The sequence below is a fragment of the Artemia sp. Qi Xiang Cuo genome, chromosome 2 (genome assembly GCF_049724085.1).
Source record: "Artemia sp. Qi Xiang Cuo chromosome 2, ASM4972408v1, whole genome shotgun sequence".
In the NCBI taxonomy this organism is placed as follows: Eukaryota; Metazoa; Arthropoda; class Branchiopoda; order Anostraca; family Artemiidae; genus Artemia; species Artemia sp. Qi Xiang Cuo.
In genome coordinates, this window is record NC_142795.1 from 22,899,200 (window position 1) to 23,187,557 (window position 288,358).

General features: G+C 35.0%; 2 protein-coding genes, 1 long non-coding RNA gene and 1 pseudogene across 10 annotated transcripts; 3 read left to right on the top strand and 1 right to left on the bottom strand.

Moving 5' to 3' along the window:
* Window positions 1-18,086: 18,086 nt before the first annotated feature.
* On the bottom strand, window positions 18,087-191,827 carry LOC148955012 (thyrotroph embryonic factor-like). 7 transcript variants are annotated; one of them, XM_089099679.1, is made up of 8 exons: window positions 191,804-191,827; window positions 117,926-118,035; window positions 84,223-84,347; window positions 68,655-68,849; window positions 65,487-65,613; window positions 61,762-61,892; window positions 51,052-51,189; window positions 18,087-20,521 (listed from the first exon to the last, which is right to left on the bottom strand). In XM_089099679.1, exons 2-8 carry the CDS (start codon window positions 118,014-118,016, stop codon window positions 20,450-20,452), a joined length of 879 nt encoding a protein of 292 aa, XP_088955805.1. In that variant the 5' UTR covers window positions 118,017-118,035; window positions 191,804-191,827; the 3' UTR covers window positions 18,087-20,449. The 7 variants fall into 7 exon arrangements, with proteins under 7 accessions (XP_088955805.1, XP_088955814.1, XP_088955790.1 ...); XM_089099688.1 differs by lacking the exon at window positions 191,804-191,827 and adding an exon at window positions 191,118-191,139; XM_089099664.1 differs by lacking the exon at window positions 191,804-191,827 and adding an exon at window positions 191,036-191,079.
* Window positions 89,926-93,080, top strand: LOC148955013 (uncharacterized). Its single transcript, XM_089108023.1, has 2 exons — window positions 89,926-90,136; window positions 92,280-93,080. Exons 1-2 carry the CDS (start codon window positions 89,980-89,982, stop codon window positions 92,981-92,983), a joined length of 861 nt encoding a protein of 286 aa, XP_088964149.1. The 5' UTR covers window positions 89,926-89,979; the 3' UTR covers window positions 92,984-93,080.
* LOC148955014 (uncharacterized) lies at window positions 185,673-186,690 on the top strand (annotated as a pseudogene).
* Window positions 191,828-192,159: 332 nt separating the features above from the next.
* On the top strand, window positions 192,160-199,890 carry LOC148955015 (uncharacterized). Of its 2 annotated transcripts, none has more exons than XR_016142801.1 (3): window positions 192,160-192,234; window positions 196,344-196,398; window positions 199,783-199,890. It is a non-coding gene; the product is annotated as an uncharacterized LOC148955015 (long non-coding RNA). The 2 variants fall into 2 exon arrangements; XR_016142802.1 differs by having other exon boundaries at window positions 192,160-192,203.
* The last annotated feature ends 88,468 nt before the right edge of the window (window positions 199,891-288,358 follow it).

Sequence of the window (288,358 nt, forward strand, 5' to 3'; positions counted from 1 at the left end):
TCAAAAAGAGCTCATTCAATTGGAATTTCAAAGAGCTAGTACCCTTTTTAATAGTCGAAAGTAAATGGAGAGAAACTAATCCCCCTCTCACGCCCACCATTTCCCCAAACACATGCAATCAAAATTTTGATATATTCATTTTGTTCGACGTAGTTGAAAGTTCTAGAAATTAGGTCTTTGAGGATGATAACCCGCTCAGAGCCCTCAGGGCAAGGCTTGATAAGTAATGCTCTGGGGGTATATAAGGTTTTTATAGAAAGTATTATCGTCGAAACTTCAAAAAGGGCTCATTTGATTGGAAATATAAAGGGCTAGTGCCCTTTTTAATAGTCGAAATTGATTGGAGGGCAGCTATCCCCCTCTCACGCCCACCATTTCCTCAGACACATCCAATCAAAATTTTGAGATAGCCATTTTTTCAACGTAGTTGAAAGTTCTGGAAATTATATCTTTTAGGATAACAACCCCCCACGGCCGTCAGGGCAAGGGTTGTAAGTTATTCCCTGGGGGGCATATAATGTTTATATAGAAAGTTTTGTTGTGGAAACATCAAAAAGGGCTCATTGGATCGGAAATTGAAAGGGCTAGTGCCCTTTTTAAAAGTAAAGTGATTGGACGGGAACTAACCCCCCTCTCACGCCCACCATTTCCACAAACACATCCAATCAAAGTTTTGAGATAGCCATTTTCTTCAACGTGGTGGAAAGTTCTGGAAATTAGGTCTTTGAGGATGACAACTCCCCCAGAGCCCTCAGAGTAAGGATTTTAAGTTATGTCCTTGGGGCATATAAGGTTTTTATAGAAAAAGTTATCGTAGAAACTTCAAAAAGGGCTCATTCGATTGGAAATTGAAAGGGCTAGTACCCTTTTTAATAGTGGAAAGTGTTTGGAGGGCAACTAATTCCCCGTCTCACGCCCATCATTTCCCCTAACACATCCAATCAAAATTTTGTGATAGCCATATTTTCAACGTAGTTGAAAGCTCTGGAAATTATGTCTTGTAGGATAATAACAACCCCCCCCCCCCCCACAGCCCTCGGGACAAGGGTCGGAAGTTATTCTCTGGGGGGCATATAAGTTTTTATAGAAAGTGTTGTTGTAGAAACTTCAAAAAGCTCTCATTCGATTGGAAATTGAAAGGGCTAGTGCCCTTTTTATTAGTCCGAAGTGATTGGAGGGTGACTAACTCTGACGCCCACCATTTTCCCAAACACATCCAATCAAAATTATGAGATAGCCATTTTGTTCAGTGTAGTTTAAAGTTCTTAAAATTAGGTCTTTGAGGATGATACCCTCCCCCTCCCCAACCCTCAGGGCAAGGGTTGTAAGTTATGCCCTGAAGGCATATAAGGTCATTCGATTGGAAATTCAAAGGGCTAGTGCCCTTTTTAATAGTAAAGTGATTGGACGGCAACTAACCCCCTCTCACGCCCACCATTTCCCCGAACGCATTCAATCAAAATTTTGAGATAGCAATTTTGTTCAACGTAGTTGAAAGGTCCGGAAATTATGTCTTTGAGGATGAAAAACCCTCTGCAGCCCCACAAGGCAAAGATTGTAAGTTATGCCCTGGGGGCCTATAAGTTTTTTTATAGAAGGCGTTGTCGTAGAAACTTCAAAAAGGGCTCATTCAATTGGGAATTGAGAGGGCTAATGCCTTTATTAATAGTCAAAAGCAATCGGAGGACAAATTCCCCTCCTCCCTCCTTCCACGCCCATCATTTCCCCAAACACTTGCTATCAGCATTTTGCCATATCCAATTTGTTGAACGTAGTTGCAAGGTCTGGACATTACGTCTTTAAGTATGACAACCCTCCCCCCCCCCCACAGCCCTCAGGGCTAAGGTTGTAAGTTATGCCCTAGGAGAATATTAGGTTTTCATAGAAAGTGTTGTCTTAAAAACTTCAAAAAGGGCTCATTCGATTGGAAATTGAAAGGGCTATTGCCGTTTTTATAGTCGAAAGTAATCGGAGGGAGAATCCCCCCCACGCCCATCATTTCCCCAAACAATTCCGATCAACATTCTAATATGGCCATTTTATTCAAAGTAGTTGAAAGGTCCGGAAATTATGTCTTTGAGGAAGAAAACTCTCCCCCTATTGCCCTCAGGACAAGAGTTGTAACTTATAGAAAGTTTTTTCGTAGAAGCTTCAAGTTTTTATTAGTTGAAAGTGGTCAGAGGGCAAATGACCCCCCCCCCCCACGCCCAAGTGTTCCATTTTGTTCAATTAGGTCTTCGAAGATGACAACCCCCCCCCCTCCCACAGCCCAAAGGTTTTTATAGAGAGCGTGGTCATATAAACTTCGGAGAGGCCTCATCGTGTTGGTAATCAGACGCTCTAGTGTTCTTTTTAAGAGTCAAAGTGATCGGAGGGCAGCCATCCTCCCCCCTCCAAACACACACATCGTATTGTCCTGAAATAGAAACAGAAATTTCTATTTCGGACAATCGTATTGTCTAATAGAAGTTTTGAGATATCCATTCTATTCAAAATAGTCTAAATATCATTTAACAAGGCTTTTGGAGTTGAAACAGACCCCACAGATTAGGGGTAAGGGTTTTAAGTTATGCCCAGGAGTTGTTTAAGATTTTTAAGGAAGGGGTGGTTTTTAACTTTAGAAGAAGCTCAGTCTTTTTCCCTGAAAAAGACTATAAAAGTCCAAATAAAACGAACAGAAATTAATAAAAAAAACTTTTTCCACACAATAAGTTTTTCAAAAAAAAGTAAAGAATTCCAGTAAACCAAAAATGAAAAAAATAAAATCAAATAATCTACCAAGCATACAACTATCACAAATCACTATCAATGAATAAGTTAAATCGATAATAAACAGAAATTAAAATAAATAACAGAGCCAAACTCAAAACGAGCAGAAATTAGTATGAGCAGGGCTTTAAACCCCTTTGCTTTCTAAAAGCCAGAATATAATTTGTACTTTACTGGAAAAAATTCTTTTAAATGTTGTCACTTTTATAACTTTAAGAAATGAAAATGAAAAATTAATTAAGATTTTAAGGAATAAATATCAGCATATGTATATTAAAATGACAATGCACATTTTTTCAGTAAATTCATTTAATTTTTTTTTCAGTAAAGTACAAATTGTATTCTGGCTTTTAGAAAGCATTGGGGTTTAGAACCCCACTCTTATTAATTTCAGATCGTTTTAAGTTTGACTCTGTTATTATTTTAATTTCTGTTTGTTTTAGGTTTCATTTATTTATTGATACTGGTTTGTGGCAGTTTTATGCTTGGTAGATTATTTGATTTTATTTTTGTTCATTTTTGGTTTAATCGAGTTCTTTCCTTTTTAAAAAAACTTATTTTGTAGAAATAAAGTAGGACTTGTAAGTAAGAAAGCTAAAAGATTCTTACGGCCTAAATTCAGCTCAAGTATTAGCTTTAGAACCACAATTTCAAAGATGCACTAATTTATCGGTGGTGGGAAGCAGTCAGTTCGTGGCTGTCAATACATTATCACCCAGGAAGGTTTTCCAACTTTCATAGGTAGTGCAATAGCGCTGCCTAAGTGAAGAACGATGTTGGCACAATGTATTATTTATTATTTTTTTTTAGACCAGGGCACTTCGTATCGAAGGAATTGTCATAGAAACTTCGAAAATGGCTCATTTGATTGGAAATTGAAAGGGCTAATGCCATTTTTAATTGTCGAAAGTGATTGGAGGGCAACTAAAATGCCCTAGGGGTATTTAAGCTTTACATAGAAAGAATAATTGTAGAAACTTCAAAAAGGGCGCATTCGATTGGAAATTGAAAGGGCTAGTGCCCCTTTTAATAGTCGAAAGTGATTGGTTTTAACTAATCACCGTCTCACGTCCACCATTTCCCCAAACACGTCGAATTATAATTTTGAGCTAGCCATTTTGTTTAACGTAGTTAAAAGTTCTAGAAATTAGGTCTTTGAGGATGACACCCCCCCCCTCCCCAACAGCATTCAAGGCAAGGGTTGTAAGTTATGCCCTGGGGGCATATAAGGTTTTTTATAGAAAGCACTGTCATAGAAATTTCAAAAAGGGCTCATTCGATTGGAAATTGAAAGGGCTATCACCCTTTTTAATAGTTGAAAGTGATTGGAGGGCAACTAACCCCCCTCTCACGCCCACCATTTCCCAAAACACATCCGCTAAAAATTTTGAGATAGCTATTTTGTTCAACGTAGTTGAAAAATCCGGAAATTAAGTCTTTGAGGATGACAAACCCTCCACATCCCCCAGGGCAAAGGTTGTAAGTTATGCCCTAGGGGCATGTAAGGTTTTTATAGAAAGTGTTGTCGCAGGAACTTCAAAAGGGATTCATTCAGTTGGGAATCGAGAGGGCTAGTGCCCTTATTACTAGTTACAAGTGATTGGAGTGCAAATGCCCCCCACGCCCATCATTTCACCAAACACTTCCAATTAACATTTTGGTATAGCAATTTTGCTGAACGTAGTTGAAGAGTCCAGAAATTGTGTCCTTGAGTGCAACCTCCCCCCCCCCACAGCCCTCAGGGCTAAGGTTGTAAGTTATACCCTTGGGGTATATAAGGTTCTTATAGAAAACGTTGCCGTAAAAACTTCAAAAAGGGTTCATTGAATTGGAAATTGAGAGGGCTAGTGCCCTTTTAACAGTGCCCTTTAATAGTCGAAAGTAATCGGATGGAGAATCATCCCCCCCCTCCCCCCACGCCCATCATTTCCCCAAACACTTCCGATCAATATTTTGATATGGACATTTTGTTCAAGGTAGTTGAAAGGTCTGGAAGTTATGTCTTTGAAGGTGCCCCCCCCCCCAATAGCCCTCAGGACAAGTGTTGTAAGTTATGACCTTGGGGCATATAAGGTTTTTATAGAAAGTTTTGTCGTAGAAGCTTCAAAAGGGGCTCATTCGATTGGAAATTGAGAAGACTAGTGCCTTTTTTATTAGTTGAAAGTGATCAGAGGGTAAATGATCCTCCCCTCGCCCATCATTTTCCCAAACACTTCCATTCAAAATGCCAATAACCAACACTTCCAATAGCCATTTTGTTTAATTAGGTCTTTGAAGATGACAACCCCCCAGAGCCCTCAGGGCAAGGGTTGTAAGTAATGCCCTGGGGTATATAAGGTTTTTATAGAGCGTCGTCATATAAACTTTGGAGAGGCCTCATTGGATTGGTAATGAGACGCTCTATTGCTCTTTTTAAGAGTCAAAGTGATCAGAGGGCAGCTACCCCCACCCCACACACGTACACACACGTCGTATTGTCGTGAAATTCGTCGAATAGAAATTTTGAGATAGCCATTCTATTCAAAATAGTCTAAATATCATATATGAAGGCTTTTGGGGTTGAAACAAAGCTCAGGGATTAGGGGCAAGGGTTTTAAGCTATACCCAGGGGGTATTTAATGTTTTTATGGAAGGGAAGGGTTGCTTAATTTTAGAAGAGGCTCATCTGGTTGAAAATGGGAAGTTCTAGTTTCTTTTTAAGCGTCAAAAGTAATGGAAAGTATTTGCCTTCCCTCCACTACAACCCCCTTTTTCACCAATCGCATCTGATTGAAATTATGAGACAGCGATATTTTTTTTCAACATGGTCCAAAGAGCATATACTAATGTCTCTAGGGATGACACAGCCCTCCAGCGCCCTGGGGATAGGGTTTTAAGTTATTTTATGAGGGTATATAAGGTTTTTATGGAGCGGGCGGTCGTATAAACATCAGATGGGGCTTATTTGATTTCAAATTGAAAACTATAGTACCCTTTTTAAGAGTCAAAGTGATTTAAGATCACAGTCCCCCCCCCCTCCACGCTCATAATTTACCTTAACACCTCCAATCAAAATTTGGAGATAACAATTCTATTCATCGTAGTTGAAAGTTCTGTACATTGTTTCTGTGAGGAGCACCCCTTTCCCCCCCTACAGCTCTCAGAGAAAGGATTGTAAGTTATGCCCTTGAGGTATAGAAGGTTCTTATAAAAAAGGTGGTTGTATATGCTTTGGAGGGGACTCATTGGATAGGTAATCATGAGTTCTAGTGCCCTTTTTAAGAGTCAGAGTGATCAAGGCACAGCTACCCCCCCCACACACACACACAAACACGTCGTGTTTTCCTAAATGTATCCAATAGATATTTCGAGACAGTCCTTGTAATTCAAAATAGTCCAAATGTCATATAAAAAGGCTTTTGAGGTTGATACAAACCACCAGAGCCTGAGGGCGAAAATTTAAGTAATGCCCCCGGGCCGTTTCAGGTTCTTATGAAACGGATGGTCCTATATGCTTTAGAGGTGGCTCATTTAGTTGAAATTGGAAATTCTAGTTCCCTTTTAAGGTTCAATAGTGATGGAAGTCAGGTAGTACCCCCCCCCTAAATTACCCCTCTTTTCACCAACTGCATTTGATTCAAATTGTGTGATGGAAATTTTGTTTAAAACAGTCCAAAGAACATATACCAATGCGTCCAAGGATAGCAAAATTCTCAATAGTCTTGGGGCATGGGCTTTAAGTTTTAACATGGGGGCATATAATATTTTTATGGAATAGGTGGTCGAATTAATTTCAGATGGGTCTTATTTGATTTTAAATTGGAAGTTGTAGTGCTTTTTTAAGAGTCAAAGTGATTTTAGAGACCCCCCCCCCAAGCCCATCATTACCCATAACAAATATCCAAAGAAAGTTTTGAGACATCTATTTTTTCAGCATTGTCAAAAGGTTCAGGATTATACGTAGTAATAGTTGTAGTATACGTCTTCTTGACAACCTATATGGGCATAGTGTGTTTCGATTTATTTCAATACAGTTATAATGCTCTAAATTTTCGCCTTAATACCCTTAGGTTTATTAGTTGCAGTAGTAGCACCAGTAAAAATAGTAGTAGCAGTAGGAGTACAGTTCATAGTAGTAGTCTTAGCCTTAGTAGGAGCAGTAGTAGTAGCGGTAATAGTAATAGTAGCAGTAGTTGTAGGAGTAGAAGTATTAGTATTATGATGCAAATATTGTTTTTTGGTTAGTTCAACATCCCCCACAACAAGCGTTGTAAGTTTTAATTGCGCACACGAAACTGTTCCTATAATATTGCTGATATGCCCTTTTGACAACCTGCATACGGATGGCAGGTTTTAATCCGTACAACAGAAATATTCTCTGAAAATTTCACCTTCATACCTTAATAGGTTGTGCATTTTGCTCTAGCCAGAAGACACTGAGTGTATTCAGTTAATGCTGCTTCTACGGTTACTGTAACTAACGACACTAATGGCATTAAGTTGAAACTTTTAGGGAGCGTTTAGGAAGAGTTTTAATTAATAAAATTACATGCATTCAGGTCTTACAGGGGCATATAAGCACTATAGGGTACATAAGGACATAGGCAGGGATGCTCTATCATAGCTATTAGTATCTTTGCTGCTTTAAAGGAGCTAATTTGATTGAAAATTAAAAGTTCTAGTGCCCTCTCAAGAGTTAAAAGTGATTGGAGGGTCAGCCAGCAGTCAGATTGGGCAGTCAGCCCTCCTCTTTAGCTCATAATTTTCCAGACGCTTCCGATCAAAATTTTAATACTACCATTTTGACCAGCATAGCTGAATGGTCTAGTAGCTATATCTTTAGGGTTATTGGGTAGGTCGACCCCCCACAGCTATGTAATTTGCCCATTATGCTAAAAAACTAAATGATGCTTTAAAATTAAATCAAAACACGCTGTTTGTATGCTGGTTGCCAATAAGACATCTCAGCAATATACGAAGAGCGACTGAGGGTATTTTTTGGGAATGGTATTAGCTTTTATTTATCAGGTCAACTAGAGGATGTACATGACTAAATCAAACACTGCTATTTGTGTCATGATTTTCAAAAGAGGTTATGTTGTTAAAAATTGCTGAAAAAGTTTCTCCAGCATAAAAATAGCAGGCCAAACTATAAATTCTTAAAGGAAAACCGGAAAGATTCAAACATTATTTTCTTTTTCCCTGAAAAAGACTATGTCAATATAAAACAAACAGAAATTAATTAAATAAACTTTTTCCGCAAAATAAGTTTTTAAAAAAAGTAAAGAACTCCATTAAACCAAAAACGAACAAAAATAGAATCAAATAATCTACCAAGCATAAAACTACCACAAATCAGTATCAATAAATAAATGAAACTCAAAACGAACAGAAATTAAAATAAATAAGAGAGTTAAACTCAAAACGAGCAGAAATTAATATGAGTTGGGCTCAAAACCCATATGCTTTCTAAAAGCCAGAACATAATTTGTACGAAAAAAAATCTTTTAAATGTTTTCACTTTTATAACTTTAAGAAATCAAAATTAAACAGGATTTTAAGGAATAAATATCAGCATATGTATATTAAACTGACAATGCATATTTTTTTTAGTAAATTCATTTGAATTTTTTTCAATAAAAAACAAATTATATTCTGGCTTTTAGAAAACATAGGGGTTTAGAACCCTACTCATATTAATTTCTGCTCTTCTTGAGTTTGACTCTCTTTTTTATTTTAACTTGTGTTCGTTTTGGATTTCATTTATTTATTGATGCTGACTTGTGGTAGTTGCATTCTTGGTATATTATTTGATTCTATTTTCGTTCATTTTTGGTTTAATGGAGTTCTTTAATTTTAAAAAAACTTATTTTGTGGATTTTTTTTTCAATTGAAAACTAATAAAAAGAAAGCAAACATTTTTACTAGCATTTATAAAATGACCTGAATAAAAAGGATCTCATACCACTTATTGACCATTTTGTACTTTGTCATACACTTCTTTGCATAAATAGGGGAGTAATTTCATATTGGGCAGGGTGACAACTGCCTTCTCCAGACCCCCGTTTCCCCCCCCCCCCAACCTCATTTTGCCCTCCACCCCAAGCTGAAATATAGTTTGTGCAAAAAATCCTGTCAAAACTAAGATAAGCCTGCATAATTCAAGCATACAGAGAAACAGGTCATCTTTCTTTAGTATAGCGGCCTTTTTGGAAATATACGGATCATTTTTCCCCGTCATTTTAATTTGTTTTGGGAAAATTGGCTCCAACTTTGCGGGATCTTCAACTTAAAGGGATCTTTGAGTGCCAAGATGTTATGCAAAATGCCCTCTTGAGTTTTTGTAATCTTATTTGAGAATACCTAAAGTTTCCATGCTTGGAAGATTGCCTTCGGATTTCCTGTCCTGAAATCCTCTAGCCAATCCAGTAACCCTAAGTCTTTTCATATATCTCTGTTCTACCTGCCCTCAATAAAGTACTTGGAAAACTTATTCTGTCAAAAATTGATCGGTTTTCTTAAATTAATAATAACCTTCTTAAAGAGTGAACGGGCTTAAGAACAGACCATAGGTCCATCAATAACATAACCCTCCTAGAACCTGATGTTAGCAACTTTCTTAAAAGTAGATATGTCACAATGGCTGCCTTGTTTGATGGGTCAGATGCCTAAGACAATATAATCTATCATAATTAACACAGATTTTTCTTACTCTATCATTGAGTTTATGAATTCCTTTCTAGCTGATAGAAGTATTTATGTTCAAGTAAAGGAGGCAAAAGGGGAAAATATTCTGATAACCAGGGACCTTCCTCGACAATCTATTTTGAGCCATCTTTTTTTCAACTGACACGTTTCAGAATTTCACGTATCTCATTCAGCGTTTGGCCTTTATACTGATGATCTGATTATTTGGAAATCTTGGAGGGACATCAGCTTCCTTCAGATACTCACCCAACAGGGTGCAAGATCAGTCCGGAAATTTTCTTCAGCTTTTCACGGGTGCAAGCTTTTCAGCTTTCCAACAGGGTGCAAGATTAGTTCGGAAATTTTCTTCAGCTTTTGGTGTCCCAATCTCAACCACTAAACAAAACTTTCGAATTTACGGATTGTAGAAGAGGTCCTCCAGCACCCATTAAAATACTCTTCAGTGAGATCACATATCGCAATTTTGTGAAGCTATCTTGGCTAAGGATAAATTCCAAAATATTGTGGCATCAACAGATTAATTCTGTGAAATTTAGTGTCATTCATAGACGTAGTATTTTAGAAAGACTATGGGATAGCACAAGCACACTCCTCTGTTCAAGTTGAAGGTGTTGTCGGGATTGATGTCCCTAAGATAAAGAGCCTCCTGTAAAAGAAACAAATACTATTCTAGAATCCAAGTATATGGGAGCAAACAAGTTGTAAGTAAACATAATTTTGCATCGAAAGTTGCCCTAATACCCACACATCTTCGAATCAGTTTGTATTAGCGGTCCCGAATCGGTATCAACGAACCCCTTTACTGAAACCCCTCCATGAGAAATGTGACCACCATATATTCAAGCTGATCTTATTCCTACTAATCAAAACCTAATACACAAAGATGTGGTGTAGACTTATTTCGCTGAATAGATATTGAAGCATAGGAAAATTTATAGAGATGGTTCTGTACGTGGTAGGAAAGCAGGAGCAGTTGCATGCATCCCCTCTTTGAACCTAAATCTTTACATTCCACTTCCAATTTGATCCTATATTTTATCTACTCATGTGTATGCCATTCACCTTGCCTTAGACGTGCTTATAAATTACTGTATAGAAACTGAAAATATACCTTGTCTAACTGAGTCCCAATCTGCAATGCACTTGGCCCAATCTGCAACACTGCCTCCTAGATCAGGGGTGGATCTAGAGCAAAATCTTTGAGGGGAAGCAATGTGACAAGAGCGCCAATGAGCAAAATCTTGAGGGGGGGGGGGGCAATGTGACAAAGGTGCCAATAATTGACCAAATTGACGAATGTATTCTAAAAAAAGCGTGAAAAAAGAAAAAAACAGGGATAGAGGGCGCCAGAAAAAATCCCGCCGGCCTCCATGGATCCGCCAGTGTCCTAGATCATCGCTCCTTTTTCACTTCTTGAATATAGTCCTACGCTGTCCACAAAAGTTTACTGATTTGCTCTTCTTGTAAATATACTAAAGGACATTGAAGACAGAGATGATGTTTTTATCTTATGCACGCTTCATGTTGCAAGAGCTTTTGACACGCGTATACTTGTGCATGTTTTGCTTGAGGCTCATATAAAAGATGTTGATGCTATAATAATTATTTTTCTAAGACATATAGAAATCTTAAAGCTAACATTAAAGATGGCAGTCTGGTATTTTGGATCCTTAAAGGTGTACACCAAAGAGCTGAATTCCCTAGTTTTGTTCAATAATTGTGCGACTGGTTCTCAGGATAAATTGAACTATACATTTATCTTCAAACGAGTTGATCTCTTGCTAGTTACGTTTGTGGATGACTTGCCGAACCTTTTCTGCACTTTCCAAGGATGCTCTTCGACTTTTGAGCTTCTCCAAGGAGAGTATGGGCAGACTGATTTGAGTTTTAACACAGATTAAACAATTATACTACCATTTAATTATAAAGGAAACAGAAGTTCAATAAGTCTATCTGGCTCCAAAGCTCCTTTTGCTAGCAGCCTTACTTAGCTGGGTATTCCTGTTTGAGCAAATCTGAAAGAAACTGCAAACCTGGCACTGAAAAATTGTGCTTGTAAGATTCGGAAAGTAGAGTAAACCGTTCTCAGTTATATCACAGTTCCTCACCCACTTGCCCTTGATCATGTTTAGTCTCCTTTTAACTGTGTTAAGATTAAGCAAGTTCATCGCCTTTGTTTAAAATTAATGAAAAAAAAACTTTTTTCACAAAATAAGTTTTTCAAAGAAAAGTAAAGAACTCCATTATACCAAAAATGAGCAAAAATAGAATTAAATAATCTACCAAGCATAAAACTACCACAAATAAGTATCAATATGTAAATGAAACCCAAAACAAACAGAAGCCACAATAAATAATCGAGTCAAACTCAAAACGAGCAGAAATTAACATGAGTAGACACACTATGCCTTCACAACCCCTTTGCCTTCCCAAGGCCAGAATATAATTTGCACTCTACTGAAAAAAATACAAATGAATGTGCATTGTCAGTTTAATATGCATATGCTGATAATTACTCCATAAAATCTTAATAATATTTGATTTATTAAAGTTATAAAAGTGAAAACATTAAAAAAAAATTCAGTAAATTGCAAATTATATTCTTTTGTTGAGAAGGCATAGGGGTTGTGAGCCTTACTCGTGTTGATTTCTGCTCGTTTTGAGTTTGAGAATCTGAGCCTGAACTATCTTCTGTAATCAGCATCATCACCACTGGGGGGCCAGAAGCCAGACTGCTTTACGTATACTCAGAAATACAGGAACACCCGCCTAGAGCTATCGACAATCAGCGGCATCGTTCTAAAAGGAGACAAAACCGTCATTCCCTCGGCCGTGCGCAGAAACATCCAATAAAAACTCCACCACAGCCACATGAGAATAGGGAAAACGAAACAACGGGCGAGATGAAGTTTCTACTGACGTGATATTAACCAAACATTGAAGAAATTATTAGCCAGTGCATTACTTACAGTCATCTGCAACTGCAACTTTGTGAGTACCCACTTATGATCATGGAGCTACCTAAATACCTCCGGGAACACATCGAAGCTGACATTTTTTTGGTTCAAAAGGGAGAAACGTCTGATAGTAATTGACTAATATAGCCGATATTTTGGATCTGACAGACTCACTAGCATAACTTAGAAAACGGATAAACAAAAAATGAAGCGGCATTTCACAAGTTTCGACATTCTCAGGATGCTACTGACCGACAAAGGTTCACACAGCCATCTTCAGCGCATTCGTAAAAGAATGGGAAATTAGACACATTACGTCCAGCCACCACCATCTGCAGTTTTACGGATTAGCAGAAAAGAAAAACTGTACAAACATCAGACCTGATTAGCGATGAGTCATATCAGATCAAAACGGAGCCACATCTCGTACTCCTGGAATATCGGAAATGCCCCCATTGATAACCAACAGTAGTTGAGTATCCCCTGCCCAACTACTCATGAGTAGATAGTTGAGGTCCATTCTGTCATTTTACTTAAATTTGTATATACCAAGACTTGTCCCAACAGCACAATTTAATGAAGCTACATGCCACCATCAGAATCTTAAAAAAAATATTTATTGGGTTAAAGGATACGCGTAGCTTTACCTCAGCAACCTGTTTGAATCAAGGTTTTCCCAGAAAAAGAATGAGAACCAGGAAAAGTCATGTCAGCAGCTTATGCACCCAGATCATATAAAGTCGAAACAGGAGCTGGAGATACGTACCGTAGAAATTATAAAAGATATCGTCCCACGCTCCAAGTTTGATTCCAATCTTATGAACAAAATTGTTCCACGCTTCGACCCTGATTCCAAAATTCAATAAAACATAGATCCGCACAATAGTTTCGAGCCAGCGGGTGGATCTCAAAAACATGGCCTCTATCTCACGACCTGTAAACCCGAAATCTTGTCAAGCGTCAACCAGGTGCCTCAGACACCCGGAACAGAACCCCCTACTAAAACTCATCGTAGACCTGCTCATGATCAAAACCACCCTCAAAAGTTCCGTTACTACGAGCTCAACACGTGGAGAAGGGAGATGCTACGTTGCAATTTAGTTGAGCATCCGCCCCTGCTTATTACCTGCTGGCTTATTCCTTAGTGTTATATGTTTTGCTGTGCCTTTGCTTGTTGATTTATTTCCATAAGTTTTTTGAGTTTCCTAATTAAAGAAATATCAGAAGAGTTGCACAGCTACTTTTGTTCCGAGTTTTATAGGATGAAGTAAGGGTCCAAAACTAATCCGACCATGCAGGCCCGGCACCAATCGGTGAGCCTCTACCACCGGACCAGGCGGAAGCAGGACTACCAACTTAATTTCATATTTGTTTGATGAGTGTGTATTGTTTATTTTGTACGTAATGTTTTTGAAATTAACCAAGTAGCCTCTTTGCTAAATAGAAACTTTTTCTTTTCTTTATTAACGCTGGAAGAAAATGTGATATTTAAGACTTAGGGCAGGCCCACGCCATCTTTAATTTTTCATTATTTGGTGTTCGGTACCTACTGAGTGTCCACAAAGTCAGGATACATAAGAATTTTATTTTTCATAGAACAAAAATTTTTTATTTAATTATAGTGTATAGGGTATTGTATTTTCAATATGATTTCAATTATTCGCATTGCTAAATTCAGATGAACCCGATTGAATAGGTGTACATTTCCATCCTGTTCAGACAATTTATTTTCATCCAATTTACCTGAAAACCAAATTTATTAGAAAATGTTATCTTTTATTTTATCTTATATTTTATTCTTTTATCTTATTACTTATCTTTTTATTATCTCTTTATCTTTAATTTATCTGATCAATTTATCTGAAAAATCAAAATTCGTATGCATCCACACGAATTTGCTTGACTATTAAAGTTGCTTGACTTTGAAAAGTATTGTTTACGAAGAATACTAGAAATTAGTTTGGTTAGTAGAATATGCAACACCCATGTCAGAGCTATTTCTAAGCAAACACAAATAGCAGATGAAATACGGATTAGAAGATGGCAATACTGGTGTCACATGAATTACATGGGACAAGAACAGCTTCCCTACGACGTTTGGTGTTGAATTCTTCTTCGTCTCCGGAGGAGTGGCAGACAACAGAATATATGCTAGGGCGTTCTCTTGAAAAAGAGGCGGGGGTCTTGTAGTCATCCCTCGATGAGCTGTGGACATTAGCCCAAGATTGTCTGACGTGAAAGTCAACTGTTACTGCACTTTATGCCTCCAGCCATGGAGGGAACTAAGTTTAAGTAAGTCAAATCCAAACCAGGACAGATTTGGTACCCCCTTCCATTTCTTCACTACCATCGGCAATTATACAGATTTTGACAACATTTAAGGTTTAAGACAATTGATGAAGTCAAATATATATTTATTAAAATTCCCCTGGTATTCCTTTTAATTAAACCAAAGAGCATTGCCAACTAAAAAGTGGAAAACGGAGCTAGTGCCGATGAAAATCACCAACGCCATCTTGTATTTAGCGTTTCTTGGCATTTTTTCCAGCTTCTTAACTCTGCGTTCCCACCGATGCGACCTTTTTTGCATGAACAAACAAATATTCTTCGTCTTTTTGCTGCAAGTTTATGCATCACAACTGTTCAACAGCTGCGTTGAAATATTTCTACTGAGCAGTTGAAAATTGCACCCGTTATTCTGAATTGACTTTTTGAACCAGATTGCAAGTAACTGAGAAACTAATCATGTTTGTCGGAAATTTTCTATTGATATTTGACGAAGAGCATGAGGCTCTTCTATCTAAAATTTGAATCCTTAGCGCCTGGGGGGATACTTGTAGGGAAATGAAGATCTCATAACATTTTTTGCGCTTCAACGGCTACATAAACCGTTTCTGTTGGAACCTTTTTCCGATTTTCCTGCATCCGCGAGCCGTTTTGCGCCAAAGAATCGCCTCAATGGGAACCAAGAGTAATTGTGTTTTTATTAGGAATTGAGATCAGAGGCTTATTACTACAGTAATTTTGCCAATTACACTAATTTTACTTTATTATTACACTGAAAAAATACGAAGCACTAGATTCCATCCGCGGTTTTTTGTCGACACTAGTGTAGTGTCAATATCCAATCTTAAAGGTTACCCATGCTTATTTGAGTTAAACTAGTAATTCATTAAGTTCTCCTCTTATTTCGAAGTAAGTCAGAAGAAACTGATTTAAACCATCTTCCTTAAGAAAATAGAGAAGAACAAGGAATTATTCTTAGAGCCCTTCTTTTGTATATCCGACCTTTGGTGAGCCATGGATGCCAGACGGGACCATCGTATTCAAGCAAGGGTCGAAAGTAAGAGCAATACAGTTTTTAAACTAGTCGTTGGAATACTAAATCTTTTAAGTTGAAACCAGAATTTTAGTAAAAAAAACTAGCAGGTTTAGCGATTTGACTTACATGAGTACTAAATATAGGACACTGTCTCACCAAACGCCTAAGAGCTTCAAGGAATCTTTGCTAGTCCGTTCAGTTACAGTCTCAGTTTTAAGTCACTGAAGAAAGTCGTATTGGTTCTAACGGAGGAAACTAGCGCAAAGAAGTTTTCTTACTCTTCAAATAAGTGTCACTTTATCAGGACTGTATTGCAGTTACTTAAGTAAGGACTGATATGTAGAAAAGGTATTAACATGTTTAACCTCAACATAGTTAAGTCATCCACAAACTCAAAAAGAATTTAGCCATTTCTTATAACACTATTGAAAAAAGGTTACTACTGCATCTAACAACTCACTGCAGCACCAAGTAACATGAGACCAACTCTGCTTCGGACACTCCTCCTCCATTCCAATCTGTTCGAAGCTTCACACCTTATTATAAAGTTCCAATTTCCTTTAAATCCTATCTTATGATCTCTCCTCACCTCATTTTGGAACGACGGGCTAGATTAAGTTCCCTTGGAAGACCACAGGAAATGCTGGTGCAATTATACTTGTCCCCATTTAGGACACAAGGCTTCCAACCAAACAATGCCTAGCAATTTTACAATTAGCTTCACTGCATCGAGTTGTCTACCTTCTTCAGGGACAATTTAGTGATCCGGATCGTCAAAGACTTCTGAAACATCAGCCAAAATAAAGGTAGCAAAATATCCATTAGTTTATAAATGTTCTGACACACTACTTAATATCAACTCAAAGCCTGGGTCGTAGTCTTGATTTGTGAACAATCAACTTTGTGTAAGTGAAGAGACTCCAGAGCTAGGGCTAATTAGAGTAAATCCAAGACAGATAGTCCCTGGGAGAGGCAAAGCTGACATAACTTTTTCAGTTGTGTAAAAAAATATTATTGTTTCGGTTCAGAAGCCAAACTGACTTGGGTAAAAATTATATAGACATATAGATTGTACTTCCATCTTCGAACATCGACTGTTCGAACTCCAGGTATTTGTGCTTTACATATGTCCCTAATACTAAGATTTAATTAAACCCCAAACTTCCCTCCCACAACAGTCACGACGGGCTGAGCGCCATTAGTATTACATATAAGAAGCAATGCATAACGGGTTTATTTCCCGAGAATATTCAGTGAACGCCGGGGTTCCCCAGGGCAGTGTCTTGGGACCTACACTTTTTTTGCATTTACATAAACGATGTGGGAAACAACCTCGCAAGCCCTCTGCATCACTTTGCCGACGATACCACGACACACTCAGCCGAATATTTCCCGCGAATATTCAGTCAACGCCGGGGTTCCAAGGGCAGTGATTTGGGACCTATACTTTTTCACAAGTACATAAACGACATGGGAAAAAACCTCGCAAGGCCTCTGCATCACTTTGCCGACGATACCACGACACACTCAGCCGAATATATCCCGCGAATATTCAGTCAACACCGGGGTTCCAAGGGCAGTGATTTGGGACCTATACTTTTTCGCAAGTACATAAACGACATGGGAAACAACATCGCAAGGCCTCAGTATCACTTTGCCGACGATACCACGACACACTCAGCCGTCCTAAAATACGAGGAGCGGACATAGGCCTGCCTTTCCCTACAGATGGATCTTTTTAAAATCGAAAAGTAGTCTGATGTATGGATAATCAACTTCAATGCATCGAAAACAAAGGAGTTTCTTGTTACCCGATCAAAGGTGCCACGTGAACACCCCAGCTTCATTTTCAAAAATGGAACTATAATGAGAGTCGACGAGATTCATCTACTGAGGATTTATTTTTCCACCAATCTTTCTTGGAATAACCACCTTGATTGTTTGAGAACCTCCTACACAAGAAAGTTGGGAGTTATTCTTCACTGCCAAAACCTTCTTTCATCCAGTTCAATTATCCCACTCAGCTTATCCCAGACAGCTCTATCGAATTTTCTAAAGAAGGAAACGCCAAGAATGCAGTATTTGGCGAACAGCTTCATCCGGCGTTCAACTTCTATCTAGAACGATCTACCTGGGGATATTATTCTTGCAAATCCCTCTGATGACTCCTTCAAAATATCGTTCAACAGACATTTAAAACCTAGAGGTTTCGGAACGAGGTAAAGGAAAAGCGGCATATCAGATACCTTCGCGTATCTGGCGCCATGAATATACAGAAAAAAAAAAAAAAAAAAAAACCACTTTACATCACAATTTTTATCTAACTCATAAATCCACAAGGAAATCAAACAAACACCATACAATTTTTATTTTAGAATTACAATAAACATAAAAATTTGTTTTCGACAACATACGTATATGTACCATAGATAACACAGCACCAAAATAAAATAGAATAAAAAATTATTTAGCCGGATTTAAAAATATAATTCCCATTAGCTAAAATAATAACAATAAAATAAAAATCACTCAAAGACTTCTACTTCTTTAATTTCCGCTCATTTAAAAATTTAATCACATACAAGACATTAATTGGATTCTACAATATATTATGATAGAGCGATAATAAAATCAATGCATCCCATGCAAGATAAACAAAATACAGAAATCTTGTGTTAGCAGTGTTAAGCTAATACTGTCTAATTGAATTTTTCCAACCTTAGAGCAGAACAACTTCTGTGTTAGTTAACACATTTTTGTGTGTGGTTGTTTTTAACTTGGAAATGCAAACTCGTCCATTTGAAAATTTGATTTGCTGAAACAAAGCCTGGTCTTATAACCGTTAAATCTGTTTCTGAGCCATAGCTATGACTGACCATTTGAATTAAATTCAAAGTTGAATCTTCGCGACTAACTCTATTTCGAAAGTGGCTTATTCAATTTTCAGATTGAAGCTTCAATTTTCAATTACAACCGTTTTTATTTTAAAATAAGAAAAACTAACTGCAATAACCAGTCTGCCATAGGTTTTTTTCATGAGTGTCAAAAGTTCAGTTTCTCTAAAAACAGTTCTCCCAAATGGTTTCTCTTAGGCAGTTTCCACACAGCGTTAAATATGTCAATAATGTAATCTCTCTAAAAACATCTAGCTTAGACATTTTTGCTTAAAACTTTGCTAAAAATGACTAATTAAAATTGTAGCCGAATCTTCGTGACTGACTATTTAAAAAACGACTTTTTTAATTTGAGACTGAAGCTTCATATTCCGACTGCAATCCTTTTTACTTTAGTATGAGAAAATTTTAACTTTTTATGTCAATTTTTACTTTTACTTTTTTGTCAAAAGCCCAGTTTCTCTAATAACAGTTTTCTAAAATGGTTTCTCTTAGGCAGTATTCAGACAGCGGTATTGATTTAAAGCTTTCCGAATAAAATGTTGCATCTACACATTTAGTTAGTTTCCACCTATTTATTAAATATACAAAAAAAAAACATAAGTATATACAACACCACAAGTTCTTTTGTATAACTATTTGACAAAGGACAAGCAAAATTACCCCTCCTTCTATGCTAAAAAAGAACACCCTGAATTGAATTGACAAGTGAACTTACTGTAAATAGCATGTGCTTACATGCTTATATTATAGTATTACATTTGTTGCATAATGACTAAAACTTTAAAACGATCAAGAATGCAAGGAGTACACGAAGGAGAGAGAGAGGGGAGGGGTGACCTTAAGATCCCATTGTTGATAAACTATATATCAGACATAAACATTCAAAGGTCACTAGGTTTTTGAATTAAAACTCAAAACAGAAGTAAAATTTTGCGGACATAATGAATTATTCATATAGTTTCCATGGCAACTTAAACATATTTTCTATTTACTTTAGCTTGAAAAGTAGTTATTATTTAAAAAGATAAAATGATTTTAGGAGCTCAAATAACACATGCCCAAATGCCATTGGGGTATATGCATTTTAAACTTAGACCAAAGACAGTTATTTGTATCTTCTTAATGGCGCAATAAATTTTGAACAACAGATACAGTACCTCGAATGACAAATCAGCTCCGGCAATCAAAAGAGGGTGTGTTTCGTAACTTACAAGAGACCCGAAAAGTTGTCTAATGAGATTCAGGTTTTTTTTATTGTTATTAAGAGCAGATTATTTCTAAAAAGTTTTTTTTGGACATCCAATACACAGAATATTAAATTTGATATTAATAGCTGAAATTTCAAATGATCCAAAAAGTTTAGAAAGAGAGGAAAAAGAGATCCAAAAATGATCCAAAAGGAAAAAGAGGAAAAACTGATACAAAAAGAGAAAGAAAAAATCGACAAATTTTAGAAAAATAAGAAACTCTAAATAACGCATAAGAAAAAGGGTCTGAACCAATCAACAGAACTTAACTAGTCTGAGATGATAGCTTGTAAATATATTTTACAATAAGTTACTCATATCAATTGAATTACAGCAGCCGAAGTAAATGCACTGTCATATTGTATTATATCAAATTCATCTTGGTTACTTTTGTTTTTAACTCCCAAGCTAATAGCAACGCTAAGGTAAATCTGTATACAATTGACCTACCCTATTGAAACATTTTGCCAATAACTTAACCCGGATATATGTGAGCACTAGCTAAAATGATTTCTAAGAAACATGATGTCTTTCCAGTAGCAGGATCGAGTAGCTGTTAACACCGGACATTCACTTCTTGCTGGATCTGAGGGCCTGATTTTCTTTGCGAAGCCGTTCAATTTCGGCTTTCAATGTCGCATTCTAAAATGAACGAAAACGATAATTAGTGAGTTGAATCACAAGCTAAGGGTAAGCTGCATGGACATCGGCAGGAGTGGGGAGTCAATCCAATACATCCACTATTCCTGAATTGTTGGGGGCTTCTCCAAATGTGCCCAAAACAAAATTGGGAATTCCAAAATCAACCAGAAAATTGACGTTTAAATAAACGAGCCTTAACATGATATACAGATCGTTAATTTTCGAGGAGAATTACGAGAACCCAGACAATTTGAGGGATGATTCAGGTTCTGTGGATAATTAGCTATTTTTTGGCCGTTTTTCGCCCTACGGTTATTAACGCCCTTATTCAAGTGCATATTTGCCCACCCGAGACACTAAAAATAATATAAAAAAATAGGAGAATGAGATATATTCCCATTTAAGTCTCGGTATAAAAAAAAAAAAAAAAACCTAGTAGTACTGCCCCTTCTTCTTTGGGGTACATTCCTGGCGGTTCACATGGTGAAGTAACTTCACCTTTCCACTCACTAGAACATCACATGAAAAAAAAAACATTAAAAAAGGGAAAAGAAAGAAGACACAAATGTGACAGATTAAAATAACACATAATTGGCCAACAGAACATTACTTTTAGATAAAGAGACATATTCATCTTTCATTACTTTCCAGATTTCAAAGCTATGGGTCAAAAAGAGTTATTGTCTTTTTTTTACACTGTTTAAGCGATTGTTGCGAATAAAGAGCAGGGATACAGAGGTGGTTGTACATAAGCATATAAAACGACAGAAGTTATTGTAGAAATGTTTATTCAATACAGGACAAGAAAAATTATACCCCTACCCCACCCACTGAAGAAAAGAATATGCGTGTCAAAAGGATGGAGAAAAGAATATGTGTGTGAAAATTTCCATATGACTCATGGGCAGAATACAAACCATTACTTTAAATCGAATAGCTATACTATAATTGCCAAAGCTTACACCGTAAAGGAATTACTACAAGATTTATTGAGATCTAATCTTTCATCCTCATTTAGTCTAAAACTAAAAGAAATGAAAGGATTATTCAACAGTTATTTTTCTTCTTCATACTAATTTCTATATTCTGTTATAGGCTTTACGCTTCCAGAAAAGCAGGGGTTAATTTAACATGGAGGAGGGGGGGGGGGCTTTAGACTATATTCCTGGCCAAGTTTTAAGAACTGAAATATTATCATGTTCAGGAAGTTTTCTAGAAATTCCAGGAACACCTTGTAAAGGAACCTTTTTTTGTCACTGGATTGGGAGATTTAAAGCCCAATGCTTTTTTTCAACCCCACATTTAAATATCTGTAAAAATAATATCCTGCATAGATTAGACAAACCCTATAATTTTGCCTGACCCAATATTTTCATGACATAAGGATACTAAATTTTATTGTCCCACAATCAACCCTTTTTTGTTTTACCTTTTTTCTCTGTTTTATCTCAATATTCTTAAAATATAAAAGGATAGGCTGCTGTAATTATTAGAGAGTTCCGTGTAAAACTAATTGTATGATCTTAAGTTAGATAGAAAGACATATCCACTATTATTATTTTTGTTTTCGCAATCTGATTAATATTCTTAACCACAGTTTATATAATTATCCAGTAAGTTTATCGCAGATCATTTCTGGTCTTCATTCTCGGTGCGAACAAAAAGCTCCTCCCACTTATTTCTGCATTGGCGGGTTAGTGTGTTTTCGTCAATCAATGAGAAATGGTTGCAAAGTGCATTATTCGTAATTGCGAAAGCAGAAAAAACTTGGTGAGCCAGCCAAGTGGTTTTCAAGTGTCCCATCTTACAGGTATGACTTAATTTATATACAAATTATGACTTAATCTATTATTTACATACAGTGGACTCAAATGATTGGCCTATGAAGGATTTTGTAATCTCAATATCAAACAGTTCGTGGTAACGAACTGTAAGTAAGGAGCGACCCGGCTCAATGGTAACCGAAACTCTAGAAAACGGGTTTTTGATGCCAATAGATATATCAAAAGAATCAGATTTCAATGCTGATTTCAAATATATAACTTTCATCAAGTTTAGAGCTACCCATCAAAAGTTACGCGCCTGAGAAAATTTGGCTGATTTTCAAAAAAAGGGGGAAAGACCCCCTAAAAGTTATAGAACCTTAATGAAAATCACACCATCATATTCAGCGTCTCAGAGAACCCTCCTGTAGAGGTTTCAAGCTCCTATCTACAAAAATGTGGATTTTTGCATTTTTTGCCAGAAGAAAGATCACGGATGCGTGTTTATTTGTTTGTTTGTTTGTTTTTTTTTTTTTTTTTTTTACCAGGGGTTATCGTATCGACCCAGTGGTCCTAGAATATCGAGGGAGAGCTCATTGGAACGGAAATTAAAAGTTCTAGTGCTCTTTTTAAGTGACCAAAAAAAATGGAGGGCAACTAGGCCCCCTCCCACGCTTATTTTTTTCCCAATGTCACCCGATCAAAATTTTGAGATAGCCATTTTGTTCAGCATGGTTGAAAATATGATAAATATGTCTTTTTGGATGACTTAATCCCCCGAAGTACCCAGAGGAAGGGCTAAAAGTTATGAACTTTACCCAATGTTAACATATAGTATTGGTTATTCGGAAGTATACAGAAGTTTTCAGGAGGTTTTTTTCTGCTAGTGGGAGGGAAGGGTGGGTCGGGGGTTATGTTGGAGGATCTTTTCATGAAGGAAGTTTTCATGGGGGAAGGGAAATCGCCATGAAGGGGGCGCCGGACTTGCCAGCATTATTTATTGGTTATTGGGAAGTATACAACCATTTTCAGGAAGGATTTTTTCTGGAGGGGGGCTAGAGGAGGGAGTTACTCTGGAGAATATTTCCGTGGAGGATGTTTCTTTGGGGTAAGGGACATTTCTATGAAGGGGGCGCCGGATTTCCAAGCATTATTTAAAAAACGATCAGAAATTAAATAAAAAAAAACCAAGTTTTTTCAACTGAAATGTAAGAAGGAATATTAGAACTTAAAACGAACAGAAATTATAACGTATGTGAGGGGTTCTCCTCCAAGTCAATACCTCGCTCTTTAAGCTACAGTTTTTTTTTAGTGCTTTCAAAAGAGCTATCTATTCTAATTAAACGGCCTTTGTGATTCAGGGGTTTGTGAATCAAATTTTTTTTAACTTTTAACGTAAAGAGCTTGGTATTGACTAAGGGCAGAACCCCCTCATATACGTAATAACATATACGTAATAAAAAAAAACAATAAAAAAACAAGCGATACGGCTCAATAGTAATCGAAACTTTTAAAAACGGAATTTTGATGTCAATAAATGTATCAAAAGAATGTGTTTATAATGCTGATTCTAAATATATAAATTTTATTAAGTTTAGTATTACTCATCAAAGGCAACAAGCCTGAGGAAATTTACTCGATTTTTTAAAGAGGGGGAAACATCCCCTACAAGTGGAAGAATTTTAATGAAAATCACAACGTCAGATTCAGCGTATCAGAAAACCCTATTACATAGGTTTCAAGCTCATATCTGCAAAAATCTGCAACTTTGAATTTTTGCCAGAAGAAAAATATACGAATATAGAAGTTAGTTACGTAAGTTAATTTGTAAAGACATTCATTTAGCAAAAGAAAAGTAAAATTTTTATGCAAATAAAAGCTGCATTAACTAAAAAACGATCAGAAATTAAATAAAAAAAACAAGTTTTTTAAACTGAAAGTAAGGAGCGACATTAAAACTTAAAACGAACAGAAATTATTCCGTACATGAAAGGGGCTGTCCCCTCCTCAACGCCTCGCTCTTTATTCCGTATATGAAAGGGCTGTCCCCTCCTCAACGCCTCGCTCTTTACGCTAAAGTTTTTTATTGTTTTAAAAAAAAATTGTGAGACAGTCAAACTTTAGCGTAAAGAGCGAGGCGTTGAGGAGGGGACAGCCCCTTTCATATACGGAATAAAGAGCGAGGCGTTGAGGAGGGGACAGCCCTTTCATGTACGGAATAATTTCTGTTCGTTTTAAGTTTTAATGTCGCTCCTTACTTTCAGTTTAAAAAACTTGTTTTTTTTATTTAATTCTTAAAATATAAAAGGATAGGCTGCTGTAATTATTAGAGAGTTCCGTGTAAAACTAATTGTATGATCTTAAGTTAGATAGAAAGACATATCCACTATTATTATTTTTGTTTTCGCAATCTGATTAATATTCTTAACCACAGTTTATATAATTATCCAGTAAGTTTATCGCAGATCATTTCTGGTCTTCATTCTCGGTGCGAAAAAAAAAGCTCCTCCCACTTATTTCTGCATTAGCGGGTTAGTGTGTTTTCGTCAATCAATGAGAAATGGTTACAAAGTGCATTACTCGTTGCGAAAGCAGAAAAAAACTTGGTGAGCCAGCCAAGTGGTTTTCAAGTGTCCCATCTCACAGGTATGACTTAATTTATATACAAATTATGACTTAATCTATTATTTACATACAGTGGACTCAAATGATTGGCCTATGAAGGATTTTGTAAAAAAGGAGGGGGGGGGGGGGTTGATGAAATTTGTGAAAATAAGGAATTTTTTTTCTTCTAATACCTTGTGGAATAGGTGTGATGGTTTCGGGGGCGGATCCAGGATTTTTTTAGGGGGGGGGGGCGCTAAGTAGGTTGATCCAACAAACTTACGTTAGGAGCCAGTTTAATCAATGCAAACTTGCGTTAATTAGGTAAATTACACTACTTTAGACTACTTTACGGGGGTAACCCTCGCCCCCCCCCTCTGGATCCGCAACTGTATAGTTTATAAAATTTTTTTCACGTCGGGATATTTATTTTATCAGATTGTAGTTCCTGTGATATTTGAAAAGTCTAGTTACCTGTTTTGGCGGAGAGCCAAAACAGATATGTGAAATGTGGAAGTGACTATATTTAATTTAGCTGGAAATCTACATTCATGCCCACCACGTAATTTCCCTTTGAGAAGAAATTGATAAAACTTTTAAAACTGAAAAATCAATGCGCAGCGCCAAATATCATAATCAAATGTCATCGCTTTATGGCATTGTTCAGTTACAACTTATTTTTTACTTGATTATCGTCGCAAATTTATTCTTTCTCTTTCTTTCCACTCTTAAACCAATATTATATTTTTCTTTTGCATTATTACAACCCACTATATATATATTTATATGAATTTATATGCAGTGTTACCATCATACCAATTATTCTCCTTTCCTTTTTTATTCTTTAATAATAATTTCTGGCCGTTTTGAGTTTGAATTATTGTACGCTTCTATTTCTACTGATCTTAAGTTTAATATGGCCTTTACTTTTCTTTAAAAAAAACTATCTTTTGCGTAAAGTTTTAGTAGTATATATATATATATATATATATATATATATATATATATATATATATATATATATATATATATATATATATATATATATATATATATATATATATTTATATCGGCGCGTACAAACAGCTCCTCTCATTTGATCTGCCATCAGCCGTCCAATTACCCTGGAACACGTATTTTGGCAGAAACTTTCTCAAAATGCATTTGAAACTAACTTGAGACTTCGAAACCTATTTTTAATTCCTAAAAACATCTAATAATAACATTGCACTACTAATTACCGATTTTCATGTATGTATTGGAATAAATTAATTTAAAATTAGTATTCCAACGTTGAAGCCAAGTTTCGCGTCCAAGAGAAATCTGACTTGTCTACCCGTGAAAAGATCTGATGCCGCTTATGTTTATATCTACAAAAACGTTCTCTGGAGCACTCGCACCCCGGTCCGGGTTTTTATAATGGGTGAGATAGGGAATGATCATACTGCTAATTATATAAACTGTGTTCTTAACTCACTAATAACAGGTTTTTGATTTCCTATTTTTTCAGAAAAAGGTCTGTTTGGTCTAATTTTAAAATGCTCAATTAGAGAAAACAGTGGCGGATCCAGGGAGGGCGAGGGGGCACGCGCCCCCCCCCCTAACGTAGTCTAAAGTAGTATAATTTACTTAATTAACGTAAGTTTGCGTTAATTAAACTTGCTCCTAACGTAAGTTTATCGGATCAACCTATTTTGCACCCCCCCCCCCAAAAAAAATCCTGGATCCGCCCCTGCGATAAAATAACATGTTTTTATTCTCTTAAGAATCATATTAATATTGATAGTGAATAAATTATAGGCTACAGTTATTTTTGAGAAAGGAGACTGCTTGCTCTAATTACAAGAGGTTAATTAGACACAACAGGATGTTGGTTTGATTTTTCTTAAAAATTGCGTTAATATTGTTAATGCATAAATGGCTACAGTTTTTTTTTTTCAGAGAAGGGTCAGCTTGATCTGATGATCGGATCCTAAATTAGACAGAACCAGGTATGAATGAATGATTTATTCAGTGATTAAACCCGTACAGAGTATTTCACTATCTAATCTACAAAATATAGCATAAAATATCAAAAACTGAGAATCACAAGCAAAATACTAAACACCTCAAAGAAATAAGAAAAAAATAAAATTATACAATATCTAGTCTCTTTGTTCGGTTCAAATATTCCAAAACGGCATACCGAGCCTCTTTGATGAACCAGATAACATTAATATTAAAATTATTAGAGTAAGAAAAATCTTGTAACTTATAATGAATTTCAGTTCTTTCATTTTCAAAAAATTTAGACTCAAAGAGATAATAAAGTTAAGTGTCCTCGTCACCACAATCACAACTGGAACAATCGCTTTTATTAATTCTACATAAAAATGAATTTAATTTACAGTGGCCAGCTAAATTTGTGTCAGTTTATAATTAGGAGTAATTTTTGTGACTTCAAGAAGGTCAATATGATCAGTAAAAAACTGAAGGGTCCAGGGCTTAATAGCTTGGCAAAATAGCTCATACCATTTCATATATAGGTTTTTACGTAAGGTTTTCCGGATTTCATTTAAATTATGAGAAGTAGAAGGGGAACTACCAAATATAAGATTTACTTGCAAGTCTATATAATGTGCATGGCAAATTATATTAGAGTCTAGCTATCAACTAATGGATAGCCAGAACTCGGTTATATCTATTTTAGATCTTTAGCGCAATACTTTTCAGTAGTTCTAAAATCATTCCTAGGGCGACCAGATCAAGCCGTTAGTATCAGTGTTAGATGAAAAAAAAGCTTTGAAAATCAAAACCATTGAAATTCTTTGGACGGACACTATCTTTTTTACATTTTTTTTTATTTTGGATGTACTGCCGGATAGGTATATAATATAATATTGTAGGGTAAGTAGCTGCTGTATATAATTTCATTAAGTCTCTTAGCTTAATAACACGGGTGGTTTTGGTGCCACATAATAACTTCACTATATATTGCTTTGGTTAGATTTGCCTTGCTTCCAACATAATTATATCACAGTAATTTTCTATCAAGATTTAAGCCCAAGTATCTCGCTTCAGCGCTTATTCTATGGCTTAAAAACCAAAGATTAATCTGTGGGATTTCTCTTTTCTTCGTAAAGATGATAGCTTCGCATTTATTAACATCGAAATTTAATTTATTTTCATCAGCCCATTTTTCTAATAGTGTAAATATCTTTTTTGCAGTATGATTTAGGAAATTGGCATCTTTAGAAGATATTGTTACACAAATATCATCAGCATACGCTTGTATTGTACAGCCTGTCGGTAGCTATGAACGACGCAAATCGTCCACATTAATAGACCATAAGAACGGAGAGAGTATGCTTCCTTGTGGGCAGGATTTTTGAAGGATACGAGTTATATTATCAGCTTTGTCACCATAAGAAATTGATTGATCTGATAGATAACTTTTAATCAACCCAACTAGAGGAGTGGGGGGCAACCTAAATCTAATAACTTGTTTAAAATCCCGGGGTGCCATGCATTGTCGAAGGCACCTTTGATATCAAAGAGAAGACAAAATGTAAATTTCTTCAACTTATTATTTTCTTCCACTGTTGTGACGAGTTTATCAAGCTGATGGGTCGATAAGAAGACGGTAAGCCGTCATTGATTCTTCCTCGTTTAGGAATAACTATAATTTTAGAATTTTTTCAATCCCTTAGAAAATACTTTATTTCCAAACATGCATTATATTATAAGTAAAGTGGGAGCCAAGACACGAGAGTTTGTTTTAATAACTATATTGACGATACCATCTAAGCCAGGAGCTTTCGATGTTTTAAGAGAATTAATGACATCTTGTAATGATTCAATTGTAATTGGTGACATTTTATCATGGTTAATATCAAATAAATATTTAAGTTCACTTCGAATCTGGCGGTGATAAGAGGTCTCCGTTGAGAAGTCATCGGGGATAAGCCATTTGTCGATGAATTCCTCACTAGCTTTCTGGTTCGATTCAGCGAATATACCATTATCTTTTACAACATGGATAGGAGATACTATAGAGGGGCGGTTAGAGCATATTTTATGTATTGTCCTCCAGGGATCTAAGCTGCCTTTATTTGAACAAATACTCTTCAAGTTTTGTATTTTTAATTTCATTTGAACACAGTCTTTTTTTCATTTTCATGGAATGATAATTTTCATCAGCTGAGTGAATTTTAAATTTTTTGAATGCTCTTCTATAATTACGCATTTATTATTTTAATTTTGGGATCCACCATATTGTATACTTATTGCGAATGATATTTTTTTTCTCAGATATTACAATATTAATTTCGATTTGTATTGTATTTTTAAGGCTTTCAACACAATTGTCAATCTCTTGTTTATTTTCCAAAGGCATGGCAAAAATGTCGTCGATATTATCTAAAATATGTTTGTTAAATACATTCCAATTCGCTTTCTTGTAATTGAAAAGTGAATCAGTCAAATTTATAAAAGAGGAGTCTTGACAAGTACACCATAACTTAAAAGAAATATAGCCGTTATCTGAAAGAATGGGGCAAGTTAATACTTTTTGATTATAAATATTACGGTATAAGCGATGTCTAACAGTGGTTACATCCTAGCTGGTGTTATTAAATCTTGAATATGTTGCTACTGATTGGTTCTTTACAACAACTAATGGCAAACACGCAAAAAACAATTTCATTTCGGCCCCTCTCCCGTCAGTAATATTGCTAGAAAGCCAAATAGGGCTTCTGGCATTAAAATCCCCACCTAACATTAATGTAGACCTATTTCCTAATGTCCCAATCGGAGATAGACATAAGGAGAGATTTTTATATGAAGGAGGACAATAAGCTGATACAACTGTAAAGGTCTTCTTATTAACATAAATGGAAACTACAACACATTCATTTGTTGAAACATAATGTAAATCTGCTTTCAGCGTATTTTTAACAAAGATTGCTGCGCTATAAAATTTTTTCGAAGGATCAAATTTAGAAAAACACCGGTAATTTGGTGGTACCGAGGACTTTTAAATTTTTATTCACGTATGGCTCTTGAACTAAAATAACATCTGGTTTAATTATATCAATAGTTTTATACAATTCTAATAAAGCCACATACGAGTGTTGTAAATTAATCTGAAGAAATCATGAATTATTTACTTGTGATGCGCTATGCATTTAAGTTGTGTAGTCGATATTTTTTTTTAATTGCTAAGTTATTTCTCGAGCGATTGAACAGTTTTTATAGTCGTACGATGGATGTGGTTCACCTTTGACCTGTCGTTTAAAGCATGAACGACAACACGGACGGTTAGTTAAAAATTTAGTACAGTCATTGTAATTGTGGTCACCCATGCACCAAGAGCACTTTAAATCACCTTTGCACTCAGACTTCTTGTGTCCAAAAAGGCAACAATTGGTGCACCGTATAAGGTTGATATAGTCCTCGCAATATAGGCGTAAAAATCTAAAATTGAGCCCTCCTCTTTTTAAAATTTCTGCTCTGATCTTTGGGCTCATTTCTAATATTACGCTGCAGCTTTTTCCTTTTTCTACAATCGTAACCACTTCTAAGGTTTCTCCAGTAGTAACAAGATTTATAAGATCTGAATTACTTTGTCCTATAAACTCTTTTCATTCTGATTTACTTTTAAATGAAAGAGTACCCCTCACAAGCATTTTTGGCCGACTTTTTTTACCTTCCTTAGGAGTATATTTTGGTTCTGCAGAAACTTCATTGAAAACAGAGCATTGCTCAGATCTTGTTTTGAAATCAGTTCAACAATAATTTTACATTATCATCCTTGTATGATTTTTTTTTAGCTGAGAATTTGCAGATATCTCATCTCATTATTTCGCTAATATCTTGCACAATTTTTGCTGGGGGGTCCTCTTTTTCTTTGTATGATCAATACCCTCATTACCACTAGGCTCAAGAATGATACTGAAGGTTTCAGGACCTTTCACAACGCTAGAGTATGAGTATGGTCTACGATTGAAAGAGGAAGGTGGAGCCACTGTGTCTTTATTTTCCAATTTTTGCTGTAATTTAATTATATTTTGGAGATTAACATTCTCGTTGCGCAGGAGATTTGCGTTTTCTTCTAATAGCTGATGATATATGAGCTGAACTCGCTCACAAATGTAAAATGCATAGTCCCTACCTCCTGGAATTTTTTTTAACCTTGCTGAGAATTCCTTTTAGGGCACTAATTAGCGTAGCAATACTTGTTTCATTTTCTACACCTAACTGCACAGGGGTCTCATCAATAGTTGGACTATCTGATATATTTTCCATCATTAAAAACACTAGTAAAATCCATTCATGGCTATGTATATCCGTAACACGAGACCCGAACACAATTTGCATCCTTTTCACCAGATGTTTACAGAACGGGTATCTGAACTAGACTCCAGAACCGGGTATTTGGTTTCTTCAAAATCATGTTAACATTGTAACGCATAAATTGACAGGAGAAAGTTTGACTAGTTGTACTATACGATGCTGTCATACAGCATCGTTTCTATGTTTCTCAAAAATAATTTGACTGAATTCACCATATAGGCGAATTTTTCTAAATTAAAAGATAATTCTTTGGTAATGAGCTAATTCAGTAGCCTTTGGCAATACATGGATAACATTAAGATAGATTTAAGCAGAAATTATACAATTTTACCTCGCCAGTAATGTTAAAAATAAGAGCAAAGAAAATTAAGATCCATAGATCAAATTTAGTTTCAGCTGCCGCAGCTTGGGCTCGTTTTTGGAAAAAAAGACATTAAGTAAGAGTAGACCTACACCATTAGTAGTGTGTATGTGCACAGTCCGAAACTTACATAGAAACTTACACCTGAGGGTGTGCACAGTCCGAAACTTACATAGAAACTTACACCTGAGGGTGTGCACAGTTTCAAACTTACATGAAAACTTACATTGAATTGCGCAAGAAAAACCCATGGTCAAAAGTGTATACAATATGAACGGTACATTGAATTGCGCAAGAAAAACAATTATGTCACTATTCTAGTTTTTCTAAACCAGTATTGCCTATAACTTAATATATTCAAATATTTTTTGATAACTTGATCTGAGACCGTCATAGGATCATGTTATTCTGAGTATGTTATTTGCTTGCCTGTAAAGTAATATCCATTTTATTTGCTTATTTTTTTTGTTATTAAAAGTATGGACACTATATTCAGTATTATTTGATTGTCATTTAAAAAGGGGTAATGAGATTCGCAAATTGGACACTATGAACGATTTTAATTAATTTTTTGAATAATAGGAGTGTTAATGATTCTAATTAGTGATTGGATTGTATGAAGGTGGAGAAAAAAGGATTTAACTGATTAGCAGTTAAGGTAACCCCGAAGGAGTTGTTAACTCAGGTAATTTTTTATAAATTTGAAACAACAATAGTCTATGAAAAAAGCTAACGACGATAGAATGACATTGTGACTTGACCTAGCTTTACCTTTCCGATGTGGTCTGTATAATACACAAGTGATGTTTAAAGTCGAGGTTTTTTTAAACTTGGCAATGTATAATGTAGTTAAGCACGTTTTGAGAGTTTGGTCGTAATAATATAATTTAAAGCAGGTTTTTTCTGTTTTTGTTGACGATTGCACAATGAACGTACGTCATGAATTCACGTGTACATTCTTAAAAAAAAAAAAAACTGGTATGATATTAAGTATTCAAACATGTTTTGGGAGCACACACGAAATTATGGAAATGCTTTTACAATCGAAAATGTTTGATTAACATTGGCAAAAACGGGGTAATGGGATTTGCAAATGGGAGGAGATGGGGTGATTGTGTACTGTATAATACAAAAGTGATGTTTTGGAGAATATTGTCAATTTAAAATAGTTTAGAAATAAAAAAAATTTAACAAAAAATGGCTGAAAAGTGTTTTGATGCAGATGAGTTGCATGGAGGGTTGAGTTGCACGAGGGTTCAGTTAAAGGGGGTACAGTTACACGGTGGTTTAGTTAAAGAGGTCGAGTTGCACGAGGGTTCAGTAGCACGAGGGTTCAGTTGTACGGGGTTTCGGTTATACAGGGGTTCAGTTACAAGGGGGGTTCAGTTGCACGGGGGTTTTTCTGTTTTTAGAGTTATGGTTACTTTCGGACGAGCTGCACTTTACTTTCACCTTGTTTCCCAAAAACTGTTTAAAATTAGGGTTTTGTTTTTGTAGTTGTTTTCGTTTTTGCTTTATTGTTCGACTTGATAGGAATTCTGAAACAGGATGGTAGTTGAAATTTCTTAATGACTAAAGATTTAGTTTTCTTCTAAAGGGCTTAATATTCTCAAAGTTTTAGCTTTTGACGGATAACATTAAACCTAAGGAAATATATGTATTTGGAATCAGCGTATAAAGCCAATCATTTTCATGTATCTATAATTATTAAAATTCTGTTTTTAGAGTTATGGTTACTTTCGGACGAGTTGCACTTTACTTTCACCTTGTTTCCCAAAAACTGTTTAAAATTAGGGTTTTTTTGTAGTTGTTTTCGTTTATGCTTTATTGTTCGACTTGATAGGAATTCTGAGACAGGATGGTCGTTGAAATTTCTTAATGACGAAAGATTTTGTTTTTCTTCTAAAAGGCTTAATATTCTCAAGGTTTTAGCTTTTGATGGATAACATTAAACCTAAGGAAATTTATGTATTTGGAATCAGCGTATAAAGCCAATCATTTTCATGTATCTATAATTATTAAAATTCTGTTTTTAGAGTTATGATTACTTTCGGATGATTTGCACTTTACTTTCACCTTGTTTCCCAAAAACTCTTTAAAATTAGGGTTTTTTTTGTAGTTGTTTTCGTTTTTGCTTTATTGTTCGACTTGATAGGAATTCTGAAACAGGATTGTCGTTGAAATTTCTTAATGACTTAAAGATTTTGTTTTTCTTCTAAAAGGTTTAATATTCTCAATGTTTTAGCTTTTGATGGATAACATTAAATTTAAGGAAATTTATGTATTTGGAATCAGCGTATAAAGCCAATAATTTTCATGTATCTATAATTATTAAAATTCTGTTTTTACAGTTATGGTTACTTTCAGACGAGTTGCACTTTACTTTCACCTTGTTTCCCAAAAACTGTTTAAAATTTGTTTTTTTTAGGTGTTTTTCGTTTTTGCTTTTATTGTTCGACTTGATAGGAATTCTGAAACAGGATGGTCGTTGAAATTTCTTAATGACTAAAGATTTTGTTTTTCTTCTAAAAGGCTTAATATTCTCAAGGTTTTAGCTTTTGACGAATAACATTAAACCTAAGGAAATTTATGTATTTGGAATCAGCGTATAAAGCCAATCATTTTCAGGTATCTATAATTATTAAAATTCTGTTTTTAGAGTTTTTCGGACGAGTTGCACTTTACTTTCACCTTGTTTCCCAAAAACTCTTTAAAGTTAGGGTTTTTTTGTAGTGGCTTTCGTTTTTGCTTTATTGTTCGACTTGATAGGAATTCTAAAACTGGATGGTCGGTGAAATTTCTTAATGACTAAAGATTTTGTTTTTATTCTAAAAGGCTTAATATTCTCAAGGTTTTAGCTTTTGACGGATGACATTAAACCTAAGGAAATTTATGTATTTGGAATCAGCGTATAAAGCCATTCATTTTCATGTATCTATAATTATTAAAATTCTGTTTTTAGAGTTATGGTTACTTTCGGACGAGTTGCACTTTACTTTCACCTTGTTTCCCAAAAACTGTTTAAAATTAGGTTTTTTTTTGTAGTTGTTTTCGTTTTTGCTTTATTGTTCGACTTGATAGGAATTCTGAAACAGGATGGTCGTTGAAATTTGTTAATGACTAAAGATTTTGTTTTACTTCTAAAAGGCTTAATATTTTCAAGGTTTTAGATTTTGACGGATAACATTAAACTTAAGGAAATTTATGTATTTGAAATCAGCATATAAAGCCAATCATTTTCATGTATCTATAATTATTAAAATTCTGTTTTTAGAGTTATGGTTACTTTCGGGACGAGTTGCACTATACTTTCACCTTGTTCCATAAAAACTGTTTAAAATTAGGTTTTTTTTGTAGTTGTTTTCGTTTTTGCTTTATTGTTCGAGTTGATAGGAATTCTGAAACAGGATGGTCGTTGAAATTCCTTAATGACTAAAGATTTTGTTTTTCTTCTAAAAGGATTAATATTCTTAAGCTTTTAGCTTTTGACGGATAACATTAAACCTAAGGAAATTTATGTATTTTTAATCAGCGTATAAAGCCAGTCATTTTCATGTATCTATAATTATTAAAATTCTGTTTTTAGAGTTATGGTTACTTTCGGACGAGTTGCACTTTACTTTCACCTTCTTTCCCAAAAACTGTTTAAAATTAGAGTTTTTTTTGTAGTTGTTTTCGTTTTTGCTTTATTGTTCGACTTGATAGGAATTCTGAAACAGGATGGTCGTTGAAATTTCTTAATGACTAAAGATTTTGTTTTTCTTCTAAAAGGCTTAATATTCTCAAGGTTTTGGCTTTTGACAGATAACATTAAACCTAACGAAATTTATGTATTTGCAATTAGCGTATAAAGCCAATCATATTCATGTATCTATAATTATTAAAATTCTGTTTTTAGAGTTATGGTTACCTTCGGACGAGTTACACTTTACCTTCACCTTGTATCCCAAAAACACTTTAAAATTAGGGTTTTTTTTGTAGTTGTTTTCGTTTTTGCTTTATTGTTTAACTTGATAGGAATTCTGAAACTGGATGGCCGTTGAAATTTCTTAATGACTAAAGATTTTGTTTTTCTTCTAAAAGGCTTAATATTCTCAAGGTTTTAGCTACTGACAGGTAACTTTAAATTTAAGGAGATTTTTATATTTGTAATCAGCGTATAAAGCCAATCATTTTCATCTATCTATAATCATTTAAATTCTGTTGTTAGAGTTATGGTCACTTTCGAACGAGTTGTCCTTTACTTTCACAGTGTTTCCCAAAAACTGTTTAAAATTAGGGTTTTTTGTAGCTGCTTTTGTTTTTGCTTTATTGTTCGACTTAATAGGAATTCTGAAACAGGATGGTCGTTGAATTTTATTAATGACTAAAGATTTTGTTTTTCTTCTAAAAGGTTTAATATTCTCAAGGTTTTATCTTTTGACGGATAACATTAAGCCTAAGGAAATTTATGTAGTTGGAATCAGCGTATAAAGCCAATCATTTTCTTGTATCTATAATTATTAAAATTCTGTTTTTAGAGTTATGGTTACTTTCGGACGAGTTACACTATACGTTCACCTTGTTTCCCAAAAAATGTTTAAAATTAGGGTTTTTTTGTAGTTGTTTTCGTTTTTGCTTTATTTTTCGACTTGATAGGAATTCTCAAACAGGATGGTCGTTGAAATTTCTTAATGACTAAAGATTTTGTTTTTCTTCTAAAAGGTTTAATATTCTCAAGGTTTTAGCTTTTGATGGATAAAATTAAATTTAAGGAAATTTATGTATTTGGAATCAGCGTATAAAGCCAATCATTTTCATGTATCTATAATTATTAAAATTCTGTTTTTAGAGTTCTGGTTACTTCCGGACGAGTTGCACTTTACTTTAAATAAGTAGTTCTTGTATCTTTTAAAAGAGCTTTACGGGGTTTGAGAGACTCAGTTGCCTGATTCCATGTGGTTTTTCTTTACTTGGTGCACATTAAAACGACAGTTGTGTGTTAAGTAAGTAGTTTTTGTATCTTTTAAAAAAGCTTTAAGTGGTTTGAGAGACTCGGTTGCCTGATTCCATATGGGTTTTCTTTACTTGGGGCCAACTAAAAACAAAATTTTTGTGTTAAATAAGTAGTTTCTGTATCTTTTAAAAGAGCTTTAAGGGGTTTGAGAGACTCAGTTGCCTGATTCAGTGAGGTTTTTCTTTACTTAGTGCTCATTAAAAACGAAGTTTTTGTGTTAAATAAGTAGTTCTTGTATCTGTTAAAAGAGCTTTAAGGAGTTTGAGAGACTCGGTTGCCTGATTCCGCGTGGTTTTTCTTTACATGATGCCCATTAAAAACGAAATTTTCAGACTTGGGACACTCGTTTTATCACCGAATTTAGTAACATATGTCTTGGTCTGTTTCAAGAGATGTTGAAAATATAGATTAAAGTTGTTATTAAAATCGTTAATTAAAAGAATAGTGCTTGAGATTCCAATTATTTAACATACGATTTGTGAATTTTTTTTTGCAAATATGGATTCTTTGAATTCATATACTTATTCATATTCCTTAATTTAAGAATTGCGCTCTGTGATTGGTCAGAGACACGATGTGGCTTTCCCACTGGTATTCTATGACCGGTTATCGACACTACCTAATCTATTGCATGTATTAAATCAGTATTTTTTACGCAGTGGAACGATAAACACATAAGTCATATTTTTTAAATGGTTTTAGGACTCATCCCCCTAGCCATAACTCCATTCAACCTTGAGCGAAGGTGTAAAAGTTTGATGAAGTATTTTTCTACTTAACAACTACATTAATAGCTTCCAAACTGATAGGACTGTATGACACAGAATTTATCGGTTTGAAAAAATCATCTTGTGGTGTTATATTTGAATGTGCATTTTTATTATTGTCTATGGAACTCGAAGAAATTGACTGTTATCATTGGATAGGGAACTATAACATGTTTGAGTATGATAAAAGCTTGTGGAGTACTACGTTACGTCATATAAACAGACTGGGATTCTACGATAGAGTGATTAAACCACTTAATAATGCTAGTCAGGAACTGAGAAATGTTCAGGAGGAAGTCAATGAAATTTGCAGCTTTTTCGGGGTTGAAGCACTCTACGTAAAGGGCAATGTACCTACAGATAAAGTTTTGATTCAAAAGTGTGACCCTACGATTCCACTTTTCAATCTAGAAGAGTTTAAGTGTCCTAAATTTGAAGGGGGTTATCACCGTCCTAAAGACGAGGTTAGGTTCTTCGCACAGTGGATACCTAAGGACATACCTGATCGTGATAAATCCATGAGACATGGTAAAAACTATTCTATATCATGGGACCATCGTTTGTGGATGTTTAAGAGTGAACTCTAAGTACTATTTTTATGTAAACATTTGTTGTTTTTTTTTTCTAAAAAAATCTGTTAATACGTTTAAGCAATAAATATCTTTAAGCTTAACCCGTCTTTATTCGTTAGAATAGTTCTATTCTTTTCATTAAATTGTGAAGAAATTGCAAGTAAGTAACAATCACTTTCTTGAATTCGCTTCCTGGACACAATACAGATATTTAATTCAAGAAATCATAATAAAATCACAAGTAAGTAATAAACTCTTTATTGTTTTCACCTATTGGATACACAATGCAGAAATTTCATTGAAGAAATTATGAAAAAATTGTAAGTAAGTAACAATGTGTGTGTGTGTATATGTGTGTGTGTGTGTATGTGTGTGTGTGTGTGTGTGCAAGCTAGCACAATTAAACTAGCTAATGTCAATAACAGGACAATTCTTTTTTTTTTCTCTTTATCACAAACAATTTTCAATGTCTACAGATCAAATTGGTCTCTAAACGGTTCATGATAAAAAATAGTTTGGGACAAGAAAAAAAGAAAAAACCTAAAATAATGTCGTGAAATCAACATGCAAAGTCGACATAGCTTTATTTCATTTTTTAAGGTTAATTTAGACGAGGTTACGTGCGTGCACGTAACCTCGTCTAAATTAACCTTAAAAAATGAAATAAAGCTATGTCGACTTTGCATGTTGATTTCACGACATTATTTTAGGGTTTTTTTTCTTGTCCCAAACTATTTTTTATCATGAATCGTTTAGAGACCAATTTGATCTGTACACAATGAAAATTGTTTGTGATAAAGAGAAAAAAAAGAAATGTCTTGTTATTGACATTAGCTAGTTTAATTGTGCTAGCTGTGCGCACACACAGACGCGCACACACACACACACACACACACACACACACACACACACACACACACACACACACACACACACACACACACACACACACACACACACACACACACACACACACACACACACACACACACACACACACACACACACACCCACACACACACTCACACATACACCTACACACACACACACACACACACACACACACACACATTGTTACTTACTTACAATTTTTCATAATATCTTCAATGAAATTTCTACATTGTGTATCCAATAGGTGAAAACAATAAAGAGTTTATTACTTACTTGTGATTTTATTATGATTTCTTGAATTAAATATCTGTATTGTGTCCAGGAAGCGAATTCAAGAAAGTGATTGTTACTTACTTGCAATTTCTTCACAATTTAATGAAAAGAATAGAACTATTCTAACGAATAAAGACGGGTTAAGCTTAAAGATATTTATTGCTTAAACGTATTAACAGATTTTTTGAAAAAAAAAAAACAACAAATGTTTACATAAAAAGAGTACTTAGAATTCACTCTTAAACATCCACAAACGATGGTCCCATAATATAGAATAGTTTTTACCATGTCTTATGGATTTATCACGATCAGGTTTGTCCTTCGGTATCCATTGTGCAAGGAATCTAACCTCGTCTTCAGGACGGTGATAATCCCCTTCAAATTTAGGACACTTAAACTCTTCTAGATTGAAGTGGAATCCTAGGGTCACACTTTTGAATCAAAACTTTATCTGTAGGTACATTGCCCTTTACGTAGAGTGCTTCAACCCCGAAAAAGCTGCAAATTTCATTGACTTCCTCCTGAACATTTCTCAGTTCCTGACCAGCATTATTAAGTGGTTTAATCACTCTATCGTAGAATCCCAGTCTGTTTATATGACGTAACGTAGTACTCCACAAGCTTTTATCATACTCAAACATGTTATAGTACACTATCCAATGATAAAAATCAATTTCTTTGAGTTCCGTAGACATTAATAAAAAAAAACATTCGAATATAACACCATAAGATGATTTTTTGAAACCGATAAATTCTGTCTCATGAAGTCCTATCATTTCGAAAGTTGTTAATGTATTTGTTAAGTAGAAAAATACTTCATAAAACTTTCACACCTTCGCTTAAGGTTGAATGGAGTTATGGCTATGGGGATGAGTCCTAAAACCATTTAAAAGATATGACTTATGTGTTTATCGTTCCACTGCGTAAAAAATATTGATTTAATACATAAAATAGATTAGGTAGTGTCGATAGCTTGTCATAGAATACCAGTGGGAAAGCCAAATCGTGTCTCTGACCAATCACAGAGGGCAATTCTTAAATTAAGGAATATGAATAAGTCAATAATTCAAAGAATCCCTCTTTGCAAAAAAAATTAACAAATCGTATGTTAAACAATTAATATCTCAAACACTTTTCTTTTAATTAACGATTTTAATAACAACTTTAATCTATATTTTCAACATCTCTTGAAACAGACCAAGACATGTGTTACTAATTTCGGTGATAAAACGAGTGTCCCAAGTCTGAAAATTTCGTTTTTAATGGTCACCATGTAAAGAAAAACCACGCGGAATCAGGCAACCGAGTCTCTCAAACCCCTTAAAGCTCTTTTAACAGATACAAGAACTACTTATTTAACACAAAAACTTCGTTTTTAATGAGCACTAAGTAAAGAAAAACCTCACTGAATCAGGCAACTGAGTCTCTCAAACCCCTTAAAGCTCTTTTAAAAGACACAGAAACTTCTTATTTAACACAAAAATTTTGTTTTTAGTTGGCCCCAAGTAAAGAAAACCCATATGGAATCAGGCAACCGAGTCTCTCAAACCACTTAAAGCTCTTTTAAAAGATACGAAAACTACTTACTTAACACACAACTTTCGTTTTTAATGGGCACCAAGCAAAGAAAAACCACATGGAATCAGGCAACTGAGTCTCTCAGACCCCGTAAAGCTCTTTTAAAAGATACAAGAACTACTTATTTAAAGTAAAGTGCAACTCGTCCGATAGTAACCCTAACTCAAAAAACAGAATTTTAATAATTATAGATATATGAAAATGATTGGCTTTATACGCTTATTCCAAATAAATAAATTTCCCTAAGTTTAATTTTATCCATCAAAAGCTAAAACCTTGAGAATATTAAACCTTTTATAATAAAAACAAAATCTTTAGTCATTAATAAATTTTAACGACCATCCTGTTTTAGAATTCCTATCAAGTCTAACAATAAAGCAAAAACGAAAACAACTACAAAAAAAACCCTAATTTTAAACAGTTTTTGTGAAACAAGGTGAAAGTAAAGTGCAACTCGTCCGAAAGTAACCATAACTCTAAAAACATAATTTTAATAATTATAGATAAATGAAAATGATTGGCTTTATACGCTGATTCAAAATGCATTAATTTCCTTAGGTTTAATGTTATCCATCAAAAGGTAAAACCTTGAGAATATTAAGCCTTTTAGAAGAAAAACAAAATCTTTAGTCATTAATAAATTTACAACGACAATCCTGTTTCAGAATTCCTATCAAGTCGAACAATAAAGCAAAAACGAAAACAACTACAAAAAAACCCTAATTTTAAACAGTTTTTTGGAAACAAGATGAAAGTAAAGTGCAACTCGTCCGAAAGTAACCATAACTCTAAAAACAGAATTTTAATAGTAATAGATACGTTAAATTTATTGTATTTATATGCTGATTCCGAATATTTAAATTTCATTTTTCTTAATGTTATTCGTCAAAATATCAAAACTTTATATTATTAAGGATATTATAATAAATACTAAATCTTTAGTCATTAATAAATTTCAACGACCATCCTGTTTCAGAATTCCTATCAATTCGAAAAATAAGGCAAAAACGAAAACAACTACAAAAAAAAACCCTAACTTTTAACAGTTTTGGGAAACAAGGTGAAAGTAATGTGCAACTCGTCCGATAGTAACCATAACTCTAAAAACAGAATTTTAATGATTATATATACATGAAATGATTGGATTTATACGCTGAGTCCAAATATAAACATCTCCTTAGGTTTAAAGTTACCTATAAAAAGCTGGAACCTCGAGACTAATAAGAATTTTAGAAGAAAAACAAAACCCTTAGTTATTCAGAAATTTCAACGACAATCCTGTTTCAGAATTCCTATCAAGTCGAACAATAAAGCAAAAACGAAAACAACTACAAAAAAACCTTAATTTTAAACAGTTTTTGGGAAACAAGGTGAAAGTAAAGTGCAACTCGTCCGAAAGTAACCATAACTCTAAAAACAGAATTTTAATAATTATAGATACATGAAAATGATTGGCTTTATATGCTGATTCCAAATACATAAATTTCCTTAGGTTTAATGTTATCCGTCAAAAGCTAAAACCTTGAGAATATTAGGCCTTTTAGAAGAAAAACAAAATCTTTAGTCATTAAGAAATTTCAACGACCATCCTGTTTCAGCATTCCTATCAAGTGGAACAATAAAGCAAAAACGAAAAAAAACTTAAAAAACCCCCTAATTTTAAACAGTTTTTGGGAAACAAGGTGAAAGTAAAGTGCAACTCGTCCGAAAGTAACCATAACTCTAAAAAGAGAATTTTAATAATTATAGATACATTAAAATGATTGTCTTTATACGCTGATTTCAAATACATAAATTTCCTTAGGTTTAATGTTATCCGTCAAAAGCTAAAAGCTTGATAATATTAAGCCTTTTAGAAGAAAAACAAAATCTTTAGTCATTAATAAATTTCAACGACCATCCTGTTTCAGAATTCCTATCAAGTCGAACAATAAAGCAAAAACGAAAACAACAACAAAAAAAACCCTAATTTTAAACAGTTTTTGGGGAACAAGGTGAAAGTAAAGTGCAACTCGTCCGAAAGTAACCATAACTCTAAAAACAGAATTTTAATAATTATAGATACATGAAAATGATTGGCTTTATACGCTGATTTCAAATACATAAATTTCCTTAGGTATAATGTTATACGTCAAAAGCTAAAACCTTGAGAATATTAAGCCTTTTATAAGAAAAATAAAATATCTAGTTATTAGGAAATTTCAATGATCATCCACTTTCAGAATTTCTACCATGTCGAACAATAAATCAAAATCGAAAACCACTACAAAAAACCATAACTTCAAAAAGTTTTTGGGAAACAAGGTGAAATTAAAGTGTAACTCGTCCGAAAGTAACCATAACTCTAAAAACGGAATTTTAATAATTATAGATACATGAAAATGAATGGCTTTATACGCTGATTCCAAATACATAAATTTCCTTAGGTTTAATGTTATCCGTCAAAAGCTAAAACCTTGAGAATATTAAGCCTTTTAGAAGAAACACAAAATCTTTAGTCATTAAGAAATTTCAACGACCATCCTGTTTCAGAATTCCTATCAATTCCAACAATAAAGCAAAAACTAAAACAACTACAAAAAAAACACCCTAATTTTAAAGAGTTTTTGGGAAACAAGGTGAAAGTAAAGTGCAACTCGTCCGAAAGTAACCATAACTCTAAAAACAGAATTTTAATAATTATAGATACAAGAAAATGATTGCCTTTATACGCTGATTCCATATACATAATTTTCCTTAGTTTTAATGTTATCCGTCAAAAGCTAAAACCTTGAGAATATTAAGCCTTTTAGAAGAAAAACAAAATCTTTAGTCATTAATAAATTTCAACGACCATCCTGTTTCAGAATTCCTATCAAGTCGAACAATAAAGCATAAACGAAAACAACTACAAAAAAAACCCCTAATTTTAAACAGTTTTTGGGAAACAAGGTGAAAGTAAAGTGCAATTCGTCCGAAAGTAACCATAACTCTAAAAAGAGAATTTTAATAATTATAGATACATGAAAATGATTGGCTTTATACGCTGATTCCAAATACATAAATTTCCTTAGGTTTAATGTTATCCGTCAAAAGCTAAAACCTTGAGAATATTAAGCATTTTAGAAGAAAAACAAAATCTTTAGTCATTAAGAAATTTCAACGACCATCCTGTTTCAGAATTCCTATCAAATCGAACAATAAAGCAAAAATGAAAACAACTACAAAAAAAACCCCTAATTTTAAACAGTTTTTGGGTAACAAGGTGAAAGTAAAGTGCAACTCGTCGGAAAGTAACCATAACTCTAAAAACAGAATTTTAATAATTATAGATATATGAAAATGATTGGCTTTATACGCTGATTTCAAATACATAAATTTCCTTAGGTTTAATTCTATCCGTCAAAAGGTAAAACCTTGAGAATATTAAGCCTTTTAGAAGAAAAACAAAATCTTTAGTCATTAAGAAATTTCAACGACCATCCTCTTTCAGAATTCCTATCAAGTCGAACAATAAAGCAAAAACGAAAACAACTACAAAAAAAACCCTAATTTTAAACAGTTTTTGGGAAACAAGGTGAAAGTAAAGTGCAACTCGTCCGAAAGTAACCATAACTCTAAAAACGGAATTTTAATAATTATAGATACATGAAAATGAATGGCTTTATACGCTGATTCCAAATACATAAATTTCCTTAGGTTTAATGTTATCCGTCAAAAGCTAAAACCTTGAGAATATTAAGCCTTTTAGAAGAAACACAAAATCTTTAGTCATTAAGAAATTTCAACGACCATCCTGTTTCAGAATTCCTATCAACTCGAACAATAAACCAAAAACGAAAACAAGTACAAAAAAAACACCCTAATTTTATAGAATTTTTGGGAAAAAAGGTGAAAGTAAAGTGCAACTCGTCCGAAAGTAACCATAACTCTATAAAGAGAATTTTAATAATTATAGATACATGAAAATGATTGGCTTTATACGCTGATTCCATATACATAAATTTCCTTAGGTTTAATGTTATCCGTCAAAAGCTAAAAGCTTGAGAATATTAAGCCTTTTAGAAGAAAAACAAAATCTTTAGTCATTAAGAAATTTCAACGACCATCCAATTTCATAATTCTTATCAACTCTAACAAAAACGAATAAAGAAAAACAACTACCATAATACCCCCTAACTTTAAGCAGTTTTTGGGTAACAAGGGGAAAGTAATGTGCAACACGTTCGAAAGTAATCATAACTCTATAAACAGAATTTTAATAATTATAGATACATGAATATGATTGGCTTTATACGTTGATTTCAAATACATAAATTTCCTTAGGTATAATGTTATACGTCAAAAGATAAAATCTTGATAATATTAAGCCTTTTATAAGAAAAACAAAATATTTAGTCATTAATAAATTTCAACGACCATCCTTTTTAAGAATTCCTATCAAGTCGAACAATAAAGCAAAAACGAAAACAACAAAAAAAAAAAACCCTAATTTTAAATAGTTTTTGGGAAACAAGGTGAAAGTAATGTGCAACTCGTCCGAAAGTAACCATAACTCTAAAAACAGAATTTTAATAATTATAGATACATGAAAATGATTGGCTTTATACGCTGATTCCAAATACATAAATTTCCTTAGGTTTAATGTTATCCATCAAAAGCTAAAACCTTGAGAATATTAAGCCTTTTAGAAGAAAAACAAAATCTTTAGTCATTAAGAAATTTCAACGACCATCCTGTTTCAGAATTCCTATGAAGTCGAACAATAAAGCATAAACGAAAACAACTACAAAAAAAACCCTAATTTTAAACAGTTTTTGGGAAACAAGGTGAAAGTAAAGTGCAACTCGTCCGAAAGTAACCATAACTCTAAAAAGAGAATTTTAAAAATTATAGATACATGAAAATGATTAGCTTTATACGCTGATTCCATATACATAAATTTCCTTAGGTTTAATGTTATCCGTCAAAAGCTAAAACCTTGATAATATTAAGCCTTTTAGAAGAAAAACAAAATCTTTAGTCATTAAGAAATTTCAACGACCATCCTGTTTCAGAATTCCTATCAAATCCAACAATAAAGCAAAAACGAAAACAACAACAAAAAAAACCCTAACTTTAAACAGTTTTTGGGAAACAAGGTGAAAGTAAAGTGCAACTCGTCCGAAAGTAACCATAACTCTAAAAACAGAATTTTAATAATTATAGATACATGAAAATGATTGGCTTTATACGCTGATTTAAAATACATAAATTTCATTAAGTTTAATGTTATCCGTCAAAAGCTAAAACCTTGAGAATATTAAGCATGTTAGAATAAAAAAAAAATCTTTATTAATTAATAAATTTCAACGACAATCCTGTTTCGTAATTCCTATGAACTCGAACAATAAAGCAAAAACGAAAACAACTACCCAAAAAAAACCTAATTTTTAACAGTGTTTGGGGAACAAGGTGAAAGTAAAGTGTAACTCGGCCGAAAGTAAACATAACTCTAAAAACAGTACTTTAATAATTATCGATAAATGAAAATTATCCGCTTTATACGCTGATTCCAAATACTTAAATTTTCTTGTTTTTAATTTTATCCGTAAATAGCTAAAAACTTTATAATATTAAGCCTTTTATAATAAAAAAAAATTATTTATTCATTAAGAATTTTCAACGACCATCCTGTTTCAGAATTCCTACCATGTCGAGAAATAAACCAAAAACGAAAACAACAACAAACAAAAAACCCTAATTTTAAACAGTTTTTGGGAAACAAGGTGAAAGTAAAGTGCAGCTCGTCCGAAAGTAACCATAACACTAAAAACAGAATAACCCCCGTGCAACTGAACCCCTGTATAACCGAAACCCCGTACAACTGAACCTCCGTGCTACTGAACCCTCGTGCTACTGAACCCTCGTGCAACTCGACCCCATTTAACTAAACCCCCGTGTAACTGTACTCCCTTTAACTGAACCCTCGTGCAACTCAACCCTCCATGCAACCCATCTCCCTCAAAACACTTTTCAGCCATTTCTTGTTAAATATTTTTTATTTCTAAACTATTTTAAATTGACAATACTCTCCAAAACATCACTTGTGTATTATACAGTACACAATCACCCCCTCTCCTCCAATTCTCAAAGCCCATTACCCCGTTTTTGCAAATATTAATCAAACATTTCCGATTGTAAAAACATTTCCATAATTTCGTGTGTGCACCCAAAACATGTCTGACTACTTTATATCACACCAGTTTTTTTTTTTAAGAATGTACACGTGAATTCATGACGTACATTCATTGTGCAATCGACAACAAAAACAGAAAAAAACCTGCTTTAAATTATATTATTACGACCAAACTCTCAAAACATGCTTGACTACATTATACATTGCCAAGTTTAAAAAAACCTCGACTTTAAACATCACTTGTGTATTATACAGACCACATCGGAAAGGTAAAGCTAGGTCAAGTCACAATGTCATTCTATCGTCGTTAGCTATTTTCATAGACTGATTTTGTTTCAAATTTATAAAAAGTTACCTTAGTTAACAGCTTCTTCGGGGTTACATATACTGCTGGTAAGTTTAATCCTTTTTTTTTCTCCCCCTTCATACAATCCAATAACTAATTAGCATTAATAACACTGCTATTATTGAAAAAGTTAATTAATATAGTTCAGAGTGTCCAATTTGCGAATCTCATTTCCCCTTTTTAAATGTCAATCAAATAATTCTGATTATAGTGTCCAATTTTTTAATAACAAAAAAATAAGCAAATAACGTGGAGATTGATATACAGGCAAGCAAATAAAATGCTCAGAATAACATGATCCTATGACGGTCTCAGAATAACATGGTCCTATGGCGGTCTCAGATCAAGTTATCAAAAAATATTTGAATATATTAAGTTATAGGCAATACTGGTTTAGAAAACTAGAATAGTGACATAATTGTTTTTCTTGCGCAATTCAATGTACCGTTCATATTGTATACACTTTTGACCATGGGTTTTTCTTGCGCAATTCAATGTAAGTTTTCATGTAAGTTTGAAACTGTGCACACCCTCAGGTGTAAGTTTCTATGTAAGTTTCGGACTGTGCACACCCTCAGGTGTAAGTTTCTATGTAAGTTTTGGACTGTGCACATACACACTACTACCATTTTTGTTTAAATTATACAAACACGGAGGCAAAGGCATGAGCAGCCAACAACGGGCAAATTCGCTAGCGCCGGGAAGAAAGCAATAACGTCAAGGGAGGGGGCAGGCAATTACCCCCCCCCCCCCAGATTTTTAAATACATTTTTGGGGCTTTTTCGTTGAAATCCGCGTTTTTAAGAATTCTTATAAGAAAATTGAAGTAAAAAACAAAATGGCCCCCCTCCTAGATTTCTAACAGCATATTTTGCCCTCCCCCTAATTTTGTGAACTCACGCCACTAGGAGGAAGGGGGCACACTGAGCGTCCAATTAGTAAATATCCTCAATTAATATGAATATAAAGTCACTGATCGTTTGCCAGTTGAATCAAAACCAAACTTAGCGAAATAAAAGTCAAAATTTCGAACATTATTTGTGAAAACAGAGAGTTCCGAAACTAAATTTGAAATAACGTCATTTAATTGCTATACTGCCCGTGCTCAAATTTTCCACAAAAACTTAATTGGAGGAAGGGTAAGCAGTGGACAGTGCCAAACCCAAGAAGAAGACAGGGGCTCAACTTGCCAAGACCACAACCTTATAATAGCACCCATGCCTGTAGACTAAGACTAAGCCCGTTTTCATGAGATGACGCCAGTTCATCATTCTCTCTGTGGTCCCAATTATGCTTGTAATATACGAATTGACCTACTGACGTTTTTTTTTTTTTTTTTTTTTTTTTGTAAAAGTGGTTCTTTTGGCCTGATAGTAAACAGATAGAATCTTTTAGCAATAATATAATTTGGTTGTTTTAGCCTTTTATAGTTGCGACAGAGAGGAAATTGAAGTATCAGTAAACATGTTTACTTCAAGAATTGTCAATTTCAATTTTTAGTTCCTTTACAATGAACATTGTTGTTTACGCAAAAACGGAAAGCAATCTAAAATCAGGAACAATCCTTTTTACTTTTAATCATTTCTTCTATTTGATAACAAATACAATATGAATCGTTTCCTCATTTGCTCTTAGCACTGCTTTGGTCCGAAACCCTTATATTATTTATTGCAAAAAACATAAATTTTTTTTCAATGTTTATTTTGAATATAATCATTATAATTCAAAATTTAATTTCCAATTAAACAACAAAATAATTAATGTGAAAACTAAAATAGTACAAGCACTGGACAACAGAGCGGTAGCCTACTAAGATTAACATGACGCTAATTCGGTATACAGTGTAACGCAAAACAATATTGACAGGAGACAAACCGAAAAACAAAACAATGTTAATTTGATTAATACTAATCTAATTTAACGAATATTTAATTTAAGGTTAATTTAAAACATAATATTTCACACCTTCACCAATTAGGTTACCCCCTAGTCAAAATGATTCCTATTCTTAGTAGTTATATATAGAGGGGGGTCCCCCGCTGTCACTTCTTCACCTCCTATATTAAACCCATGTACACCAATGCATTCACAATCCGTTAGCTAGATAGAAAGGAAAAAAATATATCCTTTTTAGAAATCAAGATTCATAGTTTAGAAAGTCTCTAATTTCAAAGCTTATATTTCCCTTCTTATTCAAAATTACTTTTGGATTATATAGGGAAGTGTGTGTGAGAGAGAGAGGGGGGGGGGGGGGGGGTTGGGAGTGCTTGTGTATGTTTTCAAAAAATTGCAACTATTCAGTCATTCCTGAAGGCGGTTATTTGTGAATTTAGACATATTTTTGAATTTAAGATAGAATGTAAAATAACTATTTGGGTAAGCTTCATAATATACGATATCTATACAATATAGAATATGCGATAGTTTCAGCTTTCATAGTTTAGCCTAACTTAGAAAGTTTAAGCTAATTAATCTAGTTTATTTTAGTTAGCTTACATTAAATTAGCTATGAAGGAGGGGTGGGGGCAAATTTGTTGTTTTTTCTTCAATTTGTAAGTGAAAATACCAAAAAGGGTTTTTTCAATGAAAATACAAAACAAATATTTTTTAAATCTAGGGGGGGGGGGGGATCAAGGAGTTAATGTCATACGTAGATAGTTTAAGGTGAAATAGTTATAGCTTTCATATCAGACATAAGATGGTCAAAATAATAACAGTTGTACTTAAATCATTTTTGCCGTATACAAAAAGACAGAAACAGTTACACTACATTTATAACCAACAATATTGAATCAATATAAATAGATAAGAACCAACAAATATATAGAAATATAGAAACAGTAATAATAAAAACAAACGCCTGTACAGCTATCTGAACCGAGGCCGTATCCAGGGGGGGGGGTGGTTGAACCCCCCCCCCTCCCCCGAAATGTTTGAATGACTCGTAAAAACGAAACAAAAATGGACTTAAACAAATTTTGTATGCGCTTTTTAGTTTTTTTTGTGTACCCCCCCCCCCCCAAAAAGAGTAAAACCCCCTCCGAAAAAAAAATCCTGGGTACGGCCTTGATCTGAACGTAAGGATGCTAGGGTGCTAGCAACCTCAACGCCTCGCTCTTTACGCTAATGTTTTTTATTGTTTTAAAAAATCAAGTTGTGAGACAGAGTCAAACTTTAGCGTAAAGAGCAGGGCGTTGAGGAGGGAACAGCCCCTTTCATATGCGGAATAATTTGTGTTCGTTTTAAGTTTTAATGTCGCTCCTTACTTTCAGTTAAAAAAAACTTTTTTTTTTTAGTTAATTTCTGAACGTTTTTGAATTAATGCAGCTTTGATTTTGGCTCACCGTACATGAATAATCAAAACCAGCCCTTCGGTGGCAAATTGGCCACCGAAGGGCTGGAGGAAGGGCCACCAACAATTCATGCAACATCTTTCTCTGTAACATGGCCTAATAATAAAATGAAGGTGTTCTTATACAGGGGCCTCGTTTCTGAGATATTGATCTATCATCCACAGAATATGGGTAATTTTCAAGAGTAGAAACTGGCACTGGTTTCAAGAAAAAAAAAATAATACCAACGCCATCTAATATTTGACATTTCTTGCCATTTTTCTCTCAGCGTAATGTTAAGGCAAAATTACAGTAATTAGTATAATTGGGAAAGTCAGTGTAGTAACAAGTGTCTGATCTCAGTTTCTGAAAAAAAAAAAAAAACACACAATGACAAAGCTTGAAAATAAACAATACTGATAACAACAAATACTAGATGGCGCTGGAGATTATCTTGAATGACAGCGCTAGCGTCAGTTTCCACTTATAAATTACGCGTACTTTTTGCTGGCATCCTTAAATTTGGCAAGGATTAAGTTAAAAGAATTTAAAACTACCTCTTTTTCAAGAATTGTCGCTCTGATTGCCACTTGATTTTCTTTCATGCGTCTTGCGTCACGGGATCGTTTGGCAGCCATATTGTTCTTACGACGACGAGCCCAATATCTAGCATCTTTCATTTCATCTGGTACATACTACAATTCGACAAATTAATTGTAAAACACGAAATTTTCAATAGTATAACTATTTGGTCAAATTATTCTAGCCCAAACAAAAAACATTCGACAAAACGAAGAAATATACAATAAAATAGAAACCAAAAACTAGAAATGTAGAATAATAATTAAGAAACCAAAGGAGGGTGAAACCACTGGCTGCAAATCATTCTCGTTTGGTTCCATAATTTTTTTTTTTTTTTTTCCGAAAGCTGTGCATAGCCAAATTAATTATATAGTCTGATATTAAATTAATAATTAAAATAGCCAAATTAAAAAATTGGTCAAATTATTCTAGCCGAAACAAAAAAACGTTCTAAAAAACGAAGAAAATATAATAAAATAGAAACCAAGAAATAGAAATGAAGAATAATAATTAAGAAACCAAAGGAGGGTGAAACCACTGGCTGAAAATCATTCTCGTTTGGTTTTCTTGATTATTTTTTTTTCTTTTTTTCTTCCGAACGCTGTGCATTGCCAAATTAATTATATAGTCTGAACTTAAATTAATAATTAAAATAGCCAAATTAAAAAAAAAATTGGTCACATTATTCTAGCCTAAACACAAAAACGCTCGACAAAACGAGGAAAAATATAATAAATAAAAACCAAGAAATAGAAATGAAGAATAATAATTAAGAGACCAAAGGAGGGTGAAACAACTGGCTGAAAATCACCCTCGTTTGGTTCCATATTTTTTTTTTCTTAACGCCATGCATAGCCAATACGGTCTCAGAACTTATTTACGCAAGGGTTTCAAAGACGCGGTCCACTATGAAGGACCCCAAGGTAATCATACATATCCAGAGCTTGAATTCTTCTTCTTCTATTTTGCAGCAGGCGGGCTTTTCAATAGATACTATTTAGCCCTTTTCCTTTTGCTTCACTCTGTGGGCTACAGAGCTACTGGCTTGAATGTCTCTTATTTATTAGATATTCTAGATATCTTTCAGTAGATCTTTCGACTCAAGGAGTTCAAATATAAGATGATAGATGTCGATTTCTATGCTCTGTGTGCAGGTATAGTTGGCTAGGCTCTTGGCTGATAGTGAGATTTTGTGATGTTTGAAGAACTTTGACAGTTTACAAAGCAAGGTAAGCTGTGCAGATGTTAGCCTATTACATTCAAATAGACAGTGGTCAATTGTTTCATTATACATCTTACATTACCTGCAAAGAGGGGACAGGGGAGCAGAACCACTTGAATTAGGAAACTGATAAGAGAATGCAAGAAAATTTAGTCCATTTGTTCTAGAACGAATTCTATGATAAATCTTAGAAAAATTCTTATTGGAAAAGGGGGAAAGAATTGGATTATTTTTATTAAATATAATATCTTATAGTCTCCATCGGCAAATATTTCTAATGGGGATGGGTCTCCCACTTGGCTGGTCAATATTTATAGCATTTTTTGCTATTTCATCAACCTGATGATTACCACTTATACTAGAGTGGCTAGGAATATATTGAAGATAAGTTCTTATGCCACTTGAAGCAAGATTATCTATAAAACTAAGAAAATGATAAGTGCCAATATCCAACTTATACTGAGGAGCTGAAGACAGCAACTCAAGGCTTGATAAAGAGTCAGAATAAACTATAATATTATTTGAATTAGCATTCAAAGGTTTATTTTCCATAAGATGTTCTAATGCCATGATTATGACATCTAACTCTGCTGACATTATAGATACATTATTATACAATCTCTCACCCATTGCAATGTTCAGGTGAGGAAGGAAAGCACCACTTGCTACCTTCTCATTCAGTTTGGACCCATCAACAAAAATTTGGAAATGGTTTTATAAGTAATTGTATTAGGTTCAGCGAATTTCTTCTGGACAAAAGCAATGGGGGTTAAATCTTTAGTTCACTTTGAGAAATCAATATTTATTATGGGGATTGACCAATTCCATGAGGGGATTGAGGGAAAGTAGGTGCAATAGACTTTGCGGGTACAGGGAACTTCTTCTGAATATTGGCATACTCATCTGCAATGCCTCTATACATGGCTGGATTTCTTAACCAATTATGTAGGGTGTGTGAGCTATTTGATTCAATTTTTGTAAGATGTTTTATTAAGAGAAAACTACGTATCTCCCTCATTGTTATTAATCCACTCTCCAGAAGCAGAAACTTGGTGCTTGTGGGTTTCCTAAGACCAAATATGAGACGTATTATATCGTTTTGTATTGTTTCAATTTTTTGCATCTGTGTCTTTGCACATGCACCATAGACGATGAGCCCATAGTCAATATGGGGTCTTATATGTGATTTATAAAACTGGAGTAAGGGTTTCTCCTTACAGTCCCAGGGTGTGGAAAGAAGTCTTTTTAGTATACTTGTTTTTCTATAACATTTTTTTATCGTGTTTGAAATGTGGAGGTGAAAGTTAAGTTTTTGGTCAAGCATGAGACCTAGGTAATTAATATGATTATCTTCTGGAATACTTGTTCCATTTAGAGTTAGTCTTGCCTTAACATGACTTCACTTTCGGTGAAATTGGATTATTTTTGACTTGGTAGGTGCAATGGGTAGATCTGAATGTTGAGAGAATTTTTAAAATTGGAAAAGTGACTTTTGCAGCTTTGACTGTGCAATCTCAAAGGTGTTGCCAGATGACCATAGTACCAGATCATCAGCATGTTGTAGATTCGTGTGGGGGAGGTTCATGTCCAAGAGATATAGGGCAAAGAGGAGGCAACTGAGGACTGCTTCCTGAGGAAGGCCTTTGGTTATTGTCTTTTGGGGTGAAGAGGCTGAACCTACACAAACAATGAAACTTCGCAATTCTATGAAAGATTTTATAAAAGATATTAACTTGGAGGGTAGTCCAAGGTTTGCAAGTATATTTAAAAGGATTTGATGGTTCACATTGTGACATGCCCCCTCAAAATTTAGGAAACCTGCGACTAGGACATTATTTTTTTTAGAATGATTCATATGTTTCATTTATTAATAAGATGAAAACATCAGTTGAGGAGTGGTGTTTCCTGAAACCAGTTTGAGTGTGAGGGATCATATTATTTTTTCCAACAAACCAGAGGAGTCGGTATTTTCTCCTTTATTTTTCTTTAGGATTGGTAGGAGGGACGAACATTTCCAGTTATCGGGGAACACAGATGAAGCCCAAGCATGATTATAACCATTTAGAATTTCCTGTTTTTATGGAGGAGTGAAATTCTTTATCCATGTAGGGTGTATATTGTCATAGCTGCTGTTAGGCTTGTTCCTAATATGATGCATTGCATTATTCATTTCCTGGATTGAAAATAGGCTGGTTATATACTCGGATCCTGGGCGAGGTTGGTAACTTGGGTTCATAGGAATTGGGGACATTTAGCTACAATTATTTGATGTTAGCTTATTAGCAAAAAGAGTGGCAAATAGCTTAGCTTTTTCATTATCATTGTCATAATGGGGATTATTATGTATAAGCTCATACAGGAGTGGGTCGGGGGAAGTCTTTTTCCCACAGATGTGGCTTATGACTTTATGTATAATTGGCTCATGTGTTTCTCTGGATAGATTATTTGCAAAATTATTCCAGTAGTTATATTTAGCATTTATTATGGTCCTTTTTAGATTAGATTCTGCTTGTAATTTTTTTAAATATGTAATAGGTCTTTTGGGGTGAAGAGGCCTTTTTGAGAATGTTCTCCTAGCTACCTTTATGTTTTCCATTTATTTTGGCACTCATTTGTCCACCATGCTTTGGGAATGTGTTTAGGGAAGGTTTTCCTGGGTGTTGTCCTGGGGATAGCATTATTAGCTGTATTTATTAGTATAGATGCCAAAACTTCAGCATGTGTGTCAGCTGTTGCGTTTGAAATGCATGAATTTTGGGTTAAACTTGTAATTTCATGATTTAGCTTATTTTGGAACATAGGCCAATAGTGTTGATATATTTGGAGGTATGTGATAGGGTTTCAGCAAGTTTGTTTAGGGAGCAAACTATGGCAAAGTGGTCAGTACATAGAATATCAATTTTATTCAAAATATTTAAAGACACAATTTGTAGGTCAATTGTAGAGAAACTGCCACTTTTGGGGTTGAAAAATGTATTCAGGTTTGGAGGGGTAGCAACAGCTAATTCAGTATTATTTGAATACATTCAATGAACTTACCTGCTTTGTTTGCTGGTTTATTCCCCCACAAAAGGCTGTGGGCATTGAAGTCTCCACAAATAATGATATTCTTCAGCATATTAGAATTAACTATATAGCTGAAGAAATTCATGGCATTTGTAGTTTGGCCATTAGGGTTATAAAAGCTTATTATGTAAGTTTTTGTATTATTCAGCCAAACACTGATACCAATTGTATCAACATCATTTACAAAATCTGGAAAGTTGATGCCACAGAATTTTATATTATTATTAATTATTAAAGCTACTCCACCTCCTTTTCTCTCTGATAATCTATCCTTTCTCAGGATAGTATATCCCAGAGACTTAATTTGTTGATTTTGGGTTAAATGAGTTTCCTGGAGGCAAGCAATAATGATGGAATTATTATTCATAAAAGATATTAGTTCATTTAACTTATTTTCTGTAAGTGATCTTACATTCCACTGGAGTATTGATGTGTTGTGTTGTTGATTTATTTTTCATATGACTGTGTATCAATGTTCAGCTTTGTTAATAGTAAAGTAAGATCTTTTTTTTGCTTGAATGAGCATATGATCAGGGATGTAGATTTTTGCCAATTCTGCAATGATTTTTGTTTTTTGTAGTTGATGTATATTCATTGCCTGAACTGCATTACAGTTTAGAATGAATAAGCATATATTTGGGGATTGCATGTTTAGTTGTGCATCCTGTCGGTCAGTTAAGGGATTAATTCCTGGCAGTGTTTCTGGTTTGTTTCTTCTTGGGAGAGGGTGCCAGGCTGACCTCATCTCACTAGACAAGGAGGCTTGTTGGCTTGGTGATTCATTCAGATAGAGATGTAAGCTAGGGGGCTTAAAGGATGGTGTTTTGTAAGGGGTACTTGATGCCTTGGGAGTGTTTGACTTGGGATTTTTATTTGATTTCATTATAGGTTTTATTTGGTGTGGTTGGACAGCATTTGCTTCCATAGCTGCAAAAGGGTATGGAATGACCTTCTCTGTTGCTATTTGGAATCTTAGTGCTCTTTTCTTATATGCAGGGCATTGTGATTTATTAGTAGATTCATGTGGGCCTTTACAATTGATACATGTAGGCTGAGTGTTGTTGCAAGTTGTCAACTCTTTAGGATTGGAGCCTTTACAATTACTACAGGCTAGGAGAATTTCATTGCATTTATTTGTTGTACGTCCCAGTTTCAGAAACTTCTGACACTGGATAGGCTTTGGCTTGTTTTCCTTGTGCGGTTCGATTTGCACAAATAGGAATAACTTTTCTGGGATATTAATTTTTTCCTTCAGTGTAAATAAGAAAGATCTACTTGTTTTTAATCCATCAGAGTTGGGTTTACCCAGTTGGGTGACATCTTCAACAGGGATTGTGTTGCCAGCCGTTTCTGAGAGCCCTTCTTTTAACTCCTGAATAGGTATTTCTAGGGGAACATTATATACTACTATTTTTGTTAGGGATTGTTTTGGGTTCCATTTAGATGAATTAATTGGGATATTCAGAAGAGATTTTAGATTTAATATTATATCTGCTGATTTCTGATGTTGGACAGCTATTAGCAAGGATCCATCACGGTGAATATTGAGAGAAAACATTGATTTTAACATTTTGAAAATTGCAACCCTTATTGTAGTAATCTTTGTTATTTCAAAGGGGGTGTTAGGAGAAATTTTGAGGTAAATTCCTAAGTTTTGGGAAGGAGAATCTTGGACTGGGGGAGGGGAAATACTTTTGATTGGGGACGTTTTTTTCCTTTTTTTGGAGCTCCTAGAAAGGACGTCTTGACATTAGCTCCAACACTGATCATTGTCCTATTCTCAGAATTTGAGATTTCATGTGAGCTTTGTGATAGAGCTTGACCAGCCAAGATGGGGCAAAAATGGATCAATTTCATTAGTATTTGGGGTGGGATCCGGAGGGACTTTTTTTTTAGGGGGAGTTCTTTGCATTCCCTATTGGAATAAGCTTTAAGCTAAACAGGAAAAGATAATACTATGATACCAGACCGTCTGCACTCTACTGTGGGGAAAGCTTCACCATCCACAAAAGAAACACCACAGAATGGCCCTGAAGAGGATTTCAAGCACGATTGGTTCGGTACAACTACTGATAAATCGAGACAATAATTCACAAGAAATTTATTTGTAAATTTCTTAAACTGTTGCTGTTGTTGCCGTTGAATTAATTTTGAATTAAAAATTTTGTACTATTTCCTCCATGATTTGCTATCATGTTCATATAATTACTCCATTCTGTTGTTTTGGCAGACGTACAACGGCCGCCAAATATATCTGCTTGTATATCTTCGCATAAATCACAAAAAATTAGTGTTATAATTATTTTGAAAAAAAATGACGTTTTATTCAAAAGTCTAAAAAGCGAAAATTTTAATAAATAAATATAATGTGAGAATCGTAGAAACTTTGCCTAATTACTTTTAATATTTCCCCTGTAATTCCATATAGATAAGATAAGATTTATTACTGAAAAACGGCTATCACAAGCCCAAAATGGCCGAATTCACACTTGAGCGTCAAATAAAGTGGAGAAATAAACATGAACACAAAAAATCAAAAAACAAAAGGTAATTATAGGTGGTTCTGTATAGAATTCACACCAATGTTAAAAACAAAAACAAAATAAAGTCGAAAAATTAGAAGTCCGATGTCGAGTCAGCGAAGATGCCAAAAAAAAACAAAACTCATAAAATTAACAAGGGGACAAAGTAAAATAAAACAAAAACATAAGATAGTTGGTTACTAACAAACATAAATATAAAACTTCTAAATTTGCAAAATGGGCATTAAAATTAATAACTATGAGGTAAAGAGTGAGTGAAGGGGGGGGGGAGGCAGCGGAGATTCACTGGTTGAAAATGCCAACTATGTAAGGGATAAAAGTTCTTATATATCTTTCAGTACAAACTCTTATTGGGACAAAAAGGGGGATTTTTGTTGACACAGAACGTGGGAGATGGGGTCGAAGGAGTGAATACTGACCAGGGAAAAGAAGTTGTTCGAGGGCTATGAAGGGCATTGCTCGCAAAACGCAAGGTAATTTTTGCTCTCCTTTCCTTAAGGGTGACAAGATTAGCTCTCCTAAGAAGGGAAATATAAGGTACTTTACCCTCATTGAAAATAATTCTTAGGCACCTTTTTTGGACTGCCTCTATTCCGTCCAACAATTCAATGGAAATACCAGCATGCCAAATATGACAGGCGTACTTAAGGGTTGGGTGTACAAGTAACAGGAATATCCTCGGACAATGTAATTTAGTGTATTAAAATTTTTTAAGGAGTTTAGGAAGGGAATATGCGGTATTTGCACGTTTTAATATGTCATTAATATGACAATCCCATTTTAAGTCGCTTGAGATGGTAACGCCCAGTAATTTCATAGTGGTAACAGACATTTCAGGGGGGATTGGACAGAAGAAAGAAGGGGGAGTATGCTCCCCCTTCTTTCCTTCTCATTACCTGTTATATAGATAATGCAATCTATATAATAGGCCTATTTTGGGAACTTTTCCCTAAGTTATCCCCCCCCCAATGTCGGGGGGAGGGTCCTTCATCAGAACCCTCTTTATGTAATAATAAGCGTTAAGAGCTCCGGTTGGTTGATACAATTTAAAAGAAAGACGACACTTTAAAAAGCATTGTCCGACATTAACAAAACAAAATTTACTAGCTACACAATATACTAAACAAACAAAAATTGATGGGTATACTAATAGAGCTAGCTAATCATTGCATGGACTTTACCATTACAAATAACACATCTCCAAGACAAAAAAAAAAAAAAAAAAAAAAAAAAAAAAAAAAAAAAACTCGGACAAATGTCTGAGACCAAAATCGCCAATGCGCCTGTAGGGGTGACAAATGAGGGAAAAGCACATTTAGTCTTAAATTGCATACAATAAATTCCGTAGTTTAAATTTCTCTTTGCTTAACATAACAGAAAAAGGTCCTCTGACATCAGAGACCTAGGCCCAATGCAACATGTAAAGTCGATCTTTTTAAGATCGTTTCGCGTAAGTACAACAACTTTCCTCTCAGGGGCAGACCTCTGGAAGGTTGATTAATTAAGGGCATATACTGGAAAACTTTTTACTTTTTTCTTTACGAGGTGAGAGATATCTTGGGTTGTCAACTTGAGCTCAACACTAGAAAAAGACAAATAGTTCACTTTTTTTACTTTAAAATTTAATTTTTTTAGTAATTTTTTTTACATTTTTTAGAACTTTTTACTTTTTTGACTAGGTGAACAATATCTCAGGTTTTTGAATTGAGCTCAACACTGAGAAAAGAAAACTATTTTACTTTTTACTTTAAAATTTTACTTCTTTAGTAAAATTTTTCAGTAAATATTTTACATATTTTAGAAAAAAAAATTTCCTTATATTTTACGAGTGAACAATATCTTGGGCTTTTTACTTAGGCTTAACACTGGAAAAAGACAAATATTGCAAGCAAAGGTATTCCTAGAGAAAAATATAAAGGATAGTTTTTCTTACCTACAGAAATATTATAAAAGAGGAAGCATTTAAATTATATTTTGCTTGCCGAAATTGCTAGAAAGGTGGGCAATTAAGTGATTATTCGCAACAACGAATCTTATTCTGATAAATTGCTGTTTTAACCTTAACTTTTAATTAAACTGTTTAATTAACTGCTGTCCCTAGTTGAATCTTCCAACTATTCTTGTTCTGATAAGCTATATCACTTATTACTTGAAAAAAAAAAAGATAAAAAAAGGGAAAGATATATATATATATATATATATATATATATATATATATATATATATATATATATATATGTATATATACATACATATTACCTGTTCCTACAAGCATCTATACGTATAAAACACACTGCCAACATGGCATACGTCGTAAAAATGAGGTGTTTACTTTTTAAATTGATTCACTCCTTATAAGTAGCTAAGGAGGTGAATTACACTGAATATGCACAGCGGATTTTTTAGAATTATGTTTACCAATCACCTGTTGAAAAATGATTAATTAAAGAGTTTGTTTTCTTTAATCAATGTTGAATCTAGAAGCTCGATCTGGAGTTTTTAGAGATACTCTAAAGCTCGGCCTAGATTATATCTTGATATGAAAATATCATTTTCTATAGTTTCTTACATTTGCAAAAAATTATCGATTTTAAGCGCTCTTTCAATTTCTGCTTTCTTATCCTCCCCCGTACCTTACCATCAATTACTGCGTAAATACCTCTCTTTAAAAGCCATCATAGATTTAACAGAGTATCTTAATGTTTAGAAAACAAAGTGAAAAAGGATTTTAAATTATATCTTCGGAGCGAGAAAATCATTTTTATAATTTCACATTTCCAAAAAGTTATCGATTTTAAGAGCTCTTTCAATTTCTGCTTTCTTATCCTCCCCGCTACAATACCATCAATTACTGCTTATATACCTCTCTTTAAAAGCCATCATAGATTTAACAGAGTATCTTAATGTTTAGAAAACAAAGTGAAAAAGGATTTTAAATTATATCTTCGGAGCGAGAAAATCATTTTTATAATTTCACATTTCCAAAAAATTTGCCACTTTCTTTACGTTTTATAAAAATCCTGTCTCCTTATCCCTTTCCCATTACAACATAAATCCCTACGTACATCGCCCTCTTTAATTACGATGATATTTTTACCAGAGTATTTCAGAGTTTTGGCTCACTTTGGAATATATTTTTGATCTGAAATAATCATTTCCTACAATTTGTTACATATACAAAATTAACCATTTCATTGCACTTTTATCAAATTTTTCATCCTATGGCCAAGGCCGTATCCGGGGTGGGGATAAGGGTTTTTGAACCCTCTCCCCGAAATGTTTGTCTGACTCGTAAAAACGTAACAAAAATGATAATAAACAAATTTTTGATGTTTTTTTTAAGTTTTTTGCCCCTCTTCCCGAAAAAAATCTTTTGTACCCCCCCCCCCCTCCGTAACAAAACCCTGGATACGATCCTGCCTAGAGTATTTATAGAAAAATATACAGTAATTTATAATGCCTCCTTTATTTAGGAAGATTTTTTTTTTTTTTTTTTTTGTGTTTAGTATTTTAGCTATTTAACTTTCAGCTGAATTACGTGCAAGTTTAAAGAATACTTTAAATATATTGAGACATGAAATCAGCCAAATTAGCTGATTAAAAAAAAAAGACGACCATAAACAGGATCAGCAACGATGGCTGATTTTTTTTGGACAAAGTCCAGTTCCTCACCGCAGTCAATAATTACAAAATTTCCGAAATAAAATTTTAAGGTCAGTAATTAACGACTAGGAAGATAATTTTTGTATAAGAACAGGCAATTTTTAGTTATACACAAAACATATCTCGTGAAGTATCTAACATAATTATCCAAAAATTGTAGCTTAATAATGTAAAAAATGGCATGTACGTACGTCTTTGGGAGCACGTACCTGCTTCTTCGACTTCTTCGTTAGGGGTTGAGGTTTCAAATCATCATCAGAGAATTTTGTGTACCGAGGATCAAAGCTACTGCTACAGTATGATGACACAGATAAATCAACGTCTATAAGATTAAGTTAATATAAACTAATTAAATTAATAGTATTAATAAAATTAATTTTGTCAATAAAATTAATTTTATTAGTTTTCTGGTCAGTTAAGAAACTCTCAACTCTGGGGAAAAAAGTACAGGAAAAATGAGAACTCTGTAATATATATATATATATATATATATATATATATATATATATATATATATATATATATATATATATATATATATATATATATATATATATATATATATAATCTATCAGAGTTAAATTTCTGCTCAGTAAGCAAATCAACGGCTTTATCGCTTCCATCACTTACGTTTGAGTGATCGACTGTGAATTTACTATTAATGTAAAACCAGTAAACAATGTAGATAAAAAAACCATTTGCGGAATTTATTTTTCAGTGGGGAGGGGAGGGGGGGAGAAGGAAGGACCTATGGCCTTATAGTTGATCTAACAGATGAGTTTATATCTAAAATCAAATTTAACTCATATTCCTCATCCGTATGTAAATAATGATTGATAAATAAGTCAAGTGAAGCAGCCTGTCTATTGTGATACAACCACCCAAAGAGGTTTTATTTTCCTTAAGACGATCCTCACAACTGTTAAGGTAGGAGAAGTGGGTAGGAGAAGAATCTTAAGACGTTATAAAAATTTCAGAATCAACCTAAGATAACATCTAAGGTCAAGGCCGTATCCGGGGGGGGGAGGGGGTTGTGGATGTAACCAGGTTTTAACCCCCCCCCCCAAAAAAAAAAATCTGGCTCGCAAACAAGTTTTGATACGCTTTTTGAAGTTTTTTGTAACCCCCCCCCCCTTCCCGAACAAAAATCCAGGATCCAGCATTGGCTAAGATAATCCCCCTTTTGAATGGTTTTTATTTTGGTAGTTGCTGAAAGATTGAGATCGCTAAATTTTCAGAAAATATAAGCTGATATTTTACACAGACATCAGGATTTGCATTCTTAAGAGACGCCCTCTAAAATATATTATGTATACCCCTAAACTACACAATATATGCGCTATTGAAAATTAATAGCATGCTGTCAGGATGTAGTGGATGTGTTATCATGGAATTGCCAAGGATTTGACATTTCCTTGGATTATTCAAAGAAATTCTGTTTAAATGTATTTAAATTAAAGGAACTCTATTTAATTGTATTTAAAGAAATTCTTGACATCAAGTCTGATTGCCCTGACAGAAACCTAGTTGAGGGATCAAACGACAAGTTTAGTGGATAAAGGAGAGTATAGAATTCATGTTCAAAATAGGGGAAAAGGGAACATGGTACCATTCTATTAGAAATGGTAGGAATGTAGTATTCCTAACGAGTATTTACATTTGGACTGGGAGATATCAAAGGGAGGAATATAAAGAGTGTTAATAAGAAAATTATATTTGAAAGTGTGGTATTGGAACTATTTCGGGACAGAAACTTTAGGTGATTGTAATTTATCGCTCACCCTCAGGTTCTACTGATGAATTCCTGGGACTATTAAAAAAGCAGTTCGATGACCTTGATTAGGATAATAAACCTTTGTCCATGATTACTAACTTTAATCTGGACCTTCATAGAGTAAATACAATCCTAAAATTCGTGAATTTCTGAATGTGATGTTTGTTTAAGAAAATGTGGTGAATATTTGTGCTCGGGTTACAGCTAACTCAGAGTCGTTGACTAATAACATTTTCCGTAATATTAAGCTTGATTTATCTTGAGTTGTAATTGACAAATATCAAATAACACACAACAAAACTCCAAATTCTTGACTTGAACATTGCTCCTCAGACCCTTATTCTCACCACCGATTTGTGAAAATTTCAAACTGCTCCATCCCTTGACCTGTGTAAAATAATTTCTTTTTTTTTTACAGGTAACTTTCTGAAAAATGTTATATCAACAGTTTGGAAATGTGAGCACTAGTCCAAAACTTTTAGCTTTATATTGAATTCATGTTTATGTTATAAGAACAGTTTTTCTAAAAGAAAATTTTAACCAGAGAATTGTTCGTCGGTTAGAACACCCGAAATGATAATATTATCGAAGACATGACTGATATTATGATAACAATAACTCAAGAAAAATGAATTGCCAATTTATTTTCATTTATTCTTTTACTTTTGCCAAGATTTTCCATAAATGGAAATTGCCGAAATTTGCCGAAATTGCTAGAAAGGTGGGCAATTAAGTGATTATTCGCAACAACGAATCTTATTTGACTTGAATTTTACTTTTGCCAACTTTCAATTATTCAGCATTTTTGAGAAGAGGACAATAATGATCCAGCACGAAATTAAATATTTCAGAGTAAATTAACAAAAAATAAGAGGATTATTTATTTTATTACATAACACATTTTGTAGAAACTTTTCTAAGTACAAGATAATTCCCCAGCATAATTTTTATCTTTTTTTTTATACAAAGAAAATTTAAAAATAAATCTGATCATTTCCCGTTTGTTTTTGAAGGTCACTGTCAAAATCATGATACATTATGAAGAATCGACCTTCAACTGATATTTCTCCAACATATATTAATAATTGAAACGTAGCCTAGAAACAGCTTTTTTTGTGTGTGTTATGACCACAAAGTTATATACTTTTTTTTCTCTTATCGTGTGTCGACTAGTTATTTAATAACAGTTCTAGATATTTCGGAAAGACTGCCTGAACATAGCAAGAATAGACAACTCCTTCCCCTGAGGTCGACTCGGAAACCGATGGGACGAATTGAAAATGTCTAGAATATAGAACTTTTTTGAGGCAACAGATACACCCCCTCCCGAGAATTCTTCCGATCCTGCTAAGTATGTATCTAGGCTTCAGAATCAAAAAGAACGAAGTTTTGTCTATGATGTATCGTAGCCATTTTATTATTTTAAGGTTTACAGCTAAACATAAAAAAATACCAGGCACCAGAAAATCCTTAGCCCTTATTTCTTTTTTTTTTTCAATCTCACTTCAAAATTATAGCAGAAAGCCGTCGGCTCAATATATCGCAGTAAAATCTCCTTATACCGTACTTGTCAAGCCTACACGCTAAACAAGAATGCATTCCATTGGTTGTCTTTGGTTCTCCCTATATTTTACTTTTGACCAATAAACCACACCAATTGGAACCTATAGAAAATGATAAGAGTTGCAAAAAGCGCCACCATAACGGAATTATTAGGATGGAGCCGATTGAAATGAGTCTATACGTAAACGTTAACTATTACTTTTGTTTACTATTATAACTATAAACGTCTATACGTAAACGTTCTATACGTAAACGTTAACTATTACTTTTGTTTACTATTATAACTATAAACATTAGATATTATTTAAAGTTATTATTTTAACATAATTTCATCAGAACGTGTTTTTTTTTTGTGCAACACAACTAAATGCTAACCTTCCAGAATAAATAAGAAAAGCAATTTTAAGACTTTTATATTGGTCATGAATATAGATAATGCATGGGAAATGCATAAATTTAAAGACCAAAAAAAACCTTGACGATTAGAAAAAAATGTCATGCAGCATTTTATTCGTTTAATCATAAAGGCATCAAAGAAAGATATTTGTAAAATCAAAAAAAAAAAAAAAAAGTCCTTACCATAGGGCTCAGGACTATCAACAATACGAATTGAGGTAGCCATTTTTCTTGGCCTTCTTACAGTTGACTTAGGTTGCGGACTAGCCTTCCTGGTACTTCCCAATGATATCTCTTCTGGAGACTCAACCTGTAATACAGATCATGTTAAACATGGAGTACATAACTTACACTTAATCAAACGGCTATAACGTCACACAAGGGTTATCCCTCTCATACGGGAGAGATCTCTCTTCGGGATGTCTACAGATCTTTCAAGTTAAAAATAAATAAAAATCCGAATGTTTTGTTTCAAAAATCACACTTCGGAATGGCCAACCCTTGGACATTTTCTCGCAATATTCCTTATATTTTCCACACGATTTGCTTATTTTAGATTTTTTCCTTTGCTAATTTAAGAGATTTTTAAAAATGAAGGTCCCCTCCCATACCCAAACATATTACAGCGTAGGTGCCTAGTAATAGCACTAGACATTTAAATGTATTTCAGGTGATTGTGAAGTTTCTTTTTCTTGCAAAAGACAAGCAGATCACCATCAATTACAAAATACTTATTTTTGTGACTTAAAAATACACCATTTTTTGTGCTTGTTTCGTCTAAAAGTTGAGAACTTGCCATTAACAAAAAAATTAATTTGCCCCAGCTTTTCTAATACAGTTACGTCCTCATTTGGACCCTATTAATATAACGTTTTTATCCAGGCCCCATAGACAAATAAAAAGAATTAGTATTTCTTAGAAGGTCAGCGAATTCCATGTAGATTTTACTATGTTAAATGATATATGCTGTATAATTTATTTGCCCCTCCCCCTCCCAGAAAAAAAACCCTGCATATACCAATTTGATTTCATCGTCAACCTAATAGGGAAGGCTATTTTCTTTTTAATTCCTTTCACCCGGATAGTGAATTTGAAATATTCACTTTTTATCACTTTTAACAAACTTTAGCTTCAGACTTTTTTTTTTTTTTTTACCAAAATTGATGCTAAAAGCAAATGGTAAATAGAAATACAAATGATTATTGACCGAGATTTATTTTTCTTTCATTTTTAGCTTTTTTAGAACCAAAAATAGGTACTTAATGAAAATTTTTTGAAATTATAGTAATAAAGTAATTCTTAAGATTCCAAAAGAGACACAGGCCGGTTCCTTTTTCAGATTAAATAAAAAAAACAAGTTTTTTTTAACTGAAAGTAAGGAACGACGTTAAAACTTAAAACGAACAGAAATTATTCTGTATATGAAGGGGGCTGTCCCCTCCTCAACGCCTCGCTCTTTACGCTAAAGTTTTTTTATTGTTTAAAAAAATAGAGTTGTGAGAAAGTCAAACTTTAGCGTAAAGAGCGAGGCGTTGAGGAGGGGACAGCCCCTTCATATACGGAATATTTTCTGTTCGTTTTAAGTTTTAACGTCATTCCTTACTTTCAGTTAAAACAACTTGTTTTTTTTATTTAATTTTTGAACATTTTTGAATTAATACAGGTTTTTATTTTGGTTTACCGTACATGAATAATTAAAACAAAATTTGCATATTATATTTGGTTAAATGGCTTTCTCGGAACTTTTTTAATTTTATTTACGAACGTTTTTATTAGTAATAAATATACGTAACTTAGAATTAACTTACGTAACGAACTTCTATATTCATAAATTTTTAACACGTATATTAGGGGGTTCGCTCCCTAGTCAATACCGTGCTCTTTAAACTATAGTTCGAATTTTTTTTCCAGTTCTTTAAAAATGACCTCTTAATCACAGTCAGTTGATCAGTTGAAAAACTTTTTTTTTTTTTATTTAATTCCTGATCTTTTTCTTTTATAATGCTGGGAAATCCGGGGCGCCCTTCAGCGCCATGCCCCGTCCCCCAAGCAAACGTCCGGGCTGGACCGTTCCTTCCATATAGCCCCCGACCCTCTCCTTCCCCCACCTACCAGAAAAAATCTCCTCTGAAAAAGTCTGTATACTTCCCAATAACCAATACTATATGTTAACATTGAGTAAAGTTCATAACTTTCAGCCCTCCCCCTGGGGACTTTGGGGGATCAAGTCATCCTAAAAGACATTTTTATCATATTTTAACCATGCTGAACAAAATGGCTATCTCAAAATTTTGATCGGGTGACTTTGGGAAAAAAATGAGCGTGGGAGGGGGCCTAGTTGCCCTCCATTTTTTTTGGTCACTTAAAAAAGGCACTAGAACTTTTAATTTTCGTTCGAATGAGCCCCCCAACGATATTCTAGGACCACTGGGTCAATACTATTACCCCTGCGGAAAAAAAAAAAAAAACACAAACAAACAAACAAATAAATAAACATGCACTCGTGATCTTTCTTCTGGCAAAAAATGGAAAATTCCACATTTTCGTACATAGGAGCTTGAAACATCTAAAATAGGGTTCTAAGATACGCTTAATATAATGGTGTGATTTTCATTGAGGTTTTATAATTTCTGGGGGTCTTTCTCTCTTTTTTCGAAAATCAGCCAAATTTTCTCAGGCACGTAACTTTTGATGGGTAAAATTAAACTTAATGAAACTGATATATTTGAAATCAGAATTAAAATCTGATTCTTTTGATGTATCTATTGGTATCAAAATCCCGTTTTTTAGAGTTTCGGTTACCATTGAGCCGGATCGCTCCTTACTTACAGTTCGTTACCACGAACTGTTTGATTTCTCAAATACTAATAAAACTCACTAACTTTGTGTTCTCATTTTTATTTTTATTTAATTCTTTACTTTTTGATTGATTCACCTTCAATTTTTTAATTATTTCTTAATTAATTTTTTTGTGTCAGAATTTGACAATTACCTTCAAAAGGCCTGGCAATGACTAAGAGAACAAACTACCGATCAGTGTTTACAACTATCTGGTTTAAAATTGCGCTGCCATAAAACAGAAAATGCACCGAAAGCGCTATTTATCTAGTGAAAATGCCCCGATTGAACGACCCCCCCCCAAAAAAAAATGTGCTAATTTGAAAAATTCAATGCGCAACCACCTCATAAAAACGTCCAAATGGCGCTAATGCGCTCCATCCGGCATCTCTGCTACCGATATCCGTCTTTTTCCTCTCTTGAAAAATGATATTTTTTTCAACAGTCTGAGCATCCTACAATCACATTAAACACTTTCCTCTGACCCTCGTCTAAATGTAAAAAGAACAATACCTGACGGTCATAGACCGGTTCAGAGATAGTTGGTAACTCTGGTATATTTGCCAAAACTGGGTCGTTATTGACAGAGGGTGGGCTGTTTGGTGGACTCAGCTGGATTCGTTCAGGTAATTTGACTTCCACAGAGTCTTCCCCAGGGGTCGGCATACCCGTTTCATACAGAAACTCATCCAAGTCCATATACTCCATCTAAAATTATATATTTTTTGTATCAAAACTTGTGTTGACACCCGCAAAGTATTAACACACGCTTAACGTGACATTTTAAATTCCTTTTGGTTCAAGAAAAAACCCCCACAAAGTATGGGTTATTCTGGAAAAAAAATGCATATAAACGATTTCAACATACGGGCCCAAATTTGTCCTGAATTTGGGTTCTTGGGAAAACGAAAATTTCACAATGCAGAAAACAAGTTGAGAACTAAAAAAAAAAAAAAATTACATTTAGTACACTATGGAGTATGCCCGAAATGGAAGATGGGGGGGGGGGGTCATTGAGAAGACTAAAGGCCCTAAAGAACAGCAACGGAACTCAGAAACAAACAAACTTACGGAAAAAAACAACAACAAAAAAACACGTTTTTGGAAGCATGAGATCGGCTTACCCACCCCGGAAGAATATTAGGATGACCAATAGATTTTCCAAGTTGTTCTCAGCATGGAGCCATGGAAACCTGACCTAGTCAAACAGAGTCGCCTAGATTGACTTATAAGATCAATAAAGAACAGGTGAAAAGAAGAGGTATATCGCTTCTTGGAAATTTGGAGCCAAGAGACAAACATTCTTTTTCATTTACTGAGAAGAATGCAATCTAGAAAAATAAGGGCGGGGGTACTTTACTTCTTTTGATTTTTCTAGTGCACTCCAAGGCTTCTTATTAATTTTTTCGTAAAAAAAAAAAACATTGCACAGAGCACCTCCGTTAATTCAAAAGAAGGCATGGTACATAAGATTAATTTCGCAAGAGAGTAGAAAACTAAAAAATACTTGTTGTTTTTTTTTGTTTTTTGTTTTTTAACTCTGATGAGGGACTAGTTGCGTGCACAATGGAGTTTCTTTGAGGCATCCAAGATACGCTTTTGTTATCTTAAACACCGTTTTGCTACTCATTCTTTGAGTGGGAAACTAGAAGATGCATTTACGAAAATACTAAAAATTGTAGGTCTATATAACTTTATGCCAAAATAAGATAGACTGAACGAATTGATAGAACTTGCTTCGTTTTAAGAGTGGGTGTAAGTATGAGTTTTACAAAAAAAGCCACATAACACATTTCAAATTAAAAAAAAAGAAGCGAATTTGCAAAAAAACATGTATATTTCACTACGATATTTAAACAAAATTCAACTATTTTTTTATATTCAGAACCACAGTTAAATGTAGTGAATATTAAAAATTAGATTTTTTCTAAAAATCCAAAATTATTTAAATAATAGGTAATGATTATATGACCAAAGCTTCTAACGTTTGTTTTGGATGTTGCAAATGCGGATAGTGGTCTAGAAATCCTACAACTAAAAGTACGGATTTTTTTCAAATACTGTGTTTTGTCTAATTTTTCGTTTTTTTTTTTGTTTTATAGCCAGGACTTTCAAGGAACTCCATTTTCCAACTGTCTCTGGGAGTCAGAAACTGTGATAGAAAGCATTTGTGCCACCAGCCAAATAACATAGGAGAAATAGCTTGAACAAGTAATAGAACCGAGGAGGCACTGACGTTCTACCACCTCGTATATGTCTCAGAATGCCACGGGTGCCATACAGTTCCGCCCCACTTGACAAAGTAGCACCAAGCTTGAAACACCACCGAAAACCCTTAGCACAGTTCCGCCACGCTTGGCGTGAACCACCTGGTTTACATGATTTCTGAGAGAGAACGACCTTTAGGATAGAAATTGGTCGGTTTTAAGAGTATGCGTGTATGGCTATAGCATGTTCAGCGGATAAAGGATTACATATTGCCAAAGATTGTCCTTTTCGGCCAACCTTCTAGGGCTAAATGGAAAGATCATCCACAGTTGAGTTGGAGAATGTCGTAAGGAAAGATTCAAGGGAAATCAGAACTTCCTGAGAGGGTGTAAAGAGGGAGGCACCATATAAATTGGGATAGAGGAGGAGCATAAGTAACTTTGTCGGCCTCAGGCAGCTTGGTGCTGCAGTGAGTTGTTAGTAGTAGTAGAAGTGTTTTACAAAAAAAAAAAACATATAACAGATTTTCAATTACTGAGCCGAGAGCATCGAATGCAGCTATTCTTGGTTGATAAGGTCAGGACGACTTCTCAACATCAACCCCTTATTATTGAGCCTTATATAAGGCTTTGGCCTCTGTAGTACTTCCAAAGACGCACAGGACGTCGGTAAAGAGCCTCTAATCATCTCTTAGAAGCGCAGCAGCATAGACACCTCCCGACTCTGGCATTAGACATATGTGCATGGCATCCTTGCCGTTCGTTTGTCCTTTGAAGCGTATTTTTTCGGCCTTCCCTGTCGTCTTGCCCTCTGGTTGTCACTGAATAAACACATTGGGCAAACTGGATGCTTGTGTCCCAATTATGTGTCCTAGATAACGCCATCTCCATTGCCTTATTTCATCCGATATGTCTGGCTGCTTTGTTATTCAGCAGTTCGAAGTTAATAGTACTCCTGTTTTGTCACTCGCTACTGTAACATTCATGAGGTTTTTGAGATAAAATTTGCTTGAAGTACACATTATTAGCTAGAAAGTAGTGTGCCTAAATCAGGTTTCCAAAAATATTTAAAGTCTCACGCTTTTACTGCATGTTAATCAAGAAAAAAAAAAAATTTCGAAACAGTAGATATGGCCTCTATACCTTTACTTAAGTTTCGAAAATAGCACTTAAACTGCATAGTCTAAAAATCTAAACGACAGAGAACTAAGAGGAAAATATTTCGGACCTCAAATTGCACGCGAAGGGATAATATGTCGCTGAGTTTTAAAGAAAATTCACCAGGGAGTAAGACAAAAATATACTGATTTTTTTTAAACTAGATTTCAAATGCTGAAGTTTTTTTCTATTTTGTCACTTCCTAACTTACTAGCAACTAGACCCGGGCGCCATGCCAATGAGGGAAGACCGGTGGCGGCGGGGCCAAAAACCACGCGCCGCGCTGCCGGTATGTGCTCACTGGTGCGTCACCAGCGCGATCAGCGTTGGCCGCCAACAGTAATTATTCGTCATTGTTTATTAAATCAAAGCTTAAATTTACGACAAATTCGAGACTATTCATGAGTAGAAATGTGGTAGAAACGAAATGGCTATGGCGTTTCAGAACCCTTGCATAATACGAGTAGTTGAAGTATCTATTAGTTATGTATTCTTAACATAAATAATTATCAAAATTAGTAGTTTTTTTCATCGAGCATTACTGCATACAAAACTTCAAACACCGTATCACAAAATTCGTCAGTTATCTGGGTAAAAACTTTGAATATAACTTTGAACTTCGAAACTTAATTTTTTCATAATGCCCTTTGCCTATATCTGTTTTGTCACCTTTAAAACAGTTGAAATGGGCGACTTTGATATTGATTGTTTTTTTTTGCTTTCTTGGATTCATAAAAAGACTTCTTGTGTTAAGAACGGGTTTTTAATAACAATTTAAAAAAAATACATTTTAAAGTTTTTTTGGCTTCTTTATAGAATATAAGTGATGTAGGCTAAGGCTGAACTGCTGCTTTTTTATTGCATTTGGCTGCTCTTTTGGATATTATTCGTTTTTTTTCTTTTGCGGATTCATTCCAAATTATAAATTGATAAATACCTAATATCAGTCAAATTATAAACTGCATCTAAAAGGAGTAAATTTAACAAATTGAAAAATACATGATGAACACTTCACATGAGAACCCTTCAATTACAATCAAACAAAAAAAACTTAATGGTTTATTCGGTATGAAGAAAAATTAAATGCCAGCTATTTTCGGGTAAAAAATAAAAGCTCATCCGTTTTAAATGTAATTAAATGAAATAATATGCAGACTGAAGTACCTCCAGGAAGATGTTGAGATTTTCATCCTAGTTTGTCACTTTTAATCAAAGCAAAATGTTAGTACAATTAGTATCAATTATTGAGTTTAAGCTTTGATTTCCAAATGCTCACAAAAATTACCAAATTTAAGAAAGCCGCAACAATAAGTCACCTGTGGTCAAAATACTCAAAGACTCCTCTTAGATTCCCACCCAGGCTCAAAGCTTCTGCTATGGTCATAGTGACAACACATGACAAAATGTTCCATACATGTCCGTTATGTATGTACACACTGGGCAGCTGGTCATCATGTGAGAATTGCACAATGATTGATGAGTATGATGAAAAGTGTAGATTATGCAACCCGTGTAAATTGCATAGAGGATATGCTGTACAAATTAAAGGTTGTAATTCCTGTCTTGAAGAGGTGTGTGACTCATCCTAGAGGACACCTATGCTCCAATTGTCATTATGATAAATGTAAGCAGTGGGAGAATACATATCCCGGTATGATTGGAAAGAATCCTAACCGTGATTTTAGTCTATTGCTACGAGATTGGGGGGGCGGCCGCCAGCGGGGGGCGCACCGCCACTATCAAAGTTATCTTTTTTTTTTTACTTAGAGTAGATTTTTTTTGTAAATGTTTCATTAAAAAAAAAGTGATATTTTTTTCAAGTGCTTTAATCTAATGTTGTATTTTTTTCTCTATAAATAAATAAATAAAAAAAAAGTTTATTTAAGTGTTTTTTCTCTGTGTGCCTATGTAAATGTATTTTTTTTTTATTATAAATAAATTTTAAAAAAGTGTATTTTTTCATGTTTAATGTGCTTTTTTTTTAAGTATTGTTACTTTTTTTATGCATATAATAAAAGAAAATATGATTCTTTATTCGTCTTCTTATTATTATTATTCTTGAACAGAGTAGTAGGGAAATTATTTAGTCATTAGACAATTATGCTCTACAGTTAGTTGTTATTGTGTACTGTTGAAAGGAACATGAATCAATTAAAAACATCATTTAGATCGTTTCTGTGTAGATCATGTATGTCGCGCAAAACAAAACTTAACTAAAATAATTAAAAATTGCAATAAAATGTTTGTGGAAAAGCCGAAAAAAATCTACTATTGTTACAGTATTTGGCAAGAGTCATACGATAAAATAAAAGATACAATTTGGTGCAGATACAATTCATACAGGGACTTGATGTTTTCAACATTATTGAACCAAACTCTTGGCTGATCATTGACGATCTGGCTGAATCTATTGAACAATGGTCCCAGGAAATGCTGCAATTGTTCACTGGTCGGTCTCATCATGAACAGATTTCCTTTACTCTGGTTCTACACGATCTCTTTCGTCAGAGCAAAGGTATGCAAATACTTGCTTTGAACTGCACCTACTGTACCATCTACAGTTGTTCGTGATTCTACTTCGCTAATAACCCTCAATAAACAAATCGATCTAGATGCCTTCAAATTTCTGCTCTCAGCAAACAATCAGGCAACTAATAAACCCTACGGTTATATCCTATTGGATATTAATCAAAATACACCCGAGGATCTGCGTGTAGTCACATATATTTTCAACAATGAAATTAGAGTATATCTTCCTGTGAACACTAAAAAGACCTATTAGTCGCTATCATGACACTGAAGAAACTACATGAAAATAGACATTTGTTTTCAGTTCTAAGCACTTCAAAACCTCCGCTTAGGAAAGCAATACTCAAACATGGTATGATTAGTAATTACGAGCAAGGATTTCCCCACTGGTTAATGGCAGTAGGCTATGTATATCGAGATGAAAATTTGACAGAATAAGGTATTTGAAATGGAACTTTAACTATATCAAGCATGGGGATATTCGTTATATCTAAGTGCCATTTTTTAAAGTCGAAAGCGCTTTGAGGTGAAATAATCTCCGTTTTCAGATTTAAGTTTTTTAGATTTTTGCGCGAGTTTGGTTCCCGAGGTTTATTATTTGAGAAGTCAACTTTAGTATTTCGTGATTTGACATTCCTGAAATCATGAACTAGTATAGTTTATTTGCTGCTTGGGTTTTCAGACCTAGTTTTTTAGATTTTCGTGTGCGTTAGGTTCCTGGGATTTATTATTTGAGAAGTTAACTTTAGTATTTCGTATTTGACGCGCCTGAAATCATGAATTAGAATATTTAATTGGCTGTTTGGGGATTTTCAGACCTAGGTTTTTTAGGTTTTCGTGTGTGTTTGACTCCTGGGGTTTATTATTTGAGAAGTTAACTTTAGTATTTTGTGGTTTTACGTGCCTGAAATCATAAATTAGAATATTTAATGAGCTGTTTAGGGTTTTCAGACCTAGGTTTTTTAGATTTTAGTGGATGTTTGACTCCTGGGGTTTATTATTTTAGAAGTTAACTTTAGTATTTTGTGATTTTACGTGCCTTAAATCAAAAACTATAATAGTTAATTACCTGTTTAGGGTTTTCATACCTAGGTTTTTTAGATTTTCGTTGGTGTTTGTTTCCTGGAGTTTATTATTTGAGAAGTTAACTTTAGTATTTCATGGTTTGACGTGCTTGAAATCATGAATTAGATTAGTTAATTAGCTGTTTGGGTTTTCAGACCTAGTTTTTTAGATTTTCGTGGGTGTTGGGTTCCTGGGGTTTATTATTTGAGAAGTTAACTTTAGTATTTCGTGATTTGACGTGCCTGAAATCATGAATTAGAATAGTTAATTACCTGGTTGGGTTTTCAGACATAGTTTTTTAGATTTTCGTGGGTGTTAGGTTCCTGGGATTTATTATTTGAGAAGTTAACTTTAGTATTTCATGGTTTGACTTGCCTGAAATCATGAATTAGAATATTTAATTGGCTGTTTGGGGATTTTAGGACATAGGTTTTTTAGGTTTTCGTGTGTGTTTGTTTCCTGGAGTTTATTATTTGAGAAGATAACTTTAGTATTTTGTGGTTTTACGTGCCTGAAATCATGAATTAGAATAGTCAATTAGCTGTTTGGGTTTTCAGACCTAGTTCTTATAGATTTTCGTGGGTGCTAGGTTCCTGGGGTTTATTGTTTGAGAAGCTAACTTCAGTATTTCATGGTTTGAATTGCCTGAAATCATGAATTAGAATATTTAATTGGGTGTTTGGGGATTTTCAGACCTAGGTTTTTTTAGTTTTTCTTGGGATGTTTGTTTCCTGGAGTTTATTATTTGAGAAGTTAACTTTAGTATTTTGTGGTTTGACGTGCCTGAAATCATGAATTAGAATAGTTAATTAGCTGTTTGGGTTTTCAGACCTAGTTTTCTAGATTTTCGTGGGTGTTAGGTTCCTGGGATTTATTAGTTGAGAAGTTAACTTTAGTATTTCGTAGTTTGACTTGCCTGAAATCATTAGTTAGAATATTTAATTTGCTGTTTGGTGATTTGCAGACCTAGGTCTTTTAGGTTTTCGTGTGTGTTGGATTCCTGGGGGTTAGTATTTGAGAAGTTAACTTTAGTATCTTGTGGTTTAAAGTGCCTGAAATCATGAATTAGAATAGTTAATTGGCTGTTTAGGGTTTTCAGAACAAGATTTTTTAGATTTTTGTGTGTGTTTGACTCCTGGAGTTTATTATTATTTGAGAAGTTAACTTTAGTATTTTGTGGTTTTACGTGCCTGAAATCATGAATTAGAATAGTTAATTAGCTGTTTAGGGTTTTCAGACCTAGGTTTTTTAGATTTTTGTGTGTGTTTGTTTCCTGGAGTTATTATTTGAGAAGTTAACTTTAGTATTTCATGGTTTGACATGCATGACATCATGAATTAGAATAGCTAATTAGCTGTTTGGGTTTTCCAGACCTAGTTTTTTTAGATTTTCATGGTTGTTTAGTTCCTGTGGTTTATTATTTTGGAAGTTAAATTTAGTATTTAGTGGTTTGACTTGGCTGAAATAATGAATTATAGTATTTAATTGGCTGTTTGGAGATTTTCAGACCTAGGTTTTTTAGGTTTTCGTGTATGATTGACTCCTGGGGTTTATTATTTGAGAAGTTAACTTTAGTATTTTGTGGTTTTACGTGCCTGAAATCATGAATTAGAATAGTTAATTAGCTGTTTTGGGTTTTCAGACCTAGGTTTTTTAGATTTTCGTGTGTGTTTGTTTCCTGGGGTTTATTATTTGAGAAGTTAACTTTAGTATTTCGTGGTTTGACGTGCCTGAAATCATGAATTAGAATAGTTAATTAACTGTTTGGGTTTTCAGACCTACAGTAGTTTTTCAGTAAGGACACTCGATAATCTAAAAGTGTTTGATTCAAACTTTTACCTTGAGAATCGATGTTGTTAGAAGAATTTCAAAAGGATCGTTTATGAGTGCTGGCGTATCTGATGAAATAATTTAGGTCGTATGATATTAGTGATAGTTTTTTGTTTTTTTTTAAGTAAACTCGATGTTTCTCTATGATTCAATCCCAACGTCCCCCTGCTCTGAGTGTTGAAAATGATTTCACGACATTATTTTAGTTTTTTTTTTCTTGCCCCAAACTATTTTTTTTTATCATGAACCCTTTTGAGATCAATTTGATCAACTACTTGGTGCCCATCAAAAACGAAATTTTTGAGTTAAATAAGTAGTTTTTGTATCTTTTAAAAGAGCTTTAAGGGGTTTGAGAGATTTTTTTGTTCGGCATAGATGAAAGGTCCAATACCTCACTTAAACTAAGAGGTTACATTTTGAGATTGTTTGACAATTTACTAAATTTTAAGGTTTGCTTTAGTTTCAAAATGTTTTTGTCAGTCACCATCTTTAATCATTCACAAACAATACTGAAGAAAACCAATTTCCACTGTTTATCGACATTAAATTGTTAAGAAGGCTATTATTTCATTTTTAATTTTCATGTTTTTGATTTTATATTGATGAAGAATTTAGACACAACTTCAAATAGTTATTTTTTTTGGTTCGGCATAGATGAGAGGTCCAATACCTCAGTTAAACTAAGAGGTTACATTTTGATATTGTTTGACAATTTACTAAATTTTAAGGTTTTCTTTAGTTTCAAAATGTTTTTGTCAATCACCATCTTTAATCATTCACAAACAATACTGAAGAAAACCGATTTCCACTGTTTATCGACATTAATTTTTTAAGAAGGACATTATTTCTTTGTAATACTCATTAAAATTTTAGTTTTCATGTTTTGGATTAAATGTTTATGAATAATCTAAACACAAGTTCAACTAGTTATTTGTTTTTTGTTCAGCGTAGATGAAAGACCCAATAGCTCAGTTAAAATCAGACGTTACATTTTAACATCGTTTGACAATTTACTAAATTTTAATGTTTTCTTATACAAGAGTCGGAACACACACACACAAACACACACACAAACATACACACATGTTACCAACTTCCACATTATTCCACAAAAACACCAAAATCAAAGGTTAGGTTAGCTTATATGAGCGCGCTGACATAGGCTATCCCAACCTATGATTTAGGTATTTATGTGGAATAAATTGGAATGTTGTAACCTGAGTGTAGGGGTGGGTGTGTGTTTGTGTGTGTGTTTGTGTGTGTGTGTTCTGACTCTTGTATAAGAAAACCTTAAAATTTAGTAAATTGTCAAACGATGTCAAAATGTAACCTCTTAGTTTAACTGAGGTATTGGACCTTTCATCCATGCCGAACAAAAAAAAATAACTAGTTGAAGATGTGTTTAAATTCTTCATCAACATAAATCAAAAACATGAAAATTAAAATGTAAATGCGTATTTCAATGAAATAATAGCCTTCTTAACAGCTTAATGTCGATAAACAGTGGAAATCGGTTTTCTTCAGTATTTATTTATTTATTTATTTATTAATACCAAGATACGGTATTGTTTGTGAATGATTAAAGATGGTGACTGACAAAAACATTTTGAAACTAAAGAAAACCTTAAAATTTAGTAAATTTTCAAACAATATCAAAATGTAACCTCTTAGTTTAACTGAGGTATTGGATCTTTCATCTATGCCGAACAAAAAAAATATCTAGCTGAAGTTGTGTTTAAATTTTTCATCAATATAAAATCAAAAAAATGAAAATTAAAAATTAAATAATAGCCTTCTTAACAATTTAATGTCGATAAACAGTGGAAATTGGTTTTTTTCAGCATTGTTTGTGAATGATTAAAGATGGTGACTGACAAAAACATTTTGAAACTAAAGAAAACCTTAAAATTTAGTAAATTGTCAAACAATATCAAAATGTAACCTCTTAGTTTAAGTGAGGTATTGGACCTTTCATCTATGCCGAACAAAAAAAATCTCTCAAACCCCTTAAAGCTCTTTTAAAAGATACAAAAACTACTTATTTAACTCAAAAATTTTGTTTTAAATGGGCACCAAGTAGTTGATCAAATTGATCTCAAAAGGGTTCATGATAAAAAAAATAGTTTGGGGCAAGAAAAAAAACTAAAATAATGTCGTGAAATCATTTTCAACACTCAGAGCAGGGGGACGTTGGGATTGAATCATAGAGAAACATAGAGTTTACTTAAAAAAAAAACTCACTAATATCATACGACCTAAATTATTTCATCAGATACGCCAACACTCATAAACGATCCTTTTGAAATTCTTCTAACAACATCGATTCTCAACCCAACCCCTTATCCCCCCCCTATAGGCAATAATTTACAATTTATTTATGAGTCATATTTTTGGGGTAGCTTCCGAACAATTGAGTCTTAAACATTCAGGCGTTCAACAATTGAGTATTAAACATTAAGAAAATCTTATCTAAAAACAAAAAAACAAAAAAAAATTCTGCAAACTTACAATTCAACTGTACAAACAATCTGTCGGCTGTCAATTTCAAAATCCAGCCGAAGAATGAAGCTGTATAGTAGTGAATTCGTTCTATAATTCTATTCAACTTGAAAATAAAATTCTTGACTACGAACAAAGTAGGAAATACCGATTGGGAAACTCAGTTCGAAACGATTTAAACTCATCTCATATAGACAATACTATTTTTTGTTAACATACGAGGAATTATGCATATTGCAATATTTGCAATTGCATATTGCATCTGTCTGCAAAGTAACAAAAGAGACGAAAATTAATGAACAAGAGAGTAGTGAAGAATTATGGTATGCAAAGTAATATTTGGCAGGGAAAGTCACTGGTGATACATCGCTAGGGATGGCACCGTGATTGCGTGATTTTCGAGGATTCAGGGAACCAAATTTTTTTTTCGAGTTGAAGCATAGAATTTCGGGGAAATACCGGAAAATTCGGGGATAGTGCAAGCCCTGCTTGATTTCTAATCAGGAAAATCGAAATACTAAACCACACGAGAAGGAAAAACTCCGACTTTACGGTTGACGCAATAAAGAAATGCCGCCAAATTAATTTAAAGTCGACCGAACGCCGCCACCTCTGTTGGCGGTGGCGCGCCTTAAGGACACCGGTTGCGGTGAAACACACCGGTGGCGGTCGACCAGACGTCTCATCGGTAGCGTTCGGTCGATCCGCAGGTGCGGCGCCAGGGTCTATTAGTAACACAATAAAAAAATTATATTAAAAATCAAATTGAAGGAAAATATAAACAATAGAAACTCTAGACTGAAGCACCTCGGGATACTGAAAGCTATATATCTTCGGCCCAAAAAGAATAACTATTATGAATGTTTATTCTGGTAAAAATGAGTTAACAGTGACAAAGATTATTTCAGTGGATCTTTACTCATTATTTAAAGAATACAGTGGTACATTTTAGTTCTTCATAGGAAGTCAGGCGGGTTGGTCCTGAATAAACATTCTTTTTTCAGTATCTCTGGTTTAAATTCGAGAATGCCCAACTTAGTAGAATTGTTCCTCTAACTCGTTTTTATTTAATTAACTGCAGCTGTTTCAATTTCTATGTTAGCCGTTTCCTTATTCGCATTTAATACCGCACATGATATTTATTTCCTAGGACGCTACAGATCACTGGGACTGCAACCTGAAACTACCTTATAAAAAACAGGGAGAAATTCGAGAATGCCCAACTTAGTAGAATTGTTCCTCTAACTCGTTTTTATTTACTAACTGCAGCTGTTTCAATTTCTATGTTAGCCGTTATTATGAAAAAACTGTTTACATTCAAAAGTCATTTTTTTTCTTCAAAGCAAACGTTTAGTTATATTTCGTATTCTCCTCAGAACATGAGCAAAGCCACCTTTAACTTGAAATTAATAAAAAAAAAAAAAACTTTTTCAACAAAATAAGTTTTTCAAAAAAAGTTAAGAACTCCATTAAACCAAGAATGAACAAAAATAGAATCAAACAATCTACCAGGCATAAAACTACCACAAATCAGTATCAACAAATAAATGAAACCCAAAACGAACAGAAATTAAAATAAATAACAGAGTCAAACTCAAAATGAGCAGAAATTAAAACGAGTAGGGTTCAAAACCCCTAGGCTTTCTAAAAGCCAGAATATGATTTGTACTTGACTGAAAACATCCAAATGAATTTACTGAAAAAATGTGCATTGTCAATTTAAAATACGTATGCTCATATTTACTCCTTAAAATTTGAATTAATTTTTGTTTTCTTGAAGTTAAAAAGGTGAAAATATTTAAAAGACTTTTTTCAGTTAAGTACAAATTATACTCTGGGTTTTAGAAAGCATAGGGGTTTTGAACTTGCAATTTCAACCAAATGAGCTACCTCTAAAGCTTTTACAACCATCTCTTCCATAAGAACCTCAAATGCCCCAGGGGCACAACTTACAACCCTCAGACTCTGGTTGTTTGTATCAAAATCAAAAACCTTGTTATATGATATTTGGGTTATTTTGAATAAAATGACTGTCTCAAAGTATCTATTGGATACACCTCAGGAAAACACGATGTGTTTGTGCGTGTGAGATGGGGGGGGGGGTTAGCTGCGCTGATATCACTTTGACACTTAAAAAGTGCACTAGAACTTATGATTACCAAGTGAGTCCCCTCCAAAACATATACGACCACCCTTTTTATAAGAATCTTATATGCCCCAAAGGAATAACTTACAACCCTTTCCCTGAGAGCTGTAGGGGGGGGGGGTGTCTTCCTCACATATATAATTTCCAGAACCTTCAACTATGATGAATAAAATTATTATCTCCGAATTTTGACTGGAGGTGTTAAGGCAAATACTGAGCTTGGAGGAGGGGGGGGGTTGTTTACTCTCAAATCACTTTGACTCTTAAAAAGGGCACTATAACTTCCAATTTCAAATCAAATAAGCCCGATCTCATGTTTATACTACCACCCATTAAACAGTTCGTGGTAACTGCAAGTAAGGAGCGACCCGGCTCAATAGTAGCCAAAACTCTAAGAAACGGAATTTTGATACCGATAGATACGTCAAAAGAATCAGACTTTTATGCTGATTTCCAATATATAAATATATAATTTAGGCTGTCCTCTCCTCAACACTTCGTTCTATACGCTAACTTTTTTTTTTAAACAATAAAAAACTTCAGCGTAAAGAGCGAAGCGTTGAGGAGGGGACAGCCCCTTTTATATACGGAATAATTCCTGTTCGTTTTAAGTTTTAATGTCACTCCTAACTTTCAGTTAAAAAAACTTGTTTTTTTTATTTAATTCAATAAAAACCTTATAGGCCCTCATAAAATAACTTACACCCCTATCCCCAGAGCGCTGGGGGTTGTGTCATCCCTAAAGACATTACTATATGTTCTTTGGACTATTTTGAAAAAAATCACTATCTCATAATTTCAATCAGATTTGTTTGGTGAAAGGAGAGGTTGTAGAAGAGGGAGGGGGGCTAAATGCCGTCTATCACTTTTGACGCTTAAAAAGGAACTAGAACTTCCAATTTTCAACCAAATGAGCCTCTTCGAAAGTTAAACAACCATCCGTTCCATAAAAACCGTAAATACCCCCTGGGCATAACTTAAAACCCTTTCCCCTAATCTCTGAGGGTTGTTCCAACCCCATAAGCCTTTTTATATAATATTTAGACTATTTTGAACAGAATGGATATCTCAATTTCTATTAGATGCATTTCGAGACAATACGACATGTGTGTGTGTGAGGGGGGGGGGAGTGGCTGCCCTCCGATCACGTTGACTCTTAAAAAGAGCAGTAGAGCGTCTAATTACCAATCCAATGAGCCCCTTCCGATGTTTATATGGCCATGCTTTCTATAAAAAACCTTATATGCCCCCAGGGCATAACTTACAATCCTTGCCCTGAGAACTGGAGGGATACTCGACGACATAATTTCCGGACCTTTCAACTACGTTTAAAAAAATGGCTATCTCGAAAAATGATTTGTTGTGTTTGGCAAAATGATGGGGGGGGGGAGGGGGCAATTCGCCCTCCGATTACTTTTGACTATTAATAAAGGCACTAGCCCTCTCAACTTCCAATCGAATAAGCCCTTTTTGAAGTTTCTGCAACAGCGTTTTCTATAAAAACCTTATATGACCCCAGAGCATAACTTACAACCCTTGCCCTGAGGGCTGTGGGGGGGGGGTTGTCATCCTCAAAGACCTAATTTCCTGAGCTTTCAACTACGTGGAACAAAATGACTATCACAAAATTTTGATTGGATTCGTTTGGGGAAATGGTAGGCGTAAGTTAGTTTTCCTCCAATCGCTTTCGAGTCTGAAAAAGGGCACAAGCCCTTCCAATTTCTAATCGAATGAGCCCTTTTCGAAGTTTCTACGACAACTCCTTCGATACGAAGTGTCCTGGTCTAAAAGAAAAACCAAAAATAACACCGCGCTGGCTATGATCTACCTGAAAATGAAAAATACACAGAATGGTTTAAGGTAATTGTCAGTGATCCCAACCACACTCAAGAAGTTAAGTTAGGTTAATTGTAATGAAATATACCAAAATATGAGCAAAATATAATATTTTAGAATTTTTTTTTATGGAAACTACAACAGAGAATTATGGAAAACAGGCCACCCAGAACGCATTATATTAAATACCTAACAAAATCTATATATTCAATATTTAATTAAAATATACCTGCATAATAGTTTATGTCACTGAGACTAAGCTAATTATCTCCGAATGCAGACAGAGAAACCGGATCTAGAACTTGAGTCCTGCATCTACATCGAGCCCTGCTCCCCGTCGACCAGTTTAGAAAACTATTTATAGAAAACTATTGACAAAAACAGTATTTTGTCAATAAAAGATCTTGTCTTGAGTATGGTCGGGATAACTGAAAAGTATCTGATTTACCTTAGACTCTGGAGCAGACTCCCTTGCTTTGCAAATAATTTTTCTCCTTTATGCCAGAAGTACCTTACATAGGCCTACCAATTTTCCCCTTAAGGTAGACTCCACAACTTACCTAAATATTATCATCTTGTCCCAAATGCAATGCTGTACATGAATTAATGGGCAAGTTATGAGAAAATTCTTAAGATCACTAGTTCTACTTTCGCTTCTGTTTCAATTAATCTTCAGTTTTTACATAAAGCAAACGCAGAAGGAACTTCATAAAAATCTTCTTAAAAAAAATTAAAAAATTAAAAATAAGGAGAACAGACTAACCGACCATCTCATCATAAAGTATCAGTGTGTTAAGATTGTGATACTAACCTTTAGGTCACTATCGGCAAAAACATCTCTGTCCCATAGATTTGGGCCAAGAAAGGCCGACTGTCCATCGACAAGACCCCAGGGATCATCATCCTTTTTATCGGCATCATCCTTGCCTTTGAGCGCTGAAAAGATCACAATAAAAGTTAAGAATAGCAAAGAAATCAAATATCACCATTTCCTCTATAAAAAAGGAGATAAATAGATATTAAAAACATAGTTCACAACATTGTGTCCCAACTGGATCACGAGATATATAACCGGTATGTTTCAGACATAAGATACTGAACTCGAAAGACTAACTACGGTAGGTAGATTATACAGATAATTTCCTAAATAGCCTTCATTGAAATTTCGATAGCCTTATTGAAAACAAAAGGGACATGTAACAATAAGCTCGATAGACCAGGTACCCCTCCCCCAGAAAACCAAGAATACAAAGAAAGGCAAGAAATGAAACATTCGAAAAATACCTACAGTTATTTCAACTCAAGAATTGTACCACTGGTATTCCAGAATATAACTCTAGTATACAAAAAGGTCAGTTGCATCTGGTAGTCGGTTTTTCCTGGGAGGTGGCATGAGAAAAGGCATTGAACAGTGAGGGTGGAAGAATAAGTTCAAGTTAAAGATGCTTCGGTAGGCTGCAGTCGACTGCGACGAATTTTTGTAATAATGCTATTTCAATTTAATCAATATTGGGATAGACTCTAGGTCTTATCTTTTATAATATATTCACTAAAGAACTGAAGTTCTTAGCACTGTAATTGCTTTATTAAGAAGTTCAACATGTTTATCATGTTTGATCAATGTTTTCCTTTTTTTGAAAAAGCAAAAAATTCCTATTGACAACACGTTGAAAGATCCCAAACATCAGAGTCGGGTAATAGATCCTTCGTATGCCTTAGCTTCTCACTTCGCAAAACACGCCATAGTTGGTTGTTCACGGGGCAGAGAAGCAAAACATGAGTAAAGAGCGCCTTTCAAAGATGGAGAGGAGCCCCATCCACACCCATTTTCAGATTCCCCATACAGTGTTTCAGCAATACAAATGAGTTGAGAGAATAGGGCTTTGAAACATTTCCGGACGGACGACGGCCTCTACAAAATAATAAACCTGAGGCAGGCAGATTTCCATCGTCAAAACAAACTTTTTACAGTGATTCTTTTTTATTTAACACCATTCGTTTAATTCTGTTAATCTTCAATATCCTATTAATTAAGACTAGGCACGCAAAGTGTTTGGTGACGCACGGGGCGCATAGACTCTAACAAAAATCTCGAGGTGACCCACTCTGACATGAGTGTTTTTTTTTGTGTGTGAAATTCTATATCAATCATAGAACATAATAAATTATCCTCTCAAGAAGCAGAACTTGTCCATGAGGTGAACAACCTTTATTTAGCATCACTTTAAAAAAAAAAAAAAAGATAGGTCTTTACTCTGACAGTTCAGACAAGAAACTTGATTATACATAAAAAAAAACAAAAAAAACCTAATAAATCTAAAAGAATCCCAATATACCGGTAATGATTTGTTTAACAACGGTAATTATGAGCTGCTACTGCGAGTCCTTAAACCAACTCTCCTAGATATATAATGACAATAGGCAAATTAATTTTAAAAGGTTTAGAGGCCCGTAAGTAGAATTTTTCACTTATCTATATTAGTTTCTTTGTATCAGTTTTGTATATGGCTTTATCAGCTGTGAAATACGTATGTTTATGTATATCTAAAACTAATAATATAAACATAATATTTCTCTTTTTTTCTTAAAATGAGACAGTTCAGTTGAATCTTACTTTCGTTATAACAAATCATTTCAATTTCTAATTCTTTTACAAGGAAAATGTTGGCCTGGTTGTGACGGCCCGAGGAGCTTGAAGACTATTTTTTGTGTAGCGGGTATCATGCATGGGGAAACCGAGATTTGGAAGACCACGCATAAAAAACAAAATCAGGCAATTACTGTTGAAGCATTTAACATAAACGTTAAACATTTAACACAACGTTAAACGTTAACATAAATTTTATTGTACAAGATGCAATTTTATTTTATTCACCAACATCTCTTACTGAGTCGTTGACCAACTTGCCAGACTATACTCGAATTACGCTGTTTTGGAAATTTTAAATTTCTCAGAAATGTTCCAGTCCATACTGATGCATAATACACAATACAGGGATGAAAAAAAAAATAGATGGAACATAAAAATAGAAAGAAAAATATTTCTATTTACGCAGTCTACCTAGATTTTGAGACAGACTTTTGAAAACATTCAATATGATTATTAAATGATGTTTCATCTGAGACCCCGCCTAAATTTTCAACTACGAAATCAGTAGGAAAACGCTAAGGATAGCTTACGAGCAAAAATATACAGGCTAATACCGAAAATATTAATGAGTTAATTTAATTTATTTAGTTGGTTGGGTATCTAGCGGCACTATGACCACAACTCGGCAACCGAAAAATCCGGAAAAAAGCAAAAAACAGGTTTTCAGTAATTGTTGTTTAAATTTCAAGTGATCAGTAAGAAATTGCGAAATATGTTGCGTTTTAATTGAGACAAGTTTGAAAGAAGAAATCTAGCAATATCCCAATATCCAATCGATACCAATACTAGTTCTAATTAAAAAAACAAACAACCTGAAAACGGAATGTGATCATGACAAGATGCACAATTGAGGGTTGATTTAATTGGTAAACCCAAACATTAAACTTAAACTTTTTCACGCAAGTACAATGTGCTTTATACAGCAGATATTTGTCCAGCACTCTATCTTGATTACAAATCTTAATTAGGCCCGGCTTGGCTAAAATGAACGGCAAGGGTACCAATAACAGTCTGAAATCTGTAAGACTGCTTCTCTACTACTACAGTGCATTTCCTCTTCATGCCTAGATCATATTCCTACAAAGGTTGTTACATTTTACCAGCAATCACCCTTATCTCAGCTTGTCCAAACTTCTTAGGATCTTGTTATTTTTCCAGTAGCGATTGAAAGTGCAAGTGCGACAGTTCTTTTAATGGAGGTTGAAGAAGCAACCCTTCAAATTACAGACCAATCTCTCTCTCCTGCTAGTATTCAGCAAAATATTTTGACAATACCATGCTATCAAACCTTACAAAATTTCTCGATTCGAAACAGTTGCTCCATGGATATCAGTTTGGGTTTTGCCCTGGTGATTGACATTTGCTTCGCTTCTTAGTTTCCTTCATCCGGCCTTAGGTTTTGGTTTATTCTCAGCTGCTTTATTGTTGGATGTAAAGAAAGCATTCGATTCTTTAACAAATGCCACTACTTGTTAAACTGGGCCACATAGGAGGGCATGCAACTGCTGTTTTTTGCTAGCGATAACCCTCTAAATGACTAGAATTTGGAGTTCCACAAGGGTCAATCATGGAGCCAGCACTGTTTTGATTTATATTAATGTCTGGTTTATACAAGAAAATTTGCATTCCAAACTTTTGTTGTCTTTGTGCCACCACTATTGTGTTGGTGAGCCCAAATACAAGTCAGAACCGTATTCGTCTGCCGTAACATTTGACCAAGTTTCCCTGGAGACTAATCTTCTTGCTTCATTTGAGATAGCTGTTCCATGGTTTGATTTGATCTAGCTGGCTCTTAATGTTTCCAGAGCTTGCCTGGGTATTCATGTGATATATGTTTCGCATGGTACTCTCTTTAGATCTGAAGGTGGCTATGTCTGATTACTTGGAATTCTTCTTGATAAGAATCTATCTTGAAAATTCCACGTTAATGCAACAAAGTAAAAACTGCCAGGAATCTGGGCATCATGTGTAACTCAGTAATACCAACTCAGTAATAAAACTGAGGCACATTTTCCTAGGATCCAGCCTAAGGTTTTCATTTTACTCACTTCGATGAAACCATTTAATTTTTTTGCGTATAAAATGATTGTCTACTTTCCAGTTAGATTCACGAACTATAAGATCTTGTCCATCGGCTGATAAATCCATCTTAAATCTCAGATCAGTTAGCGTCCTTGCATGCGCTTCTTTTATTTTTGCATGGCTGCATGTGAAACTTTCAGGTGTCTTACAGTCTCCTAAGTTTGCATCTGACAGTTTGTCGCATACCTACGATTTTCTGACAGCACAAGGGTTCTTATAAAAGGACCGTTTTAGCACTAAGGTCTTACATCTAACATCTTGCATCTTTCTGCAAAGATTATCGTTTTTTAACTCATCTTTGTTCTAAGATCTTACAGCTCATTGATGTTAGCAAAAAGTGTGAAGAACGCCATTTTTCTGCCATATTGAAAAATGATGAGAGAACTTTGATGATATCATCATTGTTCTCAGACCGCTGATCAGAGCAAAAAGGTGAAAGACGTTTGCATAAAAACGACTGAAGATGCAAGATCTTAGTTCAAAGATTCCACATTTAAGCGTTTTCTGACAAAAGATGTAAAATCTTAGCACATTGATGAGTGAAAAAACAGGCCTAAAGCCTTCTTGAAGATTGGCATCTTCAAGAGGGCAGAATACACTTCCAGCTATGGCATGGAGTTGTCATTCTTTTGGCATCTTCAAATGTCTAGTAGTTGAGTTTTTTAAGAGCAAGTCAATAAACAGTTACTATGAATATTATTTACTATAGTATTATTCATTCGCACAGCTTAGTTATGCATTTACTATGACTCCTTTTCTTTTTTATATGTGTAGCCTAAGAATTGACTTTTTGGTATTGGTTCCGTTATATTCTTGATTTGGCTGTAAGCAGGTGGTGTTATCTTTCTTTCTTTTATCATTTTTGCCGGGCCTGTGGAGTCCCGTATCGACTAATACGAAATGATTAAAGGTGATGAATAACAAACTGACTGCTCTTTCTCTTTTTATTCTTGGATTGTATTTCTATTTTTCTTTCCTTTTTTTTGAACCATGGAACTCACTAGGGGGGGGGGGTGCCTATTTTCGTGTTTGTTTTTTGTTGTCGCACATATTTCGTTAATATACAAACATGGACTTCAACAATCCTTAGTTTCGGTTTTTTTTTTTTTAATAATTCAAGACATAAGATTTGAAAAATTCTTTAGCGCTAATCATCAGCCAATAATAGTATGTTAACAGCATGTATGTACATACTACTACATACTACGTACATACTACTGGGATTTAAGGAGCTTGTGAGAGCACTAGTGTTGAAGTGGAACCCAAATCGACAACATCATACGAATAAGTGTTTTCACCCAGTGTAATGAGCAAATAAATTGCAAGTCGCGGGCAATTACAATTTTATTACAATCATTTTGTTAAAAGCGTCGGATGATTTGCCCCAAACCGCGCATTGCACTCCTGGTCGAAGGCAGAAAACCAGGAGATCGGTACCTGACCTTTCGCAGACCATTGGTCAGCATGCGAAAAAGTTTGTATCTCAGAAAATCGGCTGCGATTTAATTAAAATTTAATATAGGACCAAGATATATCAATTTAATCAATTCACACTAAAATAGGCTTTCAACCGCAAGCATATAGATTTTCACAAATTCCATTATTTTGTTTGTTTGTGCTTAAAGGTGCTTTCACATTGCTACGTCATGCCTTTCACACTGCCTTATGCGTCTTATGTAACCTTTCACATCAAGAAGTTACGTTATGTTTTGGTCGTTATGTTCTCTTACGTTCGACGTAACGTAGGATTTTTACATAGCATAACGAACATAGAAAATAGAGTCGGGCTCTATTTTTACGTTACGTTACGCAAAAGTTTCAAGCTTTGTGGGATAAATGGACTCCCTTGATGAAAAAATAATTGACTTTGTCAAACAACGTCCTTTTTTGTACGATAAAAAGCAGATGGACTATAAGGACTCTGCAAAGAAGCTAAACGCTTGGTCTTCATTTGTTGAGAAAATCAACAAAGAATGTGGAAGAACTTTTCTTGGTAAGTTTCTTTGCTACTTTTCATAGGCAAAACTGGTTTAAGAAATGCTTTTGGGGGAGGTAGAAACCCCAGTTTTATGACTGGTTGCCACCTACATAATGTTCGTTTTCCTTTCATTTCCTTTGTTTCAGTATCTACATAGGCTAGTACTCTTTGTACCTTTAAAGCCTAGTAAAAGAGCCTTGGAAGGTGATTCCATCATAGCTCACAGTTATTATGGTGGTAAAGGTGCAGTGTAGCTCCCCCTGTAGTATAGGGTGCAGAGGCCCTACAAATAGAACTGCAATATACAGTAAGAAGTGTGTTGTTTGCATTTTGCTTCTACTGGATGTTTGCTGCAATCTGTGAAACTTTACAACCCATTTGATTTAATAATATACCCTTAGAAATAAGCTGTTTTTTTCAGGGGGAGCTACACTGCACCTTTACCAAAGTTATTATGGTGGTAAAGGTGCAGTGTAGCTCCCCCGGTAGTATAGGGTGCAGAGGCCCTAAAAATAGAACTGCAATATACATTAAGAAGTGTGTTGTTTGCATTCTGCTTCTACTGGATGTTTGCTGCAATCTGTGCAACTTTACAACCCAATTGATTGAATAATATACCCTTAGAAATAAGCTGTTTTTATCAGGGGGAGCTACACTGCACCTTTACCAAAGTTATTTTGGTGGTAAAGGTGCAGTGTAGCTCCCCCTGTAGTATAGGGTGCAGAGGCCCTACAAATAGAACTGCAATATACAGTAAGAAGTCTGTTGTTTGCATTCTGCTTCTACTGGATGTTTGCTGCAATCTGTGCAACTTTACAACCCAATTGATTGAATAATATACCCTTAGAAATAAGCTGTTTTTATCAGGGGGAGCTACACTGCACCTTTACCAAAGTTATTATTGTGGTAAATGTGAAGTGTAGCTCCCCCTGTCGTATAGGGTGCAGAGGCCCTACAAATAGAACTTCAATATACAGTAAGTAGTCTGTTGTTTGCATTCTGCTTCTACTGGATGTTTGCTGCAATCTGTGCAACTTTACAACCCACTTTATTGAATAATATACCCTTAGAAATAAGCTGTTTTTATCAGGGGGAGCTACACTACACCTTTACCAAAGTTTTTTTTCAGCTGTGATGGAAATCACAGATTTGCCCTCAGTCTTTGGATTTTGTCTTTTTGCCATTGGATACTAGAGCAAAAATACCTTATAAGCAAACCTGCATGCCAAAATGCCACTTTTATCTCCCTGGCTTTTCAAGATAGAGTAAATTGCTGCCATTTGATTGATTTTTTTAAACTTCTGTAAGTGACCACTGATTTCAATATTGTACTATAATATAATGCAACTCTGAATACAAATAGGTATTAACATCAGTGGCATAAATTCAAGCCCCTAAAGTAATAACATGCTTAGACAATGAGTAGCTCTGTACTTCTTTATGATGCTATAAATGACAAGTTTTAAGTTTAGTAGATCAACATGGAGATCAATGTTTTGCAATAAATAAACTTAGTAGCCTATGCCAAAGCTTTTCAAATTGCAAATCCAGATTGTATCCATAGCTCCTAGAAGATTAGTGGTTATATCTAAACTTTACATAGCACTCTAACTGGCCTTTGCCATTGGATTAAACTTTACATAGCACTCTAACTGGCCAAGTTGTCTTTCATTGCAAGATGCTTCCTATTGCTGTTTATTTAATAAGTCTATTAGCCTATAACCCCAGTAAGCAATTAGTAGATTGTTTTCCCTCAACTTTTGTGGAAAAATCAATTTAACTACAACAAAATCCAAATCGATCTCAGTTTTAAATTTAACATTACTATTAAAGAAGGATTATAGGGGGAGGCGATTTATCCAGTTCATTTATTAGAAAATAGACAAAATGATACTTCCTAATACTGAACTTTTGAAAACTCAGACACCTCACGGCACGATATTTGTTATAAGTTATTTGCTTCTCTAAAATAGGTGTCTAAGAGGCAAATGTAGGAATAATACACTTTTTAGTGATCTATTTTTATAATTGCTGCCGCTTCGCGGCCAAAAATAGGAGGGCTAAGCTCCAGGTCCTGGTCCCTCCCAAGGTTTCAGCAAATGACACCTCTGCATTGTTTGAATTGTTACTTGTTTTACAGATATTTCTTTCATTGCAGTTGAGGACCTGATGAAAAGATGGACCGGCCTTCGGGAAAGATATTCTAGGATCAAGAAAAACTTGAAACCCCCAAGTGGATCTGGTCTAGCAGATGTCGACATAAAGCCGGGAGAGGTAAAAATGCTGATTGCGATGGATTTTTTGAAAGATGTGATTGTGCCTAGAAATAGAAAAACCTTCAGCAATGTTAATCAACCTAAGCCAATGATGACTGATTATACTGACGAGATCCAGCCATATGCTTCAAGTGATACTCAAGGAGAAGTTACCGAAATAGAATCTGATAAAGAGATTGAACGTACTTTCATTATTTATTCCCCAGAAGATTTATTACAGGAAAGTTGCGATCCAGGGTCTGCTAACTTGTCGAAAGAGGAGAACCTACCAAAGGAATTCCCAGTATCACCTGGTCCTGTTCATCATGTTAAGAGAAAGAGATCAGGAGTCAGTACTTCTTCTAAAGTGAAGGAAGACAGCAGTGAGCTAGAGGAAACCCTGAAGAACTACCTTGTTGAAAAAATTTCTTCAAAGAGAAAGAAAGATGACACAAGTGGTCCCACTTCAGATCCAGATTTCATGTTCCTTCAGTCGATCTTACCCCATTTCAAGCAAGTGGCGCAGGAAGACAAACTGGACTGTCAACTTGAGATTCTGAGTATCATCAGGAATTATAGAAAGAAAAATACATTGCATACAGAATGAGCTTCTTTTGTAATTGAAGTTACCTTTTTCATATATATTTTTGTAAACGAGATTGAAATAATGTTAATAACCTTTCTGAGATTATTCTTTGCTTTAATTCTTTGTTGCAGTCATCCATAAACAGTTTACAAAATTAATTAAAGGAAAAAAAAAGTAAAATATCGGGACTAATCAAAATGAGCCTTGAAATGCCCTCTGCATTTGTCCTCTCACTGAACCAGCTTCAGTCATGAAATAGTCTGCCAACTTGTCTCGTAGGTTTCGGGTAGGTCTTGAGCTGTGGTTGCTAGTGGCCAGGCGTATATCTCCCAAGCCATCAGATGATGCTGAAGAGCTACCTTCAGGAGTGACACCTCTATTGACAATAAGGTAATTGTGAAGGCAGATTGCTGTCTGGACAATTTGACAAACTTTTTCTCTCTGGGCTATTATCTCTGTTCTAAATATGCGAAATCTTTGTGATAGAAGCCCAAAACTGTTTTCTATTATCCTCCTGACCGAGTTTAATCGATAATTAAATATCCTCTGTTGATCATTCAGTTTTTTGCCAGGATATGCTCTCATTATGTATGGTTTCAGTGGAAACGCTTCATCACCAATCAAGAAGTGGGGAAAAGCTATATCTGAGCCTGGTAGCAATTTGTTTGCAGGAAACTGTATGCTTCCGTTTTCAATGGCTTTTCCCAAATCTGATCTTGCAAATATGCCACCATCGCTTTCACTGCCATAGGCGCCTACATCAGTAAAGCTGAATTTATAACTGGCATCACAGACAGCCAGTAGTACAAGGCTATGGAAACCTTTGTAGTTGAAGTCCAGAGATCCACCTTTGTTTGGACACTGCATCCTTATGTGCTTCCCATCTATTGCACCTACACAATTTGGCATTTTGTATTTCTTCAGAAAATCGTCTGCAATTTTTTCCATTTGACTTTTTGAGGGTGGTTGCAGGTAAGTTGGTGACAGACTATCAAAAACAGCCTTTAAAGTTTCACTTAGAATTCCACTAACTGTAGAGATTCCCAGACGGAAGTCGTAATGCAATGAAGTCATGGAGGCTCCTGTTGCCAGGTACCTCAAAGTTAGTGCCAGCTTGACTTCAGGAGAAATAGCTCTTCGAAAGTTTGTATCCTGCTTCCGAATTTTATCTTTGACTTGCTCAAATATGTCAAGGTATTCACTTCTTGAAAAACGGGTAAAATTAAAAAACTTTTCTTCATCATCACACAGAATCATGTCTTGTAGAAGGTTCAACTGTCCAAATGCATCTCTGTTTTCAGATGTAAAAATAGGTCTCACCCAATAGTCTCTTTTCTTTTTCTTCTTTGGGCTTTTTCCTTTTACACACAAAAGAGCTGCAGAAAGCATCAAAATTTCATCATCAGAGCTGCTTGAGTCTTCACCGTTCCACATATTGCTAGTTCAAAAAAAACCGCTGCTGCTGATAGTGACGAAATTATGGATTTTTATGTAGAGGCTTATGGGTTTGTATGTGAAAGTGGACGTAATAGTGTGAAAAGGGCTCCATAACTTAAGAGACGTAACGTAACTTAACGACATAACGTAATTTCTTACGTTTCAATGTGAAGGAACCTTAATAATTTGTGGAAAAAAGGCCCTGGAATAGTCTTTAGAGAAAACAAGTTTATATCATTCTCCATTATAGTGGTAACAGGAAATAAAGCCAACAATTAACCAAGGGAAGAACCCCTTTTGAACAGAGCTTACTTAGCCATACATTATCTTTCTTTTTAAGGGAGAAGGAAAGGCCATCTAAGAGAAAAATATTTAGACTATATGGCCACCCACGAAAATTAAAAATGAGACTCATTTATCACTTCTTGAGGGCAATATTAGCAACATTAGCTCTTCTATGTTTAAACATTTAGCGGAACCCTTAAGGACAAATCTTAGGATAATTATATCAACCCTAGGCAGCATACAGCCCCCACTTCAGACGGCATAATTGTCAAAATTATACTGCTCAGGTAAAAGCAGACGTAGTTGACTTTATTAAAAGCCATAAAATAAAATTCAAGAAGAATAACAAATAAGGTAAAGTTAATGGATTAATTTGGTAGTTGAAAGATAACCATACCCTCCATTTTGCCATCTCTCTTTCCAAATATGATGATCACTACCGGCTCAATTGCGGGGTTGCAAACCAGGGCTATATGCCAAAGTTTGTTTTTTTTTGAAAAATCGTAACACATTTTGAAGCCGTTTCCACTATCCCCCTCCCCTAATGTGCAAAATATACAGCCAAAATTATATATTTCCCATGTATTTTTTTTCTCTTTCTTGATTCCGTTAGCGTTGATCCAATTTACGGGTATGGGTTGAAACAAGAGTGACGCATGGGAAAATGCTTGAGAAATGTATAATTTGGGTAATATATTTGCACATTAGGGGTATTGGGGGGGGGGGGGTGGGAGTATGGTAGACGCACCTTCAAAATGTGCGAACTACAATTTTTCTGCATGTTATGAAATAAAAATTGTTTCATTAACATGTTTCTTTCTCAATAGCCCCAAGTCTAGGCTTATACCCCAACTTTGAGTGAGAAATAAGGGTAAATTTGTTAAACTTACTAGGTAAATCGGGTGAGAAAAATATATCATTGATTTTTAATTTAATATTCTTCCAAAATATAAACACGAAGGTCACCTCTGTTCACGTCCCCCCCCCAATAGGGCTAGATATATCCCAAAGCTAAATAGCCTACCCAAGTATACCAGGTTTTCTTTCCGAATTGGCTTTATTTGGCATTATGAACTGATTGTTGACGAGAAATAAGCACAAAAATAATGACAACGAGAAAAGCAGCAAGGTTTTGCATACAGCCTAGGGCTACATCTAGCCCAATTGGGGAGGGGGTTGGAACGCAGTTAAAACGACATTGGTTATTAAATCTGGAAAGAGGACGAAGAAGTGAATGGTAGGCTATTTATTATGCCATTTTCGCTAGGCTATTTGTTTTCCCTTTAAGGCTACATGATAAATTTACCAACGCATATAGCCTATTTGTTTAATGAAGGTAGGCTATTCACCCTAAATACCACAAAAATACACATGTTGACTAACGTGTTTTGGACTGTCAAAAGACGCTTCTTGACAAAAACCACTTTTATTAAAATAAATACAAATATAAACCAAGAATCATAGAACCTTTAAAAGTAAAATCAGTACGTCTCAACATTGAAATCCTTTAATTTCCACAAATAAAGAAATATTTTTGATCCACAGCCGAGAATCAGAAAATATCAGAAAACGAAAATGGTGTACACGTCAACGTGAATTCAGGAGACTGGGAGAGAAAAGCACGAGTAGGCCATGTGATTACAATGGAGCAAGAAACCGGACTAACAAGCTTCAAAGCAAGAAACTAAAACCACGTGTCAGGTGGCATTGTAAAGATAACTAGGATCAACGATTTCCAAATTTGCCTCGCATTTAGTTCTTTTTTTGAGGAGAGTAGATAGTATATAGTCAGGGGCACCCATGTGCGGATTTACCAGCGGCGAAGAAAATATTCAATTGACCACTTAGTATTTTACCTCCTCCTTCAATTTCGACTGCAAATTTGCAGTGATTATAGGCGAACGTAAAATGTAAAAATCTGACAAGTCTGGCTCATGTACGGTGACACCAATTCACGAAAATGTAGGGGAGGCACACAAGCGGGTGGGTCAATTTTAATGTTTTCAAATTTTTAAAGAAATTACCCCCCAAAAAAATGATTCAACAAAAATGCCAAAATGTACTATTAAAATCTAGGAGGGGAGAGCAAAAACATGAAGGGGATAAATGCTACCTTCGCCTCCTCCCGATTGGCGCCACCCCTTATCAAGCTTGGGTAAGTTCAATGGTCGCCATAAATGTAAAAAATAGAAGACGCGTTACATAGCATATATGCAGAAACCATTGACTCGAGATGCTAGGTAAAACAAGCGGATGCAACAAGCCTACAAAGTGCGCTTATTGTATATATTTATCTTCACATAGAGGAGGGGGAGAGACGTTTCCCACTGGAGATGCAAAAAATAGTGGCAGATAAAAGGACTTCTATATTTTAACCTTTCCCCTAGGACAAACGCTTCTGTCGCTAAAAAATCCTTTCGAGCTGTAAATTTGAAATCGTCGTTGGACTATCAAGCAACCGCCTATAGTTTGACTTCTTCAGAGTGGATTTTCTGAAACAGATATTCATTCTGTTTTCCATTGGAAATGACCCATCTTGGTTCAATAACGAAGGGAATAAGAATATGGTAATTTAAATAAGAAATCGGTGTTCTAGTTTCGTTCGAATCCATTTTTGTGACATTTCTAGACAAATCGTTTGGAGACGGTTTCGGGCAGTGAATGGTAGAGTAGCAACGGCAAAAATGCAAGACACAAAATCACTGCCTTTTCCTCACAACAGTAGATATGGCACACATGACAAGTCTTATTAGAAGTGGTAACCCAGCTAAGGGCACTTGACTGTGGTACAAGGATTAAAATATTTAAAAGTCGACCTTGTTTTCGTTTCGATTCTGGGTGACTCACATGCCTGGGTGCAATTTTTTTTCCAGGAGTGATATATTGAACAGGTTCTACCTGTCTCAGGCTTTACAGCAAATCTCAGCAGGTTCTGCCCTTCATGATGAAAGAGATCACAACTCAACCGGTTGCCATTTTCGGGCACTTTGTGCAGTGAAACAAAAATATTGGTCCTAAGAGGGCGAAAATGCTTTCGAGCCAAAATGATGAGCTTTCATGTGATTAAATAAAAAAAAAGAAGTTTTTTTAACTGAAAGTAAGGAACGACGTTATAACTTAAAACGAACAGAAATTATTCCTTATATGAAAGGGGCTGTCCCCACCTTAACACCTCGCTCTTTACGCTAAAGTTTTTCATTGTATAAAAAAAATAGAGTTGTGAGACAGAGTCAAACTTTAGCGTAAAGAGCGAGGCGTTAAGGAGGGGAAAGCCCCTTTCATATAAGGAATAATTTCTGTTCGTTTTAAGTTTTAACGTCGTTCCTTACTTTCAGTTAAAAAAACTTATTTTTTCTTATTTAATTTTTGAACGTTTTTGAATAAATGCAGGTTTTGATCTTGGCTCACCGTACAAGAATAATTAAAACAAAGTTCGAATATTAATTTACTTTTATTTGGTTAAATGGCTTTCTCGAAAGTTGTTGAATTTTATTTACGAATGTTTTTATTAGAAACTAATATGCGCAGATTACTAATTGACCTAAATAACAAATTTCAATTTTCATATATTTTTAATACGTATAATAGGGGGTTTGCCCCCTATCCAACGACCCGCTCTTGACTCAAAGGTTCGAATTTTGTTTTAATTCTTTAAAAATGACCGCTTAATCAAAAAGGCCGTTAATTAGAATAAATAGCTCTTATGAAAGTACTAAAAATACTTTGGCTTAAAGAGCAAGGTATTGACTAGGGGGTGAACCCAATCATATATGTAATATTTTCTGTTCGTTTAAAGTTTTGATGTTGCTGCTGTCGCAGCTGAAAAACTTGTTTTTATATTTAATTTCTTATCTTTTTTTAAATAATGCTGGGAAGTCCGGCGTCCCCTTCATAGCAATGTCCCTTCCCCCATGAAAACTTCCTTCATGGACAGATCCTCCCACATAACCCCCGACCCCCCCCCACTACCAGGAAAAATCTCCCCTGATAACGTCTGTATACTTCCCAATAACCAATACTATACGTAGAAAGGGGTCTTATAGTCGTGACCCTACACCATATATGGGCATAGAGTCCCTAGGGAGAACACGTGGTTAATCAAAGTGGGTCAATGGCCTCTTTTTCCAAGGTCGATTTATTTGTTGTCGTTGTTGTTTTGGCCAAGTGCACGGTCGGGGCGAATGTTAAGATCCAGGAATAGGAAAAAGGATCACGCAATGACCTCAATTCCCCTTTCGTGAATCAATAATTCCCCTTAGAAACAACAAATTAATTCCCCTTTCTTGACAAATCAATCAACCATGACATCATCTGTCAGACATTAAAAAACTTTGCCCAAAAACAATTCTCCAGGAATAGACCCAAGACATTAATAAAACTTCGCCCCGGAAACAATTCTACTGGTCGAACTCCAAAGATATTAATAAACTTCACCCTGGAAACAATTCTCCAAGAAACATCTTAGAGATGAATAGATTAACGCGGGAAAGGGTTTCATAGTAATTTGAAATCTGAAAGTGCAGGGATGCTAAAAAGAAAATGAACACGCGGAAATTTAGTTTAGGGGTTATTTGGGAGAAACCGTTTTAGACGTTTTAGGGAATTATTTTGGTGAAACAGTTAGAGACATTTTAAAAGATGATTTTAGAAGAGGTTTTAGAAGAGGTTTTGAGGGAGAAACTCTGTGGTCGTTATAATACACAAGTTGTATTTGAACAGTGTTGTGAGGTCCTCTACCCCAGCCCCCAAGGGCTCTGATCCCCCTACCCCAACCCCCAACGGTTCCGATCCCCAAACCCCAAACCCCAACGAAACCCCCCGGCCGCAAAAGTCCCCCCGGCTCCCCAAGGACCCCCCGCGCCCCAAATGCCTGAGCCCCCATTTTTTAATACTTTTTTATGGCTTCATTATATCTTTTCAGAACAAGTTATTTTCTTAATGTCCACCCTAAACCCATTTTACAAGTTGAAGTACCCATCCTTTTCACACACAGCTTTACTATACTGCTTTTCAAATGCTCCAAGACCAGGCAATACTTTTCAAAGGCAGTTCAGAACAAGTTGTTTTCATAATGTCCCTCCTAAACCCATTTTACAAATTGAAGTACCCATCCTTTTTACCCACAACTTTACTTTACAGCCTTTTGAATGCCCCAACACCAAGCAATACTTTTCAAAAGGCATTTCAGACCAATTTCTATTCATAATGTCCTTCCTAAACCAATTTTACAAGTTGAAGTTCACATCCTTTTCACCCAAAACTTTACTTTACAGCTTTTTGAATGCCCAACACCAAGCAATACTTTTCCAAAGGCATTTCAGAACAAGTTCTTTTCATAGTGACCGTCCTAAACCCATTTTCCAATTGAAGTACCCATCCTTTTCACCCACAACTTAGTTATAGGTAAGAGTTTGATGTTTTACCTTAGAGACTTAGCTTAGAGTTTTAGTTTGGTTTAGTTTTAGTTAAAAGTTTAGAGTTTTTTAGCTTAGAGTCTTAGCTTAGAGTTTTTGTTAGAGTTCTAGTTTAGTTTACTTAAGAGTTTAGAGTTTTTAACTTAGAGTCTTAGCTTAGAGTTTTATTCAGAGATCTAGTTTAGTTTAGTTACAGTTCAGAATTTAGAGTTTTAGCTTAGAGTCTTAGCTTAGAATTTTATTTAAAGTTGTAGTTTGGTTAAGTTTTAGTTAAGAGTTTCGAGTTTTAGCTTAGAGTCTTAGCTTAGAGTTTTTGTTAGAGTTCTAGTTTAGTTTAGTTTTAGTTAAGAGTTTAGAGTTTTACCTTAGAGTCTCATCTTAGAGTTTTAGTTAGAGTTGAAGTTTATTTTAGTTATAGTTAAGAATTTAGAGTTTTAGCTTAGTCATAGCTTAGAGTTTTACTTAAAGTTTGAGTTTGGCTAAGTTTTAGTTAAGAGTTTCGAGTTTTAGCTTAAAGTCTTAGCTTAGTTTTTTTGTTAGAGTTCTAGTTTAGTTTAATTTTAGTTAAGAGTTTGATGTTTTACCTTTGAGTTGCAGTTAGAGTTCTAGTTTAGTTTAGTTAACAGTTTGGTGTTTTACCTTAGAGTCTTAGCTTAGAGTTTTAGTTAGAGTTCTAGTTTAGTTTAGTTTTAGTTAAAGAGTCTAGAGTTTTAGCTTATAGTCTAAGCTTAGAGTTTTTGTTAGAGTTCTAGTTTAGTTTAGTTTTAGTTAAGAGTTTAGAGATTTTAACTTAGAGTCTTAGATGAGAGTTTTTTTTGAAGTTCTAGTTTATTTTAGTTTTAGCTAATAGTTTAGAGTTTTAGTTTAGAGTTTTTTGTTAGAGCTGAAGTTTTGTTTAGTAATAGTTAATAGCATAGAATTTTAGCTTAGAGTTTTTTGTTAGATTTCTAGTTTATTTAAATTTTAGTTAAGAGTTCGATTTTTTACATCTGAGTTTAAATTAAAGTTCTAGTTTACTTTTAGTTAATAGTTAGGTGGTTTAAATAATAGTCTTATACTAGAATTTTTGTTATAGATCTAATTTAGTTTAGTTGTATTTAAGAGTTTAGAATTTTAGCTTAGAGTCTTAGCTTAGAGTTTTTGTTAGAGTTCTAGTTTATTTTAGTTTTAGTTAAGAGTTTAGAGTTTTTAGATTGGAATCTTAGCTTAGAGTTTTTGTTGAAGTTCTATTTTAGATTTATTGAATAGTTTATAGTCTTAGCTTAGAGTCTTTGTCAGATTTGTAGTTTAGTTTAGTAAGAGTTAAGAGTTTATAGTTTTAGCTTAGAGTCTTATCTTAGAGTTTTTGTTTAGTTTAGTTTTAGTTAAGAGTTTAGAGTTTTTTAGCTTAGAGTCTTAGCTTAGATTTTTTGTTAGAGTTCTAGTTTAGTTAAGAGTTTAGAATTTTAGCTTAGAGTCTTAGCTTAGAGTTTTTGTTAGAGTTCTAGTTTATTTTAGTTTTGAGTTCTAGTTTAGTTTACATATAGTTAAGAGTTTGGAGTTTTACCTTAGAGACTTAGCTTAGAGTTTTAGTTTAGTTTTAGTTAAGAGTTTAGAGTTTTTAGCTTAGAGTCTTAGCTTAGAGTTTTAGTTAGAGTTCTAATTTAGTTTAGTTTTAGTTAAGAGTTTAGAATTTTAGCTTAGAGTCATAGCTTAGAGCTTTTGTTACAGTTCTAGTTTAATTTAGCTATAGTTACGAGTTTAGAGTTTTTAGCTTAGAGTCTTAGCTTAGAGTTTTTGTTGAAGTTCTAGTTTAGTTTACTTTTAGTTAATAGTTTAGAGTTTTAGCTTAGAGTCTTTGCTTAGAGTTTTTGTTAGAGTTGAAGTTTAGTTTAGTAATAGTTAAGAGTTTAGAGTTTTAGCTTAGAGTCTTAGCTTAGAGTTTTTGTTTAGTTTAGTTTTAGTTCAGAGTTTAGAGTTTTTAGCTTAGAGTCTTAGCTTAGAATTTTTGTTAGAGTTCTAGTTTAGTTAAGAGTTTAGAATTTTAGCTTAGAGTCTTAGCTTAGAGTTTTTGTTAGAGTTCTAGTTTATTTTAGTTTTGAGTTCTAGTTTAGTTACACATATAGTTAAGAGTTTGGAGTTTTACCTTAGAGACTTAGCTTGGAGTTTTAGTTTAGTTTTAGTTAAGAGTTTAGAGTTTTTTAGCTTAGAGTCTTAGCTTAGAGTTTTTGTTAGAGTTCTAGTTTAGTTTAGTTTTATTTAATAGTTTTTTGTTTTAACTTAGAGTCTTAGCTTAGAGTTTTAGTTAGAGTTCTAGTTTAGTTTAGTTAAGAGTTTAGAGTTTTTTAGCTTAGAGTCTTAGCTTAGAGTTTTTGTTGAAGTTTTAGTTTAGTTTAGTTTTAGTTAATAGTTTAGAGTTTTAGCTTAGAGTCGTAGCTTAGAGTTTTTGTTAGAGTTGAAGTTTAGTTTAGTAATAGTTAAGAGTTTAGAGTTTTAGATTAGAGCCTTAGATTAGAGTTTTTGTTATAGTTCTAGTTTAGTTTCGATATAGTTAAGACTTTGGAGTTTTACCTTAGAGACTTAGCTTAGAGTTTTAGTTTAGTTTAGTTTTAGTTAAGAGTTTAGAGTTTTGTAGCTTAGAGTCTTAGCTTAGAGTTTTTGTTAGAGTTCTAGTTTAGTTTAGTTTTAGTTAAGAGTTTGGTGTTTTACCTTAGAGTCATAGCTTAGACTTTTACTTAGAGTTCTAGTTTAGTTTAGGTTTAGTTAATAGTTTAGAGTTTTACCTTAGAGTCATAGCTTAGACTTTTAGTTAGAGTTCTAGTTCAGTTTAGTGTTAGTTAAGAGTTTAGAGTTTTTATCTCAGAGTCTTAGAATAGTTTTTTTCGAAGTTCTAGTTTAGTAATAGTTAAGATTTTAGAGTTTTAGATTAGAGTATTAGATTATATTTTTTGTTAAAGTTGAATTTTAGTTTTTTTATAGTTAATAGTCTATAGTTTTTAGCTTAGAGTCTTAGCTTAAAGTTTTTGATATATTTGTATTTTATTGTATTATTATATTTTATTTTTTAGATTTATATTATATTATTATATAATATTTTTAGTTTAGCTTACTTTTAGTTAAGAGTTTAGAGTGTAATATCTTAGAGTCTTAGCCTAGAGTTTTTGTTAGAGTTCTAGTTTAGTATAGTTTTAGTTAAGAGTTTAGAGTTTTTAGCTTAGATTCTTAGCTTAGAGTTTTAGTTAGAGTTATAGTTTAGTTTAGTTTTATTTAAGAGTTTTACCATAGAGTCTTAGCTTAGAGTTCTAGTTAGAGTTGAAGTTTAGTTTAGTTATAGTTAAGAATTTAGAGTTTTAGCTTAAGAGTCATAGCTTAAAGTTGTAGTTTAGTTAAGTTTTAGTTAAGAGTTTCGAGTTTTAGCTTAGAGTCTTACCTTAGAGTTTTTGTTAGAGTTCTAGTTAGGTTTAGTTTTAGTTAAGAGTTTAGAGTTTTACCTTAGAGTCTTAGCTTAGAGTTTTAGTTAGAGTTCTAGTTTAGTTTAGTTATAGTTAAGAATTTAGAGTTTTAGCTTAGAGTCATAGCTTAAAGTTTTATTTAAAGTTGTAGATTAGTGAAGTTTTAGTTAAGAGTTTATAGTTTTAACTTAGAGTCATAGCTTAGAGTTTTAGTTAGAGTTCTAGTTCAGTTTAGATTTAGTTAAGAGTTTAGAGTTTTAGCTTAGAGTCTTAGCTTATAGTTTGTGTTAGAGTTCTAGTTTAGTTATAGTTAAGAGTCTCGAATTTGTATATTCGAGTGTTAGCTTAGAGTTTCTTTTAGAGTTCTAGTTTAGTTTATTTATATTTAAGAGTTTAAAGCTGTAGCTTAGGGTCTTAGCTTATAGTCTATGTTAGAGTTCTAGTTTAGTTTAGTAATAGTTAAGAGTTTAGAGTTTTATCTTAGAGTCTTATCTTAGAGTTTTTGTAACAGTTCTAGTTTAGTTTAGTTATAGTTAAGGGTTTGGTGTTTTACCTTAGAGACTTAGCCTAGAGTTTTAGTTTAGTCTTAGTTAAGAGTTTAGAGTTTTAGTTTAGAGTCATATCTTATAGTTTTTATTAGAGTTCTAGTTTAGTTTAGTTTTAGTTAAGAGTTTAGAGTTTTTAGCTTTGAGTCTTAGTTTAGAGTTTTTTTTTGAAGTTATAGTTTAGTTTATAGTTTTATCTTAGAATTAGAGTTTTAATTAGAGTTCTAGTTTAGTTTAGTTTTAGTTAAGAGTTTGTAGTTTTAGCTTAGAGTCCCAGATTAGAGTTTTAGTTAAAGTTCTAGTTTAGTTTATTTTTAGTTTAGAGTTTTAGCTTAGAGTCTTAGCTTAGAGTTTTTGTTAGAGTTCTAGTTTAGTTTAGTTATAGTTAAGAGTTTTACCTTAGAGTCTTAGCTTAGAGTTTTAGTTTAGTTTAATTTTACTTAATAGTTTATAGTTTTAGCTTAGAGTCTCAGCTTAGAGTTTTTGTTAGAGTTATAATTTAGTTTAGTTCTAGTTAAGATTTTACTGTTTTTAGCTTAGAGTCTTAGTTTAGAGTTTTTGTTGAAGTTCTAGTTTAGTTTAGTTTTAGGTTTAGAGTTTTAGCTTAGACTTAGAGTTTCAGTTAGAGTTCTAGTTTAGTTTAGTTTTAGTTAAGAGTTTAGAGTTTTTAGCTTAAAGTGTTAGCTTAGTTTTATTTAGAGTTCTAGTTTAATTTAGGTTTAGTTAAGAGTTTAGTTTTACCTTAGTCTTAGCTTAGAGTTTTTGTTAGAGTTAAAGTTTAGTTTAGTTACAGTTAAGAATTTAGATTTTTAGCTTAGAGTCATAGCTTAGAGTTTTACTTAAAGTTATAGTTTGGTTAAGTCTTAGTTAAGAGTTTAGATTTTTAGCTGAGTCTTAACTTAGAGTTTTTGTTAGAGTTCTAGTTTAGTTTAGTTTTAGTTAAGAGTTTAGAGTTTTACCTTAGAGTCTTAGCTTAGAGTTTTGTTAGAGTTCTAGTTTAGTTTAATTTTAGTTAAGAATTTGATGTTTTACCTTTGAGTTTCAGTTAGAGTTCTAGTTTAGTTTACTTTTAGTTAAGAGTTTAGAGTTTTACCAGAGTCTTAGCTTAGAATTTTAGTTAGAGTTAAAGTTTAGTTTAGTTACAGTTAAGAATTTAGATTTTTAGCTTAGAGTCATAGCTTAGAGTTTTACTTCAAGTTATAGTTTGGTTAAGTCTTAGTTAAGAGTTTAGATTTTTAGCTGAGTCTTAACTTAGAGTTTTTGTTAGAGTTCTAGTTTAGTTTAGTTTTAGTTAAGAGTTTTACCTTAGAGTCTTAGCTTAGAGTTTTGTTAGAGTTCTAGTTTAGTTTAATTTTAGTTAAGAATTTGATATTTTACCTTTGAGTTTCAGTTAGAGTTCTAGTTTAGTTTACTTTTAGTTAAGAGTTTAGTGTTTTACCTTAGAGTCTTAGCTTAGAGTTTTAGTTAGAGTTAAAGTTTAGTTTAGTTACAGTTAAGAATTTAGATTTTTAGCTTAGAGTCATAGCTTAGAGTTTTACTTCAAGTTATAGTTTGTACAGTTTTAGTTAAGAGTTTAGATTTTTAGCTGAGTCTTAACTTAGAGTTTTTGTTAGAGTTCTAGTTTAGTTTAGTTTTAGTTAAGAGTTTTACCTTAGAGTCTTAGCTTAGAGTTTTGTTAGAGTTCTAGTTTAGTTTAATTTTAGTTAATAATTTGAGTTTTAGTTAGAGTTAAAGTTTAGTTTAGTTACAGTTAAGAATTTAGATTTTTAGCTTAGAGTCATTGCTTAGAGTTTTACTTCAAGTTATAGTTTGGTTAAGTTTTAGTTAGAGTTCTAGTTTAGTTTAGATTTAGTTAAAAGTTTAGAATTTTAGCTTAGAGTCTTAACTTAGAGTTTTTGTTAGAGTTCTAGTTTATTTTAGTTTTAGTTAAGAGTTTAGAGTTTATAGCTTAGAGTCTTAGCTTAGAGTTTTTGTTGAAGTTCTAGTTTAGTTTAGTTTTAGTTAATAGTTTAGAGTCTTAGCTTAGAGATTTTGTTAGAGTTGAAGTTTAGTTAGTAATAGTTAAGAGTTTAGAGTTTTATCTAATATTCTTAGCTTAGAGTTTTTGTTAGAGTTCTAGTTTAGTTTAGATATAGTTAAGCGTTTGGAGTTTTACTTTCGAGACTTAGCTTAGAGTTTTAGTTTAGTTTAGTTTTAGTTAAGAGTTTAGAGTTTTTTAGCTTAGATTCTTAGCTTAGAGTTTTTGTTAGAGTTCTAGTTTAGTTTAGTTTTAGTTAAGAGTTTAGAGTCTTAGCTTAGAGTTTTAGTTAGAGTTATTGTTTAGTTTAGTTTTAGTTAAGAGTTATAGCTTAGAGGTTTAGCCTAGAATCTTAGCATAGAGATGTAGTTAGAGTTAAAGTTTAGTCTAAACTAGCATGACCGCAAAATTACACAATATTGCATAGAAATACCAAAGCCATAGGTTAGATAAGGTTCGGTTAGAGGTTAGGTTTCTCCAAGTTTAAGTTAGGTTAGATTAGGTTAGCTTATCATGAGCACTCATGATAAGCTAACCTAATCTAACTGGTACAAAGTCGACATGAGGGATTTTCCGGCGAGTATGGTTAGGTTAGGCTAGATCAAGTTAGGTTAGGTTAAGTTAGCCTACGTACGCGCACGTACGTAGGCCAACCTAACCTAACTTAACCTAACCTAACTTGATCTAGCCTAACCTAACCATACTCGCCGGAAAATCCCCTCATGTCGACTTTGTACCAGTAACTATGTACTAAAACTCTAAGCTAAGACTCTAAGCTAAAACTCTAAACTTTTAACTAAAACTAAACTAAACTAAAACTCTAACAAAAACTCTAAGCTAGGACTCTAAGCTAAAACTATAAACTCTTAACTAAAACTAAACTAAAGCTTCAACAAAAACTCTAAGCTAAGACTCTAAGCTAAAAACTCTAAACGCTTAACTAAAACTAAACTAAACTAGAACTCTAACAAAAACTCTAAGCTATGACTCTAAGCTAAAACTCTAAATTCTGAACTAAAACTAAACTAAACTAAACTAGAACTCTAACAAAAACTATAAGCTATGACTCTAAGGTAAAACACCAAACTCTTAACTAAAACTAAACTAAACTAGAACTCTAACAAAAACTCTAAGCTAAGACTCTAAGCTAAAAACTCTAAACTCTTAACTAAACTAAACTAAAACTCTAAGCTAAGTCTCGAAGGTAAGACTAAAAACGATTAACTATATCTAAACTAAACCAGAACTCTAACAAAACTCTAAGCTAAGACTCTAAGACAAAACTCTAAACTCCTAACTATAACTAAAATAAACTTCAACTCTAACAAAAACTATAAGCTAAGACTATAAACTATTAACTAAAACTAGACTAAGCTATAACTTCAACAAAAACTCTAAGCTGAGACTCTAAGCTAAAAACTCTAAACTCTTAACTAAAACTAAAATAAACTAGAACTCTAACAAAAACTCTAAGCTAAGACTCTAAGATAAAATTCTAAACTCTGAACTAAAACTAAACTAAACTAGAACTCTAACTAAAATTCTAAGCTAAGACTCTAAGGTAAAACACTAAACTCTTAACTAAAAGTAAACTAAATTAGAACTCTCACTGAAACTCAAAGGTAAAACATCAAATTCTTAACTAAAATTAAACTAAACTAGAACTCTAACAAAAACTCTAACCTAAGACTCTAAGGTAAAACTCTAAACTCTTAACTAAAACTAAACTAAACTAGAACTCTAACAAAAACTCTAAGCTAAGACTCAGCTAAAAATATAAACTCTTAGCTACAACATAACAAAACTATAAATTTAAGTAAAACTATAAGATGTGACTCTAGGCTAAAACTCTAAATACTTAATTGTAACTACACTATACTTTAACTATGACTAAAACTCTAAGTTGAGGTTCCATGGTAAAACTCTAAACTCTTAGCTAAAACTAAATTAAACTAGAACTCTAAATAAAACTAAGCTAAGACTCTAAGCTAAAAACTCTAAACTCTTAACTAAAACTAAACTAAAACTCTAATTAAAAATCGAAGTCTAAGCTAAAACTCTAAACTAAAACTAAACTAAACTAGAACTTCAACAAAAACTCTAAACTAGGACCCTAAGCTAAAAATACTAAACTCTTAACTAAAGCTAGACTAAACTAGAACTCTAATAAAAACTCTAAGCTGAGACTCCAAGCGAAGACTCTAAACTCTTAAGTAAAACTAAAGTAAACTAAAACGCTAAGCTAAGTCTCTAGGGAAAAACACCAGACTATTAACTAAAACTAATCTAAACTAGAATTATAAAAAAAAATATAAGTTAATATCCTGAGATAAGACTCTAAACTATAAATAAACCAAACTAGAACTCTAATTAAAACTCTAAGTCTAAGCTAAAACTCTAAACTAAACTAGAACTTCAATAAAAAACTCTAAACTAAGACTCGAAGCTAAAAACTCTAAACTCTTAACTAAAACTAAACTAAACTAGAACTCTAACAAAAACTGTAAGATAGGACTCTAATCTAAAACTCTAAACTCTTAACTAAAACTAAACTAAACTAAAACTCTAAGCTAAGTCTCTAAGGTAAAACACAAAACTCTTAACTAAAACTAAACTAAACTAGAACTCTAACAAAAACTCTAAGCTAAAACTCTAAACTCTTAACTATTACTAAACTAAACTAGAACTCTAACACAAACTATAAGCTAAGACTCTAAGCTAAAACTCTAAACTCTTAACTAGAAGTAAACTTAAATATAACTCTAACAGAAACTCTAAGCTAAGAATATAATCTAAAAAATATATAATATTAACTATAAATAAACTAAAATATAACTCTTGAAAAAACTATAAGATAATACTATAATATAAAATTCTAAACTCTTAACTAAAACTAAACGGAACTAGAACTATAACTAAAACTCTAAGCTATGACTCTAAGGTAAAACTATAAAATCATAACTATAACTTCACTAAACTATAACTTTAACTAAAACTTTAAGTTATGACTCTAAGCTAAAACTCTAAATTCTTAACTAAAACTAAACTAAACTACAACTCTAACAAAAACTCTAAGGTAAGACTCTAAGCTGAAATTCGAAATTCTTAACTAAAACTTAACTAAACTACAACTTTAAGCTATGACTCTAAGCTAAAACTCTAGATTCTTAACTGTAACCAAACTAAACTTCAACTCTAACTAGAACTCTAGAATCTAAGACTATATTGTAAAAATATAAACTGTTAACTAAAACTAAACTAAACTAGAACTCTAACTAAGAATCTAAGATAAGAATCTAATCTAAAAACTTTAAACTCATAAATAAAACTAAAATAAACTAGAAATCTAACAAAAAATCTAGGCTATCACTCTAAGCTAAAAAACTCTAAACTCTTAACTAAAACTAAACTAAACTAAAACTCTAAGCTAAGACTGTAAGCTAAAACTCTAAACTCTTAACTATTAATAAACTAAACTTCAACTTTAAAAAAAACTATAATCTAAGACTCTAAGCTAAAACTCTAAACTCTTAACTATTACTAAACTAAACTTCAACTTTAACGAAAACTCTAAGCTAAAACTCTAAACTCTTACCTATTACTAAACTAAACTAGAACTTCGACAAAACTATGCTAAGACTCTAAGCTAAAAACTCTAAACTCTTAACTAAAACTAAACTAAACTAGAAATCTAACAAAAACTCTAAGCTAATAATCTAAGCTAAAAATCTAAACTATTAAATAAAAATAAAATATAATATAAATAAAATAGATAATCTGAGCTAAGACTCTAAGCTAAAAAAAACTCTTAAGTCTTATCTAAAACTAAACTAGACTAAAACTCTAATCTAAGACTCTAAGGTAAAACTCCAAAATCTTAACTATATCTAAACTAAACTATAACTCTAACAAAAACTCTAAGCTAGACTCTAAGCTAAAACTCTAAACTCTTAACTATTACTAAACTAAACTTCAACTCTAACAAAAAACTCTAAGCTAAGACTCTAAGCTAAAACTCTAAATTATTAACTAAAACTAAACTAAACTAGAACTTCAACATAAACTCTCAGCTAAGACTCTAAGCTAAAAACTTTAAACTATTAACTAAAACTAAACTAAACTAGAACTATAAATAAAACTCTAAGCTAATACTCTAAACTAGAACTCTAAAATCTTAACGAAAACTAAACTAAACTAGAACTCTAACTAAAACTACAAATTCTAAAACACAAAATTATTAACTAAAACTAAACTAAACTAGAACTCTAAATAAAACTCTAAGCTAAAAAATCAAACTCTTAACTAAAGTTAAACTAAACTAGAACTCTAACAAAAAAAATTCTAAGCTAAGACTCTAAGCTAAAACTGGAAACTCTTAAAGGAAACTTAGCCAAACTACAACTTTAACTAAAACTCTAAGCTATGACCCTAAGCTAAAACTCTAAATTCTTAACTGTAACTAAACTAAACTTCAACTCTAACTAAAACTCTAAGCTAAGACTCTAAGGTAAAACTCTAAGCTCTTAACTAAAATTAAACTAAACTAGAACTCTAACAAAAACTCTAAGCTAAGACTCTAAGCTAAAACTCGAAACTCTTAACTAAAACTTAACCAAACTACAACTATAAGTAAAATTCTAAGCTAAGACTCTAAGCTAAAACTCTAAATTCTGAGCTGTAACTAAACTAAACTAGAACTCTTAATATAACTCTAAAATAAGACTCTAATCTAAAAACTCTAAACTCTTAACTAAAACTAAACTAAACTAGAACTCTAACAAAAACTCTAAGATAAGACTCTAAGCTAAAAAACTCTAAACTTTTAACTAAAACTAAACCAAACTAAAACTCTAAGCTAAGTCTCTAAGGTAAAACTTCAAACTCTTACCTATAACTAAGTTGTGGGTGAAAAGGATGGGTACTTCAATTGTAAAATGGGTTTAGGACGGTCACTATGAAAAGAACTTGTTCTGAAATGCCTTTTGAAAAGTATTGCTTGGTGTTGGGCATTCAAAAAGCTGTAAAGTAAAGTTGTGGGTGAAAAGGATCGGAACTTCAACTTGTAAAATGGGTTTAGGATGGAAATTATGAAAAGAACTGGTTATGAAATGCCCTTTGAAAAGGATTGCTGGGTGTTGGAGCATTCAAAAAGCTGTAAAGTAAAGTTGTGTGTAAAATTGATGGGTACTTCAATTTGTAAAATGGGTTTAGGAGGGATATTAAGAAAAGAACTTGTTTTGAAATGCCATTTGAAAAGTATTGCTTGGTGTTGGCGCATTCAAAAAGCTGTATAGTAAAGTTGTGGGTGAAAAGGATGGGTACTTCAACTTGTAAAATGGGTTTAGGAAGGACATTAAGAAAATAACTTGTTCTGAAAATATATAACAAAGCCTTAAAAAATTATTAATAATTGGGGGATCAGGGGCGTTTGGGGCGCCGGGGGTAGTTATTGAGCCCGGGGGGACCTTTGAGGCCGAGGGGTTGCCTGTGGGGCTGGGTTTTGGCGAGCGGAACCCTTTGGTGTTGGGGTAGGAGGATTAGAGCCCTTGGGGGCTGGGGTAGAGGACCTCACAACACTGTTCAAATACAACTTGTGTATTATGACGACCACAGAGTTTCACCCTCAAATCCTCTTCTAAAATCATCTTTTAAAATGTCTCTAACTGTTTTGCCGCAATAATTCCCTAAAATGTCGAAAACGGTTTCACCCAAATAACCCCTAAACGTAATTTCAGCGTGTTCCTTTTGTTTTTGGCATCCCTGCGCTGTCACAATTTAAATTACTAAGAAACCCTTTCCCGCGTTAATCTATTCATCTCTAAGATGTTTCTTGGAGAATTGTTTCCAGGGTGAAGTTTATTAATATCTTCGGAGTTCGACCAGTAGAATTGTTTCCGGGGCGAAGTTTATTAATGTCTTGGGTCTATTCCTGGAGAATTGTTCCTGGGTGAAGTTTTTTAATGACTGACAGATGATGTCATGGTTGATTGATTTGTCAAGAAAGGGGAATTAATTTGTTGTTTCTAAGGGGAATTATTGATTCACGAAAGGGGAATTGAGGTCATTGTGTGATCCTTTTTCCTATTCCTGGATCTTAACATTCGCCCCGACCGTGCACTTGGCCAAAACAACAACAACAACAAATAAATCGACCTTGGAAAAAGAGGTCATTGACCCACTTTGATTAACCACGTGTTCTCCCTAGGGACTCTATGCCCATATATGGTGTAGGGTCACGACTATAAGACCCCTTTCTACTACTATATGTTAACATTGGGTAAAGTTCATAACTTTCAGCCCTCCCCCTGGGAACCTTGGGGTATTAAGTCATCCTAAAAGACATACTTACAATATTTTTGAACATGCTGAACAAAATGGCTATTTCACAATTTTGATCGGGTGACTTTGGAAAAAAAATTAGCGTGGGAGGGGGCCTAGTTGCCCTCCATGTTTTTTGGTCACTTAAAAAGGGCACTAGAACTTTTAATTTCCCTGCAAATGAGTCCTCCCACGATATTCTATGACCACTGGGTCGATACGATCACCTCTGACAAAAAAAAAAAAAAAAAAAAAAAAAAAAAAAAACCGTTATCTTTCTTCTGGCAAAAAATGGAAAATTCCAAATTTTTTTATACAGGAGCTTGAAACCTCTACAGTAGGGTTCTCTGATACGCTGAATGTGATGGTGTAATTTTCATTAAGGTTCTATAACTTTTAGGGGGTCATTCCCCCTTTCCCCTCTTTCCCCACTTTTGATGGGTAAGACTAAACTTGATGAAACTTATATATTTGAAATTAAAATTAAAATCTGATTCTTTTGATGTATCTATTGGTATCAAAATTCCGTTTTTTAGAGTTTCGGTAACCATTTAGCCGGGTCGCTCCTTACTTACAGTTCGTTACCACGAACTGTTTGAAAAAAAAATGGTCTTTTATACATAAGTTTTTCGAAAAAGAAACGGTTTAAATTGACACAAACGCGGGGAGGGTTAACTGCTAGCTAGACTTCTTTTTACATCGAGGTGTTAACAGCACTTATTTTCCAGGCTAAGCAACCGCTTTTACAGCTTGGGAGATTGCTTTTTCAGTATCTCTGAACTTCACACTAGTTCAGACACATTGTATTGCACAATTTCGCAGCTATTACACATAAAGAGGTTTTTCTACTCCAACAAAGTCGACTAAAAACAATGGAATAAAAGCAAAAAAGGTAATATAGCCCTGGTTTTATCTCGTTCCATCTTTATTGTAAGTTCGGAATTTTATTTCCCGTTTAATTACTTTTTCGTTTTTAATTACATCCTTCACTTTTTAATTATAATCCCAGGAAACGTGAAACCTTGGCAGATCAGTATGGGACATTATTTGATTTCTTTACTGATACATTGAACAGGATGTCCGAACACCATACTTCATGAGATAAATTTGATTTTTCTTCATCGTCACACATGGTGACTGGGCATCGGGAGAAGTAGTGTTGCCAAACGTTTGGTAAAAGTGAAAATGGCCCAAAGATGCCATTTTTCAACCAAAATGCACAAAAAGTGCGTTTTTTGAAAGACTTCGCTTTGAAAAATGTACTTAATTGAAGAATTCAATGCAAAAACAGCTTTGAAAAGCACCCAAATAGCCTCCCATCTTAGGACACTGGGACGAAGACTACTTCAAAATAGTTCGATCACTGTCTCTTTCTACATTATTAAATAAATAAAACAAGTTTTTTTAACTGAAAGTAAGGAGCGACATTAAAACTCAAAACGAACAGAGATTATTCCGTATATGAAAGAGGCGGTCCCCTCCTCAACGCCTCGCTCTTAACCCTAAAGTCTGACTCTGTCTCACAACTTCATTTTTTAAAACAATAAAAAACTTTAGCGTAAAGAGCGAGGCATTGAGGAGGGTACCGCCTCTTCCATATACGGAATAATCTCTGTTCATTTTAAGTTTTAATGTCGCTCCTTACTTTCAGTTAAAAAGACTTGTTTTTTATTTAATTTCTGAACGTTTTTGAGTTAATGCAGCTTTTATTTTGGCTCACCGCACATGAATAATCAAAGGAAATTTGCATATTAATTTTACTTTTTTTTTGGCTAAATGGCTTTCTCGAAATTTTGTTCTGATTCAACTTACAAATTAACTTACGTAACGAACTTCTATATTCGTATATTTTTATTACGTATATTAGGGGGTTCGCACCCTAGTCAATACCTCGCTCTTTACGCTAAATTCAAATTTTGTTCCATTTCTTTAAGAATGACCCCTTAATCACAAAGGCCGTTAGTTAGAATAAATCTCTGATGAAAGTACAATAAAAAACTTTAGCGTAAAGAGCGATGTACTGAGTAGGGAACGAACCCAATCATATACGTATTAATTTCTGTTCGTTTTAAATTTTGATGTTGCTCCTTACTTTCAGTTGAAACAATTGTTCTTTTACTTATTTAATTTCTGATCTTTTTTTAGATAATAATGGGAAATCCGGCGCCCCCTTCACAGCAATGTCCCTTCCCCCATGAAAACTTCCAACATGGAAAGATCCTTCCACGTAACACACGACCCATCCCCATCCCCGAACTGCCAAAAAAAATCCCCCGTGAAAACTTCTGTATACTTCCCAATAACCAATACTATATGTAAACATTGGGCAAAGTTCATAACTTGCAGACCTTCCCCCGGGGACTGTGGGGGGATTAAGTCATCCTCAAAGACATAGTTATTGTATTTTTCGACCATGCTGAACAAAATGGCTATCTCAAAATTTTGATCGGATGAATTTCTGAAAAAATGAGCGTGGGAGGGGGCCTAGTTGCCCTCTATTTTTTGGTCACTTAAAAAGGGCACTAGAACTTTTAATTTCCGTTCGAATGAGCCCTCCCGCGATAATCTGGGACCACTGGTTCGATACGATCACCCCTGGAAAAAAAGCAAACAAAAAACAAACAAACAAATAAACACGCATCCCTGATCTTTCTTCTGGCAAAAAGTACAAAATTCCACATTTTTGCAGATAGGAGCTTGAAACTTCTATATCAGGGTTCTCTGATACGCGAATCTGAAAATGTGATTTTCATTAAAGTTCTATGACTTTTAGGGGGTGTTTCTCTCTTTTTTCGAAAATAATGCAAATTTTCTCAGGCGCGTAACTTTTGATGGGTAAGACCAAACTTGATGAAACTTATATATTTGAAATCAGCATAAAATTTGATTCCTTTGATGCATCTATTGGTAACAAAAATCCGTTTTGTAGAGTTTCGGTTACTATTGAACCGGGTCGCTCCTTACTTACAATTCGTTACCACGAACTGTTTGAAAAAAGAGACCTAGGCCACTTTTCATCTATATGAAACGAAACTGAAAAATCCACATTCTAGTGTACAGCCCTGGGGGGGGGGGGCAGGTTTGGACAAAAAACCGAATAGGCTACTACTGCTAACAATTCACTGCCGTACCATGCCGCCTTAGGCCAACATAGCCACGCGCGCTCCTCCTCCATCACAATCTATTCAAGATCTCCCTCTACACCCCCCCCAAGAAGTTCACATTTCCCTCAAATCTTTCCTTACGACGTCCTCCCACCCCCTTCGGGGATGACCTGTTTTTGTTTCAAACAAAAACTTAGACATTAATAAGCATTTGTGAATAAAAAACTGATGAGATAATTAGACTCTACCAACACCAGATAATTAGGCTAAGGAACAATGTTAAAAGGAAGGGGGGGGGGTCACAACATGACTCGACTACATTTTGACTTCTTTTCACGGGGGAGGGCTCTACACTAAAAAGATTGATAAAAACACTCTAATACGAAGCAGTGTAGCGTAGTAGGCCTTTAAAATACTAATATTTAATGATTTCCGTGAATGCAAAGAGAGATCCGATCATAAATTGGCTTTTGTTTTATTCGTCAGGAAATTTTTTGTAATTAAGACGAGATGCAGCTTGCCTGGACTATTATCAAACACAAACATGTCGGTAGGAATATTTAATAAAAAGCTTCATCCAAGAGTCAGTCGCCATATGGGATGACCTCTCAGCTGAGGTCAAGAAAAAAAAATTTTGGGACAAAAGCAAAATATCTCAACAATTCAGTGTTTATTCAATGTTTTCTTGGAAACTATCAGCTTGAGGGAAATTTCTATCTCCATTCGTCAATTACCTAGAACACGTAGGCCAATATTATGAAATAGATGAAATAATATTTCCAAGAATCCATTTATTACAGTTTTTACAGACCTAAAGCATTGTTAAAACAAAATATATTAAAAATGACAATCTTAGCTTTTTTCTTAGATTTTTCACACAAAGACAACCTTATATAGTGGTATTTAGTTTGAACCATATTATAGCGATATTTCTTAACAACAATATATTTCTACATGACCTCGTTTTATAAAATGGATTTTTGAAGAATCATGATTGGTTTCGCCAGCAGAAACAAAGCGGAACCCACGTCCCATCAATTATCTATTCGGCCGTCAAAAACCAAAGCACAATGCCATTCAAGAATGGGCACGGCAAAAACTTCAGGTTGGACCAGAGAATATTATCAAAGAAGGGTGGGAGGCAGAGAAGATATCTTATATCCTTGAAAAAATGTTGTCTGGTTAAAATATACAAAGTTTCTGTACCGCCTAAAAATCGCACGCTTCTTTTTTCTTTCTCACTTAAAACATAATTACCCCCATTTGGTAAATTTGAAGTTTTCAACATAATTTAGCTAGGATGAAAATGAATACATCACTTGATGTTTTTTTTAGGCTCTTTCATAATTAAATAAACGCTTCAGGGGGAAATTACGTTTTAAGCCCTTAAAGGGGCTGAAAGGGCTCAAAACAGTCCGTAGTAACCTTGAAGCTGTGTTTTTGAGAAAACAGACTAGTAAGAAAAAATTGTCATTTGTAGCTGATTCAGGAATGGCAATTATTATTTTCATTAGTCTTAATAGTAAAATATTGACAAATTTGCAGAAATTTTTAAAATGAGCCTGAAACCCCTAAAAATGGCGTCAATTTTGCTGTGATGTCATTTTTGAGGGGGTTTCGGGCTCATTTTAAAAATTCTTCTTAAAAATTAGTTTGGGTTTTAGGCCCTTTAAGGGGTCTACTTTTCTCCAGAAGTGACTATTGAATTATGAAAGAGCATAAAAAGGCACCAAGTGATGTGTTCACCTTCATCGTAGCTAAACTACGTTGAAAAAAATGCAAATTCACCAACCATTTACTAGGCTGATGTCAAAGGGAGGATCAGCAAAGTAATGTATGTTCTATCATACTTATATCCTCCTGATTTGCATTATTCCCCTGAATCTCCCAATAAGAGCAACTTAGCAAATAATTTTTGGCAATTATCTCAGAAGTGGAAAATGATGTCAGAAACGATGTCATGTCAGACGATGCCTTTGACAAATTCTGCAAGGAATTTTCTCTATATGTATATTTCCAATGATAAACAGCAACCTCTATGTTTTCTAACAAAAAGTAGGGATAAACCTAGCATACAGGTGAGTTAAAGTGTCTTCCTAGGGCAGTGCAATGTGGGCTTCATTACAACTTTAAAAGTGTTTGGAATAATTATCTCAATATAATATCTGTTTTACTGCATTCCATGCATCTGTTATAGTCGAGAAGGGGTGACTTGTTTACCTTTGACAGTAGACTTTCTAGAAACAGTTTCAACAAAAGACCTGTGCAATATATTTGTTTGGACATTGGTCACATATAAGAACATTAATTTGAAAGTGTAAGTAAAACAAATGCAGTGACGGTGGATACAGGATGTGAAAGGAGAAAAATGGCGAGTCCGAAGAAGAAAAAAAGAGCAACAAGTTTTCTTACCAGCATTGACTGTATTGAGGACATCTGACTTCTCAAGCAGAGATTTGAGAGTAAGTCCCATATAAAGAGGGGGGTCAATCTTCTTATCCATTTTGTTGTAACCGTCGTACCTAAAAGAAAGATGAATCAGTAAGCAAGCAATTGAGTAGCTCCAAAATACACAGCTGATTTTTTGCAAGCACATTACTTTGGCTGTGAAGTGGCGTAGTAACGCAGAATATTTGGGGGAACAATGATGAGACGTCGTTAGAGGGAGCCTTACCCAAAGAAAAAAAAAATAATGAGGAAAATAGGTTTTCTCCTGCATATTGGCTATAGGAAAGTCTCGGACCCGTTCAGATAGTCCAGGTTAGTTCCTGGGCCAATTCTAGCCGAATATATCTGCGCTCATAGGAGTTTGTTTTGACGACAAAAAGAAAATTGTAGCTCCCGAAGAAATTAATCTGGGGTCTATCACATTACTAATCAATCATGAATATTTGTTTCTAAAAAATAAAATTTTTTCCCTTAAAAAAAAAACTGATATAATTTCATTTGTATCACTTCTGAGATGTGATATACACTTACACAGTATAGCCGCTTTTCATATAATCAAGTGCTTCCATTCTATTAGAATGTTTCCAACGACTTATAAGAAAGAACTGACAAAAAATATTTTTCTGATTACGCTATAAGGAGGTCGAAAGTCTCCGCCCCGAGATTCCTTGAAAATGAAGCTTTTTAATAGAGTTATCTATCGATTATTTAAATCAGAATAAAGCAATGAAAATTAGCAAATGAACCAAATTACGAGTTACTTCTGAGTGACAAAATTAATATACAATCTAAAAAGAAAATGAACTCTCATCTTGTGTGCTACTAGGAATGAGTGCTATGAATTCAAGACTCAGTAGCAATAAACCTCCTCGAAAACACAGAGCAAAAACTTTCAAGAGTGCGGAAATATTTAATTTAAATTTAAGTGTCTGGGAACCAAAGACATTACCCAGTCCGTCTAGCGAAGATGTCACACTACTAACCACTGTATATAAATAATAGATATAATAATTATATTAGAAATAATTATATTATCTATAAAGAAATAATTATATTATCTATATACAGTGCTACTGACTGACATCAAGAAAGAAGGAGACGGATAAATAGGATCAAATCAAAAGCCCACAACAGAAAAGGATGAAGAGGAAAACGAGAAAATGCCAAAATGGACTCTCATAAGATGCAGTGAAATGGATTCTCATAAGGAAAAAAGGAGACGGATAAATAGGATCAAATCAAAAGCCCACAACAGACAAGGATGAAGAGGAACACGAGAAAATTTCAAAATGGATTCTCATAAGACGCTGTGAAATGGATTCTCATAAGGAAAGAAGGAGACGGATAAATAGGATCAAATCAAAAGCCCACAACAGAAAAGGATGAAGAGGAACACGAGAAAATTTCAAAATGGACTCTCATAAGACGCTGTGAAATGTATTCTCATAAGGAAAAAAGGAGACGGATAAATAGGATCAAATCAAAAGCCCACAACAGAAAAGGATGAAGAGGAAAACGAGAAAATGCCAAAATGGACTCTCATAAGATGCTGTGAAATGGATTCTCATAATGAAAAAAGGAGACGGATAAATAGGATCAAATCTAAACCCCACAACAGAAAAGGATGAAGAGGAAAACGAGAAAATGTCAAAAGGGATTCTCATAAGACGCTGTGAAATGGATTCTCACAAGGAAAGAAGAAGACGGATAAATAGGATCAAATCAACACCCCACAACAGAAGAGGATGAAGAGGAACACGAGAAAATTCCAAAATGGACTCTCATAAGATGCATTGAAATGGATTCTCATAAGGAAAGAAGGAGACGGATAAATAGGATCAAATCAAAAGCCCACAACAGAAAAGGATGAAGAGGAACACGAGAAAATTTCAAAATGGATTCTCATAAGACGCTGTGAAATGGATTCTCATAAGGAAATAAGGAGACGGATAAATAGGATCAAATCAAAAGCCCACAACAGAAAAGGATGAAGAGGAACACGAGAAAATTTCAAAATGGATTCTCATAAGACGCTGTGAAATGGATTCTCATAAGGAAAGAAGGAGACGGATAAATAGGATCAAATCAAAAGCCCACAACATAAAAGGATGAAGAGGAAAACGAGAAAATGTCAAAATGGACTCTCATAAGACGCTGTGAAATGGATTCTCATCAGGAAAGAAGGAGACGGATAAATAGGATCAAATCAAAAGCCCACAACAGAAAAGGATGAAGAGGAACACGAGAAAATTTCAAAATGGACTCTCATAAGACGCTGTGAAATGGATTCTCATAAGTAAAGAAGGAGACGGATAAATAGGATCAAATCAAAACCCCACAACAGAAAAGGATGAAGAGGAACACGAGAAAATTTCAAAATGGACTCTCATAAGACGCTGTGAAATGGATTCTCATAAGGAAAGAAGGAGACTGATAAATAGGATCAAATCAAAAGCCCACAACAGAAAAGGATGAAGAGGAAAACGAGAAAATGTCAAAATGGATTCTCATAAGACGCTTTGAAATGGATTCTCAGAAGGAAATAAGGAGACGGATAAATAGGATCAAATCTAAAGCCCACAACAGAAGAGGATGAAGAGGAAAACGAGAAAATGCCAAAATGGACTCTCATAAGATGCTGTGAAATGGATTCTCATAAGGAAAAAAGGAGACGGATAAATAGGATCAAATCAAAAGCCCACAACAGAAAAGGATGAAGAGGAACACGAGAAAATTTCAAAATGGACTCTCATAAGACGCTGTGAAATGGATTCTCATAAGTAAAAAAGGAGACGGATAAATAGGATCAAATCAAAAGCCCACAACATAAAAGGATGAAGAGGAAAACGAGAAAATTTCAAAATGGATTCTCATAAGAAGCTGTGAAATGGATTCTCATCAGGAAAAAAGGAGACGGATAAATAGGATCAAATCAAAACCCCACAACAGAAAAGGATGAAGAGGAACACTAGAAAATTTCAAAATGGACTCTCCTAAGACGCTATGAAATGGATTCTCAGAAGGAAATAAGGAGACGGATAAATAGGATCAAATCAAAAGCCCACAACAGAAAAGGATGAAGAGGAACACGAGAAAATTTCAAAATGGATTCTCATAAGACGCTGTGAAATGGATTCTCATAAGGAAAGAATGAGACGGATAAATAGGATCAAATCAAAAGACCACAACAGAAAAGGATGAAGAGGAACAAGAGAAAATTTCAAAATGGTCTCTCATAAGACGCTATGAAATGGATTCTCAGAAGGAAAGAAGGAGAAGGATAAATAGTATCAAATCTAAACCCCACAACAGAAAAGGATGACGAGGAAAACGAGAAAATTACAAAATGGAATCTCATAAGAAGCTTTGAAATGGAGTCTCAGAAGGAAAGAAGGAGACGGATAAATAGGATCAAATCTAAAGCCCACAACAGAAGAGGATGAAGAGGAACACGAGAAAATTTCAAAATGGACTCTCATAAGACGCTGTGAAATGGATTCTCATAAGGAAAGAAGGAGACGGATAAATAGGATCAAATCAAAAGCTCACAACAGAAAAGGATGAAGAGGAACACGAGAAAATTTCAAAATGGACTCTCATAAGACGCTTTGAAATGTATTCTCATAAGGAAAAAAGGAGACGGATAAATAGGATCAAATCAAAAGCCCACAACAGAAAAGGATGAAGAGTAACACGAGAAAATTTCAAAATGGACTCTCATAAGACTCAGTGAAATGGATTCTCATAAGGAAAAAAGGAGACGGATAAATAGGATCAAATCAAAACCCCACAACAGAAAAGGATGAAGAGGAAAACGAGAAAATGTCAAAATGGACTCTCATAAGACGCTGTGAAATGGATTCTCATAAGGAAAGAAGGAGACGGATAAATAGGATCAAATCAAAAGCCCACAACAGAAAAGGATGAAGAGGAAAACGATAAAATTTCAAAATGGACTCTCATAAGACGCTGTGAAATGGATTCTCATAAGGAAAGAAGGAGACGGATAAATAGGATCAAATCAAAAGCCCACAACAGAAAAGGATGAAGAGGAAAACGAGAAAATGTCAAAAGGGATTCTCATAAGACGCTTTGAAATGGATTCTCAGAAGGAAAGAAGGAGACGGATAAATAGGATCAAATCAAAAGCCCACAACAGAAGAGGATGACGATGAAAACTAGAAAATGTCAAAATGGACTCTCATAAGACTCTGTGAAATTTATTCTCATAATGAAAGAAGGAGACGGATAAATAGGATCAAATCAAAAGCTCACAACAGAAAAGGATGAAGAGGAACACGAGAAAATTTCAAAATGGATTCTCATAAGACGCGGTGAAATGGATTATCATAAGGAAAAAAGGAGACTGATAAATAGGATCAACTCAACATACCACAACATACAAGTATTAAGAGGAAAACGATAAAATTTAAACAGGGTCTCTCCTAAAACGCAGTGAAATGTATTCTCATAAGGAAAAAAGGAGACGGATAAATAGGATCAAATAAAAAGACCACAACACACAAGGAGTACGAGGAAAAAGATAAAATTTCAAAATGGACTCTCATAAGACGCTGTGAAATGGATTCTCATAAGGAAAAAAGGAGACGGATAAATAGGATCAAATCAAAAGCCCACAACAGAAAAGGATGAAGAGGAACACGAGAAAATTTCAAAATGGAATCTCATAAGACGCTGTGAATTGGATTCTCATAAGGAAAAAAGGAGACGGATAAATAGGATCAAATCAAAAGCCCACAACACAAAAGGATTAAGAGGAAAACGATAAAATTTCAAAATGGAGTCTCATAAGACGCTGTGAAATGGATTCTCAGAAGGAAAAAAGGAGACGGATAAATAGTATCAAAACAAAAGACCACACCATAAAATTATTAAGAGTAAAAAGATAAAATTTCAAAAGTGTATCTAATAAGACGCATTGAAATGGATTCTAAGAAGTAAAAAAGGAGACGGATAAATAGTATCAAATCACAACCCCACAACAGACAAGGATTAAGAGGAAAACGAGAAAATTTCAAAAGGGACTCTCATAAAAACGCTGTGAAATGGATTCTCATAAGGAAACAAGGAGACGGATAAATAGGATCAAATCAAAAGCCCACAACAGAAAAGGATGAAGAGGAACACGAGAAAATTTCAAAAGGGATTCTCATAAGACGCTGTGAAATGGATTCTCATAAGGAAAAAAGGAGACGGATAAAAAGGATCAAATCAAAAGCCCACAACAGAAAAGGATGAAGATGAAAACGAGAATATTTCAAAAGGTATTCTCATAAGAAGCTTTGAAATGGATTCTCATAATGAAAAAATGAGACGGATAAAAAGGATCAAATCAAAAGCCCACAACAGAAACGGATGAAGAGGAACACGAGAAAATTTCAAAATGGACTCTCATAAGACGCTGTGAAATGGATTCTCATAAGGAAATAAGGAGACGGATAAATAGGATCAAATCAAAAGACCACAACAGAATAGGATGAAGAGGAACACGAGAAAATTTCAAAATGGACTCTCATAAGATGCTGTGAAATGGATTCTCATAAGGAAAAAAGGATACGGATAAATAGGATCAAATCAAAAGCCCACAACAGAAAAGGATGAAGAGGAACACGAGAAAATTTCAAAATGGACTCTCATAAGACGCTGTGAAATGGATTCTCAGAAGGAAAGAAGGAGACGGATAAATAGGATCAAATCAAAAGCCCACAACAGAAGAGGATGAAGAGTAACACGAGAAAATTTCAAAATGGACTCTCATAAGACGCTGTGAAATGGATTATCATAAGTAAAAAAGGAGACGTATAAATAGGATCAAATCAAAAGCCCACAACAGAAAAGGATGAAGAGGAACACGAGAAAATTTCAAAATGGACTCTCATAAGACGCTGTGAAATGGATTCTCATAAGGTAAGAAGGAGACGGATAAATAGGATCAAATCAAAAGCCCACAACAGAAAAGGATGAAGAGGAACACGAGCAAAATTTCAAAATGGACTCTCATAAGACGCTGTGAAATGGATTCTCATAAGGAAAGACGGAGACGGATAAATAGGATCAAATCAAAAGCCCACAACAGAAAAGGATGAAGAGGAACACGAGAAAATTTAAAAATGGAATCTCATAAGACGCTTTTATTTGTATTCTAATAAGGAAAAAAGGAGACGGATAAATAGGATCAAATCAAAAGCCCACAACAGAAAAGGATGAAGAGGAACACGAGAAAATTTCAAAATGGACTCTCATAAGACGCTGTGAAATGGATTCTCATAAGGAAAAAAGGAGACGGATAAATAGGATCATATCAAAACCCCACAACAGAAAAGGATTAAGAGGAAAACGAGAAAATTTCAAAATGGAATCTCATAAGACGCTATGAAATGGATTCTCAGAAGGAAATAAGGAGACGGATAAATAGGATCAAATCAAAAGCACACAACAGAAAATGATGAAGATGAAAACGAGAAAATTTCAAAAGGGATTCTAATAAGATGCAGTGAAATTGATTCTCATAAGGAAAAAAGGAGACGGATAAATAGGATCAAATCAAAAGCCCACAACAGAAAAGGATGAAGAGGAAAACGAGAAAATTTCAAAATGGACTCTCATAAGACGCTGTGAAATGGATTCTCATAAGGTAAGAAGGAGACGGATAAATAGGATCAAATCAAAAGCCCACAACAGAAAAGGATGAAGAGGAACACGAGCAAAATTTCAAAATGGTCTCTCATAAGACTCTGTGAAATGGATTCTCATAATGAAAAAAGGAGACGTATAAATAGGATCAAATCAAAACCCCACAACAGAAAAGGATGAAGAGGAAAACGAGAAAATGTCAAAATGGATTCTCATAAGACGCTGTGAAATGGATTCTCATAAGGAAAGAAGGAGACGGATAAATAGGATCAAATCAAAAGCCCACAACAGAAAAGGAGGAAGAGGAACACGAGAAAATTTCAAAATGGACTCTCATAAGACGCTTTGAAATGTATTCTCATAAGGAAAAAAGGAGACGGATAAATAGGATAAAATCAAAAGCCCACAACATAAAAGTATGAAGAGGAAAACGATAAAATTTCAAAATGGTCTCTCATAAAAACGCTGTGAAATGGATTCTCATAAGGAAAAAAGGAGACGGATAAATAGGATCAAATCAAAAGCCCACAACAGAAAAGGATTAAGAGGAAAACGAGAAAATTTCAAAATGGACTCTCATAAGACGCTGTGAAATGGATTCTCATAAGGAAAAAAGGAGACGGATAAATAGGATCAAATCAAAAGCCCACAACAGAAAAGGATGAAGAGGAACACGAGAAAATTTCAAAATGGACTCTCATAAGACGCTGTGAAATGGATTCTCATAAGGAAAAAAAGGAGACGGATAAATAGGATCAAATCAAAAGCCCACAACAGAAAAGGATGAAGAGGAAAACGAGAAAATGTCAAAAGGGATTCTCATAAGACTCTGTGAAATGGATTCTCAGAAGGAAAAAATGAGACGTATAAATAGTATCAAATCTAAAGCCCACAACAGAAAAGGATGAAGATGAACACGAGAAAATTTCAAAATGGACTCTCATAAGACGCTGTGAAATGGATTCTCATAAGGAAAAAAGTAGACGGATAAATAGGATCAAATCTAAAGCCCACAACAGAAAAGGATGAAGAGGAAAACGAGAAAATGTCAAAATGGATTCTCATAAGACGCTGTGAAATGGATTCTCATAAGGAAAGAAGGAGACGGATAAATAGGATCAAATCAAAAGCCCACAACAGAAAAGGATGAAGAGGAACACGAGAAAATTTCAAAATGGACTCTCAAAAGACGCTGAGAAAGGGATTCTCATAAGGAAAAAAGGAGACGGATAAATAGGATCAAATCTAAAGCCCACAACAGAAAAGGATGAAGATTAAAACGAGAAAATGTCAAAATGGATTCTCATAAGACTCTGTGAAATGGATTCTCATAAGGAAAGAAGGAGACGGATAAATAGGATCAAATCAAAAGCCCACAACAGAAAAGGATGAAGAGGAACACGAGAAAATTTCAAAATGGACTCTCATAAGACGCTGTGAAATGGATTCTCATAAGGAAAAAAGGAGACGGATAAATAGGATCAAATCTAAACCCCACAACAGAAAAGGATGAAGAGGAAAACGAGAAAATGTCAAAATGGACTCTCATAAGACGCTGTGAAATGGATTCTCATAAGGAAAGAAGGAGACGGATAACTAGGATCAAATCAAAAGCCCACAACATAAAAGGATGAAGAGGAACACGAGAAAATTTCAAAATGGACTCTCATAAGACGCTGTGAAATGGATTCTCATAATGATAAAAGGAGACGGATAAATAGGATCAAATCTAATCCCCACAACAGAAAAGGATGAAGAGGAAAACGAGAAAATGTCAAAAGGGATTCTCATAAGACGCTGTGAAATGGATTCTCATAAGGAAAGAAGGAGACGGAGAAATAGGATCAAATCTAAAGCCCACAACAGATAATGATGAAGAGGAAAACGATAAAATGTAAAAATGGTTTCTCATAAGACTATGTGAAATTTATTCTCATCATTAAAGAAGGAGACTTAGATATCGTATCAAATCTAAACCCCAAACCAGACCGTGATGAGGAGGACAACGAGAAAATGACAAAAGGGATTCTCAGAAGACGCTGTGAAATGGATTCTCATAAGTAAAGAAGGAGACGGATAAATAGGATCAAATCAAAAGACCACAACAGAAAAGGATGAAGAGGAACACGAGAAAATTTCAAAATGGACTCTCATAAGACGCTGTGAAATGGATTCTCATAAGGAAAAAAGGAGACGGATAAATAGGATCAAATCTAAACCACAAAACAGAAAAGGATGAAGAGGAACAAGAGAAAATGTCAAAAGGGATTCTAATAAGAAACTGTGAAATGTATTCTCAGAAGGAAAAAAGGAGACGGATAAATAGGATCAAATCAAAAGCCCACAACAGAAAAGGATGAAGAGGAACACGAGAAAATTTCAAAAGGGACTCTCATAAGACGCTGTGAAATGGATTCTCATAAGGAAAAAAGGAGACGGATAAATAGGATCAAATCTAAAGCCCACAACAGAAAAGGATGAAGAGGAAAACGAGAAAATGTCAAAAGGGATTCTCATAAGACGCTGTGAAATGGATTCTCATAAGGAAAGAAGGAGACGGATAAATAGGATCAAATCAAAAGCCCACAACAGAAAAGGATGAAGAGGAACACGAGAAAATTTAAAAATGGACTCTCATAAGACGCTGTGAAATGGAGTCTCATAAGCAAAAAAGGAGACGGATAAATAGGATCAAATCTAAACCCCACAACAGAAAAGGATGAAGAGGAAAACGAGAAAATGTCAAAATGGACTCTCATAAGACGCTGTGAAATGGATTCTCATAAGGAAAGAAGGAGACGGATAAATAGGATCAAATCAAAAGCCCACAACATAAAAGGATGAAGAGGAACACGAGAAAATTTCAAAATGGTCTCTCATAAGACGCTGTGAAATGGATTCTCATAAGGAAAGAAGGAGACGGATAAATAGGATCAAATCAAAAGCCCACAACAGAAAAGGATGAAGAGGAAAACGAGAAAATTTCAAAAGGGATTCTCATAAGACGCTGTGAAATGGATTCTCATAAGGAAAAAAGGAGACGGATAAATAGGATCAAATCAAAAGCCCACAACAGAAAAGGATGAAGAGGAAAACGAGAAAATTTCAAAAGGGATTCTCATAAGACGCTGTGAAATGGATTCTCATAAGGAAAGAAGGAGACGGATAAATAGGATCAAATCTAAACCCCACAACAGAAAAGGATGAAGAGGAAAACGAGAAAATTTCAAAATGGAATCTCATAAGACGCTGTGAAATGGATTCTCATAAGGAAAGAAGGAGACGGATAAATAGGATCAAATCAAAAGCACACAACAGAAAAGGATGAAGAGGAACACGAGAAAATTTCAAAATGGACTCTCATAAGACGCTGTGAAATGGATTCTCATAAGGAAAAAAGGAGACGTATAAATAGGATCAAATCAAAAGCCCACAACAGAAAAGGATGAAGAGGAAAACGAGAAAATGTCAACATGGAGTCTCATAAGACGCTGTGAAATGGATTCTCATAAGGAAAGAAGGAGACGGATAAATAGGATCAAATCAAAAGCCCACAACATAAAAGGATGAAGAGGAAAACGAGAAAATTTCAAAATGGATTCTCATAAGACGCAGTGAAATGGATTCTCATAAGGAAAGAAGGAGACGGATAAAAAGGATCAAATCAAAACCCCACAACATAAAAGGAAGAAGAGGAAAACGAGAAAATTTCAAAATGGATTCTCATAAGACGCTGTGAAATGGATTCTCATAAGGAAATAAGGAGACGGATAAATAGGATCAAATCAAAAGCCCAAAACAGAAAAGGATGAAGAGGAAAACGAGAAAATGTCAAAAGGGAGTCTCATAAGACACTGTGAAATGGATTCTCATAAGGATATAAGGAGACGTATAAATAGGATCAAATCTAAATCCCACAACATAAAAGGATGAAGATGAACACGATAAAATTTCAAAATGGTCTCTCATAAGACGCTGTGAAATGGATTCTCATAAGGAAAAAAGGAGACGGATAAATAGCATCAAATCTAAACCCCACAACAGAAAAGGATGAGGAGGAACACGAGAAAATTTCAAACTGGACTCTCATAAGACGCTGTGAAATGGATTCTCATAAGGAAAGAAGGAGACGGATAAATAGGATCAAATCAAAAGCCCACAACAGAAAAGGATGAAGAGGAACACGAGAAAATTTCAAAATGGACTCTCATAAGACGCTGTGAAATGGATTCTCATAAGGAAAGAAGGAGACGGATAAATAGGATCAAATCAAAAGCCCACAACAGAAAAGGATGAAGAGGAAAACGAGAAAATGTCAAAATGGATTCTCATAAGACGCTGTGAAATGGATTCTCATAAGGAAAGAATGAGACGGATAAATAGGATCAAATCAAAACCCCACAACAGAAAAGGATGAAGATGAACACGAGAAAATTTCAAAATGGACTCTCATAAGACGCTGTGAAATGGATTCTCATAAGGAAATAAGGAGACGGATAAATAGGATCAAATCTAAACCCCACAACAGAAAAGGATGAAGAGGTAAACGAGAAAATTACAAAAGGGATTCTCATAAGACGCTGTGAAATGGATTCTCGTAAGGAAACAAGGACACAGATAAATAGGATCAAATCAAAAGCCCACAACAGAAAAGGATGAAGAGGAACACGAGAAAATTTCAAAATGGACTCTCATAAGACGCTGTGAAATGGATTCTCATAAGGAAAAAAAGGAGACGGATAAATAGGATCAAATCTAAACCCCACAACAGAAAAGGATGAAGAGGAAAACGAGAAAATGTCAAAAGGGATTCTCATAAGACGCTATGAAATGGATTCTCGGAAGCACAAAAGGAGACTTATAACGAGGATCTAATCAACCCCCCACACCAGACAATGATTAATAGGAACACGAGAAAAGTACAAAATGGAATCTCATAATACGCTGTGAAATGTATTCTCATAAGTAAAAACGGAGACGTATACAGAGGATCAAATCTAAACCCCACAACAGAAAAGGATGAAGAGGAAAACGAGAAAATGACAAAAGGGATTCTCATAAGACGCTATGAAATGGATTCTCATAACGAAAGAAGGAGACGGATAAATAGGATCAAATCAAAAGCCCACAACAGAAAAGGATGAAGAGGAACACGAGAAAATTTCAAAATGGACTCTCATAAGACGCTGTGAAATGGATTCTCATAAGGAAAAAAGGAGACGGATAAATAGGATCAAATCTAAACCCCACAACAGAAAAGGATGAAGAGGAAAACGAGAAAATGTCAAAAGTGTCTCTCATAAGACGCTTTTAAATGGATTCTCAAAAGGAAAGAAGGAGACTGATAAATAGTATCTAATCAAAACCCAAAACCAGAAAACTATGAAGATTAACCCGAGAACTTTACAAATGGCATTCTCATAAGACTCTATGAAATGGATTCTCAGAAGGAAAGACGGAGACGGATAAATAGGATCAATTAAAAAGCCCACACCAGAAACGGATGAATAGGAACACGAGAAAATTTCAAAATGTACTCTCATAAGACGCTGTGAAATGGATTCTAATAAGGAAATAAGGAGACGGATAAATAGGATCAAATCTAAACCCCACAACAGAAAAGGATGAAGAGGAAAACGAGAAAATTTCAAAATGGAGTCTCATAAGACGCTGTGAAATGGATTCTCATAAGGAAAGAAGGAGACGGATAAATAGGATCAAATCAAAAGCCCACAACAGAAAAGGATGAAGAGGAACACGAGAAAATTTCAAAATGGTTTCTCAGAAGACTCTGTGAAATGGATTCTCAGAAGGAAAAAAGGAGACGGATATATAGGATCAAATCAAAAGCCCACAACAGAAAAGGATGAAGAGGAAAACGAGAAAATTCCAAAAGGGACTCTCATAAGACGCTGTGAAATGGATTCTCATAAGGAAAGAAGGAGACGGATAAATAGGATCAAATCAAAAGCCCACAACAGAAAAGGATGAAGAGGAACACGAGAAATTTTCAAAATGGACTCTCATAAGACGCTGTGAAATGGATTCTCATAAGGAAAGAAGGAGACGGATAAATAGGATCAAATCTAAACCCCACAACAGAAAAGGATGAAGAGGAAAACGAGAAAATGTCAAAATGGATTCTCATAAGACGCTGTTAAATGGATTCTCATAAGGAAAGAAGGAGACGGATAAATAGGATCAAATCAAAACCCCACAACAGAAAAGGATGAAGAGTAAAACTAGAAAATGTCAAAATGGTCTCTCATAAGACGCAGTGAAATGGATTCTCATAAGGAAAGAAGGAGACTGATAAATAGGATCAAATCAACATCCCACACCAGCACAGGATTTCGCGTACAACGAGAAAATTCCAAAAGGGACTCTCATAAGACACTGTGAAATGGATTCTCATAAGGAAAGAAGGAGACGGATAAATAGGATCAAATCAAAAGCCCACAACAGAAAAGGATGAAGAGCAACACGAGAAAATTTCAAAATGGTCTCTCATAAGACGCTGTGAAATGGATTCTCATAAGGAAATAAGGAGACGGATAAATAGGATCAAATCAAAAGCCCACAACAGAAAAGGATGAAGAGGAAAACGAGAAAATTTCAAAAGGGATTCTCATAAGACGCTGTGAAATGGATTCTCATAAGGAAAGAAGGACACGGATAAATAGGATCAAATCAAAAGCCCACAACAGAAAAGGATGAAGAGGAAAACGAGAAAATGTCAAAATGGATTCTCATAAGACACTGTGAAATGGATTCTCATAAGGAAAGAAGGAGACGGATAAATAGGATCAAATCAAAAGCCCACAACAGAAAAGGATGAAGAGGAACACGAGAAAATTTCAAAATGAACTCTCATAAGACGCTGTGAAATGGATTCTCATAAGTAAAGAAGGAGACTGATAAATAGGATCAAATCAAAACCCCACAACAGAACAGGATGAAGAGGAAAACGAGAAATTTTCAAAAGGGATTCTCATAAGACGATATGAACTGGATTCTCAGAAGGAAAGAAGGAGACAGATAAATAGGATCAAATCTAAAGCCCACACCCGAACAGGATGAAGAGGAAAACGAGAAAATGTCAAAATGGTCTCTCATAAGACGCTGTGAAATGGATTCTCATAAGGAAAAAAGGAGACGGATAAATAGGATCAAATCAAAAGCCCACAACAGAAAAGGATGAAGAGGAAAACGAGAAAATGTCAAAATGGAGTCTCATAAGACGCTGTGAAATGGATTCTCATAAGGAAAGAAGGAGACGGATAAATAGGATCAAATCAAAAGCTCACAACAGAAAAGGATGAAGAGGAAAACGAGAAAATTTCAAAATGGATTCTCATAAGACTCTGTGAAATGGATTCTCATAAGGAAAAAAGGAGACGGATAAATAGGATCAAATCTAAACCCCACAACAGAAAAGGATGAAGAGGAAAACGAGAAAATGACAAAAGGGATTCTCATAAGACGCTGTGAAATGGATTCTCGTAAGGAAAGAAGGAGACGGATAAATAGGATCAAATCAAAAGCCCACAACAGAAAAGGATGAAGAGGAAAACGAGAAAATTTCAAAATGGACTCTCATAAGACGCTGTGAAATGGATTCTCATAAGGAAAGAAGGAGACGGATATATAGGATCAAATCTAAACCCCACAACAGAAAAGGATGAAGAGGAAAACGAGAAAATGTCAAAAGGGATTCTCATAAGACGCTGTGAAATGGATTCTCATAAGGAAATAAGGAGACGGATAAATAGGATCAAATCTAAAGCCCACAACAGAAAAGGAGGAAGAGGAACACGAGAAAATTTCAAAATGGACTCTCATAAGACGCTGTGAAATGGATTCTCATAAGGAAAAAAGGAGACGGATAAATAGGATCAAATCTAAACCCCACAACAGAAAAGGATGAAGAGGAACACGAGAAAATGTCAAAAGGGATTCTCATAAGACGCTATGAAATGGAGTCTCAGAAGGTAAGAAGGAGACAGATAAAGAGGATCAAATCAAAAGCCCACAACAGAAGAGGATGAAGAGGAACACGAGAAAATTTCAAAATGGACTCTCATAAGACGCTGTGAAATGGATTCTCATAAGGAAAAAAAGGAGACGGATAAATAGGATCAAATCTAAACCCCACAACAGAAAAGGATGAAGAGGAACACGAGAAAATTTCAAAATGGACTCTCATAAGACGCTGTGAAATGGATTCTCATAAGGAAAAAAGGAGACGGATAAATAGGATCAAATCTAAACCCCACAACAGAAAAGGATGAAGAGGAAAACGAGAAAAATGTCAAAATGGATTCTCATAAGACGCTGTGAAATGGATTCTCATAAGGAAAGAAGGAGACGGATAAATAGGATCAAATCAAAAGCCCACAACAGAAAAGGATGAAGAGGAACACGAGAAAATTTCAAAATGGACTCTCATAAGACGCTTTGAAATGGATTCTCATAAGGTAAGAAGGAGACGGATAAATAGGATCAAATCAAAAGCCCACAACAGAAAAGGATGAAGAGGAACACGAGAAAATTTCAAAATGGACTCTCATAAGATGCAGTGAAATGGATTCTCATAAGGAAATAAGTAGACGGATAAATAGTATCAAATCAAAAGCCCACAACAGAAAAGGATGAAGAGGAACACGAGAAAATTTCAAAATGGACTCTCATAAGACGCTGTGAAATGGATTCTCATAAGGAAAAAAGGAGACGGATAAATAGGATCAAATCTAAACCCCACAACATAAAATGATGAAGAGGAAAACGAGAAAATGTCAAAATGGACTCTCATAAGACGCTGTGAAATGGATTCTCAGAAGGAAATAAGGAGACTGATAAATAGGATCAAATCAAAAGCCCACAACAGAAAAGGATGAAGAGGAACACGAGAAAATTTCAAAAGGGACTCTCATAAGACGCTCTGAAATGGATTCTCATAAGGAAAAAAGGAGACGGATAAATAGGATCAAATCTAAACCCCACAACAGAAAAGGATGAAGAGGAAAACGAGAAAATGTCAAAAGGGATTCTCATAAGACGCTGTGAAATGGATTCTCATAAGGAAAGAAGGAGACGGATAAATAGGATCAAATCTAAACCCCACAACATAAAAGGATGAAGAGGAAAACGAGAAAATGTCAAAATGGACTCTCATAAGACGCTGTGAAATGGATTCTCATAAGGAAAAAAGGAGACGGATAAATAGGATCAAATCAAAAGCCCACAACAGAAAAGGATGAAGAGGAACACGAGAAAATTTCAAAATGGACTCTCATAAGACGCTGTGAAATGGATTCTCATCAGGAAAAAAGGAGACGGATAAATAGGATCAAATCTAAACCCCACAACAGAAAAGGATGAAGAGGAAAACGAGAACATGACAAAAGGGATTCTCATAAGACGCTGTGAAATGGATTCTCGTAAGGAAAGAAGGACACGGATAAATAGGATCAAATCAAAAGCCCACAACAGAAAAGGATGAAGAGGAACACGAGAAAATTTCAAAATGGATTCTCATAAGACGCTATGAAATGGATTCTCATAAGGAAAGAAGGAGACGGATAAATAGGATCAAATCTAAACCCCACAACAGAAAAGGATGAAGAGGAAAACGAGAAAATGTCAAAAGGGATTCTCATAAGACGCTATGAAATGGATTCTCACAAGGAAAGAAGGAGACGGATAAAAAGGTTAAATCAAAAGCCCAGAACAGAAAATTATGAAGAGGAAAACGAGAAAATGTCAAAATGGATTCTCATAAGACGCTTCTAAAATTGTGAATGACTGTTCCGTGAGAAATTTGTGAAGGTCTGTCCTAAGACTTGGCTTCTGGGCCGTATTTCTCTAATTATCATCGCAAAAATAAAATCGCCTTTTTATTGCTTCGAAAGGTAAGGTCAAAGTAAATGAAATTCAAAGGTCAAAATGCCGAAAATAAAAGTATTGGGTTATGTAAAGGTACTTTTTAGGGCATATGATTCTCCCAACCGCACGGTTACTAATATTTTCGACCGAAGTGTCTTCTTCGGGTAAAAATTTGACATTTTTAGTTTCCAAGTCTTAAAAAACAAATAATTATTGGCTATAGCGTTGTCAGCCACTCTTTACCAGATTTATTACTCTCGCAAGCCCAAAATTGGCGAAAAAGCTTCGAAAGTAGGCCTATTCATTTGATAACCATTCCGAAAGGTGTACACTTAGCACATCTACAGCTTTCATAGGCAGCGAAACACAGCCCTCAGGTTAAGGGTTATAAGTTATGCCCTGGGGCATATAAAATTTTTATAGAAAGGGTTTCCATAGAAACTTCAAAAAGGGATCATTCGATTGGAAATTAAAAGGGTTAGTGACCTTTTTAATAGTAGAAAGTGATTAGAGGGCAACTAACACCCCTCTCACGCCCACCATTTCCCCAAACACATCCAATCAAAATTTTGAGGTAGCCATTTTTTCAACGTAGTTGAAAGTTCTGGAAAATTAGTTTTTTGAGGATGACACCGCCCCCCCCCCCACAACACTCAGTGTAAGGGTTGTAAGTTATGCCCTGGGGGCATATAGGCTAAGCTTTTTATAGAAAGCATTGATTTAGAAACTTCAAAAAGGGCTCATGTGATTGGAAATTCAAAGGGCTAGTGCCCTTTTTAATTGTCAAAAGTGATTGAAGGGCAACTAACCCCCTCTCACGCCCACTCTTTCCACAAACCCATCCAATCAAAATTTTGAGATAGCCTTTTTGTTCAACATAGTTTAAAGTTCTGGAAATTAGGTCTTTGAGGACGATAACCCCTCACAATCGTCAGGGAAAGGGTTGTAAGTTACGCCCTGGGGGCATAAAAGGTTTTTTAAAGAAAGTGTTGTCGTAGAAACTTCAAAAAGGGCTCATTAAATTGGAAATTGAAAGGGCTAGTGCCCTTTTTAATAGTCGGAAGTGATTAAAAATCAATTAACTCCTCTCTCACGCCCATCATTTCCCCGAACACATTCAATCATAATTTTGAGACAGCCATTTTGTTCCATGTAGTTGAACGGTTCGGAAATTATGTTTTTGAGGACGACAAACTCCCCACAGCTCCCCCATTAGGGCAAAGGTTGTAAGTTATGCCCTGGGGGTATATAAGGTTTTTATAGAAAGCGTTGTCGTAGAAACTTGAAAAAGGGCTCATTAAATTAGGAATTGAGAGGGCTAGTGCCCTTGTTAATAGTCAAAATCGTTCGGAGGGCGAATGCCCCCCCATGCCCATCATTTCCCCAAGCACTTCCGATCAACATTTTGAGACAGCCATTTTGTTGAACGTAGTTAAAGGATCTGAAATTATGTCTTTGAGTAGGACAACCCCTCACAGTCCTCAGGGCTAAGGTTGTAATTTATGCCCTGAGGGCATATAAGTTTTTTTTTAAAGAAAGCGTCGTCGTAAAAACTTCCAAAAGGGCTCATTCGATTGGAAACTGAGAGAGCTATTGCCTTTTTTAATGGTTGAAAGTAATCGGAAGCATAATCACCCCCTCCCCCCCCCTACGCCCATATTTACCCCAAACATTTCCGATCGAGATTTTTATACGGCCATTTTGTTCAACGTAGCTGAAAGGTCTGGAAATTATGTCTTTGAGGATGACAACCCTCCCCCATAGCCCTCAGGACAAGGGTCGTAAGTTATGCCCTCGGGGCATGTAAGGTTTTTGTAGAAAGTTTTGTTGCAGAAGCTTCAAAAAGGGCTCATTCGATTGGAAATTGAGAGGACTAGTGCCTTTTTTATTAATCGAAAGTTATCAGGGGGCAAAGGCACCCCCACCCATCATTTCCCCAAAAACTTCCAATCAAAATTTTGAGATACCCATTTTGATCAACGTATTTGAAAGGTCTGGAAATTATGTCTTTGAGGACAACAAATCCTCCCAGCCGCCACAGCAAGAGTTGTGAGTTATGCCCCGGGGGCGAATAAAGTTTTTATAGAAAACATGGTCATATAAACTTCAAAGGGGGATCATTGGATTGGCAATCAGACGCGCTAGTGCTCTTTTTAAGAGTCAAAGTGATCGTAGAGCAGTTGCCCCCCCCCCCCACACACGCGTCGTATTGTCTCGAAATGCATCTAATAGGAATTTTGAGATAGCCATTCTATTCAAAATAGTCTAAATATCATATAACAAGGCTTTTGGGGTTGAAACAAACCACTAAGGTTAGGGGGCAAGGGTTGTAAGTTATGCCCAGGGGGTATTTAAAGTTTTTATGGCAGGGATGATTGTTTAACTTTACAAGATAACCTGGCTTTTTCCCTGAAAAAAACTATGTCAATATAAAACGAATAGAAATTAATTAAAACAATATAATTTGAACATATTTTAATTTTACTAATTTAAACATGAATAAAAAATTAAATAAAATTTGTACTTTAGCGAAAAAAAAATTCTTTTAAATGTTTTCATTTTTAAATCTTTAAGAAATCAAAATTAATTAAGATTTTAAGGAATAAATATTAGCATATGTATATTAAACTGACAATGCACATGTTTTTTCAGTAAATTCAGTTGAATTTTTTAAGTAAGTTACAAATTATATTCTTGTTTTATAAAGCACTTGGGTTTTGTACATAGGTCATATTAGTCTCTGGTCGTTTAGAGTTCGAGTCTTTAATATATTTTAGTTTTTGTTCGCTTTGCGTTTCATTGAATTGTTGATACTGATTTGTGGTAGTTGCAAGCTTGGTAGATTATTTGATTTTATCTTTGTTCATTTTTGGTTTCATGGAGTTCTTTATTTTTTTTGAAAAACTTATTTTGTGAAAAGTTTTTTCAATTAACTGCATTAAACAGGCAACACAAAAGACACAGTATTTTTTATGTATTCTTATTCAGAAAAAAAAGAACCGAAAACTAAGCTAAGCGAGTGCATCAAGATTCATCACCATTTTTAAAATAGAAATGAGCTGGATTTATACAAGAGTAAAATATTTTGTAAAACTTCAGTATTTAAGCATGCCTCTCGCATGACAAAAAAAACAGCTTTACAAGCCCCATCTTTTGTTCATGCAATTGAAAGTACAGCACGTCACTGCACTTGCAGTGATTGACCCGATCTGTAGCAGAGATGCATTTCTAAAGATGAGTTCCAAAATACAATATTTTGAAGTTGAAAAATATGGATTTCGAAAGCAGGGACACACAAATTTTTGCTCGGGGGAGAAGCATATTCATCAACAGTGAAAATTATCCAAATCTTCGAAAAATCACATAACGACAAGTTCTCATGGGAGTAGGGCTTAGCCCTCCCTTCCTCCCTGAGTATGTCCAGTTCACAAATGACCGACAAATTTGAAGAAAGAGCTTTCGCAATTACTCTTTACCAGCAGCTGCTCATTAGCTCAAGTTGCTACCATCTAAAAATCAATTTCAATAGAAATCATAAACCTTGGTATTTCCCAAGGTAGTACCACGGACCTCACTATTTTCAACACATCTATCAATTCAATGGGTAGCAACCTTACGATCCTTTTCCGCTGATTTGCCACATTCAATAGTCGTTTCAAAAAATAAGAACTTCCCTATTCCTTCAAGCAATATCCTGGAAATTAAAACATGGCTTGATTCTTGAATGTTGCACAATGCAGTAAAACAACTAGTTGCCTATTTTCAGACCGAAGGTCCATCTTCTTCATCCCAACTTCTTCTGCGTAGATTAAGTCATCAACAGAGTTGATGTACCTTCATTACCAAGAAATTTGAATAAAGCGATTCTCCTGGGCTAGGAATCTCGATCACCCCTCTATAAGAGCACTGAATAAGACTGATCATGGTTGCAACCGTGATAAAGAGTGAAGACTGTAAAGTAAACCGTAGAGTGAACAACCGCCCATTGTCACCGAAAGTTAAGAAAAGCGTTTGAAAACAAAAAAAAACACGTGAGAAAAATTGTCATTTGAAATTGACATAAATTGCCTTTTCGAGGTATGTGTTTTTTCGTTTCTCATAATATCGAGAAAAAAAAACAAATAAAAAACATCACCATAATAACTAAGATGAATGAAAATATTAAATGAATGTGGATTGACAGTTTAATATATAGCCTACTGATATTCATTCCTGAAAGTCTTAATAATTACGGGTTTACTAAAATTAAAAAAAGAGAAGATTTAAGATGTATTTTGTTTAGAGTAAAGTCCAAATGCTATTGTCTTTGAAGGCACACATAGCCTCAGCCCTACTTCTCTAAGTTTCTGCTCGTTTTGAGTTCGATTCGGTTGTTGATTATAATTTCTGTTCGTTTTGGGTTTCATTTATTTATTGATGGTGATTTTTGAGAATTTTTCCCATAATAACCTTGAAAATTTATTTGACATCATTTTTACTCATCTCTGGTTTAATGTAGTTTTTACTTTTCTTTAAAAAGCTTCTTTTGTGGAAAACTTTTTTTCATTAATTTCGGTTGGTTTTTAATTGACAAAGTCTTTTAATTGTTTAAGAAAAAAATAATATTTTAACTCTTTTCGGTTTTCCTCTATAGGAATCCAAGTTTTGGCTTAGGCCTACTATTTATATGCTGGATATAACTTTTCAATAATTTTTAAAGATATATATACTTTTGAAAATCTGGATACACACAGTATATTTTAAGTTTTAAGTTAGTTTCACGCCTCAATTTTCGCTGAAAAATAAAACTTAATGACGTATTCCGTTCCTAAGTACAGTAATTGTATCCATGCTATTTTGAAAACCTGGATGCACTTACAACCTTTTGATTTAGTTCAATAGTAAGAGCATAAGTATTAATTGTAGAAGCCCTAAAAGTTTCAACTTGACACCCTCAGTTGTTCTTGGGATATTGCTGAGACGTCTTATTAGCAACCAGCATGCACAGAGTGCCTTTTGATTTGGTTTTGAAGCAACATAAGCTTCCCCTTAAAGTTTCTACTTTAAACCCTATTTCAGTTCTAAGATATCCCACCTTGATATCTTGAGAGTCTGGTCTATTTTGACAACCTAAATGTACTTAAACTATTTTCTTTTTGTTCAATGGTGGTAGCGGTAGTAGTAGAAGTAGCAGCAAAAGTGGTAGTAATATTAGTAGCTCTAGAAGTTTCAGCTTAATACCCTAAGCCGTTGCTGGGATATTGCTAATACACCCCTTTGATAACCAAAATGTAGCCTACATATTGTGTTTTGATTCAGTTCAATACCGCACTCGCCATTCGCTGTAAGTTTTACTAATACCCTTAGTATTTGCAATAGCAGTCATAGTAGCAGAAGTAATATTAGGAGAACTGGGCGTATTTGCCAATCGACCGAACCCCTTCCGGAGTTTTTATGACAACTCCTTTTACACGAAATGCCTTAGTGAAAAATGAGGTAAAAAAAATAAAAATAATAATGGATTATTCCCACTTCACTCTTTACTTAGCCCTTCTATGTAAATTTCAGCTCAAAAACAGAAAGTATGTGAAGTCACTACACAAATCCAAAATATTTGTAGTGTGTATTCTTTTGTGAGGATAAGAGAACATTTTTTTATCCTCTCCTTCACCGCAAAATTCGCAAGTCCCTTAGCCACTCCTCAACATCAATTTCCCTGAAGGTGTCAACTCGTTTCCTTAACCATGAAAAACAAAGGAGTAAAATTGCCAAAACAAGGTATCAAGGTTTTTCCAACTTATAATGGATGCTCGATTATAATGGTAGAAAAGCATAGGCTCGATTGACAGAGAATAGCTTCAGGTCTCTAGTGCGTGGCGTCACACGGTTGTCACTGGGCTGGAGTTAATTGAAATAGTGAATTGTTATACAGAGATTGTGAGGTTAGGCTTATAGAGGCCATTTAACGAAAACTTGATCACAACCAGCAAATTCAGGGTTTGAGGGTTTTCAGGCTTTTTTTAAATTCCCATAAATTTATTTTCGCAACAGAGTTTTACCATTAAGATTAATCGAAATCATATCACCATTCATGAAACAACGATTAATGGTATTTTTTTTGCTCATTTACACAGTTTCTTTGTTCAAAAAGGGAAGGAGGCTCCCTCCATCTGTGACACCTTTTGGGTCAAACATATTCTATGGTCTAGTTTAGAGTAGTTCCTATATTAGTGTGGCACCCTTTTCTTTTCTTTTTACCATACTTGATGAGTATACGATGACTCAGGCCCATCTAAATTGATGTTTCGGTGCTATAGCTTACACTCTTATTTATACTAACGAAATAGGTATCTATAAAACAAGGATTATGTATAATTAATTATAGTCTTTGGCAAGGACCCCCTTCCATAAATTTTCTAGCGAGGGACTAACCAGTCCCTCGCTAAATAAATTTGTTTATTTAGCGGGGAGAAAAATTCTAAAGGTATCATATTTTTCCGAATTTTATAAAATGGGCTACTATTTGAGCAATCATAGATTACCTGAGGGGGGGAAGTTCCCCCTCCCTTCCCAGGGACACCCACGCTATTGAGTGGATTTTGATCACACAGAATGTACTGACACTGGGAGTATTTGCTCACCAACAAATAAACACTTACAAAGTGTAGCTGTTCTTCGAATAGCCTAATGACTCCATATCTATTACAATGTTTCTCTGCAATTCCTCAACAAATACTGAGATGAATTCCCTTCTTTAAAATGTTAAAAGAAGGGATAAATAGACACCGCCCAACTTTTCTGAAAATGAAGAAAATACTAACCCAATCAGGTAAACTTGGCGCAATATTCCATACCTGGTCAACTGAACACCTGAAATATGCGCACGGGAAACTGAGGAGAATCAATGCGCGAACAGAATCTAACCGTGATCTGTGTAAGCCTAAATAGATTCTAGTCTTTTATCTAACCGTTGTTTTTAATTCACTTACAAAGTAAAGAGCGACCCTTGCTTATAGTAACTGAAAGTCTAAAAACGGAAGTTTGAAAATAATAAATACATAAAAAGGATCTGATTTTCATGCTGATTCGGAATATCCTAAGAGTATAAAGTTGCTCATCCTAATTTATCAGCCTAATTTTGAAGACAGGGACGGAATACAGACATAAAAATGAGCTCTGTTTTGCTAAAGGATTTCAAAACGCGTTTTTAAATTGTTAGTTACTATGGGCCGTGGTTCGTTGCTTACTAGGTTATAGCAGTCATTACAAAATTAAATTAGATGGGGCTTAAGAGCGAAGTTAAAATTTAAAGCGAAAAATTTAAATTCTATGAAAAACTCCCGCAAGCTCAGTTTTCGGTAAAACGCTATTCTAGAAACACCGGAAAATATAATGAGCCTGTTTATTTGACTTAGATTGTAGACACATGAAGCATAAACCACGAAGGAATATTTTGTGGCTCATTTTTTTTAGATTCACGCAATTAACCTTAAAAAAAGACCTTTATCTAACTTGATAATGAAACTTAAAAAGCCAGCATGAGTCTTAGCCAAAATAGAGCATCAAATAAAGGTTTATTTTTCATCGCTTTAACATTTCGTGGTAACAAACTGTAAGTAAGGAGCGATCCGGCTCAATAATAACCAGAACTCTTAAAACCGGATATCAAAAGAGGATTTCTAAAAACCGGATTTCTGTTCGTTTTAAGCTTTAATGTTGTTCCTTACATAAACGCCGCTACAATACAGAAACCCCGCTACAATACTAAGAACCAGAGGGGCAATTTCGTCAAAATCCTAGGAGGGGGGGAGGAGGAGCAAAGCAGGAGCCGATTTTCCAGAGTCAAGTGAAAGTGACCAAATGAAGAATAAGCCATGTAGTACCATAAAGGCAAAGGTATACTAAAGAAAACTGATCTGTTTGTGTGATGCTTGAATTACGTATGCCTATCTTAGTTTTAGCATGATTTTGAAGACAATTTGGAGACATGATTTGGCATGAAGAGAACAAATTTTAGCTGGGGGGGGGGCAAACGTGGGTCTGGGGAGGGCAGTGCCCCCTGTTCTATAGCGAATTACGCCCCTGTTACGAACCTCCAGCACAATTAAGAAAACAGAAAATAAATTGCCCCTAACTGACACCTTCTCAGCTAGTAAAACGACACTAAACTAAATTGAGAAAAAGGAAGTGATTCGGAAGTATCATTGAATATGAATAATCTTCTTAAAAATGAGTTTTTACACTAAAAAAAAAAAAAATACAATTTCATTAACTCTGCTCAAGATCAAAACAAAATTTTCAAAGTGGGCTAGGAATAAACATTAAGGGATTCTTTCTGAAAAGTACCATATTTTGCAAGATTTGGGGCTAAGATACAACTTTAGTCTTCTTAGAAAGGCAGGACAACCTTACCAGGGTTTAACCCAAGACTTGAGCAATGGGACAAAGAACAAACAATACCCGAAATAAAATCCCCTTGTTGCGTTTGGGCTATATCATCTTTCGAAATTGTTATTTCGAACCGCGAAATACATCTAGGGATAGGATCAATAAAAAGCTATCAAGTAATCGTAGCTACGCACAAAATGATGAGTGTTGCAATAAAAAAAGGAAACAAAATACTGGGTGGCTTCTAAGAAGGCCTACTTTGCAAGTACGCGTATTTCTGCTTTTTTTTCCCACGACAGACACGTTCGAAAGAAAGACCGTTTATAAACCTACAAAAATCCGTTATAGGTAAAATTTGATGGTAAACGGTGTTCAAAACGAGTTTCCACATACATTTTAATTGTTTTTCAGATATTACAACATGCTACCTGGGTATGATTTTATAGTCAGTTTGGTCGGATTTGGTAAGCCTTGGTTTTGGTAAGCCAGTGCGTATTCTTTTTTTCCCCTGTGCATTCACTCCATATTCCCGTCAGAAAGAGGAAAGTGACAGTGAAAGTTGGCAGATAATAGCATTTTAAAACACCTTTGCCACAAATAATATTAGTCAGGGATACTGAGAGTCATGGTAGAGCTAGGGGCCGATCCCTCCCCCCGTAAATTTTCATCAAATTGAAAAAAATCTTGTTGTAAAAAAAACCTTTCGCTAATAATCATTATTTATTGTCTCTTGAAAAAAAAAACAACAAAAAACAACAGAGAAATTCATCGCTCTTCTGAGCTAAACTCAACAATAACATCATTCTTGCTTCATTACACTCAGAAAATGTACACTCGCTGCATTTTAAAAGTCGCTTCTAGTTTAACTGCATCCTATCAGTAGAGATGCCATAATATCTCCGACGAGTCACCCCTGCTGCCACCTATAACTTTTTGTACATAATTCATGGATGGTTATGTGTGTTGGTCGATTTATTTGATGCTTTTCATGGATGTTTTATGGATTTTGTCAGTGAGAATGAAAAAACAGGAACTTTGTCACATTTATGTCTGTTTTCTTGGTTTTTGTCAGTGAGAATGAAAAAACAGGAATTTTCTCACATGGAAAAACAGGAACTTTGTCACATTTATGTCTGTTTTCATGGATGGTTATGTGTGTTGATCGATTTATTTGATGTTTTTATGGTTTTTGTCAGTGAGAATGGAAAAACAGAAACTTTCTCACTTGGAAAACCATAAGCCACGTGGTCCTGTCACGAGTAGCACCTGTGCTGTCGACCTCAATTCACCTATCGTGAATCAATAATTCCCCTTAGAAACAACAAATTAATTCCCCGTTCTTGACAGATCAATCAATCAATGACATCATCTGTCAGACTTTAAAAATTTTCGCCTAGAAACGATTCTCCAGGAATAGATCCAAGTCATTAATGTCTTTGCCTCGGAAACAACTCTTTTGGTCGAACTCCAAAGGATATTAATAACCAAACGCCATGGAAACAATTCTCCAAGAAACATCTTAGCGATGAATTGTTTTAGCGCGGGAATCAGCTTTCTTATTAATTTGAAATGCAATAGCGCAGAGATGCCAAAAACAAAAGGAACACGCTGAATTACGTTTAGGGATTATTTGGGCGAAACAGTTAGAGACATTTTAAAAGATGATTTTTGAAGAGATTTTTGAAGAGGATTTGAGGGTGAAACTCTGTGGTCGTTATAATACACAAGTTTCATTTGAACAGTGTTGTGAGGTCCTCTACCCCAACCCCAAAGGGTTCCGATCCCCCTACCCCAAGCTCCCAAAGGGCCACCGGCGCCCCCAAAGGCCCCCCCCAGACCCCCAAAGGCCCTCCCCCGGCCCCCCAAAGGCCCATCGAGCTCCCAAAAGACCAACGGGGTCCCAAAGGCCCTCCACCGGTCCCCAAATGTCCCCCAGGCTCCCAAATGGCCCCCCGGGCCCCCAAAGGCCCTACCCCGGCCCCCCAAGGTCCACCGGGCTCCCAAAGCACCAATCGGTCCTCAAGTGCCCCCCAGACCCCCAAAGGCCCTCCCTGTGCCCCAAAGGCCGGCCCCGGTCCCCAAAGGTCCCCCCGGGCCAGAGAAGCGCCGCCGAGATGGGCCGTGGGCCAGGAAAGCGCCGCAGGATGTGCCGCAGGGATGCGCCGCGGGTCAGGAAAGCGCCGCAGGATGTGCCGCAGGGATGCGCCGTGGGTCAGGAAAGCGCCGCGGGGGATGTGCCGCAGGGAGGCACCGCAGGAAAAAGCCTCAGGATGCGCCGCAGGGATGCACCGCAAAAAAATAAACTAAAAAGTAAAAATTTCGAAATGTTATCCCCCAAACGCCCTCCTCAGACCCCCGAAGGCCCTCCCCTGGTCCTCAAAGGTCACCCGGGCTCCCAAAGGGCCAACCGGCCCCCCAAGGGTCCCCCCAACCCCCGCCCCGGGCCCCCCAAAGAGTCCCCTCTCCATTTTTTTTAATACTTTTTATGGCTTTATTATATCTTTTCTGAACAAGTTCCATTCATAATGTCATTCCTAAACCCATTTTCTAACCTCAAAGAGTCCCCTCCCCAATTCGTAAATACTTTCTTGAATTTTTTAACATGGTCTTTTTTTAACTTTTTTACGTATCTTAAAATGACATGAAATATGCTTACGGCTCTACCAATCGTTCTCTTTGCTTGTTCATAGACACGACGTGGCTTTACCACTGGTACTCTATGGCAGGTTATCGACACTACCTAGTTTATTGCATGCATTAAATCAGTATTTTTTACGCAGTGGAAGGATAAACACACAATTCATATCTGTAAAAAGTGAGGATGAATTATTCGACGAACGTATGTGCACATGATAAAATCATTGTCGTATTATGCTGACAAGGAGAAATACCTGAACTATGAAACGAGTGCAAGCGGTAACACTATTGGAAATGTATGCATGCGTTGTCATGACAGCGAGAAGTTAGATTTCTTTGGAGTACCCAAGAATTTCAATCGTGTAAACGGTGGATATGCAAGAGTATCATTACCAGAGAAATTAGTGCTAAAAGAAAATGCAAACTTAAAAATAATTGTCGATGATCGGGGACAACTCCTTGCTAGGGTTTCTGGTAACACATTACCTGTTGATAAATCCTATCGTCATCTTTCCGGTATTAGCATTTTAAAGAGAACAAGAAGGAGAAGACAAGCATACTCCTGCAATAATGTCATTAATCATATCTTGTCAATATGCCAAAACTGGCATATATGTAAAAATAATGTGAGAATAGCCAGTGAAATCACAGGCAGAATAAAAAGGACATTAGCAGACAATATCATCAATGAATATAAAGATGAATTGACGGAAAGTGAAGCGCAAGTGTACTAATAATGTGTAATAACGTATTTAACGTATTTTTATATTAATATTCTACATCTCAATATTTCATTAAAAATATTTTATGCATTATTTTGTTAAGTGTTCATTATTTTAGGGTATGCTAGAACGTCAAACGTTCAGAATATCTATTGAAAAGGTCAGAGATGAAAGAAAAAGAATTTTTAGAGATAAAGATACTACTAGCAGGCTCAATGTTTCATAGAAGATAGAAAAGTTCAAGATCTCTTCTGAATTTTACCAAAGAACACAATTCACTTGTAATTTCACCAGAGAAAATAAAAAGCTTCCACTTCAGTTTTAAGTTCACCGAGACATAAAAAATTTAAAGTTCACTTCTAAATTTTTCTGTAGAAGATAGGAAAAGTTATGCTATGATTATGATTATTTTCCATGGAGATAAAAAGTTTCACTTTAATTCTAAATTTTCATAAATTCAATTCCGACCTTTCTCAAAGAGTCAAATTTAAAGTTCTGTTCAAAATATTTTCCTGGAAGACGAAAAGTTCAACTTCGATTCTGAAATTTTCTCAATTAAAATGAAATAAGTTTTTGATCATTTCTATTTTCCCAAAATAATATAAAAATTTTCCACTTCAGTTCAGATTTTTCTCAAACAGATGAAAAAATTTAAAATACTATTCCAAATTTTTCATAGAAGATTGAAAAGTTCAAGTTCTCTTCTGAATTTTATCAATGAAAATGAAATAAGTTACTGATCAATTCTAATTTCACCAGAGAAAATAAAAAGCTTCCACGTCAGTTTTAAGTTCACCAAGACATAAAAAATTTTAGGTTCACTTCTAAATTTTTCCGTAGAAGATAGGAAAAGTTATCCTATGATTGTGATTATTTTCCATGGAGATAAAAAGTTTCACTTTAATTCTAAATTATCTTCAATTCAGTTCCAACCTTTCTCAAAGAGTCAAATTTTAAGTTCTGTTCTAAATATTTCCCCGGGAGAAGAAAAGTTCAACTTCATTTCTGAATTTTCTCAGTGAAAACGAAATAAGTTATTGATCATTTCTATTTTCCCAAAATAAATATAAAAATTTCCCACTTCAGTTCAGATTTTTCTCAAACAGATGAAAAAATTTAAAATACTTTTACAAATTTTTCATAGAATTTAAAAAAGTTAAAGTTCTATTCATAATTTTACCAAATAACACAATTCAATTCTAATTTCACCAGATAAAATAAAAAGCTTCCACGTCAGTTTTAAGTTCACCAAGACATACAAAATTTAAAGTTCAGTTCTAAATTTTTCCATAGAAGATGGGAAAAGTTACACTATGATTGTGATTATTTTCCAGTGAAGTTAAAAAGTTTCACTTTAATTCTAATTTTCTTAAATCCTGAAATGACACGAAATATGCTTACGGCTCTGCCGATCATACTTTGTGCTTTTTCATGGACACGACGCGGCGTTCCCATTGGTACTCTCTGGCAAGTTATCGACACTACCTAGTTTATTTTATTCATTAAATCAGTATTTTTACGAAGTGGAAGGATAAACCCACATTTTATAACTGTAAAACAGGGAGGGTGAATTATTCGACGAAAGTATGTGCACATGAAAAAATCATTGTAGTATTGAATACTGACAAGGAGAAATACCTGAGCTATGAAACGAGTACAAGCGGTAACACTATTGAAAATGTATGCATGCGTTTTCATGACAGCGAGAAGTCAGATTTCTTTGAACTATCGAAATCATTCAAAATTGCTCAAGGTGGATATGCGAGAGTGAGAGCACCAGAGATGATAGTGCTAAAGGAGAATGCCAACTTAAAAATAATTGTCGATGATCGGGGACAACTCCTTGCTTACAGTTCTGGTAGCACGATACCTATTGATAGATCCTATTCCCATCGTTCTGGTATTACTATTCAAATGAAAGCAAAGAAGAAAAGAAAGGCCTACTGCTGCACTAGTGTAATAAATCATATCATGTCTACCTGCCAGAACTGCCGTCTATGTAAAAATAATGTGAGAATAGACAGTGAAATCACAGGCAGAATAAAAAGGACATTAGCAGACAATATCATCAATGAATATAAAGATGAATTGACGGAAAGTGAAGCACAAGTGTACTAATAATGTGTAATAGTGTATTTAACGTATTTTTATATTAATATTCTACATCTCATTATTTCATTAAAAATATTTTATGCATTATTTTGTTAAGTGTTCATTATTTTAGGGTATGCTAGAACGTCAAACGTTAAGAATATCTATTAAAAAGGTCAGAGATGAAAGAAAAATTGAATTTTTAGAGATAAAGATACTAATAGCAGGCTCAATGTTTCATAGAAGATAGAAAAGTTCAAGTTCTCTTCTGAATTTTACCAAAGAACACCATTCACTTCTAATTTCACCAGAGGAAATAAAAAGCTTCCACTTCAGTTTTAAGTTCACCAAAACTTAAAATATTTAATGTTAACTTCTAAATTGTTCTGTAGAAGATAGCAAAAGTTATGTTATGATTGTGATTAGTTTCCTTGGAGATATAAAGTGCCTCTTTAATTATAAATTTTGATAAATTCAATTCAAACCAGCCTCAAACAGTCGAAATTAAAGTTCCGTCCCAAATGTTTTCCCAGGAGAAGAACAGTTAAACTTAGATTCTGAATTTTCTCAATGAAAATTAAATAATTTATAAATTATTTCTATTCGAACAAAATAATATAAAAATTTCTAGTTTAATTTAAAATTTTCTCAATGAAGTGGAGAGAAGTTCATGTTCTCTACTGAACTTTACCAAAGAACACAATTCAATTCTAATTTCTACAGAGAAAATAAAAATCTTCCACTTCAGTTCTTTATTTCACAAAAGACATAAAGAAATTTATAGTCCCAATTCTAAATTTTTCGGTGGAAGATAGAAAAAGTAATACCATACTTGTGAATATTTTCCCGGAAGATAAAAAGTTCTAGTTCAATTTAAAATTTTCTCAACAAAGTGAAAAAAAGTTCAAGTTCTCTTCTGAACTTTACCAAAGAACACACATCAATTCTAATTTTCCAGAGAAAATAAAAATCTTCCACTTCAGTTTTAAGTTCCCCAAAGAAATAAAGAAATTTAAAGTTCTATTCTAAATTTTTAGATGTAAGATAGAAAAAGTAATACTATGACTGCGATTGTTTTCCATGAAGATCAAAACTTTCACATTATTTATAATTTTTCTTAAATTCAGTTCTGATTTTTCTCAAAGAGATGAAAAATTTAAAGTTATGTTTAAAATTTTTCTTAGAACATAGAAAAAGTTATACATTGATTATGAATATTCAACATGAAGATAAGGAACTCCAATTGAATTCTGAGTTTTCTCGAAGAAGTGCAAAATGTTCAAGTTCTCTTCTGAATTTTCTTAAAGAAGAGAAAAAAGTTAACTCAATTCTGAATTTTACCAATGAAAATTAATAAACCTTCCACGTTATTTCATAATTTATAAAAATTATGAAAAATTTAAAGTCCATTTCAAATTTTTTTCGTAGAAGGTAGAACAATTTATACTATGTTTATGTTTATTTTCCAGTAACGATAATAAGTTTTACTTGTATTCTAATTTTTTTTAGTTCAATACCGATTTTTTGCAGAGATAAAAAATTTAAAGTTCTGTTCCAAATTTTTCATAGGAGATAGAAAAAGTTATACTATGACTACGATTGTTTTCCATGAAGATCAAAAGTTTCACATTATTTATAATTTTTCCTAAATTCAGTTCTGATTTTGCTCAAAGAGATGAAAAATTGAAAGTTATGTTCAAAATTTTTCTTAGAATATAAAAAAATTTTTACATTTATTATTAATATTTAATATCAAAATAAGGAACTCCATTTGAATTATGATTTTCCTTTAAGAAGCTCAAATTTTTTAAGTTCTATTCTGAATTTCTTGAAGAAGAGAAAAAAGTTATGTCAATTCAGACTTTTACCAATAAAAATGAAAGAACCTTCCACTTCAGTTCTTAATTTCTCAAAGACATAAGAAATTTAAAGTCCAGTTCTAAATTTTTCTGTAGAAGATAGGAAAAGTTATACTATGATTGTGATTATTTTCGAGTGAAGATAAAAAGTTTCACTTTAATTCTAATTTTCTTAAGTTCACTACCGATTTTCTGCAAAGAGATGAAAAATTAAAAGTTCTGTTCCAAATTTTTCATAGAAGATAGAAAAAGCTATACTTTGATTTGAATATTCGACATGAAGATAAGGAGCATCACTTTAATTCTGAGTTTTCTCGAAGAAGTGCAAAATGTTCAAGTTCTCTTCTGAATTTTCTTAAAGAAGTGAAAAAGTTAGCTCAATTCTGAATTTTACCAATGAAACGAAAAAAGCTTCCACTTCAGTTCACAATTCCTCAAAGACATAAAAAATTCAAAGTTCTCTTCTATTTTTTCCAAGAAAATAAAAAGGCTCCACTTCAGTTCTGTTTTTTTTCTCAAAGAGATGAAAAATTTAAAGTTCTTTTCTAATTTTAAATTAAATTTTAGCTCCCTTTGTCACATGGATTTACCCATCAAATTTTTAAATTAGAAAATGAGTGACTCGTTCTATTATTAAAGACAATCGTTCAAACTCGTTCATCTAACCTTCAAAAAAATAGGTTAGGTTAGGTATAAATAAATATTAATAAATAAATAGAAACATTCCTACATGTTTAGGTTAGGTTAGGTTAACTTATCATGAGTGCTCATGATAGGTTAACCTAACCTTTTCCGGCGAGTATGGTTAGGTTAGGTTAGACTAGATTAAGTTAGGTTAGATTAGGCTAGGTTAGGTTAGGTTAGCCTACGTACGCTTCACTTAGGTTAGCTTAGGTTAGGTGAGAGACATGCAAAAAGTTAGGTGTATGATTAGGGTTGGTTAGGTTAGATTAAGTTAGGTTGGGTTAAGTTAGGTTAGGCTAGGTTAGCCTACGTACGCGCGTACGTAGGCTAACCTAGCCTAACAAAACTTAACCCAACCTAACTTAATCTAACCTAACCTACCCTAATCATACACCTAACTTTGTGCATGTCTCTCACCTAACCTAAGCTAACCAAAGTGAAGCGTACGTAGGCTAACCTAACCTAACCTACCCTAATCTAACCTAACTTAATCTAGTCTAACCTAACCTAACCATACTCGCCGGAAAAGGTTAGGTTAACCTATCATGAGCACTCATGATAAGTTAACCTAACCTAACCTAACTTAAACATGTAGGAATGTTTCTATTTATTCATTAATATTTATTTATACCTAACCTAACCTATTGTTTTGAAGGTTAGATGAATGAGTTTGAACGATTGTCTTTAATAATAGAACGAGTCACTCATTTTCTAATTAAAAAATTTGATGGGTAAATCTATGTGACAAAGGGAGCTAAAATTTAATTTGAAATTAGAAAAGAACTTTAAATTTTTCATCTCTTTGAGAAAAAAAACAGAACTGAAGTGGAGCCTTTTTATTTTCTTGGAAAAATTATAAGAGAACTTTGAATTTTTTATGTCTTTGAGGAATTAAGAACTGAAGTGGAAGCTTTTTTCATTTCATAGGTAAAATTCAGAATTGAGCTAACTTTTTTCACTTCTTTAAGAAAATTCAGAAGAGAACTTGAAAATTTTGCACTTCTTCGAGAAAACTCAGAATTAAAGTGATGCTCCTTATCTTCATGTCGAATATTCAAATCAGGGTATAACTTTTTCTATCTTCTATGAAAAATTTGGAACAGAACTTTAAATTTTTCATCTCTTTGCAAAAAATCGGAAGTGAACTTAAGAAAATTAGAATTAAAGTGAAACTTTTTATCTTCACTGGAAAATAATCAAAATCATAGTATAACTTTTCCTATCTTCTACAGAAAAATTTAGAACTGGACTTTAAATTTTTTATGTCTTTGAGAAATTAAGAACTGAAGTGGAAGGTTTTTTCATTTTCATTGGTAAAATTCAGAATTGAGTTAACTTTTTCTCTTCTTTAAGAAAATTCAGAAGAGAACTTGAACAATTTGCACTTCTTCGAGAAAACTCAGAATTAAATTGGAGTTCCTTATCTTCATGTTGAATATTCACAATAAATTTATAACTTTTTCTATCTTCAATGAAAAATTTTGAACAGAACTTTAAATTTTTCATCTCTTTGAGAAAAATCAGAACTGAATTTAGGAAAAATTATGAATAATTTGAAACTTTTGATCTTCATGGAAAACAATCGTAGTCATATTATTGCTTTTTCTATCTTCTATGAAAAATTTGGAACAGAACTTTAAATTTTTCATCTCTGCAAAAAATCGGTAGTGAACTTAAGAAAATTAGAATTAAAGTGAAACTTTTTATCTTCACTGGAAAATAATCGCAATCATACTATAACTTGTCCTATCTTCTACGGAAAAATTTAGAACTAGACTTTAAATTTTTTATGTCTTTGAGAATTTAAGAACTAAAGTGGAAGGTTTTTTCATTTTCATTGGTAAAATTCAGAATTGACTTAACTTTTTTCTCTTCTTTAAGAAAATTAAGAAGAGAACTTGAACAATTTCCACTTCTTCGAGAAAACTCAGAATTAAATTGGAGTTCCTTATCTTCATGTTGAATATTCACAATCAATGTATAAGTTTTTATATCTTCTATGAAAAATTTGGAACATAACTTTAAATTTTTCATCTCTTTGAGAAAAATCAGAACTGAATTTAAGAAAAATTATAAATAACGTGAAACTTTTGATCTTCATGGAAAACAATCGCAGTCATAGTATTACTTTTTCTATCTTACATCTAAAAATTTAGAATAGAACTTTAAATTTCTTTATTTCTTTGGGGAACTTAAAACTGAAGTGGAAGATTGTTATTTTCTCTGGAGAAATTAGAATTGAGGTGTGTTCTTTAGTAAAGTTCAGAAGAGAACTTGAACTTTTCTTCACTTCGTTGAGAAAATTTTAAATTGAACTAGAACTTTTTATCTTCCGGGAAAATATTCACAAGTATGGTATTACTTTTTCTATCTTCCACCGAAAAATTTAGAATTGGACTATAAATTTCTTTATGTATTTTGTGAAATAAAGAACTGAAGTGGAAGATTTTTATTTTCTCTGTAGAAATTAGAATTGAATTGTGTTCTTTGGTAAAGTTCAGTAGAGAACATGAACTTCTCTCCACTTCATTGAGAAAATTTTAAATTGAACTAGAAATTTTTATATTATTTTGTGCGAATAGAAATAACTTATTTCATTTTCATTGAGAAAATTCAGAATCGAAGTTGAACTTTTCTTCTTCCGGGAAAATATTTGGAACGGAACTTTAAATTTGACTCTTTGAGAAAGGTCGGAATTGAATTTAATAAAATTTAGAATTAAAGTGAAACTTTTTATCTCCATGGAAACTAATCACAATCATAGCATAACTTTTCCTATCTTCTACAGAAAAATTTAGAAGTGAACTTTCAATATTTTAAGTCTTGGTGAACTTAAAACTGAAGTGGAAGCTTTTTATTTTCTCTGGTGAAATTAGAAGTGAATTGTGTTCTTTGGTAAAATTCAGAAGAGATCTTGAACTTTTCTATCTTCTATGAAACATTGAGCCTGATAGTAGTATCTTTATCTCTAAAAATTCAATTTTTCTTTCATCTCTGACCTTTTTAATAGATATTCTTAACGTTTGACGTTCTAGCATACCCTAAAATAATGAACAATTAACAAAATAACGCATAAAATATTTTTAATGAAATAATGACATGTAGAATATTAATATAAAAATACGTTAAATGCATTATTACTCATTATTAGTACACTTGCGCTTCACTTTCCGTCAATTCATCTTTATATTCATTGGTAATGTTGTCTGCTAATGTCATTTTTATTCTGTCTGTGATTTCATTGTCTCTTCTCATAATATTTTTACATAGATAGCAGTTCTGGAAGTTAGACATGATATGATTTATTACATTAGTGCAGCAGTAGGCCTTTCTTTTCTTCTTTGCTTTCATTTGAATAGTAATACCAGAACGATGGGAATAGGATCTATCAATAGGTATCGTGCTATCAGAACTGTAAGCAAGGAGTTGTCCCCGATCATCGATAATTATTTTTAAGTTGGCATTCTCCTTTAGCACTATCATCTCTGGTGCTCTCACTCTCGCATATCCACCTTGAGCAATTTTGAATGATTTCGATAGTCCAAAGAAATCTAACTTCTCGCTGTCATGACAACGCATGCATACATTTCCAATAGTGTTACCGTTTGCACTTGTTTCATAGCTCAGGTATTTCTCATTGTCATTATTCAATACAACAATGATTTTTTCATGTGCACATACTTTCGTCGAATGATTCATCCTCCCGGTTTTACAGTTATGAAATGTGTGTTTATCCTTCCACTGCGTAAAAAATACTGATTTAATGAATGAAATAAACTAGGTAGTGTTGATAAACTGCCATAGAGTACTAGTGGGAAAGCCGCGTCGTGTCCATGAACAAGCATAGAGTACGATTGGTAGAGCCGTAAGCATATTTCATGTCATTTCAGGATTTAAGAAAATTAGAATTAAAGTGAAACTTTTTATCTTCACTGGAAAATAATCACAATCATAGTATAACTTTTCCTATCTTCTATGGAAAAATTTAGAACTGAACTTTAAATTTTTTATGTCTTGGTGAACTTAAAACTGACGTGGAAGCTTTTTATTTTCTCTGGTGAAATTAGAATTGAATTGTGTTCTTTGGTAAAACTCTGAAGAGAACTTGAACTTTTTTAACTTCTATGAAAAATTTGGAACAATATTTTAAATTTTTTCATCTGTTTGAGAAAAATCTGAACTGAAGTGGGAAATTTTTATATTTATTTTGGGAAAATAGAAATTATCAATAACTTATTTCATTTTCACTGAGAAAATTCAGAAATGAAGTTGAACTTTTCTTCTCCCGGGGAAATATTTAGAACAGAACTTTAAATTTGACTCTTTGAGAAAGGTTGGAACTGAAGTGAAGATAATTTAGAATTAAAGTGAAACTTTTTATCTCCATGGAAAATAATCACACTCTTAGGATGACTTTTCCTATCTTCTACGGAAAAATTTAGAAGTGAACCTAAAATTTTGTATGTCTTGGTGAACTTAAAACTGACGTGGAAGCTTTTTATTTTCTCTGGTGAAATTAGAATTGATCAGTAACTTATTTCATTTTCATTGATAAAATTCTGAAGAGAACTTGAACTTTTCAATCTTCTATGAAAAATTTGGAATAGTATTTTAAATTTTTTCATCTGTTTGAGAAAAATCTGAACTGAAGGGGAAAATTTTTTTATTATTTTGGGAAAATAGAAATGATCAATAGCTTATTTCATTTTCATTGAGATAATTTCAGAATCGAAGTTGAACTTTTCGTCTTCCGGGACAATATTTGGAACAGAACTTTAAATTTGACTCTTTGAGAAAGGTCGGAATTGAATTTATGAAAATTTAGAATTAAAGTGAAACTTTTTATCTCCATGTAAAATAATCATAATCATAGCATAACTTTTCCTATCTTCTACAAAAAAATTTAGAAGTGAACTTTAAATTTTTTATGTCTCGGTGAACTTAAAACTGAAGTGGAAGCATTTTATTTTCTCTGGTGAAATTAGAAGTGAATTGTGTTCTTTGGTAGAATTCAGAAGAGATCTTGAACTTTTCTATCTTCTATGAAACATTGAGCCTGCTAGTAGTATCTTTATCTCTAAAAATTCTTTTTCTTTCATCTCTGACCTTTTCAATAGATATTCTTAACGTTTGACGTTCTAGCATACCCTAAAATAATGAACACTTAACAAATTAACGCATAAAATATTTTTAATGAAATAATGACATGTAGAATATTAATATAAAAATACATTAAATGCATTATTACGCACTATTAGTACACTTGCGCTTCACTTTCCGTCAATTCATCTTTATATTCATTGATGATATTGTCTGCTAATGTCATTTTTATTCTGCCTGTGATTTCACTGTCTACTGTCACATTATTTTTGCATATATGCCAGTTATGGCATGTTGACAAGATATGATTAATGACATTATTGCAGGAGTATGCTTGTCTTCTCCTTCTTGTTCTCTTTAAAATGCTAATACCGGAAAGAGGACGATAGGATTTATCAACAGGTAATGTGTTACCAGAAACTCTAGCAAAGATTTGTCCCCGATCATCGACAATTATTTTTAAGTTTGCATTCTCTTTGAGCACTAATTTCTCTGGTAATGATACTCTTGCATATCCACCGTTTACACGATTGAAATTCTTGGGTACTCCAAAGAAATCTAACTTCTCGCAGTCATGACAACGCATGCATACATTTCCAATAGTGTTACCGCTTGCACTCGTTTCATAGTTCAGGTATTTCTCCTTGTCAGCATTCAATACGACAATGATTTTATCATCTGCACATACGTTCGTCGAATAATTCATCCTCACTTTTTACAGATATGAATTGTGTGTTTATCCTTCCACTGCGTAAAAAATACTGATTTAATGCATGCAATAAACTAGGTAGTGTCGATAACCTGCCATAGAGTACCAGTGGGAAAACCACGTCATGTCCATGAACAAGCACAGAGTACGATTGGTAGAGTCGTAAGCATATTTCATGTCATTTTAAGATAAGTAAAAAAGTTAAAATAAATACCATGTTAAAAAATTCAAGAAAGTATTTACAAATTGGGGAAGGGGACTCTTTGAGGTTGAAAAATGGGTTTAGGAATGACATTATGAATGGAACTTGTTCAGAAAAGATATAATAAAGCCATAAAAAGTATAAAAAAAAAATGGCGCGGAGCCTCTTTGGGGGCCCAGGGAGGGTGTTGGGGGGACCCTTGGGGGGCCGGTTGGCCCTTTGGGAGTCCGGGTGACCTTTGAGGACCCGGGGAGGGCCTGTGGGGGTCTGAGGAGGGCGTTTGGGGGATAACATTTCGAAATTTTTACTTTTTAGTTTAATTTTTTTTGCGGTGCATCCCTGCGGCGCATCCTGCGGCGCTTTCCTGCGGTGCCTCCCTGCGGCACATCCCCCGCGGCGCTTTCCTGACGCGCGGCGCATCCCTGCGGCACATCCTGCGGCGCTTTCCTGACCCGCGGCGCATCCCTGCGGCACATCCTGCGGCGCTTTCCTGGCCCACGGCGCATCCCGGCGGCGCTTCTCTGGCCCGGGGGGACCTTTGGGGACCGGGGCCGGCCTTTGGGGCACAGGGAGGGCCTTTGGGAGTCTGGGGGGCACTTGAGGACCGATTGGGCCTTTGGGAGCCCGGGGGACCTTGGGGGGCCGGGAGAGGACCTTTGGGGGGCCGGGGGGCCTGTTGGGAGCCGGGGGGACATTTGGGGACCGGTGGAGGGCCTTTGGGACCCCGTTGGTCGTTTGGGAGCTCGATGGGCCTGTGGGGGTCCCGGGGAGGGCCTTTGGGGGTCTGGGGTGGGCCTTTGGGGTGCCGGTGGCCCTTTGGGAGCTTGGGGTAGGGGGATCGGAACCCTTTGGGGTTGGGATAGAGGACCTCACAACACTGTTCAAATGAAACTGGTGTATTATAACGACCACAGAGTTTCACCCTCAAATCCTCTTCCAAAATCTCTTCAAAAATCATCTTTTAAAATGTCTCTAACTGTTTCACCCAAATAATCCCTAAACGTAATTCAGCGTGTTCCTTTTGTTTTTGGCATCTCTGCGCTAATGCATTTCAAATTAATAAGAATGCTGATTCCCGCGCTAAAACAATTCATCGCTAAGATGTTTCTTGGAGAATTGTTTCCATGGCGTTTGGTTATTAATATCCTTTGGAGTTCGACCAAAAGAGTTGTTTCCGAGGCAAAGACATTAATGACTTGGATCTATTCCTGGAGAATCGTTTCTAGGCGAAAATTTTTAAAGTCTGACAGATGATGTCATTGATTGATTGATCCGTCAAGAAAGGGGAATTAATTTGTTGTTTCTAAGGGGAATTATTGATTCACGATAGGTGAATTGAGGTCGACAGCACAGGTGCTACTCGTGACAGGACCACGTGGTTTATGGTTTTCCAAGTGAGAAAGTTTATGTTTTTCCATTCTCACTGACAAAAACCATAAAAACATCAAATAAATCGATCAACACACATAACCATCCATGAAAACAGACATAAATGTGACAAAGTTCCTGTTTTTCCAAGTGAGAAAATTCCTGTTTTTTAATTCTCACTGACAAAAACCAAGAAAACAGACATAAATGTGACAAAGTTACTGTTTTTTCATTCTCACTGACAAAATCCATAAAACATCCATGAAAAACATCAAATAAATCGACCAACACACATAACCATCCATGAATTATGTAAAAAAAGTTATAGGTGGCAGCAGGGGTGACTCGTCGGAGATATTATGGCATCTCTACTCCTATCCCCTCCCTTCTATGCCTGAATATATCCCTACACCATATACGGTGTTATTTTTTACATTATTTTTACTATTATTTTTTGTATTTATCTCTTCTTAAAAGCTGGTCCATCTCTCGTATGTTATGCAGACGACATTCTGAATGTGAGCCGCACTATCCAGCGCATAAGCGAGACTTTCGCAACGCTACAATCTCAGTACGCGAAACTAGGTCTTCAGTTCAATGCTGAAAAGTCCGAAGTTGTATTCTTCAATTGGAAGCAAGCGTCACCTAGGGATATTCCTCTCGGAAATAGTAGGATTAAGCCAGTAGATCATATCACCTACCTCGGTCTTCCCATTGGTTCGTCAGTAATGCACACGCGAAAACTACTAATTGCTCACATTGAGCGTAGAGTTGGGTTATCATATGCTTCTTTTGTAACTAATAAGTTACGGTTCAACCGCCATCTTCTCTCGTAACTTTTTAACTCTGTCGCTCTACCACATTATTTGCACATATCGCCGTTTTGGAAAATGCTCACAAATTTTGACAAGTCAAAAATTCGTTCAGTTTTCTTCCGGTTCGCAAAATATCTTTTACGTTTTCCCCCTTGGACGCGCAATTCTTATTTGATTAGAAAATTCAGCATTGCTGACCCCATTATAGCCATGGAAAAGCAAATTCGTGCTTATAATTTCCGTTTAATGAAGTTGAATCATCCCTGGTCGTCAGTATTAACCCATTAGTTAAGATGTATTTGCTGTATTTTTTTTTTTTTTTTTTTTTTTTTTTTTTTAAGTGTTTTTTTTCGCGCTTAGTGTAATTAGTGTTTGGTTGTTTTTTTTTTGTTTTTTTTTACCAATTACGGCTTGATGCAATGATGTTCATATTATTTATGTTTGTTCAGTATTTAGGAGCCTAAAAAAAAGAAAAGAAACATTTCGCGTACCTACAGAGCAGTGTATAATTGTGTTTTTCTTTCTCGTTTTGTGTAATTTGTTCTAAGTGCTGATTTAGATCTTAGCTCCAGCGTTCTTCACTACAAACCACATGTATAACTCCTAAGTTTATGTGTATTGCTTTTTTTTGTTGTTTTGCTTATTGCTCCGTCTTTTCCTTTTTTGTATGACGGGTTTTCCAATAAATAATAATAATAAAAATACCAAACAATATGAATTTGTATAACAATCAGCAAAAACGCATTTCAAAAAACGTGTTAGTTTGAAAATATGAGAAATTTTCAACTAAAGATTTCGGGAGGGGGTCCCACCTAGGCAACCTGGATGTGAGGCTACTTGTTTGCATGAGAAAGGAAGCACAAATAGTTCGAAAATGGTAAACCAGCACTTCATAATGTATGCTCTTGACGAAAAATTAGCAGGTCGCTCAATTGAAAATTAACCGAATATGAGGCTTTTTTGGTCTCAAGTCATAGACCACAACAAGATAATTCGTATTTTACCCCTTTCCAGACCATATTTGCTACATAAAGACATCTTGCAGCATTAAGTTTTGACAATCACGCAGCTATTATTACATATATATTTTAATTGTTATATTAATCAAAAATGTACACAATAATCTATTCAATGGGTTCAAATTTGAAAAGGGAGTGGGCCCTCAACAAAAAAAAATAAGTAAAAGGCTTATTGTATGGCAAATGAAGGAAAATATAGGCGATTGCAGTAGTGTTTAGAATTAGGAGGGGACCAAAGGTCATCTCTGTCTACGCGTTAGCAGCTATGAGCGCGGCAACTTTTTTTTGAGGGGGGGGGAATTCAGGAACACATTTTTGATGCACAAAACACAAGATTTCAGATGAAACAAATTTATCGATAATATGACAAAACATAGCAGTAAGCAGTAAGATAGCAATAAGATAAACAAGGCAATACCTAATCTAAACTTAGCCTCTTTCAGTAAGGGCTAGATTTGAAATCTCTACGCTAAACTCTGATAAGTCTTAAAAAGAAGAACGGAAACATGAATGAACCACGGAGAATATCGTTTACCTCTATTCTGGGCATGTACTGCAGGAATTCCTTTAGAGCGTGGGGGAGGCTTTAAAAAAAAAAATGCTCGAACTGTGTTGAAAATTTAAGAAATGACCTACTAAAGATTTCAGGAGGGACATAGGCCCCCTGGATACAGACCTACCAATTTGCACGAGAAAGGGTTCATATTTAGTTCGAAAAGGGTTTACAGTACCTGATTATGCATAATTGCATTTTAGGTGAAAATAAGATTATTCGTTAATACAAAGATAGATAGATAGATAGATATTTAATGCTCTAAAGCCACAAGTGCCATGGCTACAAAAAAATAACAAACAAGAAAACAACTTACACACATACAACAATAATTTCAACACTCACCCCACCCTCTTTACAAAAATCTATCTCTATGTGACAAACCCAAATATATATATTTTGCTATCATTCTTATTGTCCCATAATTTTTTGATCCCATTACTGAAACCAACCACTCACTTGTCCTCACATTACCAATAAATAATTCTTTCCTTAAATCCCGTAATTCGGGACAAAGGGAGGGGTAATTTCAGGGAGGGGTAATTTTCTAGCGAAAATTACCCCTCCCTGATATATACAACTTAATTTCTTTACTATTTAAACCCGCTTTAAAATAAATATCATATCCCCAGACCTCCTTCCATTGCCGGTAAATACCGAGGGACGCCGAGGCTGCGACTTCACACTGCCATTTCTGAATCTCCTGATCTTCCAGCACACCCTTTACTAATTTTGCTACATTTCCTACTTCCAGTCCTATCCCCTTCCATTCATTCCAAACACCTGATAACCCACAACTTTTTAAGATTGATTTCACCTGGGAAGCTCACGAACTTTTCCTTCTATTCTGCAACACCTCCAGATAAGCTGCGTTTACTAACCTATTATTCTGTAAACCAATCACCTTTTCCCAGTATCCTATCATTCTAACCAATCTTTTTACCCTCAATGAAAACAATCCTAAATCACCCTTTAACACCAGACTATTAAATTTCCCGCTTAGCCCTAAAAGTCTCCCGAAATGTCCTAAATAAATTCTCTCTATATTTCCCCCTTTTTCAAACCCCCAAACTACCCCACCGTAACTCAATACTGGGCCTACCTTCGTCTCAAAAATTCTCTTCTGTAGCTTAATATCTGCCGGTCCTAGATGCCTAAGGGGACTCTTCAATAACGCCCATGAAGCCTTCTGACCCTTCCAACTCGCTATTTGCACCTGATCACTCCACCTCCATGAACTTGTAAACTTACATCCCAAATAAATAAAATGCTTAACTTCTTTCATCTCTTTCCCTTTAAAATAAAACTTATTCTTATCCCTTTCTTCTTTTCCAAAAACTAATATAACTGATTTATCAATATTTAAAACTAATTTTTACTCCCCAAATAACTAATCCAAAATCTCTGACATCTTTTGCAAATCCGGAGCCGATTTCGCAAGCAATACTATGTCATCTGCAAATAATAAACAAAACAGCTCCAGCGTTATTAATTTTAACATAGGGACATTTCTATTTCTAAAATACTCCTCAATATCAAACAGTTTGTGGTAACGAACTGTAAGTAAGGAGCGACCCGGCTCAATAGTACCCGAAACTCTAAAACACGAAATTTTGATACCAATAGATATATCAAAAGAATCAAATTTTTATGCTAATTTAAATATATAAGTTTCATCAAGTTTTGTCTTACCCATCAAAACTTACGCGCCTGAGAAAATTTGCCTTATTTTCGAAAAAAGGGAGAAACAACCCCTAAAAGTCATAGAACTTTAATGAAAATCACACCATCAGATTCAGCGTATCAGAGAACCCTACTGAAGAAGTTTCAAGCTCCTATCTGCAAAAATATGGAATCTTGTGTTTTTTGTCAGAAGAAAGATCACGGATGCGTGTTTATTTGTTTTTTGTTTGTTTTTTTCCCCAGGGGTGATCGTATCGATCCAGTAGTCCTATGATATCGTAAGATGGCTCATTTGAACGGAAATTAAAAGTTCTAGTGCCCTTTTTAGGTGACCAAAAAATTGGAGGGCAACTTGGCCCCCTCCCACGCTCATTTTTTTCCCGAAGTCACCCAATTAAAATTTTAAGATAGCCATTTTGTTCAACATAGTCGACAATCTAACAAATATGTCTTTTAGGATGACTTAATCCCCCACAGTTCCCAGGGGAAGGGCTATAAGTTATGAACATTGCCCATTGTTTACAAATAGTTTGAATTATTGGGAAGTATACAGACGTTTTCAGGAAAGATTTTTTCTGGTGGGGGGGGCTGGAGGAGGGGGTTAAGCGGTAGAATCTTTCCGTGGCGGATGTTTACTTGGGGTAAGGGACATTTCTATGCAGGGGGCACCGGATTTCCCAACATTATTTAAAAACGATCAGAAATTAAATTTAAAAAAAACAAGTTTTTTCAACTGAAAGTAAGAAACAACATTAGAACTTAAAACGAACAGAAATTATTGCGTATATGAGGGGGTTCGCCATCAAGTCAATACCTCGCTCTTTACGCTAAAGTTTTTTTTAGAGCTTTCAAAAGAGCTATCTATCATAGGCAGCGCGCTAGCGCTGCCTAAGTAAAGAACGATATGGGCACAATGTGTTTTTTTTTGTTCTTCATACCCGGGCACTTCGTATCGAGGGAGTTGTAGAAACTTCGAAAAGGGCTCATTCGATTGGAAATTGGAGTGGCAAGTGCCCTTTTTAATAGTCGAAAGTGATAAGAGGGCAATTAGCCCCCCCCCCACGCCAATCATTCCCCCAAACACATCCAATCAAAATTTTGAGATAACCATTTTGTTCAGCGTAGTTGATTTCCAGATAGAAAATATGTTTTTGAGGAGGAAACTCCCATACAACCCTCAAGGCAAAGGTTTTAAGTTATGCCCTGGGGGCATATAAGGTTTTTATAGAAGGCATTGTCGTAGAAACTTCATAAAATGCTCATTCGATTGGAAATTCAAAGAGCTAGTGCCCTTTTTAATAGTCGAAAGTTATTGAGGGGCAACCAGCAACCCCCCCCCCACACCCCTCGTTCCCCCAAACACATCCAATAAAAATTTTGAGATAGCAATTTTGTTCAGCGTTGTTGATTTCAAGATAGAAAGCATATTTTTTAGGAGGACACTCCCCCACAACCCTCAGGGCAAGGATTTTAAGTTATGCCCTGGGGGCATATACGGTTTTTTATTGAAATCTTTGTCGTAGAAACTTGAAATAGGGCTCATTCGATTTGAAATTCAAAGGTCTAGTACCCTTGTTAATAGTCGAAAGTGATTTGAGGGCAACAAACCCCCCTCTCACGCCCACCTTTTCCCCAAACACATCCAATCAAAATTTTTAGATAGCCATTTTATTCGACGCAGTTGAAAGATTTGGAAATTAGGTTTTTAAGGATGACAGCCCCTCCCCCCACAGCCCTCAGGGCAAGGGTTGTAATTTATGCCCTCGGGGCATATAAAGTTTTATTGAAAGCGTTGTCATAGAAACTTCAAAAGGGCATTCAATTGGAAATTGAAAGGGCTAGTACCTTTTTCAATAGATGAAAGTGATTGGATAGCGACTAACGCCCCTCTCACGCCCACCATTTTCCAAAACACATCCAATCAAAATTTTGAGATATCCATTTTGTTCAATGTAGTTGAACGTTCTGGAAATTAGATCTTTTAAGATGATAACCCCCTCACAGCCGTAAGTGCAAGGATTGTAAGTTATGCCCTGGGGGCATATAAGGTTTATATAGAAAGTTGTTGCATAAATCATAGACAGCGCGATTGCGCTGCCTAAGTAAAGAGCGGGGACTCTCGAGAACGAGACAAGAAACGGGGACTAAGTAAAGAGGAGGGCACTCCCCCACAGTACTCAGGGCAAGGGTTTTAAGTTATGCCCTGGGGGCATATAAGAACGATGTTGGCACAATGTACTACTCTCTATTTTTTCTTTAGAATTGTGCACTTCGTATCGAAGTAGTTGTCATAGAAACTTCGAAAGGCTTCCATTTAATTGGATACTAGATTGGAGTTGGCCTTTTTGATAGCCAAAAGTGATTAGAAGTTTACTAAAACCTCATCCACAAACACCATTTCCTAAAACACATCCAATCAAAATTTTGACATAACCATTTTGTTCAGGGTAGTTGATTTCCAAATAGAAATTATGTTTTTGAGGACAGTCCCCCTAGGGCAAGGGTTGTAAGTTATGCCCAGGGGGCATATAAGGTTTTTATATAACGCGTTGTCGTAGAAACTTCAAAAAGGACTCATTCGATTGGAAATTGAAACGGCTAGTGCACTTTTTAATAGTCGAAAGTGATTGGAAAGTAACTAACACCCCTTCCACGTCCACCATTTCCCCAAACATATCCAATAAAGATTTTGAGGTAGTTATTTTGTTCCACGCAATTCAAAGTTCAGAAAATTATACCTTTGAGAAGGACACTCTCCTCAGTCTTCAGGGGAAGGGTTATAAATTATACCCTGAGGTTATATAAGGTTTTCAATTGAAATCTTTGTCGTAAAAACTTGAAAAAGGGCTCATTTGAGTGGAAATTCAAAGGGCAAGTGCCCTTTTTAATAGTAGAAAGTGATTTGAAGGAAACTAAACCCCTCTCAAGCCCACCTTTTCTCCAAACACATCCAATCAATATTTTAGATAGCTATTTTGTTCAGTGTAGTTGATTTCCAGATAGAAAATATGTTTTTGAGGAGGACACTCCCCCACAACCCTCAGGGCAAGGGTTTTTAGTTATGCCCTCGGGGCATATAGGGTGTTAAAGAATGCGGTGTCGTAGAAACTTCAAAACAGGCTCATTCTATTGGAAATTCAAAGAGCTAGTGCCCTTTTTAATAGTCGAAATTGATTGGAGGGCACCTCGCCCCCCCCCACGCCCCTCATTCCCCCACACAGATCCAATCCAAATTTTGAGATAGCCATTTTCTTCAGTGTAGATCATTTCCAGATAGAAAATATGTTTTTGAGGAGGACACTACCCCAAAACCCTCAGGGCAAGGGTTTTAAGTTATGCCCTGGGGGCATATCAGGTTTTTATACAAGGCGTTTTCGTAGAAACTTCAAAACAGGCTCATTCGATTGGAAATTCAAAGGGCTAGTGCCCTTTTTAATCTTCAAAAGTGATTGGAGGGCAACTAGCCACCCCCACGCACATCATTCCCCCAAACACATCCAATCAAAATTTTGAGATAGCCATTTTGTTCAGTGTAGTTGATTTCCAGATAGAAAATATAATTTTGAGGAGGACACTCCCCCACAAACCTTAGGGCAAGGGTTTTAAGTTATGCCCTGGGGACATATAAGGTTTTTACAGAAGGTGTTGTCGTAGAAACTTCAAAACAGGCTCATTCGATTGGAAATTCAAAGGGATTGTGCCCTTTTTAATAGTCGAAAGTGATTGGAGGGCAACTAGCCCCCCCCACCACGCCCATCATTCCCCCAAACACATCCAATCAAAATTTTGAGATAGCCATTTTGTTAAGCGTAGTTGATTTCCAATTAGAAAATATGTTTTTGAGGAGGACACTCCCCCAGAACCCACAGGGCAAGGGTTTTAAGTTAAGGTCTAAGTTAAGTTAGGTCTTTAAGGATGACAACCTTTCCCCCCACAGCCCTCAGGGCAAGGGTTGTAAGTTATGCCCTGGGGGCATATAAAGTTTTTATTGAAAGCGTTGTCGTAGAAACTTCAAAAGGGCTCATTCAGTTGGAAATTGAAAGGGCTAGTGCCATTTTTAATGGTTGAAAGTGATTGGATAGCGACTAACGCCCCTCTCACGCCCGCAAATTTTTCGAAGCACATCCAATTGAAATTTTGAGATATCCATCTTGTTCAAATTCGTTGAACGTTCGGGACATTAGGTGTTTTAGGATGATAACCTCCTCAGAGCCCTCGGTGCGAGGGTTGTAAGTTTTGCCCGGGGGTAATAAAGTTTTTATTGAAAGCGCTGTCGTAGAATTTTCAAAAGGGCTCATTCAATTGGAAATTGAAAGGGCTAGTGCCTTTTTTAATAATTGAAAGTGATTGGATAGCGACTAACGCCCCTCTCAAGTCCACCATTATCCAAAACACATCCAATAAAAAATTTTAGATATCCATTTTTTAAACGTAGTTGAACGTTCTGGAAATTAGGTCTTTTAGGATGATAACCCCCTCAGAGCCCTCAGTGCAAGGGTTGTAAGTTATGCCCTGGGGGCATATAATGTTTATATAGAAATGTGTTGCATAAATCATAGGCAGCGCGATCGCGCTGCCTAAGAACGGGGACATTCGAGAACAAGACAAGAAACGGGAACTAAGTAAAGAGGAGGACACTACCCCACAGTCCTCAGGGCAAGAGTTTTCAGTTATGCCCTGGGGGCACAAAGAACGATGTTGGTAGAATGTATTATTTTTTAAGTTTTTCCTTTAGAGCAGGGCACTTCATATCGAAGAAGTTGTTGTAGAAACTTCAAAAACCGCTCATTCAATTGAAAATTAGAGTGGATTGTGCCCTTTTTAATAGTCGAAAGTGATTGGAAGTTGACTAACACCCCTTCCACGCCCACCATTTCCCAAAACACATCCAATCAATAATTTGAGATAGCCATTTTGTTCAGTGTAGTTCATTTCCAGATAGAAATTATGTTTTTGAGGGCAGTCCCCCTTAGCGCAAGCCCTTAGGGCAAGGGTTGTAATCTATGCCCTGGGGGCATATAAGGTTTCTTATAGAAGGCGTTGTCATAGTAATTTCAAAAAAGCCATATTAGATTGGAAATTCAAAGGTCTAGTGCCCTTTTAAATAGTCGAAAGTGATTAGAGGGCAACTAACCCGCCTCTCATGCCTAACTTTTCCCCAAATACATCTAATCAAAACTTTGAGATGGCCATTTTATTCAACGTAGTTTTAAGTTCTGGAAATTAGGTCTTTGAGGATGACAACCCCCCACAGCCCTCAGGGCAAGGGTTGTAAATTATGCCCAGGGGGCATATAAGGTTTTTATATTACACGTTGTCGTAGAAACTTCAAAAAGGGCTCCTTCGATTGGAAACTGAAATGGCTAGTGCCCTTTTTAATAGTCGAAAGTGATTGGAAAGCAACTAACACCCCTTCCACGTCCACCATTTCCCCAAACACATTCAGTACAAATTTTGAGATAGCCATTATATTCCAGGTAGTTTAAAGTTCAGGAAGCTATAGCTTTGAACATAATACTCCTCCCATCGTCTTCAGGACAATAGTTATAAGTTATGCCCTGGGGTCCTATTAGGTTTTTATTGAGATCTTTGTCTCATGCACTTTAAAAAGGGATCAGTTAATTTGAACTTCAAAGGGCTAGTCCCCTTTTTAATAGTTGAATGTGATTTGAAGGCAACTAACCCTCCTCTCACGCCCATCTTTTCTCCAAACACATTCAATCAATATTTTAGATAGCCATTTTCTTCAGCGTAGTTGATTTCCAGATAGAAAATATATTTTTGAGGAGGACATTCCCCCAAAACCCTCAGGGCGAGGGTTTTAAATGCCCTGGAGGCATATAAGGTTTTTATAGAAGGCGTTGCCGTAGAAACTTCAAAACAGGCTCATTCAATTAGAAATTCAAAGGGCTAGTGCCCTTTTTAATAGTCGAGTGATTTGAAGGCAACTAAACCCCCTCTCACGCCAATCTTTTCTCCAAAGACATCCGATCATAGGCAGCGCTAGCGCTGCCTAAGTAAAGAACGAAGTGGCCACAACATGGTTTTTTTCTTTTTTGGTTTTTTCTCCATGCCCGGGCACTTCGTATCGAAGGAGTTGTCGTAGAAACTTCGAAAAGGGCTCATTCAATTGGAAATTGGAGTGCGCTTTTTAATAGTCGAAAGTGATTGGAGGGCACCTAGCCCCCCCCCCCCGCCCATCATTCCCCCCAACATATCTAATCTAAATTTTGAGATAGCCATTTTGTTCAGCGTAAACTAGTTGATTTCCAGATAGAAAATGTGTTTTTGATGAGGACACTCCCCCACAACCCTCAGGGCAAGGGTTTAAGTTATATCCTGGGGGCATATAAGGTTTTTATAGAAGGCGTTGTCGTAAAATCTTAAAAACAGGCTCATTCGATTGGAAATTCAAAGGGCTAGTGCCCTTTTTAATAGTCAAAAGTGATTGGAGGGCAACTAGCCCCCCACGCCCATCATTCCCCCAAACACATCCAGAACACATCCATTATTCTCCCAAACACATCCAACCAAAATTTTGAATAGCCATTTTGTTCAGCGTAGTTGATTTCCGGATAGAAATGTTTTTGAGGAGGACACTCCCCCACTACCCTCAGGGCAAGGGTTTTAAGTTATGCCCTGGGGATATATAAGGTTTTTATAGAAGACGTTGTCGTAGAAACTTCAAAACAGGCTCATGCGATTGAAAATTCAAAAGGCTAGTGCCCTTTTCAACAGTCAAAAGTAATTGGAGGGCAACTAGCCCCCCCCCCACACCCATCATTCCCCCAAACACATCCAGTCAAAATTTTGAGATAACCATTTTATTCAGCGTAGGCCAGTTGATTTCCAGATAGAAAATATGTTTTTGAGGAGCACACTCCCCCAAATCCCTCACGTAAAGGGTTGTAAGCTAGGCCCTGGGTGAATATAAGGTGTTTATAGAGAATGATATTGTAGAAACTTTAAAACAGGTTCATTTAATTATAAATTTGAAGGGCTAGTGCCCTTTTCAATAGTCAAAAGTGATTGGAGGGTAGCTAGCCCCCCCCCACGCCCATTATTCCCCCAAACATATCCAATCAAAATTTTGAGATAGCCATTTTGTTAAGCGTAGTTGATTTCCAATTAGAAAATATGTTTTTGAGGAGGACACTCCCCCAGAACCCTCAGGGCAAGGGTTTTAAGTTATGCCCTGGGGGTATATAAGGTTTTTTATAGAAGGCGTTGTCGTAAAAACTTCAAAAGGGGCTCATTTGATGGGAAATTCAAAGAGCTAGTGCCCTTTTTAATAGTCGAAAGTGATTGGAAGGGCAACTAGCCCCCCCCCCCCCGCGCTCATTATTCCCCCAAACACATCCAATCAAAATTTTGAGATAGCCATTTGTTCAGCGTAGTTGATTTCCAGATATAAAATATGTTTCTGAGGAGGACACTCCCCACAACGCTCAGGGCAAGGGTTTTAAGTTATGCCCTGGGGGCATATAAGGTTTTTATTGAAGGCGTTGTCTTAGAAACTTCAAAAAAGGCTCATTCGATTGGAAATTCAAAGGGCTAGTGCCCTTTTTAATAGTCGAAAAAGATTGGAGGGCAACTGGCCCCCCCCCACGCCCAACCTTCCCCCAAACACATCCAAAAAAAAATTTGAGATATCTAATTTGTTCAGCGTAGTTGATTTCCTGATAGAAAATATGTTTTTGAGGAGGATACTCCCCCACAACCCTCAGGGCAAAAGCTAAGTTATGCCCTGGGGGCATATAAGGTTTTTATTGAAATCCCTGTCGTAGAAACTTGAAAAAGGGCTCATTTGATTTAAAATTCAAAGGGCTAGTACCCTTTTCAATAGTCGAAAGCAATTAGTGATATTTTTTTTTTTTTTTTTTTGTTTAGACCAGGGCAATTCGTATCGAAGGAGTTGTCGTGGGAACTTCGAAAGGGGCACATTCGATTGAAAATAGAAAGGGCTGATGCCCTTTTTAACAGTCGAAAGTGATTGGAGGGCAACTAATCCCCCTCCCACTCCCACCCTCCCACGCCCACCCTCCCATTTGCCCATTATGTTTAAAAACTAAATGTTGCCTTAAGATTAAATCAAAATGAACTGTGATATTGCTAATTCCAAATAAGGCATCTCAGCTGTAGCCCAAGAACGACTGAGGGTATTATGTTCAAAATTTCGGGCTACTTCTGCTCTTAAAATTTAACCAAGTCAAAATAGCGTAAGTGTATCCATGCTATCAAAGAAAGTAAAAAGATTTTTTTGCGAATGGTATAGAGTTTTCTATTTCAGGTCAACTAGAGGAGGTATGAAACTAAATTAAACAGTACTATTTGTGTCCAGATTTTTAAAAGGGTGTATGTTGTTAAAAATCGCTGAAAATTTTTCCCCAGCATACAAATAGAAGGCCAAACTATAAAGTCTTAAAAAACAAAAAGATTTAAAGTGTCATTTTTTTTCTGAAAAGACTATGTCAAATTAAAACGAACAGAAATTAATTAAAAAAAATTTTTTCCAAAAAATAAGTTTTTCGAAAAAAATTAAAGAACTCCATTAAACAAAAATGAGCATAAATAAAATCAAATAATATACGAAGCGTGAAACTACCACAAATCAGCATCAATAAATAAATGAAACCCAAAACGAACAGATATTTCAATAAATAATCAAGTAAAACTCAAAACGATCAGAAGTTAACATAATTTGGGTGCGAAACCCCTATGGCTTCCCAAGGTCTGAAAAAAATTTGCACTTTACTGAAAAAATACATATGAATATGCATTGTCAGTTTAATATACATATACTGATATTTAGTAATCAAAATGTTAATATTATTTGATTTATTAAATTTATAAAAGTAAAAACATTTATATTTTTATATTTTTTATTTTTAATCTGAGTAGGGTTCTAAACCCTATGCTTTCTAAAAGCTAGAATATAATTTTGTACTTTATTAAAATAAAATAAAAAATTAATGTTTTCACTTTTATAACTTTAAGAAATCAAAAATTAATTAAGATTTTATGGAATAAATATCATCATATGCACATTAAACTGACAATGAATATTTTTTTCAGTAAATTCATTTGAATTTTTTTCAGTTCTTTACTGAGAACGTTTTGACACTAAGAGCTCAAAATCCTATTCTATGGCCAAAAAAATTTATTCATAATTAAATATGTTTCTAAAAATAACCTTGATAGCAGTGGCGTTGTTTCCGGCTGGCAATGATTTGGAGAAAAAATAATTCTATAGCCCATGCTCTTGACTTTTCGGATGGCATGGGCGGATCCAGGATTTTTTTTAGGGGGGGGGGGGGCCCAAAATAGGTTGATCCGATAAAAAAAATTTAGGGGGCGCAAAATAGGTTGATCCGTTAAACGCGTTAAAAGCAAGTTTAATTAACGCAAACTTGGGTTATTTAATAAATTACACTACTTTAGACTACGCTAGGGGGGCGCCTGCCCCCTCTTCCTCTGGATCCACTACTGTCGGATGGAGATCCATCTTGCCCCCCGCCCAATAAAGTGCTGTAGCTACATCCCTGCTTGAGAGCTCCGATTCAACTTTGTAATTCCCAGTAATTTTAACATGACTGCTAATAAGGTAATTTTTAACATGAGAAGAATTATTATTGTAAGTTAGTCATCGTTCGAGCTTAAATTATTACTAGACGCTCACCTATGTATGTATTTATAACTAGTCAACAAAATGTGTCAAAAACGGTATTAATTTTTTTCTTTTTCATTATAATTTTTCAATTGTGTTTTTATTCCACATTCACAGAATCTTCATTCAAAATTTTCAAGGGAAATGCTACATTTTCGTCTAAATTACTACGGTGCAAAAAATAAGCAAAGCTAGTTTATTAGATTCAGTGAGTTTTTCGTCTTTAACAGCTTAGACATTAATAATTTTATGAGTCCAAAGACAATCTATCCTTCAGAAATAGTTTAATTGCTTAGGCTATTATCTATAGGCTTAGGTGTTTTCTCTTGGAAAATTCTCAAACCCCATTTATTACACTCCCTGAAGATAATTACCCCCTCTGCCAGTCATAGTTGGAAATACTTTTCTTTTAATTTAATTTTGATTTTTTTTATCTTTTTATAATTCATACCTAGGCTTAACCAACACATGATGTAACCAAGACTTAATCTGAATAGGTTTCTAAACACTTTCAAAAAGCCAGAATATAATTTGTACTTTACTGAAAAATATTCAATTGAATTTACTGTAAAAAATCTGCATTGTCAGTTTAATAGTGACAACATTAAAAAGATTTTTTTTAAAGAATTGCTATATAAGAATTAAAAGAAAAAAGAATAATTTATTTTGGCCATAGAATAGGATTTTGAGCTCTTAGTGTCAAACGTTTTCAGTAAAGAACTGAAAAAAATTCAAATGAATTTACTGAAAAAAAATATGCATTGTCAGTTTAATGTACATATGCTGATATTTATTCCAAAAATCTTAATTAATTTTTGATTTCTTAAGGTTATAAAAGTGAAAACATTGAAATTTTTTTTCTTTAATAAAGTACAAAATTATATTCTAGCTTTTAGAAGGCATAGGGTTTAGAACCCTACTCAGATTAAAAATAAAAAATATAAAAATATAAATGTTTTTACTTTTATAAATTTAATAAATCAAATAATATTAACATTTTGATTACTAAATATGAGTATATGTATATTAAACTGAAAATTAACATTCATTTGTATTTTTTCAGTAAAGTGCAAATTTTGCTCTAGCCTTGGGAAGGCAGAGGGGTTTTGCGCCCAACTTATGTTAATTTCTGCTCGTTTTGAGTTTTACTTGGTTAATTATTTTAAATCCTGTTCTTTTTGTGTTTCATTTATTTAATAGGTACTGATTTGTGGTAGTTTCACGCTTTGTAAAATATTTGATTTTATTTTTGGTCATTCTTGGTTTAATGTAGTTCATTACTTTTCATTGAAAAACTTACTTTGTGGAAAAAGTTTTTTTAATTAATTATAATTAAATGGCCTTTGTGATTCAGGGGTTTGTAATTTAAACAATATTCGAACTTCAGCGCAAACAACGAGGTATTGACTAAGGGGAGAATCCCCTCATATATGTAATAACAAATACGTAATAAAAAAAAACAAGTGATACGGCTCAATAGTAATCGAAACTTTAAAAAACGGAATTTTGATGTCAATAAATATATCAAAAGTATGGGCTTATAATGCTGATTCTAAATATATAAATTTTATTAAGTTTATTATAACTCATCAAAGGCTACGAGCCTGTGAAAATTTACCTGATTTTTGAAAGAGGGGGTAAACATCCCCTACAAGTGAAGGAATTTTAATGAAAATCACACCGTCAGATTCAGCGTATCAGAAAACCCTATTACATAGGTTTCAAGCTCATATCTGCAAAATGTGCAACTTTGTATTTTTTGCCAGAAGAAAGATCACGGATGCGTGTTTTTTTGTGTTTTTTTTCATGGGTAATCGTACAGACCCAGGGGTCCTAAAACATCTAGAGAGAGCTCATTCGAACGGAAATTAAAAGCTATAGTGCCCTTTTCAGTGAACAAAAATGCTGGAGGGCAACTTGGCCCCCTCCCACGCCCCTTTTCTCCAATTTCGTCTGCTCAAAATTTTGAGATAGCCATTCTGTTCAGCATAGTTTGAAAAACCCCAAAAATATATCTTTGAAGATAAAAAATTCCCCCTAGAGCCCTTATGAAAAGGTCTTAAAGTTATAAAATTTCCCATTTGTGTACATATAGTGTTTGTTATAGGAAATTATGCATACATTTTTTCTGGGGAGGGGGCGAATTTTATGCTGGGGTTCTTTTCCACAAGGAAGATGGGGAGGTAAGTTTCCAGGGAGGAAGCTTTCCACGGGAATTTCTACACTGGGGGAATTTGCCAGAATTCCAATACGAAATTCTTTTTATTCGTCTTGCTTTCATTTTGCCGACTCACTTTTACGCGTGGACATGTTAAAGGTAATTGTGTGGGGTAAATTGTCCCCAAGATTGAATTATCTAGAGAATATTTCTATAGGGAGGATGGATCTTTCTGTGGAGGTGGAGCCAGATTTCCTGGCATTATTTAAAAAAAGATAATAAATTGAATGAAAAAACAAATTTCTTCAACTGAAAGTAAGAAACATTATTAAAACTTAAACAAACAGAAATTATTATGTATATGTGGGGGTTCCCCCTCCTCAACACCTTACTCTTTACGCTGAAGGTTGAATTTTGTCCCAATTCTTTATGAACGACGCCTGAAACACAAGGGTTGTTTAATTAGAACAATTGCAAGTTGTTTTTTTTTTTAATATTATAAACTGTAGCGTGAAGAGCAAGGTGTTGAAGATGGGCTTACCCACCTCTCATGCAGAAAAAAAGATTAATGTGTTTCAAACAGTTCGTGGTAACGAATTGTTAGTAAGGTGTGACGCGAATTAATAATAACCAAAACTAAAAAAAAACTAAGTTTTGATAACAATAGATACATCAAGAGAATTGAATTGATTTAAAACATATAAAGTCCATGAACCTAGCCTGCACCCCTTCCCCCCCCCCAAAGTAAATAAATGTTGTAGTGTAGCTTCTGCATTAAATGCATTTATATTTTTTTTTTCGTGACGAAAGCCGAGAATGTCATCAAATAGTTCGTGGTTTGACTCTGTCTCACAACTTTATTTTTTAAAACAATAAAAAACTTTAGCGTAAAGAGCGAGGCGTTGAGGAGGGGACAGCCCCTTTCATATACGGAATAATTTCTGTTCGTTTTAAGTTTTAATGTCGCTACTTACTTTCAGTTAAGAAAACTTGTTTTTTTTAGTTAATCATTAACAAAAAGAGAAGAATAAGAGAATTTGGAATATGTAGGCTCTCTAGTTTTGGATAACGGACCACGGAAGATAAAGCGTATTTTACCTTTTTTTAAGATCATATTTGCAGTGTAAAAACATTGCATCAAGTTTTTACAATTTATTGCATCAGGTCTCACAATACAGTTTTGCAAAAGTTGCATCAATTTTTGTCAATACTGCTGTCATTAAATGTATTTTTAAACTGTTATGAATTTTAGGCACGTATACAATGATCATGAATCAAGCCAAGCGTAATGTGTATATATGTTCAAATTTGCACGGAGGTAAAGTAGACATAGGCCCTATATCTTCATTTTGGACCTTCCAATTATATAAAATTAAAATCCTTGCATGATTTTGATCAAACAGTTTGTGGTAAAGAACTGCAAGTAAGGAGCGACACGGCTCAATAATAATCGAAACTCTACAATACGGAATTTTGATATCAATAAATATACCAATAGAATCGGTTTATTATGCTGATTCCAAATATATGATTCATCAAGCTTAGTTTTACCCGAAAAGGCTAAGACCCTGAGAAAATTTGCCTGATTTTCGAAAAAGGGGAAAAACACTCTCTAAAATCCAAAGAACCGTAATGAAAATCACACCGTCCGATTCAGCGTGTCAGAGAACCATGCTGTAGAGGTTTCAAGCTCCTAACTGATAATAGGTGGAATTTTGTATTTTTTTTGGTCAGAAGAAAGATCACGGATGCGTGTTTATTTGTGTTTTTTTTTCCGGGGGTTATTCGATCGAACCAATCGTCCTAGAACATCGAAAGGCTCATTTGAACGGAAATTGAAAGTTCTAGTGCCCTTTTTAAGTTACCTAAAACGTTGAAGGGCAATTATCCCCTTGCCCACGCCTCTTCTCCCCCAAACTCGCCCGATAAAAAATCGGAGATAGCCATTTTGTTCAGCATAGTTGAAAAGCCCGTAAACTATGCTTTTGAGTATAACTCGATTCCCCCCAGCCCCTGGGGATAGGTCTTAAAGTTATAAAATTTGCCCATTGTTTACGTAGAGTATTTGTTATTGGGAAGTATAAAAAAAATTACCGGGGGGGGGGGATTTGTGCTCGGTGTGGGTTTCCATTGTGATGATTTTCCGTGTGGAGGGAATTTCCGGGGTGACCTTTCCAGAAGAAATTTTACACCGGGGGGATTTGACAGAATTCCTATACGAAATTCTTTTTATTTATCTTACTTTTTCTTTGCCTATTCAATTTTGCACGAAGAGATGTTCCGGGGGAATTATCCGGGGGAAATTTTCAGCGTGTTTTGATTTCTGGGAAATAATTTGCACGGGAGAAAGGGTTTCCAAAGTGATCGGAAAAACAATTAGAACTTAGTGCTTTTCAGATGAAAGTATGCTAACGAGAATTTTTCAGGCTGAATCTTCTGCAAGAAATTTTACGGAGGAGGGGAAATTTTCAGCGAGGATGGAATTGTCCGGAAGGAATTTTGCAGGGTGGGTGTATTTTACAGGGGAGGAACTTTCCATGGAGGAGTTTCCCCATAGGGGAGGGAATTTTCATTGACGGTGAGCCAAACTTACCGGCATTTGTTAAAAAACGATCAGAAATTAAATAAAAAGTTTTTTTTCAACTAAAAGTAAGGAGCAACATTGAAACTCAAAACAGTAATTATACCGTATATGAAGGGATTGTTCCCTCCTCAATACCTTGCTCTTTACGCTAAAGTTTGACCATTTGTCCCAATTTTTTTAAAACGACTCCTGAAACACAAGGGCCGTTTAATTAGAATAGGAAGTTTTTCAAAAAGTGATTATAACGTTAGCGTGAACAGCAAGTCATTGAGGATGGGGCAACCCCTTCATATACAGAATTATTTCTGTTCGTTTTGAGTTTTAACGTTGCTTCTTATTTTCAGTTGAAAAAACTTTTTTTATTTATTTATTTAATCTCAATAAGGTGTACCATGGCCGCCTTTGTACTAAATTAAATAAAAAAAACAAGTTTTTTAAACTGAAAGTAAGGAGCGACATTAAAACTTAAAACGAATAGAAATTATTCCGTATATGAAAGGGGCTGTCCCCTCCTCAACGCCTCGCTCTTTACGCTAAAGTTAGACTCTATCTCACAACTCTATTTTTTAAAACAATAAAAAACTTTAGCGTAAAGAGCGAGGCGTTGAGGAGGGGACAGCCCCTTTCACATACGGAATAATTTCTGTTCGTTTTAAGTTTTAATGTCGCTCCTTACTTTCAGTTTAAAAGACTTGTTTTTTTTTATTTAATTTTTGAACGTTTCTGAATAAATGCATGTTTTGATCTTGGCTCACCGTACATGAATAATTAAAACAAAATTTTCATATTAATTTACTTTTATTTGGTTAAATGGCTGTCTCGAAACTTGTTTAATTTTATTTACGAACGTTTTTATTAGTAATAAATATACGCAACTTACGTAACGAACTTCTATATTCATAGATTTTCAATATGTATATTAGGGGGTTCGCCCCCTAGTCAATACCTTGCTCTTTAATTTAAATTTCGAATTTTGTTCCAATTCTTTAAAAATGACCGCTTAATCACAAAGGCCGTTAATTAGAATAAATAGCTCTTATGAAAGTACTAAAAAATCTTCGCCTTAAAGAGCGAGGTATTGACTAGGGGGTGAACTCAATCATATATGTAATATTTTCCGTTCGTTTAAAGTTTTGATGCTGCTGCTGTTGCAGTTGAAAAACTTGTTTTTTTTATATTTAATTTCTGATCTTTTTTTAAATAATGCTGGGAAATCCGGCGTCCCCTTCATAGCAATGTCCCTTCCCCCATGAAAACTTCCTTCATGGAAAGATCCTCCCATATAACCCCCGACCCCCCCCCACTACCAGGAAAAATCTCCCCTGAAAACGTCTGTATACTTCCCAATAACCAATACTATATGTTAACATTGGGTAAAGTTCATAACTTTCAGCCATCGCCCTGGGAACTTTGGGGGATTAAGTCATCCTAAAAGACATACTTATAATATTTTCGAACATGCTGAACAAAATGGTTATCTCAAAATTTTGATCAGGTGACATTGGGAAAACAATGAGCATGGGAGGGGGCCTAGTTGCCCTCCATTTTTTTTTGGGTCACTTAAAAAGGGCACTATAACTTTTAATTTCCATTCCAATGAGCCCTCCCACGATATTCTAGGACCACTGGGTCGATACGATCACCCCTGGGGGAAAAAATAAATAAATAAACACGCACCCGTGATCTTTCGCTGGCAAAAAATACAAAATTCCACGTTTTTGAAGATAGGTGCTTGAAACCTCTACAGTAGGGTTCTCTGATACGCGGAATATGATGGTGTGATTTTCATTAAGGTTCTATAACTTTTAGGGGGTCTTTCCCCTTTTTTTCGAAAAACAGCCAAATTTTCTCAGGCGCGTAACTTTTATTTGGTACGATTAAACTTGATGAAATTTATATATTTGAAATCAGCATTAAAATTTGATTCTTTTGATGTATCTATTTGTATCAAAATACTGTTTTCTAGAGTTTCGGTTACCATTGAGCCGGGTCGCTCCTTACTTACAGTTCGTTACCACAAACTGTTTGATTAAATTAAAAAAAAGTCTTTTCAACTGAATGTAAGGAGCAACGTTAGAACTTAAAATAAACAGAAAATAGCCCATGTATAACTATTTTCCCTCAGCCCCCTCTCTTTACGCTAAAGTCTTAAAGACGTTTAAAAATACGTCTGATTCAAATTCAATGGCCCTTGTGTTTGAATACTTTTTCTTAAAGACTTGTGACAAAAAGTCAAACTTTAACATTACAGTTTACAAGCAATAATTGTATATCTGATTTTTTTTTTTTTTTTCTCGAAAACGGCTCTATAGTTGTTTTCTGAAAATTGGCATAGCCTACTACCGTTTTCCGGTGTGAAAAAAACGATCTAGATAGGTCACGACTTCGGGAAAGTTTGGTTTTCCCCTCCCAAGCCCCTTAATACTTTCATAAATCGTCTGCTGACTGAAATTAGAGACTTCCTGAAGGTTGAAAGCCTACACCATAATTATGTAGGAGGAGTTTCAAAACACAATCATTTGTTGGTAAATCAGTTTATTAAGTGTTTTAAGAGAACGATATGGCCATTTGATAGCTTTGAAGTAAGTCTCAGGTTCTTAATTGCTTCGCATAATGGCAAAAAATTGAAATAACAATCTGTGTACCAGGGGACTGAGCTTCACTCGTTAATTATTGCTCGTTGAATAAGATTGTTTGTAATAAGACAACTGTTCATTTTCAGGAGTAAAAAAAAAAGGATCTAGACAGACTAGGTCACGACTTTGAAAAAATTCACTTAAGGCCTTAATTAATTTTGTAAAAACATTTTTCCTACAAATGATGTGAAAATTACCCAGACGTCCAATGCCCTAATGCGAATAACAATTTTACTTTCTACAGCGAATAAAATAAAATGGAATTTATTTGGCAAGAAAAGATAAAATATTCTCTTTCTTTTCACCAAGCAAAGCTCGTTCTCTGGTAGCCTACTTTATATAAAAGCTGAAGCAAGAAAATTTTGCAGAAAAATCATGGAGCCATGAGAATCGTTACAAACTAAATCCCCCGAAAAAGACTCCAGACAAGTCAACTTTGAAGAACGTCATGCCAAAACATTAGCTGCCAGCCATAGCAGGCAAAGCAGGCCTTTGGTCAGAGCACCACAAAAGCAAATGAGGCCACAGAGCCAACCGTAATAGCTCCCAACAGCCTCTATTGTAAAAGATAAAGAGCATATTATTGCAAATACAACTACGCCATCTGTTAAACAAAAACAAATCAAAAGAAAGAAGTAAGAAATAACTTTTAATAAAGATAGAGATACTATGATACAAATTGATACAAAAAACTTGTAAAATAAATACTTCATGTGATGCTAAAATGAAATGGCTGACCTTACTACCTATTATGGCTACCAGGCTTAGTAAATATGAAAAATAGAGATCTGTCAGTTTGATTTACAAAATTATTCAATGTTGGATACTTGTTTTTCCAAACCAACTCATACAATTAGTTGTGCTACATTATCACTACAGCTGAGCATAAAAATTTTGTTTTGTCAAAAGGTACTAAACTGTATCCATCCTTTTCCTGTTGTCTACAAGGATTCCACACTTAACTGATTCTAAAAGCCAATCATAGAATTTCTTAATAATTTGTAAATTTTCCAATAGAATTGGGATAAATGGTAATTACATATATTTGTATGCTTTATTTCTTATTTTAGCCTAATTCTAAAATCCCAGAATAATTCAATTTTCTTATGAAATATTAATCTAATTTAACACTGCTGAAATTATATTTTCATTTAGATTTCTTTGAAGAGAAAGATAGGAGTATTTGAACATGTAACTTTAGAATTTCAATGCATTAGTCTATGCATTAGTCTATATTGTCTATGCATTAGTCTATATTAGTCTATATTGTCTATGCATTAGTCTATATTAGTCTATGCATTAGTCTATATATTAGTCAATGCATTAGTCTATGCATTAGTCTATGCATTAGTCATTTCAATGCATTAGTCTATAATTTCAATGCATTAGTCTACTTATTGGAAAGTGGAAAAAGATAAGAAACATATACATGTAGCTGTCAGAGCATTCTTTTGATTTTTCCACGTAAAGATGACAAAGAAAATTACAGATAGTTGCATTGTTTTTAAAATTTGATTGATGAATAATTCAAATTAAATAGCATACACATAAAAATTCAAGCATAACCTGAGACAATGGAGGTTTTAGAACGATATAATTAAGTTTAGGTAAGTCATTAAAAACTGTTTAATCATATTGAAATAAACTTTTTATTATGTTTAAACATTTGAATTAAAACAGTGTTATTATATTAAAAATTTGGGTCTGAGAAACCAACAAGCTTCTACAATATATATACATGCATTGTGTTTTAATAATAGCCTACAATTTTAATTAAGTTTTCATAAATGAAGGGTTGACCAGGGGCAAAATTGGGGGGGGGAGGGAGGTATTTACCCTCCCCTAGATTTTGAAAGAATACCTTTTTTGGGATACTGTCATTGAAAAACGCCTTCAGTGTTATTTTTATTGCAAAAATTGAAAAAAATTGCCCCTACATTTTGAAAATGTTTTGCCCCTTCTAAATTTTAATGAACCGGCACCACTGCACTGGACTAGAGATTTATCAGATCAAGACATTACCAGAAGATTTTAGCAATCATGCAATAAAGTTGATGTCAGAATCGTTTTAGAATGTTTTGAAAAATTAAAACTTTCTAGTGGAATGAGGTAGTGGAACAGTGATGGAAGTTGAAACTCTTCAAGTTTGATTGCATGTAAAAATTTGCAGTATGTGCTACCAAATTGTGCAAAGATTGGGGGATTTTTACAGCTCAATGAAGAAATCCAAAATTACACATCAAACAAGAATCAATCATTAAAAAGAATCCACATTTAATTACAGTACATGCAAAAACCTTCATAAAAGCCAAACAATTTTGTGAAGATGGCTCCATTTTTACTTAGTTCTTAGTATGAGATGATTGGCATAAATATTTTCAACCGGTTGGTGAAAATTTATGCTCTCTCCTCAGAAAACAAGCAATTCACAAGGACAATACAATTTTGGACTAGGCTGTAAAAATACCACCATCTTTGCATACACAGAAACTGATTTTTTTTTTCAAATTTCATCACAAGCCAGATTGCAGAACTGGCAAAATAAAAATATATTGCTAATTTTAAAAGCATGTACCACTTAAACCAAAAACTAGGCATGGTTTAAGCACAAATTTCCAAAGGATTTGATGAAAACCAAGGATAACTAGAGGAAAACATTTTCAACTGATGCACTGGAATTTTGAAAAAAATGGCAGCATTTTTCTAGCCCAATGCAAAAATATTAGCAAAGAAAAGAGATACAAGGGACTTTACCCTTATAAAAGACGATTTTCATGCTTCTGTTTTTGAAAAATGAAACTGGGAAAAATAGAATTTGTTTAATCAGGTGGGAGGAACAGGGTATATAGGCAGAAAGCAGGGCTCATGATGAATAAAAAAGCGCACAAGTCTTGCTTAGACTGAGAAGCATTAATATATATTTTTAGTTACACATTTTATGAAAAATAGAGCTTGGTATGAGTGATGGTGGAATGTGTCACCTTGCAAACCCAAATGACAAAGACAATACTGACATAGCTGAATTTTACTAACAGTAACAAGAATAAATAGAAAAGATCCCCAGTAATAATATGGGTATTTATCACAATTATAGACTCCAGGATGAGAATTTGAGTCATGCTCCAAGAAACAATAGATATGAAAAATGGAAAGTTTATATTTTGAATACATAGAAGGTGAATGGAATGATTTTAGGGAACAGTTGGTAATCTTAAAAAATTAGCTACAAATATTAGGAAAAAACTTTAAGCTTGGAACAGAAGAGAAAAGAAACAAAAAGTTTCTGGGTGATGAATCTTATGAGAATAACATGAAAGTAAGAAAAATAGAAGGGTATTAGAGTTTGAATTAAGGTGATATATTGGTAGGTTAAGAAATCAAGAAGAAGTAGTCAGTCTAGACCTGTCCAAGTTAAAGATAGGCCATCATGGAAAAAGTGGGGTAGCCAAGTAGCAATGCTACTTGGCAGTTTTCAAATTAGTTGGAAAATTTTGTGTGAAAATACCATTTTTACATATAGAAATACTTTTTGCTCAAAGAAAAGCTGTCAAAACACAAGTTGTGCTGCTAAAGTGTCGACAACTTTTGGAATTCTGTCGAATTCTGCTACTGGCAGCTTTGGAACTTTTTTCATACCTGAAGATAGGAACAGAGCCTTGATCAGTAATAGGGAAAGTGTTAAGGAAATATGGGTTAACAGGCAGACCATGAAAATTAATGTGGAAATGAGTCATTAAATATCTATTTGTGATAGTTCAGCCAAAAAAAGGGGAATAAAAAATATGCTTTTGTCAATATCTTGAAAATCTGACATGATAGGGCAAAACAGTTTTCATATTTGTAATTAGCATGAAGAACTGCATTAAAAAAAATTTAGATACAAAAATTAGTGTGCAAATGAGCCCCTAACTATCTCTCTAATATATTTCATCAAAAGGAAGGGGATTAAAAGAAATACTTTAGTCAACGTCTTGAAAACCTGACGTAGTAGAGAAAAACAGTTTTCATATTTATAATTAGCAAGAAGAACTGCATTAGAAAAAATATAGATACAAAAATTAGTGTGCAAATGAGCCCCTAACTAACTCTCTATTATATTTAATCAAAAGGAAGGGGATTAAAAGAAATACTTTAGTCAACGTCTTGAAAACCTGACATAGTAGAGAAAAACAGTTTTCATATTTATAATTAGCAAGAAGAACTGCATTAGAAAAAATATAGATACAAAAATTAGTGTGCAAATGAGCCCCTAACTATCTCTCTATTATATTTCATCAAAAGGAAGGGATTAAAAGAAATACTTTAGTCAACGTCTTGAAAACCTGACGTAGTAGAGAAAAACAGTTTTCATATTTATAATTAGCAAGAAGAACTGAATTAGAAAAAATATAGATACAAAAATTAGAGTGCAAATGAGCCCCTAACTATCTCTCTATTATATTTCATCAAAAGGAAGGGGATTAAAAGAAATACTTTAGTCAACGTCTTGAAAACCTGACATAGTAGAGAAAAACAGTTTTCATATTTATAATTAGCAAGAAGAACTGCATTAGAAAAAATATAGATACAAAAATTAGTGTGCAAATGAGCCCCTAAATAACTCTCTATTATATTTCATCAAAAGGAAGGGGATTAAAAGAAATACTTTAGTCAACGTCTTGAAAACCTGACATAGTAGATAAAAACAGTTTTCATATTTATAATTAGCAAGAAGAACTGCATTAGAAAAAATATAGATACAAAAATTAGAGTGCAAATGAGCCCCTAAATATCTCTCTATTATATTTCATCAAATAAAATGAAATGGAAAGGAATTAAAAGATATGCTTTTGTCAACATCTTGAAAACCTGACGTAGTAGAGCAAAACAGTTTTCAGATTTGTTTTCAGATAGTCTTTGCCATGAAAAACTGCATTAAAAAAAAAAATATCATGCCAAATATATATGGCTTGTTATTGTGTATTATGAACAAGCATTTGTGTCAGGTGACAGAAATGCTTTAAAGAAGGCCCTACCATTAATGAGGACTGAATAAATGATGTTAGTCAACTTTTACTGATTCAATATTCAAGACGAAAGTTTGCTTTTTTTCCCAAAATGGATTTACATGAGAAATTAGCACAAAAAAACAAACCTACAAAATCAGCAAACTTTTGTGCATAGCCTAGGACTATGATAATGTGCCTTAATCGGATCTAAAACATGGCTCTGACTTTAAATATGTAACTGTTTTAATGCTCACATAATAGTAAATTCGAAAATTTATTACTGACATTTGAAGTCCCATCATATATTTTACAACTCCTCCAAACTAGATGTCATCAGTAGTCTGATGGTATCCCCTGATGGTCCCATTTATAGCCCAAGGGTGTGTACAAAACTATAAAAAAAACAATGAAACTACTGTCCAAGATAGCAAGAAAACCCTTAATTAGAACTTTACCCAATCTTTAAGTCCTAGAAATAAAGAAAGGGCAGGAATAGCAGCTTTAAAATGCCTTCCCAGGGTATATTTCAGGCTCTGGATTTACTTCTGAAAGTAGCAAGAAGCCCCTCAAATAGAGCTTTACCTTTACCATGGAATCTTGAAAAAAAAGATAGGGTCAATGATGAATAGCAAGCAAGTCCAGAAATTCTGAAATGCATTTTTTTTTTATCTAAAGTTATTCCACAACTAATTAATGGTTTTTTTCCATCAGGTAAGTTTCCAAATTAAAAAAAAAGTAAGAGTGACACAAATTATTACCCAGTACCCGGGTAAGCCCAAAGAAAAATGAAGATGAGTGTGGTAGCTGTAGACGCGAACTTGATGAACAGTCCCAAGCTTTGTCTTGTGATGGTTGTGATAAGTGGCTGTGCATAGATTGCGTTGGAATCTCAAAATCAGAATACCAACTATTTTGGAAAATGACTGACAGCCTCACCTGTGAGTGGTTCTGTCCTGTGTGTAAGGTTACTGGGAATAGCAGCCTTGGCTCAAATGCTACACAAAAGCTTATCGAAGCTACCGTTTCAAAAGCTGTGACCTCTTCTCTGGATCAGTTTCAGCAAGATCTTAAACAAGAACTGGGGAACATTAACAGCAAAATCTCTAACTTGGAAAGTGAGATCGCAGGCAAGTGCACCCTAGCAGAAGTTGAATCCAAATTAGAAGATATAGTTACTAACAGGCTGAACCGGTGTCAGAGCGATACTACCAAGAACTTTGAAAGTGATGTTAGACGGATCATCCGTGAGGACAGAGAGAGACAGAAAAGGCAGCTCAACATCGTAGTTTACGGAGTTCCTGAATCATGTGAAGAGGCAGCTGATATTCTGATGTTTATTCAGGATCATCTTGCCCAGTCATACAATCTGCCCTCTGTCAAAATTTTGAAGCCGCAGCGGCTCGGGAACAATCCACCGAAACCAGGTGACCGACCTAGACCTGTCCTCTTCCTCACTGATAACTACAAGATAAAAAAGGAGATTGTGACTAAGTCGAGGGAGCTGAAGGGTGCTGTGCAGTTTCACTTTGACCGCACAAAGGCGGAAAGGGAGAAACGAAAACAAATCCAAACTTCAAAAAACGGGGCAGCGATGGAGCACTAATGTGCCCACTGCCTGCTGAGGATAGCCCATATGTAAATAGTTTCCACAGTTGTAGTAGTGTCGATGATAGTGATTCATTTAATAGTGGCAATAATAGTTGTGCTTTCCATTCATGCTCGAGCCCTAGCTCATCAGACATTAGTTTCAAGAGTTTGCCAAAAGTGATACATTATAGTAACCCTCCACAGACTAGTCAAAAGAAATTATTGAAGCTTTTTTACACGAACATTGATACAGTGACAAATAAGCTTCCTGAACTAAAACTTACAACTACTGCTGAAGAATACGATGTGTTGTGTATCTGCGAGCTGACCCCCAAGAACTCTACTACCCCACTGGAAGATGATCATATCATGATCCCCGGATATCGCCTGTTCTCGAATCTCTCAACTCACCCCAGAAGAGGCGTTGCTGTTTATGTGAAGGATGTATTACAGGTCAGAGATTTGACTTTGAATCATGATTAGTCCCCATGGGTTGAGAGTGTTTTTGTTAATATTGTTATTGGGGGGAAGCCACTTCTAATAGGATGCGTTTATAGAAGCCCAAGCAGCCCAGATGCCGCTGCCTCTTATGGGGCTCTTACTCAATTAGCTGATCATGCATCTAAGCATTGTAACCAAGATTTTATTTTAATTGGAGATCTAAATATGCCTGATATTTTGTGGGTGGATGGAGCAGGTTACCATCAAAGTTCAACTGCAACTAACCCGTTTGTGGAATATTTAGGCAACAATAATCTGTACCAATTAATTGATCAGCCAACCTGTTACAAAAACAACCAGATACCATCTCTACTAGACTTGACAATCACTAACAACCCAGGACTGCTAGTGAATACTGATTACCTGCCCCCCATTGGCGCTAGCGATCACCTCTGTATTTCCCATGACTTGCTAATAAGTCAACCACCAAACAACTGCACCAAACGAACGTATACCGACTACAGCAGGATCAGGGAAATACTACAGGCGGTTGCATGGGATCAAGTGACTAACAGTGATGATATAGAGCAAGCCTGGCTAAATTTCAAGAACGCCGTCCTCCATGTTGAGCAGCTTTGTACTTCAACGTCTTTTGTCAAGGCACCTAGAACACTGCCTCACATAGATCGACCCATTAAAAGAGCCATGAACAGGAAGAAAAAGGCACTTTCGAAGTACAAGAAGTGTGTATGCACACGACACTGGGAGCATTATGCCAGAGCCAGGAATAAGTTGAGACATCTAACTAGGCATTTTCTGGCAGAATATGAGGAGAAGATAGCCTTTAGTATAAAGGAAAACCCTAAACGATTTTGGAGGTATGTGTCCAAGAAAGATAAGAACAGGCGATCAATACCATTCTTATTCAACGCTGAAGGGAAAAAGTTGGAAGACCCAGAAGCTATAGCAAACTTGCTTAACACTACCTTCGCTTCGAACTTCTCCTCAGACTCATCAGCTGAACCCTCATGTCCTGACCCCAGACATATCGAACATCTTATGCCGAAACTCATCATCACGACTGAAGAGGTTAAGAAAAGACTATCAAAGCTGGACCCTAACAAAGCCAAAGGACCAGACGGCATCCATCCCAGGCTGCTCAAAGAAATCTCTGATATAGTCACCGAACCGCTCTGCTCCTTGTATAATCTGTCTTTGAAGACAAAGAAACTACCACCTGATTGGCGTACAGCAACAATAACTCCAATATTTAAGAAAGGTTCCAGAAGCCAGCCAGAGAACTACCGGCCCATAAGCCTTACCTCAGTCGTTGCTAAGCTGGTTGAAGGAATTGTCAATGATGCCGTTATAGCTCACATGACAAGGAATGGTCTCCTTTACAGCGGCCAACATGGCTTTAGAAAAGGAATGTCCATTGATACGAACCTGATCCAAGCTTATGAATCAATCACTGAGGTTATCGAATCGGGATCCCCTGTAGACGTGTTCCTACTGGACCAGGCAAAAGCCTTCGATAAAATGTCCCACCGGTACCTGATGATTAAACTGTCAGCATATCACATTGATGTAGACGTAGCCCAGTGGATCCATAGCTTTCTGTCTGATAGAATCCAGATTGCTGCAGTCTACGACCACAACGGAAACCTTGTGTACTCGGCACCAGTAAATGTCAGAAGTGGTGTGCCACAGGGAACTAAGTTGGGCCCGACTTTATTCAACCTCTACATTAACGATGCTCCTGAGGTTGTCCAGAATCTGCTGGAATTATATGCAGACGATTCCAAACTCTTTGGACATGCCGCTTCTGACGAAGACTGCAATGCCCTGCAACAAGACTTAACAAACCTCTGCTAATGGGCCTCAACTTGGACACTAGAGTTTAACCCAAGCAAATGTAAAGTTTTACATCTTGGACTGAACAACCCTTGCCATAGCTACCATATGTTGGACTCTACTGGTGCTATAACACCCATCCAAAGCGCAGAGGAAGAACGTGATCTCGGGGTAATCATAGATAATAAGCTGAAGTTCCATAGTCACTGCCGAACTCAAGCCGCAAAGGCAAACAAGATCCTAGGCCTAATCAAGCGATCAGTGACTAGTCGCCACCCCAGGGTCATTAAGAAGCTTTACACAGCCCTTGTCCGCCCTCATCTTGAGTTTGGGATGGCAGTTGCAAACCCCCACTTTAAATGCAATGCAGAGTTGCTTGAAAAAGTCCAGAGAATAGCTACTAGGCTCCCATTTGCCAACCAACAAATCCCATATGAGCAACGCCTAGAAAAGCTTGATTTGCAAACTCTGACCTACCGTAGAAAAAGGGGGGACGTAATTTTGGCATATAAGTTGATGAACAGCAGTGTTATCAAGCCCATTCTCGAACAGGACCAGTCTAGCAGAGCGCGAGGTAACCCCATAAAACTCCGCCAAAGATTCAGCAGAAAGCGTGAGAAATACAACTTCTTCACCAATCGCGTTGTTCCGTTGTGGAATTCACTGAGCGATTCAACTGTTTCCGCAGCTTCAGTTAACAGCTTCAAGACTGGCGTTGACCATGACTGGAGGAACAAGCCATGGAGGACGCAGTGGGATGAGCCTGCATCCACCACCAGGGTCTATTAGTATGTGATATTCAACTGTCCTGTATACGTGTAGGATGTGATGATCCACTAATGAATTGTGCAACGAACTCCTGTCAATACTACCTGGCGACATCTACAGGTTCCTGCAACCTTAGTCGCTAGAAGATGCGATTTAAGGTAATTTAAGGTATTTATTTTGCCAGTTATTTCTTGTTAGTGCTAGTTATTTCTATGTTGTCTTGTTGAAAAATGCTTTAGTACTTGGTTACTCCATTTTCTTAAGAAGTTTAATTCATTTAAGATAAATAAATTTGTATTCTGAAAGAGTAGTTGGTAGAGCCCTCAAATAGAGCTTTACCTATACCATGGAATTCTGAAAGAGTAGTTGCTAGAGATAGATTGGACACAATCTGAGCAGAATCCAGTTATGTGTGGTGCCCCAAAGGGATCTGCTCTTGGTCTGATTCTTTACCTGTTGCCCATTAATGGTATACCTAATGGTATCCCCAATTGTTATTCTAGTGGTAGTAATATGACAAAAAATTATGGGATGAAACATTATCATTATTTGCTGATGACGCTGTATTTATAAAAACTGCAAAGACAGCAGTCACATCTGACATCAATGAAAGATAATGTCAACTAGGTTTCATCCTTGGTTGAGGGTAAATAGGATTAAGATTAATTTGGGCAAATCAATTTTTTTCATTTTCCCCAATATCCTGTTTTTCATCTTTGGATTTAAGAAATTGTAACATAACCTTCAACCGTAAAGCATGTTTCTTTGACTAAATACCAAGGGGTTTATATTTGGGTATGATAAAAATTAAAATTTGGGTATGAATAGAATAGTACACATGCTGATAATGTTTAGTTGTAGTGTGTTTGGTGCTAAATTGGAAGTGTGTTGTGTGCTGGGTGTTCTTTCCTTTTGATTTTAATAGGTATTCTTGCTCTACAGAGGGAAAGATTATGAAACCTGAAAAAAAAAGTTACTTCCTTATGTCATTTCTTAAGGAGATCCAATAAACTCCAAACAATATATACCCTGAATTATAGGCCTACATATGCAATTAAAATTTCATAAGCTATTCTATTCTTCCCCCCCTCTGGATACAGCCTTGCTTAAGGCATTCCAATAAACTTTATTCCAACCCCTAATGGACAAATATATGTCTTATATGTATTGCAATGATTTCTCTATACTCTGACTCTTTCTTGAAATGATTTAACTGTAAACAAGCAAACCAACAGCAATAAGAATAGCTTATGAAATTTTCCCCCAGAGATATTGGAATGCCTTAAGCAAGGCTGTATCCAGAGGGGGGGGGGTTAGGGGGGTTTGAACTCCCAAAATGTTTTTTTGACTTGTAAAAACGTAACAAAAATGGATATAAATTTTTTTTTTGCATTTTTTCAGTTTTTTTCGTGTACCCCCCCCCTGAAAAAAATATTTGAGTAAAACCCCTTCCAAAAAAAAATCCAGGAATAGATAGGATTCTTGCCAAGCTACTGAATGCTGTCCCCAAGGTAGTGGTGGATGAACTTCATAGCATGATAACCAAAGGCTGGGTCAATGAATATATCCCAGATGACAGGAAGATCTCAATAATTATCCCTATCTTGAAAAAGGAGACCAAATGGACTGCAAAAACTACCAAGGTATATCCCTTATCCCCATTGCTGCCAAGCTGTTCATAGTCATAGGCCTACTTTTAAATAGATTCAGAGACACCAGAAACAGCTGAATGCAACCCAACCAAGCAGGATTCAGGCTGGGCATGGGTTGCTATAATCTTATAATCTCATATAAGCTTATAAACTAATTTTTTCAAATAGGCCTAGTCAAAGAGTGGATATCCCTCTCCTTTCTTCCTATCTACATTATTGTCCTATATATATGTATAAATTTACCCAACAAGGTGGGAGGCAATTGCAATGGTAGCAGTTACAATATTTGGAAAGAGCGCCAAATGGGAAGTGAAATTCTGTAGCCTAGGCTAGCCTATTTCTTTTTCACCATTCTTTTATCACAATAGAATAATACCCAAAAGAGCTTAACCTCAAGCTGCTAGCCTTGAAAGCCAGCATACAACACTCAATGAAGAAAGTTAAATTATGAAATGAAATGCCACAATTAATACCTTGAAATTATGTATCAATTATCTTCTTCTATTTAACAGAAGAGCTACTGAATGCTCTCCCCAAGGTAGTGGTGGATGAACTTCATAGCATGATAACCAAAGGCTGGGTAAATGAATATATCCCAGATGACAGGAAGATCTCAATAATTATCCCTATCTTGAAAAAGGAGACCAAATGGACTGCAAAAACTACCAAGGTATATCCCTTATCCCCATTGCTGCCAAGCTGTTCATAGTCATAGGCCTACTTTTAAATAGATTCAGAGACACCAGAAACAGCTGAATGCAACCCAACCAAGCAGGATTCAGGCTGGGCATGGGTTGCTATAATCTTATAATCTCATATAAGCTTATAAACTAATTTTTTTCAAATAGGCCTAGTCAAAGAGTGGATATCCCTCTCCTTTCTTCCTATCTACATTATTGTCCTATATATATGTATAAATTTACCCAACAAGGTGGGAGGCAATTGCAATGGTAGCAGTTACAATATTTGGAAAGAGCGCCAAATGGGAAGTGAAATTCTGTAGCCTAGGCTAGCCTATTTCTTTTTCACCATTCTTTTAGGCCTATCACAATAGAATAATACCCAAAAGAGCTTAACCTCAAGCTGCTAGCCTTGAAAGCCAGCATACAACACTCAATGAAGAAAGTTAAATTATGAAATGAAATGCCACAATTAATACCTTGAAATTACGTATCAATTATATAATAATTTCCAGCTGTTTTCATTCAGTTCTTCTGACATATGTCGAAGATCCACCAATCCACCATCTATGTAAAAATCAGTGAATTTTAGGTAACATTAAATAAAACTATGTTTCCGTTTTTGACTTGATAAGAATGACTCCAGATAGAAATTAAATTCTATCTGGAAATTAACTACTCTGAACAAAATGGCTATCTAAAAATTTTGATTGGATGTGTTTGGGGAAAAGGTAGGCGTGAGAGGGTGGTTAGTTGCCCTCCAATCACTTTCGACTATGCGGAAATCCGTACGTATCTGTTCAAACTATGAGAGAGGTGTTAGGCTATAGAAAATTATAAAATGACTTGATTGTTATTCAAATAAATTTAGGCTGTTTGGCGAGTTATTCTAGAAAATGATATTTTAGAGGTTATAGAAAGCCTGATTGACTTGTAAATAAGTCAAATGACCTATAAAAAGTAGCTTAGAGTCTAGACTGTAATTTAACCTTGGGTTGGTAGCCTAATACTTGTGGTTTAAAGGCCTATCGGACATCCACCACATGGCTAATATGGGAGTAAATGTCATTTGTGATGCAAATGGATGTTGATATTTAAATTGAGGATGCAATTCTAGGTATATATTTGCACATTAGGGGGGTGGGGATATAGGCTATGTAATGAGAATATATAGGTTCTAGAAAATCCATGAATTTCTTAGAAAAACAAGGAAAGAAGTGAAGATAAAGGCTCTCCCCCTACAAAATGTGTCAACTAGGATTATTCTGCATATTATGGAGTAGGAATTGTTTTCTTAAAATGTTTCCCTAGCCTATGTCAGGCTGGACTTCTAGGCTTAAGATAATGGTTGGTTAGTTTGCTAATTCAAAAATTTTTTTATATATACACTGTCAAATTAGCCATCTAGTGGTATCCCTTCCAGATATGGTCCTGAACTATATAGGCCATTTTTTATTGTTCCTTTGCTAATACAGGTTTGCTGTACCCATAAAAATCACTATAGGCCCTAGGCTAGGCTATAAGGGATTTCAAAGAAGCTATTGAATAAATATTTTTTTAAATGTGTTTAACCTTGGGTTTGTAATACTATTGGTTAAAAGGGCTATCTATGTGGTATTGCCTGATAAGTTTGTTTAGGCCTATGCTATTGGTTCCAAATATGGTCCTGGAATAGGCCTATATAGGAATTTCAAAGAAATTGTTGAATAAATATTATTTAAGATGTAGATAAATATGAAGAAAACTGTGGTATTGTAATCAATAAAGTGTATTACACTTTATAAAGGAAGACTGTTATGGTCTTATTGTTTTCTTTTTGTAGGCCTATTGTATATAAGCCTACCCATTATATATCTGATAGACAATCAGAGGTAAATTTTCAGCAATTCATATTTTTGAATTACAAATAAAGTAAACATACTGCTTGATGGCCTTTTTATGGTCTTAACAAATATAATAATCATTTTTGTCAAAATGAATTTTACCCCCACCCCTAGGCTATATATACCAATTCAGGGTATATGTTTGTACATTAGAGGGAGGGGGGGTTAAATTTTAAACTTACCTCTCATTTGTATCAGAAATAAACTTTACCCCCACTGCCCTAATGTGCAAATACATACCCTGAATTGGTATGGGCCTAGGCCTATACAGGGGTGGGGTAAAATTCATTTCTGAAAAAATTTATTGTTATATTTGGAAAGAGCATAAAAAAGGCATCATGTAGTATGTTTACTTTACATGTAAGTCAATAATATGAACTGCCAAAAATGTACCCACTCAGAATTAGAGGGGCATTGTCTGGGTGACAACTATCATGCTGAGAAAGTATAAATTCAGGAATCTGAAAGTTCCAGTTGTATTGAGATGTTTCAAGATTTAGTTGTAATAGCAGTTTTCTTACATTTAGAAACAGTAACAAAGAGGGAATAATTGATAAATATCTTTTTTTTTAACCTTGTTGCCATCAGCTCAAGCATTTCATAAAATTCTACTTAAGCTACTTTTGGCTATCTTGGAAAGGAGATAGGTTAGGAAAATGAAACTTTCAGGGATGGGTCTACAGGCTAAAGTGTGTCCCGGGAAGGTATTCTGAAGTACCTACCTCCACTCCTCCCTTTAGAGGGTCCTGACCTTTGATTTTGAGTGAAACCTTGCAAAATAGATCTTCTGCTTAAATAAATTACAACAACAAAATTTTCACCTTCACAACTTTGCTCAATCCCAAGTATTAAGGTTTTAAAGATACACAAATAAATTTCCTTTATGAAAAAAAAACATTGATATAGCTTAAAATTCCACTCAAATAACGGGAAATATATTTTCAGAACTAAAGCCAGAGAAAAAAAACAATAACTGAAAATTAAGGTAAAGAGTTGTTTTGTCAAATTTCAATAGGTTCTACCTGTCATGTAGGCAAATTTCAGTACCCCTTAGTGGGAGAAGGAGTGGAGGTAGGTACTTCAAAATACCATTACAGGACATACCCTAGCCTGTAGATCAATCTTTCTTTTTGGTAAAATTCTTCTTTAGCTACTTTTGGCTATCTTGGGTAGGGGTTAGGTTAGGAAAATGAAACTTTCAGGGATGGGTCTACAGGCTTAAATGTGTCATGGGAAGGTATTCTGAAGTACCTACCTCCACTCCTCCCTCTAGAGGGTCCTGACCTTTGATGACCTTTAAAAGTCTGTGTGTTACAAAAGTGAAACCTTGAAAAATAGATCTTCTGCCTAAATGAAGTACAACAAAGATTTTTTTTAGCTTCACAACTTTGCTCAATCCCAAGTTATAAGATTTTAAAGATATGCAAATACGATTCCTAAATTTTGAAAAAAAACCATTGATATGGCTTAAAATTGTACTCAGATAACACAAATTGCATTTTCAGAACTAAAGCCAGAGAAAAAGAAACTGATAACTAAAAGTTAAGGTAAAATGTTGTTTTGTCTAAAGTTCAATAGGTATAGACCTGTCATGTAAGCAAATTTCAGGACCCTCTAGAGGGAGAAGGAGTGAAGGTAGGTACTTCAAAATACCATCCTGGGACTTATTTCAACCTGTAGATCCATCCTTCAAAGTTTCATTTTCCTAACCTAACTCCTTTCCAAGATAGCCAAAAGTAGCTAAAGTAGAATTTTACTCCAGCAATTTATTGGAGGAGGGGGGGGGGTAAAAAGGTCCATATTCATGGGCTTTATTATATTTTATTTTGTCCAATTTATTGGAGTAAACTATGGTAATGTAGGCTAATCATTACAGTGTATTGTACTTTATAAAGGAAGGATGTTATGGTCTTAGTCTTTTCTTTTTTCCCCTGCCACCCTCAAACAACACCACTGGTTTTCATCCTGAAGAAAAATTAATGGTAAAATTCTAGTTTAGCTGCTTGTTGCTATCTTGGACAGGGGATAGGTAAATGAAACCTTCAGTAATGAATCCAGGGCTAAAAACACAATCTGAAAAGGTATTACTAAGCTTCAATGTTAACCCTCTTCTGATTTTCAAGTCTTAGAAATTTGCCTACTTGGCAGGTTATGCCTATTGAAATTTTGACAAAACAACATATTACGTTAATTTTCAGTCATCAGTTTCTTTTTCTGTGGTTTTAATTCTGAAAATGCAATTCCTATTATTTGAGTAGAATTTTAAGCCATATCGATGGGTTTTTTTCTAAATTTAGGAAATATATTTGCAGATCTTTGAAACCTCATGAATTTTGATTGAGCTAAGTGGTGAAGCTGAAAATAGTTTTCTTGTTCTTAATTAAAGCAGAAGATCTATTTTCAAGGTTTCAGTGTCAGAGAACAAAGATTTTGAAAGGTCATCGAAGGTCACTGCTCTCTAGAGGGGGAAGGAGTGGAGGTAGGTATTTCAAAATACCTTCCTATGACATACTTTAGTCTACTTGTCCCTGAGGTAAAATGTTGTTTTATTGAAATTTCAATAGGTATAGACCATAGACCCGTCAAGCAGGCAAATTTCAAAGACTTAGAAATCATAAGAGGGTTAATGTGGAAGCTTGGTACCTTCCAAGTAACTTTCAGTACCTTCCCAAAGTATGGTTTTGGCCCTGGATTCATAACTCAAAGTTTCATTTTCCTAACCTAAGACCTTTCCAAGATGGCAAAAAGTGTAAACAATTTACTTACATTTCTGTCTGTTCGTAGTGTAACCTCTTAGAAAACTGAATGATAAATTCTCCCCTTGAATGTTCCTGAAAATGAATGGAAGGTATAGCCTTAAGAAACAATGGTAGATTAGCCTCCTCCCTATAATGCCAAGCATTAACAATGCTAATACCAATTTCATGTCATGTATCATAAAGCAAATAATGTTTACATTTCACAGCAATTATTAACTTCAGTATTTTTGTTGGGGAGGGGGGACAAGAGGGGTCTATATCCAGATAGTCAAGGGGCATGGGATGCATAATATTTGTTTCTCCACTTTTTTGGGGGGGGGGTGCCCCCCCCCCCCCAAACAACACCCCTGATTATGAATTAACTTTTTGATTTTCAGAATGGAATGATTCAGAGCTACTTGTTTTGCTTCACATCTCTATATAACTTTGATAGTAAGTTCACTTTGAAGCTTTATCCTTTTTATCATTTCACCCTGTGCAATTTACTGGTGTTTCAATACAGGCTCTTCTACTAAACAACTGTGTATCTTAGCTAGATATATTTGAAATCTACCCTCCTTTCATAGTAAGCAAATTTTTTCTCCTCTATGAAATAGAATTGAAAAGCATCAGGGTTAAGCATTTCAATCCACCTCTGTTCATTTTAAAAAGGAAAAGTGCCAGTTGCAGCCTTATTTTTCATTTCTGGTGCTTGTACCCTATTTTGGTTTTGTTGTGGGAGGGGGGAGGGGGTGAGTTGATTGATGTGAGTGAGTTATAACTTATTCTAAATTTCCCAGTTGACATTGTAAGGTAAAAGAGTACCAAAATTGAGTGTTTGATTCACTCATCCATCTAATTGAATGCTGATGGGTTCTGGTGAAATTGTGTTACCTTTATCTTACATTGTTACTTATAAATCAAAAGATAAGAATTTGAAAGTATCTTTTTCTTCTTTACATTAGTTACCTAAATTTGCACTTCAGAGCAAATTAAGATCCATCTTGATCTGTGAATTGCTCCATAATTAATGATGTGAATGATTAAACATCAAATGCATCCCACTGGTACTTCCAGGGAACACAATTCCATTTGACATCTAATAACTTCTTGAAAGCTTCATAATTGTTTGCTGAGACTGTTGGATTTGAGAGACTAAGTGGTTTAGTACATCGCTGGAGAAAAAAACTGTTGGGGGTGTTGAGTTTAGACAGGTGGCTTTAATAGCTTCTTTGAATATCCCTTCCTGTCAATACCAACATTTTGGTAAATTGACAAAGGAATTAGGGGGGGAGGGTCGTATCTGTCATAAGCAGATCAGCTCTTTGTTGTCATAAAACCAGTGTTGATAATTTCAGTTTTTTCAAGTGTTCATCATAAGGCTCGTCTCTCATCTTTGTTGCTGCCTTTGTAGCTCTCCTTTGCATCTCTTCCAGAAGCAGCATGGCACCACTGTATTTTAGTGATGCTATGTCCATACCAAAATCAAGCACTGCACTGACAAAGACAGTGTGCATAAGGCACATTCTTCCTGCAGTTTTAATGAAATTTACCTTGGTTGTTAATATGGATTACCTTTGTGAACTCCAGAGCTCACAATAATTTAGGAAATTAAGATTTTTCCTAGTTTCATATTATGTTACAGTTTCCAACCCTGTTTAAAAATTTTCTTTATCTATCCATTTTACAATGCACCATTAAAACTGGGGGTATAACAGATAAAGCAGTAGACTAACATACGCTAAATGAGAATATATATATATTTCTAGCATACTGTTTAGAGGTGGAGAAGTCTTGAAATTGTCCTCAGTTTTTTTTATTCTGAATCCTTATCTAGATTTGCTTCAAGGTATTTGGCTGAAAATTGTTTGGCTTCTGTGACTTCCCTTTTTCATAAGGTAGCATATTATTAATATATTTTTAGTCATAGACTGACAATTTATGTGTGCACATGGGTATGAAAGGAATTTTTCCTAAGGGGTCTGAGATAAAGAATAGCATATTATTTTGCTCATTTTTCCTCAGAGAGTATGAGCTATTTAGCCCAATCTTAGGAAAAGCTCTCCATATATAAATATGTATTTCTGGTTTTTGTCTTACATCTCTGTTCAAATTTCCAGACTTTTCCAAAGATTCTTGAGGCTCAAACAGATAAATAGGGTTTGATATTTATTGTGTGAAAGGCTTAAAGTTTACTATAATGGTATATAATTTAATATAATGATAAGTTTATATGTAACAGCATGTAGCAAGGCCATTACATGATTTAAAAAGACAAAGGAGAAAAAATTGAAAAATGATTCAAAAACAGATTTTCTCTGTTGTTCTTAGTTTAAGATGAAAATTTACTAAAGTTTAGCTTTTATTGTACTTTTTTATTTCCTTAAAGATTATTATAATTTTATAGTAGCTTTGTTGATATCTTTATAGAAATTAATATGTCTGAGAAGAATTTATTCCTATTTTTTATGAAGATAACTCAGTTTCCCAAGAGAGGTAGACAACTGTTTTGCTGCATTATCTTTAATACGTCCAGTTATACTTTCAAAAACAAGTTTTTATTAATTCAAAATAACATAATTGAAAAGATAGACAAACTATTTCTCTGCTGATCTGAACTATTTCTGTCTTTGAAAATATAGTCCTTATTTTCTCGCTACCATTTAAGCTTGAGTAATTTGTTGGCATCTTTAGATTAGGTATTTTAGGGTAAAATAGCCGTTAAAAACAATGTTAATCATCTGGTGTTGCCTGGTAAGTTTGTGTACTATACATAAGATTCTAACAAATCAGATCCACATGATACACCATTGGTTACTAATTTATGATAAAACTGAGTCATTTTGCTATAAAAATATAAGGCTGAAATATCCACGACTCTTTCGTCAGTTCCTGGAGGCAGAAGGAATGGCAGTGCCTCCTAAAAGCTTAATGCCCACCCCTGAGAAATATTAAAAGCAAGTGTGAAGCTTTCCCTCAAAAAATTATAATATTTTCACCCTTAGGATACCAAATAAAAAAGATTTATGAATTACCCTTATGTTTAAAAAAAAAAATTTATAAAGTCATCAAGGAACAATGAGCATATACATCAGTTCAAGAGATGATAATATTTTTAACAGAAGGAGACAAAATATTTAACTGGGTCAAAGGCATTTTGGACTGTGACCCTTCCATTATTTCTAAGAAAATTCTTTCACGTTCTTCATATAATTTGGGCAAAGATATGAATTGGTTTTGAAAAATTATGTTTTTAGTATCTAAATCAAAAAAGAAAACCAAAGGGAAGTGTTTGTCCCCCTCCCAAATTTTCTTGAATTGGCTGTGCTGTAATTTTCTTATTTTATGAAACTTTTCTCATCTACCCACTAAACCTCCTGTGCTCTATTGAGAATATATTTTTAAATACATGTTTAAGGCTGCAGTTTTAAGCTTCAAAATTTGGGATTTTGCCAATTAAATGTAACTGGTAGATAATTCGCCTAAGGGTTGGTTCTTAATAAACCGTAATTTGTATTATTTACTATACAAATTTATTCAAAATACATAACTTCATGTGAAAATAAAATTAAAGAAAAAAGGGGAAAAAATATAAAGTGTTCTAACTGCCAGTATCATCTTCAATGTTGACCTGAACAGCTATTCTTGCAAAATCCTTTCAACATCTTTTTTGACTGAATGCATAGGGTTTATGGAAAGGGTTCCATTTGCAACCTGTAAGTAATAAATTACTATAGTAAAAGTAATTAAAAAAAGATAAGGATAAATATACTCCAAAGTCATTTCAGGTGCATAAGACATTGAATTGACATTATTGTTGCTGGGTCTTTTTTACAGGAACAAGTAACAAGCCTGTTGTCCAACTGTGCAGCAGTAGGGATTGATCACTCGTTTCTTCTTTTTTCAAGCAAAACATCTTTCCACAGTACCATCATTGGGTAAGTGCAAGTAGTTATGTAGCAATAAGAATTATAGGCTAGGGGTAAATTACTAATTTTAAATATAATATTTTGTAAAACATGACTGGGTATTTGAGACTGAAATACCAAGGGCTAGGGATGTTAGGTCGCATTTTTGTTTAACATACATATTTATAATTAAATAATTGCTTATTTTTGTCCTACATTTGCTTAGTTTAAATACTTTTTTCTTAGTTTTTTTTAGTCTTCTTTCTTCTTCAATAAATAAAACACATTGCAGACAATATACTGTTTAAATTTGGCATGACACTTCTTTTTGGGTGGCAGAAAATAACTCAAATCCTGATTTCATCTGCTGGTCTATGTACACTAAATCTAGATATACAACAAAACTTCATCAGACAAGGAATAGTTGGTTAAATAATACATCAGCTTCTGCATTCAGGCTACATTTGCACAGCCAACAAAATTAGTACAGGCTGCAAAGACCATGTGAATTATTAAAGCTCAACTAGAATGAGTGGCTTTGTAAGTCATGGTACCCATGCAAATGAGCTGTTAATACTCTTAAGATGGGGACTGAGAACCAGAATAATGTGTAGGGTGAGGTAATTAGACAAGCCCACATAAGAGGGTATTGTTTTTAAAGTGGGTTGGAAAGGTGCTGTAGTTTATCATCTAATATTAAGTGGAAGTAATTAACGATTTTAGGAAAACCTTAATTAAGCCACTTTATAAGAAAGATGATAAAATTGGGTGTGGTAATTATTGAGGCATTAGTCTAGTCTCTGTAGGTATTAAATTACTTAGTTATATAATTTTTAGTCTTAGAGATGCTGTGGGCAGAGCTTTAAGAGAAGAACAGTGTGGTTATAGAAAAGGTAGAGGTTGTGTTGACCAAATTATCACTCTTAGGTTAATAATTGAGCAGTGCCTGATTTGTCAAACACCTTTGGTCCTCATTTTTATACATTATGAGCAAGCGTTTAATTTTGTTGAAGAAGAGTTTTAACCAAGATGTTATCCTTGTATGGTATACCAGATAAATAGATTAATGTGATTAGTGATATATACAAGAATAACACTGCTGTAGTTACGGTAGTAAATGAGGTTAGCAGCTGGTCTTGTATAAAATCAGGAGTTAAGCAGGGCTGTGTTCTTTCCCCTTTTATATCGATTATTTTGTTGGACTTTGTCTTGAGGAGCATAGGAAAGGCAATGGGAGATCACGGAATCAAATGGGGAGGAAAAAGTGTCATCGACTTAGATTGTGCTGATGATTTAAGCATCCTAGATGAAAGTTTGAGCAAAATGAATGAATTTTTAGAAGTTTTGCAAGTTCAGGATGCTAGAATAGGTTTAAAAATTAATGTTAAGAAGACTAGGTCACTAAGGTTGGGAATAAATGAAGATGAAAAGGTGACGTTTGGTAATGAAAAGATTGATCAGGTGGGCAGCTTCACTTGCCTTGGTGGTATTATTAGTAAAGACTGTGGGAACAGTGAAGATGTTAAAAGTAGAATAGCTAAGGCTCAAGGTGTTTTTTCACAGTTAAAAAAAAGTTTGGAAGCATAGGAAGATAAGTCTGCATACCAAGATTAGAATATTCACTACAGTTGATTCACTGCATACCTCGATTCACTACAGTTGATTGATCTAAGAAAAAAAATTAATGTATAATAGGACTTGCAAAAGTCCTATTCAGCCTGGAGCAGCAGCAGCAGCAACCTTTTAAGAAAATCGAAATATATTTTCTTGTGATTTTTATCTATTCTAATCAGCAGTTGTACCAAACCAACTCTGCTCAAGACATCCTCAGGGCTATACTGTGGTGTTTATCCTCCCCCATAGTATAGTGCAGACGGTTTGATATCATCTATTTTCCCTTCTTGTTTTAGTTTTATTTCTGTGTTTAAAGCTTTTTCCAATAGGCGATGATTAGAAGTCCTCCAAAAAAAAAGTCCCCCCAGATCCCAAATCAAATTCCAGTGAAAGTGTCATAGTGAAAGATACCCATCCTGGCTGGTCAAGCACCCTATCTCAAAGTTCTAATGATAGCTCCAATTTGGAGAATAGGACAATGATAAGTGTAGGGGCTAATGTAACCATAAATGATAATGGGTTTCAAGAGGTCCTCTCTAGAAGTTCTAAAAAAGGAAAAAAATCTCCCCAATTAAAAGCATTTCCCCTCTCCCTGCCCAAGATCCTCCCTCCAAAAACTTAGGAATTTACCTTAAAATTACTCCCACTACCCCCTTTGAAATAAAAATGATCACTGCAATAAGAGTTGCAATTTTTAAACTGCTAAAATCAATGTTCTCTCTTAACATTAACCGTGATGGATCTCTGCTAATAGCTGTAGAAGATCAGAAATCAGCAGATACAATAATTAACCTTAAATCCCTTCTGAATAACCCAATTATTGCATCTAATTGGAACCCAAAACAATCACCAACAAAAATAGTTGTTTACAATGTTCCCCCAGAGATATCTACTCAGGAGTTAAAAGAAGGCCTTTCAGATAGGGCTGGAAACACAATCCCAGTTGAAGATGTTACTCAACTTGGAAAACCCAACTCTAATGGCCTAAAAACTAGTAGATCCTTCTTATTCACACTGAAGGATAAAATTGATATCCCAGAAAAATTATTCCTATTTGGGCAAATCAAACCACACAAGGAATACAAACCTAAGCCTATTCAGTGTCAGAAGTGTTTCAAACTGGGAAACACAACAAACAAATGCAATGAAATTCTCCAAGAGTGTAGTAATTGTAAATCTTTCCATCCTAAAGAGCTGACAACTTGCAATAACACTCAGCCTACATGCATCAATTGCAAAGGCCCACATGAATCTAGAAATAAATCATTATGCCCTGCATACAAGAAAAGAGCTCTAACACTCCAAATATCAACAGAGAAGGCCATCCCATACCCCTTTGCAGCAATGGAAGCAAATGCTGCCCAACAATACCAAATAAAGCCTGTAATGAAACCAACCAAAACCCCCAAGTCAAATGCCCCCCATGCATCCAGCCCCCCTGATAAAACACCCTCTTCTCAGCCCCCTAGCTCAAATCCCTCTCAGAAGGAATCACCAAGCCAACAAGCCTCCTTGTCCGGTGAGATGAGGCCAGCCTGGCCCTCCCTCCCAAGAAGAAACAAACCAGAAACACTACCAGGAATCAATCCCTTAACCAACAAACAGGATGCACTACCAAAAATTCAATCCCCAAATATATGCTTATTCATTCTAAACTGTAATGCAGTTCAGGCCATGAACATACATCCACTACAGAAAACAAAAATTATTGCAGAATTGGCAAAAATCTACATCCCAGATGATATGCTCATTCAAGCAAAAAAAGATCTTGCTTTACTGTTAACAAAGCCGAACATTGATACACAGTCATATGAAGAATAAATCAACAACATAACATTTATCAATACTCCAATGGAATGTAAGATCACTCACAGAAAATAAGCTAAATGAACTAATATCATTTATGAATAATAATTCAATTAATATTGCTTGCCTCCAGGAAACTCATTTAACCCAAAATCAACAAATTAAGTCTCTGGGATATACTATTCTGAGAAAGGATATATCTTCAGAGAGAAAAGGAGGTGGTGTAGCTTTATTAGTTAATAATAATATAAAATTTTGTGGCATCAATTTTCCAGATTTTGAAAATGATGTTGATGTAATTGGTATAAGTGTTTGGCTGAATAATTTAAAAACCTACATAATAAGCTTTTATAACCCTAATGGCCAAACTACAGATGCCAAGGATTTCTTTAATTATATAAATAATTCTAATATGTTAAAAAATATCATTATTTGTGGTGATTTCAATGCCCACAGCCTTTTGTGGGGGAATAAACCTGCAAATAAAGCTGGTAAATTTATTGAGCATATGACTTCAAATAATAATGAATTAGTTGTTGCTACCCCTCCAAACCTGAATACTTATTTCAAGCCCAAAAGTGGCAATTTCTCCACAATTGACCTACAAATTGTGTCTTTAAATTTTTTGAACAAAATTTACATAAATAAAATTGATAGTCTATGTACAGACCACTTTGCTATAGTTTGCTCCCTAAATGAACCTGCTGAAACTTTATCTCATACATCCAAATATATCAACACTAAAGCAAATTGGTCTATTTTCCAAAATAAGCTAAATGATGAAATTACAAGTTTCACCCAAAGTTCATGCATTTCTAACACAACAGTTGACACACATGCTGAAGCGTTGACATCTTTATTTATAAATACAGCTAATCATGCTATCCCCAGGACAACACCTAAGAAAACATTCCCTAAACAAATTCCTAAAGTATGGTGGACAAATGAGTGCCTAAATAAATGGAGGATAAAAAAGGCAGCTAGGAAAGAATTCATAAAAAAACCAACACCTACTACATATTTAAAAAAATTACAAGCAGAATCTAATCTAAAAAAGACTATAATAGATGCTAAATATAAATACTGGAATAATTTTGCAAATAATCTCTCCAGAGAAACAAATGAGCCAATTATACATAAAGTCATAAGCCACATATGTGGAAAAAAGACTTCTCCCAACCCACTCCTGTATGAGCTTATACATAATAATACCCATTATGACAATGATAATGAAAAGGCTAACCTATTTGCAACTCTTTTTGTTAATAAGCTAACATCAAATAATCAAAGCAAACTGTCCACAATTCCTATGAACCCTAGTTACCAACCACGCCCAGGATCCGAGTACATAACTAATCCATTTTCAATCCAGGAATTGAATAATGCAATACATCATATTAGGTCCAAAACTAGCAGTAGCTATGACAATATACACCCTACATGGATAAAGAATCTCACACCTTCATACAAACAAGAACTGCTAAATTGTTATAATAACGCTTGGGCATCTTCTAGGTTCCCCAATATATGGAAATGTTCGTCCCTCCTACCAATCCTAAAGAAAAATAAACCAAAAGATAACCCTGAGTCTTATAGGCCCATAATGATTACACCTGTGATGGGGAAAATAATGGAGAAAATGATTTATCACAGACTCCTCTGGTTTGTTGAGAAAAAGAACATGATCCCACACACTCAAACTGGATTCAGGAAATACCACTCCTCAACAGATGCTTTCATTTTGCTAACAAATGCAATAAATGAATCTTTCTCAAAAAATAATATCCTAGTGGCAGCTTTCCTAGATTTTGAAGGAGCTTATGACAATGTGAACCACCAAATCCTTTTAAATAAACTTGCAAACCTTGGAGTACCTCCTAAGCTAGTATCCTTTATTAAATCCTTCATAGAAGTGCGAAGTTTCATTGTTTGTGTTGGTTCAGCCTCTTCACCCCAAAAGACAATTTCCAAAGGCCTACCTCAGGGAGCAGTCCTCAGTTGCCTCCTTTTTGCCCTATATCTCTGGGACATGAACCTACCCCACACGAATCTACAATATGCTGATGATCTGGTGCTATGGTCATCTGGCAACACCTTTCAGATAGCACAGTCAAATCTGCAAAAGTCACTTTTCCAGTTTGAAAAATTCTCTCAACATTCAGATTTACCCATTGCACCCACCAAGTCAAAAATAATCCAATTTCACCGGAAGCGAAACCATGTTAATGCAAAACTAACTCTAAGTAAAACAACTATTCCAGAAGATAATAATATTAATTACCTAGGTCTCATGCTTGACCAAAAACTTAATTTCCACCTCCACATTTCAAACACAATAAAAAAATGTTATAGAAAAACAAATATACTAAAAAGACTTCTTTCCACACCCTGGGGCTGTAAGGAGAAAAACTTAATCCAGTTTTATAAATCACATATAAGACCCCATATTTAATATGTGCTCATAGTCTATGGTGCATGTGAAAAGACACAGATGCAAAAAATTGAAACAACACAAAATGATATAATACGTATCATATTTGGTCTTAGGAAACCCACAAGCACCAAGTTTCTGCTTATGGAGAGTGGATTAACAACAATAAGGGAGAGACGTAGCTTTCTCTTGATAAAACATCTTACGAAAATTGAATCAAATAGCTCACACACATTACATAATTGGTTAAGAAATCCAGCCATATATAGAGGTATTGCAGATGAGTATGCCAATATTCAAAAGAAGTTCCCTGTACCAGCAAAATCTATTGCACCTACTTTCCCCCAATCCTCTCCATGGAATTAGTCATTTCCCATAATAAATACTGAATTTTCAAAATGGAATAAAGATTTAACCCCCATTGCTTTTGTCCAGAAAAAATTTGCAGAACTTAAAACAATTACCTATAAAAATCACTTCTAAATATTTGTTGATGGGTCAAAAATGGATGAGAAAGTTGCAAGTGGTGTTTTCCTTCCTCACCTGAAAATTGCAATGGGAGAGAGATTATTTAATAATTTATCTATAATGTCTGCTTAGTTAAATGCCATAATCATGGCATTAGAACACCTTAAGCAAAACCAACCTTTGATTGAAAATTCGAATAATATTATCATCTATTCCGACTCTTTATCAAGCCTTGAGTTGCTGGCCTCAGCTCCTCAATATAAGTTGGACATTGACACTTATCATTGTCTCAGTACTATTGATAATCTTGCTTCAAGTGGCATAAAAACTTACTTTCAGTACATTCCTAGCCACTCTCGCATAAGTGGTAATCATCAGGTTGATGAAATAGCAAAAAATGCTATAAATATTGACCAGCCAAGTGGGAGACCAATCCCAATTAGAGATATTTACCGATGGAGGCTATCAGATATTAATTTTAATAAGATTAATCCTATCCTTTCCCCCTTTCCCAATAAGTATCTTTACAACATTTATAATAGAATACGTTCTGGAACAAATGGAGTAAATTTCTTTCATTCTCATATAAGCTTTCTAATTCAAGTGGTTCATTTCCCCTGTCCCCTCTTTGCAGGCATTGTAACATGAATAATGAAACAATTGACCATTGCCTATTTGAATGTAATATGGTGACGTCTGCACAACATACCTTGCTTTGTAAACTGTTAAAATACTTCAAACACCACAAAATCCCACTATCAGCCAAGAGCCTAGCCAACTGTACCTGCACACAGAGCATAGAAATCGACATCTATCATCTTATATTTGAACTCCTAGAGTCGAAAGATCTGCTGAAAGATATCTGAAAATATCTAATAAATATGAGGCAATCAAGCCAGTAGCTCTGTAGCCCACAGATTGGAGCAAAAGGAAAAGGGCTAAATAGTTATACTGAAAAGCCCGCCTGCCGTTAAATAGAAGAAGAAGAAGAAGAATATTAGAAGCTACAGTGATGACATTAGTCAAAGATGGCTCTAAAAAGGTGAAAAAATTTGCTAGATGTTTACCAGAGAAATTGCTTACAGATTGTCTGGTGTACCTGGCTGACTGGCCGTATGTCAAACAGTAAGCTGTGCAAAAATGTGGTTCAATACCGATTTCTCGTGCTATAATATAAGAAAGGTTGAAGTGGCTAGGGCACATTGTGCAGATGAAGGATGGCAGATTGTCCTTTTCAGCCAACCGTCTAGGGCTAAATGGAAAGCAGGTCGTCCTCGTCTGGGGTGGGAAGTCAAAAAGAAAGATTTAAAGGAAATGGGAATTTCCTGCAATGGTGTAAAAAGGAAGGCTTTGAATAGATTCGGATGGAGGAGGAGCGTGCGTAGCTTTTTTTTACCTCAGGTGGCTTGGTGCTGTGGTGAGTTCTTAGTAGTAGTAGCAGAAAGCTGCCATACTTTTATTTGTGAGAAGACAAGAATTGGTTACAGGCTGATAGGGGAAGCTGTTTCTGGCTAGTAGATCTAGTGTTAAATTACAATATTCTCAAAATTACAAAAAACCTTTAATTTTGAATTTTTCCTTTATTTAGTAATTAGCAACTCCAGGAAATGAACAATTATTTTTTGAAAGACAGCAATATCATGACCAAGACCCAATTACCTACGCTAATGTGCTTATCTGTTTATTAACCCCTTGCAAAATCTAAAGAACAGGTTTAACAGCATATGGGTAAAGGTACAGGATTTTTCTTTTTACTATGTTGGAAAGTTGTCTAACTAGCTATGATTTGAGTGAACAAATTTCACAAATTCCATTAGATTTTCCCTGGTATCATTGTCACAGCAATTGCTGCAACCTAGTTAAGAGCTACAAAAAGTAACAATCTGGTGTTATGATATTCATTAACATTCTTTGACTTTCGTGGGATAATTCCTGCTGTTTTCGAAAATCTGGCAAGTTTTCTCAGATTTGTAGCTGTTAATGAGTAAGAATAAACTTAATGAAACCTATATATTTGAAATTAGAATAATAAGTCTATTATTTTTATATAACTGTTGTTATCAATCTTTTTATTTATTTTTTTTTGTATTAGACTTCATCATTTTCAATTCGTCTATATTTTTAAAAACACATGAAAAAGTTGAAGTCCAGATAATAATAATACAGTAAGAAAATTTAGATGAATAAAGGAATAAAAAACGATTTTAGAACCTTTTTCAAGATTAAATACAACAGCATAACTTCATCATAACCTACCAACATTTTCCAAACCAGTGTTTTGAGGAACTGTCAAAGATAGAGTTTTTTATGTGTTTATGAAAGGACAAATCTCTATCCAGAATAACACAAAATATTGAAATGATCAACATGTTGTATTTCAACTATAACCAAACCAAGCCAGTTTGCCAAAATAATATAATTAACATCCAGTTTCATTGAGAAATAATAATTTTTTTTGGAAGTTCAGCTTTTTTGTCATCTTATAAATTTGTTTGTCAAAGTTGGTCAACTTTTACAAACTGGTAAACTCAAGATGCCCCAATAGGAAATACTATGAAAACATTCAAGTTGGTGACTCAGGTAAAAGTCTATTTCTGTCAAGTTGGTTGTGGCTTTAAGGCCTGAAAACCCTCATGCTAGAATTTTAAAATACAAAGAACAAGCAATAAAAGTTTTTGTCCATTGTGGCCCTTCCTCTGCTGGTGTTTCCAAAAACTTCAATTCCGCTTCAAAACAGTAGTTTAATACTTATTGTGACAACTGTAAATTTTCTCCAGTTGGAATTGTGCTGTAAATGTTTCGCACAGTGCCTTGTAAAACAGATTTTATATTTTTCGCTTTCACTTTACCAGTCATAGCCAAAACAATAACTTGTGGCTGCCTTTCTGCTATCTAATTTATTCACAATTTTATGAACAAACAGTGTATAATTAAATACACTTAAAATTTTAAGTGTATTTAATTTTATGAAAATACACTTAAAATGCAGTAAAATTGTAACAAGACTGACTAAAAAGCCTTAACCAGTATCAAACCTAATTAAAGTTTGTAGCTCAAAATAATATGGCTTGGCAGGGGATTATATTTCTTAAAGAGGTGGTAATATATATATATATATATATATATATATATATATATATATATATATATATATATATATATATATATATATATATATATTCATATATATACATATATATATTTTGTTGAGAGGTATTATTTTGAGAGGTCGGAGCACTGATATGTAAAATGAACAGCCAATGAGCAAAATCAACTCCTAGCCACCGCTTCCCCTCCATCTGAAGATGTTCCTTCTGGCACCGCTGGCTAATCAATAATAGAGACAAAACAGAGGGTTGATGTGACAAATTTTTGAGTAGTCAATAATTGAAACGTAAATAGTGGCCTATTACAAATCAATCTAAATTTATTTAAGAATAAAAATGCTTAATTAGCCCTTGTAAAAGTGAAGTAGCAAAGTAATAAATGTTAGGCTATATTTGAAAAGAGTGGTTGATTAATAATTTATGTTTTTTTGCAAAACATAGCAAACTTTTAGTCCTTTTATGTAAATTTTTGAACCATTCAGACATTTCTTTTGTTAAAATAGTTTGTCTCATAAAAAGCATACTAAATATCATTTCATTTTAAGGAGATCAAGTGTATTATGAAAATACTTTTGTCCAAAGAGGGATTGACCCACAGCTCATCATCAATACTACTAACTCCCAAGAATTAAGTACTAGAAAGCCAGATGAAGTCTTTGAGGTACCACTGGGAAGTGCAGAACCTACTGAGGTACAAGAACTCTGGACAAAAGATTCATCAATAAACAATGATAATGCAGCAACACATTTATTACTTTCAATAATTCAGAGGAAAGATATCCAGTTACCGTTCAAAGGGAAAAAGAAAACTAATGATTCAATCTACAAATCCATAGCTCATGAAATGACCAGCAATGGAGTTTACTCAGGAAAATATCCAATGAAAAAATAGCTGACAAATGGGATAATTTAAAAAAAACACACATAGAAAATACAATGATACTTACCGGCTGACAGTGTCATCTCCTGTTGATAAACCCCCATTTTTTATGAAATTGATGCAATCAGGGGGAAGAACACAGCATTAACCCTCTGTCACTTCTTAACAGTAAGGAAACTCCTAGTATAAATTCACTTAAAATCTTGTGTCCGAAACTTGTACCAAAAATGATGCATTGACTTTGGCCACTCATGCTTCAGCATCATCTGATATGAAAGTAGGAAAAATTTAGAAGGCTCAGCTTCAACTTCTACTATTTTAGTTAATTTTGAAGCCTCATCTTCAACTTCTTTTAATTTTGAAACCCTGGCCTCAACTCCACCAGCTTTAGTCCCAACAGAGAGACAAAAGGGCAAATAAATCTCCAAATACAACTAAAAAAGAGAAAATTAATGAGTAGGCTGAAATGCCAAAGAATGTCAATGAGATGGATTCGAAATTTTCCAAATTACAGGAACCTTGTTTAGAAAATCTTAACAGAATGAAAAATGACCTAAAACAAATGCTTGAGCAAGGCAACCAATTTTTAAGAGTATTTCGAGCCTTTTGTCAGCAAAAAGAATCTAAATTACAAGAAAAAGAAACCATCCCAAATCTTTTTCAGATTCAAAATAATTTTTGATCTTCTTGATGTTTTTAGAATTTAGTTTGGTGTATTTTTTAGTTGCATTTATATAAATTTATCAAAAATTAGTGTGGAAAATTTGACACTACCACCTCCTAAATAATGAGCCCAGTCATGCAATAAGATTTTGTTTTACATTTGCTCTGGACCATTTCTACATCAGTCAGCTTTTTTTTGTTTTCCCTGTAACTGCAACAAGTTTATTTTAAGTATTATAATTTCCTAGACAATTATTTTGGTTAAATTTGAGCACATACCATTTTATGTTTTTTTTTTAGGGCACATCATTTGTTTTTAATAATTATTACCTTATATATGTTTCTGATTTAATGAAAATATATTTGGATTTTTAAATTATGTTGCATTGTTTTATTGGCAGCAAAAGTTTGATATCTTTGGTTCAAGATGATTCTAGATTGATGAAAAAAAGATAAAACATTGTTCTATAACATTTGTAGGCTATTAAATGAGAGTAAGTGTTGACTAGTGTCTTAATTTCAAGTAAAATCAGACTTGAGTCTGACTTTCAAGTTTACCCTCAAGGGCCATATAAATTTCCTAAGTAGTATTTATGCAGCAATATTCAGCAATTTTAGGCTATAGGGGGTAGTTAAATGTTTGATTGATGAATGTATTGATAAAACTTTACTTATCTTTCAAAATTCTAAAATACTTGCTATTATCATTCCTTAAGGTCTACCATCAAACTCATTCCCCCCCCTCCATAAAAATTAAATATATAACCTGAAATGTATTTATGCAATAAAATTTCCATATGATGAATTGTCTGTTAAATTTATATATTAATACTAAATGCAGTAAGCTTTATAAACCTTATTACACTAGACATTACAACATATATGACAGCAATTCATGAAGTCATGAATAATTCAAAATCCAGGGTACATATTTTGACAAGGAGGGGTAGGCAATGGGTAAGGTTTATTGGTATACCAATATTAGAAAGTATTTTATATTATTATAAAGTTTTAAAAGTTTTACAATGTTTCTTTCAAGAGAGCAGGAATGCGGTACTAAAACATTTTTAAACATTACTAGGGCTACAACTGACACAAGAAAAGATGCAGGTGTTGTTCATTGTAAATAACTGATGAAGACATTTGAAAACAGCATAAAATAAGGAATTAATTGGTAGGGCTATTGGAATACTGGATCTTAAAGTTGGAAAAAGTATCTCAATATTAAGCAGACTATTTGATATTTACAAAATTAATATGAAAAGTAATTGTATTTAAATAGTCTAGGTTGTAAGGTAAGGGATAACTTTTGTCAAAGTTTTTGCAATCGAATGAGCCCTTTTTCAAGTTTCTACGACAAAGATTTCAATAAAAACCCTATATGCCCCCAGGGCATAACTTATAACCCTTACCCTTAAGACTGTGGGGGGCGTGACCTGCTCAAAGATATAATTTCCTGAAGTTTGAAATACTTTGAACAAAATGCCCATTTCAAAATTTTGATAGGATATGTTCGGGGAAAGTGTAGGCTTGGAAGGGTGTTAATTGCATTCCAACTATTTTTGATTATTAACAAGGGCACTAGCCATTTCGAGTTCCAATTAAATGAGCCCTTTTTGTAGTTTTTACGACGGCACTCTATATGTAAACCTCATATGGCCCCTGGGCATAATTTATAACCCTTGCCCTGAGGATTGTGGGGGGGGGGTTGCCATCCTCAAAAACCTAAATTCCAGAACTTCAAACTACGTTGAATAAAAATGGCTATCTCAAAGTTTTGATTAGGTGTGTTTGGGGAAAAGGTGGGCATGAGAGGCGGGTTAGTTGCCCTCGAATCACTTTCGACTATTAAAAAGGGGACTAGCCCTTTGAATTTCCAATCGAATGAGCCTTTTTTAAAGTATCTACGACAACGCCTTATATAAAGAACCTTACATGCCCCCAGGGCATAACTTACAACCCTTGCCCTAAGGGCTGTGGGGGACTGTCCTCAAAAACATAATTTCTATCTGGAAATCTACTACGCTGAACAAAATGGCTATCTCAAAATTTTGATTGGATGGGTTCCGGCAAATGGTGGGCATACAAGGGGTGTTAGTCGCCTTCCAATCACTTTCGACTATTAAAAAGGGCACAAGCCACTCCAATTTCCAATTGAATGAGCGCTTTTCGAAGTTTCTACGACAACTTCTTCAACACAAAGTGCCCTGCTCTAAAGGAAAAAAAATTATCAATAATAAATTGTTCCAACATAGTTCTTATATACCCTCAGGCCATAACATAAAACCCCTGCCCGGAGGATTGTGGAGGAATGTCCTCCTGTATACTTAGTCACTGTTTCATGTCTGGTTTTCGAGTGTCCCCGTTCTTTACTTAGGCAGCACAATCATTCTGCTTAAGATTTATACAACAACTTTCTATATAAACCTTATATGCCCCCAGTGCATAACTTACAACCCTTGCACTGAGGGCTCTGAGAGGGTTATCATCCTAAAAAACCCTAAAAATTTCCAGAACGTTCAACCACGTTGAACAAAATGGATATCTCAAAATTTTGATTGGATGTGTTTTGGAAAATGGTGGGCGTGAGAGGGGTGTTAGTTGCTATCCAATCACTTTCAACTATTAAAAAAGGCACTAACCCTTTCAATTTGCAATTGAATGAGCTATTTTGAAGTTTCTACGACAACGCTTTCAATAATTTTGATTGGATGTGTTTTGGAAAATGGTGGGCGTGAGAGGGGTGTTAGTTGCTATCCAATCACTTTCAACTATTAAAAAAGGCACTAACCCTTTCAATTTGCAACTGAATGAGCTCTTTTGACGTTTCTACGATAACGCTTTCAATAAAACTTTATAGGCCCCAGGGCATAGCTTAAAACCCTTACCCCGAGGGTTCTGAGGGGGCTTTCATACTCAAAGACCGAATTTCAATAATTTTAAACAATGTTTAACAAAATGGAAATCTAAAAATTTTGAATGGATCTATTTGGGAAAATGGCGGGCGTGAGAGGGGTGTTTGTCGCTCTCCAAACACTTTCAACTATTAAAAACGGCACTAGCCCTTTCAATTTCCAATTGAATGAGCCCTTTTGAAGTTTCTATGACAGCGCTTTCAATAAAAACTTTATGTGCCCCCTGGGCATAACTTACAATCCTTGCCCCGAGGGCTGGGGGGGGAGGGGTTGTCATTCTTAAAGACCTAATTTCCAAAACTTTCAACTACGTTGAATAAAATGGCTAGCTAAAAAATTTTATTGGATGGGTTTGGGGGAATGACGGGCGTGGCGGGGGGGGGGGGGCTAGTTGCCAACCAATCGCTTTCGACTATTAAAAAGGGCACAAGCCCTTTGAATTTCCAATCGAATGAGCTTTTTTTGAAGTTTCTACGACAACACCTTCTTTAAAAACCTTATATGCCCCCAGGGCATAACTTAAAACAATTGCCCTGAGGGCTGTGGGGGAGTGTCTTCCTCAAAAACATATTTTCTATATGGAAATCAACTACGCTGAACAAAAAGGCAATTTCAAAATTCTAACTGGATGTTTTTGGGGAAATGATGGGCGTGGGGGGGGGGCTAGTTGCCCTCCACTCACTTTCAACAATTAAAAAGGGAACTAGCCCTTTGAATTTCCAATCGAATGAGCCTTTTTCGAAGTTTCTATGACAACGCCTTCTATAAAACCTTATATGCCGCCAGGGCATAACGTAAAACCCTTGTCCTGAGGGTTGTGGGGGAGTGTCATCCTCAAAAACATATTGTCTATCTTGAAATCAACTACGCTGAACAAAATGGCTATCTCAAAATTTTGATTGGATGTGTTGGGGGGAATGATGGGCGTGGGTGGGGCTAGTTGCCCTCCAATCACTTTCGACTATTAAAAAGGGCACTAGAACTCTCAATTTCAAATATAATTAGCCCCTTTTGAAGTTTCTACGACGACCCCTTCCATGTGAAGTGCCCTGTTCTAAAGGAAAAAATAATTCATAATACATTGTGCCAATATTGTTCTTATATACCCTAAGAGCATAACTCAAAACCCTTGCCCCGGGGGTTGTGGGGGAGTTTCCTCCTCAAAAACTTATTTTCTATATGAAAATCAACTACGCTGAACAAAATGGCTATCTAAAATTTTTGTTGGTATGTGTTTGGGGTATTGTGGGGCTTGGGGGGAGGGGGGGCTAGTTGCCCTCCAATCACTTTCGACTATTATAAAGGGCACTAGCCACTTCAATTTCCAATCAAATGAGCCCTTTTCGAAGTTTCTGTGACAACTCCTTCGATACGAAGTGCCCGGGTATGGAGGAAAAAAAAAGAAACACATTATGCCCACATCGTTCTTTACTTCGTTCTTTACTTCGTTTTAAGCTTGATTTTGATATTCAATCAAAGCATTACTCGTTTTAAGATCTATTTATTCATTTATATTATTACTTGTTGTATGTTTTTTGCTATGATTGTTTATTTAATTTCTGTTCGTTTTGGGTTTCATTTATTCTTTAATAGTAATTTCTGGTCGTTTTGAGTTTGAATTTTAACAGGTATTTGTATCTGCTGAGCTTAAGTTTAAAATGGCCTTTACTTTTCTTTGAAAACTTATTTTTCGGAAAGTTTTTTTAATTAATTTTTGGTTGTTTTTGATTGCAAAAAGTTTCAAGCGTTTAAAAATTCCTTATTTCAAAACGAAACTTAAAAAAAAAATCAAATGTTCATCAAAGTATCAAAACCAAAGTGAAAAAATGGGTTCGTGTCAACCTCGGAGTTTTTGTTATCTGATGTTTGAACTATTTTTAACAAAATGGCTATCTCAAAATTTTTATCGGATGGGTTCTGGGGAAGAGGGCATGGGGGGGGGCTTATTAACTTTCGGTCTCTTTTGACTTTTTAAAATTGAACTAGAGCGTTCTATTGTTAATTAGAGGAGCCCTTTCTGAAGTGCATATGAGCAGCCGTTCTGTAAGAACCATATATATCCCCAAAGTCTAACTTACAACGCCTGTCCCTGAGCCCTGAGGGGTTGTGTTAACCCTAGAGTTTTAATATCTGATGGTTGAACTATTTTTAACAAAATTGTCACCTCAAATTTTTATCGGATGGGTTTATCCATCCAATAAACTCAAAGACGTGGAGGGCCGGAGGGGCTCATTGCCCTCCGATCTTTTTTCACTCTGAGAAAATGAACTAAAACTTTTGATTTCCATTGAAATGAACCCTCTCTGAAGTTTATACGAGCATCCCTTTCATAAGAACCATATACAGCCCCAGGACACAGTTCATAATGCCTGCCCCCTGGGCCCTGGGGGGTTGTGTCGACACCGGAGTTTTTGTTATCTGACCTTTAATTTATTTTGAAAAAAAATGGCTCTCTCAAACTTATTATCGGATGCGTTTGAGGAAAATAGGGTGTGGAGAGGAGGGCTAGTTGTCCTCCGATATCTTTTGACTCTTAAACAGTAAACTACAACTTTCAATTTCTAGTATTATAAGCCCTATCCGACGTTTTTACGAGCATACTTTCCATAAGAACCATATATACCTCCAGAGCAATACTTACAACGCTTGCTCCGGGCCCTGAAGGGGTTGTGTCGACACAGGAGTTTTTCTTTTTGGACCTTTGAACTATTTTTAACGAAATGGCAATACGTAAAGGAGTTTTTGTTATATGATCTTTGAACTATTTTTAACGAAATGGCTAACTCAAATTTTTATCAGATGTATTTCGGGAAAAAGGTTTTGGGGGGGCTAGTTGTCCTCCGATCACTTTTGACTCTTAAAAAGGGAATCACAACTTTTAATTTCCAATCAAATGAACCCTCTATAAAGGTTTTTACGAGCATCCCTTCCTTAACAACCATATATGCTCCCAGGGCATAACTTACAACGCCTACCCCCGGGCACTGGGGGGCTGTGTCGACACCGGAATTTTTTTATCTGAACTTTGAACTATCTTTAACAAAATATCAATCTAAAAATTTTTATTTGATACATTTAGGGCGTTGGGGGGGGGGGGCTAGTTGCCCTCTGATCTCTTTTGACTCTTAAAAAGTGAACAAGAACTTTCAATTTTCAATCAAATGAGCCCTCTCCGAAGTTTATACGAGCGTCCCTTCCATAAGAACTCTATTTGCCACCAGAGCATTATTACACGGCCTGCCTCTGTGCCCTGGTGGGTTGCGTCGACACAGAAGTTTTTCTTATCTGACCTTTGAACTATTTTTAATGAAATGGCTATTATAAAAATTTTATCGGATGGGCTTTGGGAAAAAAGGGTGTGTGGGGGGGGGGGGGCTAGTTTCCGTTGGCCATCTTTTAACTCTTAAAAATTGAACTAGAATTTTCAATTTCCAATCAAATGAGCCCTCTCTGAAGTTTATATGAACATCCCTTTTATAAGAACCATATACGCCCCCAGGACAACACTTACAACGCCTATTTTTTGAATAATTTCCAAAAACTGGCATCTCAAAATTTGTAGCGGATGGGTTTGGGGAATAAGGGGCCAGGGGGGGTAGTTACCCTTAACTCTCTTGACTCTCAAAAAGTGAACTAGAACTTTCAATTTCCAATCAAATGAGCTCTCTATGAAGTTTATACGAGCATCTCTTTCATAAAAACCATACATTAGAACGCCTTCCCCTAGGCCCTGGGGGGTTGCATTGACACCGGAACTTTTCTTATCCGACCTTTGAACTATTTTTTAAAAAATCTTTATCTCAAAATTCTCATCAGATGGGTGTGGAAAAAGAAGGCATTGAGGGGGGGGGGGGCTAGTTGCCCTCAGATCTCTTTTGACTATTAAAAATGAGCTCGAAATTTCAATTTCCGATCAAATGAGCTCTCTCTGAAGTTTATACGAGCATCCCTTTCTTAAGAACCATATATGACCCAGGGCATATTTTATAATGCCTGCCCCCGGGCCCTGGGGGGTTGTGGATGACACCTGAGTTTTTGTTATCTGACTTTTGGGTAATTTTTAACTTAATGGCTATCTCAAAATTTTGTTGGATGCATTTGGGGAAAAAGGGGCGTGAGGAGGGCTAGTTGCCCTCCAATCTCTTTTGACTCAAAAAACTGAACTAGAACTTTCAATTTTCAATCAAATGAGCCCTCTCCGAAGTTTTTACGAGCATCCCTTCAGTGAGAACCATATATTCCCCAGGGTATAACTTATAACGCCTGCCCTCGGGCCCTGGGGGGCTGTGTCGACCCCGGAGTTTTCATTATATGGTCTTTAAGCTATTTTTGAAAAATGGCTATCTCATAGTTCTTATCGAATGGGTTTGAGGAAAAAAGAGCGTGGAGGGGGGGGGGGCTAGGTGCCCTCTAATCTCTTTTGACTCTTAAAAAGTGAACTAGAAATTTCAATTTCCAATCAAATTAGCCCTCTTTGAAGTTAATACGAGCATGATAATGGTAATAAGCTTACCTAAGCTATGGATGTCAGGTATTGTGTTATCTCGGAACGATAATTTCGACAGGACCTGTGCCTGTCATCATCAGATTCAAATTCAAGACTCTTGCCAGAATATAAAATCACTAAATAAAATAAAACTAAAATCACTGAACAACACTAATAATAAGTCGAACCTAGAATTATTGTTGTAACATGGCCCGGATTTTGGTAGAGGCATTGATGGCCGCTATCCTAGTAGATCTCAAAAAGGTTGGGTCTATAGAAGTAGGGTGGAGTTTTTTGCGAGTTCTTAGCCTATGGGTAATGGGTTCCCAAATTTCACTGATGCGGAACTCTCCATTGTCTTTATTAATGGCTGGTTTGTTTTTAGCAATTTCCAGAGCTTCTCTGATTTTCTGCTTTAAGAATTGTGGAACAATAGCAATAAGTTGAGCCAGGTCAAAATCAACGGAGTGAGAAGGGTTTTCAAAAATATGATGGGCCAGTGCAGAAAAAGTATCTTCCTCCTTAAGCTTTGTCTTTTTAAGGTAGGCATCAATGGAATCAGCATGTTCTTTTAATCGGTGATGTAGAGATCTCATGGTACGACCTATATAGGTATCACCACAACTGCAAGGAATCTCATATACTCCTGGTGGATCTGAAGTGATCTTATCTTTGCCTTTGTTTAAGAAGGAAGAGATGGTCATTCCAGAAGGAAAAAACACCTTAAAGCCTAGCTTAGTGAGTTTGGAGCTTAAAATGTCTGTAATCCCCTTAATATAAGGTAATGACAAAAAGGGTTTATCTTCTTCACTCTTAGGGGAGCTCTTGGTTTTCGTGCTAATCTTTCTCCTGGAGATAACCTTATCAATGACTTGTTGGGGGTAGCCATTGCCTATAAGAACATCTTTTATATGATCAAGTTCAGCCTTCAGCTCCAAATCAGAGGAACACACTACAAACTTGATCATGTAAAAGATGTTCTTATAGGCAATGGCTACCCCCAACAAGTCATTGATGAGGTTATCTCCAGGAGAAAGATTAGCACGAAAACCAAGAGCTCCCCTAAGAGTGAAGAAGATAAACCCTTTTTGTCATTACCTTATATTAAGGGGATTACTAATATTTTAAGCTCCAAACTCACTAAGCTAGGCTTTAAGGTGTTTTTTCCTTCTGGAATGACCATCTCCTCCTTCTTAAACAAAGGCAAAGATAAGATCACTTCAGATCCACCAGGAGTATATGAGATTCCTTGCAGTTGTGGTGATACCTATATAGGTCGTACCATGAGATCTCTACATCACCGATTAAAAGAACATACTGATTCCATTGATGCCTGCCTTAAAAAGACAAAGCTTAAGGAGGAAGATAATTTTTCTGCACTGGCCCATCATATTTTTGAAAACCCTTCTCACTCCGTTAATTTTGACAAGGCTCAACTTATTGCTACTGTTCCAGAACTCTTAAAGCAGAAAATCAGAGAAGCTCTGGAAATTGCTAAAAACAAACCAGCCATCAATAAAGACAATGGAGAGTTCTGCATCAGTGAAATTTGGGAACCCATTACCCATAGGATAAGAACTCGCAAAAAACTCCACCCTACTTCTATAGACCCAGCCTTTTTGAGATCTACTAGGATAGCGGCCATCAATACCTCTACCAAAATCCGGGCCATATTACAACATTAATTCCAGGTTCGACTTATTATTAGTGTTGTTCAGTGATTTTAGTTTTATTTTATTTAGTGATTTTATATTCTGGCAAGAGTCATGAATTTGAACCTGATGATGACAGGCACAGGTCCTGTCGAAATTATCGTTCCAAGATAACACAATACCTGACATCCATAGCTTAGGTAAGCTTATTACCATTATCATGTATAAGAGTCAGGTTTGCCTCAGAGAATATATTAATACGAGCATCCCTTCCATAAGACCCAGATATGCCCCCAGGGCCTAACTTACAGCACCTACCCCCGGACCCTGGGGGGTCGTGTCGACACCGGAATTTTTGCTACATGATCTTTGAACTATTTTTAACATAGCTATCTAAAAATTTTATCGGATGCATTTGGGAATAAAGGGTTTGGGGGGGGGGGAGCTGATGACCCTTTGATATCTTTTGACGCTTAAAAAGTCAACTAGAACTTCCAATTTCCAATCGAATGAGCCTTCACAGAAGTTTATACTAGCATTCCTTCCATAAGAACCATATTTGCCTCCAGGGCATATCTTATAACCCTTGCCCTGAAGACTGTGGGGGGTGCGTCCTGCTCAAACATATAATTTCAAGAAGTTTCAACTACGTTGAACAAATTGGCTATACCAAAATTTTTATTGGATGTGTTTTGGGAAAAGGTGGGCGTGGAAGGGGTGTTAGTTGCCTTCAAATCACTTATGACCCTTAAAAAGGGCACTAGCCCTTTGAATTTCCAATCGAATGCGTCCTTTTTGAAGTTTCTACGACAAAGCCTTCTATTAAAGCCTTATATGCACCCAGGGCATAACTAACAACCCTTGCTCTGAGGGCTTTGGTGGAGATTTCTCCTCAAAAATATAATTTCTATGTGAAAATCAACTACGCTGAACAAAAAAGCTATCTCAAAATTCTGATTGGATGTGTTTGGGGAAATGGTGGGCGTGGAAGGGGTGTTAGTTGCCTTCCAATTACTTTTGACCGTTAAAAAGGGCACTAGATCTCTCAATTTCCAATCGAATAAGACCCTTTTGAAGTTTCTACGACGACCCCTTCCATGTGAAGTGCCGCTGGGGAAAAAAATAAAAATGATAATAGAACATTGAAGCCGTATGGCCTTTGCTATAGGCAACGCTATAGCGTTGCCTCTGATATGTGATGATTTTGTATGAGTTGAAGCAAATCAAGTGTAAAACGATTAAAAACAGTTTTACTTATTGTAACATAAATAAAGCGAATTTCGTTTTGACTATCATCTCATATTTTACTAGCGAAAAAGAAAAAAAAATCATATTTTAAGAGGAGAAATGGAGAGGATTGGGGGAAAAATGAACGTGGGAGAAGGCCTACTCTCCCTCCATTTTTTGTGTCACTTAAAAAGGGTACTATAACTTTCAATTTTCGTTCGATTGAGCCCTCTCACGATATTCTAGGACAACTGGAACGATACGATAACCCCTGGGGGAAAAGAAACGAAAAAAAACACGTCCGTGATCTTTCTTCTGGCAAAAAATACAAAATTCCACATTTAACAGCAATGGTTAGATGCAACAACGGGTGAACTATTTGGAATATTTTTCTTGAGCGATGCTAAATCCTTTAGAGTTTATTTTTTAAAGTCCCAGAATGGGAAAACAACAACTTAAAAAGGGCACTGGAATTTTTAATTTCCGTTCGATTGAGCCCTCCCACGATATTCTAGGACCACTGGATCGATACGATCCCCCCTGGGGGAAAAGAAACGAAGAAGAAGAAAATAAATAAATAAACACGCATCTGTTATCTTTCTTCTGGCAAAAAATACAAAATTCCACAATTAACAGCAATGGTGGTAAATTATATGAATTGGAGCAATGGTTAGATGCAACAATGAGTAAATTATTTGGGTTGGAGCAATGGTTACATGCAACAATGAGTAAATTATTTGGCATATATTTTCCAATATACACTTAAGGACTTATTTCACTTAAGGAGTTTCGTAATTGGTTTAAGATATTTGCCACCAAAATAAACCAATACCAAAATAAGCCACCAAAATATACACTCCGATATTTTGGTGGCAGATATTTGCCACCAAAATAAACCAACAGCCTCAGAAGAACTGACTTGGCGCTTTATGACAATGGTAGAGTCGTGTTACATATATCTTGAGTGATGTTAAACCCTTTAGAGTTTATTTTTTAAGTCCCAGAATGGGAAAACAACATATGCGTATGGAGGGGGTGGTGTGGGGGTGGGACACTCCTTTTCTATTTAACAGCAATGGTTAGATGCAACAATGAGTAAATTATTTGGCATATATTTACCAATATAAATTTAAGGGGTTATGTAATTGGAGCAATGGTTAGATGCAACAATGAGTAAATTATTTGGGTTGGAGCAATGGTTAGATGCAACAATGAGTAAATTATTTGGCATATATTTTCCAATATACACTTAAGGAGTTATGTGATTGGTTTCAGAAATCTGTCACCAAAATAAACCAACAAAAGTAAAGTATAGTTCATGGGGGGAATAGGACAACACGGGGGAATAGGACAGTAATCTCTCTTTTCCTCTTTGCTCCACCTGCTTTAAATAACCAATGCTATTAAAACACGCTTATTGACACGAAAGATTTGACTTTACACTAGGTAAGACGATTAGTCATCTTAAATTGAAACATCAAAATCGTAGGGTTCTCCGACATGCTGAATCTGAAAGTGTAATTTTGATGGAGATTCTTTGACCTTTTAGGGTTAACTTACATTAGGTTACGCGCGCGCGCACGTAACCTGAAGAAAACACTATTTTTAAAACCTCTTCTAGCCTGAAACGGATATTTCTATTGCTTCAAGCCTTTTTTCCGTTTTTTAAAGTTTATTTTTGTCGAAAGCTCTTTTCATGTAATATTATTTCAACATGTAAAATTGAGACGATAAAGAGAAAAAAGAATACATATGAAAAAAAAATTGTGTAGGAATTCTGGTAAATTTAACCTGTGTAAAACTTCCCCTGTCCGAAAAATTAAGCTAGGTTATTGAGTTAACTGCTTTCAACTTAGATTCGTTTAACTTTACTAACATGATCCTCATATTTTATTTTTAAGTTTCAGGAGGCACAATCCGTTTTTGACGATAGTCAGTGAAGGGATCTAGAATTAACTGTAGAGGATGAGGATACAATATCCAATATAGAAAAGTCACTAGACCGGGGGGAGAAAGTTGAAACTCCAGAAACAGTGCAGCTGGCAGAGGATGATAATACTAGGGAGTTTCTCCCCCCACCCACTAAAAGACAGAAAGAAGATAAAAGGAGTCTTTTACCAGCGTCGAGTCATTGCCATTGGATGACGGTGAAGAAGATGATGAAATTATAATTTTAAAAAACAGTAGATTGCGTATATTTAACTGTAAGTCCAGTTTTCCAATAAACCACATTTTTTTCTATAACTAGAAAATTGTGTCTTTTAGAATCATGCGATAGTTTTGCATGTAAAAACATATGGAAATTTATGACATGGAAAAAAAATGTTGAAAATAAATCTATGTTAAAAAAAATAATTTTTTTTAAAAATTCACCATTAATCACCCACTTGGTTTGATCCCAATCTATATCACTGGTTTTATTGTTGTTCTTCTTCTTGTGATACCTTATACATATATTCCGAGAAGGAAAATTTATCGGAACACATCTGCTAAAAAATCGAACTTCGTCCTCAGGATTGTGTATTTTATTCGGAAATATCTCACAATTAAAATCTTCCAAATTGAATAATGGAATATCCGATTTGCATTTTTCAACTAAAAGTTTATCAGTGGGTACATTGCCTTTCACGTATTGGGCTGTAACACAAAAAATAACTACATATTTCTTCAACTTCCTGTTGTACCGTGGATAGATCCTTCCCTCCTTCATAGAATGGGGGATCACTCTGTCATATAAGCCTAGATGGCTTATAAGGCGTAATGTCGTACTCCACAAGTCTTTATTGTAAGCATACATATTGTTGTTGATGTGCCAGTTATAACAGGAAACTTCACTACGGTCCGTAGTAAGCTATAAAAATGCACATTCAGAAATTACACCACAAGCTGACTTCATTAAACCAATCAATTCGCAATCGAAAACACCATACATCTTTGAAGTTTCTGTATTATATTGATTCAACTGATAATCAAATTCAATTTATTGACTGAGAAACTAACTCTGTATCAGATTTTTTATATCCACACTTAATGCCAGAGTAAAAGCGTCTACGTCTATAATCATGGTACAATGAAGAATCATGCCTAACAGCATAACATCCATATCAGCCTAAAAAACATTCAAATAAAAATCCATATATCCGTACAATAAAACATCCATACAAAAAAAACATTACATAAAACACCAGCCATACAACAAGACATATAATCAACCATATAATAGCACATATAATCAAGCACACATCAATAAACATGATAGGCCGCTTGTATGGTGGGAGTACTGCCCCGTTTTATGGTAGGGGGGGGACTGCCCTTCTGTATAGATTGACACTGTAAGGTGGGACTGCCCGCTTCCTTTCATTGACACAGTAATGTCCTACCCGACACGTACCTTTCATTGACACAGTAATGTTCTACCTGTCTTATACCTTTCATTGACACAGTATGTCCTACCTGCCCGCTTCCTTTAATTGAAACAATAATGTCCTACCTGCCCCGTACTTTTCATTGACCCAGTAATGTCCTACCTGTCTTCTATCCTTTATTAACACAGTAATGTCCTACCTGGCCTCTTCCTTTAATTGACACAGTAATGTCCTATCTGCGCTCTTCCTTTAATTAACACAATACTACTGATGTCTGACAATATTACAGCTAAAAAGAAGATAGGACGGGGACTAGTTGTACGTAGACCTTTTTCAACATACCCTGAAAGTTCTAGACGAATGTTAGAAAAAAAAGTTAAGATGCCCCTAAACATTTACCAAACGATGGGACGGCTGCTACCATCAGCCGTTTCTTTGGGTATTGCTGGTATCTCCTTTTCATATCCAAGAAAAGAAAGTGTTTTTTGTATTGTGTTTTGCATTCTTCTTGCATTCGACATTTCTCTAATGTTTCACCTTAATAATAATGCAGGCTTTTTTGGATATCCAGGATCAAACTTACCGTCTTTTCTTGATAAAAAAAAACTTATGTTTTAACAATAGGCAACCTCCATAACTTATATCCTTACCCCAAGGGCTGACAGTTGTGAACCTTAGAGGCATAGTTATTTAAACTTTGAACTGATTTGAATAAAATGGATATCTCAAAAGTTCGATAAGAAAAATTATTGAGTTGGGGAAAAAAGGGCGTGGTCGTGGAAGCCCTCTGATAACTTTTCACTCTTAAGAGTGAAAAGCCGAAAATTCCAGTACGATTTTTAAAAATTACAATAGAATTTTTAGCTTCCAATCGAATGAGTCCCCTATAAGTTGATACAAAAACCTTTCCCATTAAAACCTTATGTGTTAAGAATAAGTAACTGGTTTAACTTGAAGTCCATGCCCTGGGAGCGGCTAGCCGGGTAGTTAACTCTGGATGTATGGTTATTTGACCTTTGGACTATTTTGAACAAAATATTTTTTTTCAAAATTTTGATCGGATGTATTTGGTGAAAAAATGGCGGTTGGGAGAGGGAGGCTGGTTGCCCTCTTCTTTTGGTTCTTGACAGCAAAACAGCCAGATACGACAATTTCGCTAGCGGATTATCAGCGATAATGTCCGATACGAAAAATGGTTTAGGTCTTTCACTCACGAACGGTAGCCGGTAGAGCAAAACAAAAAGCAGATTCAGATTCTACACAGAAATTTTGCACTCGATGGGATTCATAATTCAATCTTAGCCGGAAAACCTTAATACAAAAATCATCCTCCCAGCCGACAAGAAACGTGACTTTAGATTTTGGGAATTATTTGACCTGTCCCTATATCGTAAATCCACTCAGTGCTTAGAATTGAATCAAAATTTCAAAACTTAAATTAAATACGTAAACTAACCTAGGTACCTCCCCCCTAAACCCCCAAAAATAATAATTTAAAAATCGTAAACACAATGAAAACCACGATTTGCATTGCATTACTCTATAGCGGTTTCTTGAGTTAACTCGTCCGGCGGGATTTTGGTGAATGATGTCCTTATAAGGGCCCATGCAACGCACCAGTACCCAAAAAACTGTATTCCAGGATTTTTTTCGAAATTTCGGAGTGTTTTGGAAGAAAAATCGGGATTTTTTTATTGAGCTGGTAGCAAGCCTGCTTATACCAACATTTTCATTAAGAATTTCCGGAAGCCATTCTTTAAATCAGGAGCAGAGCAATGGAGGCGACAGCCAGCCCTTTGGCTGGCTGAAAACTAGTCATTTTATAAGGAAAAAATAGTAAGCACTCAGTTCTTTGTATCTTCAATAAATGTATAGTTGTTGGCCTTTTCTGACAGAATTTAGGCTAATAAGTAAATAAAAGCTGCAGGCCTATGCTGTTTCTATTGAAACGGGGGGTATGTTTAAATTTGGAAGTGGCTTTATCTTAAGGGGTGTTTTATATCTTGAAGATGTTTTCTTACTTTTAATTTAGAGGTAGCATGACGAAGGGTTTGAATCCCTTCTCCTATGAATTGAATGTAATAGGATCTGATTGAGTTTTGTTACCTCTATCTTGAGACTAAGGATTAGAGATTTAGGAATGCTTGCTGTTCTCTGATTCTGATCCCCAATGGAAACGTTACCTATAGTACACGAGAGGTCTGACTGATATCTGACAATACAAACAAGAAGATCATAATAAACAATGGATATATTGTACTTACTTAAAATGAACAATTGACAAAGCTAAAGATGACAATTCAACAAATATGCATAAAAATCGTCTCTGAATGCTTTCCTAAGACTGCCTTTTAACACCAAAAATTGTTATTTCTCTTATAAGAGATTACTTCTCTTAACTTTAAGTAATGTCCCTTATTATTTTCCTTGGTATACTTTATTACACACAATTTAACTTAATCTTTCTCAACACTTCTTTTATTCTACAATGGATTTAGAATAGTTCTTTAAACAAAAGTTACTATATATTATTAAGCTTGAGGTATCAGTTTGCAGAATATTTCTTGCCTTCGGTCTTCAAACGCACGCGAAATATTTAAGAAATGTATTTCTCACCGTCGTTACCGCATGGCTTTACGTAAACGACACTTACAATGAGGGAACAAGACATAGCAAGGACGAGTGAAGACCTCTATATCCACTCGTTTTCTAATGTCTTCCCTATTTCTTGGCTTAGACGTTCTCATGGGGTTCCAGGCTTAACTTCTGCATTTCAGCCGTTTCCCCGTGTTCTTCCTTTGGGTTTTGTCTTCTTAGTCTCAGGATTTTTCCATAATTAAAAGTCAGTAAGGTTCTCATGGTCAGTGAAGTCGCGAATACGAAACATACGGTCAGTAGTGTGTTCCACCAAAAATTGGTTGAGAATAATCCGTATCTATTATCCACGTACGTTAATCTTTGGTCTTTATTTGTAAATAGGGGAATCTGGGAGTCTAATGCTTCTCTTATTTTTTTAAGCCTTAATGTCCTTTTAATCTTTTCTATTTTGGACCATATCGAGGTTTTCATTTCCTCACTTTCTATATTCGGAATAGTGTACAGGTTAATTGCCTTAAAATTGATTATTTTGGGACTTATTATATTTTTGGTCGTGGTAATTAACGGCGTTCGAACAGTTGACTCTTTACTTACAAGTCGACATTCTTGTTTTATAGTTATCGTACCCACATCTTGTAATAGTAATTCTGTCATGTAGCTTGGATTTATTCTTTCTGTATTATTATAACAAGACAAAGTTCCAACAGTTTATCTTGGAACAGAAAATAACCAAAGATCATTTCTAAGGTTTATGAATATTTCTCGTTTAGTACTTCCTATCACGACTTCTTTCAGTTGTACTGGATACATTGTACTGGAATGGTACGGGTAGAGTTTTTATATTAAAGGAATTATTCGAATTAATTATATGCAATGTGACTTTTTAATTAGAATTTGTTTTCGGGAACTGATATATGTTGAACAGACGGTATCAGATGGTTTTGATTCATGCGAAGCCTTGATATATGTTGAACAAAATTTTTCTACAGCATTTTTATAATTGTATGATTTTTACTTGTAAACTAAAAGTTTTTTTTAATTATTATTCCTATATGACGTCTATCCATTAAAAATCTTTTAATCCTATACTGATTAAGTGTAATTCCATCTATCGGGTTTTTTAACCGTTCTACCCGATTGTGTCGTTACCTTCTCCTCGACTTCTTTCAGTTTTTTATTTTTCGGTTTTGCTAGCGAAATAAGATCAAAGTTTGGTATTGTTTTTTCAAAAATTCTTGTCCTTTTAATTTTGTTTCTTTCACGCGCGTGGCTGCTGAAGTCGGTTTTGACTTTCCTGTTTCTTTAACTGCCATATGGTCTGATTCGTCGTCAGACTCTTCGGAACTGATTTCCGATGATTCCGCATTAGAAAATTTAGAGGTTGCACCTCGCATTTTTGAGGTATCACCTCCCCTTCCTTCGTAAATTTCCACTCTTCTGGAAGTAGAAGGTTTATTCTCTAAATCCTCGCTTTGAGTTTTCAACTCGGGTGATTTGAAAGATTCTTGAGAACTTTGAGAGTAATCAAAAGTTTTTGCGGGGTTCCTCCACTGTTTAAATGCCATGTCTTCAGGGGGATGGGGAGTTCTTTGCACTAGTGTTTCCCTCCATGAAGTCCACTGTTTAGGCTTGACCTTGGACACAGTTATATCATGATATTTTCCTTGCTGGTCATCCTTGGGAGTTTGATTCCTAGGCAATGTACTTTGACTCTTTTTTATTGGGAAATTTATTAAATCCATAGCTTCTCGCAGATTTGTTTTAATTGAATCTTTGGGAGTTTTCTTTGCAGTAATACCCGGAGTTTCTACAGCTCTGTTCAATTCCTCCTGTAGCGACAGGGGCCTCTCTATTGGTGTTGCAGGGGAAACCATATCGTCTGGAAATCTTTTGATGATAAACTTTCTGGGCTTTTTGGTGGTTTTATTCTCGCTTGATTTAGGGATTTTCTTTTGGGAATAACCAGACTTTTCATAGCTAAAAATTCTTCAAAGTTTTCCTCGTCACTATCATTTTCAAAATAGTCTTGCTTGAAATTAAAGGGTTTTAGCTCTGCCAATCTTGATTTAGGGGGCTTATTTTCTGCATCTGACGAATCGGTAGACGAGGGACGCGGTACCCATCTTTCTGGAAATTTGGCTCTTTTTATTCGGCTAACATGCGCCTTGTAAGTTCTTCCACTATGGGGGTTCACCATTTTAAAAGTATATTCGTTATCGTACTTTTTGACTATTCTGTACGGTCCAGAATATTTGTTGGAAAGTTTTATGCCTTCCGTCTTTGCCTCGTTCTTTAGGTAGACGCAATCTATCTTGAAATCTATGCTCCCCTTGACTTTGGGTTGGTTTCTTAGCTCTTGGTTTATTTTACATTTTTCCAACTCTTGCCTAGCTATCTTATAAGTTTTCCTCATCCTATTTATGAATTCTTGTTTGTAATCCTCCGAGTTATTATAATACTGCCGAGATTCAATAATCTCGTCATAGGGGATTCTAAAGTTGCGACCAAATAGTAAATAAAAAGGGTTTTCCTTGGTTGTTTCCGAGTAAGCAGTATTGATTATGTTGATTAAATAAGGTAAGAATTGGTCCCAATCGTTCCTCCTGTCTTCTGTAAAAGTGTTTAATGCGTTCGAAAATATTTTATCTTTATTCGTGATTTTAACGTTATCGTGTGGGTGGTACGGACATGCTACCTGTTTTTCTATGTTATGAAGACTCATCTAGTCTTTTGCTGCCTTTGAAACAAAATTAATACCTTTGTCACTTATAAACTTTATTTGAGATGCAGAGTTTTGAAAATAATTTCGCTAACGCCTTACTTGTGGAGTAAGCTCCTTGATTCTTTAATGCTTTTGCAAAAGTAAATCCGGAAAAGTGATCTATAACTGAAAGAATACAAGTGTGGCCTCTGTTGGAAACAGCTAGGCCTCCACTGGTTCAATATAAATCAAATGAGACAATATCGAAGGGGAATCTCGCTACCGGGACTCTTCCCATAGGAGGAATAGGATAAGCTTGGGGGTTTTTTCTTAAGTTACACGCTTCGCATGTACTTACAAATTCTTTAAGTTTTGTTACTGCCGACGGCACGTAAAAATATTCTTTTAATTTATGGAAAGTTTTCGTTACCCCTAAATGTCCACCTATATCTGAATGAAAATATTCGAATGCAGGTGTTATTAAGTTTTTGGGTGATACAGGTATTATTGAGGTTTGGTTTCGATTTGCCTCAGCAGTCACGATTCTGCATATTATTTCTTCATCAAGATCATAGTAAAAATTATCTATCTCTTTTCTAAGAGTTTTGAATTTATCTGGTAACGCATCATCGTTCACAAAATAATTATTAAGTGCTACACACATTTCGTCCTTTTTTTGCTTTGTTTTTATATTTTCTAAAGACAAGGGACAATAGTTATCCTTATTTTCTTTTACTGTGTCTTTGACTTTATTTTTCTTACATTTATGTTTGCTCTTAGTATTGATAGCGTTAACTTGACTTTTCTCGGCGTCCAACGGCAAATTTTCTGGGTATCTACTCAAAAAGTAACAAGCTGCATTTTGTTTACCTTTTAAATATTCAAATTCGTAATCTAGGTCTTGGATTTTCATAATCCATCTAGCTAAAATTCTCGTGGGGTTTTTAAATATGCGCAGGTACTGCAAGCTTTTATGGTCTGATCGTAGCATAAATTTTCTACCGATTAAATAGTGTCTAAATTTGTCCAAGTGGTGGATTATAGATAATAATTCAATGTTTGTGGCAGAATAACTAATTTTGCCCTTTGATAAGGTTATGCTCGAACAGCATATAACTTTTTCTTTTTTTTGTTTAGGCGTTCTCTCTAGAGGATTAGGGTTTTCTACCGGGATTATTTGCGAAAGAATAGCGTCAATGCCCTTTGAACTAGCATCGGTTGTGACCACAAATTGTCCGTTTTTGAAATCAGGCAGCGATAATATTGGCTTGGAAGTGAGTGCCTTTTTGAGACGGTCTAGGGAAGTTTGGGCTTCCTTGGACCAGATAACATTTTGGGAGTTCCCTTTAGTTAATTCCGTGAGGGGTTTCGCAATTTGGGCGTAATTGCGCACGAATTTTCTAAAGTAGCCAGTAAGACCTAAAATTCCTCTTAATTTTTTCATAGTTCTTGGGGGTTGGAGGTTTTCAACACATTTTATATTGTCAGAGTCCGGAGATATTTCTCCTTGCGTCACCACTACTCCAAAAAATTTAATTTTAGGTTGAAATAAATTTACTTTTTCAGGCTGGCATTTTAAGTTGCCCTGTCTGAATTTCTCGAACACCTTAGCTAATGTTGCTAAGTCTTATTCAGTGTTTTCTCCCACGCATATGACATCATCAACAAAGTTAATAATATTCTTTAATCCTCTTAATAGATGTAATAAGGGTCTGCATAGCGCGCTTGAACTTGGCTTAAGTCCAAAAGGTAATCTTAAGTATTCATATGAACCACATTCAGTCGTAGAAAACGCAGTTTTATAGACATCTTTTTCGGCTATTTTCACTTGGTGGTAGCCTTGTGTAAGGTCCAAAGAAGTAAAAATTTTGTTTTTGCTCGAGATAGAGTCAAGGATTTCATCTATTCTTGGTAAAGGAAATTTGTCACTAACTACTTGTTTGTTAAGGGCTCTATAATCTACTTCAAGTCTTAGATCACCATTCTGTTTTGGTACCAAGACCACTGGTGCAGAATACGGACTTATACTGGGGCGTTTAATTTCATTTTTTTTCTAATTAACGAATTTTATTTTTTAAACACTCTGTGCTTATAAGGAACAGGATATCGCCGCTTAACGACAGGATTACCCTTTATTAAAATCTAAATTTAATAAAAATGTATAAGTCCCATGTCATCTTCAGAAGCGGAAAATACATCTTTAAAATTCCATAATAATTCGCATAATTTTTTCTTAAGTTCTAAGTCCGTAATATGATCCATATTAAATTTATTTAAGAATCGTGACTTAGTTAGAGGGTATTTGTTAGTTGAGGTTTTATTGCCATTAACTAGGTTTCTTTTGGAATTTTCCTATTTATCTAAATCATTCTCCGAGATAACCTGGATTTGAATTAAACACGTCCCCTTTTTTATTGTAATTGTATCATTTTCGTGGTTATTAGTTACCCAAATAAAACTTTCTCCCTTGTTGTAAGCTATAATCTGTTCTTCGTATAGCATATTTTCAGGAATTTCATTCGATGGAATCGCAAGCCATACTTCAGATTTGCAATCTACTGGTTCAATCATCCGTGATATTTGAATTCTTTGCATTGTTTTGGGAGGGATATTTGTTTTCCGTATCGCGAACCCGTAATATTTCTCTTCACTATTATTGTCTATTAGGTTCATACTGGCGCTATGCTGCGTCATTGCGGCATCGTGCGGCATCACATTGGGTTTTACTATGTTTTTCCATAATTCCGCTATTTTCTTGATTTCGTTTGACCTATACTGTCGCATATCTCCTATTTTTATTTTTGCAGATTCAATACACTTATTGTTTAAATTTAATTCATTTCTGCAATGTTTCTCAGAATAATTTAACAAATTTCTGATTATGCCATGTCCTTCTTGCGAGATATTAGGATCAAAAGATTGCGACATTATACCGCCAGAAATTTTATTTACTGTTACTATCTCTACCTATCCTCTGTTATAATTTCTTAAGATAGAAACTCCTTCCCCTACCTTAGCCGGGTAGACAAGCCTTTCGTTTGCCATGTCTAATGGTACTCTATTAGACCTTAAAAAATTTGCGCCGATAATGGCTTCATGAGGAAAGTTATCGCATATTATAAAATTTGTCGGAAAAATTATATTATCCCTTTTTACGTCTAGGCGAATTAAACCTTTTGCATCCAATTTATGCCCTGTCACGCTAGTTAAATTGCGACTATTAAAATTTCTTTGTTGCCTAATATGCGGAGGCAACATCTTAAATACGTATGAGTTTGTGATATTAATCTTTGCACCAGAGTCAATTAAAGCCTTAAAGTAAACATTTGCTACACAAAAATCATTAAATATAGGTTACTTGTTATTACTATCGCTACAAGACGGTACTACTATTGGTTTGGACCTATAAAACATTCTAGGCACCCCCTGGGTCCAATTTATATTTCTGAGGGGTCTGACGCGCTTCCCCGTGGATTTATTTCGTACGTTGGTGTCTGCAATAGGGATTCAGACTGTTATTATTCCGTAGACATATTTAATTGATTTATATTTGCCATCCTTCGCCATATATTTTTAAGGTAGTTTGGATTTCTTGCGTCAGTACCGCTTTCTGACGCCGACTGCAATTGCCATTGGCTTGAAAATTTTGCATTTTCCGTCGACAAATTAACTATTTGCCGTTGGCTTGAAATCTTTTTATTTGCCGTTAGCAAATTTTCAGGAGTTCTATATACCATTCTCGCATTATATTGGCTTTGGCAAGTATTTGGGTTTTCAAATCGGTAATTAATTTGTCTATTGGGGGCAGGGTTATACACATTTGGTTGGTACGCGTTGTAAGGCACTGATTGGTGCAATCTTCCCTGGCTATAGCCTAGTGCACCACTTGCGCTAAAATTTGTTCTGCCGAACAAATGGTTGCCATAATTTTGCGTTTTACCGACGGCGATCCTTGGTGTGCGATTGGGGACATAATGGCACTAATACTGTTTTCTGCCTAGCGGGTTCTTGCGTTCTATTTCTTTGTGGCATTTGGGAGTTATCCCTTGAAAAGAAATTGGGAGATGCATGATCGCCCTTGAAGTTCAAGTTTGCGTTTGATTCGCCTAGGCTATTTATTTTCGTTTTACTGTGATTTACCACCATTGTATCGACTTCGATCAATCGCCCTACCTCCTGAACTGCAAGATCTAACGTCTGAATATTTTTGGATATTACCATTCTATACAGTTTTGGGGGTAGCCCTTGCAAAAAGGTATGTAGTATGACTTTTTCATACAGTTCTCCTGTACCTTTTCCGAATTTCACTTCTAGTGAAATCCGTATATTATCAAGATATTCTCTTACGTTTTGTAAATGGTCAAAGCATACCATTTCGTGTTTTAATTTATTTGTAGAACTAGTTTCGATAAATCTGTCTTTAAATGTCGTTAACAATTTGTCCATCGTATTTATTGGCAAGCTAGTGTCATCACCTATAGTATGTTCAATTTGCTTTATGAAGGTTAAGGCCTGCCCTATTAATCTTAATAGGAGCATGCCGACTAACGTTTCTAGCTCTGTTTTTGTTAATTCTACAAACTGGTCATATTGGATATTAAATTTGTCGATATCTGATTGTCCATCATGTTATGGAATAAATTTTGCTATTTCTACATTCTTCGTGACTAATTTTTGTGTTATTAATATTTTTATTAATTCTTCTGTAATTTTTTGTTTAGAATTAGCTCAAAATAGTTTTTTTTTTCACTTAACTGATTCTAAGGGAGTCTAGTATCTCTTATGAGATATTTTAAAGGGTTTTCCTGTTATAGCTTTGCGAATGTTGCTCTAATTGCTTTTCCTTATATGCCTCTATCCCTCCAATGATAAAATTTAAATTAAAAAGTTTATTGACTAACCAGTTCGCGTGTCTTCCTCGAAATTTCCGACCGTGCCATTTCCGATGGGTGAATTTGAGAAGCGCCAGTTCTGCCGGGTGAATTTTTCTTGTTCTGCCAGGTGAATTTTAATTAAGCTAAGTAATAGGCTAAGTAAGCTATAAAAATAATGAGAAAATCAAAAGGTTTCGCCGGGGAATTTTACGATCGCATCATCTGAGCCGTTATAGCTTATCTCGTGCCGTCGAGGGCTACAGCGACTGCTATGGTTCTCATCCAAATTTATGACCGCGTCAAATGTAATATTATGCTTTAAAGCTGTGAACTTACACCTTATAAGTTCTCCGATAGCACCACTTATAACACTAAAGACTGTGCTATATGTAATATTATGATTTAAAGCGGCGTACCAATCGTGCCACTCGCTGAATGCAAGTAAACAAAATGCGTAGCTATAGTAGGTTAGAAATTCTCCAACTATCAATTCGGGAGCGTAACCTCGCTTCCTCGGGTTATCGCCATGATGATTACCTCTAATGTTATGTAGAAATCAGATTCCTGGGAGCACTACCGATGGAAGCCTACGAACTAATTACCTGCCGTGCGATTAGATACAAACATATAAAATAAAATAAACACAATTAGAAAAGCAATAGTTTTATTGAGACTTTACATTTAGGTGTACAACAGTGCTTCACTTCACTGACAACGACAGAGGCAAGGATTAAATTGGCTCTCAAAAATAATGATGATGGCAATAGAGATAATTCATAATTGACTATGAAAGAATTCAAAACATAATTCACGCGAAAAACCCTTTTCTTCACTATATCATACAAATATAGCTTCTGTGCTCTACTAGCTTTTTCACGATTGGCCCAAGTCCTGTGGAGGGGGCCGCTACCTTGTACTTATGTTTACAAACTCACTTCATTATGCTCACTAACCGTCCAATAATTTGTTTTAAATATATCTGATGATTAAACGTTATAACTTAAGCTTCCTGAGAAACATTGTATCTAGCATTTTTTTTTTATTACCAAATATCTTAGCGAAATTCAAACCGAATAGTGTCGTTGTTGGCTGAGGCTAAAATGCAATTTCTCTTTTTGCTGATTAAGAACTTTTCATTTTTTTGAAGCTAGATTTAAACTTAATTAGAGGAAGTCGGAATTATCTTTAGAAAGAAAAAGATTTTTATTTTTTTATATTTTAATTATATCCCATTTTACTCACGGTATATCTGGCATATTATTCACTTAACTTGTCACTTTAATTTTTGTCACATATTTTTTATAATCTGTTCTGTTCACATCTTGCCATAATTCTACATGTCTCTTATCTACCCTGGCCACTTGTTGATTTTGATTAACTATTGTTCTTATTGCAAATGCAAACTTTTAGTCCTTTTCCCCATTAGTATCATAATTAAACTTGAAATTTGAAGTAGTCTATAACTTTTAGATTTAGTGTAAAAAGTCTTGATTGGTTCCCTGTTTTCATTGTTTGTATATCGAGGCATATGTTAATACCTTATTTAGATTTAATGTTTATTTATTAAAGATTGAAGTTTATGTAAGGTATATCTTATATTTGTTTTTGATGAAATTGTTCTTATAAACTTTCTACTGCAAGTTGGTTTTCTTTTTCTTGTCTTGTATAACTTGGCTTCTTATTTGATTGTTGTGCATTGTTATGTCTTCATTTGGTTATCTTGGATACTTGGTTTTGGTCTGCATACGTGTGACTTCTTTAGTCTGGTATATGTTTCTTCTATTGTGGGATTGTAATATTCTGCTGATGATTCTTCTTCGTTGAGTTATTCTTGTGTTCTAAGTTTTCTACAAGATGGGGAACAACATAATTTTAACAGATTTTCTTTATGATGACTGGGTGTCTTTTGCTGTGATGATCAGCATGACTGGGAAATATCAACAATGTATCTTCTTGGGTTTTTTCGGTGGTTGACAAACTATGACAAAGGTGTTACATTGATTATGACCAAGTTGGTATCTTTGTGACATGCCAGTTCCTATAATAAAAATTATAGGCAGATTTGTTTTCAACAACATGTTATTTAGTGCATAAAAAGAAGTTATAAAATATTTCAAAAGTAAAGGTATTAAACACTAATAATATTATAAAAATACGTAGTTACCTATGTTTATGTTACTACAATGGTTACATATATTGTATGTACCTTGTAAAATATAATGGTTACATATAAGCACTGTCTTCACCACTTATTACATTATTGTGGTGGAATAGTTGCAGGGTTACATAAAAAAGCATAAGAGTATATTTTAAAATTACATTAACTATAATTAATAATAGAGGTCTTCATTAACATAGCTTTTGGTGCCTTCTTTATTGTTGATGTATGTTATTTAAACAGTACATTAACAATATTTATTTACAATAGGTTTTGGATATTGGCAACTACAAGAGAGGACCTCTCATCTCTCCTGTATTATACAATATCCCCCTAATTTGCAAGGCTTACCCCGGTTTCACATTAGCACTAAGTGGCCTACGCTAAGTGGCTTACGCTACTGAGCTTAAGTAAATTTGTTTCAAATTTAAATTTTGCCTATCATACTTTCAGTTCCATAAACTCCGGAACGTAAGCTTTTTTATATTATTTAACCTTCAAAACAAGATGAAGAAACAATTTGCATGATAGTCAATATTTAGATGTAAAGACATGGAAGGTACAGAGAAAACAAATGGAATCCGTCTTTTCTATTCTGACTCCAGCAGTGTTAACCTCGGGAGCTGTTGGATTTAATTGATGCATTTCTTGCACATCCATTTCTTCTTGTTTGGATCTTTTGTTGCGTATTTTTAAGAGCTTACTATAGTTCAAGGTTAATAATGCTCTTATTGTTAATGAAACAAGAAATACCAGGGATATTGTTATAATGATGTTGTACCATGAGTTGGGTGAAAATAGTCCATATTGGTTCTACACATATTCTAGGTTTTGTCTCCAGTTAAACGCGTTGCCACCTTAGTGGCAACCGTAACAATGATGACGACGATCGTAAAAAACAGTGAACTCTTTGTTATTGGACCCAGCAGCATGTTCTTATGAAGAATTTGCTTTAAAGTTAGTTGAGAAGTATTATAAGTGTTTGAAAAAGCTTAGCAGCTATACCAAAAAATAGAGCAAATTACGAACTATCTGAAACTAAATTTACTTGTTTGAAATAATGTTTCGTTGTGTACTTATGTTCAAAAGGACCTTAATTAAAAAGAAAAAATCGTATTAAAGGAATTTTGTTCGTTTTCATTATATTTGATGTTACCAGGCCACAAGAAGTTTACGAAGCATCTTTTGGCTAGACAAAGTGTCGACCGAAATGTCGGCAACCCTTGTCGGAAACGCTGTTTTCTTATCATAATCATCAACAGTTTTAAGATTCGGCATCCAGAACCCATAAGGCACCAATCCCAATTAGATTGTGGGAGACCAATCCCAATTAGAGATATTTACCGATGGAGGCTATCAGATATTGATTTTAATAAGAATAATCCTATCCTTTCCCCCTTTCCCAATAAGTATCTTTCTAAAATTTATCATAGAATTCGTTCTGGAACAAATGGACTAAATTTTCTTGCATTCTCATATAAGCTTTCTAATTCAAGTGGTTCAATTCCCCTGGCCCCTCTTTGCAGGCATTGTAATATGAATAATGAAACAATTGACCATTGCCTATTTGAATGTAATATGCTGACGTCTGCACAACATACCTTGCTTTGTAAACTGTTAAAATACTTCAAACACCACAAAATCCCACTATCAGCCAAGAGCCTAGCCAACTATACCTGCACACAGAGCATAGAAATCGACATCTATCATCTTATATTTGAACTCCTAGAGTCAAAAGATCTGCTGGAAGATATCTGAATATATCTAATAAATATGAGGCAATCAAGCCAGTAGCTCTGTAGCCCACAGAGTGAAGCAAAAGGAAAAGGGCTAAATAGTTTTACTGAAAAGCCCGCCTGCTGTTAAATAGAAGAAGAAGGAAGAAGGCAGAAGCACTTGTAAATCAGGACTCAGGAGTATAGGGTACAGCTAGCCCTTTGGCTGGCTGAAAACTAGTTATATTATTAGAAAAAAGAAAATGGTAAGTAGGCTATATAGGTCTTTGTATCTTCAATGAATGTATGATTGTTAAGCCTCTTCTAATGGAAAACTAGGCTACTTAGTAGCCTATATAAAAGATGCAGATGTTTCTATGGTTAACCTATATATTGATGTAGTACATACCCCCACTGCTTTAATGTTCAAATATATATCCAGAATTGTATCCTGAATCCAAATTCTCACTTGGGTAAATTTTTACCAAATCATATTATTGACTAATGAATAAAGTAACCATACCACTTGATGCCTTTTTTATGCTCTTTCCAAATATAATAATCATTTTTGTCAGAACAGAATTTTACCCCCACCCCATTTATACCAATACAGGGTATATATTTGCACTTTTGGGGGGGGGGCTAAATTTTATTTCTGATGTAAATTAGAGGTAAGATTAAACTTTCACCCCACCCCCTAATGTGCAAATATATACCCTGAATTGGTATATATAGGGGTGGGGACTCCAATGAAACGACAAGTGGCGAATTCAGAACAAAAACATTCACTTGAGTTCTTGACATCATTTTGAGAGCCTCGAATGTATTCAGAAATCTAGGGCAGCAGAAGCAATAAATACCATCAAAAACTTATTATGCTCAGCTCCAGTGTCTTTTTAGTTCGGTGTTTTGCAGATGAAGCTTTAAAAAAATTAGTTTTATAAAGTCATGACCAAATGATTGCCAGCATTCTATGATTTCCTTAGGTTGTAGCAAGTTTTAATAGGTTAAGTTCTATGTATGTAGTTGTACATTTGTGCTGTTTAAAGAACATAAATCAATTGGTTCAAAAGATTACTATCAACGTATTCCCCAGATTTTTCTAATATTTTTAGACACTTTCATGCTCATAATATTCCACTCAGTATTTAAGTTCTAATCTTAGAAGATTGCAGATGAGTATCCGGATAAACTAAGAAAAATTGAAAATGTTTATCTGGATTATGTTCTCTAAGAAGACTTAGTGTTTATACATGTGCTAACCAAGCTTAGTTTGATTTACTGAAGCTCATTTGTCTAGTTTATTAGGCTTTTCATTGGAGGTCTGATTCCCAAAATGAGTACTGAATCGTATCAATAAATACCTGAGAAACTAGTTTTTTTTTTTAGTTGGTTGCTTTACTTAGCGTTTTTTACTAATAACTTGGTAGTAACAGTTTTTTTTTTACTGTTGCCTTACAGTTTTCTATTCAAATACCCAAAGGCAGGCTTAATACCAAGAAAGGTGGATTCTAAGTACCCAGATTCAGGAAAAAGTGGTCTGTTTTTCTTCTGGATTTTTTTTTTTGTGTGAAAGCAGAAGATTCCTTTTTTTATACAATGAAGAATCCATGGACTGAATGTTTGAATGATATTGTTTGGATTTTTATCAGATTTTAGTATGTTTGGAATCCAGGTTTTCCAGGTAGTGAAGTCGGGCCTTGAGATTTCAAAAGGATGCTTTTGTAAGATGAATGATAGTTCTGCTGTCCACTTCTTGATTGGCAATACAAGATGTGATACAAGCAACTTTTACCACTTGTCAAGCCATATTGAATATTACCGCATCTAGACTATCGATTTTCTAGAAAAATGGGACGAAAATCTGGGAATGTAGACAGGTCTTCCATTCCATTTTTCCATTTTCTGGGCAGGAATAATCAGAGGGTAAGAAAAGGGAAAATGGGAAGGAAGTGGTAGCATGGATAGCTTTTCTAAAAAATGCCAGAAGAAGGAGACAATTAGACACAATAAGTGATAGATAAAAATAGTTGTCTAAGGTGGTTTTGAATAAAAAAAAAGGTAAATTGTCTAACTGAGGGTTTACATTTGTTTTCTATAGATTTTGACTCAGAAAAACAGACTTGATGAGGATGGCTGATAAATTTGTACAGATTTTTTTTAAAAACCACCAGCTTTTTGAAAAAACCGTTAAGTCTGGACGACTATTCCTTTTTCCAGATTTCAGTCCCATTTCTCCAAATAGTCTGGACGCGTATTACTGCTGCTAACGTGACGTCAATTCTTGGGTGGGAAATTCAAATAACAATAAAACACAAATGGTTTTCGTTTCAGAGTTCAGTGAGGTAACATCAAAATTGAATTGGATATTATTCCTGTCTGGATTTATTTTGGTGAGGTCATAATTTATTCCAAATTAGTTGATGACCTGAGTTAAAAGGATTAACTTTAAGAGGATTATAATATGGAATCTACTGTGTTTTTAGTTTGACCTATATTTCGATATTTATTAACTCAGTATTTTTTCCTGAATTAATATTCAGACTTATTAATTTGTGGTGAGTGCGATAGCCATGAAAAGCTCCGAAGAAATGCCTGAACTTGTATATTCTCCTGTTCTGAATTTTATTCAAAGCAATTTGCTAAGCGGAATTGAGGAGGATATTATTAAAAGACATGGAATGGAGTTTTTTTGACGTGAATATAATCAAAGAAGCTAAAAGTTTACTGTGGCAAATAAGTGCACCTGAATTGGATTGCCCAGTACGTGAGGGGAACAATGCACTTTCTAATCATTTTAGTGACATTATTTCTCTGTTAAGATCTCTTGACAGTAGTGACACTTTTGCACCTACGTTTGTGATAAAGCGACCTACAGAGGTGCCATGTCTCCCTGCAAATGCTTATACTTCTTTACTCTCTAAGTTTAATGAGCTACAACAAGTGGGTGTTGAAATGTCAGGGAAACTTGACAATTATCAGTTGAATTTTCCTCAACTTCCCAAACCTACCCCAGCAATTGACACTCATGCGACAGTTATTGTCTCTAAAGTGCCTTCAGATCTGTCTGATCCGATTAAACACAAATCTGTTCTCAATCAAATAGCTGGGCATGAATTAGTTTGTAGTGTGAAACTTGTTAAAGACAGATGGTATTTCAATATCGATAAATCTGAAACTGAAGATTTTTATACATCCGTTCAGAACTTTATTACCGGAGCAACAGTTAATGTACGATCCAAGCGCTTTTTTGGGATTCTCAGAGGTTTCCCAGTTGATGTTGACCTTTTCAGTTATTAAAAGACTGCAAGGTATAATAAGTGCAAATCGACTGGGCCAGACTATGTCAGTTAAGCTGGAATTTGAAGACTCCTTCACTCAGTCTGCTTATTTCAAAGAAGGAATTAAAGTGGGATATGAATTTTTTCGAATTCACGTATTTAAAGAAATAACTAAATGCTGCTTCAAATGCCGATCATACAATCACTTTCAAAGTGCTTGCACCAGCAATGTCCCGAAATGTGCCAGATGTGCTGGGCCACATATTTCTACTAAGGATAGTCCTTGTAGTGTTGCTCCGAAGTGTGCTAACTGTGGTAAAAATCATACTTCTTATAGCTTGTCCTGCCCTATATCTAAGGAAATAATGTCGCGCTCCCACTTTTTGCAATGACTTTGGAGTTTTCAATAATATCGTTTAATATTAATGGTACAAAGGATAAGGATTTCGTTATTGATGAGTTCTACTATGATTTTGATTTGGTTTGTTTACAGGAGCATCTTCTTACAGACTCTAGTATTAATGTTTTGCGTCGTAGCCTTCATCATGATGTGTTTTTTACTACTGCCAGAGCCACAAGCGGCCGGCCATCCGGCGGACTAGCTTGTGTTTTTAAGCACAATCCTAATTTGGTTTCGCCGGTGATTTTTTACTCGGATGAGTTTTTTTGGCTGTTCGTATGGGCACTATAGTTTTCATTAATTCTTATATGCCTTATGATGACCGTTCCTCTAGATCGATGGCTAGATTTGCTAAAGCCTGTAACACGTTGAAGTTTCTAGTGGAAAAAATTCTTTCTATTTCTCTAGACTATATGATCATTGGTGACCTCAATACGGATATAAATAACTCATCAGTGAGATGTGATTTGTTGTTGGATTGCCTTCCATCTTATCATATTATACCCAAAACTCATCCGTAATCTTATATTCACCATTCAGGCAGTAAGAGCAATATTGATCACATTATTTGCCCACCTAGTATTATTACATCAATAGTGTTTGTACATGCTGAAGAACAAGACTTAGACCATCTCCCTATCTCACTTACTCTTACGCTGAATTTAAACCCTGCTAGTTTCTGCAAAGTACCCCAGTCTTCAAAATGGTTTGAAAAAAGTAATTGGAAGAAAGCTGATGTTCCTCTTTATGCGATTACACTAACAAGGCTGCTGTCTGCTATACGAGTTCCCTATCATCTGCTTCAGAGCTCTATACAAGTGAATTGCAAAAAGGACCTGGATTGCTATTATAATCAAATAATTAAATGATTAAAAGATGCCGAGGCAGTTGCAGTGCCGCTGCAACGTGTTAGACGTGGTGCGCAAAAACCTATCTAGTCTTTAGATCCTAATTTAAAAACTTTGAAAATTAAAGCTAAGTTTTGGTTAAAAGTTTGGAATGAATGTGATAGACCGCCCTGTGGTATTGTTTCTGACCTTAAGCGTAAGACCCGCAGGGAATATAAAAAATATCTTAAGTCTATGCATTATCATGGTATGGATTTTCCAGTGTCAAAGAGAGAATGGCAAAAAGTTATTAATTCTGAGTCAATTAGAAGTGATGTACCAAATAGTGATTGTCTTCCTGCATCTGCTTGGCATGACCATTACTCGTCTATTTTTTCTAATGTTAATTACCGTGTGCATTCTTTGTATTCTCATTCTCTTTCTGCTATTTTTAGTATGCCTCTATCTCAGCGTCTCTGTGTTCCTATTTCTCTTTCATCTGTAATTGAAGCAATTAAGAAACTTAAATCAGATAATGTTGATAATGATGGTGCATCTAGATTTCACCTTTTATTAGATTGCTCCCCCCTTATTAACCACATACACCTACTTCTCCAGATGTATATTTGTGCTTCTAGTGTACCGGAGAGTTTTTTGTGTGGTACTGTCTTCAATTTTAAAGAAGGGGAATTCTCCTTTTATTTGCTCTTCTTACCGACCTATTACTGTCTCTTGCACTTTTAGTAAAGTTCTTGAGCATGTTTTAATACCTTTTGTAACTAATAATATGCTTGAGAGAGATAACCAGTTTGGATTTAAGCCTGGAGTAGGTTGTCAACACGCATATCGTGTATTATCATCTTTGCTCCTTGAAAATTCTTCTAAGGGAAGGAGTATATTTTTTTGTACTTTAGATCTATCAAAAGCTTTTGATACTGTATGTCATAGTCAGCTTTTGTCTGCTCTTCGTGGTTACGGTGTCAATCTATCGGTTATTTTGCTTCTTTGGTACTGGTACTCTAATTCTTTTCTTCGGCTGAAATCTCTGCCTGCATCTAATATTAAATTGAAAAGAGGTTTAAGGCAAGGTGGAGTTTTATCTCCGACCCTTTTTAATTTGTGTATTTCAGGAGTTCTGGCAAAGATTTCGGCTCCCTATCTCTCCGGTTTTTCTGATGTTTCCTACCTGGCTTACGCTGATGATCTGCTTCTTATAAGCCGTACTAAAACTGGTTTATCTAACATGGTTTCTCGTGTTGCTTCTTCTTTTTCAGACATAGGCCTGTCTCTTAATGTAGATAAATGTAAATTTCTTTCTTTTAATAATATTTCTAGTACTTCCCTTCGCTGTAGTGGCTTTACTATCCCTCTCGTAGATTCTCTGCGATGGCTCGGTATTTCTATTACTAATAGTCTTCCGAGCTTGCGCCAGCGCACAGTCTCAGATATTAATATGAAAATTAAATTAGGATATGCTAAGATTGTTGCCAATAGAGGTAAATAAAATAAACTCGCGTTAGCCAAGCTCTACTTAACTTTTTGTAACCATTCAATTCTTTTTGCTTTTGGAATTTTTCTCCTTCTGAAGAAAACTGAGTTAAAAAGAATCCGGATTAATTATTTTAGATTTTGTAAATTTTTGTTGTTTCTTCCACCTTGGACCAAAAACCGGGTAATTATTAATAAATTTCTTGTTCCTAATATTACTGAAAAACTGAAAGCACTACACAGAAAACTTTCAAATACTGCTTGTATCCGTTTTTCTCCGCACCATCACCTTATCAGGTTTTTTCAGTCCTAAGTTATTTTTCTTTTATTAGTTTAGTTGTTTTTCTCTGTTTGGTCATTCTACAATTTAGATTTGTAAAGAGTGAGTAAAAATCCAATAATGATAATATTAATGCCTGATTATTAGATTTTGCAAGTTGTCATTTTTTTTTTTTTTTTTTCCTCTTTTCCCCCTCCTTTCACGTTATTTATTTTTTTTTTTTTTCTCTCGTTTCTTTTAAATTATTATGTGTTACACTGTAATTTGGTAATTTTTTATTTATATATTGTCTTGTGTCGCATTTTTTGTGTTTTCCCCGTGATACTCCACGTATTGTACCTCTGTATAGTGTGGGTTAAAAATAAATAATAATAATAAATGCGTTGACACGTTTTTTTAGAATTTTGGTGAATTGTTTTGGCCCAAAATGTCTGTCGTAGATTCTACTAATCCACCAGTATGTTTTCACGTCAAAATAATGCTAGGAATATTGACAATCAGTTGTTAGTTACAACTAGAAACCATACTTCAAATTATATGCCTTGATTTTTATGTCATCACTGTGCAGCCCTATGTTATATAACCTAAAAACAGTTCTGATACATTATATAGACCTTTTTAAAAAGTCAAGTTTGGTTAATGCTAATGAAATAAAAAAAATAGGATGAATATATAATAGTTTAGAAACAAATTTGGGCTATATATTTGGATATTAGGGGGGGGGGGGTGTTGGATATAGCATAAATTGAATACGTAACATAACCTAAGTACCTCCCCCCCTAAACCCCAAAAAACAACAATATAAAAATTGTAAACACAATTAAATCCATGCTTGTAACTGATGTCCTTGTAAAGGCCCATTCAATGCACTAATACCCAAAAACTGTATTCCAGGATTTTTTTTTTTAAATTTTGGATTTTTTTTGGAAGAAAAATTGGGGATTTTAGTATTGAGCTGGTGACAAGCCTGCTTATACCATCATTTTCATTAAGAGTTTCCATAAACCATTCTTTTAATCAGGAGCAGAACCATAGAGGCAAGAGGCAACAGCCAGCCCTTTGGCTGGCTGTAAACAAGTCATTTATAAGAAAAAAATAGTAAGCGCCTAGTTCTTTGTATCTTCTGTAAATGTATAGCTTAGTTGTTGGCCTCTTCTGGCAAAATTTAGGCTGATAAGTAAACAAAAGCTGCAGGCCTATGCTGTTTCTATGTTTAACTAATGTATTAACGGAGTAGACACCCACATACCGTTAATGTGCAAAAATTTAGGCTACCCATAATTGTAGCCTGAATCTTAAATTCATTGTTCTCTCTGCTTTAACTGAAGGTTATTTGGTAAATATGGGGTAGTCTAAATTTTGGATAAAATTCTGCTTCAGCCACTTTTGGCTATCTTTGAAAGGGTTTAGGTTAGGAAAATGAAACTTAGGGACGGGTCTACAGGCTAAAGTATCTCTGGGAAGGTGTTTTAAAGTACCTGCCCTCACTCCTCCATTTAGAGGATCCCAAGATTTGCCTACGTAACAGATCCTATACCAATTAAAATTTTGACAAAACATCATTTTACCTTAATTTTCAGTTATCAGTTTCTGGTAAATATTTACCTAATCATATTATTGACTTACAAATAAAGTGAATATACCATTCAATGCCTTTTTTATGCTGATTACAAATATAATAATCATTTCTATCAGAAATGAATTTTAGCCCCCTCCCCTATATATGTCAATTCAGGATATATATTTGCACATTTGGGGGTGGGGGTTAGGTTAAGGGGGGGCTAAAATTCATTTCCAACAATAATAATTATTATGTTTATAATCAGCATAAAAAAAAGGCATCAAATGGTATATTCACTTTAGTTGTTACTCAATAATATGATTTGGTAAAAATTTACTCAGTTTCTTCTTATATGACTTCAGTTTTGAAAATGTAACTACTAATATTTGAGTAGATTTCTGAGACTTATCAATGTTTTTTTCCAAATTTTGGTAATATATTTGCATATCTGTAAAACCTTATAAATTTTGATTTAGCAAAGTTGTGGGGCTTAAAACAATTGTGTTATACATCATTTAAGCAGGAGATCTATTTTTCAAAGTTTCACTTTTATAACACTAAGATATTTCAAAGGTCAGGACCTTCTAGAGGGAGAAATAATGGAGGTAGGTACTTCAAAATACCTTCCCATGACATACTTTAGTCTGTAGACCCATCCTTGAAAGTTTCATTTTCCTAACCTAAACCCTTTCAAAGATAGCCAACAGTAGGTAAAGTAGAATTATAGGCCTATAGTAAAATTCTACACTAGCCAGTTCTGACTATCATGGAAAGGGGCTAGTCTAGTAAGAGATATTTATACAGTATGAAGTCCGTCATGGTCAGGTCTATTGAGTAGCCTTTCCACCCCTGCTCCTTATCCCTCTAGAGGTTCCCGAACTTTGAAAAACTGTTAAGATCTGTGTGTTATAAAATTGAAATTATGCAATATATATCTTTTGCTTAAATAAAGTACAGTAAAATTGTTATTACCTTCACAACTTTGTTAAATCCTAATTTATAATGTTTTAAATATATGAAAATACATTTCATAAATTTTTAAAAAGAACAAACATTAATTTGGCTTAAATTCTTCTCAAATAAAAAGAATTTAATATTCATAGCTAAAGCCACAGAATAACGCTCTGATAACTGACAATTAATTGTAGAGTGTATCCTCAATTTATGACAATTTGCCTACTGGTTATAATGTGACATTTTAAAACCATGGTTTCTGATTCATAATATGCAAAACAATCCGCGTTCATAATGTTTCCACGGCGATAACATTTATCCTCACTTCTTTCCTCTTTTTTTTCAACTTTCCAAAAAAAACAAATGTGAAAAAAGCCATGCTTTCAAGTTCCAGAATTTGTATGAGGTTATATGGACTACCATGCAGTCCTTTCACCCCTTTGATTTTGTATCTTCAATCCTTCTTTTTCTTCAGCTCAGCAATTTTTTCAGAAATGGTCTGCAGTAATGCTTTATCTTTGTAAAAGCAGCACCTGAAAATTAAAAATACACTCCACTAGGCATGTCATTTGAAAGCCATAATTTGATGATGGGTTGTAGGAAGCATAAGTACCTGAGCTACCTGTCCCCAATTTAAGGCCAATAGGCCAGCTGGTACCAGTACAGTGCTTCCTACTCATTCTTGCTCTCTTCTGCACTGTAGAATTCTATCAATGTTCCATTGTCTTCTTCATGATCTGAATCATCAAATTATAGATTAGTCTTTCAGTGTTAGGATGTTGTTGTAAACTAATGATGGTATCAAATGTTTCTGGAACACCCATTATCTGGAAGCTTAACTTAATCTTTGTGATTTGTGGTGCCAGTACCAAACACTCAAAAAAGATATGTTGGGGAGTTTCCACTGATGTTGAACACCACCTACACAGTGGTGAATGATGGAGATTCCATGAGAATCAAAGAGAATTTAGTGACAGGTATCCAGATTTTAGCCTGTAATACCACACCAAATCTTCCCTTGATTTAAATGGGGAATTCAAGAATGGGGCACACTTTGTTTTTCCACAGTGTTTTATAATGTCTTGAAGGTTCCCAAGTTTTGAATCTGGAGGGGCACAAGCATTGGTTCCTTCATTAGCTAGCCTATCGGCTGTCATATTGTGGGTCAGTCCTTTATAGCTGGGGATATGGTGGAAGCAAACTGAAGTGTCCACATTCTTAAGGCTTAAGAGAGAATCTCTAAGATTTCAAATCTGAGTCAGCAGCCTCATAATTTATTTTTTTGATTAGTTGGATGGCAGACTTAGATTCTGTGAGAATTAACACTTTTTTTGAAGCTGGTCTGAGGTTGACCATAACTTCCAGTGCTTTTAGAATGGCAAACAACTCTGCGGACAAAATTGAAGTATTGGATAGGAGAGTTACTTAAATATTCAAGGAAACATACAGAATGCAAACCCCTGCTCCTGCATTTGTTCCTGTTACTGAGCCATCATTATAAACTTGAGTATGTTTGGGAAATATTGAGGAAATTTTATTGGCAAAAAGCTGACAAACAAACTGATCAGTATAAAAAAATTTATCCTTAGGGAGCAGTTGGAGATGACACTCAGGGGCCTCCATTTCCTAAGGAGGAGAATTTGGAAAAGGGTAACTCTTTATGTTCATTTTTCCAATTTGGATGATCTTTCAGATACTGACACCAAGAAGACTTATGGTGCTGAGGCTTGCTTGGGTTTGCAAAAGTGGCTAGAAAGACTGCATGTTTATCACCATAATATTTTAGTTTTGTAAAGTAACAGTTTCTCTGCATAGTAGCTCTATCTTTCAGAGCAGATAGTCCAGAGAGCTCTTTTAGCTTATCTACTGCAGTATGTTTATGCAGTCCCAATCCAATTCTTATGGTTGAATTTTGGAGTGTCTCAAGGGTTTTAAATAGAGTTACAGGGACATTTACTAGGAAATGAATGCCATATTCCATTTTAGATCAAATATACAGTTTAGAAAAATCGATAATCAATTTTGGTGAAGATCCCCATTTAGATCCTGCAAGTTGCTTTAAGATGATCAGTTGCTTTAAAATTGACGTTCTCAACATCATCACATGTGGTTGCCATTTTAAACAGCAGTCAAGGGTCATACCCAGTAGACAAACTGATGGCTCAGAAGCTATTGTACTCCCTTCTATCACTAAGGGTTTAGGGAGGGTTGTTGGTTGGTTATAAAACACTATTGCCTTTGTTTTGGGACAAAAAAATGGGGAGACCAAAAGCTTTAGAAAAGAGGCACACATCATCTATGTCTTCCTGAATTATGCTTTGGATTAAGGTTGTATTATTGTGTCTATTCCACACCAGAAGATCATCAGCAAATTCTCCATTTTTTGACTGACTTCTAAGTTTTAATTCTGAAATATACAGTGTGAATAAAAGAGGACTTGTGACAGTTCCTTGTGGGAGACCATCTTTGACTTGTTTTCTTGAAGACAAAGATTCATTTATCTGTACTTGAAAAGAACAATCACAAAGTAGATCATCTATCATTGATACCACTATAGATGGAAAATTTTTATTATTCATAACGTCTAGTAACTTTTTGTGTTTGACATTTACATAAGCATCTCTCCAATCAAACACCACAGCAATTCCAAATTCACCATTTTGCAGAGCCTCTGCTATATCTATTTCAATCCTGGCTATGTTGTCCATTGCACTGTGACCCTTTCTGAGACCTGTTCGGGATTGGGTATCATTTGATTGAGCTCTGCAAACCATTCTAATCTATTTAAAATCATACGTTCAAATAGCTTGCCCATGGTGATGAGGGTTGATATTGGTCTGTAAGATATTGGGTTATTTGGTGATTTCCCAGATTTGAGGATTGGGTGAATAAGGGCAATTTTCCAGGAATTAGGGAATTTCCCTTCTCTCCATGCCATATTACATACTTCTAGAAGTTTGTTTCGAAAGGTCTGGGGTGATTCAATAAGCCGTTTGATGTGTATCTCATCATACCCTGGTGCTAAGTTTTGATTACACTCTTCAATGGCTGTGTCTAGCTCAGATAATGCAAAAGGTAAAATTAAAGACTTTTTATGTTGTGCTACTGAAGAGAGGACACATACAGGTGGGTTTGGCAAAATAGCTTCTACATCATTCTTCATGTATGTTTTTGCAAATATCTCAGCTTTTAAATTGTTGGATGTTCTTAGCTGACCCTGGTGTTTTATTTCATACTTGCAATCATCAAGTGTCATTTTCTTGCCATTCATCTTGCTTACATATTGGTGAATCTTAGATACTGCAGTTAGACCCCGGCGCCGCGCTGATGAGGGAAGACCGGCGGCAGTGGGGCCAAAAACTGCGCGCCGCGCTGCCAGTAAGATGTCAGTGGTGTGCTGCCTGCGTGATCAATGTTGACCGCAAACATTAATATTTACATCAGTCTTTTTCAAATCACAGCTTAAATTTACAACAGATTCGAGCCTATTCATGAGTTCGAAAATTCACAAGTTGCTGGCTGGAAACTGGTCTTCTTTGTTATTCATCAAGAGAAGTAGAAATCTGGTAGAAACAAAATGGCTGTGGGGTAACCCTTGCATAATATGAGTAGTTTAAGTATCTATTAGCTATGTATTCTTAACATAAATAATTATCAAAATTAGTAGTTTTTTTCATTGAGTATTTCTGCATACAAAACTTCAAATACCGTATCACAAAATTCATCAGTTATCTGGGTAAAAACTTTAAATATAACTTTGAACTTAGAAGCTTAATTTTTTCATAATGCCCTTTGCCTATATCTGTTTTGTCACCTTTAAAACAGTTGAAATGGGCGACTTTGATATTGATTGCTTTTTTTTTTGCTATTTTGGATTCTTAAGAGGCCTTCTTGTGTTAAAAACTGTGTTTTAATAACAATTTAAAAAAAATGCATTTTAAAGTTTTTTTTTGGCTTGTTTTTAGACTATATGTCATGTAGGCCACGGCTAAACTACTGCTTTTTTATTGGTTTTGGCTGCGATTTTGGATATTATTCATTTTTTCTTTTGGGGATTCATTCCAAATTATAACCTCAAAAATACCTAATAGTAGTCAAATTATAAAATGCATATTAAAGCAGTAAATTCTTCAAGTTGAAAAATAAATGATGAACACTTCACTTGAGAACACTTCAATTACAATGAAACAAAAAACACTTAATGGTTTATTTGGTATGAAGAAAAATGAAGTGCCAGCTATTTTCTTAGGTAAAAAATGAAAAGCTCATCCGTTTTAAATGTGATTAAACTAATAATATGCAGACTGAAATAGCTCCAGGAAGATGTTGAGATTCTCATCCTAGTTTGTCACTTTTAATCCAAGCAAAATGTTAGGACACTTAGCATCAGTTATTGAATTTAAGCTTTGATTTCCAAATGCTCACAAAAATTACCAAATTTAAGAAAGTCACAACAATAAGTCACCTGTGGTCAAAATACTCAAAGACTCCTCTTTGATCCCAACCCAGGCTCAAAGCTTCTGCTATGGTCATTTCCATGGAAATCTCATAAGAGTTTCCTTTTGAAATAGCTTTCAAACATAGTTAGGGGTATTTAGCCTTATTTGCTTTTCTTCAAAGCTTTGAAAAAATGTTATAATGTTCAAAGTGTTACATTTGTGGGGTGATTGAATTTTTTAAACCACTGTAGATACGTAAGAACGTTGCAACATCTAGCACCCTGAGGTCATAAGAATGTCAAAGACTCCTCCTTGAACCTCCCAAATTGTAAGCTTTTATTATGACCTGGCCTTTTAGTGTAGCTTGGGCACTGGACCAAGGGTGGCATTTTCACTTGAGCACAATGTTAGGTGGGGATGTTAATATTGCTTTTGTCACACCAATTCGTTTTAGTGTGAATCTACCTGGTACTAATGAATGAATGTTTTCAAATTAAACTAGTTTCATCAATAAGAAAAAAATGGGTTGGAGGCATATGTCCCTTTCCCTTTGGACAATAAAACCATGCAAGTACTGTATCAAGTATAACTCACAAAAATCTTGTTAATTTTTGTCAACTTTTCAACTTTTTGGCATCCCTGCTTTCAATAAAAAAAAAATCAAGGTACTATCACTTAAATATAATAACTCCCTATGCCCCCCCCCCTCTGGATACCATCTTGATAGGATGCTGTCTCTGCTTTAAATAAAAAAAATAATTTAAAAAAAAATTATTTTGGGATCCCTGCTTTCAATTAAAAAATTCGAGATATTATCATTTAAATGTAATACCTCCCTACCCCCCCCCCTCTTGATACCACCTTGATAGGATACCATCTCAGCTTTCATTAGAAAAATAATTTACTTAATAATTAACTAGGTCAATATATGGTTCAAACAAACACGCAAAATAACGTTAAACAGCTTCTTCTACTTAAAAAAAAGTACCTGGCATCCTAAATGGACTCCTTTTGGCTTCTAACTGCACTTTTCTTCTTCTTTGTTAGAAATCACTTGGACTCCTTCATTTGGTGTCTTTCTGGCCTCCAAGTTGGTGGATTCTCCTCCATGTGCAATGTTAGGTGGGGATGTTGATATTGCTTTCGTCACACCAATTCGTTTTAGTGTGAATCTGCCGGGTACTTATGAATGAATGTTTTCAAAGTGAACCTGTTTCATCAATAAGAAAAAGACGGGTTGGACGCATATGTCCCTTTCCCTTTGGACAAAAAAACCATGCAAGTGCTGTATCAAGTATAACTCACAAAAATCTTGTTAATTTTTGTCAACTTTTCAATTTTTTGGCATCCCTGCTTTCAATAAAAAAAATGAAGTATTATAATTTAAAAATGATAGCCCACTATACCCCCTATAGGCAGTAATTTACAATTTATTTATGAAGCATATTTTTGGGGTAACTTCCAGTTCAATCTTTAATTACCCAACCTTGTACATAGCTTAGTCTATAGCTAAAATTTGTCTCAATAGAAGGTTTTTTTTGGGGGGGGGGGGAGCGTGAAAATTTTTCAGAAAGAAGATTGAATTTTATATCAGGCGTTCAACAATTGAGTATTAAACATTAAGAAAATCTTATCTAAAAAAAAAAAAAAATGCAAATCTACAATTCAGCTGTAGAAACAATCTGTCGGCTGTCAATTTCAAAATCCAACTGAAGGCTGAAGCTGTATAGTAGTGAATGCATTCTATAATTCTATTCAACTTGAAAATAAAATTCAGGACTACAAATGATGTAAGAAATAGCGATTGGGAAACTGCATTCGAAATGACTAAAAATCATTTCATAAAGACAATACTTTTTTTGTCAACATACCTATGAAGAACTGTGTATATTGCAATATTTGCAATTGCATATTGCATCTGTCTGGGTTTTTATGCAAAGTAACAAAAGAGACAAAAATTAATGAACAAGAGAGTTGTGAAGAATTATGGTATGCAAAGTAATATTTGGCAGGGAATGTCACTGGTGATAAATCGCTAGGGGGAGGGGGGCACCGTGATTGCGTGATTTTCGTGGATTCGGGGAACCAAATTTTTTTTCGGGGTGATGTATAGATTTTAGGGGAAATACTCGAAAATTTGGGGATAGTGCAAGCCCTGCTTGATTTCTAATCAAGCAAATCGAAATACTAAACCACACGAGAAGGAAAAGCTCCGACTTTGCGGTTGACGCAATAAAGAATTGCCGCAAAATTAATTTGAAGTAGACCGAACGCAGCCGCCCTTGCCAGCGGCGGCGCGCCTCCGCCGGCGGCGGCGCGCCTCCGGCTTGCCGGCGGTGTTACGACACTTCGGTGTCGTTCGATCGGGACTCTCGTCGGCGGCGTTCGGTCGATCCGCCGGCGCGGTGCCGGGGTCTAATTGCTGTACCCTACTTCCCAAATGGTGAGCTTAGTGTTCCTTGAAAAAAATATTGAGGGTATGAGTAAAGGGGTACAAAGACAACAACAAAAATGTCGAACTTATTCAGATATACCTCAAATTATTGGAAAACTAAGTCATAGATTTGCTACAACGAAACAATAATAAAAAAAGAGAAAAACGAGGATTATACAAGCCAGTGAAACATATGAACTAAAATGCAAATATTTCGGTCAAGACCTCCGCTTGACCGTCCTCAGTGCAGGATAATAACATCAAAATTACTAATAAAACTCCATGGATACTATAAAGAAAAAAATTTTCAAACCTTGAAACGAAACGTAACTAAAATTTGAAGACCCTCTCCATGAAACGGTGAAAGTGTAACTGAATGAAAAAATACAGTACTGAATGGGAATTCAATTTATACAGATCATTTTTAAAAGCTAAACACTTTCCTGATAAAAAATTATCACGGATTAGGATAGTTTGCAAAATGTGATTTTTTTTAATATTTAAGTAAAAACGATCAGAATTAATTAGCTCATTATAAATGGGGCTTAAATAGGTTTCTCCAGTGTCTCTATTGAGAGCTACCTTTCGGTGAATGTACCGTACTTTTATTTATCTCAACTGTCTCCCTGAAAACTTTGATGAGACCTTTAACAGGGGCAATAATGGAGGTGTTATCAAATAAAACGAAATGGTGTGGGTTGTCAAACACATGTTGAGCCAAGGCGGAATCAAAAGTCTCAGGCCTTTGGCGTAGCTCCATAGCTTTCTTGATTGAGGACCTGTGTTCCAAAAATCTCTCCCCCAATTGCTGGTGAGTTTTTCCAACATAGAAACAGCCGCAAGAACATGGAACCCTATAAAGACCACTGCCCAAAATAGGGCTCGTTTTATCTTTACCACTGTTAAAATAGTTCTGGATTTTATTAGAATTTTTGAAGGTAACATTTAAGTTATGTTTTTTAAGTATTCTTTGCAATTTGTCACCTAATTTGCGAAAATAGGGCAAAACAGTAAAAACTTTCTTAACACACCACTAAAGGGATGATATCCGTTGGAGGTTGTGGAGATGATAAATCTTTTTCTGCCTTTTTTTGTCTTTTTTCTATGATGGATTCCAGTAACTTGATGGGATATCCATTGCAAAACAAAATGTCCTTCAGATAATTTAATTCTGGGATTATATGAGCCTTTGAACAAATTCTTATGATGCGATCAACTTAAGATATAACTACTCCTCTTTTTACACAAGGAGGGTGGTTGGAAGAGAAATGCAAATACCTATCATTATGTCTAGGTTTTCTATAAATTGAATATTCAAGGCTGAGAGCTTTGTTGAAGATTAAGACGTCTAAAAAAGGCAGTTTATGATTATCTTCTAGTTCCAAGGTGAACTGAAGGTTGGAATCGAAACTATTAAGATGAAGTAAAAAAGCGTTAAGTTCTATCTCTCCGTGATTCCAGACAGAGATCACATCATCGACAAACCGGCCCCAGAAGCGGTGTTTCAGAGGAAAAGTATTCAAAGCGGAGGTTTCAATAAATTCCATGTAAAAAGTGGCAAAAAAGGTGAAAGGCTTGTACCCATAGGGAGCCCATTTGTTTGGGTGAAAAATTGATTGTTGTACCGAAAATATAAGGAATATCTATTGCAAAGGCGAACAAGTTGCATAATAGTTTCAATATCTAATGTTTTGTAATCCATCCGGTCAATATTATCTTCTAGCTTTTTTGAAGAGCAAATTCACATTTTTTTATATCACATGATGTATACATCGAAATGGCATCAAAACTGGCCAAAATTGTGTCTTTTTTTATATCAAAGTTTTTTAATTTTTCCACAAGGTGTACTGAATTTTTAATGTAAGAAGCTTGCGTCGACATAAGAGGACGAAAAATTGTGGCTAACCATTTTCCCAGTCTGGAAGCTGGCGAACTATAAGAGGCCACAATTGGGCGCAGAGGAACTCCATCTTTGTGATTTTTTGGGAGACCATAGAATTTAGGAGCGGAGCACCCTTTAGGGTAAAACATTTTGTACATTTGTGGAGTAATGAGTCTTTCTTTTTGTAAAATTCCCAACTCTTTTCGTACTTCACGGGTGAATTTGTTGGTGGGATCTGACTCTATACGTTTATCAGTGTGAGTGTCGGACAAAATATCCGTAACTTTTTTATTGTATGAAATTTTATCAAGGATAACAATTTTATTCCCTTTGTCAGCCCTGGTGATAATGATGTCTGGGTCTCTTTTTAAATTTACTACAATTTGTGTTTCCCGAGTTTATGAATTTGAGGAATAAGGAGTGAAGTTAAGAAGATTCTTAACAACCTCCCCTCAAAGTAAATCGGGATTTTCCACCATACCTCTTGAGCCAAATATACCCGCCTCCACACTGGATACTATCTCTGAGAAATTTACTCGTGGATTAGGCAAGCAAAATTTTGGTCCCTTAGACAAGATATGGATTTCTTCCGGTGTAAGAACTTTCGAAGATAGGTTCTCAATGGCCGGGCCAGGACAGAATCTAGGGAGGAAACGTCTGGAATTTTGAAATTTTTCGTATTGTAATTTTAAAAAACTTTTCTGATAAACGAGCTCTAGCCATAAAAAAGTCGTGACGGAAAGAACTCTGAGCAATTTTAGAAATATGTTGAAAATCTGGTGACGAGAGGTTACACTGTAAAAAATGTCGAACTCTAGAAATCATGTTACTAAGGAAAAAACGTCGGTTTTTATGGTCTTTTAAAATGTGGTTCAATGATTGAAAACCAACCCTATCGCTAAATTTCAGTTCCTATTGCGTGCCTAGATTTAATCAAAACTGAAGAGACTTTGGAAGAATTCTATGAAACCTAAAATTCTTTAGAAATTCTTGCTTGCTAATTAAATTAGCGTGTTTTTTGGAAAAATCAAAATAATTAAGAACATACTTGGTCGTGCGCTCCCCGTAAGATTGTTGTAAATAATTTCTAAGACCACACTGGCTAATCATGATACAATGAGACAATAATAAAAAAAGAGAAAACGAGGATTATACAAGCCAGTGAAACATATGAACTAAAATGCAAATATTTTGGTCAAGACCTCCGCTTGACCATCCTCAGTGCAGGATAATAACATCAAAATTACTAATAAAACTCCATGGATACTATAAAGAAAAACATTTTCAAACCTTGAAACGAAGCGTAACTAAAATTCGAAGACCCTCTCCATGTAACGGTGAAAGGGTAACTGAATGAAAAAATACAGTACTGAATGGGAATTCAATTTTTTAATTTATACAGAGCATTTATAAAAGCTAAACGCTTTCCAGGTAAAACATTATCACAGATTAGGTTAGTTTGCAAAATGTGATTCTTTTTTATTCGAATACAAATAATCAAAAAGAATTAAATACTTACTTATGGGTTTGGAATTGAGTTCTACCGTGCCTCAATTCAAAGCATCTTTTTGACTGACGTACTTTCTTATGTCAATGGCCTCCTCGGACACTCTGATTAGACCCGCAATAGGGGCAAAAATACAGGTTTTGTTAAATAAAACGAAATGGTGCGGATTGTCATACACATTCTGAGCCAAGGTGGAATCAAAAGTCTCAGGCCTTTGACGTAGCACCATATCTTTGTTGATTGAGACCCTGTGTTCCAGCAATCTCTTCCCCAAGTGCTGGTGGGTTCTTCCAACATAGAAACAGCCGCAAGAACATGAAACCTTATAAACACCACTGCACAAAATAAGGCTCGTTTTATCTTTACCGCTGCTAAAATAGTTCTCGATTTTATTAGAATTTTTCAAGGTATGTTTTTTAAGTATTCTTTGCAATTTGTCACCTAATTTGCGAAAATAGGGCAAAACAGTTAAAACTTTCTTATCACCCACTAAAGGGATGATATCCGTTGGAGGTTGTGGAGATGATAAATCTTTTTCTGCCTTTTTTTGTCTTTTTTCTATGATGGATTCCAGTAACTTGATGGGATATCCATTGCAAAACAAAATGTCCTTCAGATAATTTAATTTTGGGATTATATGAGCCTTTGAACAAATTCTTATGATGCGATCAACTAAAGATATAACTACTCCTCTTTTTACACAAGGAGGGTGGTTGGAAGAGAAATGCAAATACCTATCATTATGTGTAGGTTTTCTATAATTTGAATATTCAAGGCTGAGAGCTTTGTTGAAGATTAAGACGTCTAAAAAAGGCAGTTTATGATTATCTTCTAGTTCCAAGGTGAACTGAAGGTTGGAATCGAAACTATTAAGATGAAGTAAAAAAGCGTTAAGTTCTATCTCTCCGTGATTCCAGACGGAGATCACATCATCGACAAACCGGCCCCAGAAGCGGTGTTTCAGAGGAAAAGTATTCAAAGCGGAGGTTTCAATAAATTCCATGTAAAAAGTGGCCAAAAAAGGTGAAAGGCTTGTACCCATAGGGAGCCCATTTGTTTGGGTGAAAATTGATTGTTGTACCGAAAATATAAGGAATATCTATTGCAAAGGCGAACAAGTTGCATAATAGTTTCAATATCTAATTTTTTATAATCCATCCGGTCAATATTATCTTCTAGCTTTTTTGAAGAGCCAATTCACATTTTTTTATATCACATGATGTATTCATTGAAATGGCATCATAACTGGCCAAAATTGTGTCTTTTTTTATATGGTTTTTTAATTTTTCCACAAGGTGTACTGAATTTTTAATGTAAGAAGCTTGCATTGACATAAGAGGATGGAAAATTGTGGATAACCATTTTCCAAGTCTGGAAGCTGGCAAACTCTGGAAGCTCCATCTTTGTGAATTTTTGGGAGACCATAGAATTTAGGAGCAGAGCACCCTTTAGGGTAAAACATTTTGTACATTTGTGGAGTAATGAGTCTTTCTTTTTGTAAAATTCCCAACTCTTTTCGTACTTCACGGGTGAATTTGTCGGTGGGATCTGACTCTATACGTTTATAAGTGTGAGTGTCGGACAAAATATCCGTAACTTTTTTATTGTATGAAATTTTATCAAGGATAATAATTTTATTCCCTTTGTCAGGCCTGGTGATAAAGATGTCTGGGTCTCTTTTTAAATTTACCAGAATTTGTGTTTCCCGAATTTATGAATTTGAGGAATAAGGAGTGAAGTTAAGAAGATTCTTAACAACCTCCCCTCGAAGTAAATCGGGATTTTCCACCATACCTCTTGAGCCAAATATATCCGCCTCCACACTGGATACTATCTCTGAGAAATTTACTCGTGGATGAGGCAAGCAAAATTTTGGTCCCTTAGACAAGACATGGATTTATTCCGGTGTAAGAACTTTCGAAGATAGGTTCTCAATGGCCGGGCCAGGACAGAATCTAGGGAGGAAACGTTTGGAATTTTGAAATTTTTCGTATTGTAATTTTAAAAACTTTTCTGATAAACGAGCTCTAGCCATAAAAAAGTCGTGACGGAAAGAACTCTGAGCAATTTTAGAAATCTATTGAAAACCTGGTGACGAGAGGTTACACTGTAAAAAATGTCGAACTCTAGAAATCATGTTACTAAAGAAAAAACGTCGATTTTATGGTCTTTTATAATGTGGTTCAATGATTGAAAAACAACCCTATCGCTAAATTTCAGTTCCGATTGCGTGCCTAGATTTAATCGAAACCGAAGAGACTTTGGAAGAATTATATGAAACCTAAAATTCCGTAAAAATTCTTGCTGGCTAATTAAATTAGTGTGTTCATTTTAAAAATAAAAAGAATTAAGAACCTATTTGGTAGTGCGCTCCCAGTAAGATTGTTGTAAATAATTTCTATGACCACACTAGCTAATAATGAAACAACGAAACAATAATAAAAAAAGAGAAAAACGAGGATTATACAAGCCAGTGAAACATATGAACTAAAATGCAAATATTTTGGTCAAGACCTCCGCTTGACCGTCCTCAGTGCAGGATAATAACATCAGAATCACTAATAAAACTCCATGGATACTATAAAGAAAAACATTTTCAAACCTTGAAACGAAGCGTAACTAAAATTCGAAGACCCACTCCATGTAACGGTGAAAGGGTAACTGAATGAAAAAATACAGTACTGAATGGGAATTCAATTTTTTAATTTATACAGAGCATTTTTAAAAGCTAAACGCTTTCCAGGTAAAACATCATCAGATATTAGGTTAGTTTGCAAAATGTTATTTTTTTTAATATTCAAGTAAAAACGATCAGAATTAATTAGTTCATTATAAATGGGGCTTAAATAGGTTTCTCCCGTGTCTCTATTGAGAGCCACCTTTCGGTGAATGTACTTTTTTATCTCAACTGCCTCCCTGAAAACTTGGATGAGACCTTTAACAGGGGCAATAATGGAGGTGTTATCGAATAAAACGAAATGGTGCGGGTTGTCCTACACATGCTGAGCCAAGGCGGAATCAAAAGTCTCAGGCCTTTGGCATAGCTCCATAGCTTTGTCGATTGAGGACCTGTGTTCCAACAATCTCTCACCCAATTGCTGATGGGTTCTTCTAATATAGAAACAGCCGCAAGAACATGGAACCCTATAAACACCACTGCCCAAAATAGGGCTTGTTTTATCTTTACCACTGTTAAAATAGTTCTGGATTTTATTAGACTTTTTGAAGGTATGTTTTTTAAGTACTCTTTGCAATTTGTCACCTAATGTGCAAAAATAGGGCAAAACAGTAAAAACTTTCTTATCACCCACTGACGGGATAATATCTGATGGATGTTTTGGAGGTGATGAATCCCTTTCTGCCTTTTTTTGTCTTTTTCATTTATGGATTTCAGTAAACTAATGGGACATCCATTGCAAAACAAAATATCCTTCAGAAGATTTAATTCTGGGATTATATGAGCCTTTGAACAAATTCTTATGATACGATCAACTAAAGATACAACTAATCCTCTTTTTACACAAGGAGGGTGGTTGGAAGCGAAATGCAAATACCTATCATTATGTGTAGGTTTTCTATAAATTGAATATTCAAGGCTGAGAGCTTTGTTGAAGATTAAGACGTTTAAAAAAGGCAGTTTATGATTATCCTCTAGTTCCAAGGTGAACTGAAGGTTGGAATCGAAACTATTATCTAATAGTTGACTATTAGAACGATATTTAACGGTCATTTCCCAGTTGACTATTAGGGAAAACTTACCGTGTAAAGACAACTAGACTCGAACTGTTCCATGAAGAAACCGTAACGTAAATGCTTCAAAATTTTTGCCAAGACAAAAAGAGTGAAGGACAATAAATTACAACAGAAGGGTGTAGTACACTAAGGACACGAAAGGTGACGAATAGATGTGAAGCTACATGTGTTACTTCCTAACAGCTTTGACGATTCAAAAATCCCAATAGTGAAAGTGTTTTAATGTTATCAGTGAATATGATGAACCCAATATTGTATGTTATAAATCATTTATGTATGTACTACAAGTAGAATTAGGTGTAATATTATCATGTTATTCACTTAACGTAGTGTAGATAGTATGTAGTACGTCATATAGACAGCAAAATATAAAAAAACTAATGTAAAAATAGAATAGCCCCAACTTTGTTGGAAATGTAAAAGTAATCAGTGCTAGATATAGAAAAAAAAAATCCTTAGTATAGTAGCTAACCTAGAACCATAAATAATCTTAGTCCTGTAGAAGAATTTTAGATAGGGATGTAGAACAAAATAAGAAAATTAATTGAAAATTTTTAAGCACTCCAAATGACCAGTTACTAATGAAGGGACGTCATTAATGAATGGGAAGGGTGATGTGTACCAGGAGCAAAAGGCAGTATATTTAAAATACAAGATTCTTTCCTTCTAAAGATGATTCGGGCAGAAATTAAACGTCCCCTAATTGAGTTCAAATACCGTTTCCAAGAGTCTAAAATTTTAATCAGTAAAAAGATAAATTGCATTCTAGCTTCAGTCAAACAACGACGCTAGTCGTTCGAATTTCGCTAAGATAATTAGTAGCAAAAAAAATGCTATGCACAACATTTCTAAGAAAGTTTAAATGGCAAAAAAAACGTGTGAATGCTTGAATCATCCTACCGACCGCGCCATTTGTTATGTAATGTTTTGTTAGTAATTAAGGATTATTGAACTATAAGTTTTGACGTCTCAAAGCTTTGTTTCCATGGCACAATCAGATTTGATTTAAGAGATACGAATTCTTATAGGCTAGCAGGGGTTAGAAACATTCTTCTAAGCTGTGGCGATGACAACTTTTGGTGTTTGCAGGGATGAAAAAACGTGGCCTCTTCTTCTCGGGCTATCTGGAGATCAGATTCCTTTGGGAGCATTTACCTTGGAGACGTACGAACTGATTACCTATTATTAGACTAGACGCAGACATATAAATAAAATAAACACAGATAAGAAAGACAATAGATTTATTGAACTTACATGCTTAGTTGTACAGCAACGGGTCACTTCAAAGACAATAATGGTGACCGAGATGAAAGAGTTAAAACTTCTATCTCAATGGATCTTCTCAAGTCAGATTTGAGATTAAAATTAAAAAACACATCTACCCCACTTCCAAACGCAGTTCTTTCGTCCTGCGCTGTAAGGACTACACAGGATCCGAGTATATAACTAACCCATTTTCAATCCAGGAAATGAATAATGCAATGCATAATATTAGGACAAAAAATAGCGGCAGCTATGACAATATACACCCTACATGGATAAAGAATCTCACCCCTTCTTACAAACAGGAGCTTCTAAATTGTTATAATCATGCTTGGGCATCTTCTATGTTCTCTAATATATGGAAATGTTTGTCCTTCCTACAAGTCATAAAGAAAAATAAACCCAAAGATAACCCTGAGTCCTATAGGCTCAAAATGATTACTCCTGTGATGGCGAAAATAATGGGGAAAATGATCTATTACCGACTCCTCTGGTTTATTGAAAAAAATAATATGATCCCTCACACTCAAACTGGATTCAGGAAACACCACTCCTCATCAGATGCTTTCATTTAGCTAACAAATGCAATAAATGAATCATTCTCAAAAAATAATGTCCTAGTTGCAGCTTTCCTAGATTTTGAAGGGGCATATGACAATGTGAACCACCAAATCCTTTTAAGCAAACTTGCAAACCTTGGACTACCCCCCAAGCTAGTATCTTTTATAAAATCCTTCATAGAAGTGCGAAGTTTCATTGTTTGTGTTGGTTCAGCCTCTTCACTCCAACAGACAATAACCAAAGGCCAACCTCAAGGAGCAGTCCTCAGTTGGCTCCTCTTTGCCCTATATCTCTGGGACATGAACCTACCCCACACGAATCTACAATATGCTGACGATCTGGTGCTATGGTCATCTGGCAACACCTTTGAGATAGCTCAGTCAAATCTGCAAAAGTCATTTTTCCAATTTGAAAAATTCTCTCAACATTCAGATTTACCCATTGCACCTACCAAGTCAAAAATAATCCAATTTCACCGAAAGCGAAACCATACTAATGCAAAACTAACTAAATAAAACAACTATTCCAGAAGATAATCATATTAATTACCTAGGTCCCATGCTTGACCAAAAAAGTTAATTTCCACATCCACATTTCAAACACAATAAAAAAATGCTATAGAAAAACAAATATACTAAAAAGACTTCTTTCCACACCCTGGGGATGTAAGGAGAAGACCTTACTCCAGTTTTATAAATCACATTTAAGACCCCATATTGACTATGGGCTCATTGTCTATGGTGCAAGTGCAAAGACCCAGATGCAAAAAATTGAAACAACAAAAAATGATATAATACGTCTCATATTTGGTCTTAGGAAACCCACAAGCACCAAGTTTCTGCTTATGGAGTGTGGATTAACAACAATAAGGGAGAGACGTAGGTTTCTGTTGACAAAACATCTTACAAAAATTGAATCAAATAGCTCACACCCTACATAATTGGTTAAGAAATCCAGCCATGTATAGAGGCATTGCAGATGAGTATGCCAACATTCAGAAGAAGTTCCCCGTATCAGCGAAGTCTATTGCACCCACTTTCCCCCAATCCCCTCCATGGAATTGGTCAAGTCCCATAATAAATACTGATTTCTCAAAGTGTTATAAAGATTTAACCCCGATTGCCTTTGTCCAGAAAAAATTTGCTGAACTTGAAACAATTACCTATAAAAATCTCTTCCAAATATTTGTTGATGGGTCAAAAATGAATGAGAAGGTAGCAAGTGGTGCTTTCCTTCCTCACCTGAAAATTGCAATGGGAGAGAGATTATATAATAATTTATCGATAATGTATGTTGAGTTAAATCCCATAATCATGGCATTAGAACACCTTAAGGAAAACTCACCTTTGATTGCAAATTCAAATAATATTATTGTATCAATCTTCGTCGCTATTTTTTTAATATTATTGTATATTCCGACTCTTTATCAAGCCTTGAGTTGCTGGCCTCAGCTCCTCAGTATAAGTTGGACATTGACACTTATCATTGTCTCAGTATTATAGATAAACTTGCTTCAAGTGGCATAAGAACTTATTTTCAGTATATTCCTAGCCACTCTGGCACAAGTGGTAATCATCAGGTTAATGAAATAGCAAAAATTGCTATAAATACTGACCAGCCAAGTTGGAGCCCAATCTCGATCAGAGATATTTTCCGATGGAGACTGTAAGATATTAATGATGGTCAGTATAATTATATTTTTTCCCCCTTTATTAACAACTGTTTTTAATAAGTCTGCTTCAGAATTTACTCTTGAACATTCGGACTGCATTTTCTTGTAATTTTGCACAAATTTTCAATTTCAAGGGGTTAACTTCACCTGTCCCCTCTTTGCAGGCCTTGTAATATGAATAATGAAACAATTGACCATTGCCTGTTTGAATGTAATATGCTGACGTCTGCACAACATACCTTGCTTTGCAAACTATTAAAATGCTTCAAACACCACAAAATCTCTCTACCATCCAAGAGCCTAGCCAAATATACCTGCAAACAGAGCATAGAAATCGACATATATCATCTCATAATTGAACTCCTAGAGTCGAAAGATCTACTGAGAGATATCTGAAAATCCCTAATAATCATGAGGCAATTAAGCCAGTAGCTCTGTAGCCCAGAGAGTGAAGCAAAAGGAAAACGGCTAAATAGTATCACTGAAAAGCCCACCTGCTGTTAAATAGAAGAAGAAGAAGAATAAAGAATTGCCGCAAAATTATTTTTTAAAGTCGACCAAACGCCGCCGCCTCTTCCGGCGGTGTTATGGCACTTCGGCGGCGTTCGACCGGGCCTCTCGTCGGCGGCGTTGGGTCGATCCGCCGGCGTGGTGCCGGGGTCTAACCGCAGTGTGATGGTCTACTCTAGTCATAAATTTATCCCATGCCTTCTTTTTAGCCTGTAGACATGTTTTTTTCACTATTGCCAAGCTGCGTTTTTATTCAATTGCTGTGATCATTGATGGATGTCTTTGGAATGCCTTTCTTGCTATGTGTTTGGCTTCCACTGCAGCAGTGCATAAATCATTCCACAAGTCTTTAGTTCGTTTATTGCCAGGAGAGGCCCAAGCATTATTGTTTGTCTTAGGGATTGTTTTTTGGGCATCATCCATGATAATTTTTGTAAGGGTTTTCACTTTATTTTCAATTAGGAAAGAGTCTTCCAGCAGAGTATAATCAGCTTCTTGCAGGATTTGCTTGAACACTGGCCATTTACCTTTCTTGTTAATAAATTTCCTTTTACCAGGTTTTGTTTCACAAGACATGTGTGAGATAATTGTCTTTACAGCACAGTGATCACTCTGTAGATCTGTTACTCTACTAATCGATACCTGATCAATAGCAGAAGCAGGACCTAGTTGGATGTCTATGGTTGAATGTTTGTTAATTTTTGGAATTGTAATATGTTGGCAAATTATATGGTGTTAGAACTACTTTGTGATTATTTTCCAATAACAGTCTTTCCACATTTTTTCCAGCTCGATTTGACTGCTCAACATCTTCCCAATATGGGCTGTGTGCATTTAGGTCAATAAAAATAAAAAGGTTTTGGCCCTCTGCTTCAGTTGACAAACTATTAAATACATCTACATCACCCATTGGGTTATACATAGATTTAATTATTAGAGTATCTCCTGATCTTAAAGTGATTGAGACTCCCACCACATCAACTTTGTGATCATGTTTCTTTAATGGTAATGGTGAATGAACTAAACTCTCATCTATAAAAATAATCACCCCCCCCCTCCTTGTCTGCCAGAATCTTTGTGGTAGCATTTATATCCTGGTATGGCCACTTTTAAGATTATCCAAATTTGTTTCTTGGAGGCAAATTATATCCACTTTCTCTTTATTTAAATATGAGCAGAGTTACATTATTTTCATTTTATTCAGTGAGAATGTGTTATACTGCAGTACAATCAGTTTATCTATGATATTAATCTTGTTAGTCAATTGGGTGGGCTTTTTTTTAATCATTGGGGAATTTGAATATTTTGGGCAGCAACTAGCTCAATAAATTCATGTGTCACTTCTTTCAGCAAGAAGTCTGGAAAGGGCTTCTCTAGTGCTTTCTCACTTAATATGCCTTTCATTTGTATGTCATAATTTGATGTTTGAATAAGTTCCTGGGTAATAATGAATTTTGAAAAATTTTTAAGTTGGTTACCAACTAAAATTGTGGGTTTTGGGGGTTTTATATTTCTTCTGGGAGTTTCAGTGCCTGTAATAGATTAGAAGGTAGGTCTTATTGGTTGCAAAGAGGATGGACCTGTTGAAAGTCTTTCTACTTTTTAATCAAGCCTGGGGAAAGAAGGGCTAGCCAAACTTATTGGAAATTCAGTAGTTGACAGGAAGTAAGTCTCATTAAAGCTAGTAGAAGGTATTTTTTCCATACTCACTGTGGATGTCTTCTCTGATCTTGGGCAGGAGTTGTTGTTCTGGAGGGTGTGTTGGAAAAGTTTAGCTGAGATTGTCTGTCTAGTCAGTAGTTGACAGGAAGTAAGTCTCATTAAAGCTAGTAGAAGGTATTTTTTCCATACTCACTGTGGATGTCTTCTCGGATCTTGGGCAGGAGTTGTTGTTCTGGAGGGTGTGTTGGAAAAGTTTAGCTGAGATTGTCTAGTCTTTTTTCTCATAGCATTTGCAATTATAGGTACTGGTATATTTTTCTCCTGAACAATTTTTATAATCTGACTTCTTTGTTTGTATTTGGCACATAGATTTCTGTTTTCAGAAAGGTGTGAACCACCACAGTTTGTGCATTTTGTAGGGTTTTGGCAATTATTTTCCAAGTGACCCCTTAAAGTACAATTTTTACAAATATCAGCTGTGGCAAATGGACAAAATTTTTGTGTGTGCCCTAGTTTTAAGGACTGCTTACATTGGATTGGTTTTTCATCATAGTGTCTAAAGGCAACTCTTCCCCCAAATAAGAATAACTTTTCTGGTGAATATTCTCTTTCAAATACACACAGAACTGAGTTGCTAGATACTAGTTCATTTTTATCATTTCTTTTCTTAAGTCTTGTTGTTGACTTTATTTGGCAGTTCAAAAGGGCATTATCAGTAAGGCCTTCTTGGATATCAGTATCTCCATATAGATTTGATGCATTATAAATGACTAGCCTAGTTTCTTTTTGAAGAATTTGTTCTTTTGGTTTGCAGGTTACTGACATGCTACAAATCTGCTTCAGATCCAGCAAAGGGGTCAGACAAGCTGCATCATTTGCAAATACCTCAGCCTCTCTATTTCTATTAATGAATAGGTCAAAGTGCTTTCTCAATTTCTTAAAAATATTCATTCTAAGAAAATCAATGTGTTTTTGGGGTTCAAATTTTGGAAGTGGGGTATTTGTATTTGTCTTAGCTGGTGCAATTACTACAGCAAACATTGGGATGGATATTTCATTACCAGAGGTTGGGGCTGTTGAATCATCTGAAGTTGTTGATAGTTTAAGGCCGTCAACCTTACTTTTTTGGTATTCTTTTTCTTATGTTTTTCGACAACTTGGAAATCATCCCATGCCAGATAGCTTTCACTACCTGGTAATTGACAATTTGGGTCACTCAGCTGAGGTTATCCTACAGAGATCATTGTACCATCACTAGAAGTAGATGTACTTGATGGAAGTCTAGAGGTGGCTGTTACAATTTTATGATTCTCAATATTTGTAGGGTCCGGGGTATGGGAGGAGAAATAGCTGCATCACTCCAGGGAATAGCCTGATTCCCTTCCATAGAGGGGTCAGGTGGATCTTGTTTAGACATCAGTCACAAAAAAGCAATATATCTAAAAGGCACTACACCTAATAAATAAAACAAAGATAATACTTGATGAAAGGCAATCCTTTGGGTGTTCCAACAATAATATATTTAATTCTTCTTCTATTTCACAGCAGGCGGGCTTTTCAGTTGATACTATTTAGCCCTTTTCCTTTCGCTTCACTATGTGGTCTACAGAGCTACTGGCTTGGTTGTCTCTTATTTATGAGATATTCTCAAATATCTTTCAGTAGATCTTTCGACTCAAGAAGTTCAAATATAAGATGATAGATATCTATTTCTGTGCTGTGTGCAGGAATAGTAGGCTAGGCTCTTTGCTGATAGTGAGATTTTGTGGTGTTTGAAGCACTTTAACAGTTTACAATGCAAGGTATTCTGTGCAGACGTCAGCATACTACATTCAAATAGGCAGTGGTCAATTGTTTCATTATTCACAATACAAGACCTGCCAAGAGGGGACAGGGGAACTGAACCACTTGAATTTAATTCAAGTGGTAAGATATTCAATTCTTTTCTTTCTTCTTTTATTTGACAGCAGGTGGGCTTTTAAGTAATACTATTTAGCCCATTTCCTTTTGCTTCACTCTGTGGGCTACAGAGCTACTGGCTTGATTGCCTTATATTTATTAGATATTTTCAGATATCTTTCAGTAGATCTTTCGACTCTAGGAGTTCAATTATGAGACGATAGATGTCAATTTCTGTGCTCTGTGTGCAGGAATAGTTGGCTAGGCTCTTGGCTGATAGTGAGATTTTGTGGTGGTTGAAGCACTTTAACAGTTGACAATGCAAGGTATGCTGTGTAGACGTCAGCATATTACATTGAAACAGGCAGGGGTCAATTGTTTCAATATTCATGATACAATACCTGCCAAGAGGGGACAGGGGAACTGAACCACTTGAATTTAATTCAAGTGGTAAGATATTCAATTCTTTTCTTTCTTCTTTTATTTGACAGCAGGTGGGCTTTTAAGTAATACTATTTAGCCCATTTCCTTTTGCTTCACTCTGTGGGCTACAGAGCTACTGGCTTGATTGCCTCATATTTATTAGATATTTTCAGATATCTTTCAGTAGATCTTTCGACTCTAGGAGTTCAATTATGAGATGATAGATGTCAATTTCTATGCTCTGTGTGCAGGTATAGTTGGCTAGGCTCTTGGCTGATAGTGATATTTTGTGGTGTTTGAAGCATTTTAGCACTTTACACAGCAAGGTATATTGTGCAGACATCAGCATATTACATTCAAATAAGCAATGGTCAATTGTTTCATTATTCATATTGCAATGCCTGCAAAGAGGGGACAGGGGAATTGAACCATTTAAATTAGAAAACTTATACGAGAATGCAAGAAAATTTAGTCCATTTGTTCCAGAAAGAATTCTATGGTAAATTTTAGAAAAATACTTATTGGGAGAGGGGGAAAGGATAGGATTATTCTTATTAAAATTAATATCTGATAGTCTCCATCGGTAAATATCTCTAATCGGGATTGGTCTCCCACTTGGCTGGTCAATATTTATAGCATTTTTTGGTATTTCATCAACCTGATGATTACCACTTATGCCAGAGTGGCTAGGAATATACTGAAAATAAGTTCTTATGCCCCTTGAAGCAAGATTTTCTAAAATACAGAGACAATGGTAAGTGTCAATGTCGAACTTATGTTGAAGAGATGAGGTCAGCAACTCAAGGCATGATAAAGAATCGGAATATACTCTAATATTGTTTGAATTTGCAATCAAAGGTTGGTTTTCCATAAGGTGTTCTAATGCCATGATTATGGCATTAAACTCAGCAGACATTATAGATACATTATTATATAGGCTAATCTCTTGCCCATTGCAATTTTCAGGTGAGGAAGGAAAGCACCACTTGCTACCTTCTCATTCATTTTTGACCCATCAACAAAAACTAGAAAATGGTTTTTATAAATAATTGTATTAAGTTCAGGAATTTTTTTCTTGACAAAAGCAATGGGGGCTAAATCTTTATTCCACTTTGAGAAATCAGTATTCATTATTGGAATTGACCAATTCCATGGAGGGGATTGGGGGAAAGTAGGTGCAATAGACTTTGCGGGTACAGGGAACTTCTTCTGAATATTGGCATACTCATCTGCAATGCCTCTATACATGGCTGGATTTCTTAACCAATTATGTAGGGGCTGTGAGCTATTTGATTCAATTTTTGTAAGATGTTTTATCAAGAGAAAGCTACGTCTCTCCCTTATTGTTGTTAATCCACTCTCCATAAGCAGAAACTTGGTGCTTGTGGATTTCCTAAGACCAAATATGAGACGTATTATATCATTTTGTGTTGTTTCAATTTTTTGCAGCTGGGTCTTTGCACATGCACCATAGACGATGAGCCCATAGTCAATATGGGGTCTTATATGTGATTTATAAAACTGGAGTAAGGTTTTCTCCTTACAGCCCCAGGGTGTGGAAAGAAGTCTTTTAAGTATATTTGTTTTTCTATAGCATTTTTTATTATGTTTGAAATGTGGAGGTGGAAATTAAGTTTTTGGTCAAGCATGAGACCTAGGTAATTAATATGATTATCTTCTGGAATAGTTCTTCCATTTAGAGTTAGTTTTGCGTTAACATGGTTCCGCTTTTGGTGAAATTGGATTATTTTTGACTTGGTAGGTGCAATGGGTAAATCGTAATGTTGAGAGAATTTTTCAAATTTGAAAAGTGACTTTTGCAGATTTGACTGAGCTATCTCAAAGGTGTTGCCAGATGACCATAGCACCAGATCGTCAGCATATTGTAGGTTCATTTGGGGGAGGTTCATGTCCCAGAGATATAGGGCAAAGAGGAGGCAACTGAGGACTGCTCCCTGAGGTAGGCCTTTTGTTATTGTCTTTTGGGGTGAAGAGGCTGAAACAACACAAACAATGAAACTTTGCACTTCTATGAAAGATTTTATAAAAGATACCGTAATAGCTTGGGGGGTAGTCCAAGGTTTGCAAGTTGGTTTAAAAGGATTTGGTGGTTCACATTTTCATATGCCCCTTCAAAATCTAGGAAAACTGCAACTAGGACATTATTTTTTGAGAATGATTCATTTATTGCATTTGTTAGCAAAATGAAAGCATCTGTTGAGGAGTGGTGTTTCCTGAATCCAGTTTGAGTGTGAGGGATCAGATTGTTTTTTTCAACAAACCAGAGGAGTCGGTAATAGATCATTTTCTCCATTATTTTTTCATCACAGGAGTAATCATTATGGGCCTATAGGACTCAGGGTTATCTTTAGGTTTTTTTTTCTTAAGGATTGGTAGGAGGGACGAACATTTCCATATATTGAGGAACATAGAAGATGCCCAAGCGTGATTATAACAATTAAGCAGTTCCTGTTTTTATGAAGGGGTGAGATTCTTTATCCATGTAGGGTGTCTATTGTCATAGCTGCCGCTAGTTTTGGTCCTAATATGTTGTATTGCATTATTCATTTCCTGGATTGAAAATGGATTAGTTATATACTCGGATCCTGGGCGTGGCTGGTAACTTGGGTTCATAGGAATTGGGGACATTTTGCTTTGATTATTTGATGTTAGCTTATTAACAAAGAGAGTTGCAAATAGCTTAGCTTTTTCATTATCATTGACATAATGGGTATTATTATGTATAAGCTCATACAGGAGTGGGTTGGGGGAAGTTTTTTTCCCACAGATGTGGCTTATGACTTTATGTATTATTGGCTCATTTGTTTCTCTGGAGAGATTATTTGCAAAATTATTCCAGTAGCTATATTTAGCATCTATTATAGTCCTTTTTAGATTAGATTCTGCTTGTAGTTTTTTTTAAATATTTAGTAGGTGATGGTTTTTTTTATAAATGTTCTCCTAGCTGCCTTTTTTGTTCTCCATTTATTTTGGCACTCATTTGTCCACCATGCTTTGGGAATGTGTTTAGGGAAGGTTTTTTTGGGTGTTGTCCTGGGGATAGCATGATTAGCTGTATTTATTAGTAAAGATGTCAAGACTTCAGCATTTGTGTCAACTGTTGTGTTTGAAATGCATGAATTTTGGGTGAAACTTGTAATTTCATCATTTAGCTTATTTTGGAACATAGGCAAATTTTCTTTAGTATTAATATACTTGGACGTATGTGTTAGAGTTTCAGCAGGTTCATTTAGGGAGCAAACTATGGTAAAGGGGTCAGTATATAGACTAATGACACACTTTTTATTTCACTTGTAGAGAAACTGACACTTTTGGGTTTGAAATATGTATTCAGGTTTGGGGGGGTAGTAACAGCTAATTCAATATTATTTGAAATCATATGCTCAATCAATTTACCAGCTTTATTTGCTGGTTTATTCCCCCACAAAAGGCTGTGGGCATTGAAGTCTCCACAAATAATGATATTTTTTTAACATATTAGAATTATTTATATATTTAAAGAAATCCATGGCATCTGTAGTTTGGCCATTAGGGTTATAAAAGCTTATTATGTAGGTTTTTGTATTGTTCAGCCAAACACTGATACCAATTGCATCAACATCATTTGCAAAATCTGGAAAGTTGATGCCACAGAATTCTGTATTATTTTTAACTATTAAAGCTACTCCACCTCCTTTTCTCTCTGATGATCTATCCTTTCTCAGGATAGTATGTCCCAGAGACTTAATTTGTTGATTTTGGGTTAAATGAGTTTCCTGGAGGCAAGCAATATTTATAGAGTTATTATTCATAAAAAATATTATTTCATTTAGATCATTTTATGTGAGTCATCTTACTTTTCACTGGAGTATTGGTATGTGTTATGCTGTTGACTTAATTTTTACGTGACTGTGTATCAATGTTCAGCTTTGTTAATAATAGAGCAAGATCGTTTTTTGCTTGAATGAGCATGTCATCAGGGATGTAGATTTTTGCCAATTCTGCAATTATTTTTGTTTTCTGTAGTTGATGTATGTTCATGGCCTGAACTGCATTACAGTTTAGAATGAATAAGCATATATTTGGGGATTGTATGTTTGGTTCTGCTTCCTGTTTGTCAGTTAAGGGATTAATTCCTGGTAGTGTTTCTGGTTTGTTTCTTCTTGGGACGGGGGGCCAGGCTGACCTCATCTCAATGGACAAGGAGGCTTGTTGACTTAGTGATTCCTTCTGATAGAGATGTGAGCTAGGGGGCTTAGAGGATGTTTTTTTTATATGGGGTACTTGATGCATTGGGGGCGTTTGACTTGTGGGTTTTGGTTGGTTTTTTTACGGGCTTTATTTGGTATTGTTGGGCAGCATTTACTTCCATTGCTGCAAAGGGGTATGGAATGGCCTTCTCTGTTGCTATTTGGAGTGTTAGTGCTCTTTTCTTATGTGCAGGGCATAGTGATTTATTGGTAGATTCATGTGGGCCTTTGCAATTGATACATGTAGGCTGAGTGTTGTTGCAAGTTGTTAACTCTTTAGGATGGAATGCTTTACAATTACTACACTGTAGGAGAATTTCATTGCATTTGTTTGTTGTGTGTCCAAGTTTGAGACACTTCTGACACTGGATAGGCTTTGGTTTGTATTCCTTGTGCAGTTTGACTTGCCCAAATAGGAATAACTTTTCTGGGATATTAATTTTTTCCTTCAGTGTAAATAAGAAGGATCTACTTGTTTTTAGGCCATTGGAGTTAGGTTTACCAAGTCGGGTAACATCTTCAACTGGGATTGTGTTGCCAGCCCTATCTGAGAGCCCTTCTTTTAACTCCTGAATGGGTATTTCTGGGGGAACATTATAAACTACTATTTTTGTTGGGGATTGTTTTGGGTTCCATTTAGATGCATTAATTGGGGTATTCACAAGGGATTTTAGATTAATTATTGTTTCTGCTGATTTCTGATCTTGGACAGCTATTAGCATAATTCCATCACGGTGAATATTAAGAGAGAACATTGATTTTAGCAATTTGAAAAGTGCAACTCTTATTGCAGTAATCTTTTTTATTTCAAAGGGGGTAATAGGAGAAATTTTAAGGTAAATTCCTAAGTTTTGGGGGGGAATATCTTGGGCAGGGAGAGGGGAAATGCTTTTGATTGGGGAGATTTTTTTCCTTTTTTAGAGCTTCTAGAAAGGACATCTTGAAACTCATTATCATCATTTATAGTGACATTAGCCCCTACACTGATCATTGTCCTATTCTCAGAATTGGAGCTATCATGTGAACTCTGTGATAGTGATCTTGACCAGCCAAGATGGTTATCAATTGCACTGGTATTTGGGGTGGGATCTGGGGGGACATTTTTTTTTGGAGGAATTTAAGCATTGCTTATTGGAATAAGCTTTAAATTAAAACAAGAAAGGATATTACAATGATAACAAACCGTCTGCACTCTAATGTGGGGAAAGTTTCAGGATCAAAAGAAACACCACAGTATGGCCCTGAGGAGGATTTGAGTACGATTTGTTCGGTACAACTACTGATTAATTGAGATAATAATTCACAAGAAATGTATTTTAAATTTCTTCAAATGTTGCTACTGTCAAAAAAGTTACTGAAATAAATATATAAATTGGTCTATCTTCTTTTTCTTCTTCTGAATCATTCTTCTTTCAATAAATGTTTTTTTTTCTGTTTTAAAATTTGTGCTGAATGATTTGCCATCCTATAATTTTTTTTTATAGATGGCGTTCATCCTGGCTATTCTTAGTTTTGTAATTTTTTTTATGATGACATAGTGAAAACACAGTGGCTAAAATACAAATAAACCACCATCTACATATTTGCTAAAAACAGAGTTATGAAAATAGATACAAAAATTACATTTTTTGATTCTAGAATGATCTAGCAGTTTCACAATCAGATTGAATTATACAGATGATTTATAATAAATACAGATGATTAAAATTTTTGCTGAAATGTCATGAATCAAGATGATAACACATATGTGAATATATGAGATTTAATTTAGTAATTGGCTGGTGCATTAAATGGTGCCTGGTAATTTTTGAACTGGCTGATGAATATCAGCTTTGTAGAGCTCAGTTGCCTATAGTTACAAATGATCTAACCTGGCCCCTTTATTGGGAAAAATAAGTTTTCCCATAAAACTTAACAAGATAACCAGCCATGTGGTTTTCAGATCTCCCATGCTTGGGAATTGCTTTGTGCATTCAATGCCATAGATGTTCAATATATTGTGTGTGGGTCCCAGTCACAGGGTCCACAAAATTTAACAAATGGTTAATTGTTACATGCTGAAAACTTAGTGTGTTTAATCTACTTTAAGCACTCCAACAATCAGACATTATGGCTGTTCCTGGATGAATCCAATCAAACAGTTTGTGGTAATGAACTGTAAATAAGGAGCGACCCGGCTCAATGGTAACCAAAACTCTAAAAACCGGAATTTTGGTACCAATAGATACATCAAAAGAATAAGATTTTAATTCTGATTTCAAATATATAAGTTTCATCAAGTTTAATCTTACCCATCAAAAGTTATACACCTGAGAAAATTTGACTTATATTCGGAAAAAGGGAGGAAGACCCCCTAAAAGTTACAGAACCTTAATGAAATTAACACCATTATATTCCGCGTATTAGATAACTCTTCTATGGAGGTTTAAAGCTCATATCTACAAAAATGTGGAATTTTGCATTTTTTTTGCCAGAAGAAAGATCACGGATGCGTGTTTATTTTTTTTTATTTTTTTTTCCCAGGGGTAATCGTATTGACCCAATGGTCCTAGAATATCGTAAGAGGGCTCATTGGAACGGAAATTAAAAGTTCTAGTGCCCTTTTTAAGTGACCAAAAAAAATGGAGGGCAACTAGGCCCCCTCCCACGCTCATTTTTTTCTCAAAGTCACCCAATTAAAATTTTGAGATAGCCATTTTGTTTAGCATATTCGAAAATTTAATAAATATGTCTTTTACGATGACTTAATCCCCCACAGTTCCCAGGGGAAGGGCTGCAAGTTATGAACTTTGCCCATTGCTTGCATATTGTATTGGTTATTGGGAAGTATACAGACATTGTCAGGAACAATTTTTTTTTTTTTTGGGGGGGGGGGCTGGCGGAGGGTGTTACTCGGGAGAATCTTTCCGTGGAGGATGTTTCTTTGGAGTAAGGGACATTTCTATGAAGGGGGCGCCGGATTTACAAGCATTATTTAAAAAACGATCAGAAATTAAATTAAAAAAAAACAAGTTTTTTTCAACTGAAAGTAAGAAGCAACATTAGAACTTAAAATGAACAGAAATTATTACGTATATGAGGGGGGTCTCCCCCAAGTCAAAACCTCGCGCTTTACGCTACATTTTTTTTTAGTGCTTTCAAAAGAGCTATCTATTATAATTAAACGGCCTTTGTGATTCAGGGGTGTGTGAATTAAATTTTTTTTTAAATTTTAACGTAAAGAGCGTGGTATTGACTAAGGGTAGAACCCCATCATATACGTAATAACATATACGTAATAAAAAAAAACAATAAAAAAAAACAAGCGATACGGCTCAATAGTAAGCGAAACTTTTAAAAACGGAACTTTGATGGCAATAAATGTATCAAAAGAATGGGCTTATAATGCTGATTCTAAATATACAAATTTTGTTAAGTTTAGTATTACTCATCAAAGGCTACGAGCCTGAGAAAACTTACCTGATTTTTTAAAGAGGGGGAAACATCCCCTAAAAGTGAAAAAATTTTAATGAAAATCACTGTCAGATTCAGCGTATCAGAAAACCCTATAACATAGGTTTCAAGCTCATATCTGCAAAAATCTGCAACTTTGTATTTTTTTCCAGAAGACAAATATACGAATATAGAAGTTATACCCTTTCCCCAAGGGTATAACTTACAACCCTTGCTCTGAGGGCTCTGGGGGGAGGGTGTCATCCTCAAAGACATAATTTCTGGACTTTTAAACTATGTTGAACAAAATGGCTATCTTAAAATTTTGACTAAGTGTTTGAGAAAATGTTGGACGTGAGAGGGAGTTGGTTGTCCTCTAATCACTTTCGAAAAGGGCTCTAGTCACTAGCCCCTTCAATTTTAAATTGAAGGAGCCCTTTTCGAAGTTTCTACGACACCTTCAGTACAAAGCACCCTGGTCTATAACCAAAAAATAGATAAATATGGTAATACATTGTGCCAACATTGTTCTTTACTTAGGCAGCACTATTGTGCTGCCTAAGATTTCTTGACATCTAATTTTTATGCAACAGAATCTGCAATAAAAGCCAATGCTAATATTGCCAGATTTGCTTGCTGTTTTGAACCAGATTCATGCAAGAACTTTTAATCTGTATGACTGGAAGACCAATTTGGGCGTCTGACTTGCTGACATCCCCTGTCCTTCCTGTTGCCAACTTCTCAGCAGAAAGGTGAGGGATGTTGCATCTTACTTGAAATCCAACGTTGTTAGAGTTTTCTCTTGGTATAACTAGAAAATCAAAGTGGGGGAGAGGTTTTACAAAGTTATTCTGTCCTCTAATCTCTGAATTTTCAAACACAAAGATAGGCCTGCTGCGTTGTGTTTAAACCAGAATAATGCAAAGTTTTGACCTGGCACAAAGAAAAATCGAACTAGGGTTATGCCCATCCAGCAATGCTTTTGATCCAGAATCCAACAAGGATTTTGAAATCAGCATGATGTAATGCTAAAAAAGCTGTACTTTTGCTGTGCAAATGTGTGCAAATGCTAAAAAAGCTGTGCTGTGCCCACTTCTCGTTCCATTTTTTTTTATTTCATATGTTTTATTTGTTTGAATATTATGCAATTTCAGTTTTGTTTCCTTTTTATTTTATATGTTGTATTTTTTTTGTGTGTTTTCGTTTTCCTGTGTTTATTCTTCAATAATATTATTGTAATTTGTGTAAAAATTATTTTATTGCATTTTAATATTTGAAACATATATTTTTTTTATGGAGTTTTTGAAGTTTTTTATCATGATTAAAAGACTTATAATCCACACAAACTCAGTGTTTGATTTTAATCGAAAATTGGCGAATTATTGACAAGACTCCGAAAATATAGAGAATGCTTTAATAATATTCATTGAAATCGCTTCTGTATTTAAGTAATTTTGGCGTTTATTACAGACGTTTCCCTTTCTTGTTTTCTGTGTTGTATTTTGATTTAATATTACGAAATTTCGTTTTTTTCTCTCTTTTTATTTCATATATTACATTTTTATTTATTTATTTTTAAATTTTTATTGTGTAGGCTAAACGTTCATTTGTTTCGATTCATGCACTCCAAAATCTGGATTATCACCAGTTTTGTTACCTTTTATATGACCAAAGAAGTTTTTTTTTTGTTGATAAATTGTACCTCGAAAAGGAATGAATTCTTGAAACAGAGTTCTTTTTGCAAGAAGTTTTAAGATTTTCCTTTTAGATTAAGCTTAATATCTTCTAGGTTGATTCAAAGTCAAGTGGAAGTGTTGATATCTACATAAAGCTCGACAGAATTTTTCACAGATGGGCCATGCTAGACTGGGAAACCAGCTTTGATGAAAACAAGAAGGATTTATCAATCAAACTTCTACGGTAATAAGAATTAAGTAATGTAAATTCTCTTGGTATTTCCTAAAAGTAATAATTATTAGTTAAAAAACAAACAAAATGAGCTATATTTAAAAAACTAACAATGATTAATGTACTTAGAAGGCATTTTGACTGTCTTTATACTAAGATGCTTTTCTTCAGGTTCAAGCAGATAAGTACACAAAAATAAAAAATGCAAAAAAAAAGAGGATTGGTGGGTCTTAAAATAGAAACCGTTAAGGAATTCTATTGGGAATTATTGCTACACCGTTTTAACAACTTATGTCAAATTGACTTCCAAATGGTTCAAATCTATAATAGGATTCAAAGTCACTAAGGTCATAAATATTTAAGCATTGGTCAATTTAATTTAAAACAGAGAATATTTTAAGGTCATATTGCAGCAAGCATGGGCTCTGCTCATCCAAGGTATTTCTAGAGGGCATTCTGGGTATTCATCCAGGGTACTAGTATTATGTACTATGTTGTTACCTCTATTTTATTTTTATAATTAATTAATTTTATATTTTAAATATCGGGAATTTTCTTTATATTAATTTTTGTTAAATTAAAAAAAAAAAAAAAAAAAAAAAAAAAAGTAAATTATTAAATGTATATGGGGGTTTTAAAAGGAAAGCAAATTATTTTTATAGTGGTAATTAATGGTAGTTAATAATCTTACTCTTGACTACTATAATTATAACAAAATAATTATGTATGGAGCTTTTTTATAGATGTCTTTTAGTTGTCATCTATTGAGTCCCCACAAGGATGTAGTGGAGGTGAACATTTAGTAAAGGGTCCAGTTTATTTTGTTACTACAACAAATAACCTTTCTTATGTCTATGAGAATATTTATTTAAACACAGTGTCTAGAGTTAAACACGTGCAAAGAGAGACTTTTTAGAAGTCCACTTCCCTACTACTGAGCTTTGTCTGAAGAACCATCAGAAAAAAATCGCAAAGTAGCAGCAATAAAAATGCAGACTTTTCAGATTTAAACCTTATTTTAAGGTAAAAAATTTAAAATATTTTTATTTCATTAACTCTCATTGTTACTAGTCCGTAGTTTTATTCATCGACAAATAAAGGAGAACTTAGGCCTTGCAGTGATGGAAGTTGGATTTGACTAACTCCTTTCTTGTGTGAGTATTTTTATTATGTTAATCAGACTTAACCTAACACCTACCAGAGAAGCATAGAGATAAATTATTATTATTTTACTAAACTTAAAGAGTCAGTGATAAGAATTTAAAAATTTCAAACTTTCTGACGACGAAGAAAGCCACACTCCAAAAAGTTTCCATCTTGCACAAGAAAAATGATGGCACTCGCGAAAATTTTTATCCCTTGCTCTTACTGCTATTATGAATTGTCTTGTTGAACAATAAAACCAAAAGTATATAAAATGAAGAAACTTTTTCGTTAAACTAAAAATTGATGGAAAAACAAATGAAAAGCAAAAAACCTTACATAAAATAAAATTTTAATAATTGAAATTGTGGATAAGAGCAACCTGAAGAAACTTCCTTTTATAGCGAAAGCTTTAGAATAAAAAATGTCGAATAGAGTAAGTAGAAAAGGGTATAGAAGAAAACTTCTTCTGTTATACAATTTATCACTCTAGTATTGATTGTCAATTCTTTCACCATAGGAATACATATTCTTTCATATTTTTGATTGTTTTCTGTTGTGTTGGAGATGTTTGAAGACGATCTCATCGTAGATTACGATAACTATTTTTATAAATACAGAATATTATATTTCAGAAACTACTAATTACAGCGTCCAACGAATAAGACATTTTAAAGATACTAATTTTATTAATGTTATAATAAACTAATTCCTGAATAAAAAAAAACCTATGTACCGTGTTAAATAAAAAACTACAGATTTGTAGCCTCTTATTTTGACCAAAATCTATTTAGTTTTTTATATCAAAGGCTTGATGACTCAAAATTTCTAGGTCCATATCAATCACACTTTATGAAAATTATCAGGAAGGCTTCGATTATCACAGTCAATACTGGGTATGTGTCTTTGGAACGGCTAATCAGAAATGCTTGCCTATGTTATCAAAGATTATTTTTTTTTTTTTTTTTTTTTTTTTTTTAGAGAAACATGTCCGTTTATTTAACATCCAGATTGGCTAAAGCGATGCAAGGGCTTGACAAATCATCCACTCCAATTCGCAGAGAAAGCAAGGGAAAGTCTATGTGACCCTGGATAGTCCAATTTTAGTCCGAGTATCTGGTTTTATATTAGTTCATCACCGGTTAAGTCCCTTTTTATTATTGTATTTTCAATGTTTAATTGGGCTAATTATTTGTTTAATTCGTTATTTTGTTTTTTTTTTTGCATTCGTTTAACAAAAAACTATTTTTTTATAAATAAGAACAAAACATAAACAAGAAGAAAAAGATATTTCTTTAAAAAAAAAAAGGAAATCTAAAGTTCGCTTGCACAATAGGTATTTTAAAATTTTTAATATGATCTGCATTTTTAGAAATTTAAACCGTGTTTGATTTTTATCAACGAACTTCAAATACAAAATTAATAAACTTATCACCAGAACATAACCTTGCACTGGCTCTGTAGATAACCACACTTTTTAATACTGAATAAGTCACGATTCATTTTAGTCTGTTATACATGTTTTAAGTGCATGCCACACCTGAAAACTCTTACTGCTGTCTTGTTTCTTTTATTTGTAGAAGACGCAAAGGTTATGCGATTATTGGACTTCCTCAAAGGTTATTTAATAGAAATTGCTAAGAGATTAAATATAAAATACCAAAATATCTAGTAAAAATGGTTCAAAACAAACTCTTGGAAATCGAATACTACGATTGTTTTTTTTATTATAACAATCACCCTCAAAAGCTCTTGGTTTTTGGGACATGCTCTGGTGCGCGGCCTCCCTCGAGGACGTTTCCAGACAATCAAGGGATTGAAGCCTGATATGATTCTTGCAGGGGTAGTTGGCGGGAGGCAGAATAAGTGAACGTACCTTCTTAGAGAACGAGCTTCAACCTGGGTGGAGAGGTTCGCTAACTTGAAGGTCCTCAGGATCTCAGTATTGCAGATCTAGTCATACCATTTGAAGCCTTCAACTCGACGCAGATGTCTAGTTTGAATGGCATCACCCTTTCTTAGTTGTGTCTGGGTTATCGACCATGTCTGAGAAGAGTAAAGCATAATTCTTAAGACTGTGGAGTTGTAGATACGGGATTTTGTACGGTGACTAATTTGCATTTCCTGGAAGACTGATTCCAGGATCCGTCCGAATACATATTGTGGATTGGCTGATCTGTCTCAGAGGTCGGTGCGCGTGCTACATTTGATGAGATACTATCTACGAGAGAAGAGAACGGCCGTGCCGCGTCACCAGATTGAACGTTTATCGAAACCTTTTAGTGTTATGTAGTTTCGGTCTTTTCTAGGGGCAAAATCTTTGATTACATGTGCAGCCGGTACATGTGAAACTCCGGAGTCAGTGAAGGAGAGCGTATAGAGTGCACACTTAATGTGTTCGATATTTTTGATAAATACGGATAAATCGTCAGCAAATTAAACATCTGACACATTCCTCTCGGAATAATTGGTGACCAACAGTTGGACACGGGGTGTGTCTCAAAATAAGGTAGTTGATACCGTTAAAAAGCACAAATCCATTAGCACAACCTTTCACGACACAAGTAGTGTGTGTTCCTGACGAAGAGCGCGTTCCTAGCACTAGGCTGGCGCGTTCTGTTAGGGTTGAGAGATCTTTGAAGAGGCTGACTATTTGTGGTAGTAGGCCATCAGCTATCAAGATTGACAGATGGAAATGGCTCTCAACAGTGTCAAAGGAAGAACGAAAGTCAATGAAAGCTATGTAAGATTTCTTGTTGAATTCCAGTATTTTCTCAATGATTCGTCTGCCCGAATGAATCTGGTCAGTTGGAGATGTTACTGGCAAGAATCCGGCGGGTTGAGTGTGGTGCATACCATGTAGAACATTATTGCACGTTTCGACAAGATCATTACACACATCTTTCAAGTAACAGAGAGTATGGTGATTCCACGGTACTTGCTGCAATCCATCTTTTTGAACTTGCTATTTAACACTTTCCTGATGGGTACTCTCTTCCAGTTTGACTGTCTAACTTCAATATGTTATTTTACGCTGAACACCTTGTGCAGCCAAAGTATCATTACAGGGCCGACCGTAGTAAGACATAGACTTAGACATATTTTATTAAACTTACTCTTAAGGTTAATAATCAGATAGTAGTGACTCTCGGTTGTTTGTGACTGACGAAAATTAGCATTTTTCAGTAACCATAAGTTTATATTGGATAAATTTGATATTAAGTCCTATTTTGTTACGTTTATTAAATTTTAATTTTTTTTAATAAAATTGTTGATCTCCAAGAAGAAGGACGGCTTAAATTTGCCTTTATCTCTCAGTCACTGTTTATTTTTTTTATTTTAATAAATTTTTCAATATTATACTTATATCGTAACTAAGTCTCAAGTTGTATATTCCTCCACAAATACTCCACCCCCCCCCGCTTTTATTTGCACACATATTATCAGATCTACACCTACTCGATTTTGACCAATCGTCATTGTAGGTCAAAAGACAACCGAGGTAGACCAGAGATTCTGCATTTTCAACTTGCTCTCCCTTCATGGTTAGCTATATGGCTCTGGGTGCAGAGTCTCTAGATACCCTCATGACTTTCGTTTTGGTTTTGTTGACAACCATCCCAAGGGCTCAAGTTGCTGAAACTGTCTGGTTTGTCGCTATTTGGAGATGTTCAGGAATTTTGATTTTCATGAGTCCGTATGAGCACGCAAATTTGTCGACATGTCACACACCGGGAGGAACATTCTGTAGATTTAGATAGTGATACAACTGAATATAGAAACAGACTCTCAAAAGGATGGGATTTGAGGCTGCCCTTGAGAAAACCTGTTGAAGTCCGGAAATATTCTATTAATACCGGGAGTGTGTGTATCTCGGTTACCAAAAATCAAATACGTGTATTTGATCACAGTTAAAATGCTTTCGAGGATAGTGCAGAAGTATGTGCTAAAGTCCGTTGCTCCATATTGAATCAAAAGCCTGTTTAAAGTCAGGAAAAATAAGAGCAACGTATCTATGAGTTGCCGAGTGGAAAATGTTTAATATATAGTAGATCAATCTCTTCAAAAGCCCACTTCTTATTCCTCTAAAATGAGGTCTCTGTAATTTTAGTCAGTCAAAGAGGATTTTTGCCGGTTGGCTTGTCATGCTAATTTGTCTGTAGGTGTTCCAATTGTTTTTTCTTTCTTGTTGTAAAGGGAGACAATCATGGCTTTCATCTAGGATCTGGTAAAAAAAGGACTGTTTCTCAGGTTCCTGCTGTGGCTTTATGGTAGTTGTTTCCCAGTTCTTATTGGCCCGAATTAAGTAGTTTTGACTGGATACCATCCGGGCCAGGGGCCTAGATTGTTTTCATCGATCCACTGGTTCCTGGGTGGTTGAAAAGACAGTAAGATAGGTGGTTCAGGGATTAATTTGGGATTCAGTTTCCAGCAGAAGTGTTGCTTCCTGTGTTCTTGCTTCTCCTCAGAATTTGTGATGATTTTCCATGTTTATCTAACAGAGTTTTTTCTGCCTTTGGTTTATTTTTCGACAATTCTCTTAATTTTTTTTTGTAAATGCATTGACTGTCACCTTTATAAATATGTCTTCGCATTCGTGACCCTTGTCGTTGACTTATTTACGCAAAGCCAGCCGTATTGTTTTTATCTAATGGAGGTTTTAGTCTTCTGCATACGTAACCACTGTTTAACAGGGTGGTAGTTTACTCTTCCGGCCCTATTTTCCGATTCGATGGTGTCTGAGAGGCTCTAATCAACCAGACGATTGACTGCCTCTGTGGTTGGGAATCCCGTGAGCTGGATGCTTGATTGCGAAGGCGAGAGTGCGGTTTTATGATTGTTCCTTGTTTGGACGTTTTACAGCAGATCGGCACAATAACTTGGGTAGTTTTTCATGGGGGGCAAGGGCATTGGGAGGCTCTTATGAAGTTCTAAAAAGACTGGAACATAGTCCGAGTCATTATCACCACTGGTGAAAGATGCTTTGTTCAGTACTGAAGTCTTGAAACGCCTACGGACCAGTTTAAGGTCAATTATATTAAGTTTTGGCCGCCTAGGTATCTCCAATTAAAATCTGTGTTCTTTGTGTCGGAAAATGGTTGTTAGTAATGAACAGCCTGTTGTCATTATTTAAATTTGTGAGCATCCTCCCGATACGGTTTTGTTACCCATTGTCCGAACTAGTACTTTATGTTCTTGAAACATTGATCTATTTATTCAACTAAGGCTCGATTGTCTCCACTCACGAAAAAAACCTCTTTATTAGGCCTCTAGCCTACGGTTTTTCGGAACTGGGAGTAGAAGTCTCATGCTTCTTGGTCACCCCAGAATGAGCCGGGGGCCTAAACTTGGATGATGGACATGTTAGCAATAGATCCTTTAACACAGACGGTGATGATGCGCTCAGAGAGTAGAATTATGCAAGTAGAGATTTTGAGCCTGTTTCGAAAGCAGAAAACCAACACCTTGACGGTTAACAGGATCGCGTCGTCTCGATGTATGAGGGTGGTGCTGGGTATGGGTTATATTTTATTTAAATGAATCAGGGTTTCTGATAATATAATAATTTCCCACAGTTATGGATTTATTAATTTAATATTGTAACATTTAGTACCGGTATAGAACTTGCCGGTACTTTTATCGTTGATAGTGAAAGTGATGCATTTGGGGTAGATATTGGTGTCTTCTCTGGCTGAAGAGACATCAAATTTGTTAAATAATCGTCGGTTGTCCCGGATGTGGTAGTTAAAACATTACAATTATTATCATCAAAAAGATAATATATTGTACTAGTTAGAAATAGATTAGATTTAATTGATATACTGTATTAAACTGAGGAGTTAACCTTCTAGTATTTTTTTTTTGTTATCTTAAATTCTTATATAAATTAGTCTTATTTTATTTTCTCTTTTTTAAGAATAGTGGCATGCATGTCATGGATGTCTATTTTTGTCAGAATGGAATATGGCATGCCTTTCCTGTCTACCCTAAGCAGAAGCCACTGTCCAGGTTTTTGGATAATCTGCCCTTCACAGTTGACCGTCTTGGAAGGGATCCTCCCCATCAGTGTTCAGCAGCACCGAGAAATTTGACGATTGCTGGGAAGGTTTGTAACAACCAGGAGGTGTCCACACGTCCTATGTCCTTATACTCTATACGTCTAAGGGGCTTACTCCTTGTATTCCTGTGTTTATAACCCGGGCTAGATACTCCTTTTGGCGCGCCTTCTTTGGAGGTCTCCTAAATATATGTAGTGTTTTCCTATCCTTTAGATGGGGTCACTTTGAGTGGCAAGAGGGAGGCCGTTACTCAGAAGACTTAGGAATATGAGACCCGTTATGAATTTTTGTTAAACTGACTGTATATTAAATTAAAAAAATAGAGACCGTTTGTCAGGTCGGTTTTTTTAGGTCGAATGTGTATTAGTGAAGAACTGATCAGGGGGAATTGTGTTTGATGTTCATTAATATTTTAAAGTTTAAATAATCATTTTGTAAAAAATCAAGCATTTAGACTGCAAATCTGAATTCAGATATGAATTTTTTCTTACCCTAGTGCCCACTTCCAGCCTAAAACGCTGGTGGAAGGGTATAACTAAGCTAAGGCGTTGTTTAACTGTTGGTTGTTTCCTATGAAACTGTAGGTAGTGAATTCAAAAATTAATTTAAAATTTTGATTTTAGGTTGTCATGCTCCTCATCTTACCTCAAATAGTTGTGAAAGTTGACCTAGATGAACTAGTTATTTTAATCAGTTCCCGGTTGATTCATCATTTCCTAACAAAGTAGGAACGGAACCTTTGAATATGATTTTCGTACAGTTTATTTTAAAACCAGTATTTCAGACTTCCTTTCCCCACTAGTTTGTGGTCTCTATTTAATAAGGCCATTTCAGGAAAGACAACCTAGGGTAGTACGGAACTCCACAATACAGTAGACATTGCAGGGCTTTTGATAATGTTGGTCACGCCCTGGCCTTGCATTCCCTTGCTTGTTCCGGAGTCAATTAGTCAGTTATTTCTACAGTGCGATATTTGTATGATAATTCTAATGTGCGTATTAAGTGGCTGTCAAATACTTCTGATTCGGTAGCTGTTAGGAAAGTCGTTAGACAGGGAGGAGTTTTATCTCCTTATATATTTAAATGTGTCCTCTCTACTTGTTTAAAACATCTATCTCCTACTGTGTTTTTTCGTGATATTGATGTAAGTTATAGTGCATATGCCGACGATGTCCATTTAGGTAGTTTTTCTCGTCGAGGGCTGGCTCAGAACTTCTGTAAGCTGTCATCTCTACTTAGGGATATTGGCCTATCTGTTAATATGGGAAAGTGTGAGTTTATGTGTTTTAATAGTAGCATTTCTGTATCTCCATTAAACCTCGGTTCGATTTCATTACCTTGTTTGGATAAAATCAAGTGGCTTGGTATATCGTTTCGTCCGTCCATTTCCGAAACTTAATCTGAGTTGGTTACTAATGCATTAAATAATATTCGCGTGTCATATGGTAAGATATCTCCAAATAGAGGGCGTTATAATCGTGAGGGCCTAGCTCGGCTTTATAATAGTTTTTGCTCTCCAGGAGTAAATTTTCTATCTGAATTCCACCACTTGCTGAGGAAAAAAGGCTTACGGAGACTTAGAAGAGGTTACTTTAGATATTGTAAATATTTGATGTATTTATGCGGCCGTGTTAAAAATATAAACAATGTATACAGGTATTGTGGCATTTATTCTTTCTTGCGACTGGCCAGTGTGTCTTATAATATGATTATGAAGTCTGGTAATATTGTTTCTTTCTCTAACCACTTAGTTGGTTTTTTTCATCATGATTTCTGTTAATGTGTATTTTTGTTTTTGTTTGATTTCGTAATGATGCTGTTATTTTTTCGTTTATATTTTAAAGTACTCAGAGGTGTCATTTATCATTTTAATATTTGTGTCATTAATAAAATATTATCAAGGAGGCACACTTTTGCCTCTATAAAGAGGCGACCCACCACAATGTTAAGCGATTTCAGGTCCTAGAGGTTGCAAAGAGACGGCAGTGATCACTTTTCGTAGCCCAGGCTTAAAGTAAGAAACGTGCAAAATTTCATCTTCCTCCGACTTTATCTTCATGGGGTAAACTTGGCCGGAAGTTTCGACCCTCCCACCACAGCCCCCCTTTAACGTTGTCCGATCGGGCTTAAATTTAGAGGCTAAGATTTTCTCTGGCCCGGAAACTTATTTTCGAAACTTCAGCTTAATCTGATCAGTTTTTTCCTGTTTTCAAAAAATCAAATATAGTCACTTACAATTCATTTCTCTTTTTTTTTC

Excerpts from the sequence above, each read along its gene's own strand:
- LOC148955013 (XM_089108023.1), top strand. The coding sequence starts at position 89,980 with ATGGACTCCCTTGATGAAAAAATAATTGACTTTGTCAAACAACGTCCT. Across the intron at positions 90,137-92,279 it reads ATGTGGAAGAACTTTTCTTG|TTGAGGACCTGATGAAAAGA; the intron begins GTAAGTTTCTTT and ends CTTTCATTGCAG.
- LOC148955012 (XM_089099658.1), bottom strand. The coding sequence starts at position 141,176 with ATGGAGTCATTAGGCTATTCGAAGAACAGCTACACTTT. Across the intron at positions 118,036-141,138 it reads TCGAAGAACAGCTACACTTT|GTACGACGGTTACAACAAAA; the intron begins GTAAGTGTTTAT and ends TCTTTCTTTTAG. Across the intron at positions 20,522-51,051 it reads CGACAATTCTTGAAAAAGAG|AATGCGACATTGAAAGCCGA; the intron begins GTAGTTTTAAAT and ends CGTTCATTTTAG.